This window comes from Symphodus melops (assembly GCF_947650265.1).
Source record: "Symphodus melops genome assembly, chromosome: 14".
Taxonomy (NCBI): domain Eukaryota; kingdom Metazoa; phylum Chordata; class Actinopteri; order Labriformes; family Labridae; genus Symphodus; species Symphodus melops.
The window spans coordinates 9,974,509-10,210,155 of record NC_136704.1 but is presented as its reverse complement, the minus strand read 5'-3'; the positions used below and the strand labels follow the sequence as shown (position 1 = coordinate 10,210,155).

The following is a 235,647-nucleotide window of genomic DNA, read 5'->3' as shown; positions in this document are numbered from 1 at the left end:
TTTACTGCATTGTAATGTTCAAAAGAACTGGATTCAGCATCTTCAAGACGCTCTTAAATCCAGGCGTGGGGACTGGCCCCTCTTTGATCCACAGGTCCCAAATAAAGTGTCGTATGGAAGCTGAACTCTTAAGGTGGATCAGCCGACCGTTTTTGTGATACAAAGCGCTCAGATATCAAGGCGCAGATACACAGCAGGAGCACCTCAGAGAGAGAGAGAGAGAGAGAGAGAGAGAGAGAGAGAGAGAGAGAGAGAGAGAGAAGTATGGCTCGTGATTCTTGTCTTTTAGTGACGGTGTATATTAAGGATGAATCGTTTCAAGATGTTATTTTATCCACATTAAGGCCTGTTTTGGGAATATCTCTTTGTAAAAAAAAAAAAAAAAGGATATATTAGTCAACTAACGTATTTCTACTGGGCAGAAAGTGTGTATATGGATGTCACAAAATATGAAAGCCTAGTCGAAAAAAAGATTTAAAAAAGTTTAAAGGGACTATTTTTGGGAGCACATGCTCTAACTGCCCATTCACAAATCAAATCTTCAGAATCCCGAGAACAGTGTGGTAGTGATGGTGTATTGATGCCACTAAAATCAAAGTGGTCCTGTCTTCTTTGGCCTCATTAGGCCTTGAAACGTCCAGTTATCGAGAGTCCCTGAAAATGAGCTTTGAAGGTAACTGAGCATCATTGAATTGGCAGCGCACTCAATATCAGCCCAGTGAATGATGAATTGCTGTTGAGGGTATAGGAGGAACAGAAAAAGGCAAGGGACCAGGCAGAGTAATAATAATAATGATTTGCAACTTTATTTATAGATAACTCTTAGAAACACATTTTCAGAGTGCTTCACAAGCAATAAAAAAAACACAGTAACACAAAGTGAAAGTAAAGGCAAAAACTTAGAGACACCGGGTCTGATGAAGATTTCTGACCGTTAAAGGGAATTTTTTTTCTTGCCACGCTATGAGGGATTAAGCTGGGCTCTTTTAATATAATAAGTAAGGTCCTTTACCTGTTTTTTGTAATGTTAACAGACAAAGAGTAAGGTCCTCTACCTGCTTTTGTAAAGTGTCTTGGAATAACACCTGTTATGAATTCACGCTATTCAAATAAATATTGATTGATTAAAAAGATCAAGAATTCAAGTCAACTATGACAGCATACTACAGTTAAATAAATAAACATGTGTTTACACTGTTGTATTACTGAAATGAATTGGTGACTAAAAGGTAGACAAAGGGAGCTTCTTCTTTTGACTCCAGGACTGTATTATCTGTCTAACTTTTGTTGTACAGCTTTTTTTTTTTTTAGTGCCTTGCCATGTAATTGACATGGTTGAATAAACTGGAAAAGGTACATCTACTGGCAGACCTCTCCAAAACTCGTCTATTTCTTGTGACTTACTTTCAAACACTTTAGAAAATGTGGCTTTCTTTAGTCTTTCAATCGTAACCTTATAGGATGAAAACTTTTTTTTTTAACTAAATGATTTGTAATTAATTTCCGTTTTTGTAAAAAAAAAAAAAAAAAAAGAAAGAAAGAAAAAAGTGTGACAGAGTTTCAGGTGAATACTTTCTCCTGGATGTGACCTGAACTCCATCACACAGTACTAGTGACCCGAGGAGGACCAATGGGACCTCTATACTTGGGGAAATTAAGCCAGCTCTCATCTGTCACACCTTGCATGTCCAGACGTCTGACCTCTGACATTCTGCAGAAGTGGGTGGTTGAAAACTGTATTGTCAGAGGACATGGGAGCATCACATCAGTTATGCCCATGTTTTCTCAAAGGAAGCATCCGTGAGGTCACACACTAAAGCTGCTGTAAAAGTCTTAAATTAGCAAACTGATGTGATGGTGACTTGTATTTTATACAACATTTTCTATTTTGAGGTGCTTGTTAATCGTAATGGATATGTTGTCAATGAAGACAACATTAATTGATAGTTCTCAGGTTGGCTCATTATGAAGCCAGAACACTTCCTCATTGGTCTCAAACAGAAAACAAACCTGTATTTAATCTCCTCTTTACTACTAGATAGAGTAAATTCAACAGCTGTTTATAAGGGGTTTTAAGATGTGGTGAATCAAATAGTGCTCAAATGAGTCTCAAACACATTTTTTTGTTTCTGTCGTTCAGGTTTGACTTGTGTGTTTTATTAGTTGTTGAAGCCTGCCTGGGTATCAGACTGCAGATGTTTCTTATGGCATCTAACTTTGTTAGTCTTAGGTGCTGTTTAGAACTCCAGGTTGTAAGTTGAGATGTGAAACCTCCTCCAATGGTAAAATAAACCAAAAGTCATCATAAAACATTGTAATAATTCTAGTTACACTCAGTAAATAGGAAAAAGAAACAGAGATGCCAGCTTTTTTTTGTTCAAAGTCTTATCCCTTTGCTGTAGCCAGATTCTGTAAACAGACTGAACCCCAAATGAAGGTTTTGCGAGCTTACTCTATTGAAGGATTTGTACACAACAATAAAATTATCAAAATAAACACAATAAAATAACTCATACTTGAAAAGTGTTTTAGATGTTTTCATGTCGGCGAGAGAGAGTTGTCTTTCTATCAGTCTGGGTTTTTTTTGTTTTGTTTTTCAATATTGCTTAATGACAACAAATGTTACTTTATGACACTTTAAATGAAGGCTTTAGGATTGTGAATCTCTTCCTCTGATTCAGAGGCTCTGACCAGATCACATGACCCTGCCCGGAAAGCCTCAGGACCCTGACAGCATCCTCAACAACAGAACCAGCCTCAGGATCCCAACATACCCTACTTAGATAAAACCAGCCTCACAATATCAATTTAAAAAAAATATATATATATATACTTTAATAATCCCCGAGGGGGGAAACTGTGGTTATTCCACACTCTTGTTATTTTAGAGTCATGCTTCTCACACACACAGGCCTGACTCACATGTGAAAAAGCAGGACCTAAGGACATGCATTAATGTAGATTTGTCAGAATGCTGCAGCAGCCCCAACTGGAAGCGCCCCCTGAGCTGGTGGGAGTTCGGTGCCTTGCTCAAGGGCACCTCAGCAGTGCTCGAGAAGTGGTCTGGCACCTCTCCAACTACCATACCAACTTTGGGTTTGCATCGTGACTTGATTCAGCGACCCTCCGGTTCCCAAACCAAGTCCATATGGACTGAGCTACTGCCGCCCCAGTCCCCAAATCCCCCCCAATTTATCTTAACCAAATGATTGAGCCAAAAAAAGAAGAAGAAAAAAAAAGAAAACTACTTGAAATATTGGAAGGAAAACACCCAAACAGAGTGAGTCCAAATGCGATCTAACCCCTGAATAGAGTCTACACATTAGCAGCTTACCAGTTCCCTGTAAAGTAATCCTGACGATGTACAAACTCAGCGAGCAGTGTTCTCAGAGTCTGCAGTGCAACACCTTGCAGGTAGAGACAGAGTAGAACTCCTCACATCATGGCCCATAAATATCAGGCTATGAGAATGGAATACTTCACCAAATTACACACATCCATCCAAAACTTAAACACACAAAACATACAGTGAGATTATAGCTGCAAAATGTATTACAGCTTGTCAGGACCAGAGGACAACCCGTTAAAGCTGAACACATCATGCTAATATAGATTACTGAAAATAATGTTTTTAAATTCTATTTAATGAAAAAATATGATTTCTTAAAGGTCAAAAGAAATACTGGAATTGGAACATTAAATGTAATGTTTTAAGACCTGTATAAATGTGGTGGCCATTAAGAAAAGCAGCAGATGTATATTAGCTGCTCATCTTGTAGTGGGCGGGGTGATTGTGTCTCTGCCCTATGTCACCACCCTCATTATAGTGGCACAGTGCAGCCCCCCTTAGACAATCAAGCCTGCCCTAACACACACGCCACCTATAAATCACCTTGTGAAAATCAATGGGCTTTAGTTAGCTTGGGACTCATTGTGTCCTTGCACAGGTGTGAGATGAATTGAGATGAAGTAAGAACAAAACAGGAACAACGTCCACCAAAAAGAGGAGAAAAAGAGTGCAGCAGTGACTGTCGTAAGGCGGACATTCAGGAAAGAACTGATAGTCAGTGACATATTCATTTCAAATTCATACAAAATAATATTTTTCCATGGTGTGAACAGAAGGCAATGGACTGAATCATGTTGCCATCACTGTAGATGATCTTTAAAATAGATTGAGGTCTCAAACTAAGCCTACAGTATTGATTATTTTCTTAAAAACTTCAGAAACTTAAACCTGTAAATATTTAAAAACATCCAATTGTCTCATCTCAAAAAAGCCTACCAGGCCAGATAAAATATATAGGATCTATGTGGAAACTCCTCTCTATGTAATATAAATGAAACAGGCACTTTAAATGATCAAAGGAAACTGTAAGAGCAATGAAGCATGCACTCTACAGGCAGTATTCAGTTTTGGAATTTGGAGCTACAGTACAGCAGTTGTATTTCACTTTGCTTTATCCCTTTCCTGACTGCAACTTCAACTTCAACTTAATTGCCACCCGAGCCCTTCTATCGAGGGGCGTGGTCAAACATAGCTCATTTGCATTTAAAGCTACAGACACAGAAACAGCCTGTTCTGAGCAGGACTGAAATAGAAGGGTTCAGGGAGGAATACAGGACTAGACTGGATTGTTAACAAGACACTTCTGAGACATGTTTTTGGGAAGGTCTGAGACTTTTTAAATTTCTTTAAAAAGGATAATTACTGACCTTTAATAAATTAAAGTTAAGACGTTGTTTTACTTTTGTTTCCCCATAAGACAGCTGGCCACTTGATGTGGACTTCTTAGTTGCAATATTAAATTAGACTCTTTAGTCAAAGTGTTGCAGTTAATGAAACTGTTCTCAGTGAGAAAAAAAAGTTAAAGAACACTCCACAAATAATAATGAACATAGCAAATCAGATTCACACCCATACACACTGTAGCACTGACATAGCTTGCCTTACACTGTATAGCATATTGGGCTTTATTTAATAACAATGATAAATACAGAGATACTGCGATAAAAACATGATGGATTAAAAAAGGTCAACATTTTTTCAAATGTAATGGACACTTGGTAAAGCTTTGCAAAGTAACTTATTAGGAAGATGCAGCATAAAAGGTACAGTGAGTTTCAAATAGAAGCATACAAGCAGAAATGAAATTGGAATGAACACATTCAATGGAAAGTGAAAAGGGAAACTCATCACTCTGATCCCGAGGTCAGACCACACAATCTATTTATCTAGTAAGATGGTCACTGTGTCTGATTAGGCATTCATAGACCTGGTAATTTGTGCTGTGAGTTGATCGACAGACTACACAGTAGCACCTGACTAATCATCATGACTGACATGAAGACGGTGGAGGCGAGAGGGGCTTGGATGAATAGACGATACCCAGAAAGAAGACCCTTACTCTTTTTTTTTTTTTAATTCAATATAATTAAGTTAAAGAAATACTCAGTCTAATAGTTCCATCTCATGGCATCTTCATCATTCTTCTTTGGCTTAACCATTTTGTTCATTTACGCTCGTAACTTCTGTGCATGCGGTGCGCTCCGCGCTCTCCTTGGTCAACATTACCGCCGGGATGAAACACATCATAGAAGGCAGATAAATTAAACACGCTCCACTTTCTGTTGACTGGTCTTGAGGTGTCCCAGATTTGGCCTTGATTGCCTCTCACTATGACACACTATAAAACAATTGTTTTTCGGACAGACAGGTCCAGCATCCCTACGTCTGGAAGATCGGGCTTAGCTCACACTTGTAACATGAATTCTGACCTCGGCATTAGAGACCATTGTTATTGCATTTGAAATAGTAACTCAAAGTACTGTTTCTTGTTCAGAGGTGAAGAGCATCACTGTCTGATCCATAAATACAGCACTGAAATCCAACCTGCTGACAATATGTCTGACCTACAGTGTGTCCACAAAATGTCCCCTGTAAGACTTTATATATACACGTGATGGTAGAGTGATTGACTTGAGTATAATAGAAGCATAGAAGTAGTACTGGAATCTGTTATTGCATCCATTTAAGAGACACTTGAGTTACTTTTGCTGATAAAATTTGAAAAATGAATCTACATCTGGCTGCAAAGGTATTTAAATATTTAAAGTATTGGCGTTCTTTGGACAGTGAAATCCAGATGTGGGTAAATCTGAGGTGGAAGCTGTATTCTGATACAGCTGCATAAAGTAATCAGGTTTAGTGTTGAGGGTGTTTGAGATGCATAAAGATGCATTTACACACTTCATCTTTCTCAGCTGTTTCCAGAGAAGGCTGGACACACACACATGCAACTTTTGTCTTTGGAATCATAGGTAACAGTATTTGTTGCAGTACTCCTTGATACGGATGGCGTTCAAATTTAAACATAAAAGGAGTGTAAGCACTTGAAGCAACTGTCTTTGAAAAATCTGTAATCTGATTTTTATGTGTTACCAATACTCATCTATATGCCCAAGCAATATGAGTAAAAAGCAACAACACAAAGGCAGATATAAAGAGTTCTCAAAAACAAACGGAAAAAGCACAACGCATCCATGAGGAGTTCATCCAGCACAGTGGAATACAGTCCAAACAATGTTGAACATAACACTTAAAAAAACATAACTGAAACATATAGTTGTAATACATTTTTCCGACCAAAAGAAAAAAGGCACATGCAGTGAATCTGACTGAAAGAGATAATATTCATGTCCATCTTCTTTTATTTGTTCTTGGCGGCGAGTGGCTTTCGGCTGATCTTCTTCGTCTTATCGTTGTTCTTCTTTGGGGGTTCTGGGTTGGCCTGCATGTGTCTGCCATAGAGACTGAGAAGAAGAGAAGGGGACTTTGGTTAGTATCACAGACGGTTACTGCATTCTCCAAAATAGTTGTGTGCAGCCAATTAGAAGTAGCATAGGCACAAATACCACTCGAAGTATGACTAATGATCTCCTAACCTGCAGTTTGCACGATACAATGCAATGGAAAGACGCTTACTGAAGGCTTTTTCCATTTAAAGATTCTTGGCTGGAAGACATAATTACAGTACTATATTCAGACCAAGTTTGTAAATTACTGTTGAAAAAACTGTTTTGTGATCATAATAATCTGATAGATTATATAGTTTTTAGAGAATCTTGCAGCAAAAAGATGAAACAACAAAACAAGAACAGATCACAATGACTGTGATTCTTTAGTGTCCAGCAGTTGAATGTGGATAAATATTCACACAACAAGAAACGCTATGACCAACAGTGGGCACGTAGTTGTGTAGTCTGTAACGACGGGGATCCCCTGAGGGTTAATAAAGTATTTCTGATTCTGATGTTCAATGTAGTGTCAATTACTGCTCGGCAGTGGACAAGTCCTTCACCCCCCCCCCACACACACACACACACAAACACACACTCCACATGCTCCTCTGTCTGTCACTTGTTCTCTCCCGCGGGTGTCTCTTGCACGTAAAGAAGAGAAAGAGCTCATTGGAGTGGAAACGACTTCTCTCCAGCTTGGTGTCTCTGTCTTTCAACATGCAGCCTGCTACGCAGACATTTGTATCTTTGCAGTACCTCTTTGTCCATGTTTTGTCTGGGTTCGAAAAAAGGGAAATATTTGAGTATTTAAGATTCATTTTGCTCATCTGTTGCTCTCCAGCTATGAAAAGATCCCTCACAGTAAGAGGACATTATGTAATCACTTCTTTTCAATTCTGAGACAGATAGCTGCATTTTTCTTTACAGCTGCTTCTGTCGTTGCACTTCGACTGGTCAACTTTAACTAATTTAATAAAATAATCCTACAAACACAAGAACACTCATTTCATAGTATAAAGAGAAGAGCCATACTCTTGTTATTGGCTAATTTTATTGCAGCTAAGCGCAGATACTAGTAGATTAATTTAAAAGTCAAATATCGTTTAATGTGAGTATCATTGGATCACAGTAGCAGTCCTCTTTCATCAGCAGAGGATGCTATATGGATAACAACAAGTATTCTCACTCCCAACAGTGTCAAGCTGTGACACATGTGCAGAACCATCCTGTTTACTTTTAACTTATTTCTTTCTGTGGACAAACACACTAACTCTGTATATCTATGTTGATCTATCTCTATAGATTGGATAAAGATATCGGCCGATATATTGTTATTTGAGGGTTTTTTTTTCAATCGCTAATATCGGTATAAACCCCCCCCCCAAAAAAAAATCCCATATTGGTCGGACCCTAAAATAACAGAAGTATTATGTGTTTCTAAAACAGCTTCATGAGGTCTTGTTTGTTTTGTTAAAACTTGCACAACGTTATTCTCCGAATAATTTAAAATTTCTCTTTGCCCAAAACGTTTTGTGCACGATATATGCTCAGAATGTATAAAAATACTGGAGACCTCTGGAGTATTTTTCCCCGGGCTGGGAAATTCTGGGGTCATAAATAAAGACTGCAGGATCTGTGTCATTACTGTATCTTTGTTTTTTCTCTACCTATTTTTTTTAATGTGGGCTTTTCTTATTTATAATTGAAAACTAGATGAGCTTTTTAACAGGCACACATGTAAGGGGGATGCCAAGATTCAACACTGAGTTAATAGTTATTTAAAAGAATTAAAGACACCTAACACTTACCTAGCAGCTAACACACACAGACCAAACGCTGTCGGCTTGAGATTGAAGTGTCTTGTATTATTGCTCATCGCATGTCTCCATCTCATGTCAAGACTTTCAGCTGGGAATTCAGAGCTGCCAAATCCCTAATATCTGCTGCCCATCAAAACCACAGCAACCCTATCGCAGAGACAGACTGAAGGAGCAGCGAGATGAGAGGAGAGATACACGGATACAGCCAGAGGAAACACTGGTGTCATGTAGTTAACTTTTTCGCCCTCCCAACATCAGTGCTCTCCGAGACTTACATACTACAACTATCGAATGCTATGATGGAGCTTTTTCCCTTCATATTCCTGCTTTTTGGAGATGTATGCAGCATTTTTACAACCTTCAGAGCCTAGCCAACCCCCATGCAGGCCCTCCTGTCTGCAGGGATATATGTTTGATGAACAGAGGGTCAGACAAAAGGGGGGGATCTCCCAGTCAGCTGGGATGCTGTCTCCCAGAGGAAACGGACGGGGGCACGATGCCAGAGAAGAGTGTCTGGAAGCAGCAATGCACAGTTGGGACAGTTGACAGTTTTAGTCATGCTAGCAGGGTGACTCTAGAGATGACAATGGCTGTCCGTCCAGCCGGCCGGCCTGTCAGACCACCAGTCATCATTCCAAAAGGAAATATTGCAACAGCTATGAAATGGATTGTGAATATAATATTTGTCAACATTCCCAGCACCCAGATGACGAAGCCTCTTGCTTCCCAGTGAGTCCATGGATAGGGCGCCGCAGGTGATTTTCGTGACATCAAAATCAACCAACCGTGGTGTACTTATACCGTTAGCTTTTTACTTTACTTGGCTGCATTAAAGCTTCAAACTTCATGTGAATGGTGTTGGCCAAATGGCCAAATGCTGCTGGGACACAAGTCAGGGCTTGATCACCGGGCTGGGTCGTCTCGACGAGGGTGTATGACGTTGTGAGACCTTTAACACCCAATGAACCCAGCAAACGTCACTGATTGTGCGTCCCAGTGCATCTGTAGGATATGTTATCGTTAGCCTAGCAAAAAGATAACAACTGCTATATCCTAACAGTGACTACTAATGACAGCTACTTATAGTGTTCAATCATGGAGTTTGTGACAAAAACTTTGGCATAATAGATCACAGGATGAGATATAGTATAAATGTTGCAATGAAATTAACCTAAAGTTTCTGGCTATGGATACTAGTTTGTCTACCCTTGTTGCCACTCTAACCTCAAACAGAGGCTGATGATACAGTGTCAGAACAAAGCTACTCAAAGAGTGCAGGAGTTGGTGCATTTTGTACTTAATTCAAGAAAAGCAAGATTATTTATGAAATCAGTAAATGGACAACGCAGCACACTTGGTGCTTTCATTACAAAATAATGTTGGCAACATTTTTTTGTTTCCAGCATTGATTGATGAGGCAATGGAATGAAGGATACGGAGTCAAGGGCAGTCGTGGAGGAGGTAAATTATCTGTCAGCGTATCATAAAGGAAAATAAATAAATCGATGTGATGGGGGAGAATAATGCAGCCTTGTTGATGAAATGTAATCTGACAATAATAACAGAAATGTTATGTTTTAGTGGCTCTTTAATCATTTCCTTTGACTTCTAGCATGTGTAGTCCGATGTGATGTTAGGTCCAAAAGTCTAAATCCATCTCCTGTCCATCTGAATAAGACTGACATTGAGGAGAGCGTTCATGGAAGACTGAGGACACTGAGAGCATGAGGACCGCACGAGACCAAAGACAGACTGAACTGAGAGAAACCACTTTATGACAAATGATTTCAGATAACAGGAGTGTTGTATTCACTGTCATATTCTTTCACAAGCCCAGAGTTAGGTTTTCCTCCACTTTGTAGAGCCTTAGCACAATGTCCAGTATCAATGAACACAGCAATGTCCCATGTAGTATCGCATTTTATTTCATTTAAAGCTAGCTTATTTTGTTTCCCTTGTGTGCAAACTTCTATACCTAGTACTTTAAGTACTTTTTTCTGAGACATCAGGTGACTGCTCAGGCGTAAGAGCAGTTGTGTTCAGTGACTGCAGTCCACATGTCTAAAGCCTGGCTCACACTGTACGTTTTTTTCCCAGGGCGGCCTGTCAGCTCACACTTTATGACTGACTCGTTTACGACGCACGACCAGACCTAAGATTTATGTGATCACACCTGTACAAGCCGATTGTCGGGCATGACCTGAAAGCTCACACTCTGGAGATATGGGTATGTTAGCTAACAATAAAAGAGAACAATAAAAACGCCGCCGAAATTAGCGTTAGCGACACTGAAGAAATTGCTTAGTTGACCGACTCAAAGCACGGAGAAAACATCGTCGACAAGACGTCAGAAGAGGTGGAATTTGGAGACACTTTGGATATTTACGTTCCGACAAATATGAGAAACATGTTCTGTTAACTGTGCCGAAGAAGAGTGCAGCTACATGTGCAACACGACAGACACGTTAACTGGTTAACACAGTATGACCCGTTAAAAACACGCTAAAGGAAAGAAAGGACCAATGAGCCAGCAAGAAAGCCAAGTGATGTACTCTGTGATCTCTTTACTCTACACAATATATTTATTGTGTACAATATATATATGTGAATCAAGAATCAATGAGCAGAACTGAACGTGATATCCAACCAGCCATAACTTCTCAAAATACAAGCATGCACATCTACCAATGAAAAAAGAAACCATTCATTATACTGTATACAACCAATACAGGGAACAGAGAGTTAGCTACAGATCAACACAAAGATTTCCCATTCCTTTTAAGAGTGAGTGTGTGTGTGTGTGTGTGTGTGTGTGTGTGTGTGTGTGAACATTTCCAGTGATGAACTGTTAGGGCCAATTAAGGGCAGAAGACGAAAAGCGAATGGATTCAGATTCCTGATGATGTCTTTATGGAGCTCTGCTATTCCATACGGCTTAATTAATCACAGCAAACTTCCGTTTCTGTATCTGTGTGTGTGTGTGTGTGTGTGTGTGTGTGTGTGTGTGTGTGTGTGTGTGTGTGTGTTAAGAGAATTGAAAGTTGATTTCTTTACCCAAAAGTGTACGTGTGTTACAAAGATAAAAATATGTATGTGTGAAGCCGTGTGTGATAAATGCGCAAGGAGGCCAAAGGCCATTGATCTGATGGGGGGCCTTCCTCTCACAGCCAAATCATCTTCACAAGAGATGCCAGGCAATTTAGCAGCTCCTTTTATAGTCAGGGAAACATTAGTGGGAAGGAGAAGAAGTTGGGAAATGAAGCAAATGAGATAAGGGAAGAATGGAGCGAGAAAGGGGAGGTAAAGGGAGAAGATGGAAGAGGATGGAAGAATGAGGAAGGGGTGTGAAAATATCCTAATTAAGATTCATGACAAACAACTTGATCTCAATGCCGGTGGGGGAAACATGTCTCCCCTTATCATTAGTTACGTACGTTTCCTGCTGACCCACCAGTCCTCTTAGGACGATCTGTGGTGAGGTCATGGCTCTTTGGTGGATGTTATGCAAAGTGTTATTATTTTTGTTGGTTGTGAATGAAAAAATCCGATGCTTAACGTCCCTGCTGATGCTCCAGTAATAAAAGGTATATTACGTAGAATTGTACAACGATGTTTTCATTCAAATATGTAAATTAAATTAAAAATGACTAAACCTACGTGATACATTTATTTGTTGAGTACTAACATTTACTCAAATGTTTCCAACAGTTCTTAAAGACAAAAAAAGCTGTAATTTCATCGTTGTAACCTGACGTGTCCGTCGCAGTAGCCGCCACCATGAGCCGCCATGCAGTCACGAAATGTTAATGGTTGCCAAGGAAACACTGTATGTTCGGTCAAAGACCGCCGCATAAGGAAGCATTATGCTGTATGAGCTGCTGTGATCAAAACTTCATGTATTTGTATTCACTACGGAGAGCCAATACAAACGCAGAGTTCGTTTCATTGGAATAATGGCGAAGAGAACGCACATTATTTCCCCGCGAGCCTCAATGTCATCTTTGTTTTATTGTTTTGATTGAGAGCCAGTTGGCGGCAGATTTACATTCTGTGCATTTAAACGTAACCGTTAGAAACCGCTGCAGCCACTTTAAGTGAACCCTGTCAGATGAAGGTAGTGCAGGATCCCTTCTGTTGGCAGAAGGGGAAGAAATACCATCTGTTTACAGTGAACGTTCTACTAATACTGTTTGTTCGGTGTCACTTTTTTGTGTGGGTGACCAAACATAATAATCTGCACTTCCCTGCGTCAGGCATTACATTTCCCTGAAATAAAATACTTGTCACCACAAATAAATTGCACATCAAGGTGATTTTAGGAGACATACAAAATCAGTGTCAACAAATTCGAGCAGTGGAACGTTCAAGCTTTCATGCATATAAAGATACAATATGTAGATTCTCAATCAATATAATAACTAAAGAAGATGTTGAGGCTGGCGGGGAATCATGGGAGTTCTCTTTGCTACCACAACCCCAGATGAACTCATCATTGACTGTAGGAGTTGTTCGTAACGGCGAACAGGCAAAACAGACCCGAGGATGAGCTGATGTTTACAGACGACCTCATGTTTTCAAGTATAATATACGTGACGTTTTATATCACAGCAGCTCATGCAGTTATAGTTGTAGTTTACAGCTTCATTCTGCAGCGCTCTATGACGTCCCGTTACAACTTTAAAATTATAATGAAGGATTTCTGTTGATTTCTGAATATCACTGTTGGAAATATTTAAGGTAATGTAGATACTCAATAACATATATAGCAAAACAGCTGAGGCGACACTTGCTTCACAGACTTGAGAACAGCGAGTTTAACAGAACTTTTCTCTTTCCCAGCAGACTCAACAGAAGGCCACCAGCTTCAAATGGACAACATCCTTGTCCAACCAGGCAGAGAGAGGCAGTTATGGATGTTATAATCAATCAACTTCAGATCATTATATGCTGATGCTTGAGATATGTCTTTGAAGATTAGCAAATAATTACTTGCACTTTTGCACCACTTAAATGAGGATGGCTTGCTTGTTAGTCTTTTACAGGACATTAATACACTGATTTAATATATGGAATCAGTATCAGTTAATAAAATGACAGTCTGACCAACTTTTCAGCAATGTTGCACAAGTAATGCATTACATCACTCATGTCATGGATATACTAGCTTAGGCTGTTTTTTCACATAAGGCACAACTGTTTTGTACACTTGTTTATGTACACAATCTGATACAGCAGGGGGCGCTATGCACATAGTTGGTTTGCAAATCAGCAAAACTGCAGAAAGAACAAAAGCAACCATGGCAACCACCCTCGGGCAGAGTCCATCCTGCTCACTGTCAATTGTTGGTTTTTGATATTTCCGCGACGCCAACAACAACTTCTTCATACTTCCACTTCGATCAGGCAGCTCAGAGGATGAAAAGGGTCCGTGATGCAAGGATTTTTTTTTTTAGATTTACTGCATATAGCAGCCCACTTCCTTATTTAATTGATTGACATGTTCCTATCTCCCGTTTACTTGAGTGCACATGAAGCGTGCCTGAAACTACCTCTTCAAGTAGACTTCGGCACAGTACCTAAATACAGTCCGAGTATGTTATGTTTGCGTTCACACTGATCCAATGAACCAGATTTTGGGGTCAGTCGTTCTACGAGCCGGGCCCAGGTGTCTAATGTGAAACCACCCTTAGCCTTGGTGACTTCACACAACAATGCAGAACATGGCCATAGTTTTCTGGTTACACAACCTGTCAACAGATTCAGGCTGGAGTCATATTTCTCTTAAAAACATTTGGAATATCAATCTATGTCTTTTCATTGCTGGAGACAAACGTTCCTTGCATGATGATGAGTGGTTCGCAAATGCTATTTTAGCAAAAGCAGTTTATTTAGCAGTATAGTGGGGGCACAGGCCTCCTCCACAATAAGAAGTTCTCCTTACTTAGAAATCTGCATTTCAAAGAATTAACCAGTATAAAAGGCTCTTCTAGCAGCTAAGTGAAGGACTAAGGGACTGAAACACATTGTTCGAGCCCAAATACAGAAGATCTGTATATCTGTGAAATGGGGGCAGGCTTTGGGGGCTGGACATGAGCCAGAATGAAATACTAGCTCTCCAATTTGAAGATCTTCTCACTGCAGGCCCCTGGTGCAGCAATCTTTGTTAGGCATTTAGGCGTGAATATAATTAGACAGCAGCTGACAGGGAAGGACTGAGTAATGTGCCTTGCACAACTTATCAGACCTAGTCAAGCAGAAATGGCCAGAATGACATTAAATGAGATGAAAGAGAAGTAAAAACTGGTAACAAGTTGGTGTGAGGATGATGGAAACTGCAGAAGGTTACAGGTTTCCTTCATCCTTCATGTGCAATCATTAATTATCGATTGCTGTGGAAGCGTTTCATTCAAAAGTTGTATTCCCAAAAGTTTTCTGTGTATAACAGAACTAGCCCTGAATACTGGATACCCCTTGAGGTTTCACCATCATATGTTAACCTGTTCATTCACTCTTTTTGTAAATCTATATTGGTTGCAGATAGAAAAATAAATAAATAATAATAATAATAATAGTAGCACAAATAAAGTGTCCCGTTTCACACTGATCTGGACAGAACACATTATGCTTTTTGCATAGTTCAAATGTTATTTGTGGAGTTAATGCCTTTCTTTAGTCAGAGTTCAAACGTCACTGTTCTGGACCCTGGACAGATTGGAAATTTGGTGAGTGGACTTTTTGAGTTTCTAATTGAGTACCCCTGATCTACAGCATTGCTACTGCTGCTTGTTAGTTTGTGCTCCTCTGACAAAGCTCCTATTTATTGAACTCCATCCTTACAGACTCTGTGTTAGGACTTTTTCAAGTTTACTCTTAAGACTTAAAGCCTTGCTTCGTTTTTCCACCACAACCAACCCACGCAATTTTTGCAGAACAGCTACTACAAGCCCTCCACCCCAATCCCTTTCTGTCTTTATGCGGGTGCTGATCTGTATAGTTGACCCAGTCCTCTGACCTCCCATTGGAGGAGGCATGTCATTTCTCTACCAAAAAAAGAAAAGAAAAAAAAAGAGAACTATCATACTACTTCAAATTTCACAATCAAATCCAGCCAACTAAATTAGACAGAAACTACTGGTGTGGACAGCTGTGTGTGTGTGTGTGTGTGTGTGTGTGTGTGTGTGTGTGTCTTGACAGGGTTAGAACTTGAAGGACATTTAGTCAGGTGTGATGAAGCTGTGAAGACTCAAGAAGGTCTCTTTGGGAAATGTTTAACACCTGTCCAAAGACAGGCTGTTGCTAGGTGTGTCAGTATGTGAGAGTGAGTATGTGTGTGTGTGTGTGTGTGTGTGTGTGTGTGTGGACTCTCCATCACTGTTTCACTAATTCACATGCAATCATACATCTTTCCCCACGCACTTACAATCTCTCAGTCTGTTCTAACTTTGTCTCCCCCATACTGAGTGGATGTCTTCAGTGTGATGGCTATCAAACTAAAGATAGCTACAGTTTGAGTTGTTAAAGTTTTCACCTTGTTAAGTGTAGATGTTGACCTCTGAAGTTACAGTGTGATAGCAGGTTTTACAGAACACAACATCGTCATCAACTTCAAAATTGGTTTAAATGTTTTGAAAATCATCATTCTTTTTAAAAATAGGATTGTGTTTATATCATTGTCCCTTATTGGACACTCACTTTCACTTTCTATACTGAGACTGAAACATTGAGAACTCAAGAGTCAGTTTGTCCTCCATGGATACTGATAGTGAGGAGGTTCCACAGGGTACTGTAGATGAAACACTTCCTATCACCTTATGTTGGGACCTTTTAGAAATACTCATCAAACTTTCATTATCAAGCAGATTAAACTCCATTACATCGATCACTCAGGCCAGCTGCTTGGTAGACACTACAGACGGTTCATGGTAGGTTGAAAATGTTCTACTTACTGACGTTAACTTGGCCGAGGTTTGCCTCGATCCATTACACAGTTTCACCTAACATTTTTTCATGTACCAGACTCTTTTGTCAAAGGTGTTCAGTGCTGAGAGAGGGTTTACAGCAACAGCCGTCCAGCATCTTTTTTTTTTTTTTTTTTTTTTTGAGAGCTCTGCCTTTTTGGTGTGACTTTTATTCTCAGCGCACAAACGCTATATGCAAGGGCTTCCGAGCACACAGCCAAACGCTAGTTGGACACGGTGTGAGAGTTCACATAAAGCTCTTTTCCTGTCTTACTATCATCATTGCCAGCTCCATCAGGAAACTGAATTGTGCTTCTGCATGTTATCTCTTCTTCTCCCTTCCAGTTTCCTCTTTCTACCCGTTCTATCCGTCAAGCCAAATAATAGTCCATCCAGAATATGATCCTGCTCGGGGTTTGAGTGAGGTCATCCTTCCTAATAAGATGAAACACTAAACTGGAATTGATGGCTCTCTATAAATATGGGTGCTATATGCTTTACTATAAATTAAATGTATCCTCACTGCTTAGGTTTAGTACAAATCAAATAAAGTTAATGATTTTGACTTTGCATTTGGCTGTTTGTGTTAAAGACGAGAAGTCTGCATTTCATTGTAGCTATTTTGAAAAGGCAATTTGACATGATGGAGGCAGATGGAGGGCTTTAAGTGTGGAGTGTGTATGACTATGTGTGGCTATGAATTAAGTGTTTTTTTTTTATGGGAAAGACCGGACTTGCAATGGGGATAGAAGTCGATGTTGGTGTTTGTCTGCAGGTGTATTGATGAAAATGATGGATTAATTATGCATGTGTTGCTTTTATGAATGCTGGCTAATCCTGACAGTGACTGATCACTGAGATACAGTTGATGTCCATGAGACAGAATCGCTAGACTCTCCATCATCGAGACTGACAGACGCAGGTGACTGGTCCATTTGATCTTCTTGTCATTAAATATAACGTATAGCTTTTCAATGCAAAAATGAAAGCTGGATGTTATTGCTGTTCAGGACAGATTCCCATCTTCTAGAAGTCCAGTGGGAAAAATACATGACTTAAAAAAATGCTATGAGTGATGTGTCTGCGTCCGTTTAAACTAATTAGATGCAACAGCGCTGCACTGAGCATGTCTTTATATACTGCTATTTAGTTTGATACTAAATATGTGGCATGTGGCGCCCCATAAGCTGCCTGCCTGGCAGTATGGTACAGTGCCTGGCCTGCTTACCCCGTGTCAAATCGGAGGATGAATTCCTTAGGACCCCTGTCCAACAAGAATTCTTTACAGGCAGAAAAGTGCTGGCTGCGCTCTCGGGAGTGGTTGCATGAAGCGTCTTTGAGCGGAGACGAAAAGCGCCGCAAGACCGTCCTGTCGACTTGCAATTGCGGACAATTTGGGGCAGCAGCAGCTTAGTCAGTAGTGACTTGGGTTGAGAATCGGAGGGTTGCCGGTTCAAGTTCTGATGAGGGCCAAAATATGTAAGTTGGTCCGGTAGCGGGAGAGGACGTGTGTACAAGGCACGATGTGTAGGCGGCAAAACTACAAGGACTATTATACACTGAGGAAAGGGCGCCCAGACGTTTAACAGCACCTTTCTGAAAAGTTGAAACATTCTCAACTTGAGTGTTCAGAGAGGTCGCAAAAAAAACGTAGCCATTCAAAGCACCTTTAATTTAAGGCAATTGATATGTGCAGATAGATAGACGCTGATACTTTTGATAATTGTCTGCATCTATAAAATACCTGTTTCAAGTCTTGTAAGTCATTGGTAACAACATGGAATTACAATATGCAGTTGGATGAGTTCAAAAACAGGCCTCGTCAGCTTTAATAACAAAACGTATTCAACGGTGCTGATTTGAAATATATGCACTGACCTACAGGGCTAACTTGCAAACGATTACTCATAGAAGTCAGAAAACACGACTGGAAAGGAATCAGGCTGAGGACTGGTCTTTTCTGTTGCACTCACACACAGTCTAACAGTGCAGGGATCAGTTCCAGAGCATGCCTTCAGAGCAGCAGGCTGAAGCATCCACACAGAGGATTTGCAGCATCTCCTTCTAACTGAAACAAAGAATTCATCGCAGCTCCGCGCTACATAGAAGTGCAATCTGTGGCACTTCCCTCTCAACAAGGCAAACCTTTTCTACACTCTTGTACACATGTGCAGGATACATCCTGCATGTACATTTGATGTCCTTGATATGAGAAGTTGTATATTAGACCTTACAGATAAATTACAGCTCAGATCACAAGTGAACTGTTTGATAAGCATAAGCTGTAGCGTAAAGCCTAATTTATACTTCTGCGTCGAATCGACGCCGTAGCTACGCGGTCGGCGTGGATCCCTACGTGGAAACCTACGCAGTGGCCTGACGCACACCTCAAAAAAATCCTGACGACGCGAACCGTAAGGACTGTGATTGGTCCGCTCAGAACGTCATTTCCAGCAGTTGCTGTTCCGGCCATAACGGAAATATTAAAAGGTTGTATACGGCAAAGAAAATCGGCCCATTGACGTTCGAAATGAGTGAAAATGCATTTCTTCATCCAGGTTCCTCAGTGGGCTAACGGGTGTATTAAATTCACCCATTTTCAGCCTCGATTGGTTTAGTTGTCGGACAGACCACCTCCGCAAACGTCTCCTTCGTCACCACTGCTCCCTAGTGGCTTGGCGGGGAATTGCAGAGTAATGCGTTTCCTTGACGGAGAACTACGAATGCTCAATGACAGCGTCGGGCCTAAGCCATAGGAACGGCATCGATGCAACACAGAAGTATAAACTAGGCTTAATGCTGACTGTGCAATGTTTTACTGGACTGAAAACTGCATCTGTTAAATCTGAAGATGTCGTGTTCCTTCTTTGGCTCCCTATATATCAACCACCATCAAAAATGTGCATAAAATGTAAAAATGCATTCAACACATTTTAGAATGATTAGCTGGTGTCTGTCTCTCTCCGTCTCTTGCTCTCTTTTTTCGTGTGAGGTATTCGAGTTATACCAGAGTGTGGTGTCCTCGGAGGGGAAAACGAGCACGAGCCTGTTGACTGTGACGCGTAGCCAACCAGAAAGCGAGGTGACGTAACGGTGAGGAAACACCGGGAACAAATCACCTCCATATCTGTAGCAAGTACAGTCCATGCTCCTAATGTCTCCACTCCTTTGACCAACGGCTCTTTTTAAAACGGGTTTTTTCAGATAAAAACACAGCACATGCGGTCGCCATTGCATCCTCTGTGTCCGTTTGTTGACTCTGTAGTCACGTTTGATCTCGAGAGAATTTGCGAGGTTTCCCACCTGCTTGGGGGGATGTTTGCGAGTGACATCAGTTTGTGTGTGTTGCGTTGATGTTGCTGTGTGGCCGCACACTGTACGACCAAAACTGTGAAACCTCTGATTATTCATCGCCACAACAAGATTTACTGTGGGTGTAGGAGGGATAGTTTTTGTGTGTGTGTGTGTGTGTGTGTGTGTGTGTGTGTGTGTGTTATTACTTACTACTTGTAGGTCTCAGAGCGAACATACTCGAACACGTGCGAGACACCCAACTGGAACTGGTCTGCTATGGGAGTGACCCAGGGATTGTTTTCAGCTTTAAACACCTGTTTAGGTCCAGTCAGATCCAAATTACCTGCAGATACACAGAGAGAATAATAGTAAGAATAATAAATATACAAGAAATATAACGAAGGCCCAGGTAATCTTAATGTGGTAAAGCAGGTGAGAGAGGAGCTGAGATTGAACTTGTCATTGTCTTCTGCCTTCCCTGAAATGTCTGTACCTCCCCGATAACACCAAATCTTTCTCTTTGAATGTAAAGCCCCAGAAGAATAGCTGAGCTCTCGGGTACAGCTAATTGGGATCTCAACAAATAACCAAATACCATTGCCTGAGGCCACCATGTGTAAGAGTTTACACGTGTGTCTGTGTGATGTAACATATACAATATGTCTCTGTATGTGTGCTTTGTACCAAGTTCAGGTGGCAGGACGGTCAGCCTGTTTCCCTGGATGTGAAGCTCTTTCAGTTGAGCCAAATCGCCTATCTCCTTGGGCAATGAAATCAGATCGTTGTCCCTCAGACTCAGCTGGACGAGAGAAACAGAAGAAAAAATAAAAGAAATAAGTCAGACAAGACAAACTGAATATCTGACACATTAAACGTTCAGAAAATGCAATACTCGATGAACATCAGACGGTTGTTTCCTTTGGCATCTTCTGCTATTTATAATCCACAACTACTTACTGAATAAAACTTCCTTTTGAAAATGGCTCTTTGGAGTAACAATGTTATTTTTCTTCAATCTCTTTTTGGCGTGAGTATCAAAGGCCTTGACACATGGAGTTCAGATGCCTTTTTCAGATTCGTTAAAGCGCTACGGTTACGCACAGACACCTGGCACACTGAGTCCGCTGCGTTTATTTTTCAATTCGTTACAAAAATCCTCTGTATGAGACGAAATGTCTCGAACTCATCATGCACAGAAGACGAGAGCTAGTTTATTTTTTAAACGTGCTTCTATTTCTAATGGGAAACAATCAGACTCGATGTGTGATGGCCTTAAGGTTGAATTCTATTACCATCTCTTGTCCAGTGTTAGGAACCACTTTATATTTGATTTGTTTTAGTATGTTCATCATTAAACTAGTAACCCCACGACCTCTAGCCCCCCAACTGCCCATCATGGCGGCCTCATTGTGTCTGTTGTGCCAACATTAACTTACTATCTGCAACTTTGTCAGCTTTCCGATGTCTGCAGGCAGGAGCTCGAAGTCGTTGTCACTCAGATAAAGAGCGCGAAGAGTGGCTGTAACACAAACTGCTTTGTTAGTCGAGTTGGGTTTGATAAATAAAATAATACTTCCTCACAAACTGATTAATCCTCTCACACCTGCTGCTCGTCTGTCAACTCCAAAAACACTTACCACAAGTTTATTCCATTGCAAATGTGTGTGTGTGTGTGTGTGTGTGTGTGTGTGTGTCCCTTACTCAGGTAGAAGAAATTTCCAGACAGAGAGTTGTGGTTCAGGTTGTTGTAGGTAAGGTCCAACACTTCCAGAGCTGGCAATGAACCGAATCCTCTCGGCAGGCCGTTCAGACGATTCATTCTGTTTTCACAAAGACACAAATCCAAAACATTAGTTTCACTAAAATCATTCTGATTATTATATCATATCTGAAGATGTCCGTCTGTGTCAACCTGCTCAGCTGAGTCAGTGTCGATAAATATTTGTGCTGGAGGACTACAGCCTCCATTCCGGGGTCACACACCAACCACTTGGCGTTCAGCGCCCCAGAAGAAATGCATGTCACTACAGCTAATATGCTCATCATCATTAACATATTACACACTGCTTCAGAAAACACTGAGGCTGCTACATGACTGCTGAACAGTAAGCACTCACATGTAGTATCTGCTCTCGCTCTCGCTCTCTCTCTCTCTCTCATCGAGATTGATAATTTAGGGGTAAACAGTGATACCAAACCAGGTCAGGAGACATAATGACAACATAATAAGGAGGAAAATCAGTCAAGTGTGTCCAACTATCCCAAATTGAATAGGGACTGTGTGCAGAGGGTGCACTTGTGGTCACTACGACACGTTTTAGCAGTGTGTACAGTAAATTCTTTACACCAGTATAAAACCACCACCTTTGAGAATATAGGTATTAAAAGTGCTATATATACAGCAAATCTTACGTTTATTGTGTCAAACACAAGTGAAATAAATGTTTCTGGATGAATAAATTGTGGTCCTGTTTAAAGCCCTATGCTTAAGGGTTATGGTGTTTTGGTTACTGCTTGTCGCTGTGGTCTTACCCTCACTGAAGTCAGCATCCAAACAGGAAGAAAGATGCTCCATCGCCCGTACGGACAGATTAGCTGACAGGAAGGATGACATGCACATATATGCCCGTCTGTGTTTGTGCGCAACCGACAGGTCATAGGGACAACTATTCTATTCAAATTCAATTAAGTGTGCTTGACAAATGAGATTAAATTATTACAAGGTTTGAACACACTCCCACATCTACACACACACACACTTGTACACACAGCCAACACAAAAATAAACAGACAGTGAAAAGTGAATGCACAACCTGAATATCAGTGGGAGGCTTACACTTTTCAGATGATGTTTGTTTGTGGATCAATACACAACAAAAGCTCCCTTCCTAATCCCTCTGTCACTGAGACCCTGCCAGCGTCAGCCTGCACCCATATCAAACACACACACAGGGACCAACTGGTGGGGAGCTAAACCTTCCTAAACTTCCTCTGCGTAGGTTACATATAGGCACAAACATATTTCATTCCAGAGAAAATCTTTCAGTTTGGATTGTAGAGCACTCAAATATCCATGTTCCCTCTGACTGTCAGTTTATACGCATGGATTGTAATTTAGATTTGGTTATTACTACGTTCATTCAAGGCAAAGAAAGTAAGTTTTAAAGGGGACATATTATACTTTTCAAACAGTCCCCTGTGCTCTAAATGAAACATCTGTGCTGTGCTTTGGTACAAATATAACATGAATCAAGCAGCAGAGGAGGTTTGTGACCCTGTAAAAATCAGCTCTCTCAGAACGCTCCGTGTTGGTGTGTGTGTCTCTTTAAATGAGCCCCCCTGAGTTTATCCAGTAGACATCACTCGTCTGTAGAGAAAAAAAAAATGGCTGACCTGTGCAGCAGTTTTATTTTAGGCTGGAGGTGGAGTCCATGGGTGGAGACATCAGGGGAGGGGATTTGTTTTACCAGAATCCAACTTGTGATGTCACAAATTTGAAACAGAGCATTTTTCTCTGTGTGGTGAGACTAAGACGGACCACAAACAAAGGACTGGATTTATTAATTTATTTCAAATGTTGTGGGTAGATAGACACTCAGGTTATCGAAATAAATGTTCAAAAACACTGTCAACGTTGATTTTTCATAATACGTCCCCTTTAATTCAAATTGGCTTCAGCTTTACGAGCCATTATTTCTGTTTCTGTCTTGTGTTATCCTTTATTCCAAGTCTAGCACTAAAGGCTGAAAGGTTTGTAATAAATGTTGTACCTAAATCTTAGTTGGGACAGCCTTAGGGTGGTGTGGGCTTCACTGGGCAGATACACTGCAGAGAAGGAGAGGGGAGTCTAGTGGACTCAAAATTGGAATTGGAAGAATATAAGACCGTAGAGGAGCCAATCCTCCAGGCAGCAGCGGACGAACAAGAAGCAACTGTTATTAATGATACTGCTCGTCAGTGCTGGAGAAATCAAAATCTGTCTTTGAAGGTCTAGGCTCGTGTCGGTCTCAGACTGGACGGAAACCAGACTGTAAATCAAGACTGGTCAAGACCACCACTGAAAGGTCAATTTTTCCAGTTTTACTGTCATTAGAAGGAAACAAAGAACAAATCACTTCCATTCATATGAAGTTGGATTTTTATCTACCGGTTACGGTCACAACATTACGATGCGATTGACACGCCCCCTTCAGACAAATTAACGATTTTCCTGTGATATTTATGGTCTCGGACTCGCCTTGCTTTGCTCTCCCTCTCAACCCCTTAATGTCGTGGTCTGGTCTCGGTCTGGAAGTGATCTGGCCTCGGACTCGTGTAGTGCGGTCTTGACTACAACACTACTGTTCTTACACACATTTAGAGAACATGAGAAACCTTTTCAGAGCTTCCCAAGAAAACGAGAGAATCGAGATTGACTTGCTGCTGTGCTCTTCTGTTCATGTGTGGTGAATGTTTCAAAGTGTTTGTTGTTAGATCAGGTCATCGATGTACAGCAGCACTCCATCAAAAACATAGTATATAATATATATATATATATATATATATATATATATTATTTAAATATATTGTGTGTTTTCAGAGTATTTAAAGTTAATTAATGATTGATTGGGTTTAATAATCGTGAGCACATCCTTTAGCTCTCCAACAGCACAGAGTTTCTTCTCTGAGAGGTTTACTACTTTTACACAAAGTTAAAGATTTGAGCGTTTCTTCCCGTGCTGGGCGCCACATACCCCAGGTTGAGATGTTTCAGCTTCTGGAGGCTGCTTATCTGAGTAGGCAAGTCTTCAATCTGGTTGTTGAACATGTTTAGAACCTCCAGGTTCTTCAGCTCGGAGATATTAGCAGGTACCACTGGAAAAAGAAACGACAAGCACGTTAAACACAAGCGACTTTCCAAAGATGTGTGTAGATGCTTTTAAATCTCGAACACGTCACGCAGCACGTGCTTGCTGACAGACATCATTAAACCGAAAAAAACTGCAGGTCACTGACACACCTCGTGTCATTGACGACATCGTCCCTGACTCTCCACGACTCTACAACCTTACAGTTGAAGAAAAAAAAAAAAACATATTGCTTTTTCCTTTCTTCATTTGGGTCGTCAGTGTTATTCCCCCGTGGTCTGTGAGGCCACAGAGGCGGACACAGATCAATGAGCTGATAACAAAGAGCGGGACATTTATCGGATTATCGAGAAGATCAATGAAGAAAGAAAGAGATTAAAGCAATGAAAGGAAGAGGAAACCAACCATGGCCTGACCTGAATGCTGCAAGAAGAATCAGTGTTGGAGAGGTGAGGTCTTGGGCATACTGATATATCAGTAGGACCTAAATGTTTGTGTACGTGTGTGCAGGATTACTTTTTCAACCTACTACTAATTCACATCAACAGAAATATGAGTTATTAAGATCATTGACATTTACAGATACAAAAAAGACACTTTAAAGCTGACATGTTTTTTAGTAAATTGTGACACATCAAAAACCTACTATTGTCAGAACATGCCCAAGTTGGTGTGCAGCCAGGTCCATGAGCCTCAGCATGTGGTGTTAAACTGGTACAAAAAAATCTCTAAGAAATTACAGTTTGCAAACTTCTTTTCTACTTACATTATCTTTGAATCTGTTGCTCTAACTCGACATGTCACCCCATTTGCCAGTGAGATCATTTGATTCACAAGAATCTCTGAGGCTATCCTGTCCTCGTCTAATTCCCAGGTTTCAACGTGTGTCACAGCAAAAGGCTCGTGCTATTTGCATAGTGCTCAGCTTATGGGTTTGGTTAATTGTGTTGTCTTTGCTTGTGTGTTCTGGTGTTAAGCGTCCGTGAGTCCCTTGAAAGGTGCAAAATAAAGCCAAGCCATTATTATTATTATTATTATTATTATTATTACTTGGGAAGTCATCAGCAGTTTAAAAAACGTGGCGGTCACTAGGCTTGGATACAAAACTCACGATACAGAGGCCACATCGCGTAAAGACTAATTCAGACCTGGTTGGGTCCATTCAAATAAGATTTGAGACCACTTGGCACGTTATGCTGTGGGGAAGCCTTTCCCAAAGGATAATGAATGAACGCGTTTGAACACAGAGGCAGGCCTGGCCCGCTGCTACACACAGGTTTTTATTATCCACATGTATTAATAATACTAACCTAAAGTTCATTCATGATATTAACTTACATAGAACAGTGTCATTTCGAAAGCTGCTGTGGCTGTTTGGTTTTGCTTTCTAGATCAAGATTATGACCTGATGACCTTCAACAGCATCTCATCTCCTGCGTCTTTACTGATCCTGATCTTAGCCCTTTATGACTGAGTGAACCTGTCAGGGCCTTCTAGGTCTGTTTACATCTTTATGTAACAGAATATGTAAACTATACAGCTCCATTCTACATTTTACTATAGTCAATATAACACTTGTTAGAAGTAGCGTGTGTTAGAAATAGGTTATAGGACAGTGATAGCCAGTGCCACCAAAAGCGAAAGTGTTGTCAGCTCTTGGTCTTTTAGTGGAAAAAGAAAAGAAGAATCGGAGGCGACAAATAAGGAGACGGCGCACTATGAAGGGTGAAAGCATGGATAATACAGCGGCGGGCTCGAGGGGCTTTCCCGAACCTGTGTCGAGAGCTGGAGATAAATGAAACCTCCGAAAAGCCAATCAGAGAGATTCTCTCACCGATCGCCGGCTCAGATTCAACATGTCGAATTGGCCAAAAGAAGGCAGACGATGGGTGGCGAAGGCGCAAAGGAGCCGGGCACAACGCAGAAGCTAGGACGACACCAACAGTCGGAGTAGAACCGACAGCCGACGAGCTCTTTGGTGTGTCAGGGCCTTCACGAAGCTCATCATATCAGATGCCTGATTGAAACGTCTTAAACCGGCTCAGTCGAGCCAACGTGTGAACAGAAGGTTTGATGTCACAGTAGAAGCACAATGGGACACTGCAGCACTTGGCTGGGTCACATGACCAGTGTTTACAGTAAAACAGCCAACAGATAGATGGTCGAGCGTGTCTAAAATGTTCAGTAAAGAAGCGCTGGTTTTAAAAATCCCACAGGTTCAGTAAGTATGTCAGAAATCAATTTCATTTAGCTGCCCCCCCCCCCGCTCCTCTCTCTGTGGACCAACTGACCCGAATCAATAAACCAGCACAACATCCAATCTAGGTGGACAAACCCACAGTATTTATATGGTCCTCCATACAATATGAAATTGATTTCAATATTTGCTCCTCTTCCTTTTGTTAGTTATAGATTGTTAGTGTGAGCTGCTGGATTACTGGTTTGTATGTTGAGGTGTCAAGAAGAAAAGAAGAGAAGAAAGTCAATGAATGAAATAAATACAGAAATAGAGCCGATGACAGAACAAGAGACTTTTGGTTTTGACATGTAATTTATGAAATGACCACATCAGATGGATGCTAGCACATGGGGAACACAGAGAGAAGTGCTCCCTATGTCCCCTCTATGTAGGATTTATCAATAATCTCTCTGACTCCAGAATACAGTCATGTTCAGCAGCATTACCCTCATCCTGCCCGACACAGTGCAGAGGTATTTATCACCAAATGATAAAAACACACACACACACACACACAGTGGTGCTTCATGCTTTTTCCAAATTTCGCCCTGGGATTAATAAAGTATTTCTGATTCTGATTCTTGCGCAGGCCGCTCACAGGGTGGGACAGTCAGGAGTTTGTTTTTTTTCCACAGCCGAAGTTAAGGAGCACACTTTGCCAGTGCCTGCAGGAGGTTAACTATGCCAGCTATCTTATCAACATTTTGTCTGACAGGCTAAAACATAATCTGTTTAGAGTGTGATATCTTTTCATCTCAAGCTAAAGATTAGAAAGCACACGAGAAGGTGAACATGTCAGTGAACGAGAAAAACACTGATAAACAAGAAAACAAAAAAATGTTTCTTCATTTAATGAAAAGAAATGTAAAAATCAAGTGTCCACTTCAACCTCTCAACATGTGACTTTAAGTATTTGGGTGAAATGTGTCCTTGATTTAAGGTTTTTGCTACCCATACTGGAACAGATCATTTCCCTAAAAACATTTTTTTCATATTTGGATGATTCGATGATGTCAGAATACTGTTAACTTATCATACATTTTTTAAATGATTACACTTGAGTCACTTAGCAGGCACACTGCTGTTTGGCTCTTAACAGAAGGCCAGTTCAAGGTGGGAAACCTTTCATACCTGCACCACAGAGGCAGAATGGTGGGCCGAAGTCATCCCGCCCCTGATCCACCGTCATAGTTAGTAACAGAGGTGTAATGAGGGGAAGACGATGATGTGTAACGGCAGGGCGGATCAGTGTGTAAGAGTCCAAGTCAAATTTCCCTCGGGGGACAATAAAGTGTATGGTACTGTGCGTGTTGGGCAGTTTTCTACATTCGGGAAAGACGCACAGATTTACCCTTTGAGTGAAATCTTAAAATAAAGAGGAGAAACAATAGTCCTGTTGTAAACCAGTATGCACACGAGTGAATACAGTGTTCATAGTTGGTTCACTTTTCTTTGTCATTTTCTTTGAGGACTTTGCTCTGCCACACAATAAGAGAAAGCAGGACGGACAAAACAACAGAGTTTAAAGAAAAGTGCAAAGAAACATGGTTTTTTTTGTTTGTTCGTTTTCTAAGTGCAATTCCAAAAGAACATGTTTTTATATCTAACATTCAACATTCAGACAGGACAGACAAACATACATTTAAAACCAAAGCTTTATTTTGGCATTCATATGTATAGAAGTAGTTTTATTACACATCGGAACACAGAGTGAATGAGTTGCTGGGTAAACAGTGACCTCTGCTGGTAGACATCATAACTACATCACTTATTTCGACGAGGCTGTTAATGAACGAGTTATACTTGGACATGAGCTTCTGCTTTTAACAGCACTGACAAACTCTGAAAATGTCATGAAACTGGATCAAAGGTAGAACTTGTACTCAGGTCCTAGATATTAAAGAACACATTTAAGGTGCTTGTACTTTCAGGGAATCTTTTCTCAGCATGTCTTTTCTACATGTGCTCCGTACATCTCAGGGAATCACTGCTCGATGTGACAAAGAAATGTCACACACACACACTCCACTTTTAGAGCGTCCACGCTTGATCATCTCTGGATCCCAGATGTTTGAAAAAAAAATTTAATAGCCTATTTAAGTCTGTTCCTTTGACGCGGTTTTGTCAGACATTCAGGAGGGATTCTTTTTTCACGTTGACGATAACGACGTCACCTCTGGAGACATTTACCAAACAGACATGTTTACTCCTTCTCATGTGACACAATTGTGTGCGGCCTGTGTGATACGTCGTCACTTCCTGTTTGTGTCACTGAGAGAGCAGAAGGAATGAAGCGAGCAGCTTACCTGTGAGCTTGTTGTGGCTGAGGACCAGCTGAGTGATGTTCGAGAGAGTGACTGAAACGACACGGAGCATCACGTCAACACAGCATCGCGACCAACTCTGCACCAGGTTTACTCATGCAACTTACTGCTAGATACAACTGTAATGGGATTACAGGATTCAAACATGTACAAGCAGGAAGGTATTCATTTGTCAAAGCTCGTATTATAACTTTACTATTTTTAGCTAAATGAAGTCAGGGAGAGGGGATCAAACTGCTCCTTCAGAACACTTGAAATAAAATGACTTAAAGAAATGAGGCTCAAATGAGGATCAGAAGATCATTGTGTTTCCTATTTCTACAATCTCTCTGTATAAAATGTCAATAAAGACAGAATGTGATGATTCAAAAATCAACAGATGCAAACTAGCCTTCTGGCTAATTCTGGCTTTTTTTAACCATGTATAATCATGTGTTTTATGAAATTGCACTGTCCCCTTTTAAATAAACTAATACTAATTGAAAACAACAAAAACAACAACGGAGAGGGAGAGATAATGCTGTGTGTGTCTGTGTGTGTGTGTGTGCGTGTGTCTGATTGGCCGTGATTTGGACCAGGTGTGTTAAACTTTTATAATCCCTTGAGTTGCAGCACTCTGTACTGACTCATTGTCTCACCTTCACAGATAGTGAGTGCGTGCGTCTCTCTGGGTTTCTCGGCTCTTTAAGAAGCGTGCGATTCTTCATAAGCGCCCAAACATGGCTTGATATTTCCCATGACTGGTAAGAAAGGGCAGCCTATGTTCTTTGGATTGTAAATATTGTTGGTTATTTTTCCACCTGTGGGATAACCTAAAGATAGCATCCCACTCCCCTGCATCGTTACATTGTCTGCAGTACAAACAAATTAACGTACAATTAACTAAAGTAATTAAAGTAAACGAGATAACATCACCCGCGTGCTCGCCTCCCTTCACTGGCTTCCTGTTGGGTTTAGACTCCATTTGAAACCGTTTAATACTTGTTTTCAAGTCCCTCTCTTTTACCAGAACTTTCCCTCCCGTACACCCCGACACGACATCACTCAGGTCCTCTGAGGACACTGTCTCTATCGTCTCTCGAGGGCGCCCGGTTCCTCTCAGTGCCGCCGCTCGTCTGTAGAATGAACTGGCTCCCAAAGTAATACAAAGTAAAATAATAATAATAAAAACAGACAATGATTTCTGTCGTGTACATCTCTGCATTCACAAAATGTGAGCTGAAATGCTCGAACGTAAAGATGATTCAGAAACTCTGCTGCCATATCTCAGTTAATCTGAAACAGACAGAAGTGAAGTGTACAACTGTCCTGAGGTCCCACGAGTGAAAATGTGACTTTCTGTTTGGAAATTCTGGATGCCCGCTTCTCTGGACTGAAATAGACTATCCAGCGTGCTGTCAGTGCACAGTTCAAAAGCCGGCACTAGTGATTGCATGAGAATGTGTTAGTGCACATGGCTGTAATATGTCTGAACGGTTGTAATAAAACAGTTATAGTGAAAAGAAATGGCCTCCCTGCTGTCTCCACTTGTCGCCAATTGAAAATATTTGGACCCTTAACATATGAGACCCTTAACTGCTGAACAGCTGAAATCCAACATTACAAAAGAATGGCAAAAAAGACGACTCACAAAACGCTAAAGAAAAAGTGATGTAACAAAAGTCAGACATATGATCTGGTCCATACTTTTTATTTCTATTTTGCTGGCAAATAGTTTTCCAAAGAGAATGTCGTTTCTACATTTTATTAATTTAAACATGAGGGTTTCATCATTCAGCAAATGATTACATTCTGTCTTCATTTAACACAACTTTTATGGGAATGGGGTTGTTTACTTGGAGCATGAACATGTATTATTGATCAGGATCCACAGAGATCATAACCATCACATAAAAAGACATTTGGAGTTTACTAAAGCTAAAGGTAACTCCATTGACCCACCGTCTGTATAGTCGCTTGTTTGCACTTCAGTGTACTGTAGCAGCACTTTATGTTAAATAAAGTGGAATAATAACAGTGTAGGTTGTAAGACTGACACGTATCATGCAGTCACGTAGTTTGTGTTGTTTACAGACTGGAAACAAACTTACACAGTCCTGGGACGTCCATCATGTTGGAGATGCCTCTGTCGCACATCTCCACCTCTGGGAGGTTTTTGTCTCGACTCTCCTCCACGATCTTCTTCAAGGATTTGGACATTTTTTCAGACAGCTGATCCAAAACAGTAAAATGTTTAGTTATGAAAGTCCTTCTTCCGACTCAAACGACCAGAGGGTTGAAGCCTCTAACTGAAGTGTTAAATCAAGACAAACATTAAAAGGCTTCACCTTACCGTTTACAGAAGATAACTGGAAACAAACTAAATGTAAAGCTTCTGGTTGCTTGCAGTGACTTCGCTCACACCCTACCGGAAGTGTATGCGAGAGGAGCTCCACGCCATAATAGGAGACTTCCTGTTCCTCGTGCAGCAGATCAGGCTCCAGACATTTAAACCAACAGTCCTAAAAAAAAAACTACACCAAACTGAAAAGTAGCTGCTCACACTTAGTTTAAAAAAATATAATAAGAGAAAGGGAGAACAATATTTAAAGAACTTAACAGAGACACCAGAACGCGTATTATAATTTAATAATCTAACAGCTCATTCAAGTTTATTTTCATTTCAAAGATTGGTTAATTAAAACGGGTTCTTATTTTTCTTATTCATGCAATTTATGTATTTATTGTATATATATTTGTTTATTATATTATTAGTTTGGCAACCTCTTCGTTTCTCATGTCGATGTAGAAGTAAGGGCTGTCTGACTTCGAAATAAAATTAAAAATGTTTCCAGCCAAACATAAAAAAACTTATACTCTTCCATTAGCTGCGGTGTCACCCTCTCTTATTTGTTTGGCAACAAATGTTGCTTAAACAACTGCAATTATCTTTAATTTTAACCCCAAAACAATTACAAACACATTGGATATTCAAATGTGAAGATCTTTCCTGTGTATTCCCAAACAAAGAAAATATGTCTCAAATGTTAGTGTTTAAATGTATCTTTAACTGTAGTTCAGACTCCGTACCTGATGGTGGCGGTAATGCACAGTTTCCTAAGCCATCACAAACATGTAGTAGAAGAAGAGACGCAGCGTGTTTGTCATGGAGAGTCTCCGGGTGCTCGAGCTCTACAGTGGGATAGGAGGGATGCATTATGCTTTAAAGGGTAGGGTTAGAATCGTTGCTGTGTGTTTTTAAAGCTTTCTATAAAACGCTTTAAATGGTTAGAGAGGTGTCCCCTCTACCTGTGTGAGAGTTTAGAGATTCACCAGTTTCCATCTTCACCCTCCAGCTGACACAAGCTGCAGCAGAGATCAGCTGTATTATCATTTCTGGACTTTCTGACTTTGCAGAAGTACGAACTGATGCGTCCCTGTGAAGTCCTCAAAGAATCAATGAGATTCTGTTTTGTTAACATAGACTATATTTTGTAGCTTAAGTTTGTTCTGCATGTTTTTTGGTAAACTTTCTGACATTTAGCCTAGTCCTAAGAACTTACATACAGGCTTATTCTAACATGTCCTGTCTATGGTACAGCCTTCTTTATCTGATGCATCAGATGGAAAGTAATGCAACATCTTAAGACATTGTTGAATGGTGTTTTGTTGCAATGCTGGGGGCTTTTCTACCAGATAACAACTTATCTAGATATGTTATGAATCTGACGTCTTTGATAAGAAGATGTTCATAATACCTGTTCATTGTATGAGTATTTTATAATCTGTTTTTACCCTCCACTAGACAGTGGCATACCTTTCCAGGTAGTTGCTGCCATCGACATAAACACCACGGCCAACCAAATCTATATGCATAATTTCCCAGACACCCCCCTATGGAACAAGACCATTGAGGTGGGTGACAATGGAGGCTTCCTAAACCTCACCTGGTTACACTGTGTTAGACATTTCAGGTAGTTTGACATTTTGAATGCTCTTGGCTTGGCTTTACATTTTTCAAACCTGAATATTTTTCTATCATGTGGTTTTGTTTTGTTTTTATTTGAAGGGCATTACACTTGACGACTTCAACAGATTATCCTTTGACATGATCTTGATGAGTCCTCCTTGCCAGCCTTTTACCAGGTATGTCTAATGTGTGTTTTCATGTATTGGAATCCAATCTGTTGGAGAATCTTACCTTGCTTGTGTATGATTAACTGACATGTAAGAATGGAAACTTGTTCTCCTGTTTGTTCACACAATTGGCTCCAGAAAAACTCATTTTGTTTGTTAGAAACAAACAGTATGTGACATATTGTCACCACGCTCTTACAAATACAAATCAAAAAAGAGTTTTGACTCTGTAATTAACCATTTTCGTCCATACATCAGTGTGATAATAACAAGCGTCCTGTGCAGTCAGCACACAGCAGTGATTCTGATTCTGCAATTCATTTAGCAGATTCATTCATCTAACTTTGCCCTAGATGCTTTTATCCAAAGCGCTGTGCATCAGACAGTCAGTGCAACTAAAGCAAGGATCTCCTTTAGGAAAGAGGGAACAACCTCAGTAAGTGCAAACTGCTTTACGTCTGATCAGACACACAGGAGCTGACAGGCAGTGCACAGAGGAAGAAAGCTTTTTCTATTGTTAAAGTGAATACATCATTATTAACAACAACATCATCATTAAGGTTGTAGTTATTCATTAAAGAGCTGAGTCTTCAGCTTTTTTTTTTGTTGTTGTTGAAAGATTCAAAGGAACTCTGCAGATCAAATGGAGTTTAGTAGTTCACTCTACCACCGGGGGGCGACAGAGGAGAAAAGTCCAATTAGAAGCTCTTGGTAGTTATGAAGGTTGGATTAGATGCTTTTCAGTGGCAGAGCTTAGTGTCAGGGGGGGGGAGAAGTGTAGACCTGGTTTATAGAGTTTAGTTAAGGAGGAGTCGTTTTCCTTGATGGGTTATAAGTTTTGAATTTGATGAGAGCACTAACTGGGAGCCAGTGTGTGGAGATGAACAGTGGAGGAACACGGGCTTTCTTAGGTAGGTTAAAGAAAAAACAGTTTTGGATCATCTGCAGGGGTTTGATTGTGCATGTAGGAAGACATGATTTCAGTATAAAGTAGTGCTTCAAGTGAAAGTTCAGTTTAGTTCAGTTTATTAGTTTAGTCGTACAGAAATAACACTGATCTCACAGAGAAAAGATGCAGTGTTCTAATTTACATCTGCAGTCCCTGAGCAGGTCAACAGAGACTACAGCATTTACAATACAGTAAAACATAAATTCATATGGTATCACAATAAATATCGTACACACATGCTCACATAGAACAATCTATTTCTTGATGTGCTTTAGAACACAGATGGACATCAGTATATACTATTAGCCCATTGGGGACATTGTTGTATTCTTTTATAGCTCTGTATGAGAAGGAGGACTGATTCCTCCTTAAGCAACAGTTTATAGGGTTAGACATTTTCGACTGATAAAGATAGTGAGGAAGCTGCCTAAATCAGGGTATTGGATGGGCTAAAGTTAGGCAGTGATTAAAACAATCATCTCACAAGCAGCCTGCCGATATCTGGAGCCTTGTTCTCCGTCTCCCTCCCTGACTGACATGGAGAGTGAGGAAAAGTGATTTTTCTTTTCTTTCTTTAAGGATGAGCATACAAAGGTTTTGATATTTAATGTTTGCACATGTGCAAACCCACTGAGATCCCCGTCTCTCTCCTCTGTCCAGGATAGGACTTCAAGGGGACATTGCCGACCCCAGAACAAAGAGCTTCCTCTACATTCTTGATCTCCTGCCGAGGTCTGAAGATTTTTTTTTTTTGACCAGTGAGGGGAGAGAAAAAATACTTATTGTAGGAATTTAAACAAATGTCTGTCAATTATTTTGATCATGAGTCAGGTCATTTCATCGTCATGGTTTGATTGGCATTGGATCAGGGGGACGAGTATAAGATCTCTTCTGATGTGACCTCCTTCGTTATGGAGGCCCTCTTAAACTGTCGTAGGTCTTACAGGGAATGTAATTCTGACTTGTTCAATGGAACAATGTATGGCAATCATTTAGTATGAAACACATGGTTTGATATACCCTGCAGCTTTCAGTCTTCTTTGTTTCGTCTTCCTGTCAGAACTTTCCAATAAAACTTTGACTAGATTCAGCCTCATTTGTAAGACACACAGTACCACGACTAAGACAACAAAATGCAGTTAAGCAACCTTCACCTTTTCACTCTGTACAGGCAGGGAGTAATATGATAGTAATATGAGTTTGTGTCTGTTGTTTAACCCTCTTTTTTTCAACTCACATACATTGTGTTGTGGACAGGCTGAGCAGGCGTCCCCGTTTCATCCTGCTGGAGAATGTGAAAGGCTTTGAAACCTCCTCTGCCAGGTAACAAAGGAGAAACAGAAGACCGTCATGGTCAACCTGTCTGTATGTGCAATATGAGTATGTCTGTATGTGCAATATGAACAGAAGGCAGGTGGAAATCTCTGCAAATCTAATTGTGATATCTTTTTTTTAGCAGCATTAGCTTTAGACGCTGTGTCCTCCGAGTGTTTTTTCAGCTGTGTCATGAAGAGATGGCACCTAGAGCCTCTTTTTTTCCCAAGCACCTCGACTTTTTTTGTGCGGCTGTTCTGAGCACTCAGTTGAGAATCATTCACCTTTTCAGAAAGGTGCTGTTGACGTCTCCGGAGCTTTTTTTCTAAATGTGTGACATTCCCTGTAGTTTAGCCGCCTACGGATCGGGTCTTGTACCCACATCCTCTTAGCTCCGTGTGTGATCGAGAAATAAATGATTTCAAATATAAAATATACAGTAAAGAGTAACAGACCAGTGTCGGACATGCAGCTGCTTTTTGTCAACAGACTGTTGTCATAGAGACAGGACAGATGTGCACACTATTCTTATCAGTTCACAAACACTTCACACTAGTGCTCCCGAGCTCACAGCCAGCTGCCTGTAGGAGTCGCGACTTAATGGTCTTGTAAAGGGGTGAAAATATTTCACCTGAAAGTGAAACAGTCTTCATCATATTCTATTCCTCAGGGACCGTTTGGTGAAAACTCTGATGGAATGTGGATACACTTATCAGGAGGTCATGATCTCACCAACGAGTGTAAGTAAACATTGAATGACAACTTTTACTAAGTACATCTGTACTGTTAGTTACATGTGGTCAGAATAATGTATATGATTTATGTGTGCAGGTTGGGATTCCAAACTCAAGACTGCGGTATTACCTGATTGCTAAGAGTTCCACTGAAAACTTCAGTGCAGACACGTGTTCAAAGGTGAGGCTGTTTAGAACTGCACGTTCAGACTGCTTGATAAAGCAGCCATATGGACAAAAGAGTTAAACTCAGTGTACAAGCACGAGTGGGAATAATACACTTGACACGTGAAAACATCAATTCATTCTGTTCATGTTAAATTTCAAATGAAGAGTATATGTTACTTGTTGTTAGGGTGCAGTCACATTAGGCACAGTCCTGCACTCGCACTGCTCTGAGACTAACAGGCTCTGAGCATGGTTACCTTTTGTACATATCATCCCAGTACTACACATCGTGAGACATGCTTTGTTTTCAAGACAGGCAAACAAAAAAAAAGAACAAAGGGAAGCATAGTGGAGTCCTTATTCACACACAGGAGAACAACACAGAGAACGTGACGGCTACTTTACTGACTTTGTGTCTTATTTTGAGTTGTGTTAGTCACATACTGACAGAATAAAGGCTGTCAGCGCTGTGTAGCCGTGTGGTTGTGCTCGTGCATGTTGAAGCACACCTCTTCGAAGCATGCCAGGCCAAGGTGGTGTACGCACAGAACACTCACACTTGTCTAACAAACTGGATTTTAGGGGTGAAGCGTGCTTGGGCACGGTGCGGATTGCTGAGTGTGAGTGCATCCGTTCTTCCCCTGCTCATTTAGCTTAGTCTATAAAGAGATAAACTAAACGTAAAAATGTGGGGTTACTGAGGTTATTTGTTTTGGATTACGTCAGGAATACATCTATAAATAAGACTTTTAACAAAGTATGTTCTTTTAGATTTTAGAGGCCTTTCCACATTCTGCTGAGAGTGATTCTCCGGCCTTCCCAAATCCTGCTCAGAGTGATCTCCCCGAGGAGCCCACAGTCTCCAGCCCTTCTCATCCAGATACCTGCCGAACAGAGGAAGAAGATCCACGGAGCCATCAGGTCCTGTATAAACTAGAGACAACAATGGACGCCCAGAGGAAGATGAATCAGAACCAAGATGCGTCAGTCAGACAAATACAAGACTTTCTGGAACCACAAATGGAAGTTAACGTTGAAGACTATCTGCTTCCTCCTAAAACTCTGCTGCGATATGCTCTGCTCCTAGATATCGTTCAGCCCACATGCAGGAGATCTGTTTGCTTTACCAAAGGGTAGGTACGATCACTATCTTAACCTTTTTTTCACTTGTAACATTTACTGAAAAAAGGTGCCAATTTGCCAAAAAGGTGTGCTCACGTGTGTGTTTGTGTGTGTACTGTAAAGATTAATCATGAGGCAGTAAAAAATCGATTCAAAGGTGTCAAGATTCTCATCCGTACTCGGAAAAAATTGGGGGGGAAAAGTGCCGTAAAAATGGTGAGCGTCAGCAGCTGTAGAGCAGAGACGGTTGGTTGTAGCAAGCAAGCGTTACCATGGTAGCTGCAAAGCCGAACTATACTAACAAGCCAGTTCGTAGCCCCCGCTCACATGAACTAATGCAAGAGCCAATGAGATGACGTGGTGCCGTGGTGTTTCCGTGAGAAAGTTTAAGGAATCCTTTTTAGTCATAATTTGTCTTCAGTCTGATTTTGTAAAATAAATCGTGTCGTGAACGAAGTATCAGGAGCTGAGTGAATCGTTACAGCTCTATGTATGCGTGCACACACTTGTAAGTGTGATAGCAATGCTACAATCCAAATCAAATACTCGTATCCTTTGATGTATTTGATTTAGAGTGAGTCTGTAATTGAATGACAAAATGTTATTCACTGAAACTGCATTCCAGTTTGCCCCTTTTTTTTAACCTTCGCCCAAACACCGTAGAGCAGCTCTGGTCGAATGTAGAAGTAAAAAAAAGTGAAGCTCATGAAACGCAGAAGCTGTATTTGGTTTTTGTATCTGTTAGGAACAGAGAACCATCAAAATACTTTTTTTCTTTTGTCCTCTGGATTAAAATCTTTTACTTGTCATTTCTAGTGTCTGATTTTTCTGACGTCTACATACTCGTATATAAACATTTTCCTGTACATTTCATGATAGTAGATGTTATCTGATCATGTTTATGTACATATCTCACCCCTGCTGTTGTTTAATTACATAGTAACTGTTCGGAGGCTCATACAGTAATGCTGTTGATCGTGTTGTTGTGTTTGTTCTTAGCTATGGCCGGTATGTGGAAGGAACTGGCTCGGTACTGAAAAGCTGCACGACAACAGAGGTAAGTTTGACTTCTGTACTGGCGTGTGCGAGGTGATCAATATAGCACGTTAGCATATCAGCTGTGATTGAGCTCTAACGTGACTCAGCTGCATAAAGTGTGCACATAATGCAGCTTTGTCCAGCATTAATAAAAGAGGTAGTTTTAAATAGATTACAACATTTCAAAGCAGATACTCTGATGTCTAAGTCCTGGACCTAAGACTGAAATCTAAGGGATACTCAGAAGTAGTTTCCAAATGTGTTCTGCAGAACAAGGAGGCTGTCATACGAGTGATTAAGAGATGCAACAAGCGCACTGGTTAGGAAAACTGTAGTGTTACGTTAGGAAATCAAGTCTACAAGTCTGTGAACTTAGCATTTGTGTTGGGGCTTTACATCTGTCATATTTCAAAGCATCCAGCTTCGACACTGCGTTTGAAAGAAAACCCTTAATTGTTGTCCTCTGTCATGTCCTTTTGAGTATCAGAAACATTCGATTTTTTTCTATGTGCCTGATTTTTTGCAGATGGAGAGTGTGTTTGGAGGCCTTGACCAGAAATCTGAAGAAGAGAAACTGCAGCAGCTGTTGACACTGAAGCTTCGTTATTTTACTCCCAGAGAAGTTGCCAACCTCATGGGGTTCCCTAAAAGCTTCTGTAAGTCAAAAAAAACAAAAACATCCAGCCCGTAGAGATAAGTCTTCACACGTCTTCTTTAGGCATCTTCTTCAGATTTGATTAACAAGCAGTGGAACTTTTGTGATCAGCTAATCTGCTCAAATAAAATCAAAACTTTCAGATTGGCTTGATCTCAGGCCCTTTTCCTAATTTTCATATCTATTTTTTGCAAATGCAACTGGTCTGTAATGATTCCATTATGCATGCTAAAAGACAAATGTATACAAGATCATTTCATTAATCACCTGATTAATAACTAAACACCAACTGCAGGTAAGGACAGAAACAACTTAGACATTTCATTTTATCCTTGTCTTAATCCAACTCTGATGAATATCTTATTCCTGTGAATGTTTGTAGACATAAGTAAGGTCCTTTACCTGCTTTTTGTAAACATAACGATGAGCATGGTCTTGTTACCTGCTCTTTCGTTAATGTTAACAGACAAACAGTAAGGTCCTTTACCTGCTTTTGTAAAGTGTCTCGAGATAACGCCTTATGAATTGACGCTATACAAATAAAGATTGATTGTTTGATTGATGTTTGTTACGTGTTCGCTCTCATACAGTGTTGTGAACAAACTCAAAGTGTTGACTTTTTTCTCTGGTTTTGTACTTAATGTTTCAGCCTTTCCAGAGCAGATCTCGACCAAGCAGAAGTACAGAGTTCTAGGAAACAGTCTCAATGTTGTGGTGGTGGCGAGACTCGTGCAGCTGATGGTCTCCTAGCTGTAAAGACTGACTGGAGAAGAACGTTTTATTAATGGGGAAGAGCGGTGCTCTGCATTTTTAAAACCCATCGATTAATTAAAAGTCAGGTTATGAGCTTTTGTTTCTACAAAATGGAAAAGTGACCAGACCTATGTAAGGGACTGTATTCTTCCTTTAAGGGACAATTTGGGCTCTCCTTATTTTATATCAATTTTAGAGATGACAAAAAATCTGATACCAATACTGATGTCTTTCTTGGTTCTATCTTTGATCTGTAGAGATAGATATACATGGCCTTGATCCCTCCAGTGCAGTTATCAAACATGTTGAAAAGATATATGATGAAGACAAAGATGGTCACTCTACTGGAAAGTTGTGCATGCACGTGCGTCACTGCTTGACACTCTGGAGAGTAGTGATGCTTGTTGTAATCCATAACACCCTGCTGGTGAAAGAGAACTACCAGTGTAATACAAGTGCAATAAAATGCTGTTTGACTATTGAATGAATCGAGTAACATCAGTGCACATCTGCGGTAAAATGAGCAGATACGGACATTCACTGGGTAACCCTAACCCTCTTGTCAAAACCTTTGTTATTGTGAACAATATGTTGTCTCATAGTTTGAATGATTAGGGGGAAACAGTACTGGGACAAAACTCAATTGTATTTGTATTACTGTTATATACTGTTTTAAAAATAAAATTGTTTTGAAAAAATAAAACGGTTGTAAAGGGTTGTTACCTCCTCCACCTGTCTTACTGAGGTTTCTTGTCTGTTTGATAGCTGTTTTTTTTTCTTGTAGCTGTCTGAGAGACTTTCTGCATCCTATGTCTTTTTTTTTTTTTTTTTCATAACAAACTGCAAGACCAAGTTGGGCACACAGGCTGTCTGTCCTGCTCGCTGGCCGGTTTCTGAGAGTTCTTTGCTGATCGTGATTTCTTTGTTTCTGAAGCGGTCTCTTGAGACTGCTCAACTGGTTCAAGCAACCACTCGTAACAAGCTGGTCCTTCAGGGATTTCTGTGCATGTGAGTCTATTGAGGAGCAAAAGTCCTCATTCATGTCAAGAAATAATGTTTCAATAAGGAAAAAAAAGAAAGGTACAAAAGAAAAAAACAGTTTTGCATGTCCCTCCCTGTGCCACCCTGTCCTGAGAATAGGAGGGGTGTTGTCGAACACAGCTCACTTACACTTAAAGCTACAGACCCAGTAACAGCCTGTTCTGAGCAGGGCAGAAAAAGAGCATGACTGAAATAACATCTTGTGTATGGAATCAAGTTTTATGATGCAACATAGGAAAAATGTTCTTGTTACAACAGGTAGAATGGCACACTGTCATCTCTCCCTTTTTTTGCATGAACTTATAAAGCACATGCGTGAAGTATACACACAATTAACTACCAGCCATTCCCCATCTACCCTGTTATGTGTTGGCAGCTTGTTGGGATATATGGAACATACTTACACCTGTGGCCTCCTCCCAGTGCTCCAAATGTATGTCCCCTCAGTCTTTATGATTTCCCAACAGACTCCGCCCAAGCTTTTCAAGGCTGAATAACAGCATTGTACTCCGCAAGGTCTCTGTTTTTCACTTTGAGTACAGTGGGACCTGATCATTTCCATGAAATGGAGCATGTTGTGTTGCTGCTGGTATTTGTTGCTCCTGTGGTTTACTGCTATAGATCCGGTCTAGTCACGGACAGCTGTAAAGACATGCGACCACACCACTCTGGAGTAACCCCACAGACAGATCCTGCACCGTTTAATATCACTACAGACAACAACAAGTACACACTTGGAGAGGTGGTGACAGGTAAGGATTAGGCTTATCTCTAATATAGTAAAGAAAGTAGTAATCATGAGGGGTTCTAAATTCACCAGTGATAGCCCAGTGAAGTTGAAGTTCCTTTAAAAAAAAAAAAACAATCGTGGAATTTAGGGTTTGATATTTTTTAAATTTGATTTATTATCTGAGATTTCATGCTTCAGATCATTACAATACACAGCATTATAATGATCTGAAACATGAAATCTGTGCTGATTACAGTCAGATGTATTTGTGGTTCTTAAATCATTCACAATTGTCTCATAGACTGTATAAAACCAACTTAATTTAGCATTATAATATTTTAGCAGTCTTCATTGGATTTAAGTTAAAACTTCAAATGAAAACAGATCTCTGATGTTTTTACATATAAACATGAAAAACCATTGGATTGTCTGACATCATAGTTAAAGAACTTATATATTAAATACATAGTTTATGTATTTGGCAAGTTTGGCAGATAACTTAAGTTGTGGAGACCATAAACAACTTTGAAGCAAATCACCAAAAAAGGGGCCTCTGATTCCATTGTCTATACTTTAAATGATTTGTTTCTATTTTCTGTTTTGAATGTCATTGGAAATTCCTCACATTGGGTTTTAGCCAGAAATGAAATCTTTCAATAAGATATTCATATGAGATTTGATTTCTCATTAAGTCAATTAAAAAAGCCACAATCACCTCAGATAATAGTGCTTCAATTAATCTCGAGTTGGACACAATGGGCCTGCTAAACTGGTCTGAAACGTTTTTTTCTTCTCTTGTTTCTTTCAGTGAAGCTCCAGGCTACAGCCTCGATACCATTCATTGGTTTCCTGTTACAAGCGAGAGAGGTGGGGGGCTGGCCCCCTGTGGGCTCCTTCATCCTGACAGATGAGTCTACACAACACCTCACCTGCAACCAGAAACTGGTGTGTTAATTCCCATACTGCTCACTTCAATATTTGAATCCATTGAAGAATAGCTGATGCTTATGCAAGTGCTAATGAGGATCCAGATAAGAAAATAATGTGAACAAAAAGCCTAGATCATTCAAGTTATAATATAACATGGCTTTATAGAGTTTGTCAATCTGATCATCCAGTTTAATTACCTGTAACTTTTGTATAGCAGCCTATGCAATGAATAAACAATAGTTAGGAACAGTTCCTCTGGAGGACTTAGTTCAAACGTAACCCTAACCCATTTTGATTTCTTATAGGTCCAATTTATAACAAGTTATGTTATGTGTAGACACTTTATAAAGGGCAGGTCAAATACCATAATCTTTTTATTAATGAGTTACAAAAGAGCAGGGGTCTCATTTATAACCGTCTGAAACTGGCACATGCCATTCCCAACACCAACTATGTGATCTATAATTACATACCTGACGGTAAAATGTGCACACGAGAAAGTAAACTCTGACCCAGGCTTTTGCCCATTTTAGAGGCTGGGAAATTGTTGAAACAGACGGCAAGGTGATAAATTGAAGAATGTATGTTGATGTCTCACATACAAGTATGTTATATAGCAGCCGTAAGTAAGAGCCCCTGAAGTCCAAAAAATATATACTCTATTATTATCTAACTAGTGCAGACACCATAATATCTTATATAATGCTAATTTATATATATCTTTACTATGTACTATTATCAAAGACCCGACATGAATCCATCATAAGCACGGCGCATGTGCTCAGTCTAATTAATGCACAGAAAGATTTCTGGTTCAGTCAGCCCATTAACAACAGCATAAAGAAAAAAATCGATGTAGGTGAGAAGAAAAAAAGCAACAAAATATTAAAATATTAAAAGAGCGCTATCTAATAAAACAGACGTGAAGAGAACACATAATGCAGCATTCTTCATGGCAGTGTTAACTGAAAAACAACTGGCTATTTTTGCAAGTGAAATGTGGTAAATGTGGTATTGCTCAGAACTGCTCATTCATGTCGCTAATCCGCTAATCAATATAGGCTTAAGTATCAAAAAAAAAAGTGTTTGAAGCATGACAATGTCAGTAATCAAGCAATAACCCTTTAGATGGACCATATTCTCTCTCTCTCTCTCTCTCTCTCTCTCTCTCTCTCTCTCTCTCTCTCTCTCTCTCTCTCTCTCTCTCTCTATTTGTGTATGTATGTGTGTCCTCATGTAGAATTCAGCAGTTTCCCACAAATCGGACTCGGCTAAGACCTCAATTCAGGTGACATGGAAACCAGATGTGTCAGCTTATGTGAAACCCATTCAGTTCCAGTAAGGTTTGATTAAACGTGTTGTTCTTTTCCACTGTTCTATTAGACATGTCAAGCAGATGAAGCATAATCCTTTTGTATGTCCACCATGTTTAATGATACTTGTTGGGGTGTATCTGCAGGGCAGCCATTGTGCAGAATTACAGGACATTCTGGGTCGATGTTACAAGTCCTCCCCTGACCTTCAGCAGTGACAGCACTGATGGATCTACAAGTCCCCCCACAAAAAACAGTCCCACCACTACGCCAGCACTGACAATGACAGCTACAGTAAATCAGCCTTCACCACCTGCTGTAAGCAGTGGTGAATATAGATTCTGTTGGGGCCCTTGGCACAAATCAATTGGCAGGGGGTAGGGGTTTCTTTTTCTCTCCTACGGATAATTCCTCTTCATTTTTCTTTGTTGACCTGGATTGACAAACTTTGGTTTTCACATCCAAAATGTCGGCAACGGCAACAAGAGTAAGTGCTGTCAGAAGGCAGTTTCCCACTGTCATTGCAAAATATGCACATTTTGGACCACTGCTTTGGAGTAGGCTTGTGAGCCTCCAGAGGCCCTACTGTTGATAAGCAACAATTCTGGCTGTAAGCGATAATGATGACTAGGAACATTGTAAAAGTAACTGTCTTCTCATGAGACCAGAAAGTAGCTATTTAAGTGGACAGTCTTCAACTGACAGAAACTTTTAGATGGAATTGGTAAAATATGGAGAGTATGGTAAACCTGATTCTTGATTGTTTAGCATAGAAACATATTTCTTAACAGGGTTTAAACTTGAGTGTCTTGGCAATTGGTGATTGGTTCAAAGAAGTCTTGTATCGTTTTGAATGTATCTGGTAGCATTCTCTCATATTCTCTCAAAGTTAGATAGACTAACATTGCCTGTTTTCCATCGTGCAAGAGAAAATCCTTTTATATAAATCGCAATCATCTCTTAAATTACAACACAACTTTGGGTTTTTTTCTGCAGAAAAATATCTCCAGCAAAGACTGTGGTGTCACCAAGGTGTGTTTCAGTCAACCCTCAGACTGTGACCCTTCAGTCAGTGCTGACTGTTATTTCATGTCAGCCAGAAAGTTGTCTCCCAGTGACGTAGTCGTACACTACGAGATGACAGGACCTTCTGATGGATACGTCTCTTTTGGATTCTCAGATGATAAGATGATGGTAATGCTACAACAAATGCTTCATTACACAAAAATATTTAATTCTATTTATCAATTATAACATTTAGGGTCTTGATATTGCAGTGATATGTTCTTATTTAAATCAGTCTTATTTGTTAATAAAGGTTGATCTTCATACTTCAAGTGTTACTGGAGGATTTTTTTTTTTTTTTTAAACCTGCCTGAGCAAAAATCACCCCCTTTTTTCCCTTTCTCCTGTGTTTCTGTAGGGAAATGATGACATATATATCTGTATCATAGGAAGCAATGGTCTCGTGCAGTTGAAGCATGCTTTTTCAACAGGAAGAAAAGCCCCACAAACTGTTCCTCTGGTACTGATAGTTCTCGAATAATGCTTATAAATATCTGGAAACTTTTTTTCTTATTCAAATGAAGATCTTTATTTTGCAGTATTTGTTGCCACTTCTCTTACAAAGAGTGAAATGCATGTCATGCTACTGTGTTCACTCACCTTGATTCTGAACATATTTCCGTCCACCAGGTGAATGTTTCTGATGTCAGAGCATCAGTACAAGGCAAAGTAATCAGCTGCTCCTTCACCTCCATGAACCCCTTTTCCCAACTGAAGACCACTGGCTCCAACAAAAACTACCATCTTCTGTTCGCCCATGGACCCAGCAACAAAGGTAATGAAGAATTTGTGTTAAGATGCACACAATCTACATTTTATTTGCTGTCAACGTTGAGTTACATTTTCCACAAAAAAAAGGGGGTTTCCATGCTTAATTTCACAGATCACATGGATATAAATATATAGACTCCTCCAATATGATTATTTTGTAATATATACTGCCTTTATGTGAAGCACTTCTTGAGTGGTATGTGACTCAAACTCATCTGAAGAAGAATAGTCTTCATTGTCCTGGGATGTTCACATTGAAGGAATTTGTTCAAGTTTGAAATTGCTCCGAGATTGCATTCTCAGAAATAGCCATCATTTTGAATTAAACAGCAGCAGGCTGAACAACTGGTAAAATTAAGTAAATTAAAATATTTCGGTCTTTGAATGGTGTACACTATTGATGTGCTATCCAGTTTAGAGATTATCAACCATTTTTAAAGTTCCATTGGAGAAAATACTACATGTTTTTGTAAAGCAGTATGGTCATGTGCATACTGTTGAGACAATACTGAAAATATAGCTGTTGTAGATGTAGAGATGTTGATGGAACAGATGGAGATCTGCTCCGAGAGCCGATCATTAACAGTTTTAAGGTTCTTCATTTTGCTACGAACAAAGAACTGGCCATATTTCTATTTTCACAAAATGTTTGTTTAAAAAATATTAAAAATAATTTCCCAAAATTTGAAATAGCATTACCATTACACTTAAAAACTCACTAAGAGGCTTCCAATCAGCAAGGGGAGCGCCACATGTTTTGGTTTAATTTTTGTGTTTAAACAGCAAGTGAGAGCAACTAAAGGGATGAGGCTTGCCACTAACTCGGGTTGGCTTTGTTCAATGAGGCTCCAAATTTCATTTGGCAGCTCGGTTGTTCTTTCAAGCAACTCAATCCCTCTTAACATGGGAAAATCTGGCAAAATAATCCTTTGACCCCATCCTTTTCCCGATTACGTTGAAGAGTGGACCTTGTTTGAGAAAAGTCCGAGCATCATTCGGAAGTTCATCAAACAAATTAAAGGATCATTCAGCTCTGACTGTTTTCCTTTTCGACAGGAGACATCGTGTTCCATAGAGCTACCTTCATCAGCGCTGACAAGATAGACATCTCTAGACCTCAGCTTGTCAGAAAAGGTGGATTGCCTCATTCCATCAAAGCACATGGTGAGATCCAAAAGATGGCAACACTATATACTAGTAACTTTTTGATGGAAAAAATATCGGAACAAATGTGGTCAATCACCTTTGGAAAAAAGGACATAAAATACATTTGCTTCTGGGTCAGGGTCCTTGAATAATACCATTGGATGAGACCCTTGGCTTTTCCTGTATTGGTTATTTGGATCTTGCAAAGAAATGTACTGATCACATTAATGCACATCTTTGAAGATGTTAACATATTAAGAATATTTGAGACTTGATTGTTCTTGGAGACACGGTCACTATATAAGTTAAAGTGCAAGAGTCTATAGATAAGCAACTCCAAGCAACACAAGGAGGAGGAGCCAGCTAACACCAGTGCCAAATCAACACATGCAGCACCCAGAACAGCCAATGACCACACAGGGTGTTTTTATCTGTGGCAATGAAAAACAATTTTGGAAGTGGGACAGTTGGGGGCATTCAGAAATATCTCAGAAGTTCATGACAACAGTTTATACTGTACTTTAAAGTTTACCTGGGAGTTTTTGGCTGCACTTTGAGTACGAGACACAATGTGGACAGCAGATATTGTTCACAAGAACAAGAAGATAAATGGCTGGAGGAAATATGTGTATACGGATGATCAAGAAGAGTTGTTCAAGAAACTTCCAAAGGCATGGCCAAGCAATGCTTATAAATGCAAAAGAAATTCAAACGCTGCATCTGCAGTCTTTATCACTGGGAAAATCTACCAGGACTCCAAATACAGATTGGATTGCATGAGCTGTCAGCTCCTGGATGCCACTGACAATGTTGGACAGAAACCTAGGAAATTAATAGATTTGGCTTCAGATATATTTTAAACATGTAGGAAATTGATTGATGGATAGCCAGGCACCCCCCTGCACAGAAGCACCATTTTATGAGTTTTTACCTGAGGTCAAGGTTCTACATTACAAAAGTCACTCCAATTGTGGTATTGGACAAAAGGAGCAAATCTAACGTCAGTACATAAAAATCAACCACTGCAGCTTTCTGACGTTTCATTGCTTTTCAGGAGCACTGATGCTGATAGCTTGGATGACCATGGGATCACTAGGAATGATGATAGCCCGATATCGGCATGGATATGCTAAAGGAAAGAAGCTGTGGGGAAAAGATGTCTGGTTTCTGGTAAGATACCAAAAACACAAAAAGTACCAAAAAGGTACCTTTTTTTGTAATAGGGTCTGACCAGGTTGTCTTTTACAGAGAGATGTAAGACCAAAATCATTTGGAAATCAAGTTTGATATATTGAAAAAATCCAAAAGCCAAAGTCAGCAGATCATGGTGAAATAAGTATGGGTTAATGTATGGGTGGGTTGTTATAGCGTACTGGAACCCTGAGAGTGAGCAGTTTGTTAAGGGGTCTTGTCTCACCATGAAGGGGTTCCTTCACACCTTTTAACCCCTTTTTTTGTGCTATTTTCGTTTCCTCTTTTACTCACAGTAAACAGAACGACGTCAAATCAACCACACTCGTTCCTGCACTTGTTAATTTAATGAACTCTGTATGGGTCCCACTTGTACAGTATACCACCTTGTACTTTTTATGTTTCTTTAGGTCCATGTTGCTGTGATGAGTCTGACGGTAGCAACCACGGCCATTGCCTTTATCATTCCCTTCTCAGTCATAAAGGCCTGGTCTGGGGTCAGTACACTAATTGAAATCTCCACTATCCTACGACAACTTGAGAACTTTCCTCAGATATGTTTTTTTTTTTTTTTCATTTCTGTAAAGAGTTCTCAACAGTTGCATTTGACAATAAAGTATCATAAATCAGACCGTTTGTCTTTTTCCAGGGGGCTCATCCTGTGTTAGGCTGCTTGGTAATGATACTTTCATTCATTCAAGTCATACTGGCTCTGCTTCGTTGTGGACCTGGACATCCAAGGTAGGTACATACTGGAGAAATGGAGAAACACATTGACCACCACATATTTGTAACGTGTAATATAACTGTTAGTTGCAGTTGCATACTTATTTAGCATTTTTCCCCATATGTATATATATATATATATATATATATATATATATATATATATATATATATATATATATATATATATATCTTACTAGATATATCTTTTTAGACTTTTTAGGTTGGGTAGAATCAATTGTAGCTAAACCAATTCTCATGCTTGCTTCCATCGCTGTAAACCTGTTGGTTTGCTGTTAGCCTGACAAACTGGGGGAGTCTAAAACAGCTTTGTAGGGTGTCTTCCTTCTACCTTTTCTTGTCAAAACATAAAAACAAACCATTCTGCTGGAATTGAAACTTAGGAGGAGGACTTAATGGCAGCTTCATTGTTGCATTTCCTTAATGTCTGATGATATAGTCCGGTCATTTATGATTTCATTCAGTTAATATCTTATTTACTCTTTCTTTAAGACACTTTCAGAAGCTGATTGCGATAAATAGTTGAACACTCTTGTGAAATAGGAAGTGGACCCCAATGGTACTTCCTGTTAGATTTGTGCTTCTTAATCTTGTTCTTAAATGACTTTTAGACAAACATCCAGTCCATTTTACTTTGAACAAAAAAAATGTTTTTTTAGCTGTTCATCGTTTGATATTTCCCCTCTTCTCTTTGACAGGAGGTTTCTGTTTAACTGGGCACATGCTTTAAATGGAGTGGGAATAAGAGCTTTGTCTGGTAGGCTAATGACTCACATTACACATTATGTCCTCTCAACTTTTGATCTATCAAAAAAGATATATTTAGATATAGGATGTTTACACATTTTTAAAAAATGGTCAAGTTAAGATTTAATAAATCTTAATATGACATCACACAGTGGCAGGAATATTTACGGGATTGAAGTTGATTGACAGCTCTTTGGACCAATGGCTGATGAAAGTGATGGGTGGTTTTGTTGGCTGGGAAGTTTTGTTCTTCATCCTGTTGTATCTCAATTTTAAATGGAAGGTTTCCAGAAAAGGTAAATTAACTTTTTGTACTTTTTTTATAGTGACAAATAAACAACATATTATTATTATTGTTGTTAGTAGTAGAAGTTAATAATAGATAGTAGTATCAGTAGTAGAAGTTCTGTATTGTTGCCTTGGGATCCCTCTTAATAATGAGCAGCTACATGTTTAAGTGTACGCAGCTTCTATAGAGTGATTTTAAAAACAAGGCTTAAACACTAAGCTCATTCTACAGGCCCAAGCAAAATCCAGTTTATAATGGTATCTTGTATTTATTTATTTGTTTTAGCTTAACAGCAACAGTAATTCCTCAATTCTCCCTGTTAGTATTTACTGTCTAAACAAGCTTCTAAAAGCAAATACATTTATCACAGATTTATTAAGATGTCTTAAAAAAAAAAAGATCAATGTAATGTAGGCTATAACTAATGAGCTTGTACATTTTTTATGTGTGGATTACAGATACTTTGGATTCAAAGAAGGTAAGATCACATGTCAAAAAGTCAAATATTAGATCGAAAAACTGCTTGCTAATGTTAATTTGTTTTTCTTTTGGCAGACATCTTCTGATGTTCTACTGATGGTTCTGTTCTTGTTTGGAAACTTGACCTTTCTGGTGGCTTTACTTGTTGGAATTGGGAGGTCATAGGAAGAACCAATAAAGCCAAATCAACCATCAGAGGAGATCTACGTATCAAACGTTAGCCAGCTTGATGGATAGTTTTCTGTTGATTGTTGTCAGTGTTTTTAAAAAAAACAAAATGCTGGAATATATTGTTTGAATGTCTAATGTGTAGAACCCCTTTAGAATACTAGACTATTTGTGTGAGTTTTTAGGTATAGCTTCATTTTATTTGAACAGATGGAAAAGGTCATAACTTGTAAGCATACAAGTAACGATTTTAAATGTTCCTCTACCTCTTGGTTCCATTCTTGTGTTGCCCTCCCTTTTCCTTTCTACACAACCCTTTAACAAACTTACTTGACTCGTTCCTTCCCAAACTGTGAAGACAGATTTTCTTGCCCTTCAAAGTTCTGCTTAACGTTTTCTTACTTCTTCTTGAAAAACATGCATTCCCTCTCTAATCTACCCTTAAGCATAATTAATCACAGCCTCTTCAGTTATCCTTAAACTGAATCATTGGTTTGTTGAAATTATGTCATCTCAATGTCCATATTTTTTTCACCCTTCACTATGCTTGGCAATCCACAATTATAAATTGTGAAGGTTTACATTTTTTGAAAGTTCAGCAGGAATGTTGAATCACATTGTTGTACTTTTTTAATCATTTGTTTATTATTACAGTTTACAAATATTTATGACATAAAGTTGATTAAAAAAAATAAATGCACATCTGGTTAAAAACATGAATTCAGAAACAGTGAATCGATATGGATTTTATTCAGCTGCTCCAGGTGAGTCTGAATCCTGAAGGCAGGATGGAATATTGGGCTTGAAAAACAATGAAGACATGATGGGAGGAGGCTGTGAATGGAGCAATATTGGTTTCCTGAAAATAGTAAAACAAAAAGAGTTATTTTAGTGTGATATGGTATATTTAATTCCTTGTCTAGATACTGTTTATCTAGCAAATCTTGGTTGCAACCTATACTTTAAACATGGAAACTCGCTACTCCTCAAAAGACTGTGATCCGTCCTCTACCTTTCACAAATAGTGTAATGGAGAATGACTGTATGTAAGGAGATGGTACATACTGTTATCTTTTTGTTTGCAGGTGTACATAGAGCACTCATTTTTCACAAATATTTAATGTACAGTATGTAATATACGCCTTCATGGGCGTGTGGGTGAAAGGCTTTGTTTATAGTATCTGCAGACCATGTTATAATTTAAGATGAGGTTGCATTCTCGGATTACATACCACTCCACAGTACGGTCCAACAGGCGCTGAGGAGGTGTCTGGGCCATCATACAACTTCAAGAAGTTGTTCTGACAATCGCCAGGGTCGTCAATACTGATCTGGGCAAAGGTGACGGTCACCACACGACCTCTGGGTGCCATGATACTCCATTCACAGTGGGTATTATTGGGATAGGTGCCTGGATAATTTGGACTTGAAAACGAGCCATGGTCTCCATACAGAACGCCACCACAACCTGGTGAACAAATGTTTGAAGAAAAGAAGTTTCAAGTAAACAGAAAGCCATGAATCCTCTGTACTATGTCAGAGCAGCCTTTTTAAGAACTTTCTTTCTATGTGTGTAACATGAAAGGCCCATAACTTCATTTAAATGGACACAAACAAGCTGTTAAATGTTGTTGTAGTGGTACACAATGACTAAACAGCTAACAGATGTTGTGAAGGTTAACTTTGGCTTTACGCTCAGAAAATAACAGCATACAGAGAGCTTGTGGTTCAAGTGGTGTCTAACTTAAAATACGTAGTAATCTAACACACAGGGAAAGTGGTACAAGTGATATTTTTTTTCATTACATGGAAAAACAATCCAGTGTTTTTGGACCTTGTAATATCACAACAAGCCTCGATCTCAAACACATCATTCAAGGGTTAGACACATATATCATTGGTTGGAACCTTGTTCTAAATTAATTTCAATGAAGAGGTGTTGAAAGATCACAGACGATTCACCTCACTCCACCGGCCAAAAGCCAGTGAGACTGCTCACTGTCAACAATGAAAAGCTCGGCTGACACTTTTAACCCTCACAAGAGAGAATTTACGCTCAAGCTGAGTTCAAGCTGGACTCAGAAAACCACAAAAGTATTACTTCAACTTGCATAAACCTTATCATTAAAAGTTGATATATGTATTACATGCATAATGTGTACTTATAATATTGTAATGAGTATCTTATTATGTGCTAGAATAGTTGGCGGTCATAAAACTGCTTGTAAAGGTGCAGACTATAAAGATGTGTTGGGGGTCATAAACTGCTGAGATAGTGGGGTACGCAGAGTGTCCTGATGAGGATGAGGGGGTGTCCTGCAGCTGCTTGAGACACATGAGGATGAACATATGTGTCTTGTTTGTGCTTCATGCTGTTTAACGTAACCAAGATGTAAACTGGAACTTTCCATGACATAGATGTTGAGAGTCTGCCACAGTATATAAGAGGGACGCACAGGCTTCTCTCTCTCGTCTTTTTGGTTTACACTCGTTCTGCACCTGTGATCAATTGTACTAGATTCTTTTTTTTTATAATTACTTAGCTCTAGTCACTCATTGTGAGAATAGCATTCAATTGTGTGATTTGTAGTATTTTGTAAACTCTATTTTTCAACCATTGTGGTATTATAAAATAAAAGGAAACCTTCCATTGTAAGGACTTTCCAACACAAACCCTCTTCTTCTTGGATCTTTTATACTTCTCTTTTTGGACCACGACGGACCAAAGGGATAGAGGACTAAGGTAAGAAGCTTTATAATCCACATTGTTCCAATACCAGAGAGGGAAACATAGCCAACTACTTAGTCGTGATTCCCGCACTCTCGCGACAGAGGTAGGTTCCGACCTTGAGGGGAGGAAGTCCACGTGGCCTCGAAGCCATCTCGAGCACTGGAGAAGTCACTCTTGAAGCGAAGATAGAGTTCATTGGATTCCGGGAAGACTGGGCTTGGCACGGTGTTGCCGCAGTAACGATCAATTAGTGGTGAGTCTGCTGTACTACCATTACGAATCTGAGGGACAAAAGAAAATGTAGGGATTTAGGATATCACAGAGAATTATCAACCAGGAAGGTCATACAGATCGGAAACTGTTGCACATTGTATTAACCTGCGCCCTGATTCATTTTTCAGAAGAGGGCAGCATAATACAGGTAAGACGTCAAAGTGCATTGAGGACACATCGAGAACTGATTATCTGTTATCTAGTATTTGTGCTTTTGTACACTGACCAGTTAGAGCAAGATGTGCCCTAATAAACAGAAAGTAAAGAGATTTTCTTGAAGTAAACAAGGTATGAAACATTGTTCAGTGAAAGTGTGTCCATGCATGTGTTCTGGTTGTTTCACCTCCAGGTAGTCGAATCCACAGTTGCTGTGGCTCTCCAAATCAAAGTTATTGAAGAAGAAAGAGATGTAACTGTTTTGTGGTGCTTTCAGGACAATGGTGCAGTCCATGTTGTGGGGGTAGATGTCAGGCCAGCCAGGACTCTTCAGGTAGCCATATTCCTGTTCATAGGTCCTGCTGCAGCCTGGAAAACACAAACAAAATCAGGACTTTTAGTAAACCAAGTTCCATAGTTAACAATCAATGCCCATTGTTTCAAAAACCTCTTGTGCTACTGTAGTTTTAGGAAAAGGAATCATCTTGGAGTCATCTTCTTTGAGTCACTTTTCTTTAGATTACCAAACCTTTCACAATGAGTTTCAGGAATTTCCCAAAATGTACTGAGAGGAAAGTTGTTAAAGTCTTGGAAAGTAAAGCTGTTTTAACTTTGGAGTGGTCCGAAAATTATTTCTTTTAGCAGCAAGTGATTTTCCTTACATTTTGTTTTGATATACCAAACTTTCTCATATTTGATTTTTATATGAACCCTAAAGTATTTATTACAACAAAAATAGATTTGCAATAAGTAATAAGTATGTTAACTACAGGTACTCACCAGCAATCTGTTGCGTGAAACTCAAGCCATTTCCAGTCATGAAGTTGTCAGATTTGAAGTTAACGAGGACTGTCCTGCCATAGCTGTAGAAATCAAGAGGATGCCCATCTGATGCACAGATCTTATATGACTGGCCGTAATCTCCCTGTAACACGAGAAAAATGTGAGCGACCTCGATCAGAATACAGTTAATATTTACAATACTGCTCATTTTGTCTAATACTTTGTTAACCCCAATCTTTAGAATTCATTTCCTGTTTTATTTTGTATTCTTCTTCCCTCATGTTGTTTTTAACCCTGTGTATTTTCTGTTCATATTCCTGGTGTAAGTTTCTAGTGCTTCCTGTTTCATTTTCTCATTTGTATCCTCTTACATTTATTTTCCCTGTGTGTGCATTTCCCCTGGTGTTGTCTGTATGGTGTTGGCCATTTTATTTTGTAGTTCTTGTCCCCAGTGTTTCTTTTCTTACTCCCCTTTGTCTGTTTTCCCCTTTATTTTTGATTGTTTTCACCTGTGTCATTTGTCTCACCTCTGTTTGATTGCCCACTGAATTTATTCTCTTGAGTGTATTCTGATTGTCCCTCCTATCCCCTTTCACATTCACTTTTATCCCTGGGAAAATATCATGAGGTCAAGGAAAGATGTTTGGAGAATTCATACAGGACTAAGGGAAAAGTGACCGTGTTGCTCTGTGAATCCGATGAAGAATATAGGCTACCAGGCTACAAGTAACAACTGAAAACAAATGGTTGTCACATGGAGAATGGTTGCATTTATGCAATATACATCATGTTTTGTACATTCAAATGTGGAACTGCACAAAGCATTCTCCAGAGAATCAAATATGTTAATAAGAGCTCATATACCTCATTGTTAGTCTTTGTGAACTATCAGATGCGAGAGTCCCTTTATATCAGCGGTCAGCAGGTGAATTAAATTAAGCTGACCTGGCAGAGAGAGACGCCTGTTTCACCGAGGAAATCACACCATTTATTGATTTATCAACCAGCTCCTCAAAAACAATCACCATCACTTCTTTAAAAACATCTGCATCAGTGAATGGTTTGTTGTGCCAGGTGAGAACCCACGCTGCTTTGTCACTTTTTGCTGTGCTATGAATGGATCAAACCAGGACCTTGCTGCTGTGCGCATATCCAGCTGTAAGTTTCTGCTTGCGCGCCTCTGTCTGGAGGGGATAAACTTCTCTGATGTTTCCACTCTTCTTTGTCCGTCCTACCTTCATGATCAACTTTTCTTTTCATTGCTTTTGACAGTGACACTTTTTCTTTCTAGCTTGCAATCTCTAACTGTCTCACACAACATTATCTCAGCATAAAAACAGATCAGGATGTCACGTAAGAATAGGCAGCATGATTAAGTGATTAAAGACAGCAGCGTTATTATTGCCAGGTCTGTTCCATAATGCAGACAGTTTGGATCCAAATCAGTAACATGGTAATAACAGCCTGTAGCTAAATATTTTCTGAATTTTTTTTATTTAATTTTTTAATTATTTATTTTTTGAAGTGCCATTTTGGATAAATGGGTTTAAGGTAGAAATGGGTTAAATCTGCCATCTGTATTTGGTAATATATTTACATTAAGCAATTTGCAGTTACAGAGTCATCAGGGTACTGTAAGTTTTCTTTCTATATTAAATAACTCTGGGGTCCAGTCCCCATCTGAACTCACCACAGGCCAGTCCTTTATCTCCAGGTAGTTGTATGAGCAGCTCTGGCTGGGCTGGAGGACAAACGTTGGGAATGATAGTTTGACAGTCTCCTGTGCAGGAGCATCGATTATCCAGCGACAGGAGGTTTGAGGGGGATAGGCACTGGGGAAACCTGGTGATGTCAGGGTCTCGACGGTGGTTGTGGCATTCATAGTCCCGCCACAAATCACTGAAGAAAAGGTAGAAAAAACAAGAGGTTAGAAAAATGCATCAAAGTAAAAGAATTATTTAAAATGATATTTAACTAAAAGTTATACATGATGTAGCGTACAGTATAAAATCATGAACAGTTACTAATTTCTGATGTAACTAGGGTTAAAGTTATATAATTAACAAGGAGTTCCAAACAAACTGTTTGGACCTACAGTATATGGGTGGGGATGTTATATGGCAGGAAGCCTGAGATCTCACTCCTTTTGTTTTGTTCCTCTGTAGGTCAATCACCTTATGATCTTTGCGCTTTTCTCCATAAAAGATCTGCAGCGAGCTCTTCCTGTCAGTCTTACTGTTGAACATTGTGCTGAAAGGTTTGTGGTGAGGTTGAACGAGGTAAGTTGGGATACCCTAAACCTTATGAACATGATGAGTTGAATTTGCTAGAAACATGAGGTAAGTGTGGCCACATACTGTATTTTTCTTTTATGAGAGTTTCGAGAAAAGTAGGTCAGGTTTTTGTTTGGGTTTCAGTTTAGAGAATAGTTGGGTCCTGTTTTGTTTTGTTTTGTTGAGTTTGTTTTTTTGTTTTTTTTGGCACAACCACCTTGTCCAATCTTCAACACCTTGTTTTTGATTCAGTTTTTGTTGTTGTAAAATAAACCTTTTTCATGATTGGTTGTCTGTTACTACTCTGCCGTTACCAGGGACGTATACTAACTAACAAGTTATGGCTTGCCTTTCCTGTACAATTTCTAAGGACTTAGTTAAACTTCAAATGAATCCTGCACAAAGAGTTACTAAAAGAGAATAGCACCTGTTCGTTAAATACTTATGCTATACATGCCACCTTGCTCAACCCTCCATTGTAAATCTTCTGGACAGAATGTATGTCATTATTTACACACCTTCAAAAATCCCTATCAACGTTTGAGCTACCTCAAAAATAGACCATCATGATCAGCTGAACAATCCCAACAGAGTCGAGACAAATTTAAATGATTTCTATAGCATACTTTGTTGAGCATACAGTGCTCAGAGAACATGAGCACGTTCTGTGTATAAACAATTCGGAATAACACAAAAAAGAAACAATATTTCGGTACTCCAATATGGATCATTATATGAATGCTTAGTAAAGAGGCTAACTTCAAAAATAGAGTTATGTGTTTCAAAGTTAGCTTTGTCACAGTAAAGTACATTTGAGCCACATGTTTGGATGCTGTGTGAATTTCAACACCATCATTTGGTGGGTTAGTGTTTATTTTCAGTGAGCTATCTGGTGTGTTTGTTTTCAGGTTAAAATAAAGCTTAGCGTAATGGAGAAAGTTAAGAAAAAGTCTTACGTGGCATAGCTCTGTAGGTGGCATTGAAGCCTTGTCTCTGGACTGAGCTATCAGTGACAAAGTGGATGGTCAGGAAGTTTCCAGCTGACACAAAATTTGAAGGAATGGTGCTTCCACAAAATGTCCCAAACAGAGGGAAATTGGTGTTTTCGCCATCATACACCTGAGTTCAAAAACATACAAAACCATTAAGAGACATTTAAAGAAAATAGAATACATTATGTCATAGCACTAATGTCCTTAATCTAAAAATAAGTTTCATTTAACAAGATTTTATGGGGGCCGTGTGAGGCCTCCGGTGTCGTCTCCTTTAGGTGAAGTATACTGAAGACGCGTTGCTCGTTCATAAATTTGTCAATGGGCACCATTCTGGCCAAAAACGGATATTATATATTATTATTACATTTTTTAGTTTATGTTACAAGTAAGAAAAACCTTTGAAATTCAGAATCTCTTTTACAAGAGTGCCCCAAAGCAGAACATTTGACCAAAGTTACAAACTTTGGTCAAACACTTACAAATGATAAAAAAACCAGGTCTGCTTCATATCCGTGGTTAAAGAGCAGCTAGTCGTTAGTCATTAATCTTCCTCAAACACCTTCAATCTACTCTTCAAATGATGTCAAGTGACCAGCGTCCCCAGACCCAAATCCTCCTGCAGCTGATTCTAAGTTGATGATTGTGTTTGAGAGTTCAATGCAGGCCAGCCAACTTGAGCTTACAGCACACGTTATCTGGGAACTTCAATGCTTCTGGTAGAACAGCATGTCACTCAGGCAAAACACTGATGTAAAGACTAGATGTTTTAAAGCATAGCTCAACATTGTATAATAGTCAATGTTCAGTTGGACTATGTTAATATCACAATACATTTACTATATATTTCCTCATAAAAGTTGAAATGGCTGTGGGTTAATTACTTTGACATAGTCGTAGCGGCAAGTAGAAGAGCTCTCAAGAGCGAAGGACGTGAAGGTCAGATTGATAACCCTGTTTACTGGCATATCAATGGTCCACACGCAGTCCATCCTCGGTTCATAAATCCCATCAAGGTTTGGATCTGGAGAACCGAACATGCCCATGGGCATGGACAGATACCCACCACATCCCTGTGCTGGACCTACAAGTAAGTCAGACGCACAAAGTTATTTACTTTTAAAATCCATTAGGCTGCTATGCAAACTATTATTCTGGCCACCATTGCTACTATTTTTTCAGGGTCGATTGGGAAAACAAAACAATGTAGAATTGCATGTCAGTCTCTTACAATACTGTAATCATTATGCACGGTAATTCTGCATTAAAGCAGTTTTTACAAATAACTAACACATGCAACTCCAGAAACAATGAAAAACGATTGCAGATGTTTTTTTTGGTATTTATGTTTTTGACTATTTATCATTAATGTACTTGCAGCATGTGTGATGTAAGTTGGCTGCTTCTCCTTTTTTTATTTATAGGGTGTTTACATCATTGCATACATTTTGGACTTTTGCATATGATGTCATTTGTTTCGGCCATTGCAGGTTTTGTGTGCTTGTAGGCCAACTGTAATTCTGACACCGTTGAGATGTAGGGCGCAGTGAACCAAGATTTGTCAGACATGGAAAATGAAAAGTCTTAATCATAGTGACTGGGCTCAGCACACAGGTGATGCCTACTGTGTGCTTTGGTAAACTTTGACTAACTGAGATGGAGAGATGGTCACGATGAAAATCTCTATTTTAAAACATAGCGACACAAAGATTTTTTTGCTATTTTATCTTAAATTCTGGTTTTAAACACAGTTACATTCAACTACCTAGTGTCTCAGAGTACACAGCCCTCCAGCCAATCCCATTCACAGAGGCATCAGTGCGAAAGATGATGAACAACTGATTGGTGGTGGAGCGCAGATTTGGTGGCAGCGCTGTACCACAAAATTTCCCAAGCAAAGGTGCCAAGGAGTCTTGTCCATCATATACTGCCACATAGTCATAACGACAGGAAGAAGATGCCTCCAGGTGAAAGGTGTTAAACCTGTAAACACAAATAGACTTAAAGAAGAGACTAATAAACGTGAAATAAGCTTTAGAGCTCTTTCATACAGAACTACTGATTCACAGTCACATATCTACTCAGCACTAGAAGGACAAGAACCCCTGTTGAAACTATGGCTCAATGAACTTAAGTAAACAATCATCCTGTAAATGTCAGCTGGGGAAAACATGGTTATATAGCATATAACCATATGTTAATGTACAGTGTATCAAGACAGTAATGATTTGGAGCCGCTGCCAACCAGTTTCAGAGGATTTTTTTTGGTAGAAAGGACAATGTTTTGAAAAATATTGAATGACATTTTTATGAATTCAAGAGGTTCGTGATTGATTAAATTAATACATTTAACATGACATTAATTCTAAACAGCAGGGATAAACTTTATAAAACTATAACTGCTGCCTTGATTAGTTCAGTTCAGCAAAAGAGAAAGGTTGATTGAAAACAAAAAGGGTGACATAAAACAGTGGGTATTTCAAAATGGATTTTTCTTAAGTCTTACTTGATTTTAACAAGCAGCCTTATTTTACCAGAGCTAAATGACTTAACCACAGGTGCAGAGCTGCACTGAGCGCTCTCATCCTGACAGAGTTCAGTTCTGTCCACATTTCTTACCAGATTCTCTTAAAGTCTTGACGGTTATGATGCACATTTCAAAGCTTTCTTTGTGGAGTGAGGCACAACGTGCAGCTCATCCAGATAAAAAACACTCTTGTATCTGTCCTTCCTCCTTATAGCTAAAAGTGTAATGAAGTTGATGCAGCTATCGCAGTCTTACTTGAGGTCCACAACCGTGTTTGGTTTAACCATGATGTGGTAGGTACAGTTGATGTTGTGATGGTAGTTTACTGTGGAGAGGGCAGGGCTGCTGACTGTACCCATTGTGCTGTTGAAGAAACCACCACATGCTGAAGACACAGACACACACACACACACACACACACACACACACACACACAAACACACACACATGCACAAACAAACACACACACATACACGTACACACATGCATGCACAGACACGTAACAAGTAAGTCATACAGTATATTTACACGTGGAGTTACTCAATTTGACAATAAAAGCAAGATTGATTCTTTAATTCACATTTTCCCATTCAACATGGCTTGAAAGGCCAAATTTTATGCAAAGGCTAAACTTCTATGTGCAACTTTACCATTATATTTTATTAATTGTGGTTTAAATTCAAATATTTAACCCTGTGCACATTGTTTTGTAAACTATCTTTGATGTGCGCAGAGTAAATGCCAAAAGTAACGTCAAATAAATGGAATGAATAATATTTCTTGCTGAATAAATCACCACAAAAAAGAAAAACGAATGATAATAGAAACGTAAGTTAAATGTACTGCCTTTGTTCCCATACATCAAAAAACTGTTTCTGGTGATGCAGTAATGAAAATTCTCAACATTTTTATGCTGCTTATGTTCACGGGCAAATTTTTGATGGCTATAAAAGTCAATTATATTAACCCATCTGTACTTACGGATGGCTGTGTATTGTGCGAGGAAGCCCCTGTGAGTGACCACAGAGTCAGAGTAGAAGTTAATTAACATGGGGCCAAAGGAGACAAATGGCCCTGGAATACTGGTACCGCACAAAGTGGCAATAGGAGGACCACCAGATGCCATGCTGTAGATCTTTAGGCCATCATACAGACAAGTAGAGTGTGCTAGAAAACAGACAAGAAGGCCAAAAACTCAGCTAATAGCTTATGTTTGGTTACCAAATAAAAAACACGGTACAACACAAAGTTGGTGGTCATGAAGTAGAAACGCTGTGATGTCATCTAAGGCACAGAGCAAGTGAACAGGCATACCTTTGTTTTTACAAAACATTTACTTACAAAACAGAGATTGTGATCATAGTATGTTTCTTAAACTGCATGAAAAGTTGGATTAGTCTGTTAATTGCTGTCAAATCAACAGGAATTCACAGTCAACACAGAGAACTGCCTGTAACTGCCAGGAGTGGCCATAGATTAACAGTTTACACTACTAATAGTACACTTGCCTTCTAGTTGAAAAGTCTGAAAGGTGAGGACAACCACAGTTTTCTCTCCAGCATTTATAATGTAGTTGCAGTTGGAATTGCCGGGGTAGTCAGCTGGATAATTTGGGGAAACCACCCGGCCACTTGAAGCTGTGAAGTTTGCGCCGCATCCTGATGAACAACAGACATTTCACTTTCTTTGGAGTTTTGTTTTGTTGGTAACTGTGTGTCTTTATCCAACACCAACGATTCTCAGTCAAGAAATAGCTTGGCTGAGAATCATTTACTACATGACAGCTGTGATTAAGAGATTTCTTTATGTATGAACAATGCAAACAAATACAGTCTTTCTTTGGAACAATTCACTCTGCATTTTCAATCAGTTTGGTTCTTACTGGTGATGAAGGAGGCTGAAAACCCTTTGCCCTGGACTCCAGCAGCCTGGAATCGACTTGTAATGGTATTATATGGAGCAATGATTGGGGCTGGGGCCACCGAGCCGCAGTGGGTTGCCAGCAGAGCCTCAGTATTTTGGGTCTGACCAGACCATACCTACAAGAAAATGCAAACTGGTTCATCTGTAGCCAAATGGAAATCTGTTTCTAAAAGAGAGTTCAGGCAACTTTGTATATGGCTTAGTTAAACAACATTAAATAACAACATAGCTTTATGGCATCACAATTCCAAAACAAAAGGCAAATTCTACTTAAAATAGTTGAATAAACTGCTAAGTGTCACTGTGATGCCTTGCACCAATGATACAATTTGAAAGGCTATCTTGCATATCAAAAATGAGTACCATTAAGTTACCACACAGACTGGATTACTTATCATTTGTTTAGGGACATAATCTTTTAGCGTTTGCACGCTCGCATCTGTTTCTGAAATGTTTGCTACTGTGGTTGGTACGAGGCGGTAGCTGTGACAGCTGTTCATCACTGATTTAGTTCCATACAATATTCCCTCCCAAACTAATTCACGTAAATGCCCTTTGAACTTTCCAAGACACATGAACAAACCAACCTTGATGTGGATTTTTTGAGCATATATTTCAAACAATCTTTGTATTCTAGAGGGTTTTTTTGGTGTGATTAGAAAGATTATGGCTTAATTGCTTTAGTATCATCAATAACTTACGATCTGGTGTGGCAAAAACATTTTTTCAAACAACGTTTTCAAACATTTGAATGTGTGTCTCCTGTGATTTAATGCTACCTTGATAAAACTGCTCTGGCAGGTCCCAGTGCTGTCTGGAATCTCAAAATCACTGTTGAAGCTCATTTCCAGGTGGTTTCCCTCATGGGCAATGATCCGCCAAGAGCACTCCACATTGGCAGGGAAGTTCTGGGGATAGTTTGGAGACTTGATTGTTCCTGTATCAGCATGGATCACCCCTCCACAGCCTGTATGAAAAACAGAAAAAATGTGACCACACTGAAAGTGATGATAATATAAAAGACCTCAACCTCCTTCACGGAGGTCCTGCTTTGAATTAAAATGACTCGTCCACAAAAGAGAATACAATGTTCATGTTCATTAAGATAGTGTAAACCTACCTGAAGAATCAGAAGACCAGGAGGCCATAAAGCCTCCCCTTGACACACTGTGGTCTGCTAGGAAGACGATAGCAAGCTTGTTAGATCCTGACTGGATGGTTCCTGGAGATGTTGTCCCACAGTACTGGCCAATAATGGGGGAGCCGGGGGATCCGCCATTGAAGATTGTGACAGAGTCCCAGCTACATTTAGAGTGCTCCTCCACATTAAAATAGCTGAAAGTTATCTGCAGTGAGACAAAAGATATGGAAAGGAATTTTTTTCTATATTTCTCAGATGCTACAAACCTCTGGCTACTAAGAGGAAAAAAACCTCAACTGGAATTAACAGCTACACTTAAATTCTTTGTATTTCGCACTCATAAGAATGTGAGGATACTAATAATCCGACTGAGGCCATCAAAGTATGTCCATATACTGAAAAGATCTTGTAAGCCCAAATTAGAGCTCCAATCATAGTATCACTCTGCTTTTGCAATGTAAAGCTCACATTACTCACAGTGACGATTTGTGTAATAAAAGCTCACTCAATAAAATAGTTGTCTTCAGTTAGAGATGGTACAGTTCAATTTAATTATAGGTTTATGTAATTCTGTTGATAATCAGTTTGCCTCGCTGGCTAAACACCCATAAAGATGATAATCACAGAATGTAAAAAAATGTATTTGAGCCTGTTGGCTGTTATGAACTAATCAGCACTTCCTCAGCAGCTTAATAAAACAATCAATACAGAGGTTGAATATTGTAATAAGACCAAATACAGTACGTCAAAATACTTCAGACTCTCCATCACTCAATTTGTTGGATTTACAATGATGAGCTGGCTAAGGTGCCAAGTTTATAAACTCACAGTAATTGTATGGCCTGCTGGAGCCTCCAGCAGCCAAGCACAGCGACTGGGACTCGGGTAGCTGTTGGGGTAATTAGGACTGGATAACGCCCCTCCCTCTCCTGTTTGCCATCCTCCACACTCTGAAAGATGGATTGAACCCACAATTAGAGATGAGACAAACTCTTATCTCATAGTCAAGTACATTAAAAAATAGTTTATTACCAGAGAACATGTATTTGGCTTTGAAACCCAGGTCTCCCTGGGAGGCATCTGTCTGGAAATGGACCCAGAGCTCTGGGGTAAAGACCACAATTGGAACTGGTGGGATGGTCTGCCCACAAAACTTTGCCAACAGTTCACCATTAGAATCACCTGGGGGAGAAAGAAAGGAAGTCAAAAAACAAACAAAGAAAAAAAACCCAAGTATAAATCCATAAATATTTAGGGCCCAAACAACAAAAGGCCCTGTTTTGAACCCTGAGGCTCTTTATCCTTTAGCCAAATAAATAGTGTTTTTGGAGTCGTGAACATGCCCTAAAACTAACCAACCATATTCAAGCATTGTAAACATTTGCATGTGATTTGTGTTATTGCCATAAACTGAAAATAGCCCAACCCCCCTCCTTTGCTGTTGCCTTTTGGGCAAAGTAGAAGAAGACTAGAGAAATTGGTAGAAAAGGATTAAATCTACTCTCAGACACTCTGCTGTTTGCTTTGCTGGACAGATAATGGGCCTTGTTCAACTTCATTGACTGACCCAGGACCAGTTTAAGAGTCACTGACAAAAAACCCTCAGTACTATCTTCCCCCTGAAACTAACTTTCAGCAACTAAACACCTAACTTGAAAAATCATTGTAACACTTTAGACTCTGAAATCTGTGTGTAGTTACTGTTATTAGCGTATCCATGGCCAGTGCAATCTGTATGGAACTCACCTAAGCGAAACTGGAGGTAGTCTGAATCGCAGGTCTGGTGGTTCTCCAGGTGAATATCTTCTATCAGCACCACAATAGAAGAATTGATGTGATGATGGTTCCTAATTAGCCACTCACAGTTGAGGTTGTTGCTGTAGTTGGACACTAGGTACCCAGGGGAAGTGAAATTCCCACCAGCAGCATTGCTCAGTTCTCCACCACATACTGTGAAAGATGCCAACATGAACATGTGGGGTCACAAACATGGCAACAGACACGTTTACTAGCTGAAAAGACACATATGACAAACACCCAAATTACTACAACAAAGTTGGAGTTAGCATTTGTTTTTTTTATCTTAGACTTAAAATTAAACCGCAGAATAAATTCTATTATTAAAAACATCAGTTAAGCTACACATGTAGCTTATAAAGCTTAATAATGCATAACTTTAGAACTGTGGACAAATAAACTCAGTAACTGTAATATCAGTTACAAAGGGCTTAAACAATCGTCAATTTGTGTAAATGAACTGTATATCTTTAAACATAAACACAGCGCACCCTCCCTTGTCTGTTTTTCCCAGTTAGATTGACAGAAAGGGGAGAATTTTGATGAATGAGATCCTAAGATTTTTAAATAGTCAATAAGTTGCAGAGATAGTAATAAGGGTTGGGAACTGGACGGTTGAAGTGAAAGTTGGTCTGATTAGTGGAGAAATGCCAGGCCTGTTTAAGCCCAAAATGTAACAACAACCCGAAATATAGTAAAACAAACATGTAACATAACCCAATATGTAATAAGAAAAAGTTAATACATTTTGGGCTCAGCATATTGTTACATTATCGACCAGTTATTAAATTTTTTTGTTTTTTTTTTGTTTTTTTATTACTACATTTCAGGTTGTTGTTATATATTTTTATTATTATTACATTTCAGGTTATTGTTACGTTCTGCGTAGCTGTTACATTTCAGTCTCTAACAAGGCTACTTCCCGAGTACTGCTGCTTTACACCGCAGTGTTCAGGCATGTGGAAAAATGTATTTTAACCACATTTTCATCAGTAAACATTCTTGTTTTTTATAAATGTGTATAATTACTAATATTTTGATAGGTGGAGGAAACATGGATATTTTTGTGTTTGGACAGTTGGAAGATTAGTTTTACTTTTGTGTAAAGTAGCATCAAACCTGCAGGTTCCTCAGAGGAGTACGAAGCCAGAAAGCCACCGTTTGAAACAGACGAGTCTGTGCGGAAAACAACAGTCATGGTGTTGCCGGAGGAGCGCACTTCTGTGCCTTCTGGTACAGTACCACAGAATCGTTGTAGGCGGGGGGCATCGTCAGCTAACCCATTCCTTACCTAGAAGAAGAAAAAGAACATGGAAACTGGAGGGAAGAGTCTGAAGCAAGGCAGCAACAATTCCAAGAAAAGGTCTTCCATTTAAGTAATTCAGTAAGTTTTTTTTTTGTTGATAAACTGTGGAACTAAACTGTACAATGACAAATTAACAGTCAATGAAAGCATCAAATAATAGTTCAGTATGAATCTTCTTGATTCAGAATGCAATATCATGGGAACAATTTGGTAAAAGACAACGTGTCACATATTTAACTTCTCTTCCCTTGCTCCATCTCAAATCTAGAGTAAATTCAAAGTCCCTTTTCTCATCAAAAGAGGCCTTAATTCTCAGACACCATTACAGTTTGAAACCCGAGAGCGTTCCCTACTCCCTAGCTGGAGTCCTGAATTCAGTCTACACAAGCAGAATAGGAGCCACAGATGTGAGCTCTGTAGCTCCTTTCCTGTGGTAAGGGGTGTTAAAGAAGAATGTGCATATCATAGAAAACCAGTATATCATCTCTGAGACAATGAAGCGGGAGCCATGCTGGCTGTGTTGTTATCTGAGCCGCGTTTACATCATGTTTACACGGATGGGTTGGCCTTGCGTTTGAAAGTAAACGGGAAGAGAGGGAGGTTGGTGGTGTGTTGCTAGGGGAGAGCGGAGGCTTCATTGCCAGGCAGCAGCTTGTTTTGGTATCATCATGTTGGAGCTCAAGGGGGACACCTACTGGACATCTATGTACTTCTGCACATTTATTTCACTCTCTGTACTTAACAAGTTCAAGCAAAAAGTTCACAGAGAGCCAGGTCAAGAACTACATTTCTGCTTGATTAAAGAACGTTTCCTTTGCCCCTAGTGCCAAATACTTAGCCTAGTGGAATTAGACCTGTATCAAAGCACTGTTGGGTATTCTAGTAATCGTTAAGGTTTCATATAATTGGTTGACCTTTATTACACAAAGCATTAACTCACCATCACTGAATAGTGTCTAACCTTGCAAATAGTCCTGGATTTTTGTAATTTCTTGTTTTTGAAACATCTGGTTATACCTGGTTTCTTGAATTAGATAAACATGACTTGATATACATTGAAACATATACTGCAGGCAGATTGGGACTCACTTCAACGTAGTCATATGAACATGAGGTACCAGAACCTTCCAGCCGCAGATCATTGATGGTGAGTGTTACCCGACGGCCAGGTAACACAACAATGTCCCAGCGACAGACTCGGCTGTGTGGGTAGAGGTTGGGATAGTTGGGAGAGGAGATAGTTCCAGAAGGAGCATTCAGCTCTCCTCCACAGGCTGTTAAAGAAGTACGCACAAAAAGAGACTTTTTCAGCAACAATATTTGCTGTGGGCCGACAACAAAGTAAACATTAATCGAAATGAGAGCAAATATGGGGCCAAATAATGTAACACACTGAAAGCGAAAGTGGGTGTGGCTTGGTCATCCTGGGGCCCAGGTGCTCTCCAATCCTTAAGAGCAGGCCCCACCTCCTCATTGTGGGAGACAGGGAGAAAGAGATCGGGAGAGGCTGTTCCCAAATGCTCCTCGTTCATTTCTAATGTGTGAATTGACTTGAGGGTATCTTTGAGAGTCTCCTCCATGACGGCCATGACAATACCAAAGTGGGAATTTGTTCTAAGTTGGTAATGCAATGTAGAGGTGTGAAAATATGCAATTAAAGTGCAAAAAGAGCAACCTGGGGGCTAATTGCTAATTAATATAGGCTATGTATTAGTTGCACAAGGGACAAAGTCCTGGAGTCTTTTAGTTTTTCTCAAAAAAGCTCTAAAACGATGACCTGAGTTGTCAAAGCTCAAACTCACTCTGAAGGAGGTGATTTGAGCAGACCAATAGAGCCTTAGCTCTCCTCAGGACCTGCTTGTTAGAAATGGTCAGAAGCCCAGTCTGACACTTCACTGGTATTTTGCTATTTCTTTTTACAAGCCTCCAAAGTCTGTTGGTATTGGTTAAATTCAGGCCTCCAAACCATGGAGCAATTAAGATGTGGTGTGTTAAATCTTCATGGGAGCCTTCACTTCAGAATGCTTTCACTACCAATGGTGCAGCCATTACACACTTTATCTATTATCCACACTCAGGGATTGCAATTAATTTGAGAAACCAGAGTCAAAGCTAATAGTTCCTTGAAGTAAACATTCTCTTTCTGCGACCTCTGGCTGATATTTAAGCTTGTGTGTACTGCAAGTGTAAATATCATGTAAATCTCTTACAACCTGAAAATGGTCTTACCTTCAACACTGGCTTCAAATGTCAGACTGAAGCCAGCTGCGTTTCCACTGGTGTCACTGACAAACCTCACGTAGGCAAAACTGTCAGATGTATCAAAGGAAGCCGGAAGGCTACTGCCACAGTGTCGGCCCAGCAGTTGTCCTACATGCACACACACACACACACACACACACACACACACACACACACACACACACACACACACACACACACACACACACACACACACACACACACACACACACACACACACACACACACACACACACACACACACACACACACACACACACACACACACACACACACACACACACACACACGCTCTTTAAAAAACATTTCTTACATGTGTGTTGTTATTTCATATACATATAAATGACACTGCCATGATGTCATTCTGCCTATGTATCAAACTCAACCAGGAAATCAAGTTCTTCCATTACTTCCCATCCTTTCTTACATTTTGGCTGTGTACAGTACACAAAAATGTTTACTGTACATAAACAGTGGGATACATGTAAGTACTACATTGTACTGTTTTGCACTTTCAATTTTCTATGATGAAAATTTTTTGAAGCGAGCTTGAACACACAGGTAATCATGTTTACTTTTCGAAAGGTAATTTGATTAAATGTACACGTAGTGATTCTGTAGTTTTCTCACCTGAAGCATTGTACTCTCTTATCTCCACATAGTCACCAGAGCAGCCTTGAGTTGTCTGCAGGCTGAAGCTCTCAAAGCTAAGGGTAAGGTAGTGTCCTGTGGGACCCTCCAGGTACCACTCACAGTTGGAACTGTCGGGATAGTTGGAGTCTGGAAAGCCAGGACTGCGGACTGTTCCCGTCTGACCAATGTATGTACCTCCACATGTTGCTGTGAGGAATTTAAGAGGCAAAATGAAAGTAGGGCCAGTGCATACCTGACATGCACTAAGCTTGTTAGACCCATTATGTCATAATGTACAGTAGATCCATATAAAAAAAAAAACCCAGACTCAGAAGTTTGAAATAATCGTTTAAATGTGATGACTGTGGTTTTCCTACCAATTGAGTATGTTGCCTTGAAGCCTTTGTGTGTGACGCTGGTGTCGGTACGAAACCTGAGCAGCATCGAGGAACCTGTTGAATGTTGGGTAGATGGTCGGGTGTTGCCACAGAGACGAGCAATCAAGTCAGCATTTAAAGTCGAGCCATCGCGCACCTCCAAGTAGTCGTACAAACAGCTGAGGAATACATCAATGATTACATATTTACATAATGTGAACATCATGATCTCAACGATATTTAACTATGCTTGATAGCTTTAGAAAATTCTTTATAAAAATTTCCCAGATATAGGTCCGGGTTTAAGGGTAGGGTTTCTTCAACTGGCCAATGAGTGCTGTGTTACAAAATGTTACAAAAATATGTGCTTTTATATAGATATATATATATACACACATATATAAAGACAAAGGAGATGATAGAAAACTTCAGAAAATGGACACATGGCAAAAAAGGCAGAATATGTTCCGTTTCTCCAAATTCTACTGTTGTTGTTCAATCTTAGAAGCAATGAGACATTTTGAATGTACCAATAAACAGGCTAAAAAAGTAGCTACAAACCTGGTAGAGGGTTCGATATAGAAATCATTCTCAAAGTCAATTTGCACAGCTTCTCCATTTGGTGCAGTTATGACCCAGATACAGTCAATGTTCTGGGGGTAGTTCTGTGGATAGTTAGGTGAAGTAATAAAGCCGGGAGGATCGTTATCGTTCAGCTCAATGAAGCCCCCACAAGCTGTGGAAACAAAGAGAGAGAGAGAGAGAGAGAGAGAGAGAGAGAGAGAGAGAGAGAGAGAGAGAGAGAGAGAGAGAGAGAGAGAGAGAGAGAGAGAGAGAGAGAGAGAGAGAGAGAGAGAGAGAGAGAGAGAGAGAGAGAGAGAGAGAGGGAGGGAGAGAGAGAGATCAACATTTATCATCATAACTCAATCAAGCCCATATTTATAAAGAACTGTTAACTTTTTTTGTAGCACACGGTTGTTTTCCTGCAAAAATAATTTAAGGAAAACCAACGTGAATGAATGATCATTAGGTGATGTCTGAGCAACAGTGAAAGTTGTAAACCCCATTCAGAGCAACACGTCACTGCACCAGAAATATCATTATTGCTTCAGAAGAATAGACAAAAACTGTAACAAAAATGTTGACAGTGCATGCACTAATCTTTCAACAGGCAATAAAGAATCTGATCGCTTATAGGATATGGTTTGAGTGCAATAGAAAGCAACAGTACTCAATGAACATGTGTGAATTGGGTCCTTGACGATTGAGATGCTTTTGTGTGCAGTAGTTAGCCATGACATCTTCAATCTAAAATAGTTTTTCCACGTCATGATTCTTTTCGTCCACAGAAAGAGAACTGAGCGAACACTCCTTGACTCCTCGAGAAGCTGAGGAAGGGAGACGTGGGAGAATTCCCATTATTTGGAAACCACACAGGATCACACAAATAACTCTACAGGATCAATCAGCAAAGATTAGCTCCCTCCTACTCTCTCTCTCTCGCTTTACTAACCTCTGGTGTCTTTTTTTTTACTGCTTATAACAACTTCAAAAAGGAATAGGAAGGAAGAAGTACACTGCAAAAGGAGTGCATGTTGTACCTTGACTGTGGGCTTCGAATGTCATTTGAAAGCCGCTGGCCTCATTTGTGGCATCAGATACAAAGTGTATGAAGAGGTGATTGTCAGTAGTTTGGAGTGGAGAGGGCGGACTCGAACCACAGAGTCTTCCCCCCAGAAGTGGAGATGAACTATCCGGGCCATTTCTGAGCTGTGGAGAGAGCAGTGAATGTATAATAATCACAACACCTCCTAAATACCAAGAGTCGATTTCATTGTCCTTCTCACTATCCTTCATTATCACCAAGGCCAATCACATCCTCTGTTTTTGTGTCATAGTGTGACGCTGTAGAAATCTGGTTTATTGTTATTTAGAACATGCCTTGTATCTCTTGTATTGTATTTGTATGTAAGCTATTCAAAGAAATTGTCTCTTCTACACAAATATAGACATATGACATTTGAAGCAGAGACGCTATAAGGTACAGCTGGAGACACAGCTCTTCAGAAGTGATGAGTGGGTTGTGAACTCTTCGCTTTTCTTGCTGCCATCTTGAGGCCATAGCTATAATCTACTTCTGATTAACGAAAACAAAACTACTTTCCCATTCTCTCCAAGAAACCCTAATGACTACTGTATCAGTATGGATTCGGTTCTGATTTTTCACTATGATATACAGATCTTGATTAGTACATATTGTTTACCTCCACATAGTCTCCTGAGCTGCATCCAGTCCCATAGCCTTGAATTTGGAAGGGGCTCTGGAAGGTGGCAGAAACTCTGAAGCCAGGTGTCACCATCACATGCCAGCTACAGTCCTGACCAGGCAGATAGTTCTGGGGGTAGTGGGGACTGCTCAGGGTTCCCCTGTCCACATGCAGAAGGCCACCACAAGCTGAAAATACAAATGTCATAGTTATTGCTTGAAAGGGATCATCCCAGCTTAACGCTTAGTTTGAAGTGGAAAGTAAACAACCTACTGTTTAAATCCCACAATTCAATGAGTAATGTCTTTCATATGATCATGTTATATCCTTAATATGCTACCTAACATGTTCAACTGGCTATGAAAACCAGCTCAAAGGCAAATAAGTGATCTGTGTGGTTCTTCTTAAAGGGATACTTCACACATAGTTTGGCTCCAACACAGGTCTTTCAAAGTATTTCTACTCATTAAACTCAAATCTTCAGAGGGCAACACAAATATATGTTTATTTAAAACTCTTCATATGGATTATTTGGGTTAAAATGATTGGGCAGGTGGGAACTAGTGTGATATATTTTCATGGGGCCCAGAACATGGAGAGACACTACTGCACATTGTGATGTGATGTTCAAAAAATACTCTGAGACTCATGGGCTGGACATCAAACTCCACACTCACAGACTTATGGACCTTTGGGGCACATTCCTAGTAAGAATGTGTGATTCTGAATGTTTTCCCACTGTGAATTCATCAAGTTCACGAGTGCTCTAGTGGGACTTTTCAAGGACATGATTGAATGGCTCTCCACCAAATAAAAATAAACGGTTGTATATTGAATCAGTATTCAGTAAAGCAAGCATGCATGAGGGAAAAGGCCAATGAGTGACTATATGATGCTTAGGTTATTACTTATTCAAAGCATGTTGTCTATGTTCACAAAGCATGAATATTAGTTTGTTTTTTTTACTTTGTTTTTAGACTTAGAAAACAAACTGTAATGAAAAGGTGGGCTCATTTGTCATTACAGCATATAATAATGTGTGATGTCATGCTACTGTGTCCCATTATTTCTTTCGTATACCATCTCATCGTCTCGTGCACTCACATATTGCAAACCTGATGTTATTAAAGTCTAAGGATCAATGCTTAGTCTCTAGTGGACAATAGCAGTGGGTCATAGTGTGTTTTGTTTTTCCATTAGGGACACTTGATCTGCCCTGATTGAGTATAAAAGGATGTGCTGCAGGAGTTAAGGCTCTGTCCCTTGGTGTTTATTTATGTTTTACCTCTTTCATTTATGAGCCTTCTAGATGATATTTATGGATTACATAGTGACAGCGATGTATTTGGTGTGTCCCCTGATTATTTGACTGTATAGATGTTTATGTTCAGAGGATATGTAAACACAGAGACTGCTTCTGGTGCATTACCTTTGGAGTAGGTTGCATTAAAACCTCCGGCATTAACGATGCTGTCTGAGGAGAAGTGAATGTACATGGAGTCTCCTGTTGAGTGAAGAGAACCTGGAGGATCCCGACCACACACGGTAGCAAGAACAGGGGAGACACTTGATGCCCCTGAGAACAAAAAAACAAGCAAACACAAATGTGAACCAAAAAGTGATCACAAAAACAAAACCAACTCACTAAAATCAAAACTGTGTGTCTCTACAGAACAAACTAACAGAATAAACATATGTGGACTACATAGTGTTGTGCCCTGGTAGAGACTTTTAAGCCAAGTTTAAAACCAAAGCTGTCTTCTGACGCTCTCTCAAACACATAATACCCACAGTTAATTCTAATGTGAGAACTTGACAACAATAAGCTAATGGTAAATTTAACTTTTTTTTTTCTTTATGTCTTCTTTACTTTATGAATATACATTTTTACACTGTTGAACATGCTACACACATTGATCCTTTGGACATACACTAATGGAGAGATGTCAGAGATGTCAAAAAAATAATAATCCATGCATACATAGGCATCAACTCCAATATTTCTATATAAGAAACACATGTCAAACAAATTAAGCATAAGCCTTTAGATCACAATGTCCTCAAGATAATAACGTGCATTTCAATCAAGTGTGTAAAACGTAACGTGTTTATGTTTATGTCCTACCGTCTCTGATGACAAGGCTGTCAAATAAGCAAGAAGGGTAGTCCTCCATATCCAGAGAAAGGATGTTAAACTCCACAGTTGAGTCTGGAGAACGTATTAACCAGGTACACTCTTGGTTTGCAGGATAGTTATCGGGCCAGCCAGGAGAAAATAGGAAACCAGGAGTCTCCCCTGTCATTAGCAATCCCCCACAGACACCTGACACAGAAGAGTATGACGATAAAGTCATGATCATGGGGAAAGTCAACCATGTGATCGCTCATTCATTCATGAATATATACATTTTATTTTTGACATTACTGACAAACATCCATACATTACTGCAAGACTTAAAGAAGCATTTTTTTTTCTCAGACCTGGTTGGATAGTAGGTGGGGGTCCAGAGTCCTGGACAGCAGTCCATTCCACAAGAAAGCCTCGTCCTCCCACAACTGCATCTGACGTGAACTGCAGTGTGACAGCGCTTCCAGAACTTCTAAGAGGATGGGGCAGGGCCAAACCACAGAAAGTCCCCATGGGGTAGTAATGGACAGTAGGCCCATCAAATATCTGGAAAGAAACAAGGTGATGAGAAACAACTCTTGCGACAAGAGGCGTTTATTGTTACCTTCATAAATATGAGTATATCTATCTTCTTTTGCATTGTAAAAAATATTTTGACTTTATGGAGTTATTGAAGTAGCAAAAACTGGGATGGTTATAAAAAGTTTGATCTGTTTAAGTCTTATTATTTTGTCTCAAAAGGTTGTACAAGAAGACAAGATGCTCTGTTAAACTAGGGTTTATCTTGCTTTAAATTTTCTCATCTGTTTCATGACGATGAATAGACCTGCACTCTGGAGCGTCTAATTCATAGTGTCATGATGTAAGCCCACGCAGGCTGGGGATAAAAATAAACTAATGACAGACCTATAAAATACAAACTTTAAACTATACTATTAATAATGAAAAATAATACATACAAAATAAACATAGATTAACTTTGTTTTTAAGGTAGAGTTGATGTACTCCTAAAGCCAAAATACAACAACACAACTTTGAAAAAAATTATAATGATATAATGATGATATAATGATAATATTATATTTTTATTATTGTGGAACAATTTTAATTTTAATTTAAACTCCTTAAATTGCTCAACCTTACCTGTCATTGTCATACTTCTTGTGACTTTGAGACATAAATTAGGGGGAAAGTAAAAGGGTGTTCAGGGGTTGTCACCAAGAAGAAAATGAGACCTGACACTTTGTTTCCTGCATCATATGGACTTTTAAAGTAGGGACAAATATAAATCCACTGCACTGTTTAATCTTTTACTTTAATTCTTAGGGAGAAATAGGACACAGTCATAACTGTGTGCTGCCTCCAGGTAATGACATGCACATGATATTGTAGGAATGCATGATTGTGCATTTAAGATCCTTGAGATAAACGTCATGTTTTAAAAGCAGCATTTCATATTACAATGTGAGTCACAATCAGAGTCGAACCATAGATCAATAAACAATCTGTTGCATCTGGACTCATTTCAAAACTGTCAGTGTGTCAATTGCTTGTATTGCCATCAAGTACAATGTGAAACTAAACTAAACATTGCATGGTGTATCTGGCATATTAGAATCTTACCTTGAGATGGTCGTAGTAGCAGTCATACAGGTCCTCTATGTCCATGTCCAAGAAACGAATCTGGACGAAGCTGTCTCCATCCACAGTTATGGTCCAGCGGTAGTGGGAATTCATGGGATATGTTCTGGGATACAGTGGGGATGCTATCTGACCAAACTCCCCTGTTACATCGTTGCCATACACTAAGAGAAAAGTCAAAAGACAGCATTGGATTTATGTATTTCTCTCTATATAATTTGATTTCTCCTTAGCATAGACAAACATAGGAATATGCATGTGAGAAAGAATTAAACAGTATTTTTCAGTTATAGTCCCAAAAAGCAGAAAGTGACAAGATAATGTTCACTGTCTTCTACAATTTAAAACAAATAAAAGTGTTGTTGAGATGTTGTTGTTAACTTCTATTTGGCTAAAATCCATAAAAGAATAATAATAATAATAATTTACACTTTATTAATCCCACGAGGGGAAATTCGGTTTACACTCTGTCTAATGAACACACACATAGGCCGAGATACACACTCATGCACAAACAGGGTTCTAGTGACATGCATTAATGGAGAGGTCTCAGAGTGAGGGGGCTGCCCACAGCGAGCGCTCCAGAGCAGTTTTGGGGTTCGGTGCCTTGCTCAGGGGCACCTCGGCAGTGCTCAGGAAATGGACTGGCACCTCTCCAGTTACCAGACCAGTTCCCGGACTTGGTCCGTGCCGGGACTTGAGCCGGCGATCCTCCGGTTCCCAACCCAAGTCCCTACAGACTGAGCTACTGCCGCCCCACCAGCACCAGCTAATTGAATCATAGTGAATCAGAATAACAGAATATGAAGTACAAGAAAAATTAATCAACTCATCACTCCTGTAATCTATTAAGAAACACAGAATACTTCATTCTCATTTTCTTGCATTACAAGATATGGGGCTAGAGTTTTTTTTTTTTTTTAGTTTTTTTTTTTTTAGAAACAGGCGTGACGGTCCTCCTGGTTTCTTATGTTGCTGTTTGCTTGTTTTGTGTTTCAGGTGACAGTGGGTGTGGCTGTGTCATCCTGGATTGAGAGGGAGGACTGGAAAAACTTGGGCCCAGTGTTCTCCAATTTATGAAAGCAGGCCACACTTCCTCATTGTGGGAAACTTTTGACCTATAGTTAAGCCTCTTAACTACATGTTTTACCTTAAAGGTAGGGTAGGTCATTTTTTTTTCCAGATACACTTTTTAAGGTTTTGGTTGAAATTGTCTTTATGTGCTGACAGTAATTCAGGAAAGGCAAGTGTATTTATATAGCACTGTTCAGACACAAGGCAAGGCACAGTGCTTTACAGATGCACAGTGCAGACATAAAACATAAAGACAATAAAACAGAGCTTAAGGAAAGAATTAAGATCTTATGTGCTCTAAAAAAGGAACGATAAAACGCTGTCATCTGTAGCAACTGTAAGCCTGTAAAAACTTCAACCAATGTCAGATCGACGGTTTGTTTTTTATAAACCAATCAAGCGGCTGGGTGAATAGACTTTTCATTCATTTCATTAGTGCTGAATACAATTTAAGGCCTGTCTACCGACATACATATAGTACCTTCCTCTTATGGTCTCTGTCTGTGAACCTTGAGCTGGGCGATATGACCTCAAATCAATATCATTAAAGCTGTGATATCTGATGAACTCTTTTTAATTTATTGAATATTCCGAACTGAAATCAAAGCATTGCTTTAAATGAAAATGGCACAATTTGGATTTACAGTAGAAATTAGCTTCTGTAAAACAGTAGAAAATAAAAAACTTGCATTATTTGCAAACAGTTTTCCCGCAGTATTTACATTTCACTTAGTTTTGTTCCGTGTCGTCTTGCCTAAAGATTAAATGTGTCCAAACTATGTACATTGCCTCCATGTCGCATATTGGACGTGTCATCACTTGACTTTGCGCTGAAAATAACCAAAATAATCAACATGGGCAAAATTATGTTGATTAAAGCTTAGAATGTAACTAGCTTTAGAGTATGTTTCTATTAATTTCCCAGCCCTCTGAACCTGTTGCAAATTATTGAAGTCTCCCACAAGTTAAACTAACTATTAGCTAAGTGAACTAGTTTCACAGAAATGGTAAGGAAAATGCAAATCCCCAACCTGCAAGTAGTTACGAAAGCACATACGCCACTCTTTTATACATGGGCATGTTCTGATTTGTCTGCACACAGAAATACTTACAGTGTGAAAAGGTGGCTCTGAATCCTGCTCCACTTACAGATGCGTCAGAGACAAACTTAACCCACAAGATGTGACCAATCACAGAGGTGTAGTTGGAGGGAAGCAAGTTTCCACAGAAGCGCCCAACAAGAGTCCCGGTAGAGTTGCCTTCTCTAATTTCCAGGTAGTCATTTTGACAGCCAATGTTTCCCTGAAGATGAAAGACACTAAACAAAACACAAGGAGAATAACATCAACATTTGAGCGTAAAGTATCATCTGAATACAAGACAGAAAGCACAAAGGCACAACAACAAGTGTGACACATTCAAACGCTTGAACAGGTAACAATGTCATCTTTCAACTATTACTCTTTGCTCATTTTCTAAATGACACTTCAGATGATCTTAAAAGAATCTCTGGTAGGAGGAAAAAAGTCTTAAAATGAAACACAAATGTTGTATGTTTTTTAGGAATGACCAGAGAGCTCACTTGGCTAATAGTTAGGTTTTTGTTTTACAACCTTAAAGTTATAGTTGTTTTCTAGGAATCCAACATTTATCTATTTTTGAGGATTTGCTTATTCTCTATTTTGTTTTCTGTTGTAAACTCCTGCACTACTGCCTGTTTAAAACAAATCATATGAAGACAGCAGAAGGGGATGGTCGAGGGTTGTGGGACACATAAAAGGCAATGACTCTGCATGCTAAGATTTACGAACATAAAGGAGAGCTGCAGACGGTTCCCTGGTGAGCTCCTGATGGTCCACACACACTCCACATTTGGGGGATATGCGTCTGGATAGTTGGGGCTGTTGAATGCACCACTTTCCATAACCAGATCTCCTCCGCAGCCTAAGCAGAAACATTGAGAAGAATGAGCGTCATTAACAGCTTGTAACACTGTCTGCACATGAGAAAATATGTGTCTCCAGTTTACACTTTTAGCAGTATGTCAGAGGACGGCTTACTGGAGGTGGATGCTGAGTAGGTGGCTCTGAATCCTTTTTTGGAGATGCTGTTGTCAGTGATGAAGTTGACCACCAGAGAGTTACTGAAGGATGTAACTGGGTGAGGTATTTCAGAGCCACAGTAGGTACCTGACAAAAACGATTTCAGATAAAGATTTCAGGCTCCAAATAAAACAACCCAATATAGAAGATATTGGAAGAATAAGAAACCCGGAATGCTGTTCCTGTTTCCTTTCTCTCACATAGACACACATGCACTGGCACACAATCACGCAACCAGCAAATCTACCTATGGAAGGTGCTTGGTAGTTGTCTCCATCCAGGATATTCACAGAGTCATGGGTGCAGTCTGAATTAATCATCTCCAACTCAAAGTCAGTGAATGACAGGGTCACATGGTTGACTGACCAAAAAGAGACAAATCAAAGGTTTAACGTACATGTTTTTTTTAAATGACATGGTGTGCACAAAGGTTGTCTAGTATGGCCCACTGACTGACAAAACTCACATGGTTCCTGTGCTTTGATGATCCAGCTACAGTTCAGATTAGGTGGGTACTGAGCTGGGTAACGCGGTGATGCAATAGCCCCTCCCAAATCGTCTGTCATGATGGTTGCACCACAAGCTGGAGAAACACAAAAACAAAATGATACGGTCAGCTTCTTCCTCATATCACAGTTGAGCTGTTTCACCAATACCTACCATTGGAATAGTACAGTCTTATATATTGACACATGGATCAGAAGACTTACAGAACAAGTCTTCATTCTGTATACCAGACCATCCCAACTCTATATTCTTTACTTCTCAGCTTTTGGTTGAAATGTGTATTATTGATTTGTTTCTTTTAAGTCCTGCTATATACTTTCCCACAACCTCAAATCAAGAAATAAATAGAAAAGAGTACACGTCACTCCAGTTGAGAACCACTGCTCTCGAAGAAATTGTCACAATTATACACAATAATAATAATAATGTTGTGATTTGGTATTGTAGAGCTAAAATGGAGCAATTGGTTTGTCAAAGCATTAACAAGGATTCAAAAGGATTGACAGATTTGATATTTCATCCATGTTGCGTGAGTTCAACAGAGAGGCTGAAGTAACCTACCCTCAGAGAAGCGAGCACTGAAGCCACGGTGGCTGTTACTGGAGTCGGACCTAAAGCGAACATAGATGGTGTTCTGCGTTGAGGTGATGGCTGGAGGAGCACTGGTACCACACACCCGGGCAAGCAGAGGAGCAGACATGGTTGGACCATCATAGATCTGTATAGGTAAAACACATGGATTCAAAAAGGTGTAGTGTATCTTAAAGGTAAAGAGTAAGCTTATGTGCTTGACTTACGATACACTTAGTTACCAATTCAAAGATACATACAACAAAAAGACACTTTTAAAATTCATGTTATAACTTATTGCAGGATTCTATGTACGGTAGTCAGGAATTTCTTTCTTTCTTTCTTTCATATACTTTATTAATCCCGCGAGGGGAAATTCGGTTTTCACTCTGCATTTAATGGAGAGGTCTCAGAGTGAGGGGGCTGCCCACAGAGGGCGCCCCAGAGCGGTTGTTGGGGTTCGGTGCCTTGCTCAAGGGCACCTCGGCAGTGCTCAGGAAGTGGACTGGCACCTCTCCAGCTACCAGACCAATTTCCGGACTTGGTCCGTGCCGGGACTTGAACCGGCGACCCTCCGGTTCCCAACCCAAGTCCCTACAGACTGAGCTACTGCCGCCCCCAAAATGTATATGTTACAATTGATGTTACAATGTATAAATGTATATGTTACAATTGTTCAACCTATACAGGAATCATAAAACCTTATGGTGAGTATAAGTATAGTATAGAGGTAGTACAGTTAATAATATGTTATATACAGTAAAAGTATGGCTGTCACTAAAAGTGAAATATTCAGAGAGCTATCTTAAAGAAGACCATTGTTGCATGACCCTACATTTCCTGTCTTTTTACAGCTATACATGAAAATTGAGGCAGAAATTACATTAAAACATTACAAATCTGGCTCTCATGGACATGAAAAGGCAGACACCTAAGTCATTACTGCACCTTCTTTCATAGCTTTTTAAAGAATGTGTCATATCAAAGGGGTCAACCACACCTCCTCACTAAGAACTCTGAACTGCTCTGCTACACCACGCTTAAGCTAGGACTCATTAGTTAAGAACAATGTAAGCAGTGTTAAGAACATCAGAACATCTGTGAATACAGGCCCAGGTTGATTGTCGTTCAGTAAAATAAATAACAAGGTACAATGTCCTTAAAAAACTAAAGGGTTTCAAATCAGTCACTCACAGCCACATAGTCCCACATGCAGCTACTATGGGGTTCAATATCCAGGTCAGAGAAGTTAAATAACACTCGGTGGTTATGATCCACACTGATCACCCAGGAACAGTCCACATTGTTGGGATAGCTGCTTGGATACAAAGGAGAATGGATCTCGCCTGATGGAGCTGTGATGGGGCCTCCACAGCCTGCAGGAAGAAACACCATTGATTAAGCCTTACTAAAAAGTTTATCGTAGGCTCTGGTTTAAAGTGGAATGCTTGTCTCGGGTGTCTTTTTAATAAAATCAGTATAAATTGATTGTTATAATGAAAGCTTCAGTTTCCATACCAGTTTAAATTTGGCTCACAAATAAGTCTTCTCGATAAACAAAATAAATCACTTTATGTTATTCTGAAAAATTACCCAACTGATTATTTTACTCCATCAGTCATCTGCAGTCTTTCCAAAAAATATACAGATAGAGTGCATAATATTCCCTATTCTGTTGTATATTGATACAGAGGGATCACCAAAGGGAAAAGATAGTGGAGTCCACTCACCTCCCTGGACTTCAACCCAACTTGCATTAAAACCTCTACCACTGACATAGGCATCAGACTTAAAACGCACAGTGAGCAGGTTGCCAGTGCTGGAGACTTGCATTGGGCTGGATGTCGTGGTGCAGAGCTGAGCCAGTCGAGGTGCCAATAAGTCTGGACCACCAAACACCTGAAGGAAAATCAAAGGTTATCGACAAAAGGAAATGTCAATGCTGTTAACAATCTGAACGATAACTGATGCTGAAAGGTCACATCTTGTGAAAAATACACTTAATTAAGGTTTTCTAACATTAAAATGTTGTCTTGTGTTGTTTTTAATGATCACTTTAATTGTTTTTTGTGAACTATTCATTGGACAAACCCTAACAGAGAGATGATCAATATCTTACTTCCAGCACATCATAGCTGCAGTCTTGGTGAAACTCCACATCAAACTCATGGATGGTAATGGTCAGGCTGCTGCCAGTTGATGCAGTGATATACCAGATACACTCACGGTTTTCTGGATACCTGTTTGGGTATCCTGGGCTGTTGAAGGAGCCGCTGGGACCAGAGAGATCCCCGCCACAACCTACATGGGGACACACAAAATGGGAAGGGACTTTAGTGTCACTATCAAATGGTAGTGTTTGGAAATGTCAACATGAGGATGGTCAAGAATTAGTACTGTGAACTTCAAAGCAACAAGATAAAATAACAACTCAGTGCATTTAAACAAAAATCAGTTCAAACTTATTTACATTTTGAATAATCTGTGCAGAATATTTTCAGCAAGCCTGAAACCATGCAATATTACAGAAGTTTAACATCCTTGTTTGCTCATGTAAAGCTACAAGTGGGGATCGCATAGTCATAGCTGCAGCAGAGTAAACACACATGTGCTCTGCACTGGCTTGCCTCTGTTTGCCTGCAAATGTGATATTTCCTTGATAATGGATGGAGTATGCTATATATATATATATATATATATATATATATATATATATATATATATAAATGCATGTTCTTCATCCTAAATATAACGCTCTTTAAAGTACAATCACAGGAGAATTTGCATGTTGCTCACAGGAGCTGGGGATCGAATCCTCGACATTCCGATTAAGAAATGGCGACTCTACCCACTGAGCCACAGCCGCCCCCATGACACACAACAAAACTGACACCAGACAATAATGATTGTCCTGTTTATCCAGTCTCACCAACAACAACAAAAAAAGACATTCCCTTACCATTTTGATACCACATCATCTGGAAGCCAGACATAGACACAGAGGAGTCTGTTCTTAACACCACAGTGAGTGCTGAGCTCGTGGTGCCATTGGCTGGAGGAGGGCTGTACCCGCAGTATGTGCCAATCAGAGGGGCTTGTGTGTTAGGTCCATTATAGAGCTAAGACAAAAAGATTTGGAGAGAATGGTGTTAGTAAGCGTTACAAAAAAGAATTCCATTGACATAGGGGGACAAAAATAAAAGTGTGGTGTCGTCTCAATTCAAACCATTAAACCTGCTTATACATTCTTAAAAAGCAATAATAGAACTGAAGAACTCAAAGACTGACTCAAGACTTGGGGTTAATGACAAGCACATATGAAGGTGATGAGCTGAAAGAGAGAGACTTAAGAAAAAGCTGTTCAATCGAGGTGTACTGAGTACAGTGAGTGTGGAATGTGGAATTCTTCTATTATCATATGTACAGCACTTTGGAGACATTTTTGTTGTTCAAATGTGCTATACAAATAAAGTGGATTGGATTGGATTGGAATTTGCGTCTAGCTCTAGATTCATATTATTGAATGGTTTTTATCTGTATACCTTCACATAGTCATAGTAACAACCATTGCTCTCCAGCTGAAAGGCAGTAAATGTGTAGTTGATGGTGTTTCCACCGCTGGCCTGGATGGTCCAGCTGCACAGTGAGTTGGCTGGGTAGTTGTTGGGAAAGTTCAGTGACTCGACCACTCCTGAGTGTCGGCCTGAGATGAGCACGCCATTGCAGTCTAAAAACAAACACAGTCAAAGATTTATAAATTATAAAACACAATTAAAAAGTAGAGTTGACATGTGTGTTTATCTATAATCCTAAATATGCATTGTGGTATATTTATTTATATATTTGATTTGACACTATGAAGATGTTCCCCCATACTCAAGACATAATCTTCAAAGTTTAACTTTCAAAACAACACATTATAACATAATAAAGCAAAGTCACACAATTCCAATTTCTGATTTTCATTTGTTCTTTATCATACTGGATGTGTACGAAGCAAGGAATCCTCCAGCGCTGACGCTGTTGTCAGTGCGTAGTTTAATGTAGAGCTGGTGGCTTGAAGAGTTTATGGGAACAGGCATCTGACTGCCACACAGTCTGGCAAGCTCTGGAGCATTTGTGCTGTTGCCATCATATACCTGAACAAACAGAAATGCATGTTTGGTAAATCAAGCAAAAAGAAAACAACATAAAAAACACAGAGTACAATACTCTGACTTGGAGATATTTTGTCAGGTGCAAATAGTTGTGCTTATAGCTGTCCACTTGTGATCAACTAGCCCAAATTGCTAATACCAGGTCTGGGTAAAAGTAGTAGTCGCGCACATCCAGGTCTGGACCATAGGCAGCAGCTATTAAAGATCGCAGCCTGAGTGACATCACCCATCTGTTAATGCAGAGAGCTCAGGAGGCTCACTGGAGGGCAGCTGCCATGCTGGAGACCCTGTCTTAGCCCAGCTTTCCTTCAACCTAATGACAGGCTGAGAGTAGGAGCTGAGCTTTATGCCTTACAATTACACCGTACCCGTCTGTCAGTCAGGTCAGCCTCAAACCTACCTATTCATAACTGGTATCGTTCATAAAATCAAGAAGGATGAGTTTTAAAAAGATTCACTCTCTTGAAGTCAGCCTCAAGAAGACACTGTTGTTGTTTTTTTTAACAATTCTGCATTGGCTTTATATCTTCAACACCAGAGGTTGCTACTTGGTTTGAACACCTGCAAAAAGGACTGTGATATGCTGCACAACTTTGATTTTAGCTGATATACAGATTATATCCGTCTTATTCATGACAACTGTAGTTTTTAATTTTATTGCCGCACTAGTTGAGAATCGATAAAGAGTCATTAAACTGGAATTTGTTGGAAATAATATTTGCAATGTGAACCGATGCAACTTTTAAGCAATAACTTGATCTGCTGTGAGTTTGAGGTTTTCTCTGCTATTCTTTACCTCTGGAGTTACAAACATAATTCCAGTTCAATATGATGCAGTCAATAAAATCTGTGAAGGACAAAGTTCTGCGTATGCTTCTAAACGAAATGGATATAATACTCACAGCTAAGTAATCATAGGAACAGGAAATGCTGGACTCCAGGTGGAAATTCGAGAAACTGAGGAGGATTTGGCTGCCCTGGTTGATCCTGATGGTCCAGTAGCACTCAGCGTTAGGGTGGTATGGCAGGGGGTAGTTAGGTGAGGAAAATGCTCCAGATGCAGTTGTCAACATCCCTCCACAGCCTTGTGAGAAAACAAAAACAGGTGTATGTGTGTGTAAGAGATATGCAAAAGAATCAGAATCTAAATTTGTGGCTAACTTCTAATAGATTAACAAACTACATGGAAGAAAGTCATCCTTCTAAAAGTAACTCAAAGGTCACATATTATTTGAAATACTTAAGTCTAATAAGTTTCTCTAGCCTCTCCGTCTTTTATCTGCTCCACTTTTCAGAAAATGTGTGAGCCAACAGGCCATTTGCAGAGTTCCCCTTTGTGACATCCCAAAGAAAAGCACATCAGCCACTTACCAGTCTGTGTGCCATCCCAATGTGCGTTGAATCCTGTTCGCATAATGACGTAATCAGATCGGAATTTTACCCATAGACGATTGCTATGGGATACCAGGACTGGAGGCCTCTGGCCCCCACAGAACTTGCCAATCAAAGGGGATGTCTCATAGCCACCGTCCCTGCACAAGACAGTGGGAATTCAAAATGAAAGTGCTCATATTGAGTAAAGAAAATCAGATGTTCCACCACATACAGACACCTTAAATAATCACAACCTAGGTATTCTAGAAGTAAAGGTATTCATAACCAATACCTGACTGATACAAATCTGGCCATAGATGTATGTTGCATGCTTACTATAAATTGTCATTTGTATTTAAGAATCTTTGAAATAGTTTTTTGTCAGAAACATGTTATCCTTGGTGAAGCTAAAGATATAATATCGTCACATGTACCTGGGACATCAAATCATAATTGTTTAAACGGTTCAGGACGTTGCTTATTCCATGTCTTCTTCACCAATAATTTAAAAACCATTGGTTTTAAATGCGTAACAACCAAAGTCACAAACAGACATAACTATGTTCAGGTGTTTAAGCTGGAATTGGGTTTCAGACTTCCCATTCTTCCCATACCTGATCTCCACAAAGTCAAAGCTGCAAGAGGGAGGGGAGCCCTCCAGGTCAAAGTTGGTGAAGTTCAGCATAATCTGCATGTTGACCTGCACAATGATCTTGAAGATACACTCTCTGTTAGCTGGATAGTTGTTCGGGAAGTTGGGCGAAAAGAAGGATCCTGTAGGGGAGGTGAAGGTCTCACTGCAGTCTGATGAGAGAGACACACACAATATAACAAATGTTAAGAAACAGAACTTTTTTATTATGAGAACATTTTTTTGTTTTCTTCTTATAACTATAAATAACATTTGAGGAGTGACATTTTCAAAACACTATCAAATATAACATTTGGATTATTTTGGACACTATTATATGCCTTTTGCAAAGTTTGCAAGTTATACTTTGCCACAGCTTTTTCACAAAGTCAGAAACAATCAGCCAACAAATTGAGACAGATGCATTTTGGACAAAAAAAATCATTCTGTCAAGATAGGATCCAAAAACTTTTGCTCAGTTGTTATTTGCCACAATGTCTTAATATTAACGTCAGTGTTGTACATATAGTTTGTTTACCTGTGGAGGCATTAATGGAGACATAGTTGGCAGAGAATCCCTCAGAGCCCAAACTTGAGTCGGACACAAACAGCAAGGAAAGCTGGTAGTCTGTACTGGTGATAGATGGAGGCACTGAACGGCCACAGTATCTGCAACAAAGCACCCAAACCATTAAGTCACCAAGCACAACCACACACATGGACAAACATGCAAATAGATCATGTACCTCCCAATCTTGGTTCCAGTCTGCACAGTGCCATTATCATACACCTCCACGTAGTCAAAGTTGCAGTAACTGTGGTACTCCAGGTTGAAGGAGTCAAATGTCAGCCGAATCAGGTTGCCAGGGGTAACGCTGATGTACCAGGTGCAGTTGGCACCGTGTGGGTATTGTGTGGGATGGCCTGGGCTTGTGATGACACCTGAAGGAGTGGTCAGAGTAGCACCACAGCCTAATGCAGGAAAAGAATAAAGAGATTAGCAGGGCTTTTAAAAGCTCTAAAAAAAATTAAAAAAAGTTGAACTAAATTCAAAGGAATTTGTCACATCAAAAACAGCATGTTCAGGTTTTAGCAAGGTTTTTTTTTTTTTTAATGTTGTTTGTAAACATTAAGTACATCATATTGCATTTAGAGCAATTCAACAAATTCAGAATATAGCACCAAAATACAGTCTGAATATTAAAACATTTCTTGGAGGGACCCCTGGTACCCCTCCCGAGGATCAAACCCTTCAAATGACCTCTCCTGATTATCATGAAAAAAGGCTTTTACCCCTTCTATTGCACCTGTGGCAGAGCATACTATATGGAAGAATGTATAAAGAACTGTTTATATTGCCTTTTTTCAAAATTGATTTAAAGAAAATATAATACTTTTAGAAATATGTTAAATGAGTACATGCAGTATTTCAGTTAATTACTGATTAGTTAATGAAATGAACCACATCAGATTACTGCTGTGCTTATTGCGTTGAGAATTTTAATAACTTAACCACAGATTGAAAACAAAAATATTGGTGATTAAAAAAAGGTATTTTTCATTAAAGTTTGTTCCTGATATTTAGGGGATGTTGCAGGATGTCTGACCTCCGTATGGATTGAAGCGTTTATCATCATGGAAGTTGGTGGTTCTACATTTTCTTTTTCTTTTTTCTTTATCGATGCACTGTTTGTTTTTCCCTGTGTTGCTGTTATGGCTCTCCCCTGAGTTTTCAGAGACTGGACTTGGCTTCCTGGCACTGGAGCTCCAAGTACAACTCATTTCATTCTCATCAGTGACTTCTTAAAAACCCTGGTTGAACTCTTCCACGTTGGTAGATTGTTTCCACTCTTTATGTGTACCTTCTACCTCTGAGCTCCAGCACCTCAGCCACACCACCCAGCCTCTTTCCACCTGCCTTCCCCAACAGGCCACAGTACATTCAAGTCTTCTGTGTTTTTTATCAGAATTGTAATAAATCTCCTTTTCTGATTTACCGTCTGCAAGTCTTGCTTTTGTATCCAGTTAAGACAACTGATTAAGAAACCGTAACAGAAGTACCAATGGTCATAATGGAGAAAAGATAAGTTAGTATGATGATATGTATGGATAATGATTCTACTCTTACCCTCCAAGGCTGAGTCATACTCCGCTTCAAAGCCATGGTTGGTGACAGAGGCATCAGTTTTGAAGTAGATGTACATAGACCTCTGAGTTGACTGAAGCCTGGGGGGAACGTTGATGCCACAAAATGTCCCCAGCAGAGGAGAGCTAGAGGTCGAGCCATCCCTGACCTGGAAGATGTTAGAAACATGGAGCATACAGTAACTGATCCACTACATTCCCTCTAATGCATGAATTGCATACTACTGTACATAATATTATCTGTAAAGTTACTATTTCATGATATATCATATAAGCACATTTAACAAACAAAATGCGATACTGTGTATGTAAGAGGAGGCAAACAGATACGCATAACAAAAACTAGACACAGGTATGCTGAGGCTCTGAACTAGTTTTATTACACCTACATAGTTTTTTTCCGGATGACTAAAATACATGATTTACGTCTGTCAACATGTTATGACAACTCAGATGATAATGTAAGAGGAGTAACACAATGAATATTAAGCTTAGAGATTTCAGATTGTTTTATCTTTTCCACAATTCTTTCTGTGAATCATTATTTGTTTTTGTTCTCTATCTAACAGATTTAATTTTTAAACTTGCATTCCCACTGACTAAATTTAATAAATGTATTAAATAATAAAAAAGTGCTGATAAAATGTTTATAGATACGTTTTTAGGTCTGGGTGGATTAACTTTAATGTGTCAGGTTGTATCTATAAGAAATGTCAAAATCAGGGGCCCTGATAACCATAATTTAGTAGAACAGATTTCTCATCTGGTTCTGACATTGTATTATCATTTAAAGGAACACATATTTCTGTGGGAACACAAACAATCCTGATGAACTTACTTGACTGTAAAGTTTGTTTTCATATTTCATGTGATAAAAGCCATTAAAATACTTTGTTGTTTTTTGTATGATTCACAGATAAATGTTAAATCTGCTGTCAGATTTGAACATGAAATTGCAGTAAAGTTGCATGGGTTGCATCCAGTCCATTTAAATTTATTTACCTCAACAAAGTCATAACGACAGGAGCCTCCTTCGACATCGAATGACAGGAAGTTAAGGGTGACCACATAGCCCTCTGGTTGGTTAATAATCCACTCACACTCCTTGTTGTGCGGATAGGCGTTGGGATGGTATGGAGAGCGTATCTGCCCAGTCCCAGACAAAGTTCCACCACAAGCTGGGGAGAGCAAAAGTAAATGGTTAATCTGTGGCTAATAGAGTGAGGTTTATCAGTTCAATTTTAAAAGTATCTCTCTTTCTCTCCCAAAACTTGTGCAGCAAAAAGTAATGCATTGTGCATCAAATGACACAGGATAAGATAAGAAATTTCAGAATTTTCATGAATTTCAGAATTACATTATTAAAATATTGACATATCACATGGATCCATCAGAAGAAGTAGTCTAGTCCTTACTGTCGATGTCTTTTCTATTTTCCTCCTGATGCAGTTGTCATTTTTTTCACTCAGCACTCACGGTGTTTAAATAGCATTATGTAATACTTTCAGGCAATCCCTTTCCTGCCTTCAAAATAAGGGTCAAATTGTTTTTCCCTTTTGGCTTTGAATGCAACCCATAGAAGTAGGTCAACTTCTCCCCTGGTCCAGCTCCACGGCAGCCTTTTCTTTTGTCTCTTGGTTGCCAAATGGTCCCCTCTCTAATAAGCTTGTAGTCAAACGATTGTATTGTATATTTGCACAGTATAATGTATTGCATTTGTCTGAAATTCTCTCCTGTCTGTCTGTCTGTCTGTCTGTCTGTCTGTCTGTCTGTCTGTCTGTCTGTCTACCTGATTGTGTTATCTGTATCCGTTGGGTACTGTTGACTGAATAAATGCAATAAGAGAAATATCCTTGTATCAAGTTTTGAAGTAAATTTCACATTCAAACATATGTACATGATCATATCTTGTGTGTCTTTGTGTGGGATCTCACCAACAGTATAGACAGCTCTGAAACCAGCCCGGTTGACTGAGGCATCTGATTTAAACCGGATCCAGAGGGAGTTGGAGGATGCGCGAATAGGAGCTGGCAAGGAGCTCCCACAGTACTTTCCAATCAGAGGATCAGTCTCCAATCTTCCATCACGAACCTAATAGAAAGAAATCAAATACATCTCTGATCTTCTTTATGCAACCTAGGTCTGAACAGCCAGGCCAGAATGCATGCGACTTTGACGTCACTCAGTCTGTGCTGGTAGAATGAGGACTCATTTGGACTATATGAAAACAAACCATGTAAAACAGTTTAGGAAAAGGATCAGCAAAGAGGCTGCACGAAAAGAAAGAATACAAGCAAGACATAGCAAAGATAATTAGGATTATGATTGTATATTTCTGTATTTCAGAGTCATAAAAGAGTCCTACCTCCACATAGTCAAAACTACAGCTGCCGTGACTCTCCAGGTTCATGTGGGTAAAGTTAAGGGACACTTCTGCGCCCTCTGCCAGTCGGATCAAATAGATACACTGGCGGTTGTGGGCATAGTTATTGGGCCAATTAGGAGATATGATTACTCCCTCGCTGTCTGTGAAGGTACCACCGCAACCAGGGTCGCCTAAAGCACAAATAATATGGGTAAGGAGTTGAATTACCATTTCAACACGTCAAAACAGAGCAGAGCATTGCCACAGTCTGAGATAGAAGCACAGTTACTAGATTTTCATTCTGGGAAGTAAAGAATTGAAATGTGACTCAAACACATCACAGTTAAAAGCTCGGACATGGATCTTAAAGAACTCCCCCTGCCCTGTTAGCAACGTGAAGATGCACTGTTTCTTACTTGGTGATGTTGTGTATGTAATGTGGAAGCCTTGGTCCGAAACACTGAAATCCGAATGGAAGTGAATCCATGCAGCTGGACCGGTGGTTTGCACAGGGGCAGGTGATGCCGTGCTGCAGTAAAGACCCAGAACTTGATCTTCAGGCAGAAGACCATCGCGGATCTACAACAATGAGCCATAAAAGAAATTGTATTGAAGAACGGAAAGAAAGATGGTTCATTGCACAAACATTGTGAGCTTGTTGCCTGGAGTGTATCACGAGAGGCATACAGAACAAAACCAGTGTTAGTTAGGTCTGTTGGTGTGTGCTGGGGCAGCAGGCTGAGGGTAGCAAACACCAACAGACTAAACAAACTGATCTGCAAAGTCGTGGACGTTGTGAGGATGAAGCTATAGAGACTATCTGACTGTCAATGTTACGATTAATTCAATCTTTTTGAGCAGCCCCCTCTTGCCCCTATGCTGCTGTAAAAACAGATGGCCTGGGCAAATGACTTAATAGTTATGTTTCAGGGCGATTAAATAAAACACGCCACTGATAAGCTCACACTTAGTGACGGAGAAACATAAAGAGGTGGGTCAGGCTGCCAGGTGAGTGGATGGTGAGAGTGACAGCCCTGCAAATTCATAAAAAAAAATTTGGGGAATAATCAAGAGAATTTGGGAGAAAGAGCATTGTTCTGGGTGACTCAAAACTAGAATAATGTACTCGACAAATAAGTTATCTGGCTGTCACACTTAAACTGTGAGTCCATCTAAAGCTCTTTTTATCCATTTAACCTGATTCACAAAAACACTGACATAAATAGGAGCAGTTCTTGCCTCTAAGAAGTCATAGTTGCAGTCAGTGTGATGTTCAAGACTTAAAGTTCCAAATGCAAAGGTGATGAGCAAGCCTGGATCAACAGTCACGGTCCAGTAGCAGTCTCGGCTTGGCGGGTACTGTCCAGGGTAACCAGGTGAGTTGATATTGCCATAAGGAGCAGTAAGTTGGCCTCCGCACACTAATAGGAGAGTAAGATTTCAATATAATATGAACAGCTGTTTTACAGACCAGGCACATTTGATTGATTCTTTTTCTACACTTGGTCCACAATCAACAATAAAAAGATATTGATTTGTCAATTATTTATCACATGTTGCTTTTGGCTATAATGCAAATCAGTAACTAGTTAAATACTTGGCCTTGTCTCATGGTTGACTGATAGGAATTTGTGACCCTCACCTGGGTCCTGAGACTCCCAAACGACTGTAAAACCACTACCACTGACAGAGCCATCAGAACGAAACCAGAAATACAAGGAATTGTGGGAGCTGTGAAGTTCTGGTGGATTGTTTTGGCCACAGTATTTCCCAATCATGTGAGCAGAGGCACTGTCTCCATCATGAACCTGAAGGAAGTCATAGTTGCAGTTGGTGCTGCTCTCCAGATGAAAGAAGGGGAAGGTAATACGGAGAATCTACAAGAAAAAGAGACAACAACAAAGAATTAAATGGCACGAAAATAAAATATAACAACATTCGCCAATTCAGAAAATCTAAATTCATCTCTTTCTCTTTTTGCGAAATGTGTATCAAGAAATGGATGATGGGGCAAGTCCAGTATAAAATCCCATTGAAAAACAAAGGGGGGGCTTAATAGATAATTGAGTATATAAACAAAAAGAGGTAAAGTTGAATATATATGGTCACAGATTATTCTCCTTTTAAACATGTGTCCTATAAACCCCTCCATTTTAACCCTATTCAGAACAGGTGGAGTCTGTGTCTGTAGTTTTGAATGCAAATGAGCTGAGTGCATGACCACGTCCCTCTCTGAAAGGCCATTAGAGCTCAAGCTTTCTTGCACAATGCCTTATTGTTTACCTTGAGAAGACAGACTTACACAGCAGAACACTTAGGGCCTGATTTACTAAGATCTCAATTAAACCTTTAGTAAATCAGGCCCTTAGTGTCACCTACCTGGGGGGCGGGGCTACCGTGGATTATAATGTCACAAAGAAAAAATCTCCCAACAGCCTGTTTAACACATTCTGAAAAGTGGAGCAGGCTCAAGACTGTGGATGGACTTTTCTCATAATTGGGGGCTTTGTTTACAGACTATGGACACATATAAGTGTCAAAGTGCATAATACAATGTGTATTTTGCACAATTTGGGACCTTTAAGTTAGCTGACCCCCTCAAACTAGCCAATTTGATCAGAATGAATCACAGAGAGAAAACTGAGAGACCTGACCTTGTTTGGATCGATGCGGATCACCCAGGCACAGCTGACCAGGTGATCATAATCTTCATGACCTGGAGTGTTGGGAAAACTGAAGGAACCAGCAGGGCCAGTCAGGTAACCTCCACACTCTGGAACAAACACAGAATAACACTGGATGTCCTTAGAGTTAGACTCTCAGCATAAAAACTGGGGGTGTTTATTGATACACAATACACTCCCATGGTCCTTTCTTTTTTTTCTTGCAACTTGTATTTTCTTTCTTTTTAGCCTGTTTCATCATCATACTGCACACTGGTATGTATTTGAAATACCTTTACACAACAATTGGGTGAGGAGGACATGAGAAATCTGTCACAAGAATAAACCCTAAACCCTAACCACAAGCTTACTACATAGAGATTAAAGTCATGAAATAATTCTTCTTCCACTAAGATCAACAATCAGGTCAATATAAAACTTTTTTCATTTTGTTTGTATAACACGTAATCTATTTTATAATAAGAACATACTTAGCAGAAATGTCCCTGCATTCCCATATGCTAGCCTCTTTTCTCATTCACTCTTCCTTTCAGCCCACTCCTCCCCTCATGTAATTATCTTAATTTCCAGCCAATACCTTGCTGTGCAGTTTGGCAGAGGGGGCCAGTCCATTGTGCAGTGCAAGCACATGTGAATCCATTAATGCCATCGGTGCAGGTTCCTCCATTCTGACAGGGGTTGCTCGAGCATTCGTTTATATTCTGGTTACAGTTAACTCCCTGCCAGCCAGGGGAGCAATTGCAAATGAAGCCAGGAGCTGAGGTGGTGGCCTGTGAAAACATGGCAGCAGTGCACTAATCAGACATTTATGGATTTGTTGGAAAAAAAATCATTTTAATTTTGAGTCAACTTTTTCAATGTTTGAGATAGTCATAGCACAAAAATAAAATGTGAAAATATGTTCACTACAGGAATGTGAACAGGATTTAGATTCCGTTCATAAAAATATCATCAACAGGCTTTTGATGCAAACCAAAGATTTGATAGTGGGGTCAGTTCTACATATAACTGACTATTAAAAAATGATCATGTTCATCAATCAAATAGGTTCACAAAAAATATTTTAAGAGATCTTTGTCTTTGTCTCAGCAGAAACTGTGCAGTTCAAAATGTCTGAAAACACACACACACTTACCACACACTGCCCATTCACACAGGGGTTGTTGGTTTGACAGATGTTGCTTGTCTGGGTGCAACCACTTGGTCCATAACCATTTCCTGTGTAGCCAGGGGGGCAGGTACATATAGGGAGACTTGTCCCTGTAGGAAATAGATAATCCGAAGAAGATACACAGAAGGTATTGATAATTATTTCTCACTGTCTTAAACTGCACATGTACAACAACAAAAACAGAACATATATGTACATTTCAGGTCAACTGACAAGGACACAAAGTCAGACCTCTCCAAATCCTGAATACTTAGATAAAATTGATGAGACCAGACCTCCTCTCTCACATAAATTCCATCATGCAGTCTTTTTGGACTTTGGTTTATAGGCAAATGAGCCACATTGCAAAAACTACTTCAGAAATGATATACTGTAGCGCTGACAGCCATGCACAATGTGCAATGCATAATTATGTTTAAACAGTTTGTAAATATAAGTTTTACAATACGATTTTAGTTATAAACAGATATTTAATCAGTCATGGCCCCATGACTCATGGGGTCTCTGAGGGTTTTTTTCTCTGTGTTGCCCTTACTAGTTGGATCAACAGTGAAAGCTACACAGTTGAAAAATTAGAGCAAACTGCACACAGCAGGAAATGGATGTTTATGGGCTTGAATATCATGTGAAATGAACTTGGGACCGAGGCAATCAATATGCAGGTCATGAGGCACTTAGCTGCTGCAATAAATTCTGCTTCGCAGCTGTTTTTATGTTATTTCAGGGGAGGCTCACCTTTAAACTTTAATAACCTGTCTGTAAAATTGTTTTTATAATGGCCTATTGTTGTTTCAGTGTTTGCAAGAAGAGACACCTCTCTGTGTGATTCACCCAGTCTTATTTCTTTGGAGGACACAAGAGGGAGTTAAAAGATAAGCACAGCATATATGGCTGTGGAACCAACTCCTCACAAGAAGACAGCACAGGAGAATCGCCTTTCGCTTAACAAGCAGAACTGCAGCACACCAGTGGGATTGAGATAGAAGTGAATAAATTCAGAATCAACACAGCCATTCCCATTTTTAAAAGAGCAAGGTAAATATTATGTTGTAAGTCAGTAAAATGTATAATGTGCAATTAAGTATTGATTCATAATGTTGTCTGTGTCCTATAGGCTACTGATTAGGCTTTTTATTCTTGATCTGATGCACAAACATGTTCTGGTGTAGGCCTCCATTGACCCTCCTTTTATGTTGCACATGTGCATTTGCTCCTCTTCAATCCAAGGGATAGGAATTTCTTGGGACACTCTAAAATGTGCCAATGAATGCATTACACACCACTACCCGAAAGTAGGCAGCAGAGGGGTACGTCCCATGAAATGAGACATGCCAGCTATGCAGTATCAGGGGATCAGAACATTGGCCAGACTAACATGACAAGTCAGCAGTTTTAATATTGGCAGAGAAGATTTGGCAAGTTTTTCATGGGCACAACCAACATACTCAGCTCTGCTGCTTATACAAATGCCTGTTCCTTACACGTGGCACCATTTAAAAGTGAAATAATACAGTATAGGATTTATTGTTAAGACGCATGGTTTCAACAAAGAAATAAACTGCCATACACAAACATCCTTAATTTTTGTGCGATATTTGTATCATACAACATGATACAAAAAGCTACATAAAAAGAATACACACCTCCCTACTTATGACCGATCCATCCATAATTTTTTACTTGAATTCCCACTGTCATAATAAGTGGAAGGAGTGGTGAAGTGAAGTACAGTGTTTTGTAGCCGTGTGAATTACCTTGGCTGGAGGAGCAAGTAGCTAATGGGTAACAGCCTCCGTTGTTTGTGGCACAGATATTCGTCTGGGTACATGTTTTCCCATTCCCCTCATAACCTGCACAAAAACAAGAACAGCTTCAAGGACTTGTTGTATCTTTACAAAGATGAGCAGCGCACATTGCTTTATTAGTCATAAAAAAGGGAAAAGTTGACACAGATTCAGACATTTGCTTAACGTTTACTACAGCACAGTGACAAAATAAATGCTTCAAGCCTAGTAATTTGCATGTTGCTATCTTGTCTTATTTTGCTCTAAACAGACACCAGTGAGGGATAAACAATAACATCTACTTTTTATTCATATTGTGTGACTGTCACAAGCAGGCAGCCTCCTACCTGGAGGGCATGGGCCACAGTGGAAAGAGCCCATGGTGTTCAGGCATTGCACCATTGGAGTGGTAGAGCAGCCCCCATTGTTGGTCAAACATTCATCGACATCCTGACAGCTGTAGCCGTTGCCTTGCCAACCTAAGATATTGAATGATTAATTAGAAAAAATTGCACATATTGAAGTAATACTTTAAGCTATGTTTATACGTATGGCTAAGCAAAAACTGTGATTAATCACAGCTAAAGTGACAAGTATGAGGGGAATTTGAGAAGAAGGACCACCTGTTTTCATTTGAGCAGGCACTTGGAATATCACACAAAATAGAGCCAAACAGGCACACATTAAAATCAGTGTTACCTGCAGGACAAGCTCCACAGTAGTAGGAACCCTGAGTGTTGAAGCACTGAACAGCAGGATTTGATGAACAAGGTTTGTTAGGTAGGTTACACTCATTCACATCAGCAACACAAGCCGGGTTTCCAGCTGGAGCCTCCCAGCCACTCTCACAGATACACTGGTATTTAGGCTGTATAATGAAAAAAAGGCATTGTTAATTTAAGAAAAATGTCCACCAAAGTCATGTTTCCAGTTAAATATATTCCTGAAAAAAAGAACAAAAAAAAGAAATATAACTGAACAATATAGACATGAGAGCTGCACAATTAATCAATGTGATATGGTTTAATAATGCGCTATGACAGCTGAATAGAGAATGTTTGAAGGAAAGAGTTGAGGATGACATGCAGCAAAAGGCCAGAGTCGAATTTGAACCCGAGGCCACTGCAACGAGGACTATTGCCAAGGCCATCTGGCATCTCTAAATTACCACTTTTAATCAAAAATTAAATAATGGTCTGGGTAGAGGAGACTTCTGTAATATGGCAGTCGATATTAATACACAATTACAGAACTTTTATTTAAATAGTTTAGTGTATTAGTTCATTTGAGCAGCAGACAAAATAACAGAGAACAGATGTACTCACAGGGAATAAAAGAAACAGGGAGAAAATGCTCTCAAAAGGAGTAGGGTGAAGTTCCCAGAACTAATAATAGAACTTAAAATAGGCTATAACTATTGACTATTAAAATAATTAAGCAAACTAGCATAAAAGTCTACAATGATTGCAACCCAGTTACTACATAACAAGAAAAACTTTTGGGCAAAATGTTGTTTTTTACAAGCCTTCCATTGAGGATGAAAAAAAAACTATTAGGATAACAAATAGCCTATAAGTTGCAGTTAATGACACATCCAATGTCAATAAATTCAACCTTAGAAGTGGCAAGGAGAAAAAATAAAGCACCCAATAAATTCTGCCACACACCTAAAAATATAAATTATAAATGTAAATTTTGCTTGACCTTGAAAGTAAAGTAGTAAAAAAATCTTAGGGGGATGGGTTTATTTTTTTCTACTTCTATGAGTTAGTGCTATGGGTATCATTTACAGTATGAGAAAAATCAAGAAAACTGTCTGCATTTAAAAAGCCTTATAGAGTTGCTTACACTTTCTCCTAAATTGAGGTTAAGGTTAAGTTACTGTTAACTGACTGCTTACCTGTCCAGGTGTTATCCGATCTGCATCAATACATGTGCCATGTACACAAAGATCCTGTCCAGCATTCCTGCAGTCATCATAACGCACAGTACAAAGAGTCCCAGACCACTCCGGAGGACAGGTACAACTGTACAGAAACGAGTTACGGTTAGAACCACTATGGTAGCAAGCTGTTATAATTTAGACTAAATTCATTGATTACTGTCAAGGAAAATAATGCTCACTTATCTCAGCCCCTTAAAACACCTAGCTCTACAGGATCTTTTATAAACAAACTCTTAGGCACCATCTCTACAATGGAGTTAAACAAATTTAAGTCTGTCTTTCAAAAATGTACATGTCAGAGAACTATCCAGAGTTCTGTAACCTATTGTTATAGTCAAGACCACACTAACAGAGACCAAGAAATACCTGAGACCAGAGTGCTCAGAGACCAAGGCAAGATCAAGACCAAGGCAGGGCCGAGAACGAGACAAAACCAAGACAATAAATATCACTAAAAAATAATAATCCATGTGCAGTGGGTTTCACAGATTATAAAACCGGGAAGGTTGCTGCCCTAACTGGGGGATTAAAATCAAACTATAAATCAATTAAAGTATTTTTGTTCATTTAAGAAGGACGGATTTTCTGCCAAGTGTGACACTAATTTAATTCCAAGACTGAGACAAAAAAATGGTCTTGAGATCACTACAACACTATTGTTACCAGCTTTAGTGTAGCTGTTCTGTTGTTAAAATGATTCTGATAACCTCAGAGCATGTGCTTTATATGCAACCGGACACGTAGAGGCCCACTGATTCTGCTAAATGTTTGTATACCACCTCTAGAATCGACAGTGTCGTTCATGCACTGGCTCACCTCAAAGCTCACATTCTCTGAACCCATCAACAGCAGTACATGCAAATCTCCACCAGAGAGAGACAAGCTGCAGGTTGCATGGTTTTAACACTCACCAAAGTGCTGATACCTTACAAATGCTGGGCAAAAGGTCTAAAATAGTTCTAAAACTTTAATGGGGCTGTAAATTCACAACAACACAGTTTTATTGGAAGTTTAATGCTTACGTGAATGATCCTGGGGTGTTTACACAAGTCGCTCCATTCTGGCAACCCTGGGCTGTTCCCGAATACACCTGACATTCATTCAAATCTGTTGCACAGTTAGGACCCTGACTCACACACACACACACACACACACACACACACACACACACACACACACACACACACACACACACACACACACACACACACACACACACACACACACACACACACACACACACACACACACACACACACACACACACACACACACACACACACACACACACACACACACACACACACACACACACACACACACACACACACACACACACCAAGTTTTGGGGTTAAAAACTTGGTAGGATAGACAGTCCTAACCTACACCAACTGCATGGGTTCATAATTTGAATGCCCTTTTTCAAACAATTCTAAGATTGCTATTTCTGTATGATGTTTTAACAGATACCATTTTTGAGGTTTTTGCTTAACAGAAACGTTTCTAAATGCCAGCATATTTCATATCACAGCCTACAGTCTACACACTGTTTGACGGAGGAGTTGCACTAGAAGGATCCCTGTCATGTTGGAGTCTGAGCTTTGACACAGCGCACACAGCGCAAAACCAAAGTTATTACCTTGTTGAGTAATACATGAATACCAACAAATAATTTCTACATATATTAATTTACTCCATAATGACTAAGTATGATTAATTATTTGGCACCACAATTGGCCAAAGCCAAGGATTTTAACTACTAATCCTTGTCTACTGATTAGGATTTTACAATTGCCAACAACCATAAAGGGAAAAAACTCATACAATTTGTGTCAATAAATTACTTGAAAAAAGGGATTTACTTAACAATGCTTTTTGCAAAAATTTTCAAACAAATGGCCTCTGCAAAAACTTTCAAATCTTTTTTTTCTCCTCTTTTTCAGCAACTTTAATTTAGAGGCACTAAATAAACGGCCAGAGCCTGTAAGACAAGGCCTCTCATTTTATTTGAAGATTTGGCCATATCTTTGGCCAAACCTCAGGGATGCTAGCTTTTTTTGATTTAGCTGAGGGCTCTTTTGTGTCCCAAAAAGATTGACTGGGCACCAACATTTCCTCATTATGATGCACATGGGGGCATTCAAATTAAAATTCATGGCTTTGGGCCCTGTCAATAGTTTTACAGTGATCAGTATTCAGCAAGGGCCCCTGTTAATTGCCATTGTATCCAATACAATACTTTATCAAATTGTCATTTGCAATCATCAAACTTAATGAAACTCACAGCCCAATTGCTGGGACACACACAGTGGTATGAGTTGAGTAAATTCAAACATGTTCCTCCATTCACACAGGGATTACTGCTGCAGGACACCTTCTGGATGGTCTGAAGAATAAAAGAGAAGAGGTACTGTAGGTTTTTTACATTCTGGAGTTTGAGCCATTACAAATAACATTTCCTGTGTTCACTCTTACTAGTTCAAGTGCATTCACTTTGGTCTCAAGTGTTGTAACCTGTAAAAAGCAGGGAGAAAACCTTTTCGTCAATAGGTATGTACAATGTATATGAAATTTCACAATTATAGTTATTTGGACAAATATGATCAAAATCTGATTATTAGCCATAAGAATTTTGACTCATGAAGTACTGAAAACAACTCACACCTAAAAGTAACAGAGGAAAATGTCATTCTGCTCAAGAGATATGATTTGAAAAGAATCCATAAGAACGAGAGTATATTTGTCCTACCTTGGTATCAAGCTGATTCAGTTTGTTGGTGACCTCAGGGGGAACTCCACCTCCATGAGTCTTAATGTCATCAATTTGGTCTTTGTTGGTTTTGATCTTTAATCAGACAGATCAAATTCAGACACTAAAGATTCAAAAACATTGAGGTTGCTTGGCTAGAGAAAATTGTTACAAAAGAAATTCTCCATCTACTTGAACGAAATAAAGATTAGAGCCAATACAAACAGATGGCTCAATGTTTTTGTTGGACATTTGTCTCAACCTTTTATGATGTTGTTTTAATGTAGCTGGTAATACATTTAGAAAGAACATTTGTGAACACATTTGTGAAACATCTGTTGAGGCTGTATCGGTCTGTGCAGGTCTTTAGAAAAAAGTGCCATGAGGGACTGAACACAGGATAAAAATCACTGAGATGTTGCAATAATTCAATCATTCTAACTCCAAGATGTTTTATCATGTATTTGATAAACACAAGAAATTACAACTGGTATCAATGGATCAGATTGCACTTGTGATCGGCACTATTTACTATACCTCTCCATAATGTAATCCAGGAGGGTGATAGAAAATCCAATTTATTCCTTTCTGATGAAGGGTGTTGTTAATTAGTGCATTGTTCAATTGCCTTCCTCAATTCATGCTCGGCCCCAACAAAGTTTGTTCCATTGTTTGACTTAATTTCCAACACTTGACTATGTCTTGCTATGAAGCATCAAAGGGCACAGGAATCTGTGTCCAAAGATAAAGCTACTTCACGGTATTCATTCCTTGCTTTAACCTCAAAGGGTCCTAAAAAATCGACCCCAACAGAAATAAATGGATGGACTCAGGAGAAAAAAATAAATAAATACAAAAAAATACACAAAGCTCTTATTTGCTCAAAGTACTTTTCCAAACAATAATTATGTCGATTAAGTTCAGAGAGGAAAAACTAAAGACACACATGCACAAGTCTGCCATCAGCTGGTGTCCTGGAGCTCAATGCTGTAGCTGACGTAAATGACGACAACATTTTGCATATAGAAATTCTGTCCAGACATCCATGTGTTATCCTTCAACAGTGTCTCCACTTTGACACTATGAGAATCCAAATCTGCAGGATTGCTTGTTGTAACAAACTGTATCTCCAGTGAAACTTATTTATGTTGTTTATGTTTATTGTGTCATTATTTCTCCGCTCGCAAGATGAATAAAAGATTATCTTATCTTATCTTGTCTTATTATATAACTTTTCAACCTTTTTTTACTCTGACACGGTGCTTGTCCAATAGCATGTTGTTTTTTTTATTGAGAGGACTGTTTAATAATCTTTCAGCTTGCAAACTCTGGCCTTTGCATGCAAGCACCACCTCTACGCTACACTCGAGAACAACTCCTACTGCTCTGCCGAGTCCCACATCCTCAGTTACCCAGGGTACTATGGGCCTGCACTTCAGCAGAGAGCTCCTGAGGACAAACGTAGAAGACATAAACGTGGCTACGGAGAGGAACAGATAGACCTCTACTGCCTTCCAATACCACCAAACCACAGAACTGTATACTATATGTGGGATAATGATTGCATTGAAACTTTTAATGGCTGCTTGTCTTAAACCAACTGGAACCTCTTTCACTGTCTGGAATTAGAGGGAAACAAAACTAATTTGTATAAAGATAATAGTTGTATTAAAGAATGAACTGGTGTAATAGCATTTCTTACTATTAAATACGTTTCATGTTCCTTTGAGCCACAGCATGCCAATACAATGAAAAGATCACTATCAAATCAACACAGCACCAAGATCTCACAAGTTACCTGGTTGAGGCAAACTACCACATCTTATTTATTTCAGAAGCTAGTCATGCTAACCCCCAGCACTCAGAGCCCCCTGGCAAAGCTAGCAAGGCTAAATCAGCTGGAAAAATCCCCTCTACAACTAGAAAACAAGCCCTGCCTCCTTGTTGTCAACCAACGCTGCAGACAAAGACAGAACTGGAAATGACATGAGAGGAGAAATTGGAGCAACTTCAAGAACTCATCTTGGGTATGGGCAAAACTCTGAAGGTCAATAGAGAAAATGTGGACAGCCAATCATATTCTGCTTCCCCCATGTCTTCCCTTTCATCAGCTTCCTTAAACAATCACTCATTTTACTTCAACTCTTCAGTTAATTGTCAGTTCAACTCTTTCTAGACAGAGTTTTGAAAGCTAACTGTGCCCATTACCAGATTGCCACAGTTGAAAGCAGTCTAGTATTCAGAGCAGATTAAGTTGGCTAACATAGCCAAACATATTAAAAAAAAACCCTAAAAAATATATTGATTGAACAAATAAAAATCAGGTTCACTGTTGGATGCTTAATAGTACACTATACATAAAAAAAAAAAAAGAGGAAACAATAATAATGGTTTTTATTTAAAGGCGTCTTTCAAAAGACTCAAGGTCACCTTACAAAGCAGAGATAAGAAGATGTTGTGAAGGTTTAAGCTTGATAGAGGAGCACTTAAGTTAAAAAAACCTGTTTAATATCATCCTCATTCTGTTTGTTTGTTTGTTTACATTATCTTGAACTTTTTTCCGTCTAATCAATGCCCTTAACACTGCACTCACCAGAAAGAGGCAATTTACACCCATATACAACTTTGTTTCTGTGTGCACTGAGTGAACGAAGTCTGCCAGCTGGATATTGCTTTTTTCTGTAACCTTTTGAAATTATGTCCTGATAGAAACTCAAAAGTATGAATGAATGAATTGCTCTTTTAATTTTGCACCTGGCCTCAACACGGTCCATCCCTTATAGGATTAGTCAGACTTATTTAAATAACCCTTGTTTAATGCCATCACCCAGACACAAAGAAAAACAAATACTAAAATTAAACAAGATAAAGTTAATAATTCAACACCCAGAAACAATGTTATGTAACATTAAATACCTCATATAAAAAGAGAGCAAGAGGGGTGGGTGGAAGAGACTCTCACCCTTAATAAAAAAAAATAGTAACCAAATCAATAGTTTGGCTAAAGCTCATATAAAGGATTGTGCAAATATCTTAACTATAGAAATAGTGCAATCATACGACTGGATTTTTACAGAAAGATTTCCGACCAAATGTTGTAAAGTTTGACCCACTCACTTAAATCCACCCAGGACCTGATCTTTGGTCCTCTACAAAAGTGCTTGGTCTGATCTTCACCTGTTAATCATTCATAGTCTCATATGAGGAGCAGCACGCTTTCAGTTCATAAAAACATCAATAACATGTAAAAAAACCAAAACCTGATAAGGAGCACCAAAGTACTTTCATATGGCAAATTGATCAGTGCATTTTAAAACTGGGGTTAGCAGTTATGTATTCGATAAAACATTATGCTGACATTGGAAAGAGACTTGAGCAACCTCTGTTTAGGAAATCTGAGTCAGGAAAAAGGGATGTCGATGGATATTCCAATCGTATAACAGAAACACAGATGTTTCTCAAGTGGAAATTTAAAATTAACATTATTTATACAATTTATAAAGTATGAATGGTGTTAATGAAGTGCATCTTTCTTTCAATTATAAAGGTTTCATATGGGTGTCATTGTAAAGTAATTGGGATGGGAAATGTTTGTGAATGCACTACAAATTACCGATCCTGAACTTTCTTAACCTCCTTCTGCTATCAAGTTCCTTTACTATGAACCCAATCATTATGTAGAAGTCTTGACAGACATCACATCTGCCATGAATTTATGTTCATAATACAAAGTACAATATCACTTTTTTATAAGATTAAACTGCATTCACTTAACTCTACTGTTTAACTATAAATGTTTAACACCTAGAGCACGACCGATTAATTGGCCAGCTGATAATATCCATAAATGCGGATTAGACAAGATTTTTCACCAGTTAAAGAGCATTTCATTCCAGTTTCACTGTATAAACTAGTTTCTCTGTCAACAGCAGCACTATACAGACTACAAGCATGATCACTTTCTAGAGTTTTAAGTGGTGATGCTTGTCTTCATTACATATATTTTCCACAAGTGTTTAGCTACATGACAAGGATCAACACAATAAATAAAATAATAAATATATGCATTGAACACAGATCTATGAAAAATATCAGCATATATATCAATATAGGATTGTTCTCTTCCTCATATCGAATTCGCTGCCAGAACCAACAATCTCATATCAATCTCATTAAGTATTAGAACATTTTTTACTGTTAAATGCCATGACATAAACTAGCCACCTGAGTATATCTGTGATATTAATTTTAAGAAACACAATCGTCTGACCTACCTGACTCAGAAGTTGGGTGAGGTCTTCATCATCAACTTTAATCCGACCTGAGGCTGACGTCTGGAAGCGGATCTCTTTGTGGTCACCAGTTGTGAAAACAAGGTGACCATTGTCTGACAGCATCCGAGGCCTACGGGGTCACATCATCAAAAGTCTATCAACAAGTCTTTTCACTTAGATTTTAAGGAGTTGTGTTAAAGTATTTCCTACAGTCAAATTATATGTTTCAGACATGCTTTCATAAAAATGTACATTCTTTTAGAATTAATAAACAAAATCCTCAACTCACTGGTCATCACTTATGGATCTCTTGTTACGTTTTTGAGCAGCGTCCCTGGACTCTCCTTGCAGTCCTACAAGGAAAATGAGAATAAGAAATAGCCATGACAGCTGCAGTGTCCCAGCCATAGAAAAGCGATGTGTTGCCTGGACAGTCTCAACACCTTTACTGGCGGTCAGATGTCCTGCACACTTAATGCTCACAGCTAAGACTTTGACCTGACAGCACCATCATAAAGTAACACACGTTACCAAAGCTGGTTAACTTTATTATTACGTGAGAATGTCCATCACATGACAGATGTAGATCAGTTACCTTAGAATAGATGTTTGTCTATATGCACTTCTTAGATGCCAGAGTTTCCTCTAATTATTCTCTTTTCATCTTTATATCTTGCTTTCAGTATTCTATAAAGGCATCCCAATGTCATGCTTACATCATTAACTTTTTCAGTATTAACTTTTGATGAAAAGAATCAGTGAGAAAGAACACAATTTAATTTTCAACGTTATCTACGTTTGGAGTCTTTCAGAGTGCCTTACCAAGAACCACATCTTTTATAAACATACTTTTTTGGTGCTGTATTTGTGTTTGAAACCATCGGATTTAAAAAACTTGAATACATTGATTGAAATGTTTCATCAATGTAAAAATGTTGGGATCAATATTGTAATTGTGAGCAAAGCGCACCATTTAATACTGTAAATTATTAACAGTGGGAATAGTTTCTGAATAAACTGTTTTTCTAATAAGTAAGTTAAATTTTGTTCATTTTTTGTTCTTTTTGTCATGCAGCGGTCTTAAAACAAGGCAATAAATAAAGTTTCAGACTTGTTCTAGTTGTGCTCATTGAGGCTTAACTGCTTGCAGTCACGGTAACAATCCTTGCCCATGTATTACACAAAGTCAAAGTGCTCTCTAACACACAGCAATGTGTGCAGGAAGTTAGTGATTTTCAGAAATCATGTGAGACAGCCAGTAAAGTTAAGAGCTTTGCTAGGTTTCCGTGTTTCATGCTAGAATTGGCATTTTGTGAAAACAATAACAGAAGAGCCGTCTTAATTGCACATACATGCATCTCTCTGTGAATCTCAACATGACCACAACCTTTGTTTGTTATCAAAGATGGTGAGTTAAAATCCCCAGCTGAGGTAATACAGTACATACCAGGGAGGCTGTGGCTAAGTTGGTAGTTGCTGTTTCTGTTCGGCAGTGTATAAATAGGATTAGTTACTTTGGAAGGTCACTTTACAGAGCAACCGCTGCCATCAGTGTGTGAATGGTTGTATGAAATGCTGTGTAAAAGCACTTTGAATACTCAGAAGACTAGAAAAGTGCTATACAAGCTCAAGTCCATTTACCATTATCACAGCAACACAGAAAGTGATGAGAGCTGAAACCGAACTAATCAGGAAGGATATATTATACTAGCCTTTTCCTTTCGTTGTGTTCTGCTTATTTTTGCTTTCGAATTAAGTATTGGGATGGGGTACAAGCATCCAGTCGCTGCTTTAGCTGGTCCCAAATGTGCTCTATGGGGTTCAGGTCCGGGGACATTGCTGGCCATACCATATGTGGCACTCCAGCTTCCCGAAGTCAAGCTGTGACAATTCTGGCATGATGTGGTGGCGCATTATCATCCATGAACAGCAGGTTGGGGGTGTGCTTGTGGAAATGGGGGATGATGGTGGATTCTATGATGTCTTTCAACATGCATTGACTGAGCCATCTACAATCACCTAATCTGTTTTACGCTGACTGGTGACGCCTGCCCAGACTGTTGCACCTCCTTCACCAAAGCGAACCCTGGAGACCATGTTGACCTCTGCGTATCGCTCACATTTGTCATGGAATTTCTGTAATTCCTCAGTTAATGTGTAATGTTAATTCACTGTTGCTGATGTCAGTCAGAGCTCAGCTTTATCTAGACACCAAGGACAGTGGAGAGAGTCGTCGGCTCTGCCTGATATCTGCAAGGATGTCTGGGAGAGTTGTTGTTCGCTCCAGGGTTCTTGACGTCATAGATCTACGTCTACGTGGGTCAATGTGGCATGACCCTGATAATGGTAAAGTCTTTTCAATATATGCAGAGTCTTTGGAAGTGTCTGGCAGTTATGTTTGAGCATGACACTGAACCACAAGTGGGATGTTGAATCATGTCTCCTGCAGTATTCATCTGATGTATAAACTTTCATCAACGTGAGCCATCTGAGTCTAAGGAGTCTTATTGCGTGGAGTCAACTTTTGATAATTTCCTCGACAACCTTGCCTTCTCCAGCAACGCTGACGACCATCATTTCTGTGAAAGGTGACCAGACACTCCTGCATTAGTCCAGGTCAAATGGTCTTGTGCCCACTGCCACGGTGGTGTCTTAGTGTTAGTGGAGTCATTCAAGCCAAAGCGGTGGAGTCGGTTGCGAATGGTTTGTCTTGAAACCCTTGTACCCCTCACTTCTCATAAACAAGCCTGCAGCTGTGTGGCAGTAGCATAACGGTGTCTGAGTGCAGAGGTCCTTACAGTAGGTATTGGTCATCATTGCGGTCCATCACTCTTGGGGCTCCACTCGTGGGTCTATAATGAACTCTGTCAGCAGTTTTGTGTCTTGCTGCAAGTCTGCTGATCACACTTTGAAACAGCAAGTTCATGAGAAACATCTCAAGTTCATGAGAAACATCTCATGAACTGCTACCGACCTGAAGGCGTGCTGTGGCCAGGTGGCGCTGCTCGTCCATTCAGTGACGTTGTGTGTCCATGGCTGCTTGAATGATGAACATGTAATGACTTCCTGACAATACCAGCTTTTTATACCACCAGAATGTTGAAAATGATGCCACATTGAAAAGGCTAGTCTTTTTGTATTTTTGGTATTGTAAGGCACATTGTACAAAGTGAGACCATTACATGAAAAAACACGAAAGGAGCTGTGTCCATCACCCTAATACAATTGCCTCCCTATCCCAAAAATGCACTTAAGTGAAACAAACACTTTATGTATGAAACCCACAGAGGACATTTGGCTCAAGCTTTTTTTCAGTTAAACATGATCCACCTCAAACTTTATGAGCTTGTGCTGAAAAATAGGCCGGGAAAGACAAGTCTGCTGATTTGGGTTTACCCTGTATTTGTATCATCTGCATATAAATCAACAATTGCATAAAGACCATTATGACTGATACAGTTAAAATAAACTATGAATAACAGCAATCCCAAGAATGAGCCCTGCAGCACGCCATTTATTATTGCAACCGGTGAGTCCTTCAATTTGCACACACTGATCTTTCTGATAAATGATTTGCAAACCAACAGATAGATTGTTCTGACAACCCTACTCTGTAGTTTATGTTTCATAATTACAAAGTCAATAAGAGGCCTTTGACAAGTTAATAAAGAGGGCTGTAAAATGTTCCTTGTTCCCTAAATGAAATAAATTGAATCAACTAACACCACTAACTTAATCTATCTACCTCGTCAGGAGACAGTAACGTTAGCTGTCAGTTGAAACGGAGAATTCATTTAATACAAAAAAGTTGTAGTTAAGAAAAGGACACTCACTTTGGGTGTAACATCTGAACTGTCTGGCTGTGGTCACAAAGGAAGACTTCAGCCTGTTGTGTCAGCTCAGGTAAAGTAAGTGTGCATACAGAAAGACATTATACTGCATGATTTTGTTCCTGAATTTTTATATTTAACCCCTGTTCTTGACGTGTGATGTTCTGTGTGAGACGCCTTGGTGTGAAAGTTCATGTCACTAAAACCTCATGCATCTCTATTTATGTCTCGATGCTCAGACTCGACAAACAATGACAGCTTGGGTGGTGTATGACGAAGCCTTTGTGTGTTGTGTTTGTGTGTAAGTGTGTTTCATTGTGTATTTCTTTGTCTGTTTGTGTCTTTGTGTTTCTTTTGTGTGTATGTGTTGTTTGTGTCTCTGTATGTGTGTTGTTCTGTGTGTGTCTTTGTGTTTGTTTGTGTTGTGTGTTTGTGTGTAAGTGTGTTTCTTTGTGTGTTTGTGTGTCTCTGTAAGTGTGTCTTTGTGTGTGCGTCTTTGTGTGTCTGTGTGTCTTTGTGTTTGTGTTTCTTTGCGTGAATTTGTTTGTCTTTGTGTGTCTGTGGATTATTGTGTCTTTGTGTCTTTTTGTGTTTGTGTGGGTGTCTTGTTGTGTTTGTGTGTGTGTCTTTGTGTGTGTGTTTGTGTGTCTTTGTGTTATTGTGTGTTTTTCTTTGTGTTTGTATATTTGTCATTGTGTGTCTGTGTGGGTGTGTGTCTTTATGTGTCTTTGTTTGCTTAAGTGTGTTTGTGAGTGTCTGTGTGTGTCTTTGTGTTTGTATGTTTGAGTGTTTGTTTTGTGTCTTGTTGTGTTTGTTCCTGTGTGTGTGTGTGTGTGTGTCTGTGTTTGTTTGTTTGTTTGTGTCTGTGTTTTTGTGTGCCATTGTGTATGTGTGTGTCTGTGTGTGAGTGTCTTTGAGTGTGTCTCTGTGTGTTTGTGTGAGTATTTGTGTTTGTGTCTTTGAATTTGTATACCCCAGACCATTGTCTATTTTCACTGTGCAGCGATTTAAACACACAAGAAACTAAATGCACACCAGGTAGAACTACTCACGGGTACCGCAGTCAGACTGACAGTCTGAGTCCGACCGGATTTAGTGGCGTTAAATCCGGAGATCCAAACACTCCAACTCCAACTGACGGGAAAATGAACACACCCATCGGGGAATCTTGCTGATGAGAGTCAAGCCATGAGGCCGACACACACGCTGACTAAACCTTAACAACGCGATCTCTGCCGACATAATGATACTGTTATCCTTCTCCACAATTCCCACTCCTTCCAGTAGCGGGGCACTGTGGAGGTTGTAACTCGGTGAGATCTACGAGTTTAATCTGTTTGTGTTAATTATCTAGGCCCGGGCATCCTCCCGTTGATCGCGTCTACGTGTGGTTCTTTTTCTTCTTAAGAGCAGATAGGCCTATGTGCTCTATTCTATAAAGTTAAAGGTTTGCGATGGCCGGGAATCGAACCCGGGTCAACTGCTTGGAAGGCAGCTATGCTCACCACTATACCACCATCGCTTGTTGGAGTCGTATCGATCATCGTAATTTTTTTTTTTACATTATAATGTAAACGGCAAACGTGCAGTCATGTCTTTAATATGTTTTGATACATTAGTGTTTGTAACACATGTTCAGAGACACATCTATCTTGTTTGTGGTATTTGATGTGTGTGACCATTGCTGTGTCCCATGAACTAACACATTATCAAAAAATGCATTTTTAAAATCAAAATCACGATTAACAAAGTCATAATCCTTCAGTCTTCCACAAGCAGTTTCTTATTCTGTTCTACTTTCTTTGGCCAGAGACTGTGACACAATGTGTGTGTAGTTGTCATAGAAAAGACTTGTTTACCTCTTCATACAGAAGTGTATGGCTTTACCGGAAATATGTTCATAAAAAAGACCATCTCCAATATGACAGGGTATTGTTGAACAATAGTTTGTATTTTCATGGAATGAGAAAAACTTTTGAGGGTGAACTGGACTACTTTTTATTGCTTTATGCTTCTCTTTGGCAATTCTTCTTTTGGCCAGAAGAGGGTAGCAAACTCCTTCTCCATATCTATCGCTGTAATGCACGTGGAGTCTGATTAACATTACAACAATGTCAGGACAGTGAAGTAAATGAAAGATGTTCTGCCTGAAGCTAAGTGTAATAACCTTGTTTTTAAAGCCTCCCCACAAAACACACAAAAAGGCAGTTTAGATTGCATTCTAACTGATGAGGCTGTAAATGCTATGGTGACAAAACTGATAATAATGAATAAGCCAATTAACAAGAAATATGAGCATATAAACAACAACATTGTTGATTGCATTACAGTCCAGATCACCTGTATCACTTAATATAAGAAATTACAACTGAAAACAAAGCACCATAAAAAATCAGTATAATAAACAATTACATCTTGCAATAAACGAGCAAACTCAGCAATGACCTCAAATCAGTATTTGAATGTAGAAGGGGGCATTTAAGGCACTTATTGCGAGTGAGCCAGTAAATTAGGACGCTGTGCCAACATATTCATGTTGACTTCTCTGTAAAGTATAGCTGCGGAGCTAAATCATGCCTCAATGCAAACTAAGAGCTAAATCAAAGGTCGAACGTCAGCATCAAGCCCTTCAAAGCCATGATTCATATTCTGAAGCAGTCGATGTGCTGGACTGCAGCCAGGAGCCACACAAAATCCTGTCAGCTGTCTTTTCAAGGTCCAATGACTTGAATCCTAATTTCCTCTAAAACCCCTCTATATGGATTAATGTATGCCATGATTTGATGTAGACCATGATACACTGCAGTCCTTTTTACTGATGTGGGTCACGTTGGGTAAAGTGGATTTCATGACTTTGTGGTATTAAAGTGCTGCATGGACAGCAGGCAGTGCTACAGTAGGTTCTTTTTTCTACGGGTCTCCAATTGAACAGAAGTTTAGGATTATGTCCTCTGCCATTTTGTGTCATCGTTCTCCTGTCTGACGGCTCAGATGTAGTGTTCAGTCAACCGTTATATTGATACATGTGGCTTAGACTTTATAGTGTTCCTTTAGTGACAACCCTGAGGTGTGCATGTTTCTAATCCTGTTTCTCTGTGGCCTGCAGAGTGAGTGGAGAAAGGGGTCATGAGGCCAATGAAGAACACCTGGCTCATTGGCTCCCCTACAGCAAAAGAAGCTGGAGGTTCGGGAGCTGGTGTGCTCACTGGCAGGCTATCCTATGAATAAAAGAGAGCTGTTGTCTCGTTAACTTACACTTATATACTTACTTAAATAAAAACACATTATTATTTGTTTTCAAGGGTGACTTGGCAATGAGGGCAGCAGCACACGTCATAATAAACATTAATGCGATTAAGAAACAGTTCAACAGCCAAACACAGATGGTCACGGCATGGCTTTCTTGTGATTGACAAGTCACTACCACTGTGACCCAAATCATGATCGAATTACCAATGACTATCCACTTGAATCCAAATATGGTTTATTGCCCCGAAAAATTAACATGATGAGTTATAAAAATTGCCTGAGGCTTCAAAACAGTAATCCAGTAGCCATCGTGGCTACGACTATTTTCTATAATCTACGGTCTTATACAGATGCAGACATAGGGGCAGAGCAGCAGAGTGTCTGACTGCAGGTCACGAGGTTGAATAATGAGATCAACTCATGGTCCATGGTTCTCAAAGACCAAAGTGTAAAAAAAAGTTCAGGACTTCAAAAAAAGGTTGTTTAAGATTTTTAAATACTGTGATGTCACTGGTCATGCTTTGCATTTAGTTTCTTTCAAACCAATGGGCTCCATTACCCACTTCTGTAAGTAATGACTGGACAATGAAATGCTAACTAAAGTAAACAGCATATTCACTGGCAAGGGCCATGCCACAACAGTATACGTTTTAGATATTTAATTGTAGATAATGTAAATGATAAGTCAAATGAATGCATGTTAAAGTACAGGTTGTCATTTTTGAAAACGAGGGTTTTGAAAGTACTGCAGCATCCCCTGTGTGCTCCCTCAAAAGCCATACCTCTCACTTATATGTACGAGCGCCAGCGCTCCAGAAGCGGACCTCTGCTCGTCGCCTGCTTGCATTGTGTAGAAACTACGTCGTCTCATGTCTTATTCAGCAGTAAGTGACACACTTTGAGTGAGTGCTTGTACACCAGAGGAGGAGAGGACGAGGAGATTCATCAATTGGTACCTCGTTGCAGACATTGGTCGTAGTGTTTTACAGGCTTATGACAGCTACAGATGACAGATTTTCTTTGTTCCTTTTTCAGACCACATGAATTAATAATTCTGTCAGGAGAAATATAAAGACATTTTCAAGCAAAATCTTAAAAAGTGTTTCTGGAAAAAATGACCAACCCTGCCTTTATGATAATTGTTATGAAAGAAGAGGTGGTTGTCAGTTGGTTGGTCTGGGAGGATGGACGGACTATAGGGCATAGACAGGATGAGAGGTTTCATCTCCAGAATCATTTTGCCTGCGCTGATCACGGCCCAGACTGTGGCCAGAATTAGACAAACAAGATGAAGGGATGAGGAAGGTGGGTGAATAGATGAGGGGAAGGAAAGAAAGGGTGGGTGGAAGAACTGAGACAAACAGGGTGGAGTAGGGTAGCTTGGCTTAAGTCGAATTGTCAGGAGATTGAAGGTGTGGTTCGGTCCTGCCCCTGAATCTGAGTGAATAAATCAGCTTCCTCTAATATGTCATGACATAAAATTTGTTATGAATTGATGCAGTACAAAAAAAGACTGAGGGAACTCAGGCAAAATGTTTCATGCAAAGACTTTTATTTATGAATACTCTGCAGTACTGTACATTAGCACACATTTGTCTCCATGTCTGATCATTCTTAACGATCAAATATAGACAAATATTGTGCCTTCACAAACACTTCCCTTTTACAATAATCTAAAAATACCCTTTTTTAAATATGTAGCATAACTTTTTGAAAATAAAATATACATTATATGAAATATAACAGTTGTTTATTGGATACACTATATAGTACCAAATGCAATTATATGCAAATTACACCTTCTCTCTGTGACTTCTTACGCATTTCATGCACACAAAATAAAGAAGAAGAAAAAAAACGATGCCGCGCATAGAAAAGAAGCTGTACATACTTCTGTATGAAAATAGAAAATATCAAAGCAACATGTGCACCAATAGTCTATATCATGTTACAAAGAACTTGCAGTACAAAAAGACCAACGACAATGACCAGATAACACCATAATTACCTGGAACACAGAGGTACGTGTACTGGGCTGGTAACAAGACAAAGACAAAACCTTGTTTTTTGAACTCCAGTCAGAGACACTTCCATGCAGGTTCCACGTCAAATACAGCCGCATCAAAGAGTGACAGGGTCTAACAAGCACACACAAGTTGCAGTTCTAGCTTTGAATTTGGTGTTAAACCCAGTAAATGTAGATGTCCAAATGCATAGCACAAAGTTTGGTTTGGTATGTCTTTTTTAATACTTGTATTGCTACCCCATAAGTGAAGTGAGTGTAAACCAATTGCCAGTTATGCCCACAACTTATAAAGCACTGATATGTGTACATCATACTACTGAACATGTTCAGACACTAAAATTAGCATCGTCACAGAAATGTTCTTTACAGTATCAACACAGCTAAACTACATTATTATCATTATTATTATTATTATTGCCAGGACAACCTCAAATGTTTCTGTTTTCACTAGAGATGAAATACTGACGTCCAGTTGAAAGTAGGATTTGTAAAACAAAATGAAAAATAGTGAATGTGAAGTTCTTCACAGAAACAGTGTGTACAAGGCACACTGCGATCAATATAGCTACATCTATCACTTCCTGCAAAAAGCACTTCAGAAATCACACCTAAACTGAGATGTGCGACTGAAGAAAAAAAAACGTTGTGGTTAAATATAGACGTCTGTTAATGCCACAAAGTATAGATGTTCTACTTCAACAGTATGAGGACGAACAAAAAGAACACATCAGACGTCTCTGATACATGTTGGGATTGCTGATGCTGAGAGTGAGAACAGGGAGGGTGTGAACACGAATCCTCCGAGTATTATCTCTGAGTATTTGAAGAGATTATTAGGGTGCTCACTTGGTAACATAAAGCCAATAATCTCAGCAGTGCAAATCCAACGCTTGTACCGAAAGGTAAAGCTCTAAAGCAGACGTTTAAATGCGATGAGCTCCGTGAAATGGAGACTTACAACTCGAATCATGTCACAAACATCCCACATACGACGACTATATTGCTCTTAAGTGAAACTATTCACGAATCCACAGTGTTTCTCATTGCATCCAGGCTCTCCGAGTACATTCTCTATCACACGAGTATAAGAATAAAGAGCACAGGGTTCATTATTAGTAATACACCCAAAGACTACACTTCCAAAAAATCTAGTTTTTCCTTAACAGATATGAAAATATACATTTGTCAGCAATTAAATGTCTTAAATTGATTTTTTATATTCTTCATAAAATCTTATAACTCTTTCTTATTTACATTTGGTGTAGGTTAATACTGATTGTAATGCAATACTGTCGCCTTATTTTCTTGTGTGTTACATTACTGAAGTTTGTGAAGCAGAAGCACTTTTACATTCATAGTTCAACACCGAAGCTCAAGAAGGAGCCCAAGTGCAGACAGGAAGAATGACATGCATTTTTCCAAAAGAGAAATAAGACAACTTCACAGGAGGGTGTCCATTTGTTGAGCGAAATAAACTTGGGAGAGAAAATGGAAAGACAAGGTTGGTCATGGTTGAAAAGGCCTGGAGAATAGGCACCAGGAGGCGCCTTTATTTGGCTATAACAATGCTCTCGCAGCACCAGGACAGTCAGTTCTGTAAGAAATAAATGTGTAACAATATTGGAGGGTCACAGCTGACTAAGCCATGAGGTGAGATGAAAGCCTTTGTTGTTGGAAAAGCTGTTAACTTGGGAAGGACTGATTTCCACAGTGGTGAAGGCAGAGTCAGAGGTCACACTCTTTCCACTCGACTGGGGTCGTAGGAGTCTAATGAGAAAAGAGAGACAGAGAGAGAGAAGATGAGTCAACATAAGCAAAACAAGTCAGGACAGCATTCTTTGTCCTACCTAAAGGTGAAAGTTCCTTCCCTTTAACCACTAGTAACACTAAAAAGTAATCTTTTATTGAGATTGGAAGGTGCATCCTAAAATTTCCTGTTTGCAAAAGAATACAACATTTTGTTCCAAGATCTGATTGGTTGAGGAGATCTTCTTCACCTCTAAACAAAAAAAACTATTATTATGTTATATTTAGTAAAAACACAGAAATAGCAATTGAATGTTAAAAATCTGTCTCTACAAAACATCTAGGCGTGACGTTATGGGCCACAAGGCAAACTGCTGCTTTGGCTTTTCTTCCTCAGAATAACTTCAGATTAAGATTTCTGGAGACTTAAATTCCTCCAATAAACATAAACAGCAAATGCAGTGATGTGAACTGAACTGAAAAACTACAAATATAAGGCTGGTTATATTCAATCTCCAGTAAGCAAGGCAGCCAGCACTTCTGAAAAATAAGATCAGGGTTTAGAAGTATAGAAGGTTTGTGTTGCTAAACTAACAAAAAAGGAAGGGATAAAACAGCAATATCCTAATCAACTGGACTGATACAATTCTGCCTCTTACCTTGTTCCTTAAAGGGAGAATGTGCAGCACTTTACACATTAACACAGCAGAAATTAAGTTTATCCTGTGTAAATGTCTCTCTGAGTCATGACTGTTTACAATGAGCGCGCAACATGGAGCTGTGTTAACATGTGAACGGGACGGCCTTGTGTATATCGCTGAATCTTGAATTTCCCTCGGGATCAATAAAGTATCTATCTATCTATCTATCTATCTATCTATCTATCTATCTATCTATCTATCCATCTATCTAAAAGAAGAAAAACTCACTGCTTATTTGGATATGTGACGTATGTTTCTTTAGGTAACGCTCATTTATGATTTTATGTTCAACATGTAGCTACGAGTTAATCAAAGTGTGCTAACGTTAGCCTGCTAACACATCAATGTTAGCAGGCTAACCACAGGAAGTTGCAGCTCAAGCAGAATACATTTTGCACTTAATGGTGTTTAATTATGTTGTGTTTTAATTCATAACTCCTTATGAGAACGCGAGCGGAGAGGGTGGTTTGCGGTGTGCCGCTAGAGGAGAGCAGAGCATTCAGAATGGCAGAGGTGTCGCCAAACGACAGTTTGTTTTGGTTTAATGCTGATGCTCAAGGGTGACATCTACCGGTTAAAAAAAGTCTTCCTTTAAAAAGAATAAGGAAAATGTTCAGTGTACATTTTTTTCCAGAAAGAAATAGGCTGTCAAGTTGCTTTAAAAGCAAAACAAAACTGTTAGTTCCTTTGAACCCACCTGAGACAGAGAGCATATCCTCGTCCTCGGTGTTCGAGGGGCCGCAGGTCCCAGTGCTGAAGCTGAGTGGCAGTGTTATTTCTCTCTTAGGAACACTGCGAGGTTTTGGAAGCAAAGGGGGCTTCTGGAGCCTGGTGCGCTGCTTCGGTTTGGGCAACTTCTTTCCCCTGGCACCTTGTGTTGTGTTGGCTCTACTGACCACTGCTGCATTCTGTCCATCTGTCACCTTCTCCATAGGGTTTCCTTTGTGATCCTTCACAGTTTTCAGCTCCACCTTGTCTTCTGCTTCTTCTGCCTTGAATTCTTTCTCTTGTTCTTCGCTCCCTTTTGTTTCAATATCTATTTCTCTATCTTCATCTTTTTCTGCTTTCAATTCAACATCTGCTTCTTTGTTTTCTTCATGTTCTGCTTTCAATTCAACATCTGCTTCTTTGTTTTCTTCATGTTCTGCTCTCAATTCAGCATCTGCTTCTTGCATTTCTTCATTTTCTGGTTTAAATTCAGCATCTTCTTCTCTTATTTCTTTGTTTTCTGATTTAAATTCACCATCTGTGTCTTTCATCTTTTCATTTTCTGATTTAAATTCAACTTCTGCCTTTAATTCTTCACTTACTGCATTAAATTCAATATTGCCTTCTTTACTCCTTTCATTGTCTTCTCTTAGTGCAATCTCAACATTCAACTCCTCTGTCTCTCCTTCTCTTTGTGGTTCCTCACACACATCAACATTGGCTTCTTCTTTAGGTTTACAATCTTCTTCATGATCCCCTGACTTGTACTGTGGTGTTTCATGTGCATTTCCATCTGGGTTTTTGGATTCCAGCCCTTTTTCTTCCTGCGGTTTCGGACTTCTTTCCTCTTCTTGTTGCTTCATGTCCTCCTCATTTATCTCTTCCTGAACTTCACCTTCCTCTCTGTCACATTCCCTTTCGTCAGACTCTGAACCTTTGAGACTCAGACGTCGTATTCGAGACACTGAGTCCAGCTCTTTTAGACGAGCCATTCTTTCTGGCGTTGACCTGCCCTGAGATGTAGTAGATGAAGAGGCAGCGGAGTTTAGCTTGTCTTGCAGGGATTCGATGAGTTTTCTGTTTCCACTTCGCCCCTTTTTCTCCACATTACAAATGCTAAGTGCTAACTTCTCAGTGTTGGAAACAGGCAGGGACAAGTGAAGCTTCGTGGGGAGGAACTCAGGCAGGTCCAGTACCACCTGGCGTTCAGGATCCTCATTGTCTGCACCATCACTGTGGTTGCTGCTGTGCTTTTGTCTGTCTCCTTCATGGTTCACATCAGAATCAATCTCCTTAACCTCGTCTGTCTCTGCTCCCTGGTCAATCAGGAACTCCTCTTTCACTTGCACACACTCTTCTATAACCTGCTGTGTCTCTTCACCTTGACTTTGGCTCCTTTCTACAGTGGTGTGCTGATTATCCTGGTTGTCTTCGGATTCCTTGTCAGCCACACCCAAAGCCTCCACTGGAACTGCTATGCCAAGGATTCGAGCCGCCCTCTCCTCAATGGACTCATTCTCCGGGATACCTTTTGCACTTTTGACTTCATACAGGTTACTAATATCCTCTGCAGGCAAAGAATTGGCTTTCTCTTGAATCAGTAAGTTTTCCAGGTGCTTGTCTGCTATGGTCGATTCATTCTTATAGGTCATAGGTTCAGTGATGGAGTATCTTTCTCCTCCATCATCATTCTCAAGCATAAACGTAACCTCCCTGGTCAGTCTGCTGATATGTGGTGAACCCTCTTTCTTAGGAGATCTGCTGCTTTCACTTCTGGTTCTACAGATAGTTAAATCCACCTCTCTCCTGATTGGCAAAACATTGTCTGGTTTAGGTTTTCCCTCAGTCTCAACCTCAACATGCAGCTTCTCATTTGAGTTGTGCTCAGGGCTACTAATATTTTTATCAAGTGCCATCATGTTGTCCCACGAGAGCTGCACTGACTGACTCAGCTCCTTGTGATCAAGCGGAGAAGGGACTGACAGTGAACGCTTTATTGGCTCCCCTGGACCACCAGGAGTCTCTGTGTAGACAGTTAACCCCACGTCCCTCAGCAAGGACTCTTGAGGAACAGGAATGTCCTGTCTATAAAAACGGTTGGACTCATTGTGTGGGCTTGGTGAACGCAGGAGGGCACTCTCTTTGAGGCCTGGGTTTGGGAGTTTTGATAGCTCATTTGTTGGTTGTATGTTGTTGGCCAGTGGCCTGGAGAAACAGCTATTCATGTCCATGGAGTCTAGATCAGCAGTGGAAGCCAATGACTTTGATCTAAATTTTATACAATGGGGTTTTTGTGTGTGCATTGGAGGAAGGCTGATTGCTTCCCTTCCTGGTTCTGGACCAGCAGTGAAAAGACCTTTACACCGATCTCGTTTCATATTCACCCCATCTAGCTCACCAATGCAATGACCCCCATTGGGTCTCTTGCTAATTGTGTCTTCCATCACCTTATTTATGCTTTCCAGTTCACCGATGGCATCACAGGGTCTTCGGTTCACTGGCTTTAAGAGAAACTGGCCAAAGGCTACTTGCTCTAAACTCTCTGGACTGGAATTGCTCTTCCTGGGAGATGACTGCTGATCACTCAGATCCTGGGCCTTTGATGGGGAGGATGTTTCTTGTGGTGAGAGTTGATGTAATGATGATTGTGTTGGGCTGAGTCGAGAAAAGGCGCTATTGTTAGAGAGGTGAAGGTTTTTCTGGCCTGCCATAGGAAAGCCATAAGAAGAGCTACTGTCAGTCCCAACACAACTCTCCATTGTGGCGTCTGGAACAGACTGAACATAGTCTTGTTCACAAAGTGGACTCTGGGGTTCTGGACTTTTCACTACTGACAAAGGTGAGCCAGTCTGGGTTTCCTGATTACGGTACTGGTTTCCAGGCCAGGACCCGGAGTAGCACAGCTCCTTGTCTTCCCTTGCTTGAAGTGCCCAGGCATCTATTATCTCCTTCCTCAAAGGAGCCCTCTTGTAATTCCTCATTGAGGATGTGCTGCTGGTGTGAAAGTGAGAGTAGTGGGGTTTGATTGGCATTTCATTCACTGACCTGCTCCGGACATTCGGGCTCTCTCTGAGGCCTACAGCAAAAGTGTTTGTGTTGGTGACAGTCAGGTTTGATACTGTCTCATTGTTGTTCTGATCTGAGGCAGAGTCTTTGTGAATAATAGTCGGCGTGTGAACAGGGACAGACACAAGACAGAAGATGGTCTCACTCACTCTTCTTTTGGTGTTCCTGTTGATTTCTGGCACTGAATCTGGGGCAATTTGCTTTACTTGGGTGATGGTTTCAGAACTCGATCCGAGGTGAGAAGAGCTCCTTGTTAATGGGGCCTGGAAGGCCGATGATGGAGATGGAGGAGGGCGTTGGCTTTTGGAATATCTGTTGTTGCAGTTTTGGTCAGTTGCTGGGAAGTTATCTACAGTTTCTTTGTGCAAATCACTGTGCCACCTGTTATTGTCATTGTCAAAGTCGCTAGAGGACGTCTTGTTAGCATCATCAGCCAGTTTGGCAGAGACGAAAGGCCCCAATGGCGGGGGCAAAAAGGCACTGTCGTCGGATGCAGGCTCCGACACGGTGACACTGGGAAGCTCGTTGCGGATGTGGCGGATCTTGTCAGCGTCTGTCAGGGAGTTGCCACCCAGGGCTGAGGAAATATGGCGGATGCGAGGGTCATCAAAGGGGATATATTGGATCCCTCCACCAGGATGCTCCTTGGTAGTATACACAGGGTACAACTGCTTTTGACCAGACACAATCCTTCCACTCTGAGGATCAGGCCAGGAACCAACTGGATGTCTGGTAAACCAGTGAGATCCATCGGGAGCCACATGTATCTGCTGGTACACATCCCCTCTGTACCTGAAACAACACAGTTAGGCTTTATTTCAGTAGCACTTTAAAAACATTAAATAGAACAATGGCTTTCATAGTTTGTTACCCCTACATGGGAAAATGTGTAACCAAATATTACCAGGGTACATATAAAAGAGAAACACTTTTAGAAGACAGGAGCCACTCTATTTTTATTTTTTAAAACCTTTTCTCACCTTTCTTGCTGGGGATCTACTGCATAGGATAAAGGTGTTCTAAAAATACGAAGCTAGACAATTCATTCCACTTTTTTTTAATTAAACATCCATCAAGGTGATAAAGTGATAGACTTTAAAGTCATGAGATAACTTTGTATGACCAGAGAAAGCACAGCATGCCTGCTATAGATCAGCAGTGGGGCTATTTCAATTGCCCCACGGGGATAAATAAAGTTCTTTGAATTGAATTGAATATGAAATTATATGAACCTTTCATAACTTCTGTTTTTATTATTACAATCTGACACAACTGAGTTTAATATAGAGTTTAGCTGTACAAGCCATATGTAGACATGTTTACAAAACAGAACCTGTTAAAGAAGTAGTGTAAAATTGTAAAATTGCAAATTGTAAAACCACAGCCAATGAATAAGAAAGCAAAAAATAACAGATATCTTTATATAAGTGAATCAATAAATAAATGACTTATTTACCTGTAGTCAACTGTTATTTCCCCATATCCCCGACGGCCCCCTCCCATTATAGGAACTCTTTTATATGATGGAGGGGGGTTGTATCCTGGAGGTCCAGAGTCTTGTGCAAAATAGTCCAGTTGGGGGTCATCTGATCTTGACATGGGAAGTGGTGTTCTGTCTCTTGCATGGGAAATCACAGAGTCTCTACCAGACAAGACCTCACAGCTTCCCCTGATCTGCTGGTGCATCTCATAGGAAGGAGGTCTGGGGGGTCGCGTGAAGCGGGGCTTTGGTGTCATTGAAAGTTGGTTGGCACTAGCTGGCCTGCCATTTTCTGGCCAGCGGGGTGCCCTATAAAGATCATGTTGTGACAATGGGTGGCCATTGACCCTCCTGTACAGCTCCTGACCCGATGAGGCAATGTCCACATATTGGAGGCTCTCAGGATGCACCATCCTGGGTAGGGACTGAGATTTTGCTTTGCTCCTGGGATGGACGATCATGCCCTCAGGTGTCCTGGCATGAAGCCTCTGCTGCTCCTGTGCCCAGCGCTCGCCCTCACTCTGTGACAGCTGGCGGGCAAAGCTCACGGCTGGACGCCACTCTTCTGTCCCCAGGCTCTGGCACTTCCTTTCAGTTACCATCCTCCACTGATGCAAAGCGGCTTCCCTCTGTCTCGAACGAGCCTGAGCCTGGGCTTGAGCTTGAACCTGTGCCTGAGCCTGCACCTGAGCCTGAGCCTGGGCTGCCCAGCGCTGCCTCTCTTGGGCTAGCCTCTGACGATCCTCTGCAGACAACTCCTGGCCTCTTGCTTGTTGAGAACCCTCTGGCCTGCTGTATCCCCCTTGGCCTCCTCCATGGGGATCTCTTAAGTCTGCATAGTCCAGCAACACAGTGAAGTCCTGGCCTCTCCTCCTCCAGTATGCCACATCCTTGGACTGTGGTTGAGGACCTCTTGTTCCATCACAGAACCTGTGAGGGGGAACCCAAATAGGTCTGTGTCAGTATGCTTTAAATGTATATGCCATATAGACAAAAATGATGGAATCCCCTTTCCCCATCCTTTATCCATCAACTGGACTATTTTCTCTTTCCTCTATATCTATTCCAACCAGGGTATCTCATAATTTTACACAGCAATTTGCCAAGGTGGTAGGGCAGGTGTAGCTTTTACAATGCATATAATTTATTAGATTAAATGCCACTTCTATGAACGTCTTTCTGAAAGGTGTTTTCAGGCTGCTGATGTATTTTTTAACGCACGCTCCTGTGCATCTGTAGCTCAAGTCAAACTGTAGTTTCAAGGCACGTTGTTTACGTCACCTTGATGTTTCACCTTCTCTATGAATGTTGCAGAGTCGGAATGTGCAGACGAAGAGATCCCACTCTGTACCATCTTCAGAGCTAGAAACAGTAAAATAAAAGGGGCGAGACGGGATCACCTGAGCCAGCAGGGGAGGGAAGAGCTGTCTGACTATGTGTATGTCTGACTGTGTGTACGTGTGCACTTGGAGCGCCTGCTGTGTCATGGTTCTGCAATGTCAAAAAGCAATGTGAATTCACAGACTGGGGCATTATTATTTCGCCGTCACAGAATCAATATGAATGTAGAAAGACGTAATGGCGGCTGAGCTTAGTGACTGCACTTTTACAGAAACACTGTATGAAAAGGGATTCTGCTTGCTGAAACAATCACTCTTTGTTTTAGTTGCTGCAGACTTCAGTCAGTCTTCGACACCAGACAGTAAGTTGCTTAAAATTGGAAGTGCAAAACAGAGCTACCTTTAAATGTTTAAAAAAAAAAAAACCTTTGCGGTGTCTGAAGAGAGCTCTTGTGTTACAATAAACTATTTGAGCACAGGAAATCAGTTTAGATCTTCAGTTCTTCTTATCCAGAACCGGTAAATGAAATTAATTTATCACACCGGCCCCCAGCTCTTGTTGATTTATAGATCAGACAACGCATTGTGGTACAATACCTACATTTAAACAATTTGAGCCCTTTTAAACAGAAAGCTACAAACACACAGATAGCCAACACAAACATGCAGGATCATGAAATGTAAACAAATAGGTCTGGTTCCACAGAAAATATGAAAATAACACCAGTCGTCTACAATGAGGACAGATTCAAAAAGGATATAAAGCATCTCCCACTAGATGGAGACAGGTGACCATAAGAAGCAGTGTAGTGTTTAGTAATTGTGATTTTCTATGGGGCATAATGAACACATTACACAATGGCACACTGTTTCTGTTAGTCCCGGATGTCCTCCAATAGAGATGAACAATTTAAAGGTCGATTCATTAACAATCTTTTCTTTGCACACATCAAACGGTCTTCATCTGAGAAAAGCAGCAGCATTTCACTAAACCAGTGTTTATAAAAGCTGCTGCTATTTCTCAGAGAGGATGTTTGACAGGAGGTCTGATGGGATACAACAACATGCAGTGGGTCTCTGCATAGAGCCGGATCATTTCAGGCTATTTGCGGAGTGACTGAGTGAGTGACAACGCAAACAAGACGCAAGCACATGTGCACACCCCCTCAAGGCCAAGGCCGCTGAGCGTCCTTGACATTTTCATCCATGATCATCACTGACCAGAGACGTTTGACGCGAGAGGAGAGAAGCTAGCCATACCAATCGGCTACATTTGAGGGCATCTCATGTAAGATGAGTTACCATCATTAGTCTAATTGGGTCTAAGTAGCACTGCCTAATGGGAGTGCCAAGATAGGCCTGTTCCTTATCTAAACTAAAGCTGCCAGGCAAAACGGATTTGGATGAGAGGAAAAAAAGAAGGATGAACAAACAACAGACTGAAATCACAAAACATATGTCTTAGTGATTCCCACATTCCCCACAGAATGCTCTGATAACACTGGCACAGCAGCGACATGAAAAATGCGGATTACTCGTCTCAAAGAATAAAAACTGGAAGTGAAAAACCACCAGCACAACCGCTGACATTACTCAAGGTCATCAGACTATTTTCAGATGCTCAGTCACAGGCTGGTGGCAAAAAGGGATTAGGGATAAAAAAAGGGGACTGTCAGCCAAACAAAATGTAAGGAAATAGGGAAAAAATCTGATCAGTCTGCCTAATTGTGTGGACATGAGAACAGCTGTATTGACTTTGTCTCAGTTACAGCACACTAACCCCAGAACTGGTGCAAATAGGCAAATCAAACAATCCTGTTTTCAGGATAGAACAGATTGGCTGCAGCCTGGTGATATCTCTGGAAATATCAAACGCTCTAACAGACCCTACCCGTGAGGGTTTCAATTACATAACTTCAGACCAGGCTAAATATAGCCTATCCTCCGTATACATATTTAAATAAACCCTATAGGAGTCCTGTATAATTGATGGGTTCTACACGTACCATCTAGGTAGTTCTGATTCTTGTGACACAGTGGAAGCAGGTTATTCTTATACTGTAGGTAATGTTTGTGGAAGGAATTGGAAAAGGGGGCATCCTGAAAACCTGGCAACTTGCATGTGTAAGACTGGGCATGCTCAAATGGGTGCACATAGGTTTGCCCAAAGCTGTTTTGATTACAACTCCAAGGTCCCATGTGGCAGATTAAGACTCTAGCACACATTATCCCTCCTCCCCTGCCCAAGACTTGATTGGGAAGAGGAGGAGAGAGGGGAATAGAGATGAAATGAGAGGAAGTAACGCACAAGGGGGAAAGAAACAGGCAGGAGAGCGATGGCGGCAGGGACTGAGGAGCAGTGTTCGGCTGTTCTATTTAAGATGTCCCACAAAATCTCTATACTCTTATCTTTGGTGACTCATTACATTTCACTGATTTGCTTCATCGAGCTCCGCTAAAATGATTAATTTTTTCACCAATCAATGCAGGATGAGGACGGTCTTAATCAGGTTAGGTGTGTGTGTGTGTGTGTGTGGGGGGGGGGGGGGGGGGGGGGCAAAAAGGTGTAGGGCATGCAAAAGGTTAAACATAAAGGGGTCAGCAGACATTCTCTTACCCGCTGTCTGATGTCAGAGACTCTCCTAATGAGTGGGTGTCAATTTGACCCTCCCGTCTGGACTGGCTCCTCTCCCTGGTTTCGTTGTTGTTGTTGGGACAGCCACCGACGTATGCTTGTGGCTGCCTGGGTCCCCCACCATTCCCATAGGACACCCCGGGCCCTCGCTCATATCCGTTCACTGTCCTAGGGCCAGGCATGTTCTCCAAGATTTCATGGTGTTTGCTGTAGGACGGCGGGGAGGACGAGGGAGCCTGGCGGGACGAGGAAGCGGGGGCTGGGGTCGGGGTTGACGAGGGGGTGTTGGTATGCTTGGGCAGCTTGTATCCATGAGAGATGAGGAGGTCCTCCACACTGTACATGGTCGCATTTGATTATGCTGGTGTATTTTCTTTTTTTTCCCCTTTTCTGTTTTTTTTGTTGTTGTTGAGCGAGGGAGGAAGGTAGGTCGGTTGTCAAAGCGTCTCTGCTTCTTCCCGACGTGCAGCGGCAGGATCACCGGCTCAGCTGCGCAGCTGAGGCCATCACTGGGAAAAAAGAAAAGAGAGGGACAACATGAGTAGACAGGAGGAGAGACGGAGAAAAGAAGGTGGCGGTAAAACCATTATCCCCGCTACCCGTGTCCCATTTTTGTAAAGGGTCTCAAACCATTTGAACAGTCGGAAGGACAAAATAAAAAAATAAAAAGACCACCCTCCAAACCCAAATTCTGAGCCGACAGAACAAAACCAAGAACACCCGCCTTCCTATCAGCCTGTCCCTCCCTCCTCTCTTCTTCAGTCATCCTAGCAACAACCCTGTTTCCATCTCTACGGGAGATCACAGGCACCAAACCCATCCCCATAACCAAGGACAGGGAGTTAACAAACAACCTCAAAACTATCCAAAATAAAATGACGATCAGTTTCAATAGATTGCAGAGGGCTGCTGGAGCTACAGAGACATGTCACTGTTTACAGTGGGCTCCCTGTAGACTCCCATACAGTGGCTTTAAGGTAGCTGTTAACAGCCAACCCCTGCTCATGTTTTGCATGACTGAGACGACTGGGGGATTGTGTTCCTCTCTGCTCACCTCCGCCTCCTCTTGCTCTCGACATCTTTTCTTCATCTCAAAAGTATTTTCTTGTTCTAGTCTTAAGGGATAAGAACACATTTTCAGCTATATGCCCTAAAAAATTCAAGGCTGGGATAAGGATTGCATACTTCAAATCAACTTCCTTCATTTCCAAATCCTTAGAAAAGATTTTATATTAACATTTATACAGAAAAAATTTGAACTAAACTAATGAGAGAGTATGCTGTGCCATCATGGAGAGTAAGTATTGACATGTTATAAGAAAAACAATCTAATGGAAAAAGAAATATATATGACTTTTAGGGGGAATTCCTGAGGCTGCTCCTTCACTGAAATTGTCAAGCAAGACAGTACAGACTTAAATGTTGTTTTGTCAATGGATTGAACACACAGCAATAGAAAACCTGGCCCTAAATGAGTTTTATTGGTAGCCAAATGGTCTACAGAGGTTCTCTCCCAAAACAAACAAGATAATTAAAAAAAATAAAAATAATGTTTGAAGGATTTTTAAAATCGGGGTCTGCAGCATACACAGCACACCATCAAAGGCTATCAGACTATCTACTGCAAATGTTAGCTTAGCTTCCGCTTGTTTTCAGGTAAGGAAGAAAGAGCTGAAGCACTGTCAGAGGCCTCCTCCACTACAAAACAAGAGGGCCTAGTAATTAACACTGGTAAAAACACTGTTTAACACAATTCCACATTAAACATTAAGTGTCTCTTCAGTGCACTTCAGTGGGGCTTCCCACTGGGGGGCTGTGAGCCAAAGCTGCCACTTAGCTGGTTTAGCTCACAGGCTGTCAAAAATCCTTCTTTAAGTAAAATGATGTAGGGCTGATAGAAACCACGTGGCCTGAGATGATGAGAAAAATGTTTTATGTAGCACACAGCTAGCGTGTATGTAACATGCACTGATAAATGTGGGTCTTAGTATGAACCAAATATAGGAGTTTAGAGACTGATAAACCATCCGAGCTTTGTATTGAATAAGTTTAGATTTAACTGGTGACATTCTGTCATTACTATTGTTGTATGAAATGTAACAAAGTGACTTTTGGTTCAATGAGAATGTGATGGAATTTCACATTTCAACACATTTTCTTAAGTGTTTTTAGTTTATCTAAGCATTTCTTTTTTTTTTAGAACTATAGTAGAGCACAAGGCCTGATGAGCCATCTGCTTCAAGGGCTGAACTCATTTATGCAAGTGGGCCTTGTATGAACACTTTTTACCTCACAGATTCAACCGTTTAGGGCTTTCACACTTTCAGAAATATAATTTTATGAAGAATATAAAATATATATAAAAATTATATAAATATATGTATTTTTAAAAAGTTTTTCAGGATATTTCAGCACCAAAAACAGCAACATTTGAGCGCTAACATATCCAGGAGGAGCTGTATGAACGTAAACAGCCACATTTTTCACATATGTGAAAACATGCATGGGCCGGAAGAAGAAGGGCAAGACAAAAGTGGAGGATGAAGACTTTTAAGTGAACAAGAACAACACATCTGTTATTTGGATTTACTCTTGGTTCTCGGCTGATGAAATGTTACAATTAGGCAGAAAATGGACATGTAAGGTAAAGCTTTTATCAGTGTTACTTACTGCACATGGTGACATGAACAGATATTCTTCATATCATGAAGGATGCCGCAAGAACAATTAAGTAAACAACATTGCAATCACACCAAGTAAACCCTACGGATATACTGGCGTTGTAAAAAAACAAATGAGCAACCATCCTGAGCTTTCTGTCTAAAAAACAACTTCCTAGTATCAGGCGCTGATGAGGAATTGAACTGATGATACCCAGGGTGCATCAGCTCGTGATGTAATGCCCTTGATGAAGCCATGCTTGCTGCCTTGTCAACAGGACAGATGCTGCTGCAGCCCACTCATTCAATACTCTCCACTGGAACAGACTGCCAACAACCTGGCTGTCCTTAATAAGAAATGGCATTCAGGAACAGCAGTGTGAGAGTCGGTGCCAGAATCAAATGCTGTTCATACAATTTAAAAGCCAATCACACTATGATTGTTTAATGGCACAGCCAAATTGCTTGTTTTCTGTTTCTGAGAAAAAAAGAAGAAAAAAAAAAAAAGACAGCTGACACAGCCTCAACAAAATGTATTCAGCAGCAAACACATTTGCATTTGTTTAGCTATGATAGTCCCATACAGATGGAAAAATCCACCTATGAAAGGAAAGTGACTCAGAGGGCAGCATCATACCCCTCCTGCTCCCTCCCTCCCTCCTTGTACCTGAACCCTGGGATAGCCTACTAGGTGATTATGAGGAGCCAAGACCGTGAAATGCCGCTCTCTTTGTATGTCTACCTTTCTAATACGATTATCATTTCCATTTAAAACCTTAAACCAGTTAGTTTTGGAGGATTGACTCTTGGCGCTTACCCAGTTAATACTTTTGTTGAGTTTAACACTCTCCATTTTTATAAGTAATCTCTAAAAGGAGAGGCCAGCTCTGAACAAAAGTATTGGTTGCTTCTTTTGCTTCTGAATGAGCATGCAGACCTGAGACATACATTTCATGAACTGGAGTTGAACTTGAGCTGGGCAGCAGGCCAGCTCAAGTTCAAGTTGTCTGAAATGCTGTAAACGTCAGCAAAACAGAATCTATGAAGCTCAGATTTGGGACCAAAAATCAAATACTTATAACAAATGTTCTTATACTGTTTACTTCCTTGTCCTTTACCCTACTAAAAAACAACCAGATTGGGGTTTCTGATGTGAATACCAATCTTAAATTTAGCATATTCACAGATTACTTAAATTCCTTCCTTTTTAAAGACGAGGTTGGTCATTTCATCGAGATAAACATTTTCAGATTTTCGTTGAAACGGTCTTTAGGTCCTGACAGGAATGACTAATTCATGTGCTCTGAAAAGGAAAAGAAGAAAATCTGTCAACTGTAGCAGTTGCAAAGGCGTAAAAACTTCAACCAATGTCTGCACTCAGTACACCTTTTATAAACCAATCACCCTGCTTGCTCTATATGCCATACCATGCACGCATGAGCCAACTCTCAAAGCATGAGCTGAAATCCACTTTTGGACCAATATTGTAGTGCATGTAAGTGAGGGGCGTGGCTTTTAAGGAAGCACAGTGAAGACAGAGCAGCTTTGGTGAAGAAACCAAAGCAGAGAAGATTAGCCTGCTAATAACCAAAATGGTAACGAGAGATATGCTCCCATTAAGTTTTATTGAAGGAGAAGGCTTCAGAGAGCTGATGGCATTTGTCGAGGCAGAGCCATCATTTGAGAGTGTTAAGAAACACAGAACTGAGTCCACATATGCTGCTGCGGTGACATGACAGCAGAGTGTAAAACAAAACAGAACTCGTTCATTCGGTAATTTGAGTGATCAAGTACAGGGATTACTGTAAATTCCCATTCCGAGAACAGAGTAGTCAGAAGACGCTTTACAGAAAGCTTGTATAGCGCACATCTGACAGAATCCTAGATTTTACATATGACGTCACACATTGGTTTATTTTGGAAGCCAGTTCATAGCGGTCACATTATTGGAAATGCAGACTCAGTCTGGTCAACCTATAACAGGCAAAGAGCTGGAGCTAAGGAGCCTCAAGCCTCTTGACAGACTGCTATAATGTGGCAGCTTGAGTCCGTCACACCTCTAGTTATGGATAAATCTTATCCTTCATAAAATTGTAAAGTGTGAGTGACAAACCCCCCAGTGTATCTGTAGCGATAAAAAATTTAACTAATAAGAACAAAAATGTTTTCTTGGGATACACATCTTTGTAAAGAGTGTTTGGGACAATTGGGTCTTCTGGAGGCAGCCTCAAGTGGACATTTGAGGAAATGCAGTTTTTTGCACTTAACAACCAAAATCGTAATCGTTTTTTTCCACTTCCACTCCATTATTCGAAATGTTTTATCACCGGAGGTTGTCGCTTGCTCAGAATGTACAAGAGACGCCACTCATTTTATTGACAATGATTCCATGAACTGTAGTTGAACCCGTGGGGGACAGTGGGCCACTGTGTTCAATAACTCCAATGGTGTTCCTGAAATGCTGTAAATGTCACCTAATCTTAGTATCGGGGATGGTGATAACATTTGAGACAGATAGTCGACCCAAACTCATGTCAAAAGAAAGATTTTGTTCTCTTTTAAATACAAACTTTAGTCTTCTGTACTTTTAATTAAGCTCCAGCCTCCCTGTAGCTCTAAAGGAGTCTCATCAGACAGCAAGATCAGAGTCAGATTGATATCACTACCCGTTTCCTCCTCTACATGAAGCCAGTCCCTCTAACCAGGCTAAGGCTTAATTAAATGTGCTTCAGGTCAGGGGCTAAGTACATTAATATGATGATTCACTTTTGTTATGATATGTGCACATTAACCTGCCTTAACTGCACACCCATATGCTGTCTAATCTCACTAAACCCTTAATCTGAGGCAATTGCTCCTGGTGTCGTCTCTAAATGAGGATTATCTCCATCATCAGTAAAAGTGAGGATTTCCTCCTGTAAAGTGACCTGCCGTCATTCAGTCCCCCACCCTGCCACCCTATGCCTTCCTTCCTTTGACGAGCTCTGTTTAAATACCGCTAATGCTGTTACGCAACGGAATTACCCATTTTTATATCAAATAAAACCTCAGATTCAAGCAACAGTTTGCAACAATGGTCTGCTTTCATCCGCCTAAACACAAACAACATTGTGTTTGCGCTACAATGCCTCCTTGTGTGAAAAGGACTGGCAACAGGAGCTCAAATTTGGCAACCAGGGGGAAAAGTGCAGATCTCATGCAATTTAATGACAGGGCTCACTCAAAGGAGACCGTAATGATTTAGTTTATGGATAGCATATGCTGCAATGTAAGCTAAAAATAAACAGAACCACATGAGGGCTGACATTTGCCTACAGACGACCCCCACACCAGCCCCCCACTTTGTCTCTTATCAGCGACTATAACCGAAACACATTTTATATTTGCAACACAGTGACACCTGCAAGACCTCAGCTTCTAAGGTCATGCGAACCACATGAGTGTTAATAAAAACAGATGCACGCATTTTTAGCTGTGCGATGGAGGGCCTGTGCCCTTCCTACTGGTGGCTACACCCGAGGCAGGCTGCAGGGGCATGACGGCTTGCAGGTTGACAGTTTGGTGTCAGCTCCTTATTCATGGCCCAACTGAGATGAGGGCATGGTGGGGAGGAAGGGAAGCGGAGGAAACAGCCCGGGTGGCAGACAATGCAGGACAGAGACCTGAATAAGACCTCAGGGTGCACAAAACTGCAGAGAGAGACGGTGTTGGGAAATATTACAGATTGCATGCAGGTTATGGGCTATTTAAGGAGAGCACTTCTGAATATCCAAAAAAAAAAAAAAAAAAAGAAAAAAAGACAAGTTGAAAGTACCAGCACAGAAAAATGTCTGCACTATGATCAAAACAAATTGAGTGCCAGTCGTTTATGCAGAAGAAGAAGAAGAAGACAGTAACATCTGAAAGTAAAGAAATACAGACTAAAGCAAATCTGGATTTAACAGGCCCCAGCATAAATACACCACAACAAAGGCCTGGGACTAAAAAGACGATTAGCCTGCTTCTCAAAATATTCCACAAGAGCCGCACCTCTCCGACACATTGTTCCCAGTCTCCTTGGATCTCTAACAAGTGACCCGAGTGGGTGTGTACTTTGCTAGTCCCTGGCCTGCATCTGTTAGAGCTGTGCACGCACAGGGGTTTCTCAGGAATGACAGCACATCACATGCAGCGAGCAACAAGCCTCCACAGATTGTTTATCAATGTGACATCACTATGTCCAGCGGAGGGGCCGTCTCTCTTCCTGAGGAAGTGCGTTGTTGTGTGGACAGAGGAGATCCGACGATGTCGCAAGTGTTTCCAATCAGGCTCTCTGCAGGCTCCTGTTTGTCCTGAGGAAAGAAGCTGGAGGCCTGTTGTTAAGCTCGGGTCGGAGGAATTACCAGCAAAAATCACATCAGGATATATTTAACCAACACTGACCCCTGGAAAGCACAATGTTTTCCACCCTAAGGTGGATGTAACTCAGCAGCTTCACGTGTGGGCCTATTATCTGAGGAGCTATCTGCCCTCTGAACACTCACCATCCATCAGAACATCCCACCGGGCTCACAAGCCATGAGACAATAGTTTAGGGCAAATACATAACATCAACACCTTAACGTGGACGAGGATTCATGTCATCAATCAAGAAGACAACAAGGGGACTTTTGCCAGTCAAAAAATGCATAGACATTTATGATGCTGTGTCATACACAGAAAATGTAAACATTTTTTACCATGTTTTGAAGAAAAAAAAAAAGATTAGCCTTCAGTGTTTTCACCAGAAGCAGAATCAAACTTAAAGATCACCTCAAGAAACACAACAACCGAGTGACCCAAATTGGCACCATTCCTGTTTGTTTAAAAAAATATAAATCGATTTAGTGACAACTGACTGAGCTGTCCATTTTTTTGCCAGGATTTCTTTGGTCCTTCTTCAGGTGTTAATTTATCTGCTGATGTTTCTCCATAACATTTAAACACCATTTTTAAAAACCTGTCATTCATGTCATACTAAGAATCTGTGGCTTTCCAATGCTTTTTGGTAAATAAAAAAAACAAAAAAGAAAAGAAAAGAAAGACAAGCTCCGATTGTAATATTACTTGAAACACTTCTTAAAGTAGTCACATCAAAAAGTTTCATGTTCAGCATGGGGAGCATTCCTTGTAGAAAACTGATAAACTCGAATCTTGAAGGTTGAACATGGTACACTTCATATTTAACTGAGTAATTGTGGTACAGTCCTTCGAGGATCTACAGCCGCAATGGAAAATTCAAGTTTAAATAATCCTCCCTCTCAACTATCATGCGCTTCCTCCAGCCCCTCCTGGTAGAGAGGGGAGCAACAGGCCGGGCCCGTGCATTGTGATTCGATAAGCTCATGTGGAAAGGTTTGATGAAAAACAAAACATCCACTTACATTATTTTGTTGACTATATCCCATGGCAACAGTTGTTTTGCTTTTGTGAATGGCAGCTCACAGACAATAGCATGTGGGCTGCAAAGATATTCCCGCTGCATTTGCCTCAGTCCAAAACTTATTACAATCAGGCTGCATTGGCAGCAAAATCAAAGGCAGGATGGGGTGGGGGGGGTAAAGGGTGGTGGAGGGCTTGGTGGTGTTTTTACTCCACCATATTCCAACACATCACAGTCTGAAACCCAATAGTCTGGTTCTGATTCATTTCAGTCCAGCCAAACGCATCAGTGTTTCCTCCAAAGAAGAAGTTCAATAACAACTGGCTTACACACAAGAACGGTCCAGCTGATAGCTCATTAAAGTAGAACACCAAGCTGCGGAGCAACAAGTAAGACACTGATGACGTGAGGGTAATTACATCAACGGATTCATTTTCGATCGTACAGAAGGTTTGGCTCGGTACAGCTGACGTGTAGCAATTTAACATCACGAGATTTCCCTTCATCTGAAAGCATCAAACACTAACATACAGTGGAAGATGCAGGCCATTTGCTGCAAAACAACAGCGCTCATTGCCAGCATTTGACAATCATCATTTCATGAGAGAGAGAGAGAGAAAAAAAAGGAAGAAAAAAATGATTAGGCACGCTAATCCACCAAAGCTCTGTTCTGAAACACAGTAGGTTTCACCTGCACTGAACTATTTCCAGCCCATGCTGTGTTTCTGAGGATGCCAAACTGGCTTCGTGGTAATTAGTGTCTGTCAAGGTCTGGGGCTTGCTAGAGATGACAGTGGCATGATGTATCAGTGAGAAACACAGTGATCAAAGGGTTAGCACGCTCTTGCTTGCTGCTAATCAGATGGACTCTGAACGCCTCTCGCACTGTATCAAAAAAGGGAGGGTGAACTTATTGTACGAAGACAAAATGTGACACACTAAGCTTGATCAGGGCTTTTTAAGCACACAAAGAGGCGGATGTTATATCATTCAACATAGACTGAAGAGCCTCTGTGATAATTATGGATACCGATACAGACACCGGGTTTCAGAACCGAAAAATTATGTTGCATTGAATTAGCGAACTATCTTACAAACTGTCCCTGGCAGCAATTATTTGTCAACACGGAAAGCTAGTACAGTGTGTAGCCTTGTAGGCGGACATTGTTGTTTGTTTTGTCAGCTGACAATCAAGTGTTCGCTGTGGCTGGATGACAAATGACACTGCATTTTACAGTTTTTAAAAGCCCTTGTCTTGGCATGTTAAACGTTCCACCAGCACACTGAAATGGAGTTGACCCAGTGTCAACTTGGAGGCTGACATGCGTAGTTAGCTAGCATGACGACTGAGGGCAAGGAAAATGTCATCGACAAAGACGTTCAATGAAATAACTCGTATTTGGATTCAGGAGAGACGACGGGTTTTCAAAGACGAGTTGTGCACAAAACAAAGAGCAAAGTCACCCTAAAGGGAGTATGCACACTTTATATTGGATTATTCGACCGATGTTAATCGACTGCAAAGATTGCTCTCAATTTGTGCGGACAACCACTTCGAAGTGGATCTGATACACTGGGCCGCAGACAGTGCTGCAAGTAAAGTGGCACGATGAGATGCAGCACACTCTGCTGTAAAACTTATTTGACATCACGTCTCCCAGGGCTGCACAATAAATCAAAATTTAATCGTCGTTACATCACTTGGATTTGCAATAAACACGTTGCAAAAGTCGGAATATATCACAACAAATGAGAAGTAATATTTTGAAACGCTTTCTCCCTGCGCATGCGTACATTTGAACTGGAGGTTGAATGGAGGTCTGGGTATTACAGCCATGATCTCATATTTGTACAATTTGGATGCAGTGAGTTAAAGCTTTAAAAAATGCCAGTAAATGCTCTTCAACATTATTTTATAACAGAAGTCTAAACTAATTAAGTTATGATTTAAAAGTGCGGTTTTATGTCGATGGCTTCATCAACCTTGCATACAAACTGACAAAGAACAAAACAGGCAGCTCAGCCATCTGCCAAACACATGAACATCCACCGGCTGCGTCATAACAGCATCTATGCTAAATGTGTGTTTCATTTTAGCCCTCAGACTTACTGTCCTGCTTTCTCGCTCAGAGACACACGCTGGCAGATGTCTGTAGCCTTCACACGTTTCTGGCTGGCTACATCCACCAAGCCGCATCCTCCTGCCTGCGTCACCTCGGCTCTGACATCACATGTGACATCAGGCAGGACCTCCGAGGGGATCCCTGTAGCCGGGCAAACATCAGATGACTTTCAAAGGCTACTGCCGCAGCTACCCAATGGCAGAAAAACGAATTTTCTTGATGCACTTGGCCTAGAAATTAAACCAAAAGAGAGACAGAGAGTGGACAGAGAGAGCGAGAGAGAGGAGAGGATAATCTCTAACCTGCTGATACATCTAGATCACACATACACAAGCATTACTGGAAAGGGAAAGTCTAGCCCTGGGATAAGCAGACTGCCTGCAACATCAGGAAGTTATCCAAGCCCACACTTATTGCTGAAGCACTCCTGAAAGTTGAACTGGTATGACTCATTTCATAGCCGTGGAGGGCCCCTTCCAGTTTCGCTGACCAACCCTTTCCTTCGCTGCTGGAGGGAATTAATGAGCTGCTCCCCTTCCTTCTTAATACACCCCCACCCCCCATACCCCCACCTCAGGGCATCTAGCAGGGTCTTGTGTTCACACACCATCCCAGTCTCAAGGATGTGTGAAAGACCTACCCCCCCCCAAAAAAAAACACTCCCACGTTCACACACTGAAGAGCTGTCTTACTTTTTACTGTGAAAATATACTGACGCTGCTGATGCTACTTTTTTTTTGGTCTTTTTTTTCTAATCATCAGCTGTAGTGATTTGAAAATATGTCCCGCACATGGTGTAGAAAATGCATCTCTACTGACATTTGCAGACAGCTTCTGATGCAAGTTCACTGAGCTGTGAAAGGTCTTTGCAAGAAGGAACAGATAACTCCCGGCAACACTTCGTCCATAAATACTCGGAACATAATTCCCCTGTTCAATCACGGCAGATGTGATGTACAATATTTACTGATATCCATTTTTTTCAGTCTGGCTTGAAAAAATTGGATTCTATTTATTTTAAAGGCCTGGGATCGATCTGAGACATAACAGGCTCATTTATCAAAAGTCAGTTACAACTTACAGAAAAGTACAACAAGGGAATTGTATGGCTGCCCGTTTTAATAAAAGCGATCTGTTCTTTTATATAAAGGCGGATAAGATAGACCGTCCTTCCTTCACAATAAAGTGCCATATTTCTCATGTGAGAAACTTAACACTTGCACGATAACTATCTTTGCTTTGTTTGCTTTTAAAGTACCAGCAAGCTGTGTTTTCTTTCCTCAAGTGTTTTACCTCACAACAGCCGTGTTTGCATGTGGCATTGCTTTATCTGTTGGCACTTCTATTCCCCCCGAAAACCAAAATATTTCCACAAAGATAATTTATTCCTGAGAGGGGAGAAAATAGTTTTTATCATCCAGCTTGTTTTTGCTGCTTTCCATTATCTATCTGGCACCAGTGTGGACAAAGTGACGCAGACGTGCAGCGTAAAGGCGTGACGTCCGGTCACTGATGCGATTGATGTTTGCATCAAATGGATGATCGATAAATCCATCGTGATGTACGAATATACACGAAGGATTCAATGAACAAAGACAAGAGCCTGAGATAGGCCTTTCATACATAAAGATTTATAAGAATGTATTCTTACAATTTGCAGAATGAATAACATTTTTAGTTTTAAACATATAATGCAAAAGACAACGAGTCTGTATCTGTGACTTTATAGTTTAAGATCCTCTCTGCTGCACAAACAGCCCAGCATCACAGCTATGGCTTGGTTGATAACGTATAGTTTTATCTATGCAGCAACATTGTTGTCAAAAACAGCGCCAAATCAATGCAGTAAGTTCTGATCAAAACTGTATCCTGGGATTGAATGTTTCCGTCTACATCTGTGTGACATCAGTGTCCAAAATCCAACCTCAGCTGGGCTTTACGATAGACCGGAGGCCGCAAAGGACCAAGCCGGAGGAGGAGTGAATAAAATGTGTCATGGGATAACAACAGAAAACTGCAAAAAAACATCTGCACTTTAGAGCACGCTACTCCAACTATATTGTGTTCACATAATCTTGGACTTTAACAGCTCAGGTGAAATCTTTGACAATCTGGCCCTTAAAGGCCCCGAAGTGACAGTAACAATATATGTGCCAGACCTTTTAAAATTAAAGCCATTAAGCAACACTGTGACATAATTAGAGGTGTGAGTAAAGTGCAGCGCCACACAAGTGTTTCATCCATGCAGGCTATTAAATATTACTATGCTGTAAAAACCTTTTAAGTTCAGTGTTCATTATTAAAACGTAAATCAGAGTCACACAACACTATATTTAACACTTTCTGCACACTGAGAGCAGGACTGCTGCTCTTTACTGAGCAGTCGGGCAAGGCAGTGCGTGCAGCAGGAGGCTGCAATGGGGGGAAGGAGAAGAGAGGTCAAGCAGCAGCCATCATCATGCAAACAGCAGGTGTGACAAAGTGACAACATGCAAACATCAAAGCGAGCTCAACTTGGCATTAAACCATTTGCCAAGGGCTGTTTGCAGCTCATTTTGCATATCCATTTGGTGCTTCCGAGCAGAACCGAGAGCTGCTGGACCCGAGTGCGCTCACCATGTCCTTATGAAATGATTGACAGGTTTGGCATGAAGCTAGCTCCCGCTGGTTCCCTTCATATGCAGGTTGCTGCCATGGCTCTCCAGCCTGGCCCAAATGCGCGCAGATGCCAGCGTCCACACATCTGCCTTTACGGTTTCCTTACAGTGACAATTAGATTAATACTTCTTTTAACGCGATTTAAGACTTTACACGGGTAAGTACAGGTCCTAAAGGGGATGAATGAACAACTATAAAGACAGCATTTCAATGCTTGCTCTGTTTAATAACTCCATATGCGTAATGTCGTCTGAAAGAGAACATTATGGATGGACGAAATTAATTCCACAAGTTAAAATGGTATATGAGTAAAGGCTTTTGAAGGTACATAAGAGTGCCAACCGATCACAAGCTATGCCTAAAGTATTTGGCTTGAGTCCTTCAAGTAGTGCTCCTCTTGATACATCGACTCCTGCGGAGGAACATATAAAACTGCGTATTTTTGCAGGGAGTTTGGCCTCTCTTTTCCAGCCCAGAGAAGACTGCACATACAGCTGGGCTAACGCTAGCCTGGCTAGCTCCATCAGCAGTCTTTAACCTTCAGCTGAGAAGGAGCGCGTCCGCAAACAGTGGCAGCCTCCGCCGCACACGCTTCAAGTTGGAACCCAAAAAATAAAGACCTCCGTCCTCCCAGCACCCCTTCACCTTCTAATACTGCGTCCTCGTAGAGCCACAGTTCTGTCCTCAATCCTCTAATCCCGGCGGAGAGAGGCAGGGACAGCCGGGCAGGAGATAGAGCTGGCTCGGCTTTGGCTGCAAGTTGAGGGAGCGCTGGAAATGTTGAAAGCAGAGAGCAGATGCGACTCTCAGCCTCTCTCTGCTCCTTTCAGAAGCAGCTGTCCGCCTCCTCCCCAGACCACATGGGTCGACGAATAAGAAAAACATTCATCCAACGAATGTCTGAGCTAAAGACGGTGCGTCCCCGGACCTGGAGACAACGTCTTACCTGTGAAATGCGTCGTTGCGTTGCCACCTAGTCCCCAGCGCTCATCCCCGCCGCTGCTCTGGACGGACTGAGCTGGAAAGTGTTGAAGGAACAGCCCCTCTACAGCACAGCGGCGAGGAAACATCCCTCCTCTCCTCTCCTCTCCTCTCCTCTCCCCTCCAGAGGGGAGGCAGCTGGATGCTGCTCACAGATAAGGTCACTCATTTCACAGCATTTCAAGATAATATGATCTATCTATCTATCTATCTATCTATCTATCTATCTATCTATCTATCTATCTATCTATCTATCTATCTATCTATCTATCTATCTATCTATCATCTGTCTGTCTTCTCAAAACATTTCAAGTTATGTAACATAATCTGGAAGGGGAAAACAAACACATTTAGACAGGTTACATTTAATTTGCAGAAAAATGTGTCCAAAAAAAATTCACTTAACAAAACCTATACATTTTAAGCTGCTGTGTCTGTGTCAGTTATTGTAAGGACCTGTTTCACAAGTGTTCTGAAAAAAAATAGATCCTTATGAATTCAAGAAAGACTGAACTGGATTTCTCGAAGAAAAATGAAGTCAGTCTTTTTATTTATTTATCTATTTATTTATTTAATCTTTAAAAAAGCACTGATTACGTGGCGTAGATGGCCTAGTGGTTAGTGTGTGTGCTCCACGCAGCCGGGAGTTGAACCCGACCTGTGACTCTTTCAGTTAATGTCTTTTCCAACTCTCTCTGTCTCCCTGATTTCGGCATCATCTACTGTCCTATCTCTAAAATAAGGCAGAAATATTAGGCAAAAATAGTAGGATCTGACTGATATCATATTTTTCTTGAATCAATGCTGATATTGGGGAGGGTAAAATCAGCTCATATCCCTCTTAAATCGATGTTCAATTTGTAGAGATAGATATATTTAGATGTACAGATCTATTGTGTCAATCGCTCAAATGCAGATCACTTGTGTAAAAGATACACAATCGGTCTGTCAGGCACTTGATTGATTAACTAGTGATGTCAGCGCCATTTTTGACGGTATGGTTACGGTGGCAACACAACTAAACACAAAATTGAAAGAGAGGGAGACAAGCACGATGTTCTGTAAACGTATTCAATCGACCCACATAATCCTCAAACTGGAGATGGATAATCATCGTGAGAAGATGGCATACCAGCGCAAGGATGCACGGAATTTGGAGAAGTTGGCATGAGTTAACGATATTGATCCTTAAGACCTGGACACGATAAGTTGAACTACTGACCCAGTATGCTTCCAATCTCACACTTGGACACTATAAACTACCTTGTTTATGGTAAAAGTGTGTCAACTTTTAACCAGTTCTAAAAAACTATAAATCCCTTGAGGCCCACAGACATTTTACGAATGGCTGGGTGCAATACTTGTTCGTGTTTCAACCAGAGGACTGCAACAACACAGCCAAAGTAAGCTATCTGTAAACAGAGGAAACCTGTTTTTAGCATAGCAAATGACAGCAAATGAATAACAGATATAGGACGCAATTCATGTACCTAACATGTACTAAAGACGACCAGTGTTTTTGAGCAACACACATTGGGTGTGTCTTTGTGTATACTTTGTTATTTTTTTCTAAGCAACGGTTGGACATTGGTTGGTCAGACGGATATCGTACCCGGTACATGTATCTGGACATACAATGGTTGAGATATCTTGCTATGCTTCAGGTTTGCATTAAAAAATAACTGCTGTAAATGTTCTGTACACTGTCTTTGTGTAAACACGGAAGAGATTAGCAATATTTGTCTGTGAAATGTGTGTGGCCCATATGTAGAGATGGTGTCCAGTCTCGATCATTTATAGGCAGTTTGGCTATAATAGCATCATTTGACCTTGCCTCATAGTCAAGTTTTTGACCTTTCCCATTGTTGTACTCAGAACAGCAATTTATTACACAGCTTGAGCAAGCCATTTAACCAGAAAAAGGAAAGTAAATAAAGTAAAAAAGAAAATGTGCAGACTTGACTGCTGATCAACTACATGTGAACAACTAAAATGGTATATTCCAAATGGCACATACAACCACAATGCATTACAGTCAGCATAAGCAATATGTCACCTGACAAAGACGATATAGACAAGATGGTCACTCAACTGGAAAGTAACTGTGCATCTACGTACATCACTGCTTGGCAATCTGGAGCACGGTCATGCTTGTTTTAATCCATACAACACACTCTGCTGGTGACAGCCAGAAATAGAATTGTTGGTGTAATACAACGATGCTCAAATTAAATGCTGTTGAACTGGTAAATAAATCTAGTAATATCTGCAATAAAGTTAGTGGATAGCGATAGTCGCTGGATATGCTAATGTCAGTCAATTAATCCATAGAGCGCTAATAAAAAAATAATAATCGTATATATGTGAGGAACATCAGTGTTTGAACACCTTGCAATTTGGCAAAAAATTCAGGAAATCAAATTGTACAATTTTTAAATAATTTATTTATATTTTACTGCTACACATAATTATTTGAACACCTGGCAATCAGCAAGAATTTTGGCTCTTAAAGACCTGTTACTCTGCCTTTCAAAAGTCCACCTGTACTCCACTTATTAATCTCAATTAGTAGCACTCATTTGAACTCATTAAAGACACCTGCCACCCACAGTCAGTCAGACTGCAACTACTACCATCAGCAAGACCAAAGAGCTGTCAAAAGACACCAGAGACAAAATTGTAGACCTCCACAAGGCTGGAAAGGGCTTGGTGAAAATAGATCAACTGTTGGAGCAATTGTTAGAAAATGAAAGAGGCTAACAATGACTGTCAGTCTCCCTTGGACTGGGGCTCCATGCAAGATCTCACCTTGTGGGGTATCACTGATAATAATAAAGGTGAGGAATCAGCCCAGAACTACACGGGAGGAGCTGGTCAGTGACCTGAAGAGAGCTGGGACCACAGTTTCAAAGGTTACTGTCGGTAAAACACTACGCCATCATGGTTTAAAATCATGCATTGCACAGAAGGTTCCCTGCTCAAGTCATCACATGTCAAGGCCCATCTGAAGTTTGCAATTGACCATCTGGATGATCCAGAGGAGGCATGGAAGAAAGTCATGTGGTCAGATGAGCCCAAAATAGGACTTTTTGGTCTAAACTTCCCTTGTTGTGTTTGGAAGAAAAAGAAGGATGAGTACCAGCCAAAGAACAACATCCCTACTGTGAAGCATGGAGGTGGAAACATCATGCTTTGGGGGTGCTTTTTCTGCGAAGGGGACAGGACGACTGCACTGTATTAAGGAGAGGATGAATGGGGCCATGTATTGCAACAACCTCCTTGCTTCAGTCAGAGCATTGAAGATGGGTCGTGGCTGGGTCTTCTAACATGACAATGACCTGACGCACACAGCGTCAGGTCATTGTCCTGAGTGGCTCCGTAAGAAGCATATCAAGGTTCTGGACTGGCCTAGCCATTCTCCAGATCTGAAACCAATAGAAAATCTTTGGAGGGGTGTAACTAATTGAGACTAATAAGTGGAGTACAGGTGGACTTTTTAAAGGCAGAGGAACAGGTCTTTAAGAGCCAGAATTCTTGCTGATTGGCAGGTGTTCAAATACTTATGCGCAGCAATAAAATACAAATTATTTAAAAATCATACAATGTGATTTCCTGCATTTTTTTTAGTTCTGTCTCTCACAGTGGAAATGCACCTATGATGTAAATTTCAGGCCCTCCATAATTTCTAAGTGAGAAACAATACAAAAGCAAAAAAAATGGAGGAAGTAATAAGGTGAACTGATGAAGTTCGCTCAAACAATATGCAGGGGGTCCTTTAGGGTTTGTAATCAACCCAAGTTTGTATAGATCGGGATGATCAATTTAATCAAAATAAAATGCATTTTCCAAAATATTTACAAATATAAATTCAACAAAATTGTTGTCCACCCCCTGGCCAAACAATTGATCTTTTAACTGGAAAGTAGATTCATCAGTAACTGAAAATTCCTCAGTTGCAGCTGTAACCAATGAATGTGAAACTTTACATTAATCTGCCTCCCTCCTTTGAACATTATGTTTATCATTTTCATTCAAAGCAGTTCATCAAACTTTGTTCCACTTCTTTTGTTTGGTTTTCTCCTGTAAGGTTTGCCAAAACTTACTTTACAGCCGTCTGGCTCGAGGCCTTCAGAGCTGAAGGTTGTGCGCCCTCTCTACCTCTTAAAAGAACAGAGGACCCTAAAACCTCCATAATATTGACACAGATGTTGTATATAACTGATTCTCCCTGGAACTGAAGGGAGGCTGGTGAGCTTCTACAGCCCTGGCTTGTATATTCCTCCCAGTGGAAATCATTTGTAGAGTATCTGACCACTGAAAAACATTTATTACAACCATTTTGTGTGTCCAGTTTGCCCGATCACGGCTGTTAATGTGTCCCCTCGGCAATAGCTGCAATAATAATGTCATGTCATTGACTTTAAGTGAGCTTAACTTTGAATTACCTGCTTGATCATTATCTCCTTTCCTGTAAAGCTAGCTATTGTTATAGCTGACTTTGTATATCCTGTGGCAACTTCTACATGGAGAAAATCATTCATAATGACTTCATAGAGTCTCATAGAGAGTGGTTTTGTTCCCTTATACAACAGAATGCAACATTTGGACAGCAGAGGTTATAATTTTTGAACTGCATGACATGTCCGGGTTAATAGGAGCTAAGAAGAAAACTGACAAGAACATTAGGCATGTTATGAAATAATATAGCTGCTGTGTTACAGTAGTTTTAAAAAAGACGTATCGTTTAGCCTGGCCTGTGACTTAACCGGCATCTGCTCAGTATCACTGAAGGTCACAACTCCTGCTGCTCCCAGTGTTCATCACAATGCATGCTGCCTTTACTACACTGCACCCAACAATCTGTTTTGTGTCTGTTTCCAATTGTGTCATACACATGCAGGCTTATATGCAATTCACTGAAATGTGGTGTAGAGACGCTGATGTCACAGCTCTGTTTGCCAGTTGTGGTTTTTGAGCGTTTGTGAGCCTGGAGATCAGCTCAGCCCACGTGGGCTGCTGCAAAATTCCCCCCAAACTGGAGCCTAACATCTTGACTCTGAAGGTGTGGATGTCTCCCCCTGCTCCTCTCTTCAGTGAGCGATATCAGCCTTGAAGAAATCTCTGACATGAATTCATGAATCTTAAGAGTGTTAACTTTATACAGGGCAACAGCATTTCTGACAGAGCAGCAAATTAAAAAAGCTGAATCAGGTGAACTTTTTCCCACTAAGCTGCATTCTCTGCGTTGCATGAAAGTTCAAGTGAAAATCAAGGACATCTTCGACACATACTGCATTCAAATGATGTTGCAGCTTTAGAAATCATCCTCAGATTCATCTGCTTTTGTCTTTCATCTTTGTGATTGGGACAAATATGAGGGTCGTAACACTTAAAGCTTTGGGGGAAAAATGGCTGCAGAGTTCGGTCATAACATACAGTATGTAAATGCTTTTGTTATTGTCAGTGGAGTCTGGAAGCTTTGAAAAGAAATATGTAACAGTTTGTAAGGACTCGTCTGTTGTCAGGAAATGTGAATGTTTGTGGACAACAAAAACATCATTTTAATGGACATACTTCACAGCTTGATTTGCAATTGGTGGTTAAACCAACTTACTGGAGACTAAATATGTAAATCTATTGCTAATTCAGATACCAAAATATGTATTTAAAACAAGGCCTGTGTTAAAATATACCAGAATTCCCCTTTTAAATATGAACCTTCAGCCAGGAGACAATCTGAGTACTTTGTCATTGTGAATGGAAATAAAGGCAAACAACTTGCCTTGCTCAGTAACATGTTATTTAAGCTTTAGAGGTACAGAAGCTTCATATTTCAAGGAGCAATATTTAACTCTGACACAAAACATTTTAAATATCTACCACAGTCCAAATTCAAAACACTGGAGAGAGCTTTCTCCCCCTGCAACCATAGCCGATGTGTCTGCTGGTTGCAACGCAGTCTCAGAAGCTTCAGTGTTCAGCCAACTCTGCATCAGTCTTGAAACCTTACTGCACTCCAATCCTCTCCATTTCTCGAAAGCATCTCCAATATTTATCCTCGTTTTACCACATTTCTGTTCATGGGGCTCTTAGAAAAAATGTTTTTTAGTTTGGGTACAATCTGTTCCCTTGCCTGCTTGTATCGCTGCAACACCTTGTTTTGTCATGATTACTGGTCTCATATCGGGCAAATTGAGGGGTGTCCAAAACAGTTGTGGGGGTGCCTTGGAACCTCCTCCCTTATCTGGTAATTTAATTCAGGACCAGAATCAAGATTTAGAAGGAGGACATACACCCTGCTGAATTGTTGTCAGAGAAGCTAGCACTTCAACATAGCATGTTTCTTTAATGTCTGATTATATAGTAAGGTCAATTAATCATTTGATTCAGTCGATATCTTACTCATTGCTCTTTTGAATTAAAGACATCATAATGGTAGAATTTTCTACAGGTTATTTCAGGAAAAAGTGAATTTGTGAAAGAATGTCAAACAGTCTTTTTGATTTACTAAAGAGGTTCATTAGGACTACTGACAATACTTTTATAATAAGGCTTGTTTCTAAAGGCCAAGAAGGTAAAATTGTTTACCTGACAAGTTTCGGCTACTTTGCTCCTGCAACCTTCATCAGAGGTGTCACGTGATGTTGGCGTGACCTCGACTTGTGCTGATTTATGTAGGTTTTGCCATCCTACCTGACATGATGGGATGGCAAACTTGTAAACAATTTCACCTTCTTAGCCTTTAGAAGCGAGCCTTATCATACAAAAGTCTTTTTGATTGGTGGAAGTTTCAGTTTGTGGTTAAAACAGAGGGACGTTGTAAGCCACCAAAAGCTACTCGTAAAAATAAATGCAAACCAGTATTCAGTGCAGTTAATTACTGAATAATTGCTTTTCATTATATTTACTTTCCCAATGGTTTGCTTAAAAAAAAGCTTTTCGAATTGTTAACATGACTTATGTGAAACAAAATCTCCACATTCAGGAAACATTAGAAAAAAAAGAAACATGATCTCTGTGTCATCACAGTCTGGTCTAAAAGACTATCATTATGTCTAATCAGTGTATATGATGTACTGTGTAAGCTGCCTCTGCTGAGGTAGGCTCACATAAAAGGTAGCTGAGGAAAGAGGCATGCTACAGTAGCTTTAAATAGATCCGCAGGTAATGGGCTTTGGAAGGCTGTAATAGTAGCAATCCTAATGTAGCCAGTACGGCCAACTTTTAAAGCTTGGCATGGTTCTGACAGATTACCATCAGGGGGGCTATGGTGCCACCTGGAAAACATGATCCTTTCTGTGATTGGCCTAATTCACGGTCACTGGTCATTTAGGGGCTGGCTTGCAGGGTTTCCTTTGAGTTCCCTTCTGACAAATAACTTGATGATGATTTAACCTTTATTCTCGACAACAAAAAAATGCTGTTTGGAACATGCAGGGGAATGTGAAAGTGTTTCCAGATGGATTTTGTTTAACATCACCTCAGTGGCTCACTCTCAAAGAGAATGCCAAAATGATTTTATATTGTGTCTGATCTATCTTGTCTGATTTCAGATGTTGGGAGCGTTTTCATACAGGAAGAATGTGCTAAACTTGGCTCGGCTATTATAACTGCACATTTGTGGGCCTTGTGGAGCAAAATTGTCCATTTCCCATCAGTATCCATCTGCAGACCTATAATTATGATTATTTTAGGAACGCCTGAGTACCCAGTGGTCACTGTGTCCTCTGAATCTATCTCACAGAGCCACAGGAGCTGCCCTGAACCCAAACAATTACACCGCAGTGCAACGTAAACACAAAACTAATTCTGTGCTACATTCCACCGTCTGTTACCGCCGACTCGATTGCAACAGCAGGAAACCGTTGTCAACATTTGGGGTATTGTTGTGCTGGGATGATGAACATGTGCTTCTTGTTTAGAGCTCAGTAACACTGTTGTCTGTCTGTACAACTAAACGTCTGAATACGCTTGGAAAATAAAATGTGTTACTCACCATCACATGCTACGGGATGATGGCTTTTCAAATACACTGAGAAGGAGTGAGGACATTACATCATATCCACACACTGGTTATCTAATCTACTCAGTTTCTTCCTCCGGAAAGCTTTCATTTTCCTTGGATGCGATCCCACAGCAAGTTGTTGGTGACTAGCTGAAACAGCAAAGACAAACTGTGAGAAAAATAACATTTTTAACAAACACACGAGGCCTAATCTTCTCAGATATGATTTTAAGTTCTCTCCCATGTTAAACGGACATGATCAAACCAGCTCTGCACCAACAAAGCATATCCCCAAACAGCTGGGTTTGACAGAGTAAAGTGCCTACCGTAACTCAGCACAGATGTGGAAAGGGCCTAACTGTATGAGGTCTGAGCCTCGCTGGGTGTATCGCACCACCCACAGGCCTCCACTCAGGAGATCTAAGAGGCCGACCGGGGATTTCTTTGTGCTTTAGTCCGGCCTTGGATCGTGGTTATTTTTCTAAGGTAAGACATCTGTGGAGAAGAGGGCATGCAGGCCACTCTCAACACATGAGGATCATGTAAAGCCCCCTCACCTCTGAACCCACGGTGTGAACAGCTGCCCTGTATTGTTGCAGAGATTCACTTTGATCCACCTGGATACAAATTCATGAAGATAAATGTGTTCATATTGTGTAGGGGTGTTGCTTTTGGAGATTGCACGGTGTTCACCGACTCGGTTTTATTATTTACTTGTCCAAACAAAATATTCTCCCACAGGGCTGGATTAAGCCACTGGGGGGTCAAGTGAGCTGTGGGGTCCTTCTTAACTCGCTTTGTGCCTCAATTTAGTCTGACTATAAGCTACAAAAATCTTTTATGACTCCACACCACAAAAACATTTTAACAACTTAGCTAGTTTAACTTTACTTACTCTAAATTATAAAGTAAATCAGGGTCCCCTGGGCAGTTGCCTGATTTTCCACGCTGATATTAAGCCTTGTTACTAACAGATTCTCTTACATCACAAAATCCTTATGAATGATAGATTCCCGCATTTATTTCTGGATTAAAAGCAGCTGTAAAGTCTCTCTTAAGTCGTCCTCATTTGTGCAATTTACTTCTTGTACTTTGTAAATGACCTGCTACAGTTCCCAGAAGGCCATTTGTCAAACCTCTGAAGCACTTTGCAGTGATAACAACCATTAGTTCTTTGGGAGTACTTTTACAATTGCCATGAGTGAAGAGGGTGTTGCAGTATCACTAATTATTAATGTATAAATTATGGTTGTTGTTTTTTTGGTCTAATATGTTGCTAATAGCATCTATATGTGCAAAAGTGTTAATGATTGTTAGATTCTCTTCCTACAACTACGAACAGTGTTCGTGAGGGAGGTGGGAGGGTTGATGCATGTGCCCTTTGTGAGGGCTGTGGTCCTTCTGATGGCTCCTTTCCAACATATTGGTACCCTCTCGCTCTCCCTGGCAAAATTGGGAACACTAAATTATTGCTTTATGGAGTTGTCTGGTCAAATTAAGAATGCAGTTTTTCAAATCTCCATCTTGTAAAAGCAAATATGGTCAATGACCGTTCTGCAATTCATACTAAGACATAATGATTGTATAAACATTGACAGTGGTCAAAATATAAAATAAAGGATCTTAAAAATATTTGAGAGTACAAAATACAATTTCTGTATCAGAGTACACCAGAGCAAGGACTAAGTCCAACTCAATTGTTTGTCGGTAAGGACAGGGGAACACAGATTCAGAGTTCCAGTCCAATCTTTTATTTTCTATAGTTTCAACTGGTTTATAGCTCAAACTAATGCATTCACATGCTGGAGGCAGCTCCATTGTTTTCAGAGATATTACAAAAGGTGAGATGGCAGCATTTAATGGTTCTGAAGCTCCGCCCATGCAGGTAACAGTAAGGTTAAGAGTTAGAGAGTCAGGGAAAGGGGATTGATCTTGAGCTCCACATATTTATTATTAACCCTAGAGTTACAAAGGCACAAAACAAACATAGAAATAGACATTTTACCTCGTTGGCGTGGGTTATCACAGACTATTTTCACCCGCCCCAAAAATGATCCCGTTATCACAAGACAACAAGCTTTGTTATCATGAGATCAACAGATAAGTAAATCCGTTCTACTGGGAAAGCCAGCTCTACTCTGAGATAATGAGAGAAATAATTGGCGATCTCGAGATACAACTCTAATAGTATTGACAAAGTAGTGTTGAGTTCTAGAAATAACAACATATACATGTTGAGATCTCAAAGAAAAACAACCAGAAATAATTTGTTGTCACTGGGGAAAGTGGTCAATAAAACCGAATCATGGATGACTGTTCACTTATGGCTTCCACATGAAACACATTTGAAACATGAATGAGGAAAAGATGCTGGAGCTCAGCTGTTGCATTGAATAAAATAAAATAAGAACCGAAGAGGTTACAAAAAATACAATCAAACATTGGATTCACAGCAAAAAAGAGTCATAGTGAGTGTCATGTTACACTGAGCTCTGGTCTGATTCTGCCTTTCTGTCCTGTTTCATAGTATGAAGAGTGCCACTATTTAACACTGACTCCTTTTCTGAACATTTGTTAAAAATGTTTATTTGCCTGAAGAAATTCCATCAAGCTGCGTCCTGTGAATGGATGGACTGTTGAGCACAGTTAAGGAAAATAGAGATGCGGTGCGCTGAGGAAGCATGTTTGCATCAATACAATCCTTGTAGTTAATTGCTTGTTTCAAGGAATCTTAGATATTTAGCCAAGGACTGCAAAAACAGTGAGCCACTTGGCTGCAGACCTCATCAACATCCTCTCTTTGCTTTTCTAAGATTTTCATTTAATCTGCTTTAAGCTGCCTGTTTAACAGCGGTGAAATAATCAGTGGGAGTGGAACCAATGAAGTAACGTTACACCCATTTTCTCCTTGTGCTAATTGGTTAATTAAATAAGTCCAGCCGCTATTCTGCTGTTGCCAGCCTGAGATCTCCTTCAAAAGCCTTCAAGGTCATTAGACCCCACTAGGAGGAAACATCCTATTTTCATTTTAAGTCTTTTGCTAAGGTTCGGAGTAATCAATAATTCACCATATTCTCAGAGGGGCCATTTTCCTCTCATGGAAGATCAGAAATGCTGTCATGGTTTTAGCTGCTTGTTGATGGTACAAAGGGTGAAGGTTATTTTTCTTTCTTCATGATAAAAGATAAACAGTACTGACAAACACAAAGTAAGCAAGCAAAGCAAAGGTTTGTGCAAATTCCTATGCCAGATTGTTTACGGTGACAAGGCAGACTGAGAACACCCACCTGAGTGAGGGGTTACTGCTCTTTGTGATGTCACACACTTTCAGAAAGGAGAGGCAGTCAAAAGAAGGAGAGGATGGACTTCCCTCATAATTGGGGAGTAAGTAGACAGACTTGAGACATATTATTGTAAGAAAAACATGGTACATTTGTTTGCATAATTCTGTTGATAAAGGTTTCACTACATTTACACATTTATTCACTATCTTATTGGGTGCTGATAGATCAGAAAGACAAATCAAGCTTATTTATACTGCATTTCATGTGACAAACAACTAACAGTAGACTGGAGGCAGTGGAATTATAAATTGTCCTTGTTCCTTTGATTACATTATTTGCTTATACTAGGAAACACAGCAGTACAACATTATAACAGTATTTACGCCTCCTGCTCTGAGCAAGACGTCAGAGGGAAATCGCCACCATGTGAATAAAGAGGGTGGGGGTTTTACTCCAAGAAAGAACAGGATAGACACATCAGATCAGGACACTGGTCTGCTGCTCTCTCTCAGTGACGTGTCACATTGTTTGAATACTTAAAGTATGTCTTCCATTATCTAAAGTAGATAAGATAAAGATGTTTTGTGAAGGCAGGACATGAAGTACCGGGGGGGGGGGGATATTTGACCTATGTTTGGTATATGAGTCATGCAGATAAGTGCTTTCATGCAGACATTGGGGCTAATTTGATACGTCCACTCTCTGCCCATGCCCAAGATGACATAAGTACACTTCTCAGAGGGACAACACATGAGAAAGTCAGAGTGACTGATGGATGTCATCTTATGGGTTTTTAGAGATTAAATATGGTGAGGGTAATAGCAGAGTCATGGTGATCTGATTCACATTAAGCGTCTGCAGCCAAGGTACTGAATCCCACAGCACGAAACAGTACTTCATAAATCATTATGCATTATTCATTTCACAACATGCATCATTTCGATGACAGATCTACTTGCAATTGGTCCACTATTAGGGATAACTGTTTTGGAAAATACTTCCCAGACTTGGTAGAAAACTCAATGAATCACTCAGTGTGTTGGTTTTGCCATCCCAGTGTGCTGTTTGCACTCCTTTCTCCTCCTAGTATCACTGGGCCGTTATATGGCAAACACACACATCTCAGTAACACACACACACACACACACTCACTAGCTCACACAGCACACATGGTCAGACTAATACAGTCTGTCCCCGATTCCTCATGGGACCTGACTGGAGTGCAGCAGACACTCAGACAGCCCAGAGAGCCAGACATGGAAAAGTGAGGGGAAAAGGATGGGAGAGTGCCAGAGGGAAAAGTACAGGCTTATCGTGTAGACAGTCCTGTGTTTCCAATCTGCAAAAAGTTTTTATAAGTTTGCAGTGATGTGTAATTACTCTACCGCTAGCCCAATTAGCAGTCTGACAATGCAAGAGAAAGCACATTATTTCAGGGCTAAGTGTCATATGATGAAGAAGGTGACAGGCCCTGTCCACCCACAAACCACTCTTGCATAACTTGTGGTATCTAGCTGAGTATAACTGTTTTGTCACTTTAGAACGGTCATCCAAACTCAAAAGATTTCATTGGAAACATTATACGCACTCAAGAAGTTGTTTCGATAAAGTGGTTTTGTGAGCTCCCTCACTTACCATTCACGCAGTGAGAAGTGATTTGGTTTCGATGTTGCATAAACAAATCACAAACTTGCAGTACAGATGAAATCATAGGATGTTTTCTGATGAATCTGCATACCATCTCCAGTATGCATCGGCAGTCTACTCATCAGTTGTAAATAAACATGGAAGACGCCTCAGTGATGTCACCCATCTGTTGCTGCAAGGGGCTGTGGAAGCCCAACGATGGGGAAGGGGGGGGGGGGGGGGGGGGGGGGGCTGGAAATGCTGGAAATGCTGTGTCAGCCTAACTTTCAGTCAACCTAACGACAGTAAAAGAGATAGAGCTGAGGCTGGTTCTAAGCCTCTTGTTGAACAGCTACACTGCACCCGCCTGTCAGTCACATCAGCTACACGCTTTTACGACTCTGCACAACAGCGAGGACCCAAAAGCACAATTGAACAGTCTTTAATAGTGCAACAAATACAATAGTGCAACAGGGGTGCTAGAGGAAGGAGTTTCCAAAACCTCTCGGAGAGACGGTGAGCACCGGGAGACCGATGAACAAGAAGGCAGGCAGGCTAGCCAACTCGTAACACAGGAGCACTGAGGCAGAGAAACACAGAGGTTAGCATCTTGGCAAACAGAACACAAGGGCAAGAAGTTCACACAGAACTATTAGTTTTATGAGAGGCCAAACGAGTGATAATACCACAGAGAGATATACCTATAGGACATGCAGGCCAAAGTAGATACTGTCTGATGATGATGACAAGATTGTCTGCACCTGACCTCCTGTAGAGAAAACTACGCCCACCTGACCTCACACAGCTATGCACTTCCAACACACAGGGGAGGAGAAACAGACAACATACAAGAGGTGGCTGCCATGGTTGAATCATGACACAACATAACTTATTATCAATAACTTGTCAGCTTTGTAAAATTAAAACTGATGACTTGTTAAATAATTTGGTGTGTACTGATGGAGACTTGATCTAATCAGACCATTTTCATTTTTTGAAGGCTTTAAATATATGATAACATCTGCTGTAAAAACTGGCTGTTTTAAATGGGTGTGTATGTGACTTTAGGTGCTGCTGCAGCAAGCCTCAAGTGGACACTCGATGAACTGCAGGTTTTTGCACTATCCGCATTGACATCATTTTTCAACAGCTCTGTTTCCCATAAAGCAAAATGCTGGAATGCAAGGTAAAAGCACCCATTTCAACCAGATGAGTGTGGTTTCACAGATCATAAGTGCACACTTGGTCCCCATTCAGGTATCCCAGATGGGTCCTGACATATAGGCGAAAGTGTTACCCAACTGAGCCACATGTGAACATGTTGGTTAGAAGTTAGATTTAACTTAGAGCGTATTGCATTCTCCTTCATCTGTAAAATCTTCTTGTAATCTTCTCAACCTTTTAAGTATCCTTAAGGCATGTCTGGACAAGCCAAGGCCACTGTAGAGCTGGACACATTTAACCCCTGAAGGATTTTTTATGAAAATGCGTTTGCCCTCTTTATTATAAAACTCAAAGCGCTAGGTGGAAACAGGGCTTAAGACTATTCTGTTTTCGATGCTGCAGCATAAAAACATGTACATATTTACAGCTCTGGTTTTACTACTATCAAAGTTGAAAATACGGTATCATCACCATCCTACTTGGGTCAATGCAGGACTGTTGCCAAAGCAGCAACATAAATTCTGTTTTTTAAATGACCATCTCAACCACCTTCTCATCCAGAAGTAAAGCTTGAACCCCATTAAATAAATATGTTATGTGACACTGAGAAACAGTGTAAAATGAGGCCAAATTTCTAAGTAGGTTTTTCTCAGTGGTGTAGGGCAGGATACGCACTACACAGATATATAGTACCCACTTGTTTTTCAGTCTTTATCGAGTATTCACACTTTAAAATCCTTTCTGATTCACATCAGTAATTTATTGACAATAAACAGTCGAATGCTGCACTTTTTGGGATGGTGAAGGGATGACCGTCTAGAATTGGCCAGTATGCACTAACTAAATATGCAAGAGTAGTCTAACATGTCACTGTTTATTACAGAAGTTGTTTCTCCTCCACTTGACTGGTCACTTAAAAAACAAACATTTGGGAGGAGAATTTAAGAGTAGACCCACTTCTTAAGGCACCACTACACTACGGGTTTTGCTTCTACAATAACTTTATAATTCTCCCAGGTCCGTATAAACAGGCAGAAATTTAGTGACAGAGAGACCTGTCATCAACACAAAGCTATTTGTAAATGTTGTTTATAATTGCAGTGAACCATCCTCATTATGGTGGATGACGCAAATCCTTCCCTGGCCAGTACCAGGCACCCATTACTACCCAACGACCCCGAGTTCATCCTCCTCCCACTTTACTCAGTTCATACACCCCAGCTGGGGGTTGATGATGAGCATGCCAGGCCACTGACAACCTGTGAGATAACTCTGAGATGGAGCCACACACAGGCTCTCTGCTTTTATGGAGACTCTAAAGTGACCGAAAGAGGACACAAAAACTTTCTTTTGAGTCAGCTGTAAAGATACTTTCAATGAGGAAAACCTCTCAGGCTGATCTCCCGCACTGAGCCTCTCCTTACTCTTTCTTCAGTGGGTGAGCAGAGCAATGGTTCAGTTAACAACAGCCAGAGAAAGGAACATTGAAACTGACCAAAACCGCAGGATTGTAGAACGTCTGTAAAGACTTTCCAATCAAAACTTCACCGGAACTCAGAAATAGCTAAGGGTGATGATAACATGTTTGTAGTTGTAAAACCTGTAACCCCTTTCTATCCCGATGGCTTTTCACAGATGTGTGCAAAGGATATGATTTGCTCTCTGGTGCATGCCACAGTGTTGCCATCATCAGTCGCTTACTTATTAGCCAGCACACACAAATCATTGAAAAACATCTCTCATTCCCAGGAAAAACATGAGCAGTATGACTCTTTTTAAGGGGTTGGGATTTGAGAGGCAACAGGCATGAGAGATGGATGAGTGACAAAGGCTGATGGAAAGTTCACTCTTATACACACACACACTCACACTGAGAGTAGACATGGTTGGGATTCCTCAGCAGGTTGCCTCCCTCTCCTGACATGTACTTTGGGGATAAGAAACTCTCTTCCTCCGCCCTGAGGACTCACAGCGGCCACTGTTAGCTTTTCATGGAACCCTTACAGTGACTAATTATAGTGTCAGCCTATCTGTACCCATTCCTACATCCAGCTGTTCCACTTACTCTCTGGCCTTTGCCTGTAGTAAGGAAAGCTTTCCTCATACGAGCAGGAAACAACTACTTTCTTACTCCTCTTTTTATTTTAATGGATGGGTTCTGTAGGAGTTGAGTGGGAGCCGATGGCATGTGAAGTACTTCCGAAAAATGTAACATAAGACCCCCCTGCTCTTACAAAAGCTTACCTGCGCGTCTGCTCCCGGGATATTCTTTGGAGTTTTTGGCAAACGCTGCTTTATCTGTAGCTGAAATTTACAAGAAACTGAGCCAAAGAGAGAAAAATAGAAATAAGCAAAAACACACCGGGGAGGTAGGGCATGAAGAAGGCATGTGGGAGAGGTGTGTAGTGAGTGTATCAAAACAAAACCACTCGCTTTTTCAAGCTCAATTGAACATTAAGTCACTTTGGGGTGAGGGAAATATGACACATTGTTTTTTTTTTGTTGCTGAGCTCCAATGCAAGCGCTCTGGAGAGGTAAAAGCTGAGCACAGAAATTGAGCCAAAAGGACTAAAAGCGTTTGTTGTTGTTCAGCTTGTTGATCCTGAGTGGAATCTAACCTCTCTGTGGCTACACAACTCGGGAGGTCTGCAGCAAGGAGTCACTCAAGTATGAAGTTAAAGGCTCAATCCGCAACTCTCAGGGGCCCGTGCCTGCCTCATTATTTTTCGCTCTGGCGCGGCAAGCTGTGGGACAGAGCTGGAAAGGGTGTCATGTTTGTCAGATTTATAATTCATGCGTCTGGTCGACTACTCATCCACACCAGTTTGTGTACTTGTAAACAATGTGTTGTAGCACAGCAGGAAGATTAGGGACCAAGTCTAGATGTTCTGTTGTTCCAAAAGCCCAATTCAATTATCTCAGCTTCCAATCAAGACCTCTTCTGACGAGGCTGCAAACCAACAAAGTTCTTACAGCCACTGAAACATTGACTTAAAATTGTAAATATACAGATATATCAAAACTGAGGTTTTAACCAAGGATTAACCAAAATAGGAGTTAAAAAAGTCAACCTGACAGACAGTATCACAAAAGGAATCAGAAGCTCTGCCATCTAAAATAATTCATTTAAAGTGGCCACAGAATGCTTAGTTTGAAAATGCATGCGATCATAACAGTACATGCAACAAAAGCTAAGTTGCCTGTTTTTTTATCAAAGCTTTGAATACAAGGCTAAATGATGGTATTGTTGCATAACCTAGCATGTTGTACTTTTGTGAAGCTAAACATACTGGAGCAAGCTCACTTGTTGTCTTGGAAAATAGTCAACTTAAGGCATTTTCACACCTATCCTGTTTGGTTCAGTTAAAACGCACAAGAGTCTCTTGGCCAAGTTAGTGCAGTTTGTTTGTGCTGTTGGCAAAACTGTCAATCGAACCCTGGTGAGGACCAAACATCTGTATAAAGACTGCTTGATAAGATGGATCTTTGTCTTTTTTTTTAGGACTCTGATGTGATTAGTTTTTAGCTAAAACATTAACCAACCTTGATCCGACCTGACTGTAGGAAGGATCCACTGTGGGCCCTCTCCAATCATAATTATTGAACATGTCATTAAGACCACAGACATGCAGTACAATACAATCTTCAGAAAAAGTTTCAGTGAATGAGCAGGTCATGGTTCGAGAGGATTAACATGCACCTTCTCCTGAAATGTGATGAAAAGAGTTAATTCAGTGACTCCAGTCTATCAACATGTCGTTTTTGAGCCATAGTTGCACCTACAGTGATAATTCAAAAAGTGATGACTAAAAGTCAACATCAATCTTTGTAGTTGTGTGTTCATTATGAATTTGTAAAGTGTCTTTGGAGCAGCCAAACCAGGCAGGAGTGAACTAGTCCTTGTTTACTTCTGGGATTTTTCCCTCAAGAAATTCCAACCAATTAGAGAGTATTTCCCTGAGCATAACACATTTTGGTAGACTTGTAAACATAGACCAACCTTGAAGGAAAAAATGCAACAATGTAACAAATTGTAGGTGTAAAAGAAAACAGTACGGTGACAAAAAAAAACACTGGCGGTACAGAGCCAAGTTGCTCAACGATACGATACACTTTTTTTTCTTGGGCAAATTTGTCTTGGACTCACAGTGCTGCCTAACATTTAGCTGCTCCCACTTGAAGCAATAATAGATAAACAATAGAGAAGCAAATCAACATGTAAACAGAAATAATGTAAAATCACACAACATATATTGCATTGTTACCCATGTTGCACAGCTGCTAAAACACAACTTGAGAGACAAGAACGCAAAGGTAAAAGAATATAAAAACATACAGGAACAGCATGATGCCATGAAACAACCCACAAAACATTGCAAAAAAAATTCAGAATTTTGATTGATGTGGGGGGAAAAAAACAGTTTTTATTATGGATAAGTTTATTGTTAAATTGTGGGATTCTGTATCGTCTGTCAGAAGGTTGAAGCTCATTCTGGAGGATGTGTCCTGTTCTTTGGGTTGCAGAATTAATACATTTAGATTTCTTAACCATAAATAAATTCAAACCCGAGAGCAGCACTGTAATTTGGATGTAAATAAATATTTCATAAATAATATTCTAACTACATGCAAACTTGATGTTGGTTTCCGGTTCCAGCAATTCGTATATTAAGTAGGACATGATCAGAAATCATCCCGATCTCTGAGAGATCCTCGACACAGACTGCAGGCAGCAGGCACAGGCAAAAGCAAAGCATCAGCACTGAATCATTCTTCCAGAGTTTAGTCAGAGCCGTACAAGACGAAGGGTGCAGAATGCAGATGGAGTCGAAGTGAAATACTGCTGCTCCAACCTCAAGCTGAAATGTTCACTTTATAAGCTGTTTACGGTGTGTATACAATCTAATCTATGCACAAGTTAATTAGGAGGCATGGATTCCTGTGTTAAAATGTGCCTCTTCAGCTCTACAGTGTAGTGTTGAGGCAGTTTAGCCTTCTACCATCCTCATTCTAATTACCGTGATATATTAAAGAGAACCTGTAATGCCAGGGGTCATTAATTCTGCAAACTGATGCAATAATTAGAACATACGTATGTCCAAGCTAACATAGTTTAGGTGGCTGCTATTAATATATTCTTAAAGTATTAAGAGGATGTGGTGCTTTCATTAGTATGCTAATGTATGCATCTAGGTGCTCCAGTATCTGATCAGCTTGTCCGCACTACAGAGGGAACATGTGCTGTAGCTGTCAAGTTGTTCTTAACGTGTTGTTCTTCGACAGATACAGAGAGATAACATGGACGTCACACAATGCGTGGGAGACATTACAGAGATGGATGCTGCAGGACAAATGCAAGACTTTATAGACAAGCACTAAATGCTGTGTGAGCCAAGGGTTTCAGGTGAATCTTGTTTTCATTGAGACGATGATTTGTTTCTCTAAAAAGCATCAGCACCTTCCAGTGATCCTTTGACTCAGACAGCTCTTCTTCACATCTGCTGAGGCTTGTCCAGACATGCCCAGAAAGGGGGGGACGCAGTTGTAGGAACCAGACCAACTTTAAACTTGCATGAAAAACACTGCCCCCTTAGCACCAGTCTGGACATACATTCAATCAAGTATACCTTTTTGCATGTGCCCATGATGTTTCTTCCACTCAGCTCTAAATCGTTACAGTATTCAAGAAGCAGAGGGTCTTGTCTTGCCGAAATGATTACACAACTAAAATCTTTGGGCAATAACTATAAGGGCTCTATTGTTAAGAGCTAATGTTGTGTTGTGATCATGAATTTTATTACAAAGACTGAATAACAGACGCAACATTTTATGGCCTCCAGTTTCCTTTACATTATCCACTGGTGTGTTTTCTCCTGTTCTCCTTGATTGCAGGTTATCACTCCCCTCAATGGGTTTGCATTTTGATGAGATCATACATTTTTGAACAATTTTTTTTTGGCTCTAAGAAAGTTGTACAGATAAAAATCTGCAACCATCAAATTTTCATAACAGAAACAATAACAATTGACTTTTTTTTGCAGTTTTTTAGACTCAACAGTATTACATATTAATGACAGCAGAGACCCAAGCCTGGTCTTGGTTACTGCTTAAACATGCTCAGGATTGTGGCCGAGTTGGATTTAACTTTGAATACACAGGATGTTCATCATAGTCTGTCTTTAAAAATGTATAGCCAAAATGCTGCCATACAATGCCTTCAGTGAAACAATCATATTCTAGCTCATGCTTGTGGAGTGATTTTTGATTTAAAGCGACCATAATTGTACATTTCCTTGCACGTTATATTTATTTCCCACTTCTTTTCTGAGTTTTGGGCCAGTGGTCTCTCTTGCCAATAATTTTTATTTTTTATTTTACAGTAATGCTTATTAGTTTTTCACACTGCTGAAATTAAGTTATTTTCTGCTCTGTTTAGTTTGCCAGCCTGACCAGAGACACCAAGTAACATATACTGTAGTGACTGCTTGTTCATATCAGTTGAAGAGTGTTACCGATAAATCAGCCAGCCAATAATGTCAGCCAATAAAAGCATATCCAGTGACTTTCGGTATCAGATAACTTTATAGAATACTACATTTATTCGACAGTCAAAAATCATGTAATTGAGTTTCATTGTATTAAACTCAGAAGATGTGCCATATGGATTAAAACAAGCATGACCACCCTGAAGAGTGTCAAACGGTGATTCACATACAGTTGAAAGATAAGCTTGTCTTCATTATACATATTTTCCAGAAGTGTTTGACATATGTCTTCGGTTCAAAAATAGGTCTCTGAAAGATATCAGACGAGATATCTGATTTTTTTTTAAGATTCTGTCGTTTGTAAATTTGTTGTCCTTATTTGTCCTTTTTCTCAGCGCTTGTAAAAATGTGTCACATCTTGTAAATTTGTTTTATAAAATGGAAATTAATTTTGTCCTTGTTAAAACCATTTGGGTTTTCTAATTTTTTTTTATAAACTGTTTATCAAAATGGAAATTTGTGTCACATTTTATTAATCTGTTTTACACTGCAATTTTGTTTTGTTCTTCCCATCCAATGTACTCCCCCATAAACAGAAGTAATCTGCAGTCCAGCTGCAGCTCAGGGACATTGGTGGGAGTCAGGGACACCAGGCGGCCATGTAAGCCTCCATACTGTATCCAGTGGGAGGTGGTATCATGTATTAGGTGTTGATTTATTATGATAGCTTTATAGTTGCCATTCTCTTGTTTAGACTCATTGCAATGTTGAACTTGGTTTACTTTTTTTCATGTAAAAAAAAAAAAACGTTTTATAGCTACCTCAAAGGCGATCCTCCCCCAGCAGCTGGCCCTCTGTCAGCTATGAAGAGTATTGTCCGCTTTACAGTAGCCTCTAGTGCCATCATTGTTTAGGAGAATAGACCTCCATACACATCGCGGTGCTTCCCCACATGAAATACTTTACAGCATTCCAATTGTACTCACCCCTTTTGCTGTGCAAGAAACACCAGAGAACGCAGACAAGACTTGTGCCATAAAATCTGCAGACAGGGAGGACCACCAACGTTGGGAGGCTCATTTAGTGGTCGAATTAAACCGACCTCCCCACCCTTCTTCAGTTAGTGAACGTTGCAGGGTTTGCATTAACCTTGCTAATGCCTATGGAAAGAGTAAATGTAAAAGACAATTTAGACCAGAGTGCATGTTTTTATGCAGATGCTTGTAGTGACTTAGATTTTGTGATAATGCTGCTTATTGGAGATTAATTTATCCTTGTTTATATTTAGTGCTCAGGCACCTGCAAGTTAAATAGGGGTTCAAAAAAATGCCTCTCCGAAATTTTGCTTCTCTTTGAAACAGCTGTTGGTGACGTAATGCCAATGTCTGGGCTCATTCTGTTTAGGGCCTCCACAGTTTACCACCAAAGTTCAGAAAACATCAGGGAGAAATCATTGGTATTAGAGCCACACATCCCATGCTGTTAGCCAGCTGTAACCTCAGGAAAGCCCAATGAAAAACACATGAAACCTTGAGTATGAATCACACCTACATAACTTCTTCTCTGGACTTTGACATCCAGAGTTTAGATTTTTACAGTGTCACACATTTGTTGAACACTAACATTAGAAGCCTGCTAATGAGCTCTTCTTCAGAGAATTGTCAACCAGCCCTGCAGTTTCTTTAGCACTTAACGTCTAGCAACCATTCGATGTTGTTCATAAATCACTGATCACCAACACATTAACAATTATCTTAGTTTAAAGTTACAATTGAACAATTGTTTCCTTCAGGTGGTTACTATATTCAATTTATTAAGACACTTTCTGCTCATGGTATTACTAGCCATACAAGACAGATCCACACAGGCTACCAAGAAGCTGCATAACATGTAGGCTAACCAAGAAGGCCATGTTGTTTTTCCTATTTCCAATCCCTGACTTAAACAGCTTTTATATTCAAGGAGAGGAGTTGGCCATCCCATGCATCTAAACCTGACGTAAACATGGCTCCGACAACAACACAGTCAGCGGGACTCGTGCTTCTAACTCATTGTTGAGAGTCATGACTCAAAGAGACATTAACATTGAATATATATTGATTTCTGCTTTATTATTGTGTATATTGTCACACATTCTTCCAATTAGATGGAATCATATTAAAACAATGGTCACTGTCTGCAAGATATGTAAAATAACTAAATGTATATGAGCTTAAAAATGTATTTAGAGTTCAGTGTATTTTTTTATGTAATGTACAAAATGTTGTAACAGTAATGTAGTTTTTTTTCTTAATGTAATTCAATATATTAAAAAAGCATACTGTTTAATTAAAGACTCATTCCTGTCTGCAGTGAGTCCCTCCTCCCCTCCCCTCTTCTAGTTTTATCTCACCCGCTCAGAATCTTGACGTCCAAACGTCAATGCCACATCTAAAAATCCAGGCAAACTCTGATTTCTGCAGTGTCCTCGCTCTCTCTGGACAGCATCTCCAGTGGGAGACACACCCATCCTCGGTGGGAAAGCAGCCATTGGTGAACCACATTCCAGGAGATAACAGCATGGGAAACTGATAGCACTTTTTCTGTGATAGCGCTCCAAAACAAGCCTGATAACACTCCATAAATACAAACCTTCAAGACGGCTTGATTCCATCAAGTTACACTTTTTTGTTGCCTTGGAGCACTTCACTGACAGAAACTCTTAAGACGTATAGTAACAAAAAACATCCATCATAATTACAGCAAGAGCTTTTAAGGGTACACCCACATGCTAGTTGTTTGGAAAGCAAAGATATTCCATTTGTCATGTCAGTTTAATAGGCTACCATGTAGGTCGAAGGAGGGTTGTTTTGTATTTTAAATCAACCCTGAGGAACACACCTCCACACATTATTCACAATAGACTTCAGGAGTTCAAGCTACAGGCCAAGTCCAAGTTGGCACATCATCCAGCATCCATGTGTTGAAAAAGGGACTTGTAAACCTCACATCTACTTGAAATAAGACAGTGTTTTGTGATCCAGGACTACACTAATATCTTTTTCACACTCACAAATATCAACAACCATTCAGGACAGATTGTCCCTGAAATCTTCTTGACTAGTCTGTTGACTTATGCAACAGACTAAGCAGGAGACTTTCCCTGTCAGACAAGAAAGGAGGTGTCTCAAGAGGCAGCAGGAACGACGTGGCAGTGGTGGTAACAGTGTCCGATGCTATGTTGACAGTTTTTATCTTTACACCAATATACATATTAAACGCATTCAAAATCTAGTAATGATTGTTGAAGAACATAAGCTACTTGCAAGCAGAGTTGAAGCAGCAGCACTATCAGAATCAGAATTGCTTTTATTGCCAAGTACATTCACATATATGAGGAATTTGTCTTGGTGTGTTGGTGCAAAACCAAAAACAAGGCTAAAATCACAAGTACACAAATAAAATATGAGAAGCAATTATGAATATATAAATTAGAAATTAAAAATGTCAAATATAAAGAATAAAAAACAGCATGTAATAAAAAGAAAATAAGAGAGAAATTACATTTGTGAGCGTTAATGTAACACAAAGAAATCACACCTGTTGCTCAAAGGTTGCGTGATACAAAATCATGAAACCCGACCCGCTGAAACCCCTCAAAGAGCTGCACGGTGGATTATTCACACCGACTTCACCCAGAAATTGTTTTCGAGGTCTTGCAGGAAAAGTTCTGGAAAGAGTCTTGGTGAAAAATGTGGCTGCATACTTTTAAAAATGCAGGAGGTTTGAGTGAAAAAACACACAAGTTAGTAAGAAACTAGGGAGTGTGTTGTCCCAGAGGTGGAAAGATAATCATACTAATAAATTGCTGTGGGACAAACACAGAGAAGTCACATTTCAAACGCTGCAACCCGTGCATGCTGGAGTAAACAGTAAAGTGCGTCTCAGGATAGCAATCTGACATGCAATGTTTGGTCTAGCAGGAACACGGGGCCACACCGCCCTGAGTGTGTGTGTCCGTCTAACGAGCAGCCAGGGAGTCTGTCTTCTGAATGGGGCTCTGTTGCGCCTCGGTGGGGGCTGGACAAGGGTCAAATATTAGTGAAGATAAAGGTCGGGGGTTAATTTCAGAGGGCTGGGCGGTCACTTTCATGGGTCAGGGGCTCAAAGGCTCTCTAGGCCTCGGGGGTGGTGGTGGAGTGGATGGACGAGAAGGGATCAGGGTCACTGATCTGTGTGCTTGCGCAATAGTACACTAATCTGGGCATTAGAAAAATAAACAAATCAGTCCTCCGGAGAGAAATCAGCCTTTGTGCATTTTATGTCCTACATGGAAATCAAATGAGATTTCAGGGCGAGTCTTTCCTGTAAAGATTAAAGAAATATAAACTGACCCAGGTTCAGATTTCAAATGGGAGCAGCTTTATCTCAAATCAAATCTCTCATCCCAAACAGTCTGCGGAAAGATTGCATCTACAGTATGCAGCTAAATGCAAAGAGTAACATGGAAAGGTATGATTAAGATTTGATTATAAGGAGCATGCATGGCAACAACTTCCCACCCTTGCAAACACACAGAAGCCTTCACACAAGCACACACACACACACACTTCTCAACTGGCCTTACTCCACATATTGCTCACACATGCTCCTGGCTCCTGGCTGCTTGCCACTCGCCTCCTTCTCTTACCCTCTTTCCTCAGCACAGGAAGCCCAGCAGGCAGGAGAGTGGGGCAGAGCGCTGAGGGTCTGCTGAGACTCCCAGAGCACGGATCAGTAAACCTGGTCTTGACTGATCCAGAAGAGTTCACACTGGGTAACTCAGGCCTCCAGGAACAACATCGAAAGCCCTTGTGGCCGAGCACTTCTCTGTCGTCCTCAGCTCTGGTGGGTCCTAAAACGGGTCACGGGACAGTTTCTGGATGGTCGCCACATTGAGAGATGAATGGTGCAGTTCAGTGAGTCTGGGTTCCTTTAGAACTACATTTCTTATTTGGGGTATGTTAGTTTAAGAATTGCCCAGAGATATTTGAGTGTTCAAGTCCCTCAGTCCCTGAACAACATGCTTTCACTAAATTGTGCCTTTTCTCCTGAATCTGCTGGGCCACTTTGATCTAATTCTTTGTCCATTCCATTCCCTGCAAATGGACCTTTTAATGTTAAATTGATGCAATCCAGATGATGTGCTGCGGAGTCCTTTCTTTCAAATTGCATGTATTCTTTGGTCTTATTTTATGAGTTTGGACATTTCCTGGTTATGTTGCATTATATATGGCACAAAACTGTACAGCCCTTTCATTTCAACAAAACCGTCTTTTTTTACATAGTGTTTTAGTGAGCATATCCTCCCACATTTCATTGTTGAGGCTGCATGGTGGTGCAGTGGTCAGTGCTGTTGACTTAAAGAGGTTCCTTGTTCGAATCCCCTTCAGATAACAGGCCGAATAGTTCGCATGTTAGGTGTGAATGTAAATGCTTGGCTGGTTGTCTGTCTCTATATGTCAGCACTGTGATTGACTGGCAAACAGTCCATGGTGTAACCCCGCCTCTCACCCAATGCCCCCGAATGTGAAGAGCAGTATAGATAATGGCTGAATAGAATTGATGTCTATTCTGAGGTAATGAATCTTCACTTGGAGTATACTGAATTTAAGTAAATGTACAATACACTTTCTATGTTTATTGTTGTGGATCAATAATCTCAAGCAAAGTTGTTGCATGTGAAAGTTTACTTTGCAACCTACATTTCTTTCACAAAATAAAAGCTATTTAATAATTTTAGGGGAAACTTTTTCAGAAAGCTTTTACCCAATTAGGATTTCAGTTCAAATGAGCGGTCCTTTAATATATCTTCACATTTAAACTTATTGTTTCATGTTTTATTTAAAGAAAATAAACTACAAACCAGGTTTTTGGAGAAGAATGAATACAAGTGTCAGTACATGTATTTTGTGGTTTGAATTGTTCTGCCTAATTCTTTGATAAACCATGATGGAAAGCAGAACGAGCATAATCTCAAAAGAGATCCATTATATTGATCCATATTCAAATACATACATGTTAAAATGGTGACTGTCCATACAAAACTGCACAATATTTTTTTTTTAAACACGGAAGACAGTTGTTTGCGTAATCCCCAGACGTGGTTTGCTGCTGCTCTGAACAAATTGATACAAGAACTTGACCAGACATAGCCAGAACCTGACGTCAGTTTCTGACTATGTATTAGAGCACAGCATCGATTAAAAGGTGTAGGACGTGCCCACCATTGCAGCTTGTTCAAGGATACGCCCACCCAGAAGCTAAATTTCCCTGCGACTGCAGGGCTGGCCAATCAGAGGGAGGTAGGCATGAAGGGAGGAGGGCCTTAAAGAGACAGCAGCTGAAATGGAGAATAGATTTCCTTTGAAATATTTCATATTGGATTATTGCTTCTGATGAACGGTAATCATACTGATTACATATCTGACCATATCTAGTCTTTTTGCTGTTTGTAAAATACCACTAATTTTTTTACATTATGTGTCATGTTAAAGATATTCCTCTCAGTGTCAAACCCCAGCAGAGTTGTCAGTGCACTCTGTCGGTCCCATCAATATAACACACCATTAAACTATATTTGAGCTCGTTATTGTTGTTTTTAAAACATCCAACTTTTAAGTTTTGCATCGCTGCCCTCTTTGTGATGCTTGCAGCCACAACCAACAACAAAAATAACTCAAAAAAAACTTCTGCACAATACCTCCCCCAGGATCAAACAGCAAACCAACAAAGCTATACTAGTAGATTAGTGAACACCGTGAATCATTTAGCAGGACACGTCCACATTTTGGGTTTCCTGCTGTGAAGAGCTTCTTTGCACTCTGAAAGTGAATGAGATCATCCAGCAAGAAATAAGAGGGAAGAAAATCCTTACACTAATCGACAAGACAAAATGAGGTGATAGTGTGCATTAAATAGTACAAGTGGAAAATAGTTTCAATGTACAAACACATATTTTGTTGGTATTAGAATTAAAGCAACTCTGAGTCACACAAAATAAGGGCACAGTGAAGAAGGTGCGGTACAAGCGCGGCCACAGGTGGCACACAGAAAGCATTTTGTTGAGAGTACATCACTAGATATAAATAACTGATCCACAACAGACATCAAACAAATGTATTGCTGTCTGTAGGGTGGTAATGCTGATAAAGCAAAATCCAGTTTCTGTGTTTTATTTATAGACTTCCTCCACAGAATGTAGTCAGGTCTTTTAATCTGAGGACTTTATACTGACTGAAGTTTAGTATTTGTTCAACTCTGATCAACGTTGCTGTCCTGGTTGTTGTTGTTGTCCAAACGTTTTCTTTAAATATTCAATTATATAGTTTCCCAACAAGAACACCAAAGGAAATGAATCAAGTGTGTGAGTATTGTGTAACACACTGTTTTGTTTTGTTTTGTTTTTAAGAAACAAATATAGAAGTTCGGACATAGCCTGAGTTGACATGTCTGACCCGCCCCCCAAGCTTCTTTTCAAAACTTGAATAACAGAAAAGGTGCAATTTTACACCCATTAGCCATCCCTCAAAGAGCATCACTCCTGACATCCAACAGATATTGACTGTTAGGAGGATGTCACCTCACTGTACAAGTTCAGACAGGGGACACAGACTGAGCCACACAGACGTCAGCCTGCACAGCTGTTCACATCTCCTTCCAAAAAAAAAAAAAAAAAATGTCTTTTCTCTACTCATTCCTCTGTCTGCTTTCCTTTTCCCTTTCTTTAGTGTTTCTTCTTCCACTCCTCTTGTTCTTCTATGATGTAAAAACTGGCTTGTCATCACTTTGCTTTGTGAGGTTTTTTTTTAAAAAAAATTTCTGGATATCCTAAATAGCTCTATGAAAAAAGAAAGATCCCAGAAGAAATGAAAGTGTTTTTAGCCTTCCTTCCTTCCTGGCCTCCTTCTCCGGCACACACCCATGTTTTCATTTTTTTAGCACAGGGTGGAGAGCAGGAATTGGCCAGACAGCAGGGGCGGTTTTTCATGTAACTCAAACCTGTGCAAAGGGCTCAGAATCACACTCTGTTTGCTTCCTGTTAATAGCTCATTGCAGCACAGTTGTATGTTTTCCCGGCTTCAAATGACGAAGAAGATGACTGACTGCCAAAGTGTTGAAGCAGGATCCCCTTCCACTTAGTTACATATATCAGTCAAGATGGAAAGCCTTTTGTGGTTTCAGTACATTTTAGAGCTTTTCTTAGGTTGTGATTTGGACAAACAGAAATTAGAGCAGAGTTTGAATGCACCCTATGTTTCATATGAAAATAATTTAGAAAAGAAAAATCTCTTTTTAGCTGTGCAGCTGGCTCTATTAACAGAGAAGGAGGAAGAGGCTGGTCATTAGATACTATATCAATTAGTGCTTGAAAAGGAGAGCTCATTTCTGAAGTCAGTTTGGAATAAAGATCTTTTTGGAGCATCAATGCGGTTATTATTCAGGAGAATGGGATTTTTTTTCCTCTCTGTTACTCGCTGAGAATAGAAAGCTTGTATGTGTGCTCCCAGTATCCGACATATCAAAGCGTTAGCATAATTACTATTTCAAGTAGAAGGGACCCAACTGTTTCCCCAGCCTGCTGCACCATTTCTCGCAGAATACTTCAAAGGCCCTCCGTCACTGTTCTTTTTATAACCCGGCTTTAAGACAAAAGAAGCAGAAACCAAACCAAGGACGCGAGTACAAAAGCAGGCCACGCGGTCAAACGCAGAGCCACGCATCCAACATATCCCACTGATCCATCTCGCAGGCTGTGATTGGGTTACTCATGGCTCGCAGATTCCCATGAGGAGAGCGGGTGAGACGGAAGAAGGGTTGTTTTGTGGGATGGCAAAAATGTTTTCTTTTCCGCTCTTATGTAACAGTGGTCATTATTCTGTCGGGGTTGGAAAGCTTATTAAAAGGCATGACTCAGTTGAGATGCAACTCACCATGTGAGGGGTAATGGGCAAACAGTTTCTGAATGACTGAGGGAAGGAAAGTGAGATAACGAGCAGGGGTCATCCCGGTTTAGATAAATATTCTTACATCCATCTTCTCTCGATTCACCCTCGCAGGACTGCAGTATTTATCCCTCTGCCACCTCTCACCTTCTCATCGTTATCTCTCCATCTTGCCGCTCTCGCTCACACTCACACTCTGCAGTAAACGCTGGCCTGAAAAACAGAAGTGACTGCTGCATTTGCGCTCATTCACAGACAGCCATTTTCCTTCTTTTCCAATCCCATCATACATCCCACTCTCATTCTTTTTTTTTCTCTCCCCTAATTGTTTCTGGGCTAACATCGTAGACAAGAGTGGAAAATTCCATAGCAGTAAGATAACTTCACTCCTGAGCTGACTCGTTCCAAATTAAAGGCATGTGTGGAATTTGGTGCCAGAGAAGGAGATGGAGAAGAGGGCGAATATGTCAGAGGGAATAGAGGAGAGGACTCGCAGAGAGAAACAGTCTCCCACCACTTCTTTCTTCAGCACGGCTTTCCCTATACGGCTCCTTTCTCACCTCTCCTTCCATCCCCCCCTTTGGCGAGGGCCTAAAGAATAAAGGCATTATAGAGGCTCAAGCCCGGCTGCACATGCTCCAAATGCCTACTTAATCAAAAGAAAATAAACCTGGCCAAATTCACATATTGGTGTCTGCTTAAGTTAACCTGCCTCACTAGTAGGGAATTGAAACCTGCTGTTGGAGCGTGGAGGCTTCTGGCCCGTGTCTTTTTACCCCCACGCCTGCTACCTAAACACAGCAGAGGAAGGCACGCCCTTCACTCAGCTCAAACATTATGCTGCAGAAAAAGAACCCAAATGAAAACACCACTCTTGATTCACACTCTTATCAAATAACATTTTGAATAAATAGCTTTACAGAATTGCTTTCTTTCCATGTGGACGGATAATGAAATATGATAAGAAAAATAATCCTCGCCTGGAAATAAGCAAATGTTTTTCCTGCTGTAGGACACTCAAATATCCAGAGACTACAGCTTTCCATATCTGCTTCAACATCAGCTGAATTGGTATGAACGGAACAGCTATTGGGGTTTTCACAAAACCACAACACAGATATAGTTACAGAGTATTTGAGGCTGGATTTTTGCGGAGACAGGCCTCCATCCAGGAAAAAAGCATCGACATCACGCTGCTTTGGGTCTTTGCCTGCATGGCCTCTTCCTCTCCTCTCCATTATCCTAGACAGGGCTATCGTGTTACCATAATGAATCCCTGTAGAGGAAAGGCCCCCAGTCCGGCTCCAATCCCACTTCTCAATTCTGGTCTAATGTCTGTCTCTCTTCTTGATTTCATCATCCTTTTTTTAGCCTCTCGCCACCCATTTCATCTTAAAGAGGAGCTTGAATGGACTCCAACCCGGCAGCAGAGGAAATGCAACATCTTAACCAACATGGGCCTCTTCCGACCTCCCAGACAATGATGCTCTATTTCAGGGGCCTCTTTCAGACGGATCACAGTTTGAAGGGATGCTTCCTTTTGCAAAGGGCAACCAGATCTGAAGGTTTCAGAGATGCATAACCTAAACATAACCTAAAGCAAAGGACTGCGGCGAACAGTGGATGGTTAATAGGTCTGCTTGACATGAAAGCCCCAGGGAGCTTGACCCTTGTAACCTTCCTCGATGTGACCTATTGACTCTGCTGCTTGGAGCACACAAGTTTGAATAATACACCAGATTGATTGCTGCCATAAAATATAGCAGCAAATGGAGCGAAATGTTGAAGTGTGGTCATATTACAGCCATATTTAAGGGTTTACAGCGATAATACTAAGCACATAAAAGACTAAGTGATTCACTGAGTGATTCATTGCTGAGACATAATCTCTAAAGAGCAATGTTCCTGCACTAGCTGTCTGAACTGTAGGTTAATGCAGGACAGCTTCACCCATCTCAGAGGAGTAATTCACCATCAAAAACATGAAATAGTTGATAAACCATCTATAAGGCACATACTAATGTTACCGCTGATGATGCACTGCAGAATATGAAGTCACTAGTCATGTTCTGGACTGACTGGTGTGACTTTCCTTTTTTTCTGTACTGAAAAATGGACATGAACCTACTATTTTATTGATATCTCTTCTCTACTCTGACCTAAGCCAAACAAAGAGTGAAAGCAGCACAGTCTGAATCTATTATATGTATGTAATGTATATGTTATTATCAATACTGCATATTGAACAATCAATCAGATGACAATCTACAAGGTTGTAGGCAGTGGTGAACCCACACAGACTTATCACACATCACAACGGTCTCTTTAAAAATACTTGTGCTCTTTTGGTTTAATGGCCTGGATTCAGTGCATCAAATCCGATAAACCCACTGTACAACCCCTACGTAGCAGCAACTGCAAAATGATAGATGGAACGCTGTTTTCAATTATACACCATAGTGAAGCATTCAGCTACGGAGCAAACTAATTAATCGAGAAGTATTACATCCACTGTAAGAAGTATTGATACAAAAGGGGCCAAAAAAGGAGTGGAATGGGATTGAATTAGTTTTGGTGATGGACGTTCAGCTCCGAGTTCACCCCAGTAGCTGTATGATGTGATTAGATTTTCATAATGTGTTGCCCCGTTATTTTGATCAAATGTAGACACTGCATGTTCTAACTAACAGGTCATACTGTAGATGTCAGAGATGATTTGAATTGTAATGGGTAACAAAGTATAAATAAGCCTTGTTTCCAGTTGCGCCAAACCTTTGATTTGAATTTTTCCATACAAGTTCTGAGTGAGCAGGATATAACCAGGAGAATTTACCTCAAGCGAGTGGGTTGGTGTGGTGATGTTTATTACGGGCAATTGGTGAATGATCATAGACTGTATGCAGGCTGCCAATGCATCTCTGTGCATGTAATGAAACTGTTGCATTACTTTTTATTTGTTTGCCAGTATGTTCTTCTCTGCAGAATATGTAAGACAAGTATTTGCAAATACAGAGTACCCAACAGATATCAGTGTTTTTAAAAAAATCTTTACAAGATTGGTGAAAAAAAACCCAATAGTCATCAAAAAATCATGGCAACCAAAAATAGTCAAAGAATAAAGGAGACAACAGGGTCAGCGACTCAACCTCAGAGCGAGATCAGCATTACATGTGTGCCCAATTAGAACCCTATAAGTGGAAAGAGATGCCAATGCTGTTATGTTTCAAATCACTCTTGAATTTCTAAAAATATATGTTCATAAAGACACGGCTGTCTTCATTAACATACTGGAGGCAACTGTGGTGTTGTTTTGTGTATAAAACAAAAACTAAATTCACATATTGATGTGCATTTTTTTTTTTTTGCAGAATCATTGTATAAAATAGTTAAAAGAGATTAAGCTGAAAGCAACTTCATCACTTTTATTTTGTCTTTTTCCAAACATCTAAGAGCTATCATAGACTATAAATGTACACAATGGTCTTCACTAAAGTAAAAACCCCTTATAACTGTCAGCCTGAATAGGTAATTGTATGGCTCATCTATTCCTAGAGAACACCAAATGAAGCCAAAGTAAATAATCCACTTTAAAAGAAAGTGGAAACATTAGAAAAGTACAGGTCAATCAGTCTGGTCAGTCAGTCGGTCTCCCATGTAAGCGGGCCGCTACAGATGCTCTCTAATGAGCTGCAAGCCTCTGATCCAGCGGGCCTCGCCACATTCCACTGGCTCTAATAAGACCATGTCCCGCTCTGTGAGCTGATAGCAGCTTCATTAACCACACTATGAACCTGCACAGGAAGCTGATAGGGGGGTTTTATTAGGGTTTTATTACGCAACAGAAAAAAAAAACGCCAGTTTAATTGGAGCCAACGAGGAAGGTGGGAGATGGTGGAAGAGGGGGCAAGGCAGAAAGGAATGAGTAATCTGTGTTTCATCTCTGTCTATTCTGCTATTCTCCCTGATCTTGAGGAAATCAGAGGTGGAGGCAAAGGAAGATGAGTAGAAATGTGCCGCAAAAATAGGATAATGCTCCTGAGAATGAGTCTGTGTTTGTTCCCTTTCTCTCAATTCTGCACAGCTAACCTCAATCCTGTTGTGCCGATGGCAGGCATCAGGACTTGTTTGAGGCAAAGTGTTGTGATGTTTGACATGAGCTGGCTGGGGAGGTATTTTGAGATGTTTAAGGAATTTAGGTTGATTCTAAGTATGGATGCCTCTATAGTTAGTTCTGGGACTATATTTATCCAACCTCTCTGATTTTTTTTTTGTCAGAGTGCAAGAGGTGACACTAGACATGCACTCTTGATTTAAACTGCAGAGATAAATATGAGGTTAGGCATTGTTCCCTTTTTCAACATACTCCCAGTGATGCTGTGATAACAGTTACAGTTATAGTATTCTGTTTTTGTATTTTGTTAAAGTCAATCTCCGATCCCCTTCTGCTATGATCCTCAGCACATCTGGATGAGTTTGCGTGACACTGCGGGGGTTCAACTGAACATTTGGGTCCAATGGATTATCCACAGACACAATACTGATCTATGTGAGGCTGCCAGCAGAGCCACTTGGAGCTCATTCTGAAACACAGAGCTGTCTTTGTGGCTTCCACCCTCACACCCATATTGTCCTGAACTGAGCCCACCAAGTTAAGCGCCTGTTTCCGTCCTTCCCTTGTAACATCTCCACCTTCCGGGGACTCAAGCACTCAAGCCCTTAGTCAAACAATTTAGCAATAGCGTGTATGTATTATGATTCAAAGGAATCATCCTGTTTAACTAAATGTGAAGATACAATGGAAATTAGCACAAAGCTAAAGCAAAAGAGCTGAATCCAGGATCCTGTACTATGAAGTGAGTTCAACATTTCCAGGGTCTCTTTGGGTGATCTGGCTTCACTAACCCTGAAATAAGAGATCGTGTTAAACAGTCCCACGAAGCTGGTTATCAGCCTGATAGGAGTTTCAGAGGGCGCTTTCACATAAAAGGGCGGAGTTATCTTCATTTAACCTATCACAATTATCACCGCATCTGCTGTCAGCAGATCGTCATGTCTACAAACTCTGAACAAACTATATTAACAATATAAATATGTTTAAGACAAACAGGATCCCAAAGACTAAAGTAACAGCTGCAGCAGCAAATGCAGGAAGGACAAAAGGGCAAAAAAAGGAAAATCAGAGAGTATTAACGTGAAAACTGTGGATTGTTATATATATATCTCCCATCCTTAGTTCACCTTAGAACTGACCATAATTACTGCTGTTTTTTCTGTGAACTGAATGTGTTGCTCTGACTCTTTACAGTGGCGAGTGTAACACATATTCAATTCTTTTTTAGTTGCAGCTCTGACGATCACAAACGGAGCCGCATGGAGACTTTGAACATTAATATGAAAACAATGTGTTGAAAACAATTCAAAGCCACAAGAAGATATTGTACATCTTTAACTCAAAGGCTCTGTTAAAGGATGTAGGACATCAGTAAATATAATATAATAATCATTAACTAAATGGACTATAGTCTAATGTAAAATCATGCAGGACAAATGAAGTGTCCTCCCCCTCTCGATCAGCTCTGGGAGCTCCCCGATCAAAGGATGTGATTGGTCAGTGAGCGGAGACATTCACAGTTTCATCTCTTATCTCCAACATAACCTGCTCCGGAGCAGGCTAGGTGTTCAACACAAGTTACTGTGGTGATATACCCAGGTAAGAAGTGACTGAAAACCAAAAGTTAACCCTCAAGTTACCTCGCTAAGCTCAAATCCTGCTTCGTAGTACAGGCCCCAGTCACAGTGAGCTGTTGATAGTGCTTGTTGTATTCACAATTACAAAGACAAAGGTTTCAAAACTTGTTTTTACCAACAGATAAAGAAACATAGACTATGTAGTTGCACCACAAGGGACACTGCTGTAAAATAAGAATAAAAAAGGCCATTTCTGAACACTCATTACACAAAAACATTTGCTAAAGGCAGGTTCACCTCATGGCTATTGAAGCTAGTTCAGCTAAAGTCAAGGTTGGCTGGGTGCAAATTAGAACACTATGGTTGAGTTAGGGATTCATGGCGGAAAAGATTTAATCACTTTTCTCCCCAAGGCCTTCTGTAATTGAAAAACCTACATTTTGATTAGTCAGAACTTTTGTACTGGAAATGTTTCTCTTTATGAGGCAACAGCTAAACAAGGTTAGCTTAGCAGGGTAGCTGCAGCTTACATTTCATCAATTCACAATGACGTGTGTGGCAAAGATTGTAAAATGAAACAACCTGCTATGTTTGTGAATACAGTTTCTCCACCAGTCTATTGCAATGATTTATGTGTTGCACTTTAATAGATCTAAAAACAAAAGGAAAGATGGCATCAAAAAGCGCTGAACTTTTAGGTAATGTTCTCTTTGACAGAGCACAGTGACAATGCATCTCAGTGTTAATGAATGGGCATTCAACCAATATGAAGTCAACTGTAGCATTAAAGATTCCTGTGTATGCCACTTTATGCATGTCATGCATTGTATCGGGATGTTTTGCTCCCTCTTTCGCCCAGTTCCTAACATCAGCCTTCAGTGAATTGGTCTCTCTCTGTGGTGCACCGGCAGTACAAGACTTATTTTCAGTCTGTCTCATTTCATTTCCGTGGCTTTGTCTTCTGCACAGCTCTCCAATTTGTACTTACTGGAATACAGTGAGGCAGAGAAAAAACAACATTCCAGTATTTCAGGAATTCACTAGCCACCTACAAGTGACATCTGAAATTAATTGTGCATGGAGGAGTACAGGGAGGCAAATGTTTTCCGTAGAAGTGAAATACATGGTGGTCGCAGTCTATATTGCACGAGCAATACCGCTGAAGGAAAACAATCTTTTACACTGAGGAGGAATGATATACTGTGGCTTTGATTGGAAAAATAATAGAAAAAATGAGCAGCCACTGGTTACTGATTATAAAAACAGTACGTCTGAATTGTATCTTTATGATTTCCTGGAATGAATGCCATTATGTCTGAATGCTTGGGAGCCAAAGGAACCCAAACATAGGAAAAGGTCTGTTCAGGAGTGATGTTAAAGGGGTGCGGGCCCATTTAAACATATGCACATACATTATTTTTGTTCTGCAGCTCAGTTCACTTCTTATGAACTTGTGCCACAGTCTATTAAAAGTAGTAATTGCATTGAACTTTTTTAATTTCACTGGGATATTTAAATCATCCCTGGCTGCGTCCCAGAATGGCACCATATGCTGAGTTGAGGTGTCACACAAAATCAATTTTATAGTTGAGCTGTGGCAGATATAGAATAGTACACCCTTATTAAAGAAAGGGCTCCGACAGAAAAAAAATAATGAAGACTAATGTGCCACTTTTACTGGAGAGGACAACTTGATTTCAAATATAGCCGTTAGGAGCCTATCAGGAAGTAACAAGATAAATCTCAATAGACAGACAAAGTTCAGCAACTCTGCCAACTTGTAGTTAAAGTTCACATTATAAACACAATTTTATATGTTTGATATTTTACACAAGAAACTTCCCAGAAATGTTTTGGGGACCTCTGAGAGTAATTGAAACTGGTTGAAAAGAGCGGTTGTGACCTTTAAAATCTAATGATACTATAAAGTTAAGAACCAAACGAATTGCAGCAGCAACATCAAGCAGTAACATAAGCTCAGTCTGTGTTTCAAGCAAGAGGACTTTGATCCTACTGGCTCTAACACTATATTCTTATTTTTTTTATAGCTTTTAAACATTTTTAGTAAAGCGTCCACTACAAAACAAATCTGACCAGTCCAAGTAGATGATGTAAAATACATTCACCACAGCACTAAACCAAAGCACTATGAGAGGCTATAGATTGCTCACTACACTCTTGTGTGTTTGAAAAGTTCACTGTTTTACTTTTACTTCATATGTCGCAAAATACCCGTTACACATTCGATCATTTCAAATCAAAGTCTGCAAAATTAATGCAGTTAATGACCACGTTTTGATCATAGCCCAGTTTGTTGTTAAGCTAACATTTGCTATTAGAATAGGGTGACTTTAAGTCTCAATTTGACCAGAGTATGCTGAATATCTATCTAAATCTTTTTAACCAACTAAAATACCAGACAATAAACCCTGCTTGTAACACGGATTTCTCTTTATATGTCAATCAATGTCGTCATCAAGGCTTTTGCTGTTTTAACCAATAGAAAGACATCACTAATGCACCACAAGTCAAAGTTCGAAACTGATTTGTGTACATGTGTCAATCCATCTGGTGGTTGTGGTGCATTGAGCTATGAACGTTTGTCCAAAATGACATTGCAATAAAGATTCTGATCTGTTTTAATCTTGTTCTATGTCGTGGTCCCACTGACTGACCAACTATTGTGTTGCTAGCATGATGCAAAGCATTTCTCTTGCGTAACATATATAAATCCTTTTATAAAACAGATTTTTTTGTTGTATAATATGGTTGAAATACTTAAAAAAACAAAAACGGGCACATCATTTTTGATATAACCAATCACAAAATTTAACATTTTGGAAGACCTGCCACAAAGGATTCAGTCTTATATAAATCAGATACTGATCATCATTCTGCAGCCATTATAACTACTGAATCGTACTCCGTGAAATCCTGCTGCAGTCACTTCTTAGCTGAGTGTGAACTTGAACTCGCCTTGTAGCTGTGCATATGAATGTCCATGCGAGTGTGTGTATACTCAATCAGGTCTGTCCGGTGCAGGAGCCAAGGCTGAAGCTGACGTGCAGGCTCTCACACAGCTGATAAGGTCTCTCTGGCTGCGGTGCAGACTCTAGATTAAGCTCTTATAGAAAAGGGAGCAGAAATCTGTCTCATGACGATGAGGGGGGAGCGGGGGATGTTGGTGATCAACCCCCCCAATACACAAGGCCAGCATTATTAGCTTTACAGCTCTAACACTGTACTCTCAGCTCAATTTCAGATCCCACTGTCCTTGGTGTAGCCTTGTCTTTAAACTCCTTCAGGGACAGCACAGACATACCAAACACTCCGGACTGAGGCCTGATGCTCGGTTCAGGGTCCATATCAGACACACACTGGACTTCTGATTTGTTAAACTGACTGAGGTTTACACCAACAGTACATTTGAAGGTCCACTATCCCATCAGCTTTCATGACTTTTCTGTCAAATGCTTGGAAAAGTTGCTTAACTGTAAAGCTGAACGTGCTGTCAGTCTGAAAGAAACAGAGTAGTGAAACAAGCCTCTTGATAACACTGGAGTGACATGAAGGTTTTCAACAATGGATGAAGGAGCAGTCCTGCTTATAAACTCTAAATGCCAACTTTGTTTTCATTAGGCCACATTCATGGTGAGAGCTTTTTTTAATTTTTTTTTACCTTACTCTTAAAGACATACAGTGTCCTTGTTGATAGTTTTTTTTAATGTTAGTGGTTATCCAAAAGGTTTCTTTTCCTATGGATTTGCACTTGCTTTTGAAGTTTCTTTATCTCTAGTTACAGATATTTTATTTGTTGAGCGACGAAGGACATGTACTCATGAGTCAGCCTTGATGGGAGACAGCAATACATCATTTCCACTGAGTTTCCTGACAGACTAAAAGTGATGGGTGCAAATAAAAAGGATTTCAAGCAGTGGGCCACAGACCCTATTATTAGCTTGTTAACTAGAAACGTACGATAATAGAATTTTGTTTTTCGGAAACTTTTGCGCTTGCTCAATTTGAACTCAAAACATGTTCTCAAACTTTATTCTACAGTCAGCTCCAAACTGTTGTTTCTCAGGAGAGATCTTTTTTATTGGATAAATATTTCCTTATTGTTTTAGGTTGAACTCTTGTATCTAAATGCAGTGAATCACATCAGTATCAGCCTCTTCATGGCACAGTGGGAGCTTTGACAGAACAGAGGAGGTGTGATGGGGTACAAGCAGCAGCTAGAGCTCTGGGGACTTGTGTCACATGTATATATATGGGATCACACATGCATTCTCTACTCATGCTGTAAAGGCACCCAGGAGAGCCTGGTGGAGCGAAGTGGATGAGGAGGGTGGGTTTCCATGGATACCCACACCAAGTTCTGATCGCAGTTATACAATTGCAATGCTTGTTACTATGCGTTGCACCCATGAGACAGTTCATCTTCCGTCACAGCCTCGTCTGAACAGAGGCCTGGTCTGGCCCGTGCTGAATGGATGAAGCCTTTCTACTGTCCTGTGAGAGAAAGAATGTGCAAACTACAGCAGGTCTGATACTAGGTTGCTACTGAGCATGTGCCAAGCTCCAATTAGGCAGCCTTGCGTCTAACACTGAAACAATGTAACTGTGATGGGTACAGTCAGTCCCAGACATTCACATACAGCATAGACACATACTTTAAATGAAGGAGCTGGTTGCCAACACTGTACCTCTATGCTTTCATTGTAGTGGACATAGAGATACAGGCTGCTACAATTTAAACAGGAGTCATTTGAATTCAGCATACAATGAGACCATTTTTTCAGCCTCAGCACAGGAGAAACCCTGCAGACAGAGATGCACACATACAGTAGATAACCTCAGGGGCCTCACTGAGCAGCATGTGCATTCCAACCTGCCCTTTCTCACCACGTTGGATTCAGAGTAAACTGGGGTGTTGATGGATAGGAAAAAAAATAAGAGAAAAAAGCGTCCCCAAGGAGCACCAAGACTCACTGTCCTTCAACCCGGGGAAACAAGAATAATGTTGGAGGGACAATTCATGGAACCGAGAGGGGAAGTGTTTTGGAGATTAGGTTCTCCACACTGCTCTGAGGTCTTTGTGGAGGTAAGTGGAAGGAGTGGCGTGTTGATCGGACGGCTCGATAAAACAACTTCTGAAAGTGCTCCAACTGATAAGGTCTCCACATCAAACACTGTGTTCTCCAGGAGCAAAACCCTGCAGTGTTAAAGTCTTTCTGGGAAAGAGGCTGCTTTCGACTTTATTGTTTTTTTGGGGGGGGGGGGGGGGGGCAATCTACCTAAAATGCATGCCAAGACTTTTTTTCATTTAGTATTTTTTCTGACCATGCTTCCTCAAATCTCTCTGTGTTTTTCAAACCCTCAGGCCCTTTCTTACATTCTTTCAGGTTCTTAAGGCACATTTTAAGCCAAGAAAAAGGCACCGGCGTAAACTGCAGCCATCGCCCAGCTGAACCCCTGGACTTCCTGTGAGAGGGGCGATCTACAGTGTATTGGACTTAACGCCAGTTTTCCTAATAAATCAGAGCTCACAATGTGCTGCCTGAAAACTACCCTGAGGAAGGTCACGTGTGGGCGAGCTAGCTAAATACAACCCCTGGTCTCTTTGCAGACTTCAGTCCAAGGTCCCATAAAAACCTTGACACTGCTGGTCGGTTGGGATGCGCTACAAAAAATATCATTAACCTTGTTGATGACCTGTGGCAGCCTTTCAAAAAGCAGCTACTGATTCTATATATCCCTGTAACTACCCCATAAACGGTTCCATAAATTTAGAGTGCCATCAAAAAGAGATAAGATTTTTAAAAAGTACAGCATGCTCTCAGCCACCAAGTACAAATCAGAAGTGCTGAGATCGCTCCTTCAAATGCTCCCCAGCAGTCCCATTTCATCAAATTCTCCCGAGGTGTTTATTTCCACACCCAGTTCTTCTCTAACCGCCACATTTCACAACCAATCTGTTTCTCCACCAGAGCAGAGTCATCAGTTAGAGAGTGTCGCTCACAGAAATAAACAAACTGCATACCTCAAAGAGAGCTGCCACTACGAGGGGAAAGAGATGACTGATAGAGTAAGAGAGGAAACTGCGTTTGAAAGTGAAGAGATAGCAGAAGGCAGGGACAGTGATTGAAGTTCAAAAACCAGGAGGGATGTGAGGCGGTGATGGCCTCTCTTCTGCCTCACTCCTTTCCTCCCTGCCGTACAGTGCCCCCATGGCAAAGGGTGGAGGGGTGGTAGGAGGGGAGGGGGAGGCAGTTAAAAGTCTCTCTTCTCACCTCTCTGACCTCCCACAGCAATGAGTGGAAAAACAGCTGTGGGCCACACACTCTCTCTCCCCATACATTGTCCCATGGGCATGAAACACACACACATTTACAAACACTGATTGAAGGAGAACCTGCAGATGCACTTGCACCCTAAGGTCCTCTTTCTATTGTCTATCTCACATACACTCACGTAATGTTACTTTAGCTAGTAAAATAGGATATGATGACCTTATTGGCGACTGACTTTTTGTTTCTACCAAAATCGGTTTGGACCGTGTTTAAGGAGTTACATTTGTGGACACAGGAAACTGAAAGGAGTTCCTTGATTTAACATATGAATTGGTGGGTTTCCAAAGAGGTCAATCCATTCTACAGACTTCAACACAAAACTGGCTGACTTTTGGTTTTCACATGAACTTGATTACCAACTAGATGGCCAGTCTATTTCTTTTTATCTTTTAAAAGGTAGGGAAAGCAATTTTCTCGAGATACACTTTTTAGGTTTTTGGTTGAAATTGTCCTCATGTCCTGACAGTAATTAAGATCGTATGTGCTCTGAAAAAGGAACAAAGAAAAAGTGTCATCTGTAGCAGCTGTAAGCCTGCAAGAACTTTGACCAATGTCAGATGACGGTTTGTTTTTTATAAACCAATCAATCTACCCTGTGTATGCACGAGCCCACACTCAAAGTATGAGCTGAAATCTGCTTCTGGACCACTGGTGCTAGTGCATGTAAGTGAGGGGTGCGGCTTTTGATGGAGCACAGAGGGGAGGGGGTGAGTGAATACAGAGAACGGAGAGGATGCTACTTTCAAAATCATGCTAGTTTTCGAAAATTACCAAACCTGCTTTTAACACACCACTTCACCATTATGTCACCATTTGAAATTTAAAACTAAAAACTGAAATCCAGATAAGAAAATGCTGCTCGTTTGATAAAGGTCACATAATATCCTCCTACTCAACTACTTTAAAGTAGTTTTAGATCTTCCCAAAACATGTCTAAGATTTTTTGTTATAAATACCCTCTGACATTGTATTTGATCATGCCGACAATCAGCCCAGCTCTGAATAGGCTGTTTCTGTGGCCGTAGCTTTAAATGTATATTAGATGTGTTTGACCACGCCCCTTTGGAAGGGTTTTACTGTAGTAGCTTAGGCTTTCTTGATCCATGCCCTATTGTTAAACAGAGGGAAGGCAGGTCCCCTTCAAACGGCCTGTTTGAACACACATTTTCTGTACAGTGGAGCAGACAAAAGATGGAGAGGATGGACTTTTGTCATAGTTGGGGACTGGGTTTATAGACAAGCTATGGAAACATAGTGTTAGAAAACCAGAGTTAAGTGCATTTTGAAAAGCATGTGACCTTTAAAAAGTTAAATCATTTGAAGCCCCAAAGAGACATAGGTCAGTATGAGGATGTAGCAGGGATGTCAAGAATAGATGATACATTAACAAGATGGTTTGAAAATAGATGTTATGGTTTCAGGGCAGCAGTTTGGCTCAGTCAGCTGTGGCCCTTTGGTGCAAACTCATGCACAGTCCAATTTGCAAAAATACATTATTTGGCAATGTTTTGGGTCTCTTATATCCCCGTTCATGGGGGGGGGGGGGGGGGGGAATAAGCACTACTCCAAACTGAACAATTATGTTTTGAACCTTTATAAAGCATACCACTATAGAAGTACTGTAAGACCTGTAGTCGTAACTACATGTTCTGGAGCGACCTAATAACAATATGTGCTATATAAGAATTGATTATGGTGTACTGATTTGAGGTGGCAGTAGATCATGTGTGTGATTCAGGCCTGTGTGTGTGTGAAGCATGTCTCTAAAATAACAGAGTGCAAACCAGAATCCCTCTGGGATTAATAAAGTATATAAAATACAAAATGTAATTAAATAGAGGGATAAGACATGGCCCTTCAAACAGGAGAGTGAACACTGAAAATGTTTTCAAAACTATGCAATCTTGAAATTCAATTCAGCATTTCAGCAGTAAGCCATTGTTTTAAGTGTCTGACTCCCTTTCTTTTATTTTATTATTTTCAGGGCACATATACATATATTAACACATTGATCAGCATTTACCCATCTTTAACACTCCTATTAAAAAAGGTGAGAAGAGTTGTTATTGATTTGTGTAAAGTATTAAATCCATTTTCAATCAAATGTTCCTGTAAATACACTTGTCTCTGGTCATACATGAGCATCTGGCAGGACTTCAATCAGTTTTAACAGTTTGGGCTTTAATCACAACAGAGTATGTAGATTTACAGAACAGTAATTAATAATCACTCCCTTATTCTAAGTACCAAACATATGCACATGCAGGCCTCAGTTACACCCTCCAGTGTCCGTGTTTGGAACTACAGTTTCCTGCAGAAGCTGCTTCTCTGTCTGAGCAGCATCAGGTAATAAAACCAGATGTCTTAACACAGAATGTATGAAAGTGACATAGAGGATCGGGCTGAGTCTTAGCTTTTCTTCTGCTGAATGTCATTCTTCAAGGACTCCAGCAAGCTCTTTATTCTCTCACTGGCCGGCTCGCGCCTCCTCTTCTTGTGACTTTTGATCCCTGCAACCTGGGTAGGCAGGAGGAGAGTAGCGAGTCCCCAAGATGGGGCAGAGTTGCCTCTAACCACCCCTGGTTCCCTGACTTCACTCTGTTGGAGCAGCCAGGAGCTCTCCTGACACAAAGCTACGAAGCGTTCTAGCTGTATGGCATTGACGTTCTTGCTGACGTTCAGAGAGGTTTCGAAAGGGTTCTGGATGTGCAGCGGGGCAACCTCCGGCTTGTTCTGCTCTTTGCCCTGCAGACAAGAAAAGGGGACAACGCTGACAGGTGAAACATATTCTTGAGTAACAGAAGCAGCCGTGAGGCCTGTATGTACAGTACATGGTCCATCTATCTTGCTGGTCATGGTTTTCGCACTTTGCAGCTGTATTTGGGGCTCTTATGGCTGACTGCAACTGTCCTCTGCGTGCCAGTAGATGTGAGACTTTGACATGGCCTGGAAGGGCTATTGACTCGAGTGGCATAAAATGAGAGTAAATCATGTAGTGGAACAAAATAATGACAGGAAAGTGCTGAACGGGTATTAAACCCTGTTATGCATGTCGAACGTATTATCAACGGCAGCATATATGATCTGTGCCTGTTTAGCACCCGTGGCCTTCAAATGAACCACTAATATGCGGGTCACAGATAAGTCAAGAACCTTCTAGGGCTCTTTGCATGCAAAGTCCTGCCATAGGCATGACAGTAAAGGGGCAGAAGTGATAAAGGGATGGGGTTGTGGGGGACAGAAGACGGCAACATAAAGCCATCAGTCAAAGGAGGGGAGTGAACCAGAGAATTGTTGCACAGTACGGCAGATTTATGGCTGTTGCTCCTCTGGTGAAAGCCTATAGGTATGGGTCACGGCCACCGTCTACCTGCAGGCTTCCTCCACTGTGTCAAACCTGATATTAGTCTCATATATTAGCCTGCAGGGTCCTTCTTTCCCACAGGCATCCATTCATTATCCCCCGAGCTCCGGCCTGTGCCATCAGAGCGTGAACACCGACTTTCTCAAGTTCATTTCGAGGAGGAACAGCTGATAAATAGGATGTTGTTAAATGTTGCACATCTTTAAAGTGGCATAATTAACTATCTTGTACTTATACAGAGGACGAATTAGCTCCTGAAGTGTCCCTCGGATACAACCTTGGAGACACATTATGACTTGGGAACAGTTCTCAGCACCTTTTGGTTTGAACTTGAACAACACTGTATTCATAAACACTCAAGAGTCCCAACTTAGAGGAGGGTTTATGTACTCTTAAAACAGACGGAGGTCGGCAGAATATTTCTTATATCAAGGGTTTCACTAACAAAATTTATTAATTGACTAGCAAATAATAATTGTATAATAATAATAATAATAATTTTGAATTTGATTCCTTTATTCTCTATATAACTTTTTTTTCTATTCTTTTATTTGTCCTTATTTTTCTCACTTTTACTTCTCCATTCTTTATCTTTTAACACATTTTATTGACTTATTTACTTCAAGTCTTCCTTACTTTTTCTGACTTGTTTTCTCATTTTTATTCGATGTGTCGATGTATGGAAATCCTATGACTTCATAAACAGTGGGTGTAAATAGAATAAATATGTGTTTGTTTACTCAATGCCTGATGGAGCTCTTAATTGGGATCCCAGCTCAAGGGCGCTATGCTCTGTGGGGCCGACATCAATCACACATGACAAGGACAGCTGTCATCTGTGTGTGTGTGTGTGTGTGTGTGTGTGTGTGTGTGTGTGTGTGTGTGTGAAGACGCCATACACTGAACCCTGCCTTTATTACCAACACATTTCTCAGCTGGAGCTCAGCTCTGAAGCTGGGAGTGAAAACTTGAAAGGATGCTGAACCGAGTTTTCTCTGGTGTTGACGCTCTTTCTGGAAAGATTTTTTTTTCCCCTACTTTTTTGTTCTAGTTTCTCAGTGATGTAACGGTTTAATTTCCAAATCAGATTAGAAGCCATCCAAGAAGCAAGATGTCCTAAGGGATGGATGGATCATTTTGTGAGCAGAGTGTGACTGGAACTGCATTTTCAAGGCTTCTACTAACTGATAAAAGTTTGAATAAAAAAAATACAATCAAGTTAAAAGCCACTTAACTTTTTGGAAACATCAAACATGTTTGTTGATTTAAAGGGCCAATGTGTAACTCTGACATGTAGCGTTCAAAAAAGGTACCACAGTCCAATTCAAAAACTTTGAAAAGAGCTGTCTGCCTCCGCCCCCTCCTCCTTAGTCGTTGCCATGAGAACATGGGAGCTTCATTGTTTGTTTGTTTTATTAATTTTTGGCTTTTTGCCTTTATTAGAGAGAGACAGTGGATAGGGTCAGAAATCAGGGAGAGAGAGAGAGGAGATCGACATGTGGGAAAGAGGCCACAGGCTGTAGTCGAGGGCCACGTATGGAGGCAACAGTCCTCAGCGCGGGCCTGCATACATGGGGACGCGTGTACTACCACTGCGCTACCAGCGCCCTGAGGAGCCTCATTGTTGGACCAGCTTAAAAGCTTTCTGTGTTTAACAAAAAGTGTCTCCAGCAGTTATAGTTTTACCACGCTTCTTGTCGTGGAGCTTCCCTTGCTTGCGTCCATTGCTGCAACACCTGCTGGTCTGGCTGACAGGGGATGTCCAAAAAGGACATATGGGATTTTTGTAGTAGATCAGAATATCAATATTTTTGAGGATATCTTTCGTCAATCTATGTTAAATCTGTAGAAATAGATAAATATACACATGAATGTTTGATCCCTCAAGTGCAGCTATTTCAATTCTTATGGAAAAGATCAACCTTAGTCGCTATTTAGTTAGCCAAACCAGCAGGAGACCAGCGAGACAGAAGTCCAGAAGAGACAACAGTGGCGTGTGGTCCACAGAAAACTCCAACATGCAGACAGCAGATTAACTCGAGCAAAACAGGAACACCTAGCATAGTTTTGTTAAATTACAGGACTGTTACATTTATCCTAAATGTGGCGGAAAATCTGCCTGCATCTGGCAGTGGCGGTTTTTAATCCTGCACTACTTTTTTTTTTTTTTTTAACCAACATCTAGGATCAAAGTGTTCTTGGTCCAGCCGCCTGTAATTAAATATAAGAAATGATGTTGCTGTATATTACAGAAGCTAACAACTCTTATAGTGTGCCGAGATCACGCAGGATGCATTTGAGAAATGTAGATTATTATTAGATGAGGAGGAGTTGTTCAATTTTTTGACTTGTGGCCTCCATTCACATGGAGGTCATCATGTAAAAAAAATAAAATAAAATAAAAAGCAAACAAGTGAAGCGTCACTCTTGGTATAAGTTTTTTTTTAAAACAACTCAGGTTCAAATTCTGTAAATCACTTTTAAAGTATTTGCTGTGCATTAAATTGATCCATTTTTTAAATCAAAAGACACCATAAACATTGTTAACCCTCCAAAAAAACGACAGTCTGGATAATAACTTATAGGGACATTATGAAACATACCTTTCTGATATTTATGGACATCTTACTGAAGGAAAATGTGGCGTAGAACTCGAAGAACTCGCTCAGCAGTTTCTCTAAGACACAGCAAGTTAGAAAGTCGAGTTAGCCGCTGACAGAAACAGTGAAATCAATCAAACTGAACGGCAGGCCTGCAGCCCTGATGCGCGCTCTCTTGCTCACCCAGTGTTTCTGTGTTGCTCAGGGGCTGGATCTTGCTGAAATCGCTGACAAACGTGCAGTCGTTCCCTTCAATCACACTCTTGTCTTCGGGACCTTGTGGGAGGAAAGAGGGGATACAAGGTAAATGACTGTGGCGTAGCAGGTCTAGGATGGCCATAAACAACATGCAGACGGATGGTGGCGGTACTTTCATAGAGAGGAAACAGAACAGACCGGAGAGGGTTGAGGAGGAGCAGGTGCATGAACATGTCTGTGTATGTGAGCGGGGTTTCATGTCCTCGCTTGGTTTACTATGCTGTGCCCTTGTTAGCGGTCCCCTTTGCCCTGATGTCTGTGTGTTTTACTCCACTGTTTAAATAGCTGCCTGTGGTGGGTTAGCTCATGTGTCCAGAGGAGGTGGGTCATCGACCTTCCCGGAGTGATGTGCCTTTTATTGTCCTGTAAGCACTCTGCGGGATAGTCTGCGCTAAAGTCGGGCTGAGGAGGGAGGAGGACGCGGTGGGGGTCGATTGCTTTTGGAAGGCAATTAACAGGAAGCCAAGGTGAGGGTGAGGGTGAGGGTGAGGGAGAGGGGGGAGAGAGAGAGAGAGAGAGAGAGAGAGAGAGAGAGAGAGAGAGAGAGAGAAACACCTATTCACATTCAGGACAGATTTATCATTGGTTATGAAGGTGAGACATGCGCTTAAGTCAACAGAGCCTAAATGGATGCACTGAGATGGTTAAAAATCGAAATAACTGCATCCGCCCCCCCAAGGCCTACTGGCTTGTTCCCAACATTGAAACACTTCTTTTGGCTTCACTTTGATTTAGAGCCATTCATAGTCACGTTATTTAAATACAAAATCATTTTTCAACACTACATCTGGTGAGTTCTATCTGAGTCATTTATACAAACATCAGCTAACCCTTCAAAACAAGTGTTTCCGGGGAATCAACTTCACAATTTTAAACACAATGATTAGATGTTAGAGGTGTACACTGCTTTGTTTTTCAAAGTTCTCAGAGTCTTAAGAGGAGCAATATGTCATCCTGACACCTGGTGTGTAAAATGGGTACTGCAGTCCAAAGTCAAAAGATTGAAGAGCGCTGTCTCACCCCGCACCCTCCTCCCGAATTGAGATGCATGTAGGTTGCCATGTCGTGGGCGAGGAAGCTTCAGTGTTTAGCCAGCTCTGCATCAGCCTTGAATTGGTTCTGTACTAACTTCTCTCTAAATTTCAGAAGCATCTCCAATATTTATCCTAGTTTCTTCAAATTTCAGCTTTTTAGGTCGGGTAGAATCTGTTATATCTGAACCGTTTCACTCACCTGCCTTTAATACTTCAACACCTGTTAGTTTGCTGTTTGCCTGACAAACCGAGGAACATCCACAACGGCAGTGTGTGGGTACCTAAAAACTGCCTACCCTTGGTCAAAACAAAAACTAAATATTCAGTACTGAATCTTAACTTTAAGGGAGGAACATACTGGCTGCTGTGTTGTTGAGAAGCAAACACTTCAACATAGCATGTTTCCTAAAGTCCCTGACACACCATGTAGACCGCCGGCAGCCAGTTCAGCAGTCATTGCCCTAGTTTTGGCGGAGTGTCCAGCTCCGTCGCTACCCGCCGTCCCCAGTTGGCCTTTTTTTTGGATGATTCCACATGATTCAACATGGGGTTAGGGGTTCTGTCAGATGACGTGTGTTTTTTAAATTAATACATTTAAAACTCTTATGCAACACTCATTTACTTACAAAACCGTATTATATTCAACCCATTACCTCCGTGCTTTTTGAATTTAAACAACAAATCCAGTGGATTATTATTATTCCACAAGGTATTGGGATTGTCCAGGCAGCCTTTGCTGAAACCTCGATAAATTGAAAGCATTGTGACAAATATAATTTAGAAGCGATATTATGTGTGTGTCTTTACACAGATGTCACATAATGATGTGGTGATGTATGTCATTTAAGGATGCAGATGATCAAAAGGGTTTGGGGTAGTGAAAGGTATGGCTGGTGGTACCTGCTAGGCTCCTGAGGTGGTCCAGGGTGGGGATGATTGGAGGGCTCCTGCTCTGCAGGAAGAACAGCACCATAACTGTGAGGGAGAAGTTGGTGATCCAGGCTCCAGGGATGTTGCTGGTGATGGCGTGAGCTCGGGCCCAGCAGCGCACAGTGAACACCAGGCAGCGAACCCGAGGGTCCAGCTCCCCGTACAGATAGAGTAGCTCCGTGCTCTTCATCGCCACCCTGTGGAGAACAACGGTATTACTTGTTAAGGTTTTTAAGGGACGTTTTGGAGGCTCAATATTAAGAGCCTGAATTACTAAACGTTTGCAGTTCTTAAAACCTATGCGAACTTGATACCACGCGCAAAATATGTGCTCTTTAAATCGACAAACAGCACGCAGTGAGGATTGCGTCTTTGCCGTGGCGTTTCTGCCCCAGTGTGCAAAATACTGGGAGGAGAAAATGCAAGGAAATCACGTTAGTACACATATTGTGATTTACCAAGCGCGGCAAGAATGATGGTGATTGTGACGGTGTCTGAATTTAACACCTTTGAAAGGAACGTCCTAATCCAGGAGCTCAGTTTTTTGCACAACACGCTGCAGTTAGGAGACATAGGAAGAATACATTTTAAAAAAAGGAATGAAGGTCGCTTCCTCCCCACCCCACACGTAACATGTTTCCATCATGATTAAACTAAAATAACTGAACCATCACAGCCTCTGCATTCTAAAGAATTTTAACACTGACATTTATGTCGTCATATTTCCCTCTTTTCTCCAACATTATATTTTATACTGAGTATTTCCTTTTTCTTGGGTTGACCTCTCTCCCTCCGCTCGTCTCCTCCCTCTACAGCCTCCTGCTGCTATGCTGTGGGATGCTTGGATTAGGAGACCTCACCACTTCTTGTACCCTACTCATAAGGCATTTATGTCCGATCAGACACAGTACTGGCAAACTGTCTGGTGCGCAACGATGGCGCCACACAGCTCGCACCTCCTGCACAATGTATGATTATTAATTCAGAAGATGGAGGGAAGAAAAGAGAGGCCATGTTTAATACATCAGCCGCAAAACCTCAACAAACCAAACGTGCGATCTTTTAGGGTGAACATGCAATTTAGTACTCTTTAATTGGGATCTTAGTAAATCAGGCCCTGAGTGTAACCACAACACTTTACTGAGTGAAAAAAACATTCAAAGACACAATGTATGCATTTCTGAACTTAATCTGTTAACCAGAGAAAAACTGGAAAGAAAACAAGTTCCCTGCTCAATGAGCAAACACCGTTACTAGGGATGTCAAAACGATTCGAGAGGCAGTTAAAAATCGATTCAAAGGTGTCACGGTTCACATTGGTAACTCTGAAGAATGAATCGCAGTAACACGGTGAGCGTCAGCAGCGGTTGGTTATTACGAGCAGGCGTTACCATGGCAGCTGTGAAGCCAGACCATCCTAACAAGAGAGTTTGTAACCCCGCTCGGCCAAACGAGTTAAAGAGCCAAAGAGTTTACGAGGTTCATCTGGGTTTTTTTATGAAAAACATTCAAGGAATCTTTTTCAGTCATCATTTTTCTTCAGTCTTTTTTTGTAAAATATATCAGGAGAGAATCGTAACGTGAACCCAGTATCCTGAATCGTATCGGGAGTTGAGTGAATCGTTACATCCCTATGTATGAATCTTGTAAACTGTGTTAAATATGTAATCATGTTTGAATATTACGCTTGTTCTGTAGATTGACTGAATACATTACAGCGTTGTTTTGTTCTGATTGTTTCTCTTCGAGGCATCAGTATAAAGCTTTTTACCAAGCCAGGAACGATTGGCTGTTTCCTGCCCTGAAGTTATTTTGCATTATGACTCAATCCTTTTCCTCGCATTTTGAGGGGGAAAGAATTATAGTTTAATCCAACGCCATGGGCTCAAGTTAATTTTTGATGATCGGAAATCCAAATTCATGTTTTGCATTTCTTCCGAGGCTTCGTTTCCAATCCCCAGGTCAGACAAAAAGTGAGACTGAATTGGGAGGAAAAAAAAGTGTCATCATATTTTATTTAGGGATTCTGTTGGATGACGTGTTCTCACGAAAAACTTGAAACGGGGTTTAGAAACTACAACAACTTCCTTAGTTGTAGTTTCTGAACCACACTTTAAGTATGTTGGACTGAGGATTGGGAATGAAGCCTAGAGTCTAATCAATGATTCAGCTTTTCATGATTGTCATTGAGAATTCACTTGAGCTCATGTAGTACACTTTGTTCTCCCACCAAATCTGTTTCTTTTGGTTCGGATTAACGCAGCTGTAACCGGGCAGAGGAGCATGTTCAGTGACAGACTGCTGTCACAATCGTGCTCCACGGACAGACTCAAGAACTCTGTTGTCCCCCTGGCCATAAGACTGTACAACACACGGTGAACCCTGGACTCATTTTTCACTTTTTTCTCATTCCTCATCTGCACTGCTGACCTCAGAGTCAGCCTCCAGTTGGACACTTTAATGCATATTGATAGTCACCTTACTGAGCACAGGTCACTTTAATGATAATCACCCTAATCATGTCTGGTTTCATCCTACTGTTGTGTTATGCTACATCTGTAATGGTTGACATGACCACCATAACTAGGTCAAGTTTCACTCTATTGTCTTCAACACTTAATGCTAATCTGCTCCTCAATAGTGGGGTACTTTAATGACAATCACCCTAAGCACTCCTGGTTTCACCTTATTGTTTTGGACACTTAATGCTAATCACTGCTCCTTTATGTTGCTGAGCACTTTAATGGCCCAGTCTGCATCCCTGCATTGACTGTTTAATGACTGTACTCACACCTCTGGCACGACCTCAAACACCTCTGTACATGCACATGTAACTAGTTTCTAGAAGGTCAGCACTTTGTTTCTAAGGCTCTTTAACTGTTTACAGGTCTCTTTTAATCAGCACATGTTTTTCTCTCCTTCACAGGTTATGTACATTATGCTATATAAGTTTAAGTATAATGCTAATGCTAACTGCACAGGTTTAACCTGTAATTATGTTTACTCTTAGTCACATAGGGGCTCCTAAATCTTGTTTGGGGGATTATTGTATACAGAGGGGAGGGGGGACAGCGGGTGTGTATTGTAACCAATGTCTTGTGTCCTGCCTGTCTGTATACTGCTACTGGATGCCTTGAATTTCCTTCGGGATCAATAAAGTATCTATCTATCTATTGAGTTGGACGACCTGTTGATCTCCTGGGGGTTATGTCTGAATTGACTGTGTGATGTGGGGGGTTTTGTTTGAACTGTAACTGGTGTGCAAACTATGCTGAGTCTTCCTCAGAAAAAAGATGTTCATCTCAAGAGGATTCCTAGTTCAATCAAAGTTTCATAAATATATGAAAAATAGGTTTCTGGTGCACTGTGGGATTTATTCTTTACCTGTCTTGTTGTGCTGCTGTTATGTAACATGATGCTATATAATAAACGCACACCAATTAAAAAAAAAAGCATATTAAGATAAGCTTTTCACAGCCTCACAGTGTGGAAAGTAAAACAGTGCGCTTTGAAATTGAAAGGTCAGTGAAACTCAACACCCAATGATACCACCACTAGAGAGCAGCCTTCAGCGTGTGACACAGAGCTGTTTTTCACTTTTCTTTTACGCACATATCAGAGGAAGAAAAGTGCTTCGCTCTGAAGATCTCTCAGCACGATTGGAGAAAAGTTTCCCCTCACATCCATCCGCAGGACGCCCTTCAACTCTATTTCCTTTGAAACTGCTGTGTGGTTTTCTGTACGTTAGCAAGTGTGTGCGTGTTGGAGGTATACCATTGACAGAGAACACAGTATCTGTGGAGTCGAAAGAGAGGAAGTGAAACACATACAAGACCCCTTTTTAACCCCCCTGTTCAGTTTCACTGTGCCAGGCAACTCAACCATCACAGCACTTCCTGCCGGAGCCAGGTTTCAGTTTGGGGCTTTTGCAAGGCCAGTGTGACCAGAACGACAGAAAAGTCAGTTTCTGTGAATCAAGAGGCCCATGACCAACTTGAACTGACATTTCCACGGCATGAAACTGACCAATTCTGTTGATTTGAGCAGGGTGAATACCTGTTGTTGGCTGTGAGGTCACACTGAAAACCAGAGGGCTGATGGGAGAAGCGGACCAGGGGACATCTGGCTTTGAGGATCTTCTGCATCCCGACACATCCTGGTCCAAACCGGTCAACGCACTCTCCGATAACGGACAAAATGCTCTGAGTGACATATCGTTCCGAGCTCTCCCTCTTCATCTGATACTCCATGAAAAAACCGGCAGTTGGCTGCAACACAGACAGTTTAGAGATGTCAAAATATCCTAAATGTGTGCTGTTAAACATACCAAAGTACATCATAATTAGTACATCATATAGTGACAATCAGTAGATCTGATCATATAATAATTTATACTTTATTAATTCCACAAGGGGAAATTAGTTTACACTCTGTCTAATGAACATGAACCGTATAGATACACACTCATGCACAAACAGGCTCCTAGTGACATGCATTAATGGAGAGGTCTCAGAGTGAGGGTGCTGCCCACAGCGAGTGCTCCAGAGCAGTTTTGGGGTTTGGTGCCTTGCTCAAGGGCACCTCGGCAGTGGTGCAGGAAGTGTACATATTCGTTTTTCAACCTTTGCACCATTCTATTAACAGCTCCAAAGAGTTACAAAGCCGACTACAAGTGATTCGTGTTCAGTTCATCTGTAAATCATTTTCTTAGATGAGAGCGTGCTTCATCAATAAAATGTCAGAAATGTCTAAAGTTCACAATGGAGTCCATTTCTTATTTCTATTAAGCGACAATCCAAAAACCAATCAGTATTTAGTTTGCTTGTGATGCTTAAAATGTGACGACAATCCCAGAGAAGACTGACTTTATGTCACATGTCAACAACATCTGTTCACCTGCTGTTCAACATCAATGAGAAACAACATGTTTATTAGTAGTACTGTTCATTATGTATTCCAGTGGAGGCTGAAGCGGACCATCAAAACTGTGTTTACAGTCATGATCTGTTTTGATATAAGCTCGTGTTTCTTCCCCGGCAGAGTTTTCTTTTATCTGCTTCAGTGTTATTTTACTGTGTGATATGACTGACTCTGACAGGCAGAAGTTAGAAATGTTTTCCCGTTAGCTGGTGAGTATGGTTGGTTTAGTAAATCTAATTATATTCAGACTACTGGAAATGGACCCCTTAAAACCTCTTAATTACCATTTCTGTTTTTCTCCCACTGATGCCGTCAAGGTCCAGGAACATGTCCAGGTCACAGCCCAGCTTTCCAAAGCCATTCACGGATGAGCCAAACGGCTTGATGGTGCATTCTGGGAAATAAGCAGCAGCTACGTCCTTGAGCAGAGAGCACACAAGGAAACGCAGTCTAGTGTTCTCCTCTGTTAGCTGATAAGCTTCTGTCAGGGAGGTTACCTGTTGGTCTATCTGAGGGGGGAAATGAGACAGGCTTCAGGACATTTAATGAAATAAATGTGTCTTTACTGTTTAATCCAAGTCGCCTTATCAGTCTTTCAATTTGAACGTAATACTGATCAGTATACCACTTACACTTTCCTCTCTGGACAGTCTCTGTATGAGCGTGTTGATATGAACAGTGGTTTGTGGTTGGGACTGCTGGCCTGCCTGTTTTTTTGTCGAGTCAGTGGAGCCAATGCTCCTTAGTGACAGAAGTCTCGATTTAAAAGGCACCATGGATTCGTGGCTGACACTGGGAAAGACTGCGTCCTCAAGTAATGACGAAACACCTTCCTGGTTGGCGAACTCCACCACAGCATACGTTCCCTGCATCAAAACACACATCTTTAAATCAACCTGAATCCTCTGGTCAATGAAACGTTTGATTTATATTCATCTTAAAACATGTTGGGAAATAATGCATGTTCTCTCACTTACATAGCTTTCATAAAAGAAGTATTTCTGAATATCTCCATATTTTGATAAATATTTGACAAACTTCTTCTCATCGGTTTTGGAGAGGCAGCTGATAAGAACAGATCTCTCTGCCTGCTCTTGTCTCGTCGCCTGCACAGCATACAAAGACCGAGGTCCATCCTTTACACCTGACAAAAAAATATATATATAAAAAATTAGGGATGCATTAGTTCAAGATCGGTATCGGTAAATATTGGCCCTGACACTAAACAAAGTGGCATGATGTTTTTTTGTTAAACAAAATCTACTTAATGCTGACATCTAGTACACCTAACTTCTGATTCAGATTATCGTTTTTTAGGTCCCTTGTTGAACAAACTCTTGTTTTCATTATCAAACATTAGAAAAAAGTTGACATTGTGAGAGTGTTACAGCAAAAGAAATCATAAAACAATTACAAGTATCGGAATCGCCTAATTTGTTATTTCAAACATTAGAATCGGAAATGATTTTGATGATGAGAAAAATTTGTTTTTCTTTGCTTGAAAGTTTTCTTCATGTGATGCAAAAAGCGTCATATTGCATCACATGAAGAAAACTTCCAGGCAAAGAAAAACATATTTTTCTCGTCTCAGGGCAAAATGAGGGTTGGATTCACGACCATTCAACACTACTACCATGTTTCTAATGATGCACAGCTTCATGCAAATGGCTGAAGTATCCCTTTAATCGCTGCATTTCTTAATGTAAAGGTTGTTGACAAAACCGGGTTAAAAAATGTTATTTGTAAAGAAAATGATACATATTTATATTGAGTGAAGTCTGATATTTGAGAAAATATAAATCATTTTCACTTGTTGACAGTTTTTTTTTTTGAAACAACTTTTTGAATACTTTCTCTGAATGGCCCCATAAACGTTTCCTCTGGTGAGACATTAGAGTCTCAGATCAAAACAACCAGAAAGTCTTAAAATAGCATGAAACAGATTTGTCTTGATTGTAAGATCCTTATGTTCTCACAAAGGTTTATTTTAATTGAATTATAAGGAAACACCATTTTTTCAATATGATCTATGAACATGTTTTTTGGTGATAAACTGTAACAAAAATATTTGGACAAAAACGCTTGATAATGATGGTAATGACGCTGCTGTCTTCACACAAAGGTTGAACGTATTAGCTGTTGAACATTTGAGAACAGTCAGACAAGTGTGGCCCAAAGATCAAAGCCAAACTTGTTAGACTTTATTTATTGTCATTTAAACATGAACTTTACAGTGCAGATGAGAAAATGTCGTTGCATTGGCTCGTAGTGCAGAATAAAAAAAACAGCATCAAATATTTACACAAGGTAAGTAGAATTTACAAAGTCAGGTGCAGACATAAATATTTATAAAAATAAAGCTATGTGTGAGATTACTATACAGATAAATATATTGCACGTTTGTTGATACATGTTATATTGTTGACACCGACATAAGGAAACTTGTCAGTAAATGCTTTAATGTTTCTGATGAACTCTTTAATTCAACATGCAGGAACATTTTATAACCCTGTGTTTCTGTTTTTACTTGTGTTGGTATTCTTATACTTGTACATGCATGTCCTATGTTGTAATTATCTTTGTATTGACACGTTTTTCTTTAATAAATAAAAAATAGTTCATTATGTTTCCTACAATCAGAGTACATTCAAATCTAATGAAAGGCCACGTTGGACATTAATCTCTTTATTCATCTCAACGAGGTACAAAATGCACCACACTATTTACCTTTAAATTAACTAGATAAAGAAAAGTTAAGTTAGAGTTTAATATGTGAATATAAAGACTTTATAATGACGTTACTGTAGGCTAACAAGGTAAACTCTTATACTAACCAGACTCTTCTTTCTGAAGGGCTTCACCTTGAACCACAACAGCATTAGTTCCGATATTTCTTTTAAGGAGAGGGTTGACCTTCTTCAAGCACTTCACCAGGCTGCCCCTTCCCGTCATATGTAGCTTGCATACTGCAAAGGAGGACGCCATTGCTGCTCTGAAAGAAACTGCACGGCGCATGCGCAGGGACGTGTCTACGGCAGACGAGAGGTACCAAACTCGACAAATTGTGATTATTAATTGTTTACAAGCGACGGGGGGGAAACTTATGTACTTAAGTTATTGTCCTTTGTGGTTCTTTAGTAATTTAATCTTCACTAAAACTGGTCTATTACATGAGGTTATATCAAAGAAGCCAAAGTCCTAAACATTTATGAAAGAGCTGATTTCACAAGAAGTTTTTTCCCACAGGAAAACACCCGACGATTCTGTGGAAGGTGATGCTCTGTGTGTCAACAATAAAGCGATTTGATGTTGTTGTTCATCTGATTAAACAGGAGAAAGGGAAAACGAAAGTTACATAGTAAAGCACTGGCACCTGACATTAAAGCAGCACACCCCTCCCTCCCACGCGCTGCTCACACGCACTTCCTGTTTACTTCTTTCTAAACACAGCTCGAGCTCACACACTCGGTCAGTCAGTCACACACACACCGCCAGAGGAGGGACAATGAGGAAACGGCAGTCATGTTAACCTTCTGACTGAATTATATGGTAAGTAGGCTCCCGCATGTTTTGTTATTTAAACATCATATTTGGCGGTATTATTTTAATAATCATTTGCAGAAATTGTTTCTAAGTTATATTTCAGCATTGAAAAATAACAGGTATTATTTCAAGAGCCTCTTGTTTATTATTATTTTTTTGTCTTTTTTTGAACTTTTGAATCTGTGGTTTATTTTTACAACTTTGATAACCTACGGAATTAGGTGGGCTTTAAATAAAACAAAAACAAAAAAACAGCCTCCGTCAAATTTGGCACGTGCCTATACCGTGTCAATGCGTTTACTGTCTTTATGAAGTATTGCAATGGCTACTAATGAGCTTTCCTTACTAACTAACTGCTGATCAGCTGTGGTGTTTTCTAGATGTCAGTAAGGTTTGAGCTTCCCTGGGGGCTTCCCAGCTTTACAGTGAAACTCCCTTCATTTGCTTGGAAAAGCTTGTTAAGTCCCTCCCACTAAGCTGAACCAACGTGTCATGCTTCTGAGAAATGTCCCTCTGTAACTTTGAAGTCCAGATGAGCTGATCACTCACAGGATCTCTGGCCACTCTGATTTAAGTGCAGAAAAATGCTAATTAACTGACCACCTCATGTTTCGTTTTAGAGCAAACGTCAAGCTTCAAGATGGATTACAAATACGATAATGGAGTAGAACTGCTTTTGGCTCATATGAACCTTGAGGACATCATCAACGCTGCAGAGAGACTGTATAAGCTTGAAGAAGTCGAGGAAGAGGAGGACGGGGGCTTATCATTTGAAGAGGAAGGTCTCTCCCAGGAGGACATGGATGAGAATGAGGAGGTGGGGGACGCAGTTGGCTCTCGGGGGCCACAGGAGGACTTTGGGGTCGATGGGGTAAGCGGTGTTCGCTACGGGACAGCAGCAGACCTCCTGTCCTTTGTCAACCTGCTCTCAAACATGCAGGCAGCAGCCGTGCAGAATGTGCCTGAGGAGATGGGAGTCCTGCTAAACAAGGTGAGAAGAATCTTAAACAGAATGTTTGTGTGCATGAAAATGAGTCTTTGTAATCTATTTAGTTTACAGCAAGACACATTTTCCTTTTTTTTTTTTTTTTAATTCTAACTGACTTTTGTTTTTTTGTGCAGAAGTACATGGTAGTTAAAAAAGGCCGCTACCGGATAAACATGGACGTGCTCCTGTTTCCATGGAAATTGACCTACAAGAATTACGGCTGTGAGCTCGTGCCCAAGGGCTCATTTGGGAAAGTCCACTTGGCCCAGGACACAAGCACAAGAAAAAGAATGGCATGTAAACTGGTGAGTCCTGCTGAGCAAAGACTGGAATAGATGAGCAGACTTCTCGAAACTCAAGCTGCATAGATGCCAAGTATTTCACCTGGCAAGAACTATTTGTTCTTACAGCAGCTTTTCCTGTTTGTTCAGTGTGTTTTACAGTCAACATGACATTTTGTATGTTTGACTTTTGCGTAAAAAAGAGGAACAGGGCGCTTCTGAAGAAGAACCCTTGTTTTCTTTAATGACAGCCTGACAGAAAAGGGCCAAGATTAATGCAAGAATGGAAATTGTACAGGCCTGTGTGAGAAGGGGTTACGTGTTTACCATTTCTCACATGGAAAGTATTGACCGATGAGGAGGGAGTAACTTCCGACCTGTTCTGTGGTTTTTATCGAGTTGCACTGTTGACATAGTGTTTTGTACACACTGTTAACAATACACAAAGAGGGCTGACTGGAACTAGCTTATGTGCACTTTGGATTTCCTGCATATCAGAGGATAGTCTTGTACACAAATGATCTTTCAACACATGGTCCATCAAGAAAACACTATTTAAGAGTTAGTTTGGGGATACATTTATTTGTGTCCCCTTGGTTAGATAGTACAGACATACTTTTTTTTTCTCCAGTAAGTTTAATTTAGAATAAAGACTGAAAACAGGAACAACTACCAGAGCATCTCCATCCTCAGTACACACAATACATGTTTTGCCTTTCTCTGTGTGTGCAGATTTAGCAATTTAAAACATGTTAATGGGAGAGGTGGAGCTTATTTACGTTCTCACATAGCCAGACAGTGGCCTGCCAGGTTCAGGGGCTGCACACAGAGTGGTTGCTGACTTAAGCTCACTAGACTCAAACCTTTCAGTGGTTGCAGTATGCTTTAGAAAACGGCTGGGAGATGACTTGATCAGTAAGGAGCAGTTGGCGAGAAATGTCTGTCTTGCTGACATTCCACTAATTTATAGAAGAAGAAAAAAAGAGTCTTAAAGGTGAAATGTGAGACTTACACTAAGTACCTTAGGTTTACAAAGGAGATAAATGTAGGGAAACAACATAGTTCATCAGTGATTAATACCGTAAAGAGAAGTCTGATTGTCAAAATTCCAAACACTGTGCAGCCTAGGATATTTAAAATAATATATATTACATCTCATCATCATTTGAACAGATCCCTATGGAGAACTTTAAAGCGGCGGACGTGGAGTTCCAGGCACGGTTCCACCATGAAAACATAGCTGAACTATACGGCGCTCTTTTATGGGACCAGAGCGTCCACCTGTTCATGGAAGCCGGAGAGGGCGGCTCGGTCCTAGAGAAGCTGGACAGCTGTGGGCCGATGAGAGAGTTTGAGATCATCTGGGTGACCAAGCAAGTCCTGCGGGGCCTGGAGTACCTGCACTCGCACAAAGTCATCCACCACGACATCAAACGTAAGGGCAAAAGGGTGCAACCCCTTTCCACTGAGTGGTTTTGAGGGTTGTGCTGCACTTCACAAAGATAACACAAATGTGTCAGGGAGTCATGAAATGTCACTTTTAACCCTATTTACGTCACCATCCAGCCACAGGGAGATGCAGAGTCATGTGCCAAGTAGGGAAAAAAATTCAATCATCAATGAAGATAACCACAGAGATTCTCACATATATACCCATGTGTGTGTGTGTGTGTGAGATTCTCTCACACACACACATGGGTATATAATGTTCAGATTTAGTCATGTCACAGTGACAATAAAACTGGCAGCTAATTACTTAGATTGCAAGAAATGCTAGTTGCAGTAGGCATAGCTCAGCTGAGGTTAGATAGGTGGTAGTTTGCCGGTGGTTGGACCACAGTAGCGCCGCTGTGATCAAAGCTTTTCCCAGAGCCATGTGTCAGCCTCATGGCCTGGAGGCTGTTTGGTGTCTGGAAATTCCAGCCTTTATCTTCTCATACTCTCTCTGGGTAAATAGAGGGTCCTGAGAGGCAAGAGGCAAGTCTCCAACGACGATGGCCAGTCTTTCCCTGTGACACATTGCTGTGGCGGCTGTGCTTCCTGCCTGTGGTCAAAATGTGTAATTAAACCTTGGTGGGTTTTAAAGAGCAATGATGAGACCTTCCACAAAAGGCTTGCCCTCAAATTATCTGTCTTAGGCTTTTACTAAAAGAGACATCCTTGAATTCTTCTTAGAAGGCTACACTGCTCTTTTCTCATTTGCAAGCGCAACATCTCGCACATTTTTTCCTTGAATGCCAACCTGCACTGCAAGCATGGTGCCTCTGCAGGATGTGTGAATCATAATTGTCTTTTCTGTTTGTTTGTTTGTTTGTTTGTTTTTTTAGCCAGCAACATCGTCCTGATGTCAGACAAGGCAGTGCTGGTCGACTTTGGTCTGGCAGTGCAGATGACAGAGGACATCTACATTCCCCGAGACCTGAGAGGAACAGAGGTAAGAAAAAACGTTTACGGAACTCGTATCACTTGGGGATCTCGTGACTCAGAAATGAAGTGAGCCATTCTGGTTTGCTGCTCATTTGAACTAGACAAGCCAAGTCTGGATTTTACAGGCTGATGTTTTAAGATTTACTGACACGATGCCTGTGCAAACATTTGATTCATACGTTTACAATTAATATCCCACCCCATAAAAACACAAAAAATGGTTATGATATGTCATCTTGTTCTGCCTGAAAATTCTATCTATGCTGTGCAGTGAAATGAGTATCTGGAACAGGCAATTCATACAAACGTGTGGTTCATGACGGCCACTTGGCCAGCTTCTATACTTAGCGATATGGAGACAGATTAAGCAGACAAAACGACTTGGAAAAAATGTTATCACCGGGCTTTCCCAGTTTTGTATAACATAGTTCAAGCTAGTGCTTTAGGAAATTCAGCTTTACAAAATGTAAGATAACAGAAGACCTTGAGAAGAATCACAACTTACAAGAGGGCCCCTTGTTAATGTAGCTTTGCAGGCTGCAAAAAGAAGGCTTTAATGTGAAAATCCGACACGTCTTCTGTTTTTGTTTGGGCTAATCAATTGTCGAGCTGATGGTGGGTTTGCTTTTTCAGAAAACGGCAGCACACTTAAAGACTCATGACTCAGGCTAGACTTCCTTATGGCCTGGAACACTGAAGACTTGTCAGCACTTGTCTGTCATTTCCAAAACGATTATAGGAAGTCAGTGATTGGCAAACTTTACTGCAGAGCAGTCAGTGAACTTATTGACCTGATGCTAAAAGCATCTTGCTGTTATGGTCTTAGTGCAGATGTAATCAGCAGTTTGGGGATTAATTCAGAAGATTTCTCACAAGGCTTTTCTCTTGTGATTTATCTGTCTAGCTTTCCCATGTACTGGCCTGTTTGGCTTGTCGGTGTGTTAGTGGTCCTTGTACTTGCACCCTGGGCCTCTCATGGCTTTACTTGTGGAAATTCCCAGGGCAGACACCAAGCAGTAATAATAAGAGATATAGAGCGAGCCTAACACTGGGCTGCTCAGGCTTAGATTTACATGGGAAAGTAGGCTGGAATTTCCAGCAGAGAAAGAGATGTTATTTTGTTTACTCTTCTCACTCAAAGTGAACTGCTGGTTGTTGTAAACACATAAAAAGAGGAACCACTTCTCACCTTTTCCAACAGCTGCACCATTTTGTTGAGTTCTTGTTGGTCTTTCTTTTATATAGATGCATATGAGTCCAGAGCTGGTCCTGTGTCGAGGACATAACACCAAGACAGACATCTACAGCCTGGGCACCACCATCATTCACATGCAGACAGGAAGCCCTCCATGGGTCAGGAGATACCCACGCACCGCATACCCATCTTACCTCTACATTGTAAGTATCAATATCGTTTGCGAAACATGGCTGTTGATTGGTCGGTTTGTGAAGAAACCTTGGTCCAGAATTAAATAACTTAATGTTACACAAATACGTTGCCTTTAAATTCAAAGTCATCAAAGGATGAAGGGGCCAAATGTTTAGAAAGTTAAGGAGCCAGATAAGCAAGCCCACCATCATCTGCAACCCGAGATTGCGATTGGCTGCTAGCACAGGACCACAGATGTTCTATTAAACAGGTATATGAGTTATTTATTTTTTAATAGTAAATAGAATTGATCTGCGGGCCTCTTTGGCTGCAAGTTAAATAGGCCTGACCTACGCTATTTTTTTCATCTCGCCTTTCCATTGTTGATGATTTCGGTTTTTAGTATAACGTCTAATCAACTGTTGAATTTGAAAGCAGATGAAGTTGCTGGAAAATAGATGAGGAGATGTTCCCAAAGGGGGAATCTCTAAATTAAAGTAGCTACTTTAACAGATCAGTGTTTTGTCCTGAAGGGAAGCAAGGGAGAAACTTCTTGCAGATATTGATTTTGCAATGACACAAATCTAATAATGCATGAAAGCCGGTTATAAAGTTCTGTTAACTTATTTGTGGAACTTTGGTTTTTTGCTATTATACCAGACTCGGAGTGAGCCAGAGTATTTTCTTTTCCATGACATTGCTTCATCTTCCACAGTTTAGATTATCACAAGATAAAGTCTTAATGTGGCTGATAGCTGTGTGTGATCTATGGCCTGTTTAGTCAGACTCTACTTCTCTTTTTTTTTAAAGGTTTCCATGACATGGGTTCTCTGTTTTCTAAAGGTCCTGCTTCTGTTTTTGAAATGATGCTTTGCTCTTATGATTTAGACCATTACTCACTTCCTCTTGAATCTGCTGTCACGGGGAAGTGAAGAGCAGTCTATTTAACAGGCTGAGCTATGCTGCTTGTGCTTGTTTCCTCTTGCTACACCAAACTAGTATCGCTAGCCACAATCACAATGACACTCAAAGAAGAAAACTGTGTCACAGCTGCTAGATGACTTCTTCGTGGCCTGTTGATTTTCATTATTTGGAGTCTCTTACTCTCTGATTTTTTTCTCCCATGCTAATTTTTTTTAACAATAGTTTTCCTTTTTTGTCTGTCCTCACAGATCCATAAGCAGGCGCCACCTTTGGAGGACATACCAGAAGACTGCAGCCTGACAATCCGCTCCTTCCTGGGGCGAGCCCTGGAGAGGAACCCCACCGTGCGGAGCTCGGCCTCTGAGCTTTTAAAGCACGAGGCCATCAACCCACCAAGGGAAGATCAACCGCGCTGCTGGAGCCTGGACTCTGCCATGGAGGAGGCAAACCACACCATGCTACGTCAACAGAGCCAGCACCCCGACACCACACAGGGTAAGGAGGACCGGAGTGTTCAGGACAGTTTTGTTCAGATAATTAATGAGAAACACTTAATATTCATGGCATGCTCTGTTTCTCTTTCCTGCAGAATCTTCTCTGTACTCTGAAGACTCCGGTCACATGAAAAGAAAGGGCTCCTTGTACATTGACCTTGGTGCCTTGTCAGGTTACTGTAAACTGGTGACGGGGCCCCCCACCTCTGAATATGGCTAACACCGGACTGCAGCGCAATATTTGTGGAGCTGAACATTTTCTTCATTTAAGACGTTTTCAGGATGACCAGCTGCAGGCGACATGGCTCATTGATGGACCAAAATTGTTTACAAGACACAAAGAGACTTTGAATGACTCATATTAGCTCAACGCTGCAGGACAGTGGTTGAAAGAGATACATCATGTTTCAATATTCAATTACTGTTAGCTATTGGCTATATGTACATGCTATGATTTAGAGCGGTAGTTAAGACGGTAATTAAACGTGTGCTTTTTATCCCACAGAACAATGGCTTATAATCCTATCTGTTAAGCACTAAAATAGTTAAGCTCTCTTTTCAAGTATGGATGCACCCCGCAAACATGCCTGATGTGTAGTTCTTAAGGGACTTCCTCTTGTTAATTCCTATGGAATTTCAATAGTATCACAGTGCTGTTCAAATGCAGCTTATATGAAGTGCTTGTGAAATCGGATTTCTCTTTTGTACATCCTGTGAGATGAAGCCTGCTGTGCTTGTTGGAGCGAATCGATGCGGTATTTATGAAACCTATTTTAGAAAGAGGAAAATATGTATCACTGATTAGATCAACCAATATAGCAAATAGCTTAAATGCAATGAAACATTTGCCCACATGACTCTTCAAAGGCAATGCCAACAAGTTTTGTGTACAACCTTTGGATATGCACATTCCTGTTTGCATGGCTTGGGTGCTCTGCTACATGTGCTGCAGAGAGTGCTAAGAGTGTTTAAACTCTGGTGATGACAACCTTGGAAACTGATAAATCAATCAAAATCAGTCCAAGCATTTGTTGTCTTCATATGGAGTTCATAGAGACCAAAATATCCAGATTGTCCCTGAATCAGTTTGACTTTATAATTCAAACATTTCTTGTGTTACTTCTGTTTTCTTCAGTACTAAAAGTTGCAATTGCCAAAGTTTGAAAATGGTGTCAGTCATTATGTATAAATGCAATAAAACGAAAATCCCATCCCATCTGTGATACTTTGATAATGTCCAATCTTATGTTTGGAAAGAACAGCACACATTATGACACTATCCTTTACAAAAAGGGCCATGGCTTTCCTTGCACAACTTCTAGCAGTTAAAGCTGTGTACACAGATTTGGTATTTGATAATGACACGACAGTCCTGACCACCTATGAGTGTTATTGGAAAGAACCAAATGAGTTTTGTCAGTTTGTAAGGGGACACAGTTCTGCAGAGTGGGTGGGGATATTAAAGTTTCCATTTTTTGGCTCGGTCCCTAAAAAAAAAAGAAGAAAAAAAGACTTGGTATTTGCTCTCACCAACTGTGATGCTAATTTAAACCCACTAACATGCTCACTACATACATACTGCTTTTTTTAGACAAGTGTAGTATTTGCTTACTTGCTTCCATTTGCTAAGACAAATAAAATACTACTGGGGCTAATGGCAATGTTAGTTTTGCAGTTCCTCTATGAAAAACTTTTTCTTTGGAGAACTGGCAATCCATCCATCATATTAAGTAAAATGTTACGCTGGGTCACTAATTGACACCCGTATTTTGTGCCTGATCAAAGGTTGAAATCTAAGAGATATTGGCAGGATGCTTCCGCTGGGGACCATGAAGGCCTGTGCTAAAAAGCACAATCGATAGATTGGTGGACTGATCAGACATTTCGAAGCAAGAATTTCTTCAGTGGTTTTGCTCGTTTGCTGTCTTGGCTTTAAGAGGCATCGCAATCCATTCAACAAACCTTCTTTGTTACAAAAGTTTCGCACCTCTTAAATTTCTGTTTCAGTTATTTATTCATTTAATTGACTCAAAAGCAATACATACATTTCCCAAAAGAGCTGAATTTTTTAACGTTAAATGCCCCAAGAGATTATTCACAAAGTACTAAGAGTTGCTGCTAGTGACAAAATTCTGAAGAAATCCTTCGAATCATGACCTTTTCTTAGAATTTCCCCTCAAAGTTCAGTCTAGATCATTGTAAAGATGAAAGTTACAAAAGTTTAAATGTTTCTAAAACTAAGAAGAAAATAGAGAAATGTTCACAACACTACATGAAGGGTATTTTTGACTCAAAGTTGGGCAGAACAGTCACAAATGATTTGTGCAGACGTTTCAATTAATCTCTGAGTTTTTTTTCAGTGCAAAGCGAGACTTGCATGTTGTGTTTTCCTTCATGTGTGCTCAGCTCCATAGGTTCATCCAATCACTAATTAAGACTTTACCTACTAACAATCAGCAGGTGAAGAAGAATCTGCACAAGTAGACGTGTTATTTCAAACATCCTTTAAAGTATTTCTTTCAAATTATCACACAGATGATAATGTCATAGTGTTTATAATTACACAATGTCTAAATGACTAAATTCTGTATTTGACTTTTTTTTCACATTTTTTTGTTTAGAATAACCAATAACAGCTTCTGAAAAAGTGTGTCATACCGAGCAACTGGGTCAACCACACCTTCTCATGAGATAAACATCTTCCTTGCTCGGAGTTGCTCGAAGAATGTTTCTAAGTCCCTCTTAAGCGAAGACTCCTTGCTAGGATTTTAAGCTAAAAGTGGCTCTCTGAGAGGATTCTCAGACTGTTTCTGAAAATGTGTCCCTGGAGTTTTCTACATTTTCACAACAGAGGTGAAAAAGGTAGAATCTGAAAACTTCATTGTTGAACTTTCTTTTTATGTCAACCATCCAAAGTATTTTATTTGTGTTTAGTTGCATTTGGACAATGTAATTACCCCACATGAAGAAAAAATAGCAAAACCTAGAATGTAGTGTAGACCTATTCTGCCATGTGTCAGCAGTAAAGAGGTACATAATGGTAAATCCCCAAACTAACATGTAATTAAAATCTCATTTGAATCATTTTTTTCTGGTTTCCCACATTAAAAGCTAGATCAAACAAATGAGGTATAAATAGCAGAGGTATTTTCCTTCCTACTGTTAACTGTTACTCACTCATGGTGCATAGTTACTGCTGGTTTTGCATCAGGGAAACACAAGCGGTTGATATGTGTGAGACGTTTTTCTACACTCTGTTACACAGGCGTATTCTTCCTCTTTCCAAAAGCATCACAAGTGAGTGGGTGTGAAACTCTACAGTAGTAGTGCTTGCCTCAGAGTTAAATATGAAAGTAGCTCTTTTTGTCAGTTTTGTCATTTTTTATGGGTTGCTGATAAGTTTCATTTTTGTTTATTTAAATCTGAGACGGTATACAAAAAAATATTAGTCTCATCAGAGAGAAGGTGCTGTGTACCAGATTTAGCTGACTAGCTCATTTCCATTTGTTACTTAGGCAGATGATGAAAATGGTAAAATACAGATAAACAGTCACATGCACACACACACACACACACACACATTTCACAAGAGAGAAGAACACACAAATATACAGATGTTAAAACATTGTTAAAATGACAAATTCACGCTGGCAAGGCTGGTTCATTAAAATCCATCTTCTGAATTTATTTATGACGTTTCAGATGCCTGCAAAAGACAAGTACTGCCATCTAGTGGTCATAATAGATACAGCTCTATTAAATGTATTGTTGTTCTGAGAAGGAACTCAACGTTTATATCCTTTATGTGGATTAAGAGATATAAAAAGAGAACATTTCAATAAATAATGTCTGATTTATGGAGTCAACAAGGAGTATCAGACATCATTTTCTTTGTATTTCTCTTTAAATACATTGATATCTTTAGATTCAGCATGCTTCTATTTCTGATATTTAGCATTATTCCCAACCTTTTTTTTGCAGGATGGAGATTGGATGTGTATTTGTTTTTTACAGCACGTGTTCCCCCATACCACCACACAGTAGGTCATGAAAAGAGGTATGAAGGAGCAGTACAATGTAAACAGGGAGGTCTGATTCAGTAAATCTTTGGCTGTATAGTATAGATATTGATTTGGATATGTTGGATTTAATATAATTTATATGAGGTTTCCAACTTAATTTTTCTTTTAAAACTCCAAGAAATAGTATTTTAGATACTCCTTCTAGTTCTGAGCCAGTTTCTTTTCTGTTTGTTGATCTATTTTGAAAATGTATAAATTTAGCTTGGCTTAAATCCAACATTAGCTTACTTTAATCAAACCAGATCTTTCTACTGTTCAACTCCTTTTCCATGGTATCCAAAAGCTGTTCCAAGTTGTCCCCACAGAAGATTAAGTTTGTCATCAGCAAAAAGAATGGTTTTTACCTTTTTAAATATTTCACATATTATTGATAGACAGAATGAAAAATAATGGCTTGGTGCACTTGGTGATTTATGATTTATTTTGACATATTATTTCTTGTTCTGTAGGTAGCTGGATACCCATGCCAGTGCTATGTTTTTGTATTAATAGCTCATGATTTACAATGTTGAATGCTTTTTTAAATTAAGAAATATTCCTCCCGCATATTCTTTGTTTTCTATTACCTCAGTGACTTTTTCTATAAAATGTATTATGTAAATAAAGTTTTTTCTGTTTGCTTTAAAACAGAATTGTTGTTTCTATATTAACTGCAGTGTTAACAAAAAGATAAAGAGAAAAAAGAGATCAGAAGAGCATGTAGTATTTGGTTTCTGTCAATCTTTGAAAAGTAGCCTTACAAAATGTTTTTCAGTGCTTTGTAGAAAGCAACAGCTGTGAGAAAGGATCATGTATAAAGTGGACTAAACTAAGCAAAATACGTCAATAGTAGTGTCTGTAGTGTTACACAGCGGTGAGGGGTGTCTTATCATGGGAACATGAAACATGAAATTCACAAGACAGTCAGTCTTGTGAGTTTCATGTTTTATTTTGAAAAGTAATACTCCTCAGCGTCTCGTCCATCGTCACGTTCCTGTCTTGTCTTTGTCTCTTGTTTTTCGCATTTTGCCTCTCAAGGAGAGGGATTTTTTGTTGTACTTTTTGTTAATATTTTCTTAGCCTTAGTCTCATGCCGTATGCAGGGATTTTTGTTTGTAATTGATTATAGTATTAGTTTAATTTTTCATAGCCTTAGTCTCCTGTCTTTTGCAGCAATTCTTGTTTTTCTATAAAGTATAGTGTTTATTTCTCTCAGCCTTCTCATCCTGCTTTACGCAGTGACTTGTTTTATTTTCGATAGATTATTAACTAATAATCTATCGAAATCTGCAGTCTCTATAACTATAGAGACTGCTTTTTTCATAGCCTTTTTTCCTTCTTGCCTCATGCAGTGATTTTCTTGTTTGAATGATTTTTTTTTCCTAAGGATACATTTTCATAGCCTTGTTAGCCTGCCTTTTGGCAGTGATTTTGTTTTCTCCAGAGATTAGGATTATACTAGGATTCAAGTTTTTCATACCCTATTTATTTATCTCTCTGCCTTGTGATCATATGAGTTCAAAAAATTAAAGACTTTATTTTTTGAAAACATTCTCTGCATTTGAGTCCTCACCTTAGTCCAGGCCTGACATGTAGCATCAAAGGAAACTACTCTCTTGTGACTGTAACTGGGAAACTCCACCTGAATATTTTGCTTGGTTCAGATGTGGATTATGATGTAGTAGCTTTTTAAAAAGTTTTGATTAAGGTTTTCCAGCCTTAATAATAGCAAATGAATGCCAGCTGTGTTTGGAAAGCTGTGTCTTCTTGCTGTACAGTGAAGTCAGTCTAAAGGGCAAATTGATAAACTTTTGAAGGGAAAGTTTAATTCAGACAACTCTCAGGTATACTTTCCAAGCATTTGATTGAAAATACATAAATAAAACAAGATCTTGTGATCTCTGATCTTGTGTGGATGGATATTATAAACACCTTGTCTCAATGGACCCTGAGCGCAAAAACATAAGAGGAGAGGCAGTCAACCCTGTTTTAAATCATTGGTTTTACTGTTAATTGATTGATTAATATCAGTGGTTTTGAGAAGCTGGTGAAACCGTAGCATAGGTTGTTTATTAACCTCATATTTACAAGAACACTAAAAAACATGACGAGAAGCTGTAAGGAGGATTAGTGAGAGAGTTCCCGGCGTGATGACGTTTAATGTCTACGACAACCACTGTAGTTTCACTTAGCTACTCGTCAGCAACCGCCGTTTTAAGTTTGCATAAAAAATTTAAAATGCAAAAGTGGGGATCTTAGCTAAAGTAGTTTATCTCGTCTAACAAAACGTCAACATCTCTTAAGTTTGTGTTAACCACAGACCTTATTTCAGGTGTCTAATCACAAATCCATTCAAAATCTGAATTGACTTTTCGAGATAGGACCCCATGGCGCTAAAATGCTAACTGACTTCCGGGTTTTAGGACTCATTCCTGTGCCAACCTATAACCAGAGCTTATTAAGCAACAGGATGCTGCGGGGTACAAACAATGTAATGCCTCTTTTAGTCCTCATCCTGGGCTTCCTGCGCTCTGAAGTCAAGAGTTCATGCTCCGACTAAAGGGGGTGCAGAGGGTCAGCTGTGATCTTGTTGGCTAAATTCAATGTGTACCGTTCTGTCATGTCAGAAAGTGATGCACATTTGCTTCCCAGTTATCTTGCAGCCTAGTTTTACTACCTTATTCAGTTTGTTCTTATTTTGTACGGACAATGCTCCTCTCCAACACTGTTTAAATAAAGGTCAACACACTTATGCAGAAACCGCCTGGCGGATATTATGTCTGTTAGCATAGCTTCCAAGCAATATGGCGGACGTTAAGTTTCGATTCTGGCAGTGAGGTCCTGCCCACTTTTCTGTAATAGATCTATAATGTCAGTGGCTGAAAACATGAGGAACTAGCAATGGGGTTTCACCCTTGCTAACCACAACAACCTACGATGACTCAAAAACAATTTTTGCATCATCAGTGGCTCCTTTTCAGACAAAGACAAGGAATTTTCTCGTCTCAGGGCACACGACCGTTTAAAAATACTACCAGGTTTCTAATGATACAAAAGTTAATGCAAATGGGTAACAGAGCAATTTCTCAGAATGGCTTGCGCTAACGGTTTACCAGTTAGCTAGTAAACGTTTCATAAGCTATAGTTATAAGTCAACTTGTCTAAAGTTAGTGTTTTCAGTCAACATAACCATTACTGTCTTTTGGATGACGTTGCGGGCTGAATTTTAAATCTCGAGTGGATATGCAGTACAGTAAAGGTATGTGGTGAAACTAGATCTACCGTATCCATTGATACCAAACATATTAATGAGGGAAAAACTGACATGGCCATTTGATGATGCCTCATCTTACAATGTCTGAATTCAATGAGTCTTAGGGTACCTATGAGTCTTCCCTCGACAGACACGCCCACCTAACATTTGCATGCTGTAAGTTATAACTGTGTTATTTTTGTTATTTAAAAAATGGTCAAACTTCAGTTAACTTGGGTCCTCTAAACAGCCTTTGATTTGGCTATGACAATTTCTGGAAGCCAGCTAGATAAAGTGTGCAAGCATTATTCTATTCTTTGTGGGCATTTTATTAGATGCACCTGGTTTGAGTAGGGTGGTGAGGTATATACCCATAGAACAATCCATAGGCTATGTGCATGATGAAAAATAGTTGATGGTTGTTTTATGACCCTTTGCTACTTTGGACAATTTAAACTTGTATATTTATGTAATATTCTTTTTTTTTTGATCACCCTAAAAAATCTTCTGTTCATTTCTGAAAAACTGATGATTTTGTGAAAAAGGAAACTTCAAGAGTGGAACCTGACTGCCTTGCTCCCTACTTTTGAAGGTATTTAAAATTAATCCTCCATTCAATAGCCAATATTAATAAGTAAATAAATTGATGCCTGAAATGAATAGTGTATTAGCTTTGTACACAAACACATTTCAATGGAGAAAAAAAAAAACAGTATTGGAATTATTAAATGTCATGTTATATTTTACGGCTAAGCAGATTGATGAGGACTCATTCTTACTTGGATGGAAACAGCTTGATTTCCCTGTTACCACATCTTGGGTCATGGCTGAAATTCCAAAGTAACTAAGAAAAGTTGCTTGAGGTATGGGTAGAGTAGCTAGACAACAATTATGGGACAATTATAGGACACACCAACTGGTGTCCTGGAACAGAGGACAAAAGTTGTTCAGTTCAACTTCCTGACAGGTTGCAGATCCACAATTCAATGTGTTATGTAAGGTTGAAGGCAGTGAAACTTCGGTGGAGGAATGGGACTGTATTCAGTTACCTTGTCTTGATTTTCTTTTTTTATACCTCAAACTTATCCAGCTCAGTGATGTCCCTGACGATGAGCACTTTTGCCTCTGGTTTGTGTCAAATCAGTTTAATAAATATTTTGCAGTTTGAAGACCATGTTGCTTGAATCTTGTTTTGTTCTCTCAGTGCTCTCCTTGCGACGTGTGCTTTCTTCTTGGTGAGGTGCTTGTTAATGTGGATGTTGGTCCCTTTTAATTTCATTCCTTGTCTGATGAGTGCATGATTTTTCTTCCAGTTTGTGAAACAGATTATTATTGCTGATGCAGCCAGCATTATTATTTTTTACTGGACAGGGTACGGCAGGCTTCGATGTCTCTGCCGTCAACAGAAAATCCCTTGCTGTCCAAAAAGCAAAACACCTGTAGCTCCAGCGACTCACACACGTCCTCGGAAGCATCAGCCCCGTGCCTGCCGGTGTCCTCAGAGGTCGCAGCTGCCCTGGCATAGCTCCGTGTTTGGTCCTCAGGCCGCTTATGATAAGATCATTCATCCAAGAGTACTGCTCAAGGTCAGCCACTTGGTTTTCCAGAAAAGCCTTTTTGTCTGTTTCCATGTTTTGGATCTTTAATGTGATAAGCTGATAAGAAGTCGAGAGATTTTTTTGATCTTCTCCACCACAAAAGGCTGGTTTGGACTTTTCTCTGGTGGCATGTTTTCTGAGTCCTTCCCAGACAGAGAAGAGAACAAGGACTAAAGTAAAAACTGTTCTGATCTTTGAATGCTGCATCATGTTGGTTGTACTATGTGTGTAGCTCCTTGTCTTCTTGTTATATTTGCACACAGTTTTTGTCTTGTCTGTTGACTTCTCTCACCTCTTATTTTTTCTGTCTTGGGAAAGCCAAAATGTTTTCCAGGCCTCCAATTTAAAACACGGTGGTGCGTCCTCAATTTCCAAAATCTTGCTCTGCTGCAGCCATCCACCAATGCTCTACAGCTGCTGACACTCAAGATATTTTTTTTCAATTCTTGTTAATTTACCAGTACCAGAGTACCAATGGTAATCTTGACAATTTTTAATGAATTTACTTATATATTTACATCCCTAATAAGAAGCAATAGCAAATGTAAAGCTGGAAGACAAGATACTTTTATAATATTGGCAAGCAGGAGAAAGTATTGAAATGAATCTCTACACTGATGTAAGGCTAATGTCATGTACTGTAGTGGCATTTCAACTAACTGCAGCTGGTTGCAGCTTATCAACCAACCAGAGTGAAAAGATAACAGACAAACAATTCACACCTTCCACAATGTCACTCTTTTTAGCATAGGTACTTGTACTACTATAGAAAACATTGTAAGCTGCGATGGCCGGGAATCGAACCCGGGTCAACTGCTTGGAAGGCAGCTATGCTCACCACTATACCACCATCGCACTGCAGAAAAGGCTACTTCTAATGCCAACTCAGCAGTTACTTCAATGTGAGCGTTTGAGAGCAGGGAGAGAGAAGGAGGAGCCAATGAGAGGAAGAGGGAGGTAGCCTACTCGGAGTTAGTTTTGAGACACAGATGCAGTTGTACTTCTGTATATACTTGTGAATTATATATCAATGACACTTACCACTGTAAAGAATAAATGCTTTTCAGGGATATTGCACAGATGTTCCCTGCTTGAGCCATACTGTTTTCTTCCCACATTCTTGTCATTTTTTCAATCACCTAAACTTAAAGAGCAGCAAAAACAGTAACACTAGACTCACTAAAATTGGTATTTGGGTTGAAACACTGACATATAACTTACTTACACCCATATAAATGACAATCCTTAAACATAGTGAGCTGTGATATAACATTCACAGTGACTTCTGACGGTTTCTTGGATCGCTTTCATTCACATCTTGTGATTTGTAAAGCAGTTTAAAAACACTTCACCATATGACTCTCATTATGCTGTTACAATACAATTTTCCCTTTCCCTGTTTATGAAAATGATCTTACATTTCAAAATGAGCTTGTTCTTGGCTGATAATTAAATCGAGAGAAATGTCAATCCAGTCATTTCCTGTCTCCGCTGTTTCATTTATGACTTGTATATTTCAAAAATATGATATCAACTAAAGCAACAATAGTACACTTTTATTTCAGAACTGAGCAGTTTCTTCAAGACCTTCTTCTTGGATGCAGGAGACGGGGGATAACTCATATGTGTCGTGACTTAGAAGTCGCTTCTGAAGTGTTTTATTGAACAGAACAGAAACAAACCAAAGATGTCTCCTTCTCCTTTCTGAGTCCATTACAATAAAGCGTGGGAGACTATGACATCACACTACCTGCTGTGCAAATTCTTATTTCATGAATTCATTCTTGTACTCAGGATTGTTAATACCGGTACTTCAGAGAGTATTAAAAGCAGTTCATACTGATTTTAAAACAATGCACACCTCAGCAGATGGCAACCCTTGCACAAACAGGCATGTGCTGTTCAAAACAAACAGAGCAGGGCGGCTGCAGACATATACACACGAAGCACCTGATTTATTAAACGTTTGCATGGTCGTAAAACGTGCAAATCAGATCTGGGATTGGGACATGTATGTTGATAACAATGACAAACTTTGGAAATGTTTGACTCGTATAACAGCCTGTCGCACAGCAGAAATTAATAGGCAATGTCCATTTAGTACGTTTGCCTTAGTAATTATGCAATATGAGGCGTTTCAGCCCTAGCGTGCAAAATACTGGGAGGAGAAATTGCAAATAACTTCAGTAAGTACACATTGTGATTTACGAAGCCAGGCAAAATTTGCAGTGGTTGTGGCAGCGTCTACACCTTTGAAAGGAACGCGCTAATCCAGGAGCCCAGTGTTGCGGCCAACAGGCTACCACCAGTTAACATGTTTCGAATGATAGAAAAAGTAAAGGACATGCATTTATTTTTGTTTTCTCTTCAATAATAGTTAACAAAGACAAACATCATGATTAAAATAATATTACTGAACATTCACAGCCTCTGCATCCGAAAGAATTTCAACATTGACATTTATGTCTTTCTATTTTCCTCTTTTCTCCAACATTACATTTAAACTGTGAATTTACTTTTTTTTTGGGTTGCACGTCTCTCCGCTGGGCAGCTGTCTGGTGAGCAATGGACTAGCACAGGAATGAGTCCTAAAACCTTGAAGTGAGTTACCTTTGGTTCCTAACTCTAAAAGTCAATGTGGATTTTGAATGCGTTTGTGGTTAGACGCCTGAAAAGAGGTCTGTGGTTAACACAAGCTTAAGAGATGTTGACGTTTTGTTAGACGAGATAAATGTCAGCGTTAGCTAAGACCTTACTTGTGAAGTTTTTAAACCTACCTAAAACGACGGTTGCTAACGAGTAGCTAACTGAAACTACAGTGGTTGTCACAGACATTAAACGTCATCACGCAGGGGAACTCTCTCACTAATCCTAGTTATAGACTCCAGTCATGTTTTTCAGTGCTCTTGTAATTACAGTATAAGGTTAATAAAACACTTCTTCAGCTACAGTTTCGCTGGCTTGTCAAAACCGCTGATTAGATTGATGAAGCATAACAGTCGTGACGTCAAAATAAACCGACCGTGTTGTAGTTCGCTGGAGCATAACGTTAGCTTCTTACTTTTCTCGGCTGCATTAACACTTCAAACTTCATAAAAGTGGTTTATCTGTGAAGATTATCCCGCTGAAGAAAACGTCAAAGCATCAGAAACGTGTTTGACACAGAGCTTATTTTCTGCAATGATCCAAAATCCAATGCAAAAATCCCATAGGAGAATTTTCGTAGGAACCACTGGCGCCATTTCTTTCGGGTTGGCCTACAAAAATACGTCATCACTATATCAGTTTATGGTCTGAGTGGCGAACCTGAGCACCTGTGCCACAGAGGACACGCTCGCTCCTCCTGTGCAATATATATGGCATTCATTCTAAAAAATATAGGGAAGAAGAAGAGGCCATGTTTGATGCTGTGGTTTTCAAATAAGGCAAACATTATTTTGTTATATTCAGATTTATCTGCTATAACTTGAAGTAACTGTACATTCATTTGTCTGTCCCTCTAATACCTATTTTGTGCTTGCAGTCGTCCTGCTTTCCGTCCAAACTCTCCGTGACGTAAAACAGTAGAACACATAAAGCCTGACTTAAAAACTACCGCTTTCCACGCTTTCCATTCACGCAAATTTTCTTAGAAGATCACTCGCAAAACACCCACAAACGAAACGTGTAATCTTTTGGAGTGAACATGCAATTTAGTATCTTAGGAAATCAGGCCCGAAGTGTAAATTTCAACTGTTTTGACAGCATTAGTCTGATCCCAGAGAATGCAGTGAGTAGTGTTGTGTTGAGTGACTTTAGAACAAATCACCAAGGGTGCGGTCACACTGGCAATCTGTACTGTGCCCAAGCACACTTTAATTCGTTTGGCAAGTGTGACCACTCCACTCCGTACTCAGGCACGGTACATGGCCAGTGTGGTGCTCTAGTCATGTAGGCTCTCACTTCCTCTTAGAGGTTGTTCTAAGGTGATTGAAAAAGAAGCAATTTGTACCAAACTATAGGGTTACTTTTAGTGATATCTGACAGGACGATCACACAGGATTATATGGAAAACGTATCTGAAACTCCTCAATCTGTGCACAACAATAGAAACCTGCAGAACCTGCAGAATTTCACTGTTTAACTTTTTCTGATTTCTGGTCACACCTCTTCTAAATCTGTACTTTTTCAGCTGCTTAAGAAAACAGAGTCATTTGCGATGGCCGGGAATCGAACCCGGGTCAACTGCTTGGAAGGCAGCTATGCTCACCACTATACCACCATCGCCCTGCAGAGTGTAATTTCTATTGCCAACTCAGCAGTCACATCAGTGTGAGAGTTTGAGAGAGAGGGAAAAAAAGTAGGAGGAGCTGATGAGAGAGTAGGGAGGAACTCAGGGAGAGAGGAGAAGCAGTTGTAGACTCTTTAGTTCTTTACATGCAGCTTATTCAGGGGCTGACGCACAATAACACTATTGATGGAAACATGCAGTTTGATAATAAGAGGTGAAAGCAGCCACACTGGTTCCTGTGTGCAGTTGTCTGTGTGTTTGAGCAGTGGGGTGGAACTCAACTCAATACAGAGAGCAGAGGAGAATCACAGAATCACAGAGGCCTGAATCACACACATGTATTAATGGAGAGATGTCAGAGAGTGCGGCAGCTGCCCCCACTGGAAGCACCCCCTGAGCTGCTGGGGGTTTGGTGCCTTGCTCAGGGGCACCTTTGTAGTGCTCGAGAAGCTCCAGTTACAAGACCAACTACCATATTTTGATCCACATCAGGACTTGAACCGGCAACCCACCGGTTCCTAACACAGGTCCCTAATAGTTGAGCTCCTGCTGCCCCCAAAAATATACAGTATAGACCTGTACTAGAGAAAAGATATCCTTAAATAACTTCAATTGTAATCAGGCACTATATATAGAAAATAATATGAAATAAAATTAACTTGACCCTCAAGTTGGGCCAGGGTCAAGGACACACACTGACTGACACCAATCAGTTACGTAAACTGGAAGTGTGTCTCAAGGACATCAGGACTTGGATGACCAGAGACGTTTTGCTGCTTAACTCAGACAAGACAGAAGTTATTGTGATTGGACCTAAGAACCTCAGAGAGACTTTTTCTGATGATATATAACGGCCCTTAGTGGTATCACTGTTGGGAATCTAGGACTTCTTTTTGATCAGGATATATCCAACATGAGGAAGTGGCAACATGAACTCTTATCTCTCTCTCTCTCTCTCTCTCTAATTACTGCATGTCACTCTCTTTAAATGTACTAACCTTTCCTTTCTGTGGGAGCTCTTGAGCGCTCTTAGGTTCCTCAGGACTGTTGGTGAGGATGGCCTGCCCAAACAACCACCCCCCCTTTCCTATCCTATCCTTCTTTCTGTGTCTTATCTAATCTCCCCCATCCCATTTTCGAGCCCATGCACAGTTTTCTGACTGTTAAAGGGTTTTTTTCTTGCCATGCTAACGGATTAAGCTGGGCTCTTGTAATATAGCAATAAGTAAGGTCTTTTATCTGCTTTTTGTAAACATAATGACGATTCGTGGGAGCTTCATGCAAAATGAGATTGGGATTCAATAATGAGTTGTATCAGACCTCTACAATATGGAGATGTCAATATTACTCACATAGGAGCCTGATCCACAAAAAGACTGGGTTGCTTCGGGAGGCACCGAAGAGGAAAAGATGACATTGAATCCTCAAACTGGGGCTGAGGGGGAAATACATACAAACTGTACTTTTTCAGCTGCTTAAGAAAACAGTGTAATCTGCGATGGCCGGGAATCGAACCCGGGTCAACTGCTTGGAAGGCAGCTATGCTCACCACTATACCACCATCGCCCTGCAGAGTGAAACTTCTATAGCCAACTCACCACTTACATCAGTTTGAGAGGGAAAAAAAGGAGGAGGAGCTGATGAGAGGAGGAGGGAGGAACTCAGGGAGAGAGGAGAAGCAGTTGTAGACTCTTTAGTTCTTTACATGCAGCTTATTCAGGGGCGGACACACAGTAACACTATGAAAACATGCAGTTTGATAATAAGAGGTCAAAGCAGCCACGCTGACTTGTTTTTAGTTTTCATCTTATTCCTCAGTTCTTACTTTCTTTTCTGAAAGTGTTTGTGGGTAAAAAAGAAAAATCATCACGAAGGAAAGCGAGGTTCTTTCACACCCAGATTCATTTGAAGACAAACTGACCTTAACAAGCTGCTGTGACGATCACATGTATGATTTCGAACACCTTGAAAATGAAGAATGTAATCCACGTGCAATGAAATGCATGCAAGCTGCACTGTCAGGCTGACTGTGTTTGAGGTGCGCCTGTCATATTTGCATCCATGTAAATGAAAGAATATTCAAAAATGTGGTCAAAATAATTCCCTTCCTCTGCAAATAAGCTTTTCTGTAAATACGCTCTAATTGACAAAGATCATTGGCAAAGTGCCATATACTGTTACAGTGAGTAAACGATGGAAGGACTTGAGCTTGTATTGGACTTTTCTAGTTTTCTGACAACTCACAGCACTTTCATATTACATGTTTCACCGACCCATTCACTGACACGAGTGGTTTTTTATGTGAGATCGTCAGAACTAACTAATCCCATCCAAATTCGTTAGGTGTTTTGCCCATGGATACATCAAACACTGGTAGCTGGGGATTGAACCCTCAACCTTCCGGTCCACAGACAACGACTCTACCAAGCCAGAGCCACCAGTAACTCTGTTTAACTGTACATGTATATATTCTCTATGCTTACTTTGACATTACTTCTATGAATGTAACTGTGCTAGTTCTGTGCAATTCATGGTGCTTTTAGCACCTCTGCGGATCAACTTAAATTTTTACTTTTGATTTTGTTGTTTTATTCACTGGTCAAATGATTTACTAAAACTGCCAAAAGTAACTTTTTTTCCTCATTATTAATAATTGAAAATGCCAATTTATATAAAACAAGTACAAGTCATGTACATTTAGTTCCACATTTTGACCACAAGATGGCAGTGGTTCGTATTTTTGGAGAGTCGCCATGAGTGGCTGAAACATTAAGTTCCATGCAGTCTTAGATACACAATAAAAGGGACACAATGTGATGTGTGTATTGATGAACTATACCTTGAAGGCCTTGAAATGAAGATGATAAATGTCCTTCATAGAATCCATTGGTTTGAACAATCCTCTAATCCTCAAACAAATGTCCTGCCATACTGCAAAGGTGCTGCCGTTCATGAGATGCCACACATGCAAAAGAGAATAATACAAACATGTTAATTGTCTTTCATTGACAGTTGTTGACTTTTATCTCTACATGAGCTGTTTTGTTGAAACCATGGGATTCTACTGAAGCATTTGGCTTTTGTATGAAAACGGAGATAAATTGGGTTGATAGATAGATAGATAGATAGATAGATAGATAGATAGATAGATAGATAGATTCAAAAGAGAATTATGCTGGAGCTAGCAAGGCTTCAATCACACTCTGGCTTCAAGCACACTGTCTCCTCCAGATATGAACATAAAAATAATAAAGTCCCCAAATGTTATTTAGACAGTGTTAAATGTTCTATTCCTGTTTTATTTTGACATTCATCCTTCCTGTATTGCTTAGGTATTCCCATGTTCTACTTCAATCCCTTTGTGTTTTTTTATGTTCTTTAGGTGTCTCCAGTTTTAATGTGTAGTTCTTGCTCGTCATGTCTAGGGTTGCTTCTTGTTACTTTTTTGGGAATTTTAAGTCTGACTTTATACTTTCAAAAAACGTAAGTCTTTGTTTTTGTAACAAACATAATTTTGTCTACTATTTTCTCAATCCGACATTGTGGAAAAAGATAGGGTTAAAAAGTGCAAAAAGCATTATTAACAGATTATTACATTTTTTCAATATTTTTAATGCAATGCTAAAAAGTCAAATCAATCATAGATTCTTGCTGCACAAATAATACACACCTCATATTTAAGGTAATCTTCTATTTGTATTATTATTTGTCATTCATAATTTTTATGCCATCCATGTAGTGTTCTCAAATAATTCCTGGATATCTACAGTAAAAATAAGACCCCTTAAACAGTAATTTGTTGATAGTTCCTCAGTTAGTTTCTGACCGCGGTTACATGGTATGAGAGATTAACTTTTAAACCCTCACAGTCCTTGAGGGAAAAAAGTCCTTTGGTATAGTTGGCAACATGTCTGCAACATCTGTTTTATGTACAGTGCAACAAACAAGGGTTTCTAGTCTTTCCTGGAGTCATGCAGCTCCTTCTTGGACAATAAGTGACCAGGGTACAAGCTGTTGGCTGTTTTCACATGAAAAGGATTTACAGTTAACATTCTTTATTTGTCTGGGTATCATAGGCTTTAAAGCAAAGAGGTAAAGATTTAAATAACCTTTCACTTTTGATTGCAATCCTCCTTTATTCTACAAAGTTCTGTATGTGTCCAGTCCTTGAACACTGGTCCAGGGGCATGGAGTGTTCGGCTCCACCCATCTGTCTATGTCAGGGTTGGCAATATGTTTCCAGATGTTAATTTGCATGTGTGCCTGGAGGCGGAGAGTCAGTGAGTCTGTGGTGAAAACAAACTCTTACTGCCAAACACGTGGACAACAGGCGTCTGGCTGTAATTCTGTCTTCTCTGTAAGGAACATAGATGTTTACCACTGCAAGAACTGATCGATTCTGTTTTTCCTCTAGTAGCAGAATCAGTCCTTTGTCTATGAAAAATAGTACTTTGCTGTTACACAATTTGTCTTTCTTCAAAATGTTGCAGCTTCTCACCACTGAGATCCAGCTGCGGTCTTTCAAGGGAGGAATTTGACAAAATGTTTCCAGTATCTCAATAAAAAGGGGTCAAGGGCTTGGGGAAGAGGACATCCATCTATGTGACTGACATCATCTTCCTCCTCTCCACCCTTTTTTTTCTCACAAGTGGCCACAAATCAGAAAACCTGTTTTTGTTTGGTTGCTATCATGGCTAAGCAACTCGACGCAGAGTCTCAGGCTGTGGTGAGAAGGCCTCAAAGAAATCAATGGTTTTTATTAGCTAGACAGACTTAGCAGAGGAGAAAAATACGAAATGAAGGCAACATCTGGCACAGATCAAAGGAAGAAAACGAAGGACAGAGCTGTTTCGATTTTCTCGAGTGAACAACTTGCAAAATAACCCTTCTTTAAATGACATTGCAAAATTATTTGCTCTGAGAGTTTGGGGAGAATGGATTGCAAATCATTACCTCACTTTGGGAAAGTACACCCAGATGAGGAGCATGAATGCCTGGCCAGCAGAGAAACTTTACATAACATGTTGTGTAGCTTCACCAGCTGCCACATTCTTAAGACAGAAGTACAAGGTAGCTTCCAAGTTCTGCAGGCAGCTGCTATTTTGTAAGAAGCCTCCCTTTGTATCTCCACCTGACTGATTATGTAAATTAGCAAAGCACACATTGAATGGCAACAGAGAGGAAACCTCTGTCTTTAATTATTCAGCTTGGCTAACAGTGAGTCATAAACAGTACAAGTTCTTTCAGCGTTTTTGCACAGGCTTAGTCATGAATTAAAAATGAACTGGAGGGACTCTACGTACAGCCAAACATGATATGGAGACACATCACTCAGGTTTGTCCAACCAAAACTCAACTCTCTCTCTCTCCTCCTTGAGTTATTATGTTGCGCCTTTTTTAACATCTGCTTTAGTTTCAGTGCATGTATATGCCACATGTCCCGCAAGGCATATACTGTGGTTTTCCAACACTGTAATTCATAGGTTTGCAGCTTCACTTCAACTACTTTTCCTACTCAAAAATGAAAAACAATAACATAGAATAACCACACTGAGCCTGCAAAAAGAAAAAGCAAGAAACCTGATTGCATCAGTTCCATGTTTCGCAGATGTATTGTGATATTGGGATCGGCTCTGGCCCCCAGGGACCCTGAACAGCAGAAAGCGGTATATTGGATAAATGCTATTGTTGATATGCTTCGTATTTTTAAATGTGCATTTTTGATATTCTATGTGGATGATTTAAATGATGTCATGTTGTTTGATGCATGCCATAGTTCTCCTTTAAGGCCTTGAACTGGAATAATCTATATTGATCATATGATCAAATGTATTATTGGGTGGCTTGGTTCAAAGGGTTTAAGGGTGTATTCACACCTACCTTGTTTGGTTCGCTTGAAACAAACTAAACCCTGGTGCGGACCTTTCGGGTAGGTGTGAACAAACCACCGAACTCAGGCCCCGTTTACACGGAGACGCTGTGACAGTAAAACGAAGCAGCTGAGTATCGGATTGGCCTTTCGTTCACACAGCGTCGGTGTTTCACGGGGGGGAAGATGCAAGCTTTTGAATTCGACCTCCAGGGTGGAACGAAACTGATACGGGGGGGTATCGCAGCCATGTGAACAAAACGGAGCGGATGCGCTGGCTGCGATGACGTCACCACACCTCCCCCCCATACATTTGGACATGCACAGTAGTCCAGAACAAACATAAACAACAATGGCGGCGGATTCGCTTGTGCTATGTGCTTCAGCAGCTATTCGCGTTATATAAACAGAACCTTGATATGATACATTGTGTATGTCGCCGCCGAAGGAGCATTGAACACTTGCGGCAAATTGTTCAACCTTTACCCAAGCGCAGGGCGACCATACGCAGCATTTAGGTAAGACTTGGGAGAACTAGCCGCTAAAGAGGATGTTGTGGAGGAAGTGATTGTACTGGTGAGTGTCGCGCGCGTCGCGTTGTAAAGTTCCACTGCCCACTACTGGCCGGGCGTGAAAACTACATCGTTTTCACTCAGGCAAGACCTGCCGTGTAGACGGTCTGTACTTCAAATCCGGAGTGGGGTCGTTTCAATGCGTTTTACACGGAGGCGCTGTGACAGAAACGCATCGAAACGAGCCCACTCCGGTTGTTCTGGTAGCTGGAGAGGTGCCAGGGCCCTTTATGAGAGGTGTCCCTGGGCCTTTCTCAGTTCCCTTATTTGCACCGAGTGTCCTCCGAGTTGTCTCCTCCACTTGCGTCTTAGTCCCGCCCACCAGAGATGCACGGAGGAAACGAAGCCGAGGAGAGAGGACCGAGGAAATCAGCTTTAAGACACATGAGACGTCGTTTCCTCGACAGCGTCACATGACGCGACATCAGCTGATCACGTTCAGCTGTCAATCAGCCGAACAGCTGTTTATGTCCACACAAACACGCACTGTATTATTTCTCATCAAACACACACAGTTACAGTGTTTAGTGTCTTTACCTGATAAAAAAAAACACCTGAAGAACAACCTGCAGTCTGTTTCAAACCAAAAGGACAGTTTCTACTGACTAAAAGATTTCATTTTGAATTGTCTATAATTATTTATTATTATTAAACAGTTTGGACTTAACCTAGCCTGTATTTAGACAACAAACTCTGTATTTTATAAACACAGATATTTATGTGTCAGGATACTGAAAATGATTGAGTAGAATCTAAATGATGAAACGTTCAGAAGATAAATAAGTGAGAATATAAAACGGACTCCTCTTCATCAGACTCTTTTTAATCCCAGCTCATCGCAGAGCGACTCTTTACAAACTCACTGATGTTCATCATCTGTGACGCTCCGTTTAGCCTCTTTTTAATGTCCGTCTTTTCTCCCGTATTAAACTCTGCTCATGTTGAGAAGTTTCACTGAAGTCTGATCTCGTGTCTCCTCGGTCATCGCTCCTCGGATCAGCCTCCTCTCTCCTCGATCCTCTCTCCTCCGTTCGCTATTAGAGCTTTGGGACGATCCTCAACATGGCAGCTTTGGAACTACTTCCGGTTCGGCCGAGGACCGAGGAGACTGCAAATAAGAAAAGTGAGACGTACCCCCTGACACAAGGCACCAAACCCCAAAACTGCTCTGGTGTGCTCCCTGCATAGCGTGTGTAACAGCCCGTCTCTGACATCTCTCCACTAATTCATGTCCACAGGTCCTGTTGGCCTATGTGTGTGAGAAGCGTGTCCTTAAAAAATAACAGTGTAAACCCACATTTCCCTCAGGGATTATTCCAGTATTTTAAAATCACCCTAAAAAACACACCTGTGGATGCCCATATGATTATGCTGGGTGTCCCTCAGGAAGCTACATGCAAAACATGTTGTCCCTCACAATAAAGTGACAGGTTAGTAATTTTCAGTGTGCCATGATTTATTTTCACATCTAATGTTAGTGCAACCTACCAGCATTTGAGAACATTGGTTGGTTGTGCACAAGGTACCCTTAGGTGACATCCAGTCTGTTGGGGCCCGAAGAAAAATTCCCTGGGGCCTCTCCAACCCCCATTCATTGTCATTTGGCAACTTTAAGTGACCGTCTTCAGTTTTCACAGGAATATTGGAAAGTTTAGCAGCGCAAAAACATTGAATACTGTCAGATGAGGCTCCCGAGGTAGGTTTCCACTGTTGTTATAAAATTATTTTTCAGTGCATCTATTACAGATGATTATGCTTTTACAAATACAGATAAATATTTAATGGCATTTTTGAATATCTAAAGGTCTAAACTCTGAGGGTGTCCATACAAGCCCTGTGTGTAAGTGTTCATGTTATTTAGCTAACTCCCCTCTACTAGACAATAGAGCTCACTGCCCACTCTGAGCTACAGAGAGCAACATAATGTGCACATTTCTGCATATATTGCACAGTGGTCTACTGTTGATGGATGTGATGTGTTCATGTGGGTTGCATGCGTTGTTAAATAAGCAATACTGACCATGCTGTTTTCCACCAGCTGAGGCTGTGTGGTCTTTAAATAAGACTTGACTTCATTCCACATAACTGGCTGATAACTTGGTTGACTGTCTGAGCTGTCCTTAGGTTAATCATATGACCGGTTCCTGGCTACTGTACTCAAGAAATATATTCTCATAAATAGATCAGAATGCTGACTTCTGGAGGGGTTGCTGAAGAGGTGCCAGTTTGAGCAATGCACCAAAACCCCAAATGATTGTGTGATCTTTCGTGTGCATCCCCTCACTCTGACTTATGACGTGTATTAGTGCATATCCATAGGATCCTGTTTATGTACTGTGTGTGCATTCCTGGCCTATAAGTGCAAAAAAGTGATTCTTCTTAGTGTTAATGACTCTTTTCCTCAACATAGACTCACTGTTAGAGATGCACACACAAACCACCTGCTCCGCTGAATCCGTATCTCCTCTGTAACCCCTCTGTTATACCTAAGATGATGCAGAAGTCACTTATTCACACACACACACACACACACACACACACACTTCATATTTATCACGTGCACTTAAAGAACATAATGTTTTTGTGGAGAGCCAGCTGCTTGGACATTTGTTAAAAGGGTTTTTCCCTTGATCGACATTTGTATTGACAGAGATGAGAGAGGAGGAGAGAAAGAAAAGACAAAGTGAGTGAGGACTGAGGAGGAGTGAGGTCGTTCTCCTAAATCTGCAAAGTCCCCCTGACGACAAGGGCTGACAAAGAAGGATGAATTCAGTGGTACAGACCACCCTGGATCTGGCAACCCATCAGACAGAAAGCAGCAACCAGACAGGCCAAGCTGTTGCTGTGGTGCTGACAAGATCTGACAGTGACAGAGCAGCTGTGGAGCCAAAGTGGTGGCATTTGCATGAACTGCCTGTCTGACAAACACACACACACACACACACATAGGGATACACACTAATGCAGACACACACATGAAGGCAGAGGAGACATAAACACACACAAACAGACTATCTGAGACACAACAGTTTAAAAAATGGATCCAGATAAACGTTCATGTGGCACATCAGTAAAGTGAAGCAGACACTGATAAACAGATCTGATTTCAGATCATCTAAACTGATGTCTAACTCAGAAGTTTATTTTTAGACTTGAATAGGTCCAATTCTATGCTACTTTAAATGACTTCCCTTAGTGAGAAAGTTGGTCAGTGGGATCAAGAAGGAAGTGAAAAATCGACTCTCAGAAATAACTTAAACACATTTATAAAAGCCTTTTTTTTTATAACCTTTTACTCTTTGGTTGTGATTGTTTTTTCAAGATTTATTTTGGGTCTTTTATGCCTTTAATTTGAGAGAAAGGACAGAGGATGGAGAGAAATCAGGCTGAGAGAGAGAGAGAATGACGTGGGAAAGGAGCCACCGGCCGGATTCCAGCCTGGGCCACCCGCTTCGAGGACAACAGCCTTCGTACATGGATGCCCAAACTAACCAATGGTCCACCGGCGCCCATGGTTTTGTTTCTTGTGTTTGGCCTTTATTTTACAGTCTGGTAAACATGAGAATCAAGAACTGAGCGGGTGTTAGGTAGAGTTATTAGCTGAGATTAGACAGATATCTGCTTAAAGTCCTCAGATGAAGCCAAACTGTCATATGAAAACTGCAGATGGCTTCAGGGATTACATTGTCAATGTTTGTTTTCCACCCCTTTTTCTCTACAAATAAATGTTTTGCACTCCTCTTAACATAAATGAACTATGCTGCACAAACTCTGAAAACCAGAAACACTTGTGATATCCAAATCTGGTTTATTTCCGATAATTTCTGCATTTTTACACAGACAGACACAGCTAAATAGAAACAGCAAATTAAGAGATTTCAGCAGGGGATTGGCCCCAATACCCACATTTGGGGGCTGCAGAAGCCTCAGTCCATTGGGACTTAGATAGGGAACAGAAGGTTTGCCGGTTCAAGTCCCAATGTGGACCAAAATATGAAAGTTGGTCCACATCTAACTGGAGGGATGCCAGGCCACTTCTTGACCTCCTTGAGCAAGGCACCGAACCCCTACCAGCTATCGGGCGCCTCTTGTGGGCTGCCACCAGACCAGGCTGCATGTCCACAGGTCGTGTTTGTGCATGTGTGTGATTCAGGCCTGTGTGTGAGAAGCATGCCTCTCAATAACAGAGCGCAAACCACCATTTCTCCTCCACGATAAATAAAGTATATAGAATTTAAAAAAAAAATAATAATCTTACGTTTTTGTTGGTCACCTCTTACTCTTAGATGTTGAATCCTTTTGTTGCCGATTTAGCTTAAGAAAAAGTAACATTCAATCATTTAAAGAGAAAAGGCTGACATGCATTTTGGAATGTCAGAGTGAGTGTTACTCTGTAGCATTGCTGTATTTGAGTGGGGATTTCTTTAAATATCACAGTCTGCTATTACACTAACAAAACATCTCTGGGTTTTGCTGGTTTCAAACCTGGTGTCTCAATATATTAAATATTAAAGACACCCAAAATGTCCAGGTTTTCAACATTTATCACAAAAAAACTCTTTGATACAACTACATGTTTACACTGTCACCTCATTTTCCTAGCAAGACATCCTCTATTATTAATAATCCTACAAGACTAAAATAATGTATCACATGCATTTGTTGCCATCATTTCAGTTCATCTTTCATAGCTAAACATACACTGCAGGAGTCATAATAGAACGTTAGCGTTTCCGAAGGTGCAGCAGATCTAGCCTCTTCCCAGATACAGTACCAAAAATGAAATGTCAGCTCTGTGTTCTGATATCGTTTAATGATGCTCTCGGTTGTAACGGTTCATAATTGCCTTACATGCTCAAGAAAACCATCTGCATTCTAAATCCTTAAAACTCATCACCGCTGTACCAAACTAAACCTTTACTCCTTGTACATTTTAAACGGGGCATTATTTGATCTCAGGTTTGGTACAACTGACGAAATGACAATTAACGCACACAACGTTGTGGTCATATGCACAGAAAAGCCATCTTTCAGTTTCCTTCATTCTGTCTCTGCTCTCATCTTATCCCCTCCGTGCAAAGCCTTTTCTTAACTAAAGTCTGACTTAAAAGCAACAAGCACATTGTGTTTTGTTCTCTCTCTGCTGCACAGTGTGCTGAGTGGTTCCTTTATCTGTTTGTCATCACTATTCTTCAAGACACAGAGACACATGCTTTCAAAGTATTGCACATTTGTCCATGTGACTTTGCTTTTGCTGTGGAGCAGGACGAGACGCAGTTAGTGAGGTAGAAACTGATATGCTATGGCTTCTTTTCAGGGCCACAAAAGCTGAAAAGGTTAAGCATGATGCAGACATGCCACAGTTAATTAATGCCAAACAGCCATTTAAATTAGATCACACTCAAAGTATATCCAGCTGTGACACATTAGGCTGAAAAATGTTGTGTAAGGAACAAAAGTGGTTTGCTTTTTCCTGTGACACTGGCTTCATCCAAAGTGAAATGTTTTCACCCAGCTAGCCTATAACCTTTCATTTTTAATACACCAGATTTGAACCTGGATAACTATTAAGCACAGGTTTTGTGCCACACACATTGCTTAAAGGTTTTTGATGGTCCATGATCCATGGCCTTATTGAAAATGATTATTGGTCGTATCATCCTTACTGGCCCAGTGAGGAACCGTCTCATATAAAGCGTTGTTACCTCACAATAATCAGTCACAGATGTGAATATCTCATTGGTTGGCCTCATCACAGGTTGTGGTAATCTTAGAAAAACAGAGCCCAGAAAAAAAAGAACTCTCTCACACACACTTTCACTCAATTCAATAGCCCACAATCCTTACACCTGTTTCTCATTTCTACTTCCACTAAACGATGACTGTACAACAAAAACATGCCACAAAGTGAGGTCACATGTTGTTGATGACTTTAGTGGGAAAATACATGTACTGCTAAAATCAAAACACAAGCAGAGTCTAAATGAAAATCTGAATACTCCAATGCAGCGTTTTAAATGACGTAAGTTTTTGATTTTAATGTGTAAATATATAATAGTAATATAATGTATATAACTGAATAAGACTTGGCCTGAGATAGGACAGTGGGAGGGAGCTATAGGTCAGATGTAAAGCAGGGCCTCTTTTTGGAGGGGGCGAACACACCCATCACTAGATTTGAGAAAAGATCTGATGTTAAAGCCTTAAGTCATATCCATGATGTCATTTACAGGGACTCAAATTGCTCAAACAGCCAGTGGCGCCAACTCCTCAATTATTCATAGCTGTAAGCGTTAGTGAAAGTAAGCAGGTGAGCAAGTGGACCTGACGTTCAGCCTCCACTATCGGACTGTGTCAACCCCACAACCATCAGTGTCCTCATTCAGAAACGGTCTGCTCTGACCCCACCTCAGCGGCAAGGAAGTGTGGACATCAGGAACGCAAGTAATAGAAATCTTGCCTGCATATTACCCCATATGATCTTTTAGAAAGCGTCTTGAGAAAACACTTGTTATGAGTTGGTGCTATACAAAAAAAATTGATTGATTAAATAGTTAATGTAAATTATTTACATTTTTAATGTGTTTTTAAAATCAGCCATGCCCTTACTTATGCACAACTCCAAGCTTAATAAAAGTCAAAACAGATGTGTTTACAAAAACATAACTCCCATACAGCCTAAAGTATAAAGATTTTTTTGTTTGTCTGTTTTTTTTTTACCAGGCTGTTAACCAGAATATTTCGGTATTCAAAAGCCCTTTTCAGATTGGATTTCTGAAACAGTGCCATAACTAATCTTCCTCTCATTGTCTTTGTGCTGTTATATTGACTCTGCAGCATTGTAATGCACAAGTAGAGGAGGAGTGAGAGCTTTACACTCAGAAATGCACATCCACAAAGCGCTGTTCTCTCCCCTCTGGCTCCAGCGATCCTGTCTTGTCCTTGTAACGCCTCTCTCATACCTCTGAAGGCGGTACAAAGGTAGGGTCACTTCTTCCCTCGGTGACAGTCACAGTGATGGCGAGACGTCACAGTGACATATCACTCCTCTCGCTGGCGGTCTGTATAGGGCTTAAATGAGTATTTGAACACTAACTTTAAATATAAATGTGGATATACCATCTCAACAGGCTCGACAATCCGACCTCACTGGGCTTGATTGACAAGATTTGTTTTGGGGTTTTTTTTACAGCTCAGCTTCACCTCCATCTAATGTTTCCAGAGGCAGCTGGAAGGCATGTCCTCCAAATTAACCTGGATTTAATATGTTGAGAAAATTTATGGGGTCAGCCTGGAATTAAATTGTACTAGCCCAGTTCCCATCCATCCTGCAAAAGGTCAGTCCACTCACACACACACAAAGACACACACACACACACACACACACACACACACACACAGTTATCTGGTTGGTCTTGTTCCTCCAGTACGCATTACATAACCATTCATGGCATAATACAGTAAGGTAATTAGAATTATAACAGAGAGTTTAGGCCCCCTTGCAGTAGCTCAGTTTCTTGGGCTGACAACTGGAGTGTCTCTGGTTCAAGTCCAGGTCTTGGACTAGTTGGCTTTGTTTCTTCCTGAGGGGTTGTTGAGTAGTACACGTGTGTCACAGCTTCACTGACATCTCTGCATTTATGCATGTCCACACGTCCTGTTTTTGCACGTGTGTAATTCAAAGTCTTTTTCAGGACCAAGTTGGTCCTTTGTGACATTTTTCAAGTTCAGCTCATATTTGTATGGTTTTAAACATCTTTACTGCAGTGACTTTTGAAAGATCTTGTTTTCGTGGCATTTATCAAAGTGAAGTGAAGTTCACCTTGTTGAGTTCACCTTGTGTTTGTTCAGGGTCACTCTACACTTCTCACCTCTGACAGCGTCTCTCAGGGGTGTACGAGCCCCCCGGTGAGATAATGGTGTATGATTGCTGTGGAACAAACTGAAAAAGGAGCTTTGATCTCAGACTAAGCACCTCGGCAGCACGCAGAAGAAGGACAAAGTTCAAATCCAAGCAACGAGCAACACAATCAAAAGTTTTCTGCTGGTCTAAATTATACTCATTAGTGGACCTTGATGGCCTATAATAGCATCTCATTTACCTATCTTGTCCATCTCCTGTAATTAAAACAGAAAACAGATGGTTGAGGATTCTCTGACATATAAATGGTGCATTGTTGACAACGCTATAATTTTCAACTGGCGATGATGGACTCCTTCATCAGGTATGTGGGTGATGAAAAATATGAAATACATTTCTGCTGTTTTTTCTGCTATGAGCTGCTACTCACTCATCAACAGAAACAACAGACAGGACAGCTCACGATCAATACTGATGTTGAAAAATGCCTTGAACAGTAATGAAAGGGAATATCAGACATGCCGAAGCAAACTTGGTCAGGAAGAAAACAACGTCAGAGTCCAGTCCATTCTGTCCAGAGATATAAGGAACAATAGAATAAAAGAGAGCTTGTTAGTGTATCCCCAGTTGCCAGGGTACAGTACTGCTTTGACCTCATTACTGCGGCTTATACTGGTCACATAGTTAACAAGAGGCGGAGCGGCACAGCTAAATGCCCTCTAAAGACACAACAACACGAATGCCAAGAATGCAAACTCAATTGGCATGCAGCAATGAGACTGACCCACGCAAACTCCATGAATCTTTTCTAATATCAGCATGCTTTTGCTAGAAATGTTATATCAGTCCATAAATAAACCTCTATACATATTTCTATAAACCTTAACATCTCCAGTAGTTTTGAAGAACTTCAGCTACAATTGTTAAGATTCTAACAAAGTAAATGGTTCCTTCTGACAACCATGGCCAAACTACACAGTGCAAACCAACCCTTACGTTGTACACAATCTTGTGGGCCAATGGTGTTTCCTCTAGAGACACAGTTAGGAAAAAGGTTTATTTTAACCCACTTCTGGTGGTTCTAAGAACAGAAACTGCATCCGGTCATAACTCAACATTCCACTGTGGGATGTATTAAAGTAGGAGCCTGGTTGGATAGAATAGGATTATACTTTATGATCCCCAAAGGGGAAATGTGGGCATTGCAGTAGCACAAGACATGTAGAAGACGGTCAAATATACAAAATAAAAATGTAAACAGAATAGATTAGATAAATATAAATAAAAATAAGGGGTATATAGAAGTACAGTATGAACTATAGGGAGGACTGACTGTAGCTTTAAGAATAACCTAAAAGGTGAGAGATGAGTCAAATGTAAATCTACATTTTTCTGCTCTTGTATGATGATGTGATGATGTTTTTCAGTTGGGTGTTTTCATCCTGTCTCTGTTTTTGTCGTGTTATAGAAACGTGTGGCTACCCATGCTGCTCCATATATGCCAAACCCATGTATGTAATGTCACAACTTCAAAGGCATGCTGAGGCCACATGCGTTTCTCGTGCATCGAGTGCCAAATGGAATTGCCATCAAACCACTCCTGAAGCGCTGGAGAAGCTGGTCCTGCTTGGAGAACATAACAGACTGTAATAATACAGACTGTCAAAAAACAAGAGGTGACGTTCAGAGCAGCAACATGGATCTCATGTTACACTATCCCAGAAAAAGGAGTCCGTACAATTCTGCTTCATTGTACTCAAATAAACTGTAATGGAATATTTGACACAATATTGACCCATGCAGGGGTCATCAGGCATATAGGAAATAGCGTAAACTCATAGGACTTGCTGTAATTATAGTTTGTTAAAAGTGTTTGAACTAATTTAAATTAAACAACTTCATTATGGATTTAGCACAATATTACAAATTACAAAACATTTCTTAAGGCATCCATTAGCTGAGGGTCGACATACAAGACCCTCCATGCCAAGATACTTGTTTTATAGATTAAAAAAAAAGACCACCACAACAAAAAAGATGGCAAAGAAACTACTCTCTTTACCTGGAAAATGTCACTATTCAACACATTACTTTACTGACTGCTACAGGAACAAACTGCTGCAAACAGCCTAATGACTACGGCGCTGCTGTAGTTCAGTTTGTAGATTCAGTCCTCTCTCAGCCAGAAAGTTCCCAGCGCCTGCAGCCACATCCCGATGTGTCCTTTGCCAAGTTGCTCCTGCTGCTTCGTTGGCGGCGTATGAATGTGTGTGAATGGGATTAATTAATTCTGATGTTTACTTTACTTAGCAAACTTTGCATGTTTGTTAGAAGACTAGACAATAGGTTTACAGGCTCAAGTCCATTTACTATCCTTACAACTTGGAGGAGCATTTAGCAGTAGTTTTTTTTCTGAGGAGTTGGTTGAGACTAAAATAGAGCTTCTAACTCCACGAATGATACTGTATGTAAGAAACTGAATTTGGCAACATAGATTGTATTGGCTTGGTTTTTAGGGATTTAAAAAGATGTATGAGAAAAGTCACAATTTTAAGTACTTAGAAAATGACATGCAAACACTTACATGCTGTCTAACTTAGAGAAAATACATTAATGGCAATTCAGAGAATTTCAAGTTAGACAGTTGTTAGACAATGTTTATTGTAAATTTGAATCGAAAGTTCAAAGTACAGTATTTATGTACAACTGAAAAGAACTACTGTTGAAAAAAGCCAGAATTGTGTATTTGTTCTGAAGTCTGCCTCCGTTTTGGTAAATAGCCAATCATATACTTAGATTTTTGGCATCTGGGGTGGTCAGTCAGATTTCAAGGGGGGCCCATGCCACCCCTGGCCACGCATCTGGACACGTCCCTGTTTCCAAGTTCAGGAGGAGCGACAGAATTGGGAAGCTCTAAATAATTCTCATGGTTTGGCCAAAAACTACAATATAAATTGCAATCCTGACAAAAAATATGACTACATTGTTTTAACATACACTAACTTGAATATGTAAGTGTTGTTTGTACAATTTGTTTATCCACATTTAAGAATCCTATTTGGGCAGCAAGAAAGAAAAGATAAGAGGTCTAACAAGATTGAGACCAATCTAAGAGCCAATCTAAGAGAAAAGTATTACAAAACACAAAAAGTATACAATTTTTATGGCAATTTCTGATGTCTTTTGGTTTACTTTGCACTGAAACATGCAACACATTGTGTTCATGTTTACTGAAATATTATAATCTGAAAGCAATAATACACAAACATCATCTCATACATAAAAAAAAAGCAGAAGGTCACTTCTCTTGCCGTTTCTGTCTACTTTCTGTGTGTCTGATTTACAACTTTCACATCTAATTACTGGA

At 40.3% G+C, this 235,647-nt stretch overlaps 7 protein-coding genes across 12 annotated transcripts; 3 read left to right on the top strand and 4 right to left on the bottom strand.

Annotated features, from left to right (window-relative positions):
* Positions 1-4,960: 4,960 nt before the first annotated feature.
* rsu1 (Ras suppressor protein 1) lies at positions 4,961-31,625 on the bottom strand. Of its 2 annotated transcripts, XM_079361816.1 has the most exons (9): positions 31,618-31,625; positions 31,374-31,497; positions 29,266-29,316; positions 24,607-24,727; positions 21,575-21,693; positions 21,310-21,392; positions 20,558-20,672; positions 20,084-20,216; positions 4,961-6,813 (listed from the first exon to the last, which is right to left on the bottom strand). In XM_079361816.1, the coding sequence occupies exons 2-9, from the start codon at positions 31,480-31,482 to the stop codon at positions 6,711-6,713; spliced, it is 834 nt and encodes a 277-aa protein (XP_079217942.1). In that variant the 5' UTR covers positions 31,483-31,497; positions 31,618-31,625; the 3' UTR covers positions 4,961-6,710. The 2 variants fall into 2 exon arrangements, with proteins under 2 accessions (XP_079217942.1, XP_079217943.1); XM_079361817.1 differs by lacking the exon at positions 31,618-31,625 and having other exon boundaries at positions 31,374-31,501.
* Positions 31,626-32,419: 794 nt separating this feature from the next.
* Positions 32,420-40,848, top strand: trdmt1 (tRNA aspartic acid methyltransferase 1). 2 transcript variants are annotated; one of them, XM_079361644.1, is made up of 11 exons: positions 32,420-32,492; positions 33,068-33,177; positions 33,332-33,408; positions 35,009-35,080; positions 35,606-35,671; positions 36,333-36,402; positions 36,494-36,577; positions 37,336-37,697; positions 38,686-38,743; positions 39,251-39,380; positions 40,029-40,848. In XM_079361644.1, the coding sequence occupies exons 1-11, from the start codon at positions 32,429-32,431 to the stop codon at positions 40,127-40,129; spliced, it is 1,194 nt and encodes a 397-aa protein (XP_079217770.1). In that variant the 5' UTR covers positions 32,420-32,428; the 3' UTR covers positions 40,130-40,848. The 2 variants fall into 2 exon arrangements, with proteins under 2 accessions (XP_079217770.1, XP_079217771.1); XM_079361645.1 differs by lacking the exon at positions 33,068-33,177.
* Positions 40,849-41,738: 890 nt separating this feature from the next.
* LOC306835165 (putative ferric-chelate reductase 1) lies at positions 41,739-50,668 on the top strand (the record flags this gene model as incomplete). The annotated part of the gene is made up of 14 exons (XM_079361593.1): positions 41,739-41,925; positions 42,712-42,848; positions 44,074-44,171; positions 44,293-44,464; positions 45,143-45,340; positions 45,570-45,671; positions 45,842-45,986; positions 47,039-47,146; positions 48,183-48,298; positions 48,730-48,816; positions 48,969-49,060; positions 49,765-49,823; positions 49,966-50,109; positions 50,658-50,668. The coding sequence occupies 14 exons, from the start codon at positions 41,739-41,741 to the stop codon at positions 50,666-50,668; spliced, it is 1,656 nt and encodes a 551-aa protein (XP_079217719.1).
* Positions 50,669-51,362: 694 nt separating this feature from the next.
* Positions 51,363-105,900, bottom strand: cubn (cubilin (intrinsic factor-cobalamin receptor); the record flags this gene model as incomplete). Its single annotated transcript, XM_079361373.1, has 67 exons — positions 51,363-51,609; positions 51,983-52,218; positions 53,597-53,762; positions 54,098-54,279; positions 54,691-54,835; positions 56,384-56,592; positions 57,923-58,085; positions 58,843-59,042; positions 59,724-59,941; positions 60,741-60,870; positions 61,467-61,652; positions 61,988-62,143; positions 62,368-62,524; positions 63,188-63,375; positions 63,529-63,754; positions 64,378-64,499; positions 64,582-64,731; positions 65,296-65,499; positions 66,466-66,637; positions 67,742-67,926; positions 68,882-69,022; positions 69,545-69,754; positions 69,925-70,103; positions 70,486-70,660; positions 71,526-71,694; positions 72,189-72,379; positions 73,621-73,767; positions 74,317-74,514; positions 74,673-74,865; positions 75,943-76,124; positions 78,147-78,352; positions 78,846-78,978; positions 79,095-79,223; positions 79,384-79,497; positions 79,603-79,719; positions 80,205-80,361; positions 81,408-81,589; positions 81,944-82,112; positions 82,333-82,514; positions 83,173-83,332; positions 83,756-83,940; positions 84,196-84,352; positions 85,273-85,454; positions 85,742-85,902; positions 86,359-86,548; positions 86,914-87,044; positions 87,122-87,347; positions 88,504-88,669; positions 89,523-89,698; positions 90,455-90,611; positions 90,886-91,076; positions 91,302-91,464; positions 92,125-92,306; positions 92,528-92,762; positions 93,540-93,658; positions 94,147-94,339; positions 94,705-94,829; positions 96,495-96,590; positions 96,872-97,003; positions 97,224-97,392; positions 98,425-98,551; positions 99,492-99,595; positions 100,754-100,855; positions 100,945-100,983; positions 101,219-101,314; positions 105,493-105,622; positions 105,782-105,900. 67 exons carry the CDS (start codon positions 105,898-105,900, stop codon positions 51,502-51,504), a joined length of 10,890 nt encoding a protein of 3,629 aa, XP_079217499.1. The 3' UTR covers positions 51,363-51,501.
* An 8,201-nt stretch (positions 105,901-114,101) lies between these two features.
* On the bottom strand, positions 114,102-140,266 carry jcada (junctional cadherin 5 associated a). 3 transcript variants are annotated; one of them, XM_079361372.1, is made up of 6 exons: positions 140,062-140,266; positions 136,445-136,687; positions 126,256-126,782; positions 122,275-123,228; positions 117,742-121,610; positions 114,102-116,364 (listed from the first exon to the last, which is right to left on the bottom strand). In XM_079361372.1, exons 3-6 carry the CDS (start codon positions 126,615-126,617, stop codon positions 116,330-116,332), a joined length of 5,220 nt encoding a protein of 1,739 aa, XP_079217498.1. In that variant the 5' UTR covers positions 126,618-126,782; positions 136,445-136,687; positions 140,062-140,266; the 3' UTR covers positions 114,102-116,329. The 3 variants fall into 3 exon arrangements, with proteins under 3 accessions (XP_079217498.1, XP_079217496.1, XP_079217497.1); XM_079361370.1 differs by lacking the exon at positions 136,445-136,687; XM_079361371.1 differs by lacking the exons at positions 136,445-136,687; positions 140,062-140,266 and adding an exon at positions 139,761-140,055.
* Positions 140,267-183,824: 43,558 nt separating this feature from the next.
* On the bottom strand, positions 183,825-198,229 carry mtpap (mitochondrial poly(A) polymerase). 2 transcript variants are annotated; one of them, XM_079361748.1, is made up of 9 exons: positions 198,144-198,229; positions 195,748-195,914; positions 195,403-195,636; positions 195,055-195,279; positions 193,907-194,118; positions 189,821-190,047; positions 187,812-187,904; positions 187,632-187,705; positions 183,825-184,409 (listed from the first exon to the last, which is right to left on the bottom strand). In XM_079361748.1, exons 1-9 carry the CDS (start codon positions 198,148-198,150, stop codon positions 184,074-184,076), a joined length of 1,575 nt encoding a protein of 524 aa, XP_079217874.1. In that variant the 5' UTR covers positions 198,151-198,229; the 3' UTR covers positions 183,825-184,073. The 2 variants fall into 2 exon arrangements, with proteins under 2 accessions (XP_079217874.1, XP_079217873.1); XM_079361747.1 differs by lacking the exon at positions 198,144-198,229 and adding an exon at positions 197,605-198,130.
* Positions 198,230-198,251: 22 nt separating this feature from the next.
* Positions 198,252-206,007, top strand: map3k8 (mitogen-activated protein kinase kinase kinase 8). Its single transcript, XM_079361746.1, has 8 exons — positions 198,252-198,319; positions 198,934-199,304; positions 199,436-199,606; positions 200,756-201,017; positions 201,910-202,016; positions 203,255-203,407; positions 204,551-204,797; positions 204,892-206,007. Exons 2-8 carry the CDS (start codon positions 198,954-198,956, stop codon positions 205,014-205,016), a joined length of 1,416 nt encoding a protein of 471 aa, XP_079217872.1. The 5' UTR covers positions 198,252-198,319; positions 198,934-198,953; the 3' UTR covers positions 205,017-206,007.
* The last annotated feature ends 29,640 nt before the right edge of the window (positions 206,008-235,647 follow it).

Excerpts from the sequence above, each read along its gene's own strand:
- mtpap (XM_079361747.1), bottom strand. The coding sequence starts at position 197,785 with ATGCGCCGTGCAGTTTCTTTCAGAGCAGCAATGGCGTCCTCCTTTGCA. Across the intron at positions 195,915-197,604 it reads CCTTCAGAAAGAAGAGTCTG|GTGTAAAGGATGGACCTCGG; the intron begins GTTAGTATAAGA and ends TTTTTTTGTCAG. Across the intron at positions 194,119-195,054 it reads GTGGGAGAAAAACAGAAATG|CCAACTGCCGGTTTTTTCAT; the intron begins GTAATTAAGAGG and ends TCTGTGTTGCAG.
- rsu1 (XM_079361816.1), bottom strand. The coding sequence starts at position 31,482 with ATGTCCAAATCCTTGAAGAAGATCGTGGAGGAGAGTCGAGACAAAAAC. Across the intron at positions 29,317-31,373 it reads GATGGACGTCCCAGGACTGT|TCACTCTCTCGAACATCACT; the intron begins GTAAGTTTGTTT and ends GTGTCGTTTCAG. Across the intron at positions 6,814-20,083 it reads CGCTCTGAGACCTACAAGTA|TCTCTATGGCAGACACATGC; the intron begins GTAAGTAATAAC and ends TCTTCTTCTCAG.
- jcada (XM_079361372.1), bottom strand. The coding sequence starts at position 126,617 with ATGTACAGTGTGGAGGACCTCCTCATCTCTCATGGATACAAGCTGCCC. Across the intron at positions 123,229-126,255 it reads TCTCTGACATCAGACAGCGG|GTTCTGTGATGGAACAAGAG; the intron begins GTAAGAGAATGT and ends TCCCCCTCACAG. Across the intron at positions 121,611-122,274 it reads GAAATAACAGTTGACTACAG|GTACAGAGGGGATGTGTACC; the intron begins GTAAATAAGTCA and ends GTGTTGTTTCAG.
- map3k8 (XM_079361746.1), top strand. The coding sequence starts at position 198,954 with ATGGATTACAAATACGATAATGGAGTAGAACTGCTTTTGGCTCATATG. Across the intron at positions 199,305-199,435 it reads TGGGAGTCCTGCTAAACAAG|AAGTACATGGTAGTTAAAAA; the intron begins GTGAGAAGAATC and ends TTTTTTGTGCAG. Across the intron at positions 204,798-204,891 it reads GCACCCCGACACCACACAGG|AATCTTCTCTGTACTCTGAA; the intron begins GTAAGGAGGACC and ends TCTTTCCTGCAG.
- trdmt1 (XM_079361644.1), top strand. The coding sequence starts at position 32,429 with ATGGAGAGTCTCCGGGTGCTCGAGCTCTACAGTGGGATAGGAGGGATG. Across the intron at positions 36,403-36,493 it reads TCATGATCTCACCAACGAGT|GTTGGGATTCCAAACTCAAG; the intron begins GTAAGTAAACAT and ends TTATGTGTGCAG. Across the intron at positions 39,381-40,028 it reads GGGGTTCCCTAAAAGCTTCT|CCTTTCCAGAGCAGATCTCG; the intron begins GTAAGTCAAAAA and ends TTAATGTTTCAG.